Source organism: Cydia amplana, chromosome 6, assembly GCF_948474715.1.
Source record: "Cydia amplana chromosome 6, ilCydAmpl1.1, whole genome shotgun sequence".
Classification (NCBI taxonomy): Eukaryota; Metazoa; Arthropoda; class Insecta; order Lepidoptera; family Tortricidae; genus Cydia; species Cydia amplana.
Window position 1 is genome coordinate 15,442,934 of NC_086074.1, and position 288,358 is coordinate 15,731,291.

The 288,358-nt window shown below is 36.1% G+C and overlaps 5 protein-coding genes and 1 long non-coding RNA gene across 6 annotated transcripts; 4 read left to right on the forward strand and 2 right to left on the reverse strand.

Moving 5' to 3' along the window:
- Positions 1 to 19,578: 19,578 nt before the first annotated feature.
- On the reverse strand, positions 19,579 to 39,175 carry LOC134648954 (fringe glycosyltransferase). The gene is made up of 9 exons (XM_063503622.1): positions 38,451 to 39,175; positions 30,974 to 31,022; positions 30,521 to 30,623; positions 23,300 to 23,459; positions 22,641 to 22,726; positions 21,277 to 21,347; positions 20,483 to 20,660; positions 19,920 to 20,023; positions 19,579 to 19,642 (listed from the first exon to the last, which is right to left on the reverse strand). The coding sequence occupies exons 1-8, from the start codon at positions 38,787 to 38,789 to the stop codon at positions 19,969 to 19,971; spliced, it is 1,041 nt and encodes a 346-aa protein (XP_063359692.1). The 5' UTR covers positions 38,790 to 39,175; the 3' UTR covers positions 19,579 to 19,642; positions 19,920 to 19,968.
- A 26,875-nt stretch (positions 39,176 to 66,050) lies between these two features.
- Positions 66,051 to 68,426, forward strand: LOC134649267 (uncharacterized). Its single transcript, XR_010096943.1, has 3 exons — positions 66,051 to 66,130; positions 68,046 to 68,136; positions 68,318 to 68,426. It is a non-coding gene; the product is annotated as an uncharacterized LOC134649267 (long non-coding RNA).
- Positions 68,427 to 71,859: 3,433 nt separating this feature from the next.
- Positions 71,860 to 75,800, forward strand: LOC134649090 (procathepsin L-like). Its single transcript, XM_063503807.1, has 8 exons — positions 71,860 to 71,940; positions 72,524 to 72,604; positions 72,801 to 73,027; positions 73,374 to 73,506; positions 73,605 to 73,710; positions 73,958 to 74,047; positions 74,890 to 74,984; positions 75,614 to 75,800. Exons 2-8 carry the CDS (start codon positions 72,528 to 72,530, stop codon positions 75,798 to 75,800), a joined length of 915 nt encoding a protein of 304 aa, XP_063359877.1. The 5' UTR covers positions 71,860 to 71,940; positions 72,524 to 72,527.
- A 9,325-nt stretch (positions 75,801 to 85,125) lies between these two features.
- LOC134649091 (digestive cysteine proteinase 2-like) lies at positions 85,126 to 97,888 on the forward strand. Its single transcript, XM_063503808.1, has 14 exons — positions 85,126 to 85,228; positions 89,211 to 89,319; positions 89,861 to 89,957; positions 90,940 to 91,072; positions 91,434 to 91,557; positions 91,892 to 92,007; positions 92,697 to 92,808; positions 93,615 to 93,695; positions 94,021 to 94,250; positions 95,169 to 95,295; positions 95,553 to 95,658; positions 96,360 to 96,449; positions 97,402 to 97,496; positions 97,698 to 97,888. Exons 1-14 carry the CDS (start codon positions 85,126 to 85,128, stop codon positions 97,885 to 97,887), a joined length of 1,713 nt encoding a protein of 570 aa, XP_063359878.1. The 3' UTR covers position 97,888.
- A 6,085-nt stretch (positions 97,889 to 103,973) lies between these two features.
- On the forward strand, positions 103,974 to 229,740 carry LOC134648926 (uncharacterized). Its single transcript, XM_063503548.1, has 14 exons — positions 103,974 to 104,498; positions 124,975 to 125,259; positions 191,242 to 191,378; positions 220,560 to 220,851; positions 221,064 to 221,653; positions 223,974 to 224,329; positions 224,723 to 224,956; positions 225,371 to 225,559; positions 225,894 to 226,100; positions 226,541 to 226,754; positions 227,349 to 227,579; positions 228,007 to 228,194; positions 228,562 to 228,784; positions 229,438 to 229,740. Exons 1-14 carry the CDS (start codon positions 104,483 to 104,485, stop codon positions 229,543 to 229,545), a joined length of 3,270 nt encoding a protein of 1,089 aa, XP_063359618.1. The 5' UTR covers positions 103,974 to 104,482; the 3' UTR covers positions 229,546 to 229,740.
- On the reverse strand, positions 208,511 to 210,526 carry LOC134649268 (15-hydroxyprostaglandin dehydrogenase [NAD(+)]-like). The gene is made up of 5 exons (XM_063503990.1): positions 210,385 to 210,526; positions 209,865 to 210,107; positions 209,347 to 209,520; positions 209,000 to 209,139; positions 208,511 to 208,676 (listed from the first exon to the last, which is right to left on the reverse strand). The coding sequence occupies exons 1-5, from the start codon at positions 210,502 to 210,504 to the stop codon at positions 208,511 to 208,513; spliced, it is 843 nt and encodes a 280-aa protein (XP_063360060.1). The 5' UTR covers positions 210,505 to 210,526.
- Positions 229,741 to 288,358: the final 58,618 nt, after the last annotated feature.

Sequence of the window (288,358 nt, forward strand, 5' to 3'; positions counted from 1 at the left end):
GAACTTGAAACTTCGTAAAAAGGTATTTTATTAAAAAAAACAAAAAAACCTATTCAGCGTTTTTAAAAATTCATCCCCCGAGGAGGTGAAAAAGGGGTTGAAAGTTTGTATGGAGATCAAATATTTTTGAGAGTGCGGGACTTAAATCTTTGTATAAAGCCATATTATTAGAACATAAGAAAACTAATTTCAGCGTTTTTAAAAATTCATCCCATAACAGGGTTAAAAAGGGGTTGAAAGATTGTATAGGTTATAATTTTATTTAAAGCTAGGAACTTGAAGTTTCGTAAAAAATATTTTATTAAGAGAAAAGAAAACTAATTTCAGAGTCTTTGATAATTCATCCCCCAAGGTGGTGAAGGGGGTCGAAAATTTGTATGGAACCCAAATATTTACTTGAGTGTGGGACTTGAATCGTTGTATAAAGGCATATTATTACAATACAAGAAAAGTAATTTCAGCGTTTTTAAAAATTCATCCCCTAAAAGTTTAAACAGGGGTTGAGAGTTGGTAGAGGGTTCAAATTTTATTTAAAGCTAGGAACTTCAAACTTCGTAAATAGGTAGTTAGGTAGTAGAGGTTTTATTAAATAGTGGACTATATTGAGAACAATTTTATTCAGTTAGGCGCTTGAAACTTCGTAGCCAGGTTGTGAAAAACAAATCTCATGCGTTGTATAATAATTAACAAATGATTAACCGTCCCTACTGCTATCTTTTAATCCCCGTAATCTTATAAAACCCGTGAGCAGCAGTCGGGTAGAAGCACGCGCGGTGGAAGTCTCATTCTGGTACCGGCCCATACTACCGCTAAAGCTAAGAAATCCCTTGGTGTTTTAGGCGTCAGACTGTTCAACACGTTACCTGCTGAAATCAGAGATGTCCTTAGTGATGTCACATTTACTAGAAAGATTAAAAAAATGTTATTGGAGATGGCCTGCTACACGATCGACGAATTCTTCGACAGGGTGTCATTGATCCATACACACAATGTGAAAGTCTAAATCACTGTTTCGATGGGACCATGATGGGACATTACTTTCACTGTAAAATGTAATTTTTAATTTAGATATTTTAATATGGATTATTAGAAAGCCTTAATGTAACTATTTAAAATTATTTAACGAAACATGGAATTATTTTAGTTTTAAGTTTATAATTATGATCGACACGACATATGTATTTCTGTTCTGCTTTTATTTGTTGTTAAGCATGTTTACATTTAGTGAAATGTAATTTTATTTTATGTACTTACTCCTAACATGTAATTAACGTTATCAATAAAATATGAATATGATTATGAATATGAATATACAAATCCACGCGTACGAAGTCGCGGGCAACAGCTAGTCATTAAATATATTCGCTATTTCTCGGGGTTGGCTTATAATTTTGTCATTAATTTCCAATTTTATTTTATATTCAGTAGCATGTTGTTCTAATGCATTCTGCAAAACAATGGAATGCAACTAATTTTGAAGTTTAATTTCCAAGACGATTATGAAATTCTACAATTTAAAATCTCGGTCCGTCTCGGTATAATTGCACTTTGCTGTAGAGAATGCAGTGCAGGGCGCAAAAATGTAATGAAATTCGTGAGTCACTTGAGTGTTCATAGTTTTTTTCCTTCGTTTTGTTAACAAAAATGTTTAGCTGTAGGTAGTTACATACATATATATGTAACTACCTACATACATATGTTACATATATATGTTTTTATAAGTATAAGTATTACATACGTGTTCCCTTTCGAAGCTTTAGAAAAAAAAACTCACTTGAAAGAAGCGGCCAGACACAGTTGAAAGAGAATCAGATATTTTCAATTTTTTTGGTTTAGTGACGCTGGTACAAAATTGTATTGTAGGTACAGTCAGCGAACGCGAACTGTAGATATAGTTCTATATCTCTATTTGGGTTGGAAAAGTATTTTAGGGTGGCAGATACTTTTGGTGCGTCGTTTCATACGCTAATATTGATTCTGACTGCACTAGTCAATAAACTATAAGTTATATATCGTCAGGTGACAAGCAAAAGTCACTAAGTACCACCACAAGTTCATAGCCATAGTGAACCCTATTAGTACGAAAATAAGGTTGATTTTTGTTTAAATATTTTATTAATTAGTGACTTTTGCTTGTCACCTGACGATATTTTATGACATGACATTATTTCAAAAATATTTAACAGGTTCGCAAATTGGTGCAGTTTATTATTATGAACAACGTGATCCCAATGTAATTCAGCGTGATAATCATCTGCAGGATAAATTGGATCTGTAAATTGAACAAGTTAATTAATCGAACAAGTGGACGGACTCGTTATAATAACGCCACACCCGCTAACCAGAGGTTCCGCCACATTAATTCAAGATTTAAATAACTAGTGATCTTCTGGTTGCCTACTAAGCCCATGCGAGTCGGACGCCCTGGTTGTCCAGTATATTCTTAACTGTGACTTTGATGAAGATTTTACTGGTAATTTACAAAAACCACTATTGAATCGCATCCACTTTTACTGAAGCGATCTGCTCTTTATTGAAAGTGGCCGATTCCTGTGTAATAAGGGCTAGTTTACTTCACGATAAAAAAAAGTTTGGACGCAGGCAGCAAAGGGATTATGTGGAGCGAGCGTTAGATAATGAAAATTGTGACTTTACATTGACGGAAATTGACAAATCAGATCACATCATTTATATACTCGAAATAGATAGAACTAGAAGATTATTGGGACCCTTATGCGTAATAAAATAAACTTTTACTAGTTCGCCTAAGAAACACTTGACTCGACTGCAATTGAAATTATATTACAAGTACTGTGGACCTACTTCTAATGTATTTTAATCCGGTTCACAGGCCTGAGAGCTCTGGCCATATTTAAAAGCCGACTGTACAGTAAATTCCGCGCTTTATTGTACAGTAGGTGCGCCAAATGACAATCGTAGCCTTGGCTGGACACACCTTGGTTGGAATTAGCAACACAAATTGCTATAACTCTGGCTATGTAAGTTTACAGTCACATTAACATTACTAAAATGGTTGTGTACAATTTGGTGTGTGAAATTGCGTGAAATGCAGTGATTTTTTTCGCTCCATTGTTAGACAGTTTTAGGCATATCGGAGGAATACCTACCTCACCTCTATGTATTTTATAGCCAATTGTAGTCTATACATATTGATCGTTCCTAAACTTATATTATTAGGTGAATATACAATTATATACCATTCCTGAAACAAGCATCGAGCTCCGATAGGTACGATAAACAAGTAGCAGAAGTGTCAAAAATGTGCAAGCTTTTATTGCAGCAGCTTTTATTACTGGCTTTTATTTACTGGGCAGGTATATTTTCTGATAGGTACTTAGTTGAATTTACTGGGGTCATGGGGTGTATCTATTTAAAAAAATATATAAATTGTAATATCTTGTCTTATAGAGTTTAGGACTCCCGCTGGATTAAGCAGGGCTTAGTAGTCAATTTTTACTTTTAGTTCCTTACCAATCGTGGACAACCACTCCTTTCAACCTTACCTTCTCATACAATATCTCTTGGTTAAGCATTAAATTTATTGCCAGTCAGTATACTCACAACACTACATCATTTATTCGATATCTGAAATTGTATAGTCAGGTTTTCGCTTACTCTAGTCTGACCACAGCCAGGTATGATTTAGGTTCTATAATAGCACTTTGGACCATTAATATAACGGTAGCAGGACGATAGATATTATTAATGAAGCCTAGCTGCTTGGAAATTGACCAATTTATTTCCAGACTAAAGTTATTAAATGTCTAGGCGCTTTAGTTACGCATGTTAGTAATCTATGCTTATATCTATTACTTTAGACAATTTAGACCTAAGTTAAGATACAGAACTTAATGATAAATTTAATTCTGTAAACTGGTTTTGAACATTATAAATGGAGCACATGTAAGACAACTCGTGGTCGTATCACCCTTTGGCGAAGGGCACGATCGTCAATTCGTCATGCTTATTTTATTTTTATTTTTTAACAAGCAGAAACGTCTGCGAACGATGCTATTAAGCTTAGAATAAATTTAAAAGTGGAAAAATTACTGTCTTGGGTGAGACTTGAACTCACGGCCTCTGGATCGATACTCCAGCGCTCTGCCATCTGAGCCACCAAGACCTCATCCATAGCCAGCAAATCTTTCCACCATATATGCTTATATTGATAAAAACTTTTGTATTAGTCTGATCTGAGCTCCCATTTTTTATTTTTCGAAATATAGGACCAACCTAGCCTATTATAACCATTTACCTAAATACAAATTCTGGCTGTATGTGTTATAATTATCATTATGTACATTATGTATGCATTACGCGATGCGCAGTCGGGTCCTTGGAATTTAGCCAATGTAATACACAAATGTACACAAAAAATAATATACTCTTCTAAGAATAACACACTAACAGCACAATATTAAATTCTTTACCAAATTTAGCATTAGTTTCGCTTACATATCAGCGAAATGCAAATCGAACAAAGTTTAGTAGGTTTCTGCTTCATTCCATTCTCGGAATGTTTATAGAGCTTCTCAGAAACAGAAGTTAATTTCATTCACTTGGGTTCAATTGGCATGACGTACTCATACTACTTAACTAGAGTAACTAGTAAGTACCTAATAATTCTCATTGAAAGAGAATATAATATTTTTTTGTGTTTAAATCTTTTTTTTCATCGTCAATCGGGTTACAAAGCAATTAATTATTAATTATATAACTATCCCCAAGCCTCAAAAAGCAATTAATTATGAATTATATAGCCCGCAGATTTGTAAACGAAGATGTCATAAATGTAATGCCCTTCCATTTGCCCGGGCGTACTAGTACCTATAACTCCAGCTTTAAACTCATGTACCTAGAAGTCCTAGATTGTAATTGACTGTACTACAGTTATTATTAATATGCAAATATACATTCGTCCAATGTTGACGTGCAAAGAGTAATTAATTATGGTTCCAATGTATTTGAATACGAATGTCATGCACATATTATTTGTATTCGCCAGTAGGCGAGGCAAGGTGGCAATGCAAGCTGTCACTCAAATCGAGAAGAGCTTATAACAGCCCCTTTCTGCTCTTTTATACGACAGTTCATTTAAACGTAGCGACAATGCTCTGGGGACCCTACAAAGTTAAAACGACATGGTCGTAATTGAGAAAGCACAATACTCGTCCGATTGTAAAGCTACGTGTTGTAGTACTTTGTGGCATTGCGCTCTTGACGATCGTTTATTGAATCTGCATTCATAAATGGCTTTCGTCTGAGTTTGTTGCCGTCTGATTCATCGTGTGTTGTCATCGTTGGTATGGTGACATATTAGTGAAAATATTTGAATGACTGTCATATAATTATGTACACTATTCAAATAACCCTCCATTTATTCCGCTAAGAGTGGGTGATACGTGTTTGTGAATTTACCTAAAGTTTACCTAAAGATAAACCCGAGTAGGTAACGTTATGTTATATGGGAGTGCTGATAAAATAAATGATTTGATTTTGGCATTTTATTTATAGACAATCATTTTATAAGTCTCCAACCGCAAGCCTCCTGTAGGGCTAAGATGGCCGACAGTTTATCATTGGTCACCATGGCTGTCACGTTTTAAAAAATATGTAAGTGCAAAAGTGACATATGGCATGACAGGTGATAAAAATGCGACCATGATAGCCGGTCTGGGCTCTCCCTACAAATTAATATTTGGTCATGGTTGAAATAGATTCGTTGCTAGCTGACCAAGTATAGCTAAAGAAAATGTCCTAACATATTAAACACGTGTATGGTAAATTTTAAAGCGACACGAATTCAGAAAACTGCACTGCGGATACTACCGCTACTTAAGTACGGCTGTACCTACACTTAGTGTAAGGCCTGAGTGGACGCTCGAAGCGGAGCGTTCGGCGGGGCGTGCAGCGTGGCGTCGGGCTCATAAGTGATTTGAGCAGCGTGCACTAAGGCCGCTCCTATACGTTTGCATTTGTTTAACCTGCATGCCGCACGCCCCGCCCCGATGCACGCCCAACTCGAGCGTCCACTCAGGCCTTACACTTAGTGTAAGGCCTGAGTGCACGCTCGGAGCGGAGCGTTCGGCGGGGCGTGCAGCGGGGCGGGCGAGCGTGAGATAGAGCGTCCAGAGACTGGCCTCAGTGCACGCTCACTGCTCGTGTGAATCGGACGCATCCACTATGACGTCGATGTCAGACGATTTTCTTGACTTCTTTTTAGAAGAGAATTTATGGCTCAAAATGAGTTGTTTTTCTACAAAAAAAGGTCCTAGTGTCGTAGTGAAGCAAAGAAGACAGTTTGGAGAGTTTTCCACTTTATACGAAACCTTAAGATGCAATGAAGGCAAATTCCGTGAATACACAAGAAGGACTGTAACCACATTTGACTACAGTTTGAAGAAAATTGAGCCAATATTAAAACTAAATAGTACCAATTTCCATGCTGCAGATTATATTACTCCAGCACAGAAATTAATTGTAACTCTGAGGTAAGTTAATAATACATCGACTTTATGTTTGTATCAAGGATATATTTATTAATAAGAAGAAGACTTTGTCAACAAAACTATATCTCTACTTATCGACACTAGTATTTTGAGTAATTTCATCTGAACTCTGAGTATAGTAACCGCGATTAGATCCATTTGAATTAGGAAAGTTATAATAACTATACTGCGAAGCACGTTCATTTTCGATAAGGGCTTCAAGTAGCCAGTTATTAATTTTCCCACGGAATCTTAATTTTTGCAAGTCATTTAATTTCTTCATAGATGGTAGTATGCTTTGTAGAAATAACCTTCAGTACCTTCGCCACCGGGATCTGGCGATCCTGTACCAGTACGAACGAACGATTCCCAATTGTCGTCGTCAGCCAAAAAACGTAAAATAGACATCAATAGTGATATGTTGGAGATAGAAAAGAAAAAAATAGCATTAATAGAGACGCGAATGAAAGATAGTCAAGATAACGAAAAAATGAAAAACGACGAGGATTTTTTATTTATTTCTCTGTGCTGGAGTAATATAATCTGCAGCATGGAAATTGGTACTATTTAGTTTTAATATTGGCTCAATTTTCTTCAATATGTAGTCAAATGTGGTTACAGTCATTCTTGTGTATTCACGGAATTTGCCTTCATTGCATCTTAAGGTTTCGTATAAAGTGGAAAACTCTCCAAACTGTCTTCTTTGCTTCACTACGACACTAGGACCTTTTTTTGTAGAAAAACAACTCATTTTGAGCCATAAATTCTCTTCTAAAAAGAAGTCAAGAAAATCGTCTGACATCGACGTCATAGTGGATGCGTCCGATTCACACGAGCAGTGAGCGTGCACTGAGGCCAGTCTCTGGACGCTCTATCTCACGCTCGCCCGCCCCGCTGCACGCCCCGCCGAACGCTCCGCTCCGAGCGTGCACTCAGGCCTTATACTTAGGCTGCTCTAAGAATATCGCCTGAAAAATGAGAGGGACGTGGGTAAGGACCGGGCCACAAAACAAATGAAGACAGAAGGTAATTTTATAACATGCTTTTGATGCTTGATTTTAAGATCTACTAAATTTGTTAATAACGCAACTGCGACAATATCAAAATGACGACCACGTCAAATGTCCGCTGTCACTGTTATTCTACGCAACATGTTCGCAGAGCACACAGTCGCTGTGGCCGAAATGGGTCAGGAGAGCATCATCATTATTTTTCCTATAATACATATCCAATATTAAACGAACTACTTAATTCAGATTTATATGGGCGATAAAACGTTGTTCTCCGTAACGTAATACTGGAAAATAGTCGTAGAAGCATATTTGCGTCAACTTCGGATAAGCGAAAGCTTGGTAAGAAACTGTTAACAGCCTAGGAAATTGGCGTGAATTTGTGTCAGTTCAACCTTTAAAGTCGGGCAGGTTTCGAGGTAATTAATGGTTAACGTTCTTACCTGTACTTTACCTGCACGAGACCTTAGGTTAAGATTATTTTAAATTACTCGACCCGGAAACTATTTTACTAACTCTTGGCAAATGTTTAGTGCAAACTATGCCGCGGGTGCCATTTTTAGATTTAGGTAACAGTTACTTATATTTTTAGTTTGAATTTAATAAATGAATAAGTAAATCTTAATACCTATATATCCTTGTTAATTATCTAGTGTTCTTTTTATGCATTTATACCTAATAATTCACAGACAAAATGCCTCTTATGGAACTTGACAAAGGAAACTCGGGAACGTTTTACCTTTCTGTTCTTCCTTATTTTGGTAAGGACTAGCGTTATTGATGGAAGGTCAGCGTTCAATGGATACGAATTGACTTGACACTCGGCTCGAGGAGAAAAAATGGCGTCGATATTAGATAACATTGTTATTGGATCATGTTTTGTCTAAGTTCATTGTTTGACTTTGTAGGAGTAAACTGGTAGGTCCGGTAGGTATTATATTTCAATGCCACAGACAATGAATCGGAAGATATACATATATTGCTATGAGATAAATATTAATTACAGAAAATCCTATTATTGCCCGCATGGCGCAGATCGTAATATACCATATTAATATTTTTATAGCAGTTTGGCGATTCTAACTACACACCTGTTCTGGAAAACACCCAACACAAACGTGACACTGCATTTAGAAACGCTCTGGCACAAGCCGTCATATCTAAACAAAATGGTCGGTGGAGATTGGCAATCTGTGCCGGTAGTGCGGGCGTGGCGGGTCACGACTGCACCCTGGTCTGATATTGCTATAGCTTACTGAGACATTGCTTCACGTTGACCATGCTAATCTCTGACCTTTTCTTCCTAGACTAGCAAATGCGCTTAGCAGGGATGATAAGTACATAGATAGATACGGGAGAAAACGAATACAAATATAGTCGATATCTTCTTTTACCATTTAAAAAGCTTGAAGCGTGCCTCCCGAATTTGGGGATGGGTATATAGTAAGACTTTTGGGCTTTCATTGATTCAACTTACCCACAAAAAGTCTGCCAATTACTCTTAACGCTCTTAAGAGTTACGATTTTACGAGATGCTACCCAATTCACTTGCAACTAGCAATAAAAATGCGCAATTTGCGCAAAAACCCCTTTAAGGCTTCTGTGAGGTAGTAAAAACAAGGACATAGTTTTGCTTAAAGTTGAAAAATTCCGAGGTCTTATACCTAATGACACGTTCTAGGTATGAGTCCGGTAAGCAATAAGAACGGCACTCCTGCACATTGTCCGCTGCTAGTGAAAGGATACAAATACTTCAATTAGATAAACTGTTATGTAGGTATATAATTATGTCGGCTTTAAATCCTTGTCCGTTGTGCACTGATTATGCTAAGTTATGAAGGTAAAAAGGTTCGTTTGCTTGTGGAAATAATTTTAAATATTATTTATGCTTAACCATAGCCATCCAGACTCCAGAGCTCTATTTTGGAGTAAATTAGATTTTTTAAATTGAATTTAGAAGCTGTTATTTAGCAATGATTTTTCTAAATGAAGCTATAACTATAAATAACTGATTGATAATAAATATCCAAAATTGTTAAACGCCCAGCAGGTACTGCTACATATTCACTTAATTAAGTACAGGTATGAGACAATTAAAAAACGCTGAAGATCCGTAGCGTGCACTAGGATAATTATCGTTGCAGTAGCGTAAGTGTTGCTAATGCTCTGGTTTTATAGACATTGGCAATTTTCAAAACTGCCCCGCTTTCGAAGTCACCCCAATGTCCCTTATAAGTACCTAAATAAAAACATTGAGACGTAAATACAACAAACAACAACAAACAACACACAACAACACAACACAACACAACAAGACAAGCAAATTAGTAATAGGTATTTAATAGGTTTAGTATAGGTTAATAATTATGAATCAACAACAAATGTAGCGGAAGTTTGAACAAGAAATCTGGCGCGTGTCTACGTAGATTAAGCAACTGCCACGAGAATAAGATGAAACAGTATAATAACTAAGATAATTATCAATTTGTCATAGGAAAAACTGTATTTGATGTGGTAAATCTAATAATGAATGCATTAATTATTTTTACATTTGTAAGAGACATATACATTTAAAACTCTGATAATGTATTTGTCAAAAAAAAGGAATAATAGTAATGACTATAGTAAAAAATATAATGGATATATCTTATAAATCATTTCAAATATCTAAATAATTATCTGAAGGATGCGGCTTGTACACGGGGAGCATGAAATGTGAATTTGTTAATACAAATCACTACTAATACTTTGGTAATCCAAATACTGGTTACAATATTATGATTGTGACTAGAAGGCGCAGAGAATCATGAATTTCAACTAACTCCACCGATAACGTTGATTAATCGATAAAAAGTCAAAGCTTGTGTTAAGTACATTTCTGTCCTCAATCAGTGTAGCAAGTCTCCATTACATTAGAATTGATTTGATTATAATCAGTAAAAGTTCAGTTCATTATTCAGTCTATGGTAGTTCGAATTAGTAGTTGATCAATGATTACGAAAGTATTTCTTTTGATATCTTTTCAATTATTATACATAATTATTTTCAGTACTACGGAGCATAGATTACTAGAGTATTAGAGTTGTAGTCTAAAAAAAATTGTCTCGAATTTGAATGCTGAACTAGATGGCAGAGTTACCGCATAATCTTCGGAGCCGCATTCAATAACTATTTGATAATGTAAACACCATTGAATCATTAGTTTCAGTTGCTTCTTTGTCTATTTCTGTTAATTATTTCTATAGGTATCTAAACTTCAGCCTACGCTGAATTGCTCAACCAAAACGAGTATAATCTTTGAACTATCGGCCATATTCGAACTTTAAGATACGTCAAATACAAGAGATTGAAACGATATGGAATGGATATGTCAGTGTCAAACAAGTGTCAAAAATGACGCGTTTGTTTGAAGAAACGTCACTTTCGGCTAAGCTTTAGTTGTGATTTAATTTGTATCTTATTTTTTTCTGTTTCTTTCGACACTTGTTTGACACTGACATATCCATTCCATATCGTTTCAATCTCTAGTATTTGACGTATCTTAAAGTTCGAATATGGCCGTTTGACTTAACGTCGGCTCCTTAAATGGGTTGGTCGAAGTAATTTAATAGTAAAAGTAAATCCAATAAAACCTAATTAAGTCTTCAGTAAGCTAAGCGACCAACCTTTTCTAGATTATTTAATTAAGTGTTTAGCAATTTATAGTCAGGATTCTAGGAGACGAATTGTTTAATCATGTGTATTACCTGTAGATTACGGTGGTTAAAAAGTTTAGGTTGGTTGTTTATTGAAAACAAAAGGTAAATGTGCATACATATGGGCTTTGTTTTTCAAGTTCAAGTCCAATAAAAGAGATCTTGTGCCAGCAATTATTCACATACGAGTAAAGCAAAAGAGAATATATCTTTCTTGAATTACTAACAATGCTTTAGAAGTTAAATAATAAAACCGTTTGGAAATACCTACAGATTGTACAGATTCTCGACTCAAAGAGTGTGTGCTGTGTCAACTTTAAAAGAAAAAAAAAACTCCGTCTCCTTTAAAAATAAGACGCGACAGCAAAAAAAAAAATTAGTAAACGGATCCATTAATTGAACGTAATTCTTAAACTAATCCTATTAAAAGATCGATGTTCTTCTTCAACTGATCTTTCGAACTTCTAAATTACGCCGTATGTTTTAATTACTTAAATTCAATTTTGAGGAGCTACTGAAATGGTAATAAGCAGCTGGGATCAATTGCTGCTCGTTTGAAAGCTTAATTATGTTTATACTTACTCATTAATTCTGGAACCAGTCCGTTTAATCGATACGTTTATGGATGGATACATAGAAAACTTTTTAAGTGATAGTGGTAGTGCCTTTTAGACTTGAGTTAAGGGGATAATGTCTCTTTATTTTATGGGTATGAGTGAGTAGGCAAATGTATTATGTCCAGCATTACAGATAAAGAGACATTTTTGTAGAATGACGCTTCGATTTGATGCGTAAGTGACGGTAAAACGTTTCTATTAGATAAGTCGCAGTGACTACCTACCTAATATATTAGTACCTATTATTTAACTCACTGTTTGTAGGTATTGATAAAATCGTGACTTGAGAAAAAACTATACCTCAACTTTATGAAATAGGTAATGTACTTAATGATTAGGAAGACAGATCTTTTGATCAAGGCACAGAATAAATAATAGTACTAGATCAAGGGGAATAACAGGGATTATTGGTTTGACAAGTAGACCAATTGAGAAAAAATATTGATTGGAACAGGATCACGGGGACTTTTGCAAGTCTAGTACTTTTGCTAGTCTAACATATGGAACAAAGTATAGTGATTTATCTGACTGAGTCTTTGATATTGTTGGAGTTTGTTGTTTCAATTACTACAATGCCTCACATTTGAGGCCATAAACTATATAATGATTGGATAATGTCTTCTCTTTATTTTATGGGCATGAGTGAGTAGGCAAATGTATTATGTCCAGCATTACAGATAAAGAGCCATTTTTGTAAAATGACGCTTCGATTTGATGCGTAAGTGACGGTAAAACGTTTCTATTAGATAAGTCGCAGTGACTACCTACCTAATATATTAGTAGGTACTTATTATTTAACTCACTGTTTGTAGGTATCGATAAAATCGTGACTTGAGAAAAAACTATACCTCAACTTTATGAAATAGGTAATGTACTTACTGATTAGGAAGACAGATCTTTTGATCAAGGCACAGAATAAATAATAGTACTAGATCAAGAGGAATAACAGGGATTATTGGTTTGACAAGTAGACCAATTGAGAAAAAATATTGATTGGAATAGGATCACGGGGACTTTTGCAAGTCTAGTACTTTTGCTAGTCTAACATATGGAACAAAGTATAGTGATTTATCTGACTGAGTCTTTGATATTGTTGGAGTTTGCATGTTGTTTCAATTACTACAATGCCTCGCATTTGAGGCCATAAACTTAGAATTGACACGAGGCGACCCGTATTTAATGCAAGGCACTGCTTTTTATTTGGAACGATTTCAATATCACTGAATGTTAAGGCAAAAATTAGAACGTTACTATCCATGTTCGTAATTGAATAAGGTTTACGTGCACCCAATTAGGAAATCCAGTTATTAGTTAAGCAGTTAAAGTTGATTAAAGGAAAAGTTATAAAATTATCAAACAAAAACATCATTCACCACAATCGCCCATGTAATGACTCTAATCGGTCCAGATCCGCTCGTTGCACCACCTCTTTGTGCAGAACAAATTTCCTCCCCAAATCAAATAAGTTGAAAGTATATTTCTAGTACCTGGCACTTACGCCCTATAGTTTCTAAATTCGGAATTTTGGACGGATTCCAATTACTCGAAGTGACTCTGCACTAATAATCGATTTAAAAAACTATGTTACCGAATGCCAGGTGCTTCTTACCCACCGCCGTGAGACGAATCGTCGTGACAATCGCTTTAATTAATCATTCAAGCATCTAAGGAAATTCGTTTAAAACTAATTCGACTAATAAGTTGCTTGAAAAAAGTCAAACAGGTAGAAAGATGAGAAGGCAGTTAGACTACTAATAGGTACTTGTCTACTAACCAATACGTAAACTTAGCGCAATAGATAAAAAAAATACAAGTAAAACCTCTGTCATATTTTTCGCATTCGCTTCGCCTTATACGTACCATATACCTAGTAAAGATGTCGAGGTCATAATAGGTCGTACTTTATATATGTTTTTTGCAAACTACATACAATCAAATATACAATTTCCCAACTAGTAAAGTAAGGTCACGTTTACACTATGATGACTTCCATTCAAAAGGTAACAGCTCCGTGCGGTCGAAAACAGTAGGTAGGTAAGTATCTAAACAACGTGTCAACATTAAGTGTATAATAAGTAGTTTATTTAAAACAACGTGGCTAAATAAACGAATTGCATCTGCATAATGTAAAAGTAATAAACTTTATATTTGTAATATCCATCTTGAGAAGATAAAAGTGATAGGGTCTAAGTGCACTTATATCTTTAACGTAAGATACAAAAGATTAAACACTAAAGTATTCTGTTACATGATGCATTCGCCTTTAACTTTACTCCTGTCTTAACACTCATTAACCCCTACATTTATTGTAAAGTCATTCGATACAGTCGCAACAATCTATAGGAAACTATCAATATAGTGTCCTATTTAGAAAAGGAAATCGAATATTAATGTGGTGCCAACTCAATATTAATATCAACTCGTTAGCGAGCCCTGGTAATCAATACGTTTTCGGTATAATTTGTATATGTATGAACAAATTATACCGAAAAACGCTTAGTTACTTAAACACTTTATTGTACATAAGACAGGTTAAGATACAATTAAAAGAAAGTATACAATGTACAAAGGCGAACTTATCCCTATAAGGGATCTCTTCCAGTCAACCTATCAGTCAGTCAGTTGATATGTCATTCGCGCATTCAAAAACGTTCAAGGAGGAATGGAGTTTCAACTATTTTATAAGCTGTTGAATTTGCTGTTGAAGTTGATTCTACATAACCGTTGAAATGATTGAGTCAACAGACTTTTATCACACTATAAAAGCTGAATAAACATTCCAATGACTCCAATTGCAATGTGACACCTTTAGTTGTTTGGATAATATGGTTTTAATTGTATTAGCGATTTGATGCCAGCCACAACTGGCCAGAATGTACAATGTTTGCTCCGTGTGAGGTCAATATGTCAAACAAGTTTTTTAATTTGGACTATCTCTTTATTTATCGCAACATTGTTTTAGGGGGAGACTGGGAGACTTGCCCAGGTGGCAGATTTTAACCAAATTCTGTAAAACTTTGCTTAATTTTTTGTTCTGGACGTTTGAATCATGACTATTCCTGTTAAATCGTCTAAACAATCGCATTTAATAACAATGCTCAAATCTACGTCGGCAACGTTTACAAGTATAAGCCGCTTACCGTCCGTTTCAAGTGGGGGTAATCCTTAACAGCTTACGAACACTGCAATAACTCCACTTTACAACCACTTCAACATTTATTTTATGGCATCTTCAGCGTAAGGGGTCATTAAGAGCCAGTGGCTTTTTATGTTAAAAAATGTTTCGATCAGATTTTTACTTGTAACATTATCGCAATGCAAGAACAATCAAGTTATAGTAGGGAATATGCGAGAAGTAAAGAGGAGTTTAAGGTACTTTACAATCAGATCATACCTGATAACTGATTAAATAAATAAAAAATAAGGCCGCGCTACCAGTGGATATAATTCAAAATAAAATTGCTACCGGCGCAATCTGGGTTTTATTTGGTTATTGATGATGATGCACGTATACAAACATATTTTTCTTTCCAAATAAAAAAAATACACTGAACTGAACCAAGAGCCTAATGAAAACTAACATTGTTTAGGTAATTGAAGTCTTACAAAAACGTGCTCGTACACGCAATCGCTTCCCCTGTATATGTATTCTAGATAGGCATCTATCAAGAATAAAATATGTTTATTTATTCCGTTCACGTTTTAAATAGGCGCAGACTGGTTGACACAATGGCACATAAATACTATATTATATTCGCAGGGAAATGGTCAAATGTAACGTATTGTATGCATTGTTGTGCATACAAGATTTGAAAACAGCTTCTGTTTAACTAAATTGTTGACCAGTCAGTTGCAACTCTTTAGCTATGAATCCCGGAATGGTAAGAATTGTTTGTTTGAAGGAGATTGCCGTTATTTCGGCCTTAAAAATAACAATGTAGGTATACAACATTTTACTGCCACCGGCAGGCCATATAAATACAAAAATAATTATTTGTAACTTGTACTGAGCTTCTTAATTTTTTTGTGGTGTACAAAAAGAGTGTACATTTATGTTTTCTTGTGACTTATTATATAATTTGTATTATTACGTATATTCTTAGGCTTCCCAGTAAGCGAAAAGTATAAATAAAATTACCCATTACGTTTCTCTCCCAAGAGTTGCGACTGTAATGGGAGTTGGGACACGGCTACAAGTAATTACATATTTATCACTACACCGTTTATTTTACCTTATATTTTACTTAGATTAAATATTCAGTCATCAGTGTGTATATTTTAGTTATTAAATAGGTAATTTAAATGGAATTGAATATGTGACTAATATTTTTAATTTCTTTATCGTCTTGTGTTAACCAGACGTCTGATAAAGAGACAGTAAGCGTCTTTTAAAACATTCATTACATATATATTCAACTGCGCAGCGAATATTCGTTATCCACTTTTAGGTTTTTAAACGTGAAATATCATATCACTTCCTTACTAGGAAAGGGTGAATGGTGCACGTTTCCGACTTTAACGCTTGCTTCACCTTTTTGTATATTTCCCATTGGCTACGCTAACGTGGTCGCATGAAGTTCTTAGGCGTACCAATTTAACGTGACCTCGAGATCCGTAACGACTATGCGCAGTCTAAAATCACACTTATACTGGTTCGCTTAAGTTTATGACTTCGGTAAGCAATTGAAATGATAGCTCTGTATGTTTTGCCTTCTGCCCCTAAGCGGCACACCTTTCGCTAAACATTGAATCATTTGCATTTGTATCGCAAAACACGGCGGTCTGTCAGCCAAGTTCGGTGGCTCTGTCCGATTACGGCTCACAGATCGTGCTCAGTGAATACTTATCGAAGGTGTTAAGAGGTGTCTTTTCATGCTTAATGTTCTATTCAAGCGTCTTTCTGGCCTTCTAGGGATCTTGTCTTTGGGCTTTGCCTAATTTATGGACGACATTGGTCTAGAAACCTGACCAAGTGCAAGACAAACTAGCGCAGTGTTGGTTCTGTAATTAATTCGCCTCTCCTACTTATGTATTTATTTGTACAAATACAAACCAGGTTTGTTTAGCTTATGATATTCATCATTACAATACAATACAAATCCTCTTTATTGCACAACCTCAGAATAAATGTACATGGAAACACAAATAATACATGAAGACAGAGTTAAACAACAGGCGGTCTTATCGCTAAAGAGCGATCTCTTCCAGACAACCTATAAGTAGTGGAGAAATGAAAAATGATATAATTAGGAGGTGCAAAAAAACTAAATTTAAACTAGAAAGAATACCTTTAAATTTTAATTCTACAACAATAATACAATACATAAACATACATACTACTAAAATTATTTATACCTACATACATATACACAACACATATACATATATTATAATACATATATACAATACTATAATTCTTGCCAAAAGTGATAACCAGTAACGCGAACAGGCATACTAAGGAAGGGACAGATAATATGTTTTAAGATTTGATTTAAAAATCGCAAGGGATCATCATTTTATGTTTACTTTACTTAATATTTTCATAAAATAACTTTTTACTAAAATGTATCTCTGGACATGAATAGTGGGGCTATACAATATTATAGCCAAAGACGCGGTGAGACGCCTAAGAATACTACCAGAATGTGCACCCGGTCTCTAAAAATAGTTCCTACCATAGGTGTCTCAAATCTTAAGGATCAAAATACTGACCAAGAGAGCAAAGGCTAAAATAAAATAAATACCGTATCAACTGACCATACACGGCGGGTGGAGGCAGACGGATTATTGCCGCCCACACTTCCAAACACACAATATCTTCAAAAGCAAAATGCATTAAGTTAATTAATACCTCTGTCGAAATTTCATACTAGTTGCAACTCTGTTACGTCGAATTTGGTGTGAGCCGAGATAAGTTCGGTGGCTTTTCAAATATCGAAAGTAGGTATATAAGTAGGTACCTACGCATAACTCGCAGATGTCTCAGTAACTTAACCCGAGACGATGAATATGTGGCGACTATAAAAATGCTATAACGTTAAAATAAACGTCAATTAAAAGTCTAACGCATTTCTTCATTGGAAAAGGAAGTCGCTTATGGGAAAAAACGTCGCCAAAATGTTTATTAAGAACGGTTCTCACAGGTCTCTTCTCGTTATCGGTTCTTATATTGACTTAGGGATTGAAGTTATAGATAAAATGACATGATGCCAAAGGCTGTTGACAATTGATAAGTATAACTAAATATTCTGAAAATAAAATAATTGTAATTCTGAAATTGTTTATTTTATAAACAAATAATTATTTTATAAACAATATCATAACATGACTTGAGAGAGATTTTAAATAACATTTTAATAGCACATTTTGCGTCTACTTACAATTATCAGCTAATATCACAGACTTTTCTTAAAGACAACAATTTTTACATCACCCACGTAGGTTTTGAATTCGTGACATTTTTATTCTTTTAAACAGTGATGTCTTTGATAGAAATCATTCAGCCGCGCCATAGAGAAATAAGTAAGACAAGAGTGCTCACTCCATACATCCGTTCAGACTATTAATTTCAGTGCCTACATCTAGCATCGAGTAGCGGAACTATCAGTACTGCTACTTGACAATAGATGTAGCACCGACCGGAAAGTCTTATGCTGTTGAGATAAGACTTTCCGGTCGGTGCTACATCTATTGTCAAGTAGCAGTACTGATAGTTCCGCTACTCGATGCTAGATGCTAATAGTCTTTTTGGTACTAAAACTGATGTATGGAGTGAGCACTCTATGTATTTTTTTTCTCTATGGCCGCGCTTAGAATATAGGCGCAATCTACTATTTATTTTATTCTGTACTTTACATGACCAAAAGTTTATGAGCTTTAAAAAGTAGTTATTGCGGTAGATATATAGAACTATTTATGATAGGTTATTTACCATTTATGAGTGTGATCGGCTCAGTGATAAGCTACATACATTACCTACCTAATGTTTCACAGCTAAATGAGAAACAAGTTATATTACATTTTATAAATAATTTTACCAGTTAAATAATTTGAAAATAAAAGTTATTTAACAAAAAGAAAACAAGATTATTAACAAAATGGAAGTGTGCGAATTTCAGTGATATTAGTTTTATCAATTGCACTTTTACAACTCTTTATGTTTATGTAAAAGGTATGATTAATTTTAAACAAAATATAGATAAATTATAATTTTCCATTATTAGGTTGACTTTTTCTAATTAAAGCAATTTAACATAGTAGTTATTACTAACAAAATATTATAATGACAATAGAAAAAAATAATTAAAAACGCATCATCTCTAAAATCGATTTAAATATAGAGATGCCACGAATATTCGGCTACTATTCGGTATATATATATTTAAAATGTATTCTTGGAAAGTTGTTAAATACGAAGACCCTTTTTTGAACATTTGTTAATTACAAAATATTTTATTTTTATGATGAGTCTTATTTAATTGATCCTAACTATATTCAACAAAAAATAATATCTTAGCAAACGTTGTGCTTTGTTGGCCAACAGTTTTCATAATAATTGTGACTCAAAATGTTCGCATGTCATGCCGAATATTCGGCGCTTCGGCCGAGAGAAAGGCCGAATATTCGGTATTCGGTTATCGGCCAAAAACCATTATTCGAGGCATCTCTATTTAAATATTTTAAATATCCTAATAATAAAATAAAATATTTTTAAGAAAAAAAAATGTAATAAAATAATTGGAATACTTACGTTAAAATCAAGCCATAAACAAAAAGAAAACAAAAAATACTTCAAAACTATATCAGGCAACCAGAGATACATTATAAACTGAAATAAATATCGTACACCAAAGAAAGAATTTGGAATGGCTACCGCCGTGGCCGGGTGGTCTAGTGGTCAAGACGTTAGCCGCGTAAGCTGAAGAAGTGATCGATTCCCGCCTCGGCCATCGGTAGACTTGGTCACTTTTTCTTTGGTGTATGGTATCTATTTCAATTTAAAAAAATGTATATATAGTAGTGTGACTACTTAAAAAAAAACATTTCAAAAAAATATTCCATAAAATAAATTGATATGTTCCCTAGTTGCAGAGATAAATTAGATAAACTAGCTTTCCACACAGGTGTAACACGTTGGCTATCTCGGACAGAACTTGAAATGCGGGAACAGGAAACAATGCAGAGACAGGAACCTGCAACAATGGAGGCAAGTCGTAATTCGCTTTTATCTTCACGTTACAGGAAACGAGGTTTTCCTCAAAAAAGTTAGCCCACGAAGATCATTAGATAAGATATATATTGTTATTTTAATGGCTGGCGTATTTCTTAACAGTGCAGTTATAGATTTTATAACTGTTACTCTTGTTACAAACATTTTAAGACAAAAATATAAGTTTAATTAAGATAAATATTAGTAAGGTATGCTGGCCATCCTTCACATTGGGGCCTGGTTACACATTGACTAGTGTTTAGTGCGATAGTATAAAGTCGCATAACACTAATCAATGTGTGAACCGGCCCCAATGTGAAGGCCAGCTAATCTTCCCAGTTTTGACCTTACATACTACCAAGTACAATGTTTTTTTAGTGCAGAGTAATATCTTTTAGGTGCAGAAGATTCACCACTTCACTCACTTCAGAACTTTACTCACCTAGTAGGATCATAGGACGTGTCGAAAACCGGCACGTCGACTACATTCCACTCGTTGTTGTATACGCTGTAGCCGAATGACACCTGATCCTTCAAGGTCTCTGTGTCCAGGAGCTTCATCTGCTCCAAATGTGAGTGAAACTCGGGTATCACCGTCAGATTTATATGCATTATGTTTTCTGTGGACAAAGGGGAGGCAATTATGATAAGTTTTTCCGTTCTGAATTTTTTTTAACTATTTAGTGTATTTAATGGTACTTATTGCTAATTATCGCAAGCTAGAAGGCGTTCCCTGAATCGCGCTATCAATATTCTTGTGGAGAAATCTAGATTATTATATATTTACTTTCTAGTAAAAGATATAAATATAACGTAAGTTTAAAGCAGTGCAATTATATTATTTTGGGATCTAAATATATGATCAAATGTCTAAATAAGACGTGCCAATGGAATGGGAAAAAAAAATTGTTTCACAAATAATTTTTGTCCGGAAATAAGGGCACAAACAATATGGAAACTTTATCATGTTGGCCACAAATTAGGAACTAACTAATTCAAATTCTACGGAAGTCCCAAATTGCTCTGCGTCTACAAATTCTAGAACTGGCCACGGCAAGTTTCAAATTTTACACCAAATGTTTGTTAGTTTGACAACAGAGTTGGAATTTAAATTTAATTTTAACTGTAGATTATTTAGTGTACTGCATTTTAAATAAACTCTGGGTACGGAAAAAAATAGTGGGAAACAAGGCAACGCCTATTAATTGAAAATAAGTCTTAATAGTAGGTCCTTACCTATAAGATATCCAAGGGATACGTCGTCAGGAAACCTAACGTTATCACAAAAACTGATGAACCGCCCACCACTGGAAAGAAAGTTACGTGTTAAACATTTACCTTAAGCCCACGTCATGAGAAACGAATGTCAAGATAAATAATAACAAGTTTTGTATCAAGGTTCCGTATGTTGACGCCGCCTACTTATGTTTTAAACTCAGAGTCAATTAAAAGATAAAATATAATTTCAACATTTGTACAAATCTGTATTAAGTACACAAGTTTAAATCAGGCAAATTGCAACATAATATAAAATTATATACCTAATATGACACATAAATTGCAGGTCAAGCCGTACTTGGTTACAGTAAATTATAAACACGTAGCTCTGCTGTTATTGGATTGGAATGCAACGTGGTCAGAAACTTTAACAACCTTGGCATTCTGACATCGATTAATTATTTGCGGCAGCTTAGAATTTAATGTTTTACTATTCAAAACTGACATCATATCAATTTTCTGCTTTGTTGTATTATAGCCAATGGCCAAAGTAATAGCCCTTGGGCACGTTCAAGCGTACTACACGACAGAGATGAAAGTAATCGTGTAAAGTCCTTGCTACACGCTTGCTTGGCTTGAATGTCCGGCAGTTGTACGACCACTTGACTGTCCGAGAACACTAGAGTATCACAAAAGAGTATCGACTAATAACAATAGGACTTTATTTTACCAATCGGCAAATTTTAATAAGCTATAACTTAACCAATAAACGTAAAAATAGAAAGCAGGCAGATATGGATTTATAATTTTTTGATTACTGGCCATACGGAACTAGGTAATGTCACTATAATTTGCACTTCATAACAACCAAACCTCACAATTGTCATTTTAGCAATCGTTTCGTTTTAGCAATTTTAATAGGTAACATTATTAAACATACAGAATGTGAACAAGGTTGTCAAAGTATGAAATTTAAACCTCAAATTGATTCTTTTTAATAAAATAATATTTTTTAAATCTACTCAGTGCAATTTAGCTTCATCATGTTGCGGAACACATTTTCACATATTTTGACTTTAAAATTATAGACAAATTGTGGCTGTCAAATCCCATTGTATTCTGATAATGCGTGGCGTGACATTGCAAAACGCTTTGTATTCCTCTTTAAATAATGTTGCTTACTGACTTAATTTGTTCATGGTAATGGATTTTTGCACAAAACTTTACTTCACCATTATGTTATTTTATTTACTGAGGGGTTGTCACGATCTTCTAATACGATTCGAATTATGAGCCTAAATTAGACTATAAAATGAGTGAATTGCATTTTTATGAACGCGGCAACGATCATGTAAACAAAGAAGGTACATTTATTGACTCACCTCGCAAAAGGTAACATTTTTAAAGCCAAACTTCGGCTCAAGCATACTCCAGCACCGCCCGTGCCGAACCAAAAAGAATATTTTAACTGGAACAAATATTTATTGTTAGTTTTACTATCAATCAGTAATTTACAATATAAAAAAAAACATTGTTACTTCAACTTCTAAAAACTAACAAAAAACTAGTGTGTTAATTCAACAGTAGGTACACTTCCTTATGATACCTACAGATAAGTATTTGGATATGTAGGTAAGGTCAATACGGGTAAATGTGTCTGCGGGATAAGTGTGGCTGAGCATCACAATGGGGCTTATTTAAACATTGATTAATGTTTATTGTTAATTCATACATTTTGCTACTTACCTCGCAGCCGTACGTAACCGTATTAACTTACCTATTTAATTTGCGACTACTAGCGACCCGCCCCGGCTTCGCACGGGTTACACAAAACGTTAAAAAATTATATACTTAAACCTTCCTCAATAATCACTCTATTGATAGTAGTTTTTGAATTTGTCGCGAACGTACATACACAAAAACAGACAGACGCGGCGGAGGACTTTGTTTTATAAAGTGTTGTGATAGGGATAACAGTAGGTATATTAATTGAAAACAATACACAATTTAAAAACAGTATGCTAACTTCTAAACTGCCAACCTTCATTTTTTTGCTCTTCTTCGACTTCTGATAGATCCGCACTGGCTTGTAGACCGAGGTCCGGCCGAGGTACCAGTCCTCTTTGTAGTCGTACCTTTGAAGGACTTCGACTAGGCGTGGTACGTTCACGTAGTTGTCGTCGTCGAAGTGGCAGAACCATCTGCAACAATAATTATTTGTTACGGCAAAGGAAAAAAATGGGAATAGTTCGTACATTCGAGTTCATAAAGATCTTTACACAACAATTTTCCAATAATATATTTACCCATCCTTAATATTTTCAGTGTCTTAGAGGCGTATGCACACATACCTATAGGTCTATTTGGAACGTTGGCTTGTAAATATGTTCTTGAACTCGACTGTAGATTACATTCAGTACAAAGTTTACCATTTTTAGGGTTCCGTAGCCAAATGGCAAAAAACGGAACACTTATAGATTCGTCATGTCTGTCTGTCTGTCCGTCTGTCTGTCCGTCCGTATGTCACAGCCACTTTTCTCCGAAACTATAAGAACTATACTGTTGAAACTTGGTAAGTAGATGTATTCTGTGAACCGCATTAAGATTTTCACACAAAAATAGAAAAAAAAACAACAAATTTTTGGGGTTCGAACTGAAACTCAAAATATTTTTTTTCATCAAACCCATACGTGTGGGGTATCTATGGATAGGTCTTCAAAAATGATATTGAGGTTTCTAATATCATTTTTTTCTAAACTGAATAGTTTGCGCAAGAGACACTTCCAAAGTGGTAAAATGTGTGTCCCCCCCCCCTGTAACTTCTAAAATAAGAGAATGATAAAACTAAAAAAAAATATGATGTACATTACCATGTAAACTTCCACCAAAAAATTGGTTTGAACGAGATCTAGTAAGTAGTTTTTTTTTATACGTCATAAATCGCCTAAATACGGAACCCTTCATGGGCGAGTCCGACTCGCACTTGGCCGCTTTTTATTATTTTATCAAGTACCTACCTATTCTTTGGTTTTGTTATGGTGTCTTTTTATGTAAAAAGGCAATTAGCCTTGTACATTAGCCATATTTGTTTGTTGAAACCACAATACATATAAAGTTTGTATACTTATTCAAGATTAACCAGTCGGGTTTTTTGTATGATTTATCTATTTACCTAATATTTATTGCACATATGAAAATACATTCGTACAAAAGGCAGAATTATTATGAGAATTGTAACGCAGCATTCAGTATAAGTACATAGGGAACTTTAACGACTAGCTTAAGCCACTCTAGGACAAATAGACTAGACCTGTCGGCTTACTTGATTCTATACTTATACGGCGCCCATACCAATTTACTAACACTAAAAATAACATCAAGTCTCACAAGTACTTAATTGTGATTACGATATAAAAGGCTATAGGGTTCTGGGATACAATTCTGCTAACCTTGAATGGTGCCTTTAGGTTCTATAGTTTTAGAATGTCATAAGTGACGTAAGTTTGCAATTGAAATAAGCGTTTTTGTGTAAGCGTGGCAGAATTGCGTCCAGTGTGTGTAATTAGTGCGGTATAATTTAGTGGCATTACGCCGACGCAAATAACAGGAGCTGCGCTGGCGCAGCCGCAGTACTCAGATTACACACACACAGACAGTAAGGCATTAGTAATAACTCAAAAAAGGTCATCAAATCCATTTTTGTTTTTTTGTAAATAGGATCACTTGAGATGAAATAAAAGATTAGTAAGATAGAATCTGCTCGGAAAAAGAAGAATCGTGGAATACAAGGGAACCAATACATTTTATATGACATGACTCTTCTCTTTCCACACATACTCTACCTAATGGGTACTTATATACATAGTTCATAGTTTTAACAAACAGAAACTTTTATAAGGGTGTAACAAGAATTAAATTAAATCAATTGATTTAGATAAACAGCTTACCTATAATTTTATTATAATTATTGGAGTGTTTTATTTATTTTTTAACATAAAGGCACAGAATGAACTCAAACTGCGAAGGAACAATATTTTAAAACTGTTAAATTCTGTGCACTGTTACCATGCGAGACCACATGATTGCAAGGCGTACGACAAACGGCTTTGCCGCTATCTTTATAATCACGATCAGGTTTCTTGTACATTGATTACTTTGTTAATACACAACCTTTCTAAATCACCGCATGGAAAAGGCAACCTTGCTCCTTACTAATAGGGTTAATATTCCAAAATAAGGAAAAATAGAGATACGAGTTTGAAAAAATAATATGTTTCGATCGAACTGGTTGCAGTGGTTGAACCGATGAAGCATAAACGGCGAGACAGATGTTTAACGAAAGGAGACACATTATTAAAGATCATTCATTTTGTTCGTTCTGTCAATTTAATATGAAAAGTGAGTGTTTGTAAAGTTACTGTCATAAAATGTACCTACCTACCTATTTCATTCACCCGATTGTTCCAGGAATAGTTATTTTCGATACAAGTACAAGCGAAAAAGAGGAAATTCGAAACGAGTGGCGATAAATTAAAACACGACCGAAGGGAGTGTTTTAAATCGACACGAGTGTGTAAGTGTATCGAACAACGTTTTACAGTAGGTACAGGCACTTTAAAGTTTCGAGATACGCACGAAAAGTGCTATTTTACGCACGAGTGCGGAAAAGTAGCCCTATATGTACTGTAAATATTATTTATATTTCGGGCTGTGTTAATTATCGATCGATTTTTAAAATGGAGGATGTTATCAATTTAAAAACCTATTTATATTGCGCGAAAATTCAGATATTGCTAAAGGATTATGAAAGTTTTTATTCATTTTAAAGTAATTTATAAGAAAAGCCTACCCGATTTTAGGTATTATAATAACTAACTTAGTCCTGCCTACGTAGCGTTCATGTACGGTATATATTTACGCATGAATATTGAATCTAAGCGAAACTCCAGTTAAAGTCAAAGCGGAGGCCGTAAATGCCGGGGGAGATTAGGTGTCGGACAAGCGATCCTACGGCCAGGCAAGGCACGTTTAAGTGGCCAAACACGGAACTAAAGGCGAGGAACAGAATTAATTGATTGACAGATGGTGAAATACTAAGGTTAGAACAATCAGTTATTATGAATAGTTTGAAATTTATATTATTCTGGCTCCACGAGTAAGTTATAGATGGCGTTATTTATAAACGCCTGTCAAGTCTAACAAGCTCTTTATAATTGCTTGTTCTTATTCGTCATTTTGACATTTGTATTTGTTAGAAAGGGACAAAATTTAACAGAAGTTTGCTAAGTTTTATGAATAAGGGGGTCAGAGTTAAGTCAATTATGAATGGGCAATAACATAAATTCTTATCGACTTATGGGTATCCGAGGTTCATAAAGCAGGCAATGGATAAACATATTTTTTTACCTTATAATTAAAAAAAAAAAAACAAATTAAAAAAGAACTTCTTCACTACTCATTTCACACACGTCAGTTATTTCAATTAACTACATAAATTTTAAGTAACTAACTAAAATAAGATAAATAATACATAACGTACGCGAACTGGCAATGTCCATTTATTTCTTAATTAAAATTTATAATTCTGACTGAAGCATTAATTTTAGACACTTAAAAAATAGATTTAATGAGTACGAGAAAAAAACATCTGCCTTCAAGTAAACCCGTAAAACCATCTAGATATTCCAGATATATTTAGCTCGCTGTTCAAGGCACATAATCCTATTACACCAGCCACCTGGGTCCAATAAAACCGGCCAAGTGCGAGTCGGACTCGCGCACGGAGGGTTCCGTACGATCAACAAAAAATAGAGCAAAACAAGCAAAAAAACGGTCACCCATCCAAGTACTGACCCCGCCCGACGTTGCTTAACTTCGGTCAAAAATCCCGTTTGTTGTATGGGAGCCCCACTTAAATCTTTATTTTATTCTGTTTTTAGTATTTGTTGTTATAGCGGCAACAGAAATACATCATCTTTGAAAATTTCAACTGTCTAGCTATCACGGTTCGTGAGATACAGCCTGGTGACAGACGGACGGACGGACGGACGGACAGCGGAGTCATAGTAATAGGGTCCCGTTTTTACCCTTTGGGTACGGAACCCTAAAAAGATCGTTCTGCGCCAACTAGTGGCCATTCTTAAGAGGAAAGTGGATACCGCTTTTCATATAAACGTAGTCCCTATATTCTCTGATTATTGACATTTAAATGCAAAATAAACCTTTTTAAATCAAACAGATACCTACGTCTACAAACCAATTTGATGGAAAATATTTTTACAAAATTTGATGTATATTAACCATAGCTTTGCCTCTTCATTTGACATTTATCAATTTTTAAATTATTATTATAGTTTGGAGCAGAAAATAAATACGAACATATTTATTTTAAATCTTGACTAAATTGTAACAACATCTAGCGAAGAGGCATAACTATGGTTAATTAGTTAACATCAAATCGTGTTTTTAAAATACTTCATCTTAAAATCCTGAGAGGAAAATGGGGACGACGTTTGTATGGACGGTCGTCCACTTTCTTAAATCCTGCCGCGATCCGCACGAGAGCAAATGGCACCGGGATTTCTTAAAATATCCTAAAATGCCATTATGGGTTTACTGGGGTTTATGAGGTCTTAAATTTGATCGTTAGGGTTACACGGTAGCTTTTGATGGCTTACCCAATTTTATAGCTTTGGGGACGTTACACAGTTACAATAATTAATTCATACTTCTTAGCTAACAATTTATAACAATGTAATTATTCTGTCTGTGACATTTGTAATTTTTGTTATAATAAACAGTTCAAATTTATCATTTTTTAATGTGCATACGTTTACAATTTGAAAGTTAACTATAGGACTAATCCATAAGTGACTTTAATTTTAACACTCGGAGTAAAAAGAGAGAAAAGCTGTCAAGGGTTCGAAACGTCGGGATGTAAATAGATAGGTAGATACATTTAATATACGCGATATAATCCGTTTTAATTATATATTATTTCATAAGGAACAGTCGCGGTAACCGAAGACAATAAAAAAGAGTTGTTTAACGAAGTGTCGCTCTCAAACTATTAAACCGATTTTTTCGTGGTTATTTTAAACAGAACTATGTTTGTCAAAAAATTGGTATGTACTTAGCTATGTTTGGTGAAAAATGTGTTATAGGTATATTTTTTATTTGCATTATGCATCTGCAGAAAAAAAAAAACAAAATACTATGTCAAAATACTGAAAAAAAAATGAAATGAGTACCTATTAGCCAAGTCCCCAACATATATAAATTGAAATCTATTTAACTAAGTACTGATTTCATCGGTTTAATATGAACTAAAAACCCAGTTTGTGACTTTTGCGGAAAAACAAACCCAATAAAAATACCCGTCGCCGCTGTGTCAACGCGTGAAAATTATTGTGAGCCCAAAATAATATTGGACTTGCTCTCCAAAAACCATTAACGTTTGTTGTGTGTTTGAACACTGAGGTTCGAGATGAGACCGCGGATTAATGTTTGAACCATCATAGGTAAAAAGCCTTGGATGGTGGTCACTAAACAAATTTTGGAGACACCGATGGTGTAATAAGATGTCCATTAAGATCCTTTGATATTTAAGTTGACTCGGCAGGCGTTTGACGATGTTTAAAAAGCGAGAGTGATTTAAATATTCTTGATTATACGATGGATGACGAAAATATTTGAGCACAAAAAATATTTTTTGGCGATTCACAAATTACTACACACAAAGGCATTATAAATTTTTGTTTCGATTTACGTTAAACACTTCAAAATTAGAGAGATCAAAAAAGATTTTGTTTTTTTTTTTATAAATCAAACAAAACAAACAAATTATTTACTTTAAAAGCTTTAAGTGCTTATTTTTATTCTGATTTCTCTACACATTTGCTGTCGATAACCTAATGCGGGGTCTGTGCATACGAAAGTGACTAAGACTCATCAAACGTTCATTATACCTTACAAACAAAACGGAAACCCAATATTTACCCGCACAGCTTCTAAAAACAGAAGTTAAGAGCGTCTTGTTTTTAATAAAAACAAAAACGATCTCCATGGGTATTATGTGTACGCAGTGCAAACCACCATGATATTTAAGCTAGCCAAAGTTTGTTGAGATAACGAGAAATGATTTCAAAATTAATTGCAGCGATAGTAACTTAATATGAAATTCAATTTGCGAATGAGATCGGTGGGGTGTGTAATTTGCTCTAACCGGGTTTTGTTTGTTGCATTCAATTTTACACCATCCGTATAGCTTCATAGTATCAACGGTTGATCGGGCTATAAGATCTATAGACGCATATCGAGACGATCTATAGATCTATATGACATTATTGTTAAAAAACAATACACTCCTTTTTTGGGGCAGTCGTGTAAAAAAGTGGCCTGGGGAGCGATTATTGAATTTTGATCGCTCGATTTCGCCACTCAAAAATTGGTGGAAAGCGGCGGAGCTTAGGTAGCGGCCCACAAAATACACCTAGGTACGTTCCCAGTTTCAAAGCGACTTAAAAGTATCATTACTGTTGGTTTAAAACTCTTTGTTTCATATCAGAACAATAAAAAATCATGAACTATGAATATAGTGTAGTGTGCTTTTCTCATTAATCTCACGACAGGCCCCGCCTTTTTTTAAATAACCCTCAATTTCCGTTTGATCCAGATTGACGTACACGCAATTTTATTTATAAGCTTGTAAAGCTAATTGCAGGCATTGGTATAATTATACAGATTAATAGTGTCAGTATGTGAGATTCTACTTTGATTGCATTATAATTGCTCGGTTGTATTGGATGAGTGATGTGCTGTATTGATGTCTGAGGGCCTACCGCGAACCACGTTCGACGTGTTACCTCCCTGTCACACTTACGTACGAATTTACAAGTGCGACAGAGAGGCAACACGTCGAACGTGGTTCGCGGTAGGCGCTCTGGTCTCATTGGTGTTGACGTCATTCATGTTTTTTTTTCTAAATTGTAGTCTTTGAGTGTATGACAATTCTCGATATTAATGTTCTGGCGCAACATAAGACATTTTGCTTCTTTTAAATTTTCTATGATTTCTATAGTTTCGAATCGGAAAAAAGATCTATTCTCTTCATCAGAAACACACTTACGATTTATTCTTATTGAGTCTTTGCATAATTACCTGTTGTTAAAAAGCGCACGCTTCTTTAACATCCCAACGTCCTGTCAAATAAAGAAAGTGTCGCAAAGCAGAAGTATTTTTGTAGAATGAAATGATTACTCACTTTTTATTACTTTCTAAATAGCGATCGTATTCAACTGCCATTTTGCAGCAAAGTGCATTTCTTGAGTGAGTTGGAGAACATTTGGTGTTCACCATGTGGCCATCTGTCAACAAAATAATTTGCTTTAGCATATGATATTTAGATATTCAGAGACATTTAATTTTAAAACTTTCTCGTTTTGAACACATGTTTAATCACACGTACAATCGGCTCCATGACCATGACCAGCGAAACCTGTGACGAAACGTCAGTAAATAAAGGTAACAAAATAAATTCGCATTAGACCTGATTGTAAATGTTATTTAATATGCATTGAATTTTTAACTAAAACATAATAAAATTAACAAATAAGTAGGTAAGAAACAATGTTTAGTAGGTACGTACCTATTCATAATAAAAAATGTGAATGCCGATCAAAATTAAATTATAAATTTTTGTGAGATACAAACTTACTTGTTTGGATTTGATGAGCTTGATTATCTCTGTCGGTGAAAAACCATGTCTGCAACAACAATGACACGCAGTTTAATAACATAATTATATTTGGGAATTTATCACAATCATCAAATGTCACTTCACTTCGCTTGCCCCCTCTTCAAACTCGGGTAAATCCATTCGACCCTCTCAGAAAATATCTACCCTATTACCTTTTCGTAATACCAAAATCGCAATATCTGATAAATGGATTTACCCGAGTTTGAAGTTAAGCGACTCATATAGGTAATAGTTATGTGTCGAAGTAGGACACAAGGACGAGATTTGCTTGTATCTTTATATTACGAATGTAACCTGTCAAGGATTCCTTATAGCAAGCGACAAAGTGGGACGTTTTGCCGCCGCGGACACATATATTATATAGCTACTTGTCTATAGGGGAGATGTGGGTATAATGATCCCCTTAAGGGAGAAACTTTACTGTGTTCACAGTTGGAGACAAAAACACAAGATTTAGGTCTTTATGAATAGTCCATTTACTTAACTAAGTAACTGCATACTTATTTCTCATGTTTTTTATATATTTAAATAATTATGTTATGTTTTCTAAAGGTTTAGTAAAGGATCATTTTATGAGGTATGTATAAAACGATCCCTAGGGTAGAGTTAAAATAATCACAGATGATTCCTTTGTAATATCAAGATTTCTTCGTCTTAATCATTTAAGTCAGTCGATTCCAGCGTTTCTTTATTTTCAGAAGATGAGTGCTATTTTTTCTTTTTTGGCCTTCTTTTTAGAGGGCACAGATTTTGCTTGCTATTTTAAAAGGCAATCCATAATTTAATCGCATAGAGCCCTTAGCATTTCTTCCTAAGGTTGATTTTCGGAAGTAAGTGGCTTTGCGCACATAAATTCGCGACATGATGTTATGGCCTGTACAGGAAATGCTCATAGTAAATTACTTAGGGGGTAAAATTATTCCAGGGATCATTTTACGCCTACGAAATGGGATCATTTGACCTCAAACACCAAATTTTAAATATCGACAAAAATATAACTTTCAAATTCAACCTGCTTCAGTATAAATATCCTTATAGTATAGATAAACATCATTAAGATCCGACAGTGAAAACACAAATATAGGTGCGTTTTATTTAATAAATAGTAACTTGGTCGACTTTTCGGGATCTAGACGATTTCGTTATTATACAGGGTGCTTCCTGTAACAGGAGCAATAAATTAAACTGTAGGAATTGTAGGATGTACTCCTCAAACTGACCAACATTTGTTCAGCAACTTTTAAAAACAACTCATGTTTTGATTTTTATTACACTTTTAAGTTTATTCTAAGACGCAATGTATTGCAAATTTTGTTATGTTTAAAGCGTGACAAGCAACGTCAAACACACTGACGACGAAATTACCTAGCCTTACGCCGCCGGTAAGACGTTCCTGTTACCGACTTGGTCGACATCCGCATGAGCTCCGCATCGATTTTATGCGGATGCGGATGCAGATGCGGATGTTGAAAATAATGCGGATGTTCCGCGGATGCGGATGCGGATGCGAATATCCGCAACATCCCTGGTACGGTTAATGACGTTAATGTCCAAATAAACGTTTTTAGTAAAGTAAAATGTGTACAAGATACATTCGGTTAGTTTAAGTACAAAAACGAATGTTATCTTAAACATAAATTGTATAATTGCCTAGTAACAGAAGCGCATACAATATGATTAATTACTCAAAATTGTCACGCTTTTAACTAATTAACGTATAACAACGTATTTATATATGCCTAGTGTGAACAATTCCATGGCAATTAAAGTAACTGAACGGCGAATAATGCAAATTTATTATGTTTTGTATTTTAATATTTTATGACTTGGAAAAAAATAAATCAAGCAATTATCTTGAGGCAATAAATATATGTACCTTTGTATTTCAAAATTGACACGGATTGACGAACCTAAAAACAGGAAACAATTTTAGTCTGATATATTTGTTTTAAAAATATTCATGACTTGAAAGTATTTTCGCAGAGATATAAAATACAAGTTACTTACCTATGCAAAATGTAAGCGGATTGTGGCTTAAACTGGTGATTTATTGTGACACTGATAAGATTTACACATGGGGCAGATGTTTACGGAAATATGACTTTAGATGGATGTGCACTGCAAAAAAAATCGTATGTTTTGTCGCTTTTATTTATGAACAACATATATTATTATTAGCGATATATATTTAGTCATTGCTAGTTTTTTTCGTTTTGGAAGGATATTTTCAAAGACCACAATAGTGATTCGTTTTACGAGGGTGCAAAGTTGTTGTTTAACCCAGCGTGCTAATATTCATACCCGAGCAAGTGAAATAAAATTCTTAAATTAGAGTCTTGAGCCTTGCGAGGGTTTCAATGCACGAGGGTTAAACAAACTTTGTTACCGAGATTTATCACCACACCAACGAAACCCCATCCACATAGGAAAAACTTAAAATTTCAATCATCAACTTACTTTGTAACTCTTTTGTAGAAAATGCAACTTACTTATCAGTTTTGAAGAATAAGTAGCCTTTACGAGCTGGTGTGGTGAAAATATATGTACCAAGTACAAACAATGTTGGTGGTTTAAAGAGCACTTTCTGTGTTATCTTATTTACGGTCGCATTAAAACATGAAAACTAAAAATCCCTACTCCTAAAAAACTAAATGAATTTCCCTTTGTTAACACTTTGCTTTTACTTTGTTTTGAACAATAACACTACAACATAGGTAAATGTGTACTGCCAAACGTAGTTAATAATAACTACAAGTAATTTATTGGTATCTTCCAGTGAAAATAACTCTCTAAATTCTGCTAATAGCATTAGACACACACCGGTTAGCTCACGACATGTTTGCCAAGGTGGTGTACCATCGCCCTCACTGTTAACCGACAGTTCGTAAACCTTATTACAAAAGGCATAAGGTCCATCGATGGATGAAGAGTGTTACTATTTGTACATGATAAAGGTTATCAAAGGTCATAGACTAGGAATCCTCTAGACGGAGTTTAGAGCAATTATTTCATGAAACCGATGCTGCCAAAAATACTGGGGTGCGGGGGACGAGGTGAGCGAGTCCCGTGTCGTGATTGGTCCGTTCAAAGACACGGACATCACACAAAGCCACTTTGACTCGAAGATGGAGTAAAACTACAGTATATTTATGGCAGAGGGGGTAGCGCTACTATGCTCGGTCTAGAGGATGTCTTGTCTGTGGATAAAGGTTACCAAAGGTTTACTCCAGGTGGTCAATGATCTTCAGAAAACAATGTTGGTGATTTAGTTACAGCTGTGTTGGATTCGTATGTTCTTGATAAGTAATCTTGATTCATTTCTGCGAACGTTTCGCCCACCTTTACAGTAGTAGGGTCATATTTTTCGAGTCTGGGTCAGGTATGTCTATTTTAAGGGGTCATCCATTAATTACGTCACACGAATTTCTAGGTTTTTTGACCCCTCCCCCCTCCTTGTCACACTTGATCACATTTGGCAAACCCACTACTAAACCCTAGTGTGACGTCACATTTTCGTCGAATTAAATCGAATTAAGTAAGTACCTAAGTATTATTAATATTTTATCAAAATATTTTTGACGATATAAATATTAGTACCTAATTTTATAACCCAAAACTGCTTAGGAAAGAAAATTAAACGAATAAAAACGATTATCGTTTTAAAACCTTGTTATTTAAATGTACAGCGAATAAAATAATTTAAATAAATTTTCGGTTACTGATGAAGTTAAAGTGACGTCACAAAGTTTGTGTCTCCCCCCCTCCCCCATGTCACAATATGTCACATTTTCTTGAACCCCCTCCCTCCCCCTAAACGTGTGATGTAATTAATGGATGACCCCTAATATGTGTGAGCTCGTTAGATTAAGATTAAGATAGACAAGATTATTTACTTACTTACCTTTTGTAATAAATAAAAAATAAAATAAAAAGCCTTTTTATTCCGTAACCAGTTATTACAAATTTGTAATAAGATTTAAGGTTTACTGTCAGTTAACAGTTTGGACAATGGTACCTGCTATGAATACCACTCCCAGTTTAAAAATTGTTTAGGTTAGTTTAGGGAATATTTTGCGGTCCTATTTATATGCAATTTTCTCTAGTTCAACGACAGACATACTCAAATTATTTATAACTCCGTGTCAGTGACACTTTTAAATTAAAAATACTTTTCCGCAAGAAGACAAAACAATCGCAATGACTTTAGGGGACTTTGTCGTTTCGAATGCTTTGAGAATAACTAATTAATTTTTAATGAGTTTTTACTTGAGATCTTTAAATGAGAGTTTCTTTGAACTATTAATTTTGTTAGCTAATTACGCTAAGCACTGTTAAAAGTTTAGTTTAATTCTTTAAATGAACGTTTAAGGATAGAAATGTAGGTATCATTTTTTGTCATGATATAAAAATCATAAGATTATACGTCACTTATATTATATTTAGGTGTTACAAAGGAAAACTATGTAAGTATCGCATCCAATTAAAACATAGCCAAGTTCTATAATCTCAAAGCATTGCCAGTAGTCAACATTACACTTTTACCAATATATATTGGAACTATTGTATTGTTACTATTAATCTATGTACATTAAAAAACTTACCTATGCAAAGTATCAATGGCTGTCATTCGAAAATAGGTGTTTCTACCTTAACATTAGGTCCTTATTAGTTATCATGAGGTCATGAGTGTAAACTTGTTAACAAAATACCCGTCTCAGTAACATATAATATAACACGAGATAAACATCAGTTCTCAGAACTTGGCTAAGGTGCGTGCTACAATTTCAAAATAACGCAGATAACCTAAAGAAACACGATAGCCGGAAACATTTCGACGTCCGTCGGCAAACAGCTAAGCGCTGTTGTCATTACCTGGGTGGATTGTGAGCGTAGACTAGGAATCCTCTAGACGGAGTTTAGAGCAATTATTTCATGAAACCGATGCTGCCAAAAATACGCGGGTGCGGGGGTGACGAGGTGAGCGAATCCCGTGCCGTGATTGGTCCGTTCAAAGACGCGGACCAATCACGGCACGGGATTGATTCGAATATGGAGTAAAACTACCTACCCGTTACTATGCTCAATCTAGAGGATGTCTTGTCTGTGGTTGTGAGTTTTATACTTATAGATGTGTATTGCCGAGACTAGTGAGACTCGATACCTGGGAACTATCAAACGTTCAATGTACCTATAACAAATGTTCCTTTTACGTTAATATGCTAAAATGTTAGAAATGCTAACTGAATTTACAGAGATAGTAGTGTATCGCTGCTACATACAAATCATGGTGAATTTATGGACTGTAAATACGTTTAGATACTTATGCAGAAATAATTCCAGAACGGTTGAAACTGTTTTTTATTTTTTACTTACGTATAACCTTTCGTTAGACGGAATTATGATTCTGTAGGTACCTATCTCTATCTAATAATTGGCCTAGTAATGGTTAACAATACAAACTGAATCAATACTGCTGTTCCATACCTACATATTTTTTTAATAAATTATATAGGTATGTAACTTTTAATACAATTGATAAATTTACCCATCAGAAATCCAATTATTGGGGCCTTTAATTAAACAATAAGAACTCGATTGAAAGCAATCCGACGACGGTACAGTTAGCAACAAAACATAATGTAAAACAGTTTCTAAACGAGAACACGATTCGAAATGCGATCGGCCACGAGCTTTCGATACAAAAGGGCTAATGTAACATCACAATCGGGTCACGTGGCCGGCGCGCGCCTTGGCCACGCGCGGGCGCAGCGCCCGCACAATTGACAATATATAATGCTGGTCCTTCGAGCCGGATTAACGGTCGATTATGCACGTTCCATACAGGAAATGCAAGTTGAAAGAGGGCACGACTGAATCTGGACCGTTCTCTATTGTTTGTTATATCCACGATCATAACACAACAACATAGACAATATTTCGCTTCGGGAATTCCCAAATCACATGCTATACTCGGCCTGAGTGATAAATGGAATCACCAAAAATGTTTGCATAATAATGTTGTGTCGGTCCTGTACATGCTCATGGAATAATAATGTGTTGGAAATTCAAACGAGTTTATTATAAGAGCTGGTGCTTTTCAGCTTGTTTAAGATTCATTGCGTATCCATGCTGAGAGAAGAAGATTAAGTCGTTGTTTTATAAGCAATTCCGATGGAAATGGCAATATTGACCTGGTGAAGACACTGCCTGCTGCGATCTTTCTAGTGCATTTATCACCCTAGTATTGAAAGTTAACTCTGCGGGTTGTCTAATCTATTTCATTAAATAAATCTAATCTAATCTGTCTTTTTATTGCTACATATTATGTTATGTTACCTCCTAGGTACTGAACGAAAGTGTTCATAAATATTGGTATAGTTTGCATAGTTTTGCCAAAAGCTATCAGTAACTGCAAATATGTATAGCTATACCAATTATACAATAAAAAATGTTACGTTTAACATAATTTTCTACCAAGGAAAATTATTTCATACTCATTCTAATCGTTTTTCTTAAGGTCGGTGAAAAATAAAAAAAAACTTTCTTTTTTTTTAATAAGTATCGTTAAGCAGTGTTGTTACAGTTATATGAATTTGAAGTAATTGGTAATTTATTGTTACAAGGTAATTGAATGTCACATACTAATTTTAATATGTATTGCCATGTTTTATATTCTGCTACAATCATATCAGACTTGTTAAAAACAAAAATCCCAAACTACTCAAGGATCAATTGTCTGGAAGACCGATTTTCAATGAAAAACTGCCACTCTTATAAATTAAGTTAATCATTGTTTTTCACTTCTAAACAGACAACAAAACAATCAAGAAAATATGAATAGTGGTATATGTACTGTGTTGTTGACAATAGCCAGTGCAAAATAGTTATTTTCGATACAAGTGCGAAAAAGAGGAAATTCGAAACGAGTGGCGATAAATTTAAAACACGACCGAAGGGAGTGTTTTAAATCGACACGAGTTGCGAATTACCTATTCGCACGTGTATCGAACAACGTTTTACAGTAGGTACATATGACACTTTAAAGTTTCGACTTTCGACATACGCACGAAAAGTGCTATTTTACGCACTAGTACGGAAAAGTAGCCCCATATGTACTGTAAAAATATTTTTTGCCTCGCTCAGTAGGTATATATCTACATACAAATTCTTCCACTGCAACTTCGGAACGGTAATTAAGATGCTGGCGGATGATAGCTCTTGTAAAAATAAATATTGTTGACCACTAACAAGGTACGAGTAGGTACCTACTCACTTTATCTCATTTGAATAATCTTGTTGGTTAACTTGTTTTGACATCTTTATAAGAACTTTGCCGGGATACCTGACAGTTGTCTTAAACAAACAAGTTTGTCATTCGGCCTGACGTCTATCTTGAACACTTAACTAATTAAACGGAAAAATACAAAATGTTTACCTGGTTTTTTGCCAATTGAAACCATGTCTTCAATATTACGGGCAGTCTTGTATTTTCATAATATTTTGTAGTTTTAACACTTATAAACAAATCGTCCAATGTTATCTTTTTTGCCGTATCACTGTCATTAACACTAGATTTAGTCACTGAGTCTATCAAGTCACTACTACTACTGGGTACTATCTGGGTCAGGTCTTGCACTTGCACTCGAGGTTCTTGGAAGTTGGAAACACCGCCCTGGTACACCAACAGGGTGCAGTACAAGAAAGCGATGATCGCGGCAACTTTAATCAGCTTGCGGCTCGCCATGCCCAAGCGGAATGACGCCAAAGCGCTCATGAGCTTCAAAAAGCTTCGCCGTCTCGTCACTCATCTGTTGGACTTTATTTACCTAAATGTTATTGATAAACAGCACGCAAGGAAAAAGCTGTGGTGCCGAGTCAAAGAACGGTTACAAACTAATAAAAATGTAGCACAGGGCTTCGAACATGCCCGCGCCTCCGCGCAGCCGCCCCACCACGTGGTGCGAGCGAGAGATCGGATGTGCGGCGCCGCTTGGGGCTGAACTACCTGCGCGCGCGCCGGCCGACCTCCTGTTCCCATCTCTTTCCGTACACTCCGGTAGAAAACCAGTATCAGTGTGACCTCGAGATCCACAATTACTGAGGGTAATCAGTAATCATACTATCCTGGTTTGATTGAGGCATGTGCTAGTAAGTGATGGGATTAGCAACCCTTGCACCGCCGGCAGCTACTCCTGTGTCAATGGCTGGAGTAATTGACGCCTATAATATCGACAACTTTGAACCTTGCTCGTACTCTTGTACTGGCGGTATAAACAACCAACAATAAGCCTTTGTTAGAATCATCTTAATACATACACTTTACTGGTGCATTGTGTAACGTAAACGTAGTAGGTAGTCGTTTGATGCACACGAATACAAGTGATCCTTAATAAGGATTCCTTATAACTAAGAAAGTGGATAAGCCCGCGGGTCACGACACCGGTGATAGTGCTTCGTACTATCGTACGAATCGTTCTGATCTGACGGATTAAATTTTAGGCATTTGCCTAGCTAGGAGTAGCTGCTAGCCACCGGCAAACAAAACTTGCAAAGACATGCAATAGATATATGTACTGGTAATATCAAAACAACACCTGGGCTTCAGGTAATCCAGAAGTTATAAAGCTTCTACAGATTACAGAAACACAAAAAAAAATATTACTAAAAATTATTTCGAACAATAAGAAAAATAAACCTCACCTAGTCTCACCTAGAGTTGTGCAATAAAGAGTATTGTATGTATTATAAAATGCAATTCGAAGGCATCCAATATAATTTTATTGGCGAAGCAGTTTGAATTGTTTGAAGGCACATTTCTATTAGAAGCAAACTATTCTGAATGTCTCTGTATAATTGTAAGTAAAGACACTTTTACAAATCATTCCGTAAAAGGTAATTCCACTAATCTAAACTGTTTTTACACCTTGCTAGCATCCAACATAATATTGAGATATTAAATATTCTTGGACTTATCTGAAAATGTTGAATCTTATTATCCAACATCAAAATATTTACAACAATGACAAATACGTTAGAGTTGACAAGCACCACGACAACTTCGAGCATGAAAAACTAAATTCGTCAAAAACACTAGGAATACAACCTCAACACGATAAACTTGTTTTGCTCGGATCTACTACGAAAACAGTATTTTTAATGGCAATCTATAATATTATGTAGAGTCGGACCAATAAATGTCTGCAGCGGATTTGATAGCCCACACAGTGAAAGTGTTATTTATACGTCATAATTTCATAGAAGTTTGACGTTTAAAATAACACTTGCACTGCGTGGGCTATCAAATCCGCTGCAGACTTTTCTTGGTCTGACTCTATTACATATATTGTGTCAAAGGTCTGTTTGATTTCAAACATAGACAGAGAGAATCATACTATCTTTGTCTAACACTAGTACTAGCACCCAAAAGATAAGGATGAGTATAGTTTTTTTTGTTCCTATTTACTGACAAGATTTGGTTGACCCAGTATAGACGCAATTGTTGTATTTGGAAATTGTAGACTGGGCGCTACTCAAAAAGGAAAAATCTATAAATAATCTAATCTATCTATCTAATACCTTTAAACGAGCAATTCTTGTTTATTTATTTATTTATTTATATATATATATAGGTATATTTCGGCGATCTCGGAAACGGCTCTAACGATTTCGATGAAATTTGCTATACGGTGGTTTTCGGGGGCGAAAAATCGATCTAGCTAGGTCTTATCTCTGGGAAAACGCGCATTTTCGAGTTTTTATATGTTTTCCGAGCGAAGCTCGGTGACCTAGATATTATATATATATATCGGGGATCTCGGAAACGGCTCTAACGATTTCGATGAAATTTGCTATATGGGGGTTTTTGGGGGCGAAAAATCGATCTAGCTAGGTTTTATCTCTGGGAAAACGCGCATTTTCGAGTTTTTTTATGTTTTCCGAGCGAAGCTCGGTCACCCAGATATTACTTTATTTTTTGACTCATATTTTATCTACGTTTTAGTACCTACGAGTTACTCGCGTGTGGCAGATTTGTTGTTAAGCTATGAAAATTTCAAGGGTGTTTAATTGAGATAAATGACAATAACAAACTTAGTAAATTACTTAAACTTGTAAAAAAACCCGTTGAAAATTTAACCTTAATGCTAACTACATAAGGTTGTATTTTTAAGCATTTTAAAATTGAGACTTAGACTTAATTGCGTAATTATTTTACGACTGCAGTCTATGTAAGTACGGCTGCCATCAGTTTGGCACTGACAGAAACGCCATCGCGAACGTAATTTACTTTCGGTACATCTCGCTCGTACTCGCATAATTAGTGCGAACGAGATGTATAGAAAGTAAATATGTTCTCGATAGCGTACCTATATGTCAGTTTTGACACTATCAGTGACTCATGGTACGGGCTCTAATCTTAGGTTACTTAGATACCTATGTACCTAAGTAACCTAAGATCAGGCTGCAGTCGTAATATTATTAAAGATAAATATGGTTATGGTTATGGTTATTTTCCCGCCGTTTCCATGATTGGTTTCGTTTGTTATTGTATAGTCAGCTTCTCGTGAAAATCGCGTGGACAGCGGTGATAATGTGTGTATGAAATCTTGCAACTTTAAATGGTTCACACAATTCTTACAAATGAAAATTAAATTCAGTTTACCCCTCTCATCCCTCAATTTCCTAAATTTCCCATTAAAATCAGCGGTTTTCATTAATGCATAGTATTTGTGGTAGTAGCTGCTATAATTGTTTAAAATTTTAGCTTGTCTATGTCAAACGGTCTCCAAGAAAAACGAATTTAACCGTGTTCTAACCAGAATGATCCCATAACTGCTTCGTGAACAAAGTTTTGTACGAAGCACTAAAAATAAAATAAAATAAAAAGTCTTTATCAAAGACGTTCTTCCACTAGAAAAAGAATTGTAGAGCGTAGTGGACATATATTATAATATATAATATAGTGAACAGTGTAAAGACGACGTAAAAAAATAATTCTCGAGGAAAAGAAAACACTGTCCTACATTTGCAAATTTGGATGCTTTCTTAAGTGTTCGCTCATATTTCACTTCATCATAGCGCTAATTTGTTTCCAACAAAACATCATTGTTCGTCCGACAGCGATGACTACCCACCATAGTGTTGCGTGACTTAAAAAACCGGCCAAGTGCGAGTCGGACTCGCGCACGGAGGGTTCCGCACCATCAACAAAAAATAGAGCAAAACAAGCAAAAAAACGGTCACCCATCCAAGTACTGACCCCGTCCGACGTTGCTTAACTTCGGTCAAAAATGACGGTTGTTTTATGGGAGCACCACTTAAATCTTTATTTTATTCTATTTTTAGTATTTGTTGTTATAGCCGCAACAGAAATACATCATCTATGAAAATTTCAACTGTCTAGCTATCACGGTTCGTGAGATACAGCCTGGTGACAGACGGACGGACGGACGGACGGACGGACAGCGGAGTCTTAGTAATATTTTTACCCTTTGGGTACTACTCTTACTACCTTTCATCTTTCACGCATGTCAAACGATACCCTCAGTCCATCCGTGGGTGGTAATGAAATTAAGAGCCAGTCATTGTTGCGTTAAATTCCGCTCAAATGAGATAATAAAAGATGAAATTGCCTACCCGAGATTAACAGCATGATTTTCGAAAGTTAAAGTTCCGAGAGAAAGAACAAGAATGAATTGATTCACGCAGCTAATTTTAGCACTAGTACTAGCACCCAAAAGATAAGGATGAGTATAGTTTTTTTTGTTCCTATTTACTGACAAGATTTGGTTGACCCAGTATAGACGCAATTGTTGTATTTGGAAATTGTAGACTGGGCGCTACTCAAAAAGGAAAAATCTATAAATAATCTAATCTATCTATCTAATACCTTTAAACGAGCAATTCTTGTTTATTTATTTATATATATATATAGGTATATTTCGGCGATCTCGGAAACGGCTCTAACGATTTCGATGAAATTTGCTATACGGTGGTTTTCGGGGGCGAAAAATCGATCTAGCTAGGTCTTATCTCTGGGAAAACGCGCATTTTCGAGTTTTTATATGTTTTCCGAGCGAAGCTCGGTGACCCAGATATTATATATATATATCGGGGATCTCGGAAACGGCTCTAACGATTTCGATGAAATTTGCTATATGGGGGTTTTTGGGGCGAAAAATCGATCTAGCTAGGTTTTATCTCTGGGAAAACGCGCATTTTCGAGTTTTTTTATGTTTTCCGAGCGAAGCTCGGTCACCCAGATATTACTTTATTTTTTGACTCATATTTTATCTACGTTTTAGTACCTACGAGTTACTCGCGTGTGGCAGATTTGTTGTTAAGCTATGAAAATTTCAAGGGTGTTTAATTGAGATAAATGACAATAACAAACTTAGTAAATTACTTAAACTTGTAAAAAAACCCGTTGAAAATTTAACCTTAATGCTAACTACATAAGGTTGTATTTTTAAGCATTTTAAAATTGAGACTTAGACTTAATTGCGTAATTATTTTACGACTGCAGTCTATGTAAGTACGGCTGCCATCAGTTTGGCACTGACAGAAACGCCATCGAGAACGTAATTTACTTTCGGTACATCTCGCTCGTACTCGCATAATTAGTGCGAACGAGATGTATAGAAAGTAAATATGTTCTCGATAGCGTACCTATATGTCAGTTTTGACACTATCAGTGACTCATGGTACGGGCTCTAATCTTAGGTTACTTAGATACCTATGTACCTAAGTAACCTAAGATCAGGCTGCAGTCGTAATATTATTAAAGATAAATATGGTTATGATTATTTTCCCGCCGTTTCCATGATTGGTTTCGTTTGTTATTGTATAGTCAGCTTCTCGTGAAAATCGCGTGGACAGCGGTGATAATGTGTGTATGAAATCTTGCAACTTTAAATGGTTCACACAATTCTTACAAATGAAAATTAAATTCAGTTTACCCCTCTCATCCCTCAATTTCCTAAATTTCCCATTAAAATCAGCGGTTTTCATTAATGCATAGTATTTGTGGTAGTAGCTGCTATAATTGTTTCAAATTTTAGCTTGTCTATGTCAAACGGTCTCCAAGAAAAACGAATTTAACCGTGTTCCAACCAGAATGATCCCATAACTGCTTCGTGAACAAAGTTTTGTACGAAGCACTAAAAATAAAATAAAATAAAAAGTCTTTATCAAAGACGTTCTTCCACTAGAAAAAGAATTGTAGAGCGTAGTGGACATATATTATAATATATAATATAGTGAACAGTGTAAAGACGACGTAAAAAAATAATTCTCGAGGAAAAGAAAACACTGTCCTACATTTGCAAATTTGGATGCTTTCTTAAGTGTTCGCTCATATTTCACTTCATCATAGCGCTAATTTGTTTCCAACAAAACATCATTGTTCGTCCGACAGCGATGACTACCCACCATAGTGTTGCCTGACTTAAAAAACCGGCCAAGTGCGAGTCGGACTCGCGCACGGAGGGTTCCGCACCATCAACAAAAAATAGAGCAAAACAAGCAAAAAAACGGTCACCCATCCAAGTACTGACCCCGTCCGACGTTGCTTAACTTCGGTCAAAAATGACGGTTGTTTTATGGGAGCACCACTTAAATCTTTATTTTATTCTATTTTTAGTATTTGTTGTTATAGCGGCAACAGAAATACATCATCTATGAAAATTTCAACTGTCTAGCTATCACGATTCGTGAGATACAGCCTGGTGACAGATGGACGGACGGACGGACGGACGGACAGCGGAGTCTTAGTAATATTTTTACCCTTTGGGTACTACTCTTACTACCTTTCATCTTTCACGCATGTCAAACGATACCCTCAGTCCATCCGTGGGTGGTAATGAAATTAAGAGCCAGTCATTGTTGCGTTAAATTCCGCTCAAATGAGATAATAAAAGATGAAATTGCCTACCCGAGATAAACAGCATGATTTTCGAAAGTTAAAGTTCCGAGAGAAAGAACAAGAATGAATTGATTCACGCAGCTAATTTTACAATTATCTATTTGTCTCGCAGTGATGAGAAATGCGTCTTAATTTGTTTTGATAGATAGATAAATAATTTATTGTATTTGATTGCATTCATTTAGGTTCACCTACCCCGTTGAATGTCTAAATTTTTTTTATGCTTTAAATACTTTGTTTTGGCATAAACGATGAAATTGTACTTTTTGAGTAAATTTTTCCTTTTATTAGATCCGGGCCGTACTTTTACTAGCTTTCAGTGCTCTAAAATTACTGATTTTTAATGTCATCTTGGCCCCCTGATAAATAAAATAAATGAAATATTCCTCAAAAAATATTAGAGCCCCAAGTTCCGTGTCGATTAATGGAGTAGAAAATGATTCATTCTAATTCGGCACCATTATCAACTAAACATTCATTGTTACTGCTCATTCCCACGGTTATGGCTGGAATACCCTATTCTATAAAAGCCCAACAACATCAATAATTTGTTTACACTTACGTCTTCTCTTAATGGTTCGGTATTGGCGTGTGCGCAGCTCATTATGGGCTTAGCTCCCGCAATTAGTGATGGGATAGTTCGGCTTTCATAATGCCGCGATTACATCCCGTTATTTCATCGTGTCTAATGGTAGACCACCAATACTTTGCTTAGGTACAGTTAAAGCGGTTTTGCACTACGTCCGATCTGAATCTGATCCGAATCCGTGAAAATATGGTCCGAAGTAGCCGTAGAACTATTTCTATGGTAATTTACTCGCCCCGTCATCCGATTTCGGAAAGAAATCAGATGGATCTAGTGCCATACCATAGAAATACCATACCAGACCATACCATACCGTACGTATATAGAGTACCATAGAAATAGTTCTACGGCTACTTCGGACCATATTTTCACAGATTCGGATCGGATTCGGATCGGCCGTAATGCGAAACCGCTCTTACCGTTGTATGTTTGCAAAACTTAAGTCCGTATCTTGATACCCTCAGCATTCGCTACGCTTACAACATGGTTAATGCCGAGCCCGATCCAAAGCCATATAAATTATATGACCAAAGAAAGTATGTAAAATGTAGGTAGGTAATCATTTTATACCTAACTAGAGACCCGCCCCGGCTTCGCACGGGTTAACAAATTACACATAAACCTTCCTCTTGAATCACTCTATCTATTAATAAAAACCGCATCAAAATCCGTTCCGTAGGTAGTTTTGATTTAAGCATACATAGGGACAGGCAGACAGCGGGAAGCAACCTTGTTTGTTATACAGTGTGTAAGTCAAATACGGGCAATAAATTAAACCAGATATAGAATTTACCCGTCTTATCATTAATTAAGATGTTTTTTTAAGTTACACTTAATTATGACCCCGTGATAAATTTTTTCCACATGTACCGAGCAGCAATGTACTGTAAACATTAAGAAACAGAAGATGATAATGACATTACGAGATACGAGCTTTTCATAGTAACTGCCAACAAGCGTTGACAGTTACTTTAAAAAGCTCGTATCCCGTAACGTGTGTGGTGTATTACATTGCGGGCCGAATTATTTTGTATGGTTAAAATTTTCAATGCATTTCTAAGTAAAATCTATCTAAATATACTTTTTAGGTCCTATGCTAACCACCGTTTAAATATTCGCCCGTATTGGATTTACACACTGTATATACTATGCAGTGATTCATAATGTGTCATGTGTCCCTTCAGTTTTGCAGCTCGCATATCAATCCAGATACATACAATGAATGTTTGCCCAAAACCAAAACCCACAAATGCAGCTTATTATACCTACTACTTCTATCTTAATTCTTCTTTTTCTTACAATTTATCTTATTTTCGTAGCTGAATACTTTAATAATTAAATTGCAAATACAATTAGCACAGAGCAATTATAGTTGCGACATGTCTCAGGTTAAAGTGGCGGGCGGTTGTGTGAATAAATTATGGTGATTGCAAGCTAAATAATTAGGTACCTACCAGACTTTTGTACAGCACGTCTAAGAGCTAAATTGCAGGTTATTAAGAAACATCGAGATTTTATATGTGCCTTTGTTTATAAGACAAGTGTGTTTTATGTGATGTTTTGTGTGATAAGGTGTATTAAAATTATTGTAGAAAACAATATAAATACGAAGTATCAGTAGGTGGGGACTGTTTGCTAAAAATTATATATGAACCGTAAAATTTAACAATATCAATTAATATATAGTTTTTCTACTCCAGCACTTAAATGTGTCAATTAAATGACTGACAGTGATATCTAAAGCAATGTCATTTGAATGCTTTGTCTATAGGCTCATAAGATGACTGCTAGCAGTCATCTTATGAGTATAATACAACTGCTTTATTTTTTTTAAATATACAAGTTCCGATCATCTTGATTGAAAGAGGTATGTTTTCATTTACAATAATAACTCTTTTTTTTTTTAAATAATAACTCAATTTTTTTAAAATAATAACTCTTTTTTTTAATAATAACTCTTTTTTTTTAATAATAACTCTTTTTTTTGCTGTCATAGAAAAAGTAATGTATGCAACAGCTCATAATTGGTTCTTAAAATTCTCGGGTCTTTTTTTACAAAACTCGACTACGTCTCGTTTTGTAACTTCGACCCTTGAATTTTAAGAACCCTTATTATATCACTGTTGCATAAACTACTATTTTACACCCCGGTGGGTGCTGTCTCTGCGTACGTCCCATAATGACACGAGCAAGGACAGCATCCGCTCGGTGTATCACTTACATGACATTAACGTGTCAAAAGGGCGTCTACGTGTTGGAACACTATTGCTACGTCAGGTAGATTCTGTGCGGAAAGTGAAGAGTCGTGGAATGTATGGTGCCCAATACATTCCACACGACTCTTCTCTTTCCGCACAGACTCTATGGAACTTATAGCGATATGTATGCATTCTTACTGCCAAGTTTGTGCATAGTTAGCGTGGTCAGGGTATATTTATTATTTATTTATTTTTATTAGGAGCCCACTAATAATGTCCCACTGCTGGGCAAATACCTCCCCCACTTTTTCCAGTCTTCCCGATCCTGTGCAATCTCTGGCCATTCCTTTAAAGGAGTCTAGCTCGTCTCGCCATCGCCGACGTATTAGTTTGCCAACTTCTCGTTTTGAGTTGGGCTGCCACTCTCAGGTCAGGGTATTCATAGGTATACCCTGATCCGAGTATCAATAGTGTTATATATAAATGTCCAATATGAACACCGTCTTAACAAGGGCACATTATCCCGCAGAAAGCGGTTTAATACAATAAACGCCGTATTTATTACAGTTTCGGTAGCAGCAAGTGAACAGATTGGTGACGTCCGGGCGCAGCCGACACGGCCATTATCCAATTTAAATTCATTTACTACGCGCGTTGATACGGAGGGAAAGGATTGTGAAGTTGGGAACAAGACTCGTTATTTATGAAGGTGGCTTGCTGTATCGTGGACTAAAATTACCGTAAAATGGGGTGAGTAGGGTCAAAACTGAAATTCAAACCTCGATAACATTTTATTTTTACATATGAAAACTGAATGGTGTATATAATAAGTGTTCCGGACGTTTGTATTTTAGTTTTTATTTTATTTTGGGTAGTTCCATTTCATAACTTTGACGATAAAGAGGAAAACCCACCTCACCCCGTAGTGCCTCGTATTTGGGGTGAGAGGGGTTTTCATACAAAGGTGATTTTGGAAGATTGTTGGATCGATTTTTTTTATTATGCGTATTACTATAGCTCCATTTTAAATTGGAATACATTATTTTAGTAGCAGTAGCCTTAAAATCCCTTCTCACCCCCCTTTCAAACCTTCTCTCCCCATTCATAACCCACCTCTCTCCGCGAAACCTACTCACCCTGTTTTACGGTACTATATTCCGATTATACACAGGGAGAATTGATTTGATTTGGTTGTATATATTGAGAACAATTATACATTTGCGATTCCGTATCATTTCATTAATTTTTACCGACTGAAATATTATGTATTATTTTGGTACTAAATAGAGCGTGTATTTTCAATACAACCGCAAATCGAAACGAGCCGTTGGTTTTAGTGCTATGGAACGATTTTAAAAGAATCGAGAGCAATTAATTTTTGATAATGGTTCGAGCGGCTATACACATATACATACATACACACATCACGTTTTGAATAAAAACACAGTAGTGATACATTGCATGCTGAATTATCTTATAAAGAAAATAAAGTCGTATTTTTAGTAAAACATGTGAAAGTTTATTTATTAGGGCCTATATACCTATAGGTACTAACTACCGTATAGGTAGTATGTGGTAGAATCAAACATACACGCTGTATACTCGTATTTTTACAAAATAAACTATAATTTGATACATTAAAACTACTTATCTAATAATTAAGTAATGGTCAACCTACAAAGAAAGATTTTTTTCCTTAATCACTAGGTCAACTCTCTTTTATAACCCATTACTTAGGTCACAGTTATCAAATTAGATTTCTGTATTTACTCAATATGAAGTGTTTATTCTATCATACAACACAATAAATATTTGTGCAATTGACATAAAATTAAACACGTTATGTCGTGTTTTAAGTATTAAAACATTTAAGCCAGTTCAATAATTCTGAAACCGAAACCCAGTCAGACTTGTAGCTTAGTATACTGGGCAACCCAAACAAATTAAAATCCAGTTGCTTATTTTAAGCACTAGTCTATTCAAAACAAGTTTTGTGGTCGACTGTATAAGAGGATAATAGATAAACCGACGTAAGTCGACGCGTGATGTGACAGGATATCGTTCGGATTAAATTGAGTGTTCTTAATACGTTTATTTCGATACACGCAGGTTTTGTCTGGTATTGGCTCTGATACGATTAAAACGGATTGAAGCATAATTAAATTAATATAAAGTATTTTTTTTTAGTTCTACTACAGTGATTGCACTTTGATGTTTATACTGTCAGTTCGGACGGAGGCAGATAACCATCAAAATGGGAAATTATTAGTATAATATGTATAATCATATTAAATGGCAAACAGTAGGTTTTAAAGAGTGACCCAGAAGACCAAAACCATTGCAACGTGTCACAAGAAAACGTTGATTCACCCATTAACCCTTTACGCTATGTAAGTAATCAGCGTAATCGGGCGTTTTTTTTTAAAGTCGTCCCCTACACTTTTTTTTTCAAATTCGGGATTTTTTATGTTATTTCTACTCAGAATCACGAACTCTTTCTATCCTAATAGGAGAAAAAAAGTCCTAAGGTTTTTTTTTCATTCCGTCACCATTTCATAGACTTTGTATGGCGGTCGCGGAATGGAAAGATCGAAAAATGTATGAAAATTCTGGGACACTTTTTTCCTCCTATTAGGATAGAAAGAGCTCGTGATTCTGAGTAGAAATAACATAAGAAATCCCAAATTTGAAAAAAAAAGTGTAGGGGACAACTTAAAAAAACAACGCCCACACACCATTGTGTCCTGCTCAATTACAATCACTGGGTTCCGGCAAAAGTTTAAACTCCTGTACCTCATTAAGAGCCAACAGGAGTGGTCATTTCTCCATACAAACGTACTCGACTGTTTCCTCTGTGGGTTTTGAAGCTAGAGCAATGATTTTTTCAACACAGATTAATATTGTCAATATCTGTGTCGGACTGTTTTGATTTTTTTGATAAGTATTTCTGTTTTTAAGGCGTTAGAACCCTTCAAAAATGGCCAAAATGGCCTAATTGACTATGCCGCAATGAGAGGCGTGGTATTCAAAACTGATATCAATTAGCCAAAAAAGCAAAACGGTCCGACACAGATACTTTCATAATCATTTAAATTTCCAAATTTAGTTACGGTTGGTTAAGTTTTGGAGGAGGAAACAGTCGAGTACGAAACCTCGATTTTTGAGATTTTTACCCAGGATTTTTCGCCTTGTCCTTATCGCACTAGTTTTAGGAGCCGCTTCCGTTAGCGAGACGGGTATATTTACCTAAAATATTTAAATCTCAGCTCCTGTTTCGTCTTAAAATCAGGGTAATAAGCAGATTAAATTGAACTTCAGTTGCTCCGGTAACTTTAGTTGACTTTCCGAACCCTTTTCCGCCGTTTCAATCCAGTGATGGATTAATGACCTTTATCAGGAACTTAGGAGTATCCCTTAATTCCCATTGTCTCGTTCAATTCACGTTTAATAATAAAAGGGCCGGAAAGGTTTCGGTGATCTCTTGATATATCTGAACTGCTACTGTAATCATAATAATAAGCGATGATGAATAAAGAGTATAATAATTTCTTTATTTCGGACAAACAACAGTATCCATAGAGTGTAAGTGTAATACAAGCAAATTTCTTAATCTAGTGTTAGTTTATTTACATTATAAACATTTATGTTCGGCTAATCTATAATTGACCGAAGCGTAGCGAAGGTCTACGTTTTGACTCGGGCATTTTGCTTTTGTATGTCCGGATGTTCTCCTCTACAGGTCGCAATTCTTAACCGATTTTCGTGAAATTTTGTGACCGAATTCAATTACTAAATAAATTTTTTTTGTCGATCCGGTTTTTGGAATTTTTTTCAAAATGGCTGAGTCGTGATAGCTCCCGCCTAAACAAATAGTCGTATCGGTATCATAAGAGTTTTTTCTTTTTGAGATATGTTTATAGATTAAATGGCCAAAAATTCAGAAAATTTGTATCGCTGGTTTTGGCGGTATTTAGATATTTAGTTTTTACTTGAGAATGAGTAGCTAAATTTCGTCAGCTTTAGTAAGAACTATAATGGCGTATTTTGCAAACGTTCGCTTTTTTTTGTTTCCATCCCCAGTAATTGTATATTGCTACATAACTTTTTGTATTTTTTTTATAGTTAAATTTCGTATAGTTGTTTTTTATTTTATTTTTTGTTTTGAAAAAATTAAAAATTTCGTATTTTTTATTTATCAAGCGCGGGTTAAGCGTATTCGTTTAATTTTTGTTTGTAGCATTATGTAGTTTTTAATTTTTTGTTTGTATTACATGTACTATACCTATATTTTAATAAATATTTTTGCCATACATTTATTCAGTTTTAAGCTCTGCTCGCGAGGTCTACAGCTCACAGAGCCACTAGTATAGATACCTACCTACACTACTACAGCATAGCAGGCACCTACACTACAAACTGCGCTACACCTTTAATCTGCTCGGTCCAATGCTTTAGCATCGGACAATCATACCTATCAGCAATTTCTCTTAGAATGCTGTTGGGACTACACCTCACACGTCTTAGTAATGAGACTATATTTTAACCCCACCTAACACCTAGCTATAGTCCAAAACTCAAATAACTTCGTTTGAGTGAGGATTATTTAAATGTTGTCGGTCTTATGGAAAATAATTATGGGTGTATAAAATAAATAGTTCAGTACATGAGTTAACAAATAATGTTCCGATATTTTTAAGGATAAATTAAATATATTATTAGGTATGTAAGGTGAGCATGACGCCTTTTGCTTTATGAAGTGATAAACAATATATCGTAGATATTTATAAGAATGTTGAAATTATTAATTAAGCGATTATTTAGTTTATAGCGTAGTCTCGTACCTAGAAAATGTCGTGCATTAATGACCCCATGTAACTGACTTGGACTATGTAAGTATTTATACACTAAGGGCTCATTTAGACGGTGTGAGAACTCGCATGCGAGTTTCATTACATTGCGTCATTTGATCAGTCGGCTGAATTGACGTAACCTCAATGGTCCGCAATGTAACTAAAATCGTATACGAGTTCGCGCGCCGTCTAAATGAGTCCTAAAGATCGAGATACACAATTGTACTAATTTAGTATTGTGTCATTCATAGTAGGTACGAGTAAGGCATGACTTCTTTTGAACAAGCTCTATTGGGTCACGCGTGACGTGTCGTTAATAAATATAAGGAAGCCTATTGTGGAGGTTATGAATATGACAAACCTTCTATGGATGACTTAACCTATTGGGATAGTTTTGGTTATGTACCTACTTATAGATTAACTAAACGGTACATTACGTACTTATGTTTAGTATCTAAAAAAATGGTTGTAAAGTCGGTTTACGGACGATAATTTTGCGTGATTACGTCATAAGAGTTATAAGAAAACATTGATAAAAAATTGCATACTTTTATACGTTACCATGGAGATCTGTCCACAACGTGACACCTACCGGTGTTCAGCGATTTAAGACCTTATCACGTCAAACTACCAAAATATATTTTTTTATAATATTATAAGAACTGAGAGTAAACGTCGAATTACGATAATATTTTTTAAACTCGAATTATATTTGCTGCCCCATTTAACTCTGGGAATACCGACAAAACCATTTAATATGCCATAAAACATAAAACAATAGCGCACTGTGGCTTGCAGACAGCTAAACAAATGGCCATAGCCGAAATATTAATAGCTGCCTCACTGAGAAACGACGTTAGAGGTAGACTGCCTGTGGAGATAAACTTTCCTGACGCAAATCAATTAGACGTGTACTCTGTGGGATCTCAGTTGTTGCCTATTTTATCTGTTTGTATTCAGTTACATGCAATTAATTTTAAGGCTATTAAAAGTCGGTTGTGATTTGTTTTGTTGTTTTTGAGTCTTTAGGGCTCATTTAGACAGCGCGCGAACTCGTATACGATTTTAGTTACATTGCGGACCATTGAGGTTACATCAATTCAGCCGACCGATCAAATGACGCAATGTAATGAAACTTGCATGCGAGTTCTCGCACCGTCTAAATGAGCCCTAAAGTGGTGCACTGCCAGCCTATTATGGATAGCTTTATCCATCTTTATCCACGTGATAAAATAACTGTCACTGTTTAACACCGTGGGAAAGAAAGTGACGGACACCGTTTTATCACGCTGTCACGTAGACAAGAACGACCATCATATCCGTACTGATTAACAGTCCGCCGGACGGTATCAGGCCTGTCAGTTGTTCGGAACTGTCAAATTTTTGTTCTAACTGACAGGCCGATACCGACCGGCGGACTAACAATCAGACGATATTGGCCTGTCAGTTGTTCGGACCTGTCAACTTTTTGTTCTAACTGACAGGCCGATATCGTCCGGCGGACTGTTTTAAATTGTATTGCTTATGATGACATAGGTAACGTAGAGAGTTGGAGACTTTTGGCGTTACTCATAAACGCCTGTCAAGTATAACAAGCTCTTGATAATCGTTTGTCTTTATCCATCATTTAGACATTTGTGTTTGCTAGACAGAGTCGAACAGAGGTTTTCTAAGTTTTATAAATAAATGGTATAGATAGAGTCTGCAACAGATAGTATTAGTATATGGGCGGAAGCTATTATACGATAAAAAGCTATAAAGTGGCAATATTTTAATTCATATCATATACAGTAAAATAATTGCATTTTCTATCTAAATGCCATTTTGGAATAAATTTTTTAACTAAATGAGCCAGGAAGAATAATTCATAAAGCAACTGGTTCCGAATAATCCAGGATAATTCTAATAAGACATGCTTATCAAAGCTTTAAATTTTAATACAAATACCCAAAATTTTAATACAGTTATATGTTCATTTTTAGTTGTCTTTCACCTTTTAGTGTTTGTTCCTCTCTCATTTTCTCAAAGGTTAGCTGGAAGAGATCGCTATTAGGGATAAGTTCGCACATACACTTACACCTTTTACTCTGTTGTTTCTGTAACATACATACATCATGCATACATTTTGTTTTGTATTAATGTTACTTGTCGTGATTGTTTCACCGGATGGTCTCATCGGAAGATCAGCGCTGGAAGTCGCCAGCAACATGCTGAGGTGATACCATTTCGTGGCACTTTATCCTTTTATTCTCTGTTATGTATAATTTTCTATTTTGTGTATGTGCTCACGAATAAAATTATTTCTATTCTATTCTATTCTATTCAAAGAGCTCACCGGCTTCGCGATATTTTACAATTCTTAAACATCTAAATATCAAGCAAATAAACCAAAGTGAGAGCTGATAAAAACAAAGAAAAGGAATAGGTAGAGATTCATCTTCATTAAAAGATCTGTGTTTTTTTGTGGGCGGCCTAAGATTTATTTGGCTGGAAACCGTGGGTAACGCCCACAGGAATTCCTTCTATTATCCCTAACCCTTTAAATTTGTCCTCTAGAGCCCGTAGCATGAGTCACTGACAGTGTCAAAACTGACATTTACGCTATCGAGAACGTAATTTACTTTCTATAGGTACATCTCGTTTGCACAAATATGCGAGTAGGAGCGAGATGTATAGAAAGTAAATTACGTTCTCGACGGCGTTTATGTTAGTGCCAAACTGATGGTAAGCCGTATAGGCAGGACCAATGCTATTATATCCTATTTTTTTGTATAACCTTAACCTACGAGTAGGTTACATTGACTAAAGGAAAACTAATATGGCTTGGGAATTTTCTCAGCATACCGTGGTTTTAAAATCCAAAAAGTCAACATTAAAAATATGTATATCCATGCGAATAGAGTGTGAATATTAAGAGCCAACAGGAGTGGTCATTTCTCCATACAAAGGTACTCGACTGTTTCCTTCGTGGGTTTTGAAGCTAGGGCAATGATTTTTTCAACACAGATTAATATTGTCAATATCTGTGTCGGACCGTTTTGCCTTTTTTGATATTTTTGTTTTTTAGGCGCTAGAGCCCTTCAAATATGGCCATAATGGCCTAATTGACTATGCCGCAATGAGGGAAGTGATATTCAAACTGATATTAATTAGCCAAAAAAGCAAAACGGTCCGACACAGATAATTTCATAATCATTTAAATTTCCAAATTTGGTTACGATTGGTTAAGTTTTGGAGGAGGAAACAGTCGAGTACGAAACCTCGATTTTTGAGATTTTTACGCAGGATTTTTCGCCTTGTCCTTATCGCACTAGTTTTAGGAGCCGCTCCCGTTAGCGAGACGGGTATATTTACCTAAAATATTTAAATCTCAGCTCCTGTTTCGTCTTAATTAGTAATTATCTACAGGTCACGAGTTCATACATTATATTTGTTTATAAATTATAAATTCTCTGTATAGTGTATTCTGGTATTTCCGAATGAACGAAAGTAGCGGATAATTCCGAAAGCCGACTCTTACTACAACGGAATATGAGTGATTTTACAATGATTTTCGGGATTACCCGATTTCCGGAATTACCCGAATAAACCTTAATCATATCCCCTTTATATTCGACGAAAAGTCCGACTTTTTATTTTATTCTAGACATATTCTAGACTAGTATTTTTTATACAATTTTTTTCTTCATGTTTGACGATCCTTTTGTGATATTCTTAATTTTGTGTTAAATTTGATTTGTATAATAATCCAATATTATTATGGAATAATAACATCAATAAATTGCTCTGATAATTAGCTTAAGATAATATATATGTCGGCGAAGGATGATCCTAACGGCGGTGGGCGCGTGGGGGTAGTACCTAGATGTATTACTTCACAGCCAAAATAGTAGGTATGCTACCAACGCATGAAATAAACATTCGGACTCGTTACCCATACTAGTGCCTACTATATTTTAGTACTAAATAATCAAAACGACCAATCACTATTCCAAAATTATTTGAATCAAAATAAAAAGATCACATGAAACCGTTCAAATCTTTATTTTACAAAAGTAAGCTTCTAATGGCACATAAGAAATCAAAATAACACTTGGAATAAAACACTTAGCTAAACGGTTAAACAACGTGAGAATCTATACGCTTTCAGAATAATCCTTCAGGTGTAAGCCTTCAGGAACGTAGCGAATTAGGCACGAGCTTGGCTAACGTCCGATCTCTAGCGCGGTCCGATCAAGAAGAAGGAAGCCAGTCCCAGCGGCGGAGCCAACCGCTCCCGCCTCCAATTCAAGTTGGTAAACCTGCCTGACCAGTCTACCAACATAACGACAAAAATGCCTGCTCGTGCCTACGTTCACTCAAGATACCCCTCTTGACGTTCCAAAGCCTTCTACCTGTCATCTTAGTTCATCAATACGCCAATAGATGGTGTTATACTCTCTACGCAACTTTATTATTTAGTTACAAGCAAGTATTACGTAGCCAAACATTGCTAATGGATTTTATACAGGCGTCTAACTATGAACTGTAATGCTGCAATACGTCTTTCTGGTGTCTCGCTCCGACACGGCCGTCCTGCGTTACACACGTCCTCGTGTGTGGATGTATGCATTTGATACTGAAACAAAACATACAGCACAGTATCTCATCGCTCGGTCATTCCTGACCAACAATTTGGGTCTCACTCAAATTACTATTAAAATCAAACTTTGTTATCAATCAAACCAGAAAAAATAATTGTTCAAAATTACTTTAACAATCCTCAATTCTCTAGTCAAAAATAGTCCATCGAGCAACGACTAAATAAAAATAATCATCAGTAATCATCGCCGCTATCTAACGGATACACTCCAATAATCATCGCCTCCATCTGGCGGATACTCTCAAATTTATGTGAAAACAGAACAATCCCAAACATCAAAAACACAAATTACAACAGCTCTAATTCATTGCTCGACAGTATCACTACTATTGTCATCAATATCAATTTACGGGGAAGTAATCTGGCATTAAAAAAAAAATTGGTCATATGTGATCTAAATATTTGTAAGACATCTTAAAATAAATAACATTCTGAATTGATAGTTCCAATTTTACTCATATGAACACAGTACATAAACAGGAATTCATTTTTAACAAAACAACACCAGTCCTTCGGTGCATTGCCAGTCCTTCGGCAGATACCAGACCCTCGTCAGAAGTAACCATCTCAGCCGCGTAAGTGCTACTCCTCGCAAAGAGCATTCTGCACATAAAAAGCAGACCACGTGCACCTCTTACATGCTCCGGCACTTCTGATGCGGTCACTAAACAATACCCAGTCCATCGGGCATACTTTCAGTCCATCGAAAGCAAACCAGTATTGCCCAGTCCATCGGGCGTGCCTTCAGTCCATCGAAAGCATGACAGTATTGCCCAGTCCATCGGACGTGCCTTCAGTCTATCGAAAGCAAAACAGTAGTGCCCAGTCCATCGGGCGTAATTTCAGTCCTACAAAAGTACAAGCTTTCAGTCCGTCGAAAGCAAAACAATGTTAACAGTGAATTCCAAAAAAAAAAGAAATTAAAAACAGGTCTTTAACGCATGCTACTCAGAACCATTGGCACTATCAGCGTCAACTGATCAACTGAAACTGAACATTACTGATCAAAATCACTAAAGATAGCTTTCTTCTTTAGCTTTAACAACAGAAACTCGCTCAAAGACTTCCATGCAGAAGTAAAACATCTCAAAATAATCCCAACGAAATGGGAACTGCTCACCAGCTTAATAAAGTATGATGCACGCGACCAAGTTAAAGGTGGTGGTGGTGAGGTCCAACCCAAGCACGGAGACTGATCCTTTCCGCTTGCCGTTGCCGTTGCTGCGGCAGATTGCGAGAGACACGATGTGGTTCAACATAGCTGGCTGTTACTGAAATCATCATTTGCACGGTACCAGGTTTATCATGTATGCAGGCTAAACTCAAAAGGTTTATGAAATGCAAGGTAGCAGACACAAAAAACATGTTTCCAATGTATACGGGACTTCAAAAATCTCAGAATAAAATTTAAACTTCAATGAGTGTGTTTTATTTCATTCTATGAACAAACAAACACGTGTTCCAAAAATAAGTAACACGGTAAAATGGCCCAATACGAAAAGTGACAGCTTATTAGTTACTTTCGACTGTTATGCTTCGCCATTACACTCAAAATAAAATTCACTAATAAACAATTAGAACGAAACCTGTCCTTTTATTTCCAAATCTCCAGCACAGAAGATACTGCACAGCTGCTTCTGTGTCACGGGTGTAATGGTATGATGTCTGCAAGTTCGCTCGGCTCTGGCTGCAGGACACTGTAACATTAATTTTCATATGCGTAGCTCATGATTCCATAGTATGCACGATTTGTGATCTATCACGGCATTACGAGCAATAATTTGTCACAATTTTATTATTTACTAAACGTTACAGGGTAAAGATTACATAATCCTTGCATTGGCAAATCAGCAGGATCAATTTCTAACGGTGCATTGTATTTTAATGAAAAAAATATTTTTTGAGGGTAGATGCACAAGTGAGCGATGAAATAATATCACGTCGCGACAGCCAATATTTGATTTTAATTAACAATATGGATTTCATACCAAAATAACTTAAGATCACTTAGATTTAAATGGATTTTAAAAATTAATTGTATTTTCAAATCAATTATTGAGGGTAGATTCACAAGTGAGCGATGAAATAATATCACGTCGTGATAGCTAATACTTGGTTTTAATTAACAGTATGGATTTCAAATCAAAATAACTCGAGATCGCCTCGATCTAAATGGATTACAAAAATTAATTGTAAAGAAACGCGGCGATACCAGAGATGACGTCACGTAACGACCGCCCGCTATGCTCGACTGCCTCAATCATAATTCACAATTTCACAATAATTCTCACCAAATAACAATGAATTACACTCACCATTCAATCAAGGTTAGACACGTGAGCTTACCATTACAAAGTGTCCAGATTATGGAATGTAGGTCACCAGAAATACACCACGCTCCCAGGTGGCTGTGTAAGCAATACATGAAACTCCGCATCTATCCCACTTGCTGATGTCGGCGACGGATGGTCCCGATGGCGGTGGGCGCGTGGGGGTAGTACCTAGATGTATTACTTCACAGCCAAAATAGTAGGTATGCTACCAACGCATGAAATAAACATTCAGACTCGTTACCCATACTAGTGCCTACTATATTTTAGTACTAAATAATCAAAACGACCAATCACTATTCCAAAATTATTTGAATCAAAATAAAAAGATCACATGAAACCGTTCAAATCTTTATTTTACAAAAGTAAGCTTCTAATGGCACATAAGAAATCAAAATAACACTTGGAATAAAACACTTAGCTAAACGGTTAAACAACGTGAGAATCTATAAGCTTTCAGAATAATCCTTCAGGTGTAAGCCTTCAGGAACGTAGCGAATTAGGCACGAGCTTGGCTAACGTCCAATCTCTAGCGCGGTCCGATCAAGAAGAAGGAAGCCAGTCCCAGCGGCGGAGCCAACCGCTCCCGCCTCCAATTCAAGTTGGTAAACCTGCCTGACCAGTCTACCAACATAACGACAAAAATGCCTGCTCGTGCCTACGTTAACTCAAGATACCCCTCTTGACGTTCCAAAGCCTTCTACCTGTCATCTTAGTTCATCAATACGCCAATAGATGGTGTTATACTCTCTGCGTAACTTTATTATTTAGTTACAAGCAAGTATTACGTAGCCAAACATTGCTAATAGATTTTATACAGGCGTCTAACTATGAACTGTAATGCTGCAATACGTCTTTCTGGTGTCTCGCTCCGACATATATGTTACGATTCATAAGTGCTTGTTGCTAGGCCTACATGAATAAAGTATATTTTGAACTTTGAACTTTACTAAATTATGCTATTTATTTGTATCTGTTTTTACACATAGCCTATTTTGCTTTTTTTATATTTCAAAAGCACTTGAAAACAAAAATTCGTAATTTATTTGTATGGTCTAATTTATTTCAATTGAGTGTAGGCACACTATCATAAAATTGCACTTTAATATATTGCACAAAAATAACCTTTACGGTTAAAATAAATTTATTTTTTATCGACCTACTTGCTTACAAAAATAATCGTTTTAGAAGGTTTAATCTAACATTATAGTTCGTTTTTTTTAGCATTAGAAAGAAGGTAAGCGATCTTGACATGTCTTTTAATTGAGAAACGCATTTTAAAAATCAGTAACTATTACTTATGAAAGCAGAAGAATATAAATGATCGTATTAGATTCATAATTGTTACATATTTGCCGTGACTTATTTTTAAAACGTGTTTTTCATCTAAAAGACACATCAAGATTGTTTACCTTTTTTCTAAAGCTAAAAAAAACGAACTATAATGAGCAATGGACTTTGTAAGCATCAAACGCCTACTAAAAACACTAAAGCAATTTGTTCACATCTGGGAACATTTGCTGTTAATAAATAATTGGTTACTCTTTGATATAATCCCAGCTCAAACTTTGAGTGTTTTGTACTAGCAATTAAATTATATCTGCCCTACTCAAGACGATGACAGTTAAGTAGACAGATGCGTAGGTGGTAGCCTAGCTTAGATTTAAGATTTAACCTAGTTTAAATAAGTTTTTTTTACTCACTTGCCAGAGTAATGCTAATGTCTCTACCACTTTTAACTATTTGACAAATAAATATGTTCGAATCGATTATATTTTGTAATAGGTCATTGAGGTCATATACAGGATGCTTCCTGTAATAGGAGCAATAAATTAAACTGTAGGCTGTACTCCTCAAACTGACCAACATTTGTTCAGCAACTTTTGAAAATAACTCATGTTTTGATTTTTATTACACTTTAAAGATTATTCTAAGACGCAATGTATTGCAAATTTTGTTATGTTTAAAGCGTGACAAGCAACGTCAAACACACTGATGTCAGCGTACATTGAAGGTAATATTTATTTTGTATGAAAAAGAGGAAGTCTAAAGGATTCATAATTTTTAAAAGTTGCTGACCAAATGTTGGTCAGTTTGAGGAGTACAGCCTTTAGTTTAATTTATTGCTCCTGTTACAGGAAGCACACTTTATAAGTGATTTTGCCGAATTCTATATTTGTTATGCGGTGCCTACACCAATATTATACAAATAAATTTAGTTTTTCGATACTTGATTACCTACCTAATTATTAGTAATTAATTAGTAATTAAGTTAAGTACAATGAAACGCCAATCTCCCCTACTGAACCTTTTTTCCTTTTATCCAACTTCGAATAACTATATCACCAGTGATTTTGTAGGGACAACAAACGGAGGCAAACGGAACATTAGTTAGTTGACCGTTCGTCTATTCGTCTAAAACTTTCCTATATAAGACAGTGTTTGGTAGATTTATATGTAATTAGAAGAGTGATCCCGAGATTTTCCCGGGGGGATACAGTATGAAGTTTTTCAAAAAAGGAGTGTACAGGTTTTTAAAGGGACTGCAACGTTCATGTTGTTGCAGGCGTCCACAGGCTACGGTGACTGCTTGCCATCAGGCGGCCTGTATGCCACCGACGTGGCATTAAAAAAAAGTGTGGTTTTAACGAATACAAAAGTGGCCATGATCCCGATATCTTGAATACCGTTTCAGAGTTGAACAATCTTCTCTAAACATCAAACAAGAATTAATTTGAATTCCTCTTACTTTAGTAATTAGTTTCAAACTCATTGATTTTACTTAGGGAGTCGTAATAAAATTTAATTACCGAAGCAGAGAACTTGGACGCGTCAGCTAATCTCTTATTTATCGCGGCCCAAGGGACCGCGTGGGAGGCATAAACCTATCACTACCGGAATATACAGGGTGATTCAGGAGACGTGAGCAGGATCAAGCTTACGCATACAGTAAGTTATGAACAACCGTTTTGTACCAGTATTTATGAGATTAACTTTAATTTATTTTGTAGGTACTGTTAAAAAAAGTTTTAATTTATTTACGAAATTTATGGTCACACTCTTTGTTTTATCCATAACAAGCGCCAAATTGAATGTCATCGGAGTCTGGTTACTTTTGAAAAATCGTATCTCACTCAAGTGCGACATTTTATTTTCTTCAAACTCAAAGTACTGTCATAACGGTTAAAAAGGTTTTATCTTTGTTAATTAAATGTTGTAGGGTATAAGGGTATGCATTATTGTAGATAATTGAGTTTATCCTCACCAAAAAGTATAACAACAGAAAAAAGCGTGATTAAAACAATCACGGCAAAAGAATCGTTCACCACAATATTTAAGTAAAACACATTTCTTTCTTCTTTTACATTTACTGATTGTGTAGGCTTATTCCTGCTCACGTCTCATGAATCACCCTGTATGCAGTAATTGAACTATGGCGTTTATAGCGTTTTAAATGAACTAACATGCCCCCGTTTACAACACACGACTATATTATAGTATGTTGTTTAGGTACATATTGCAATTATACGAAGTAAACAAAATTATATGGTTGAAACAGTAGTTCTGACCATAACTTACGTAAATTTTCTTCTTGACCGAGCATTAATATTTATTTAATTTAGTTACACCACTTTGGGTAAAATGATTTACCCAAAGTGGGTGTTAATCGAAAAGTTAGCTTGGGCGGCGAGAAAGAAATAATAGGGGTTTAGGGTTTATAAGAAAGAAGGATCAAAACCCCAATACTGTTTGTTTTGAAGACTGGTAAATATAATTTAAGTAGGTATGGCTCATAATTTCAAATTTCTTTTTCTTTCTGCGGTTATTATGTATGTTAACATTATGTACTCATTAATAAACCTCCAGGTCTGTTTCTTAAGTATGTTAAGTACACTACATTGTACTAAAAATCCATTTGACTGTTTGTATTCTAAATAAATTAAAAAAAAAGTCTTAAAAACCCTTAGTCAACGATAACAACGAAGGACTGTTTTTGTCAGGAAATATTTATGTAGGTGTTTACCAGAATCCTATTATTTATCCATACGGCCCGGCCTTTGGTAAAGTAGTAGGGAAAGCGATGACGTTTTATTACCTATTTATTGTTTTATTAAAAACACTCCACCCTATGTTTGGATAAATATTATGGCCTGTTTAGAAAAATAATCTAAAATAACGTGTCCAAAGAAAGTCGATTTAGGCTTTCTGGATTAGGATTCTACGCGTTCTTGGCTAATAATTTTAGTAGCTCTGCATTATTAGCCTCGACGCCGGTGAAACTAGGGTTTATCTCAGTTTGAATAATAAAATGAAGTTATAGCAACTGTTTCATTTTATAAAAAAATATATATCGGCAAATTTGTGTTTCCGTTGATAACATACTTACCTACCTACCTAATTATGAGAAAAGCTGTAATTCTAATTAAATATGTATGTCATAGTAAATATATTAAAAACGGGTCACTCACGTATTTTAAGTCGAAAAACGCTCGACATGTTTCACTTCGTACCGAGAAGTGTCATCAGGAGCTTGCGTTTACGGTGACCCGTTTTTAATATATTTACTATGTCTTTGTCTCACGGAAGTTTTGTTATTAAAATATGTATGTCAATCAAATTTACTGTAGCATGTTAGCATGATTATGGTGAGTTAGTTAGCAATTATTTTTAATTTAGCACCATATGGATTATTTTCATTTCAGCGCCAGAGATAACCGAACAACCCGCCTCCCCCTAAATATTTAAGTACAAATTTGTTGACCCCCTCCCTCACCCAGGCCCGGTCAACTATTTCCGCAGTCGACTGTAGGTACTACAGCGAGCTGCAAAAGGCCATACCCACGTTATGAATGAATTCATGCACTTGTGCAGCTGTGTGTACATACAGAGGTTATTTATTGTTTTAATTGTGATTTATTTCACAAAAAATAACGACTCGTAAATGCTTTAGCGGCTAATACTGATTATTGCTCGTATAAAATAAATGCAATCAGCAATCGTCCCATTAGACATCTCGTACGCACTTTTTGGTGCGTGTGAGATGCCTAATAATGATCTACCTGATACCAAAATGTAATATTGGCGCGCATCTCACGCGCGATTAAGACGTTTCGACGAGCATGAGCGATCTTCAAGCTCGTATCAAAACCAGTTCAAATCCATAATAAATTGATTGGATCGAGCTACATGTCTGTTTTTAGACGAAAATTGACATAATTGTATCGTTGTAGTAAATACTGCAAATAGCTGAATAAACCAAAAAATTTACTCAAATTGTATCTATTTGGCAGGTTTCATCATCATCATCATCATCATCATAACTTAAGAGCTTTGCTCTTGTCGGTCGAGTAATCGCCAATCATTCCTTTCTTGTGCCAGTCTTTTAATTTCCTCATACGATGTACCTATCATTTTTTATTTGGCTAAGATAAGTTATTCTAGGTTTCCCTTCTTCTCTTATCTTTTCAATCCTGCCTTCCAAGATGTTCAGGAAAAACTTGTCATGCCGTATCAGGTGTCCTATACCATCATGCCTCTCCTATTTCTTATTGTATTTTTGGCAGGTTTACGGTAAGCAATTTAAGCTTAAGTAGGTAATGAAATGTAAAATAAATTATCATACCTATTGTATACCTATATAACATACCTATATAAATTATTATTTCTAAATATCACATTGTTTATCAAAAATGTGATATTATTAATTAATGATTGTGTTTATCAGTCCGTATATAAAAGCATGGCGGTCGTATTTCAGGCATTTTGTAACGTTAAAATGATCTTGAAAGTCTTATTGCTGTTTTGCTCAGTTTATGTGACTGCTGGAAGACACGGTAAGAAAACTTTAACTTAGGAAAACACTAAACTGTTTGGACGACAACGGTTTCACTCACTTGAATTTTTAGTCGCTATTGGCGACAAGTTTCGGGCCCTTCGGGGGTCCTTCCTCGGGCTCGAGTGCTCCGTTGTAAACCGTTGTCGTCTAAGCAGTTTAAAATATGTCTCACGAAAGTTTAATATCGATTAGGAAAACACTGTGTGAATCTAGATTTTTGTTGTAGTTTTGATACTTGTCAAAATACAGTTTTTTTAATAATAAGTTTTCGTGCTTTCATAGCCGAGATAAACTAATCGTAATATAAAACTTTCTGGTAAGGGTTTAAAGGGAAGGAAATCGTGGTAACTTTCAATATCCTTGTTTATTTTTAAATATGTAGTAAGTGAATTATTGTTATTCGGTTTAAAGATCTTTATTTCTGAAAATAATAACAATAATTCACTTACTTGAGAAAAGAAAACATTTACATGCGTAACTTAGCTATGGTACTTAATCTAAGCTTAAATCTAAACTAGTGAGCGTAAGCATTAATGCAATCGCAAAACCATACAATTCTTTTGAGAAATAAATATCTTTAAACCGAATAACAACAATTCACTTACTGTAATTGTGTAATTTAACAAAGTGGTTAATATTGCAGTACAAATAGATGAAGTCTTCCCAGTCACACTGAAATGGCCGGCTACGTACTCTGTCGAAGCAACAAAATATTATATGTCATCTGGTTTGATCGAAAACTTTAAATACTGGTAAGATTATAATTTTTATGAATTATACAGTATGTAACTGAACGAAAAGCAATTACTCAAACCTTTTAAGGTCATACTGAGCAACTTTTACTATGCTATGGGGTTGGTCCCGTAGTAAAAGTTGCTTAGTATGACCTAAACATTAACCGGTTTGAGTAATTAATTGCTTTTCGTTCAGTTATATACTGTATATTATATATTTTTTTGCGCGTTCGTTGGTATTTAAGTATAGAATAGTTACCTATACAAATAGTTTGTAATATTAAAGTGTCGCAAAAATAACTACTTATATCGACCTAGGTCTACCGGGTTTCGCCGGTAACAAGAGCAAATAATTTAAACATTGATTGTACTCATCAAACGATAAAACTTTTATCCGAGAACTTGTAAAAATTATGAAGTCTGTAGATTTTCACTTTTTCGTGCAAATTACATATTAGGTATTTTCAATGTACGCTATCATCAGTATAACTGAGGTCGCTTTGACATGCTACAAACAAAATAAATTTTGTAATAACATTGCGTTAGTTTACAAAAATCAAAACAGGCTACTACAGTACTTAAAAGTCGCTGACGTGAACAAATTATTTTCTGTTTAAATAGTACAATCTACAGTTTAATTCATTACTCCTGTTACAGGCCACTTCCCACATATAAATATTAGTACTATAGCAATTTTAGTAGTTGTAAATATGTACCATAAATATTATATCTACAGTGTGGAAAGATAAGTCGGGCCCTGGAGGGAAACTACCTTAAATCCTTAAGCTGGCTCATTTTACTTAATGGAGTTATTCCTTTATTTTTAAAAAGAAACAAAACTGCATTCAAAGTATTTTTCTTGTTTTCTTCGATATGGCTTGTCTAAACAAATCTTGAGTACTAAAATTACATTTTATGGATATTTTGTACGACAGACGAGTTTAAGACCTAATGTTTCTTGGAGAAATGTTATCATTAACATTAACTGTATCGACTAGTAGAATAAAATTGCTGGTTTTTATTTTTTGGAATTTTTAGTCGGTTCGAGTCCCGGCCGAGGCAAGCGAGTTTTAGAAAATCTTTGAATGCAGTTTTGTTTCTTTTTAAAAATAAAGGAATGTCTCCTTTAAGTAAAATGAGCCAGCTTAAGGATTTAAGGTAGTTTCCCTCCAGGGCCCGACTTATCTTTCCACATTGTATAAGTTATACTTATAAGTATACATAAATAATGTTTTCATTTCTCATGCTCTGAAAGAAGCTCTGTTTTAAAAGGTGTGCAGACAATGATACGTTTCTGATCTAGAGCATTTTATGTTCCAAGTACGATTTCTTTATTTTTTTATTTGTTAGAGGTGACAAGATATTAGCAAAATATTATTCGATCCCTTCACACCACAAGAAGAATAATCTTGGAATAATAACACTTAGAAAGAGCAGTGAAACTAGGACACCTTCTAATTTTTCAATTATAACGGAATACATTAAAATAGTTATTTGTACAACAAGAGATCAAAGTTTGATATTTCTTCGAGTGCTTATTTTGAGTCCCGTGCAAGCGAAAGATTCTATACTAGATTCACGAGCGTAGCGAGTGAATCTAATTTAGAATCTTGAGCGTAGTAAGGGACTCAAAAGCGCACGAGATGTAAATAACTTTGATCTCGTGTAGTTCACAAAACTTTTCACCTCAGCAGCCAGAACATATTAGACAACCTGAAAAATGTATTCCTTCTTCATCACTTACCTATTCACTCATGTTTTCTTAAGGTATACCAACAATTAAGTTTTCACCTCAGCAGCTCGAACAAGGGTACTTTGCTACTTAAAAACAGTGAGCAAAATGCGATTTTGCTCACTGTTTTTAAGTAGCAAAGTACCCTTGTTCGAGCTGCTGAGGCGAAAAATATATTTATATATTGTTATTTATTAACAGGAGATCATCTACGAAGTCGCGCTTGGAAGCCAATAATGGGGCAGCAATTAAAATCACAATAGGTTCTAGAAAGGGCAGAGGAAAATACGAGGTATAAATCATATCATAGAGTTTACGTCTAATTAATACAAGTATGTAATAAAAGTAGGTAATAGTAGTGTCTAAAATCTCAAGTTAATTTGAAACTTCCTTATATTATTGATGTAAATTAAATTCTACAAGGAACAAAAAAACTTAAGTTTTAATTTCTAGTTTTTTTTCCTCCTACACAGATTCATCCTGAGACAACAGAGGAAGAGACCAACAATATGGTTTGTACTAAATACGAGCCAATGGCTTTTAGACCAGAAGATTTTTTACCCGCAATACGTGATCTCAGTGAGCAAGGTTAGAGGAACTTTTGATTTTCATGTTCAGCCTTTTTTGCCTTGGAAGCATTATTTATTTATTTACTCACGCCACTCGCCTTTTTTGACCTCTCTTAAACAACGGTTGCATAAAATACTATTATAATATTATTTATGATAGGGTGACGGCTACACTTATTGACCACTTCATAGTAATTGGCCACTTCGTCTTATTGTTGTGGCCGATTACTATGTATTGTAGTAGTGGCCAATAACTGTAGCAGTCACACTATTGACCATACATAATGTATATTCCTAATATCATATATTTGTTTTACAAGGTTCTGAAAACATAAAAGGCATCGATTGCGTCAAATTCACAAATGAAGGGGAAACGAGACCACTAGTTGAGAAGACATTATGGGCCTACTTTGAAAATTGCACCGACTATTGGATTCCCGTAAGGTAAAAATGCCTTACCTACATTGATGGATTTACTTTAAATTGGATATCATCCTACTTTAATATTTACTGTAAACTCATAGATACCAAGCACATTGAACTATTTTTACTACGTATAGAACCGGCACAGAGAATCAGTATTTTGCGCCATGAATTGTTGTTTTGACAACCTTGCGACCTAAACGCGTAATCACCATCAATTAAACGGCGCTTACGATGTTTTGGTCGCGTGGTATAGTTTGCGATTGCGACAATTTCATTGTTTGGTATGGCTTCCCTATAGTAATAATAGCTAAATGAGAAAGCATTTTAAAATCCTGACAACGCACGTCCTACGTAGCGGCATTATTCATAAACTTTTATCTCTTAGAAACAATTTAACAGAGGTTTGTAAGAGGTTGCTAAGTTTTATGAATAAAGTGGATAGTGCAAGTCCTAATAACTTGACTTTTTGACAATTTAACAGAGTTCAAGCATATACTCGTAGCTGCAAATTTTGAAACTCATTTGTTAGGTGGTTAAAAGCACTGCAGAGATAGTTAAAAATAATTATTGTTGTTCTTCTTTATGATTTTAGATACAAAACCAAGGAGGTTGATGATTGGCATGGATATTTAAACAATTACGAGATTTGGGATTTTTATAACTTTAACAAAGACATTGATTTGGATGTTTTTAAACTGACGTGTAAGTTGACGTAAATTAGAACATTTAACAACATTTGTATCTACGTCAAATATATATAAACTAGCTTCTGCCCGCGACTTCGTACGCGTGGATATGTATATTGGTGGTTATATATTCTACATTAGCTTAGAACATTATGCAGCAAAAGATAGCAGTAGGGACTGTTAATCATTTGTTAATTATTATACACAACCTGGCTACGAAGTTTCAAGCCCCTAACTGAATAAAATTGTTCTCGATATAATTACCCTCTATTGCATTATTTCAAGTCCACTATTTAGTAAAATCTACTACCTAACTACCTATTTACAAAGTTTGAAGTTCCTAGCTTCAAATAAAATTTGAACTCTCTACCAACTTTCAACCCCTTCTTAAACCCTTTAGGGGATGAAGTTTTAAAAAAGCTGAAATTACTTTTCATTTATTCTAATAATATGCCTTTATACAACGATTCAAGTCCCGCACTCAAATAAATGTTTGACTTCCATACAAATTTTCAACCCCTTTTTTACCAACTTGAGTAATGAATTTTCAAAAATGCCTTAATTACTTTTCTTGTATTCTAATAATATGCCTTTATACAAAGATTCAAGTCCCGCACTCAATAAAATATTTGATGTGCATACAAATTTTCAACCCCTTTTTCACCACCTTGGGGGATGATTTTTCAAAAACACTGAAATTACTTTTCTTGTATTCTAATAATATGCCTTTGTACAAAGATTCAAGTCCCGCACTCAAAAAAATGTTTGGTCTCCATACAAACTTTCAACCCTTATTTAACCCTTTTAAGGGATGAATTTTAAAAACGCTGAAATTACTTTTTTTCTAGTCTTATAACATGCCCTTATACAAAGATTTAAATCGCGCACTCAAAAAAATATTTGATGTGCATACAAACTTTCAACCCCTTTTTCACCACCTTGGGGGATGAATTTTCTAGAACTCTGAAATTAGTTTTCTTCTCTTTTATTATAATACCTTTTTACGAAGTTTCAAGTTCCTAGCTTACAATAAAATTTGAACCCCAAAACAAACTTTCATCCCCTTTTTAACCCTCTTAGGGGTTGAATTTTTAATAATGTTCAATTAATGTTAATTTGTTATTTTATGTTACGCGAAACATAAGAAGTTTCAAAGAATTTGTAATGGATTCCATCTCAACCCCTTTTTAACCCTGCTAGGGGATGAATTTTTAAAATTGAAATTACTTTTCTTGTATTTTAATAATATGCCTATATACAAAGTTTCAAGTCCCGCACTCAAAATTTTTTTCGATCTCCATAACATTTTTCAACCCCTTTTTCACCACCTTTGGGGATGAATTTGCAAAAAAGCTGAAACCTGTTTTCTGGTATTTTTATAATATATCTTTTTACGAAGTTTAAAATTCCTAGCTTAAAATAAAACTTGAACCCCGTACAAACTTTCATCCCCTTTTTAACCCCCTTAGGGGTTGAATTTAAGGGATCGCATTCTCAAAAGTCTGGATCACGTGTGGCTGTAAATCAGCGTGTATGTTACAACCGTTCAATTTCAAAATCTATGCTATCTTCGTAATTAGCATTTCCCACCAGGCTACGGCTACATAGTTCACGTCGCGTCGGCTACGTTATATTTTAATTTTGATCCCATTTTTGTAATTAGCGTCTCACAAAACCATGGAAACGATACCCATATTGATATTTTGAGATTTCAACACCATTGCACCCCCACCAGGGGGATGATTGTTCACTTCGGCTACGTTATAATTAATTTTGATGCCATTTTTTGTAATTAGCGTCTCAAAATACTATGAAAACGATACCCATATTGATATTTTGAGATATCAACCCTATTGGGGACTTTTCCCCCTCTTAGGGGTTGAATTTTCAAAAAATCTGAAACACGTGTTTACTTATTTATCTTTAGGAATACTCCTGTGAAATTTGGAATAAAATAGTCTAACTAATCTTGTTTCCCCATACAAACTTTGGACCCCCATTTCAGCCCTTTAGGGGATGAATTTTGAAAAATCCTTTCTTAGTGGACCCCTCGATCTTATAAGGAACCTATTTGCCAAATTTGGACTTTCTAGTCCTAGCGGTTTGGGCTGTGCGTTGATTTAAGTCAGTCAGTCAGTCAGGTCTTTCACGTTTATATATATAGATATTTCTTGTATAAGTACTAGAAATATGTATATAATATATTTTTATTCGTTACTAAGTAATATATTTTAATAGATATCCACAATGTTTTCTTTAAACTACCATTGCGGTGCCGAAAACTTGTACCGTTTATTTTACAGATAATTGTACAACCATAAAACTGCGTAAAAAAGCTGCGAGTAAATCCAGCGATAACTATCTCCTAACTTTAAATGCCGAAGAAATTAAGATATTTGATGATGCATTTTCTACGTAAGGACTATTTTATGTTATAAATAACCTAGATACTATGGTACCGTAAAATGGGGTGAGTAGGGTCAAAACTGAAATTCAATCCTCGATAACATTCTATTTTTATATTTGAAAACTGAATGGTGTATATAATAAGTGTTCCAGACGTTTGTATTTTAGTTTTTATTTTATTTTGGGTAGTTCCATTTCATAACTTTGACGATAAAGAGGAAAACCCACCTCACCCCGTAGTGCCTCGTATTTGGGGTGTGAGGGGTTTTCATACAAAGGTGATTTTGGAAGATTGTTGGATCGATTTTTTTTTATTATGCGTATTAATATAGCTCCATTTTGAATTGGAATACATTATTTTTGTAGCAGTAGCCTTAAAATCCCTTCTCACCCGCCTCTCAAACCTTCTCTCCCCATTCATAACCCACCTCTCCCCGCGAAACCTACTCACCCCGTTTTACGGTAGTGATTTTTTTTACCTACAGAACAATGACTGAATAATAGAGTAAGTACAATGGACTTGAATTAGATTTGTATATACAATAAATGTTGCATAATGGGTTAATTTAATATGTATTCTTGAATTTCCTAGGTATATGCGGCAGTTTGGAAAACAATATGCCAATAAGGAAGAACGTGAAATGAGAAAACGTAATTTCTACAAAAGCTGGAGGTAACGTAACATTTGAAAATAAGTTAGGTACTGTGTCGGTATATTGATAAATAGATTTAATTATTTGTAAATTATAATAGTATGTATATTATATAGTTATTTCTGAAACATTCGTTGGGCTTTTGCAAAATGTACCACTTTAAAATTTCATACTATTATATCTTTAAACTAAACTTATGCTAAACTTCTTTTCCAGGCTAGTAACTAGTACAAATAATAAAAATATGGGCTATAAATTAGCACTAAATAAATTGTCCGATCGTATTGACGAAGAAATTTCGAAGTACAGAAGTCCAAAAAGTGACAAACCTAAAACCGGAAACATACCTTTTCCTTACTCAGAAGAGGAAATTAAAAAAATAGCAAACACTGTACCTAAGGAGTACGATTTGAGGGTGGAAGGCCTTGTAGGTCCTGTGTCGGGTAAGTTGCTGAATGAACCCCACAGCTAGAAAAATTACATCAAATACACTCAACAACCTAATGGTAGTTTATGTGAGAGTTACATAATGAAATGACTTGCATATCGGCTCGTTTCAATTTAGTTCAATTTATTTATTTGCAACCACAAGTATAAAACACATGAAACTGAATGTTATTGGCCACTATATAGTAAATGGCCTTTCCCAACAAATCAGAAAGAAACAAGCCAATTGAAACCTTATTGTTAAGAGCGGCCAGTGTAGTGTGTGTTATGTAGTGTAATTAAATATATAGGTAGGTATTACTATAGCAGTCACCCTATAACTGAAAGACGAATGAATTTCAGATGCGTTAAATGAAGGATGCGAGTCTAATTGGGCCTTTGCTGTTACGGCTGTCGTGGAAGGTGCCCTGGCTCGGAGCAACGGAGGTACTTGGATGAAACTAAGTGAACAAGCTCTCATAGATTGCTCTTGGGGGTAAGTTAATTTTGACTCTAAATCTTTCATGTCTACTTATAAAGCGTATTGCACAAATATATTTTGATCATAAAAAATACTATTTTCTAATTTCACAGATACGGAAATAAAGGTTGTAAGGGTGGAAGTCCTACGAAGTCTTACTCGTGGATAATGAAGCATGGATTACCCTTACAACAGGAATATGGCCAATACACTAATAAGGTACCTATACATACAAATGTGAAATAATCTACGGGACATATTTTTGCATATTTTTTCTTCTCTCGTGCATGGGTTTGTGTTTGGGTCCTTTGGACACCTTACACGATATTACTGACAAATCTATTAGCAACTCTTTTGATAGTCATGTCATGATCAGTACTTGTAAGGTACGCTAATATAAGGAAACCGGCAACCGTCTTTGAATTTTTTTATGCTTTACGTTTTAAATTTATTTTCTTTGTTTCAGAATGGATTTTGTAATTTGCAAAATATGACGAAGACGTTCAAAATCAAAGGATACACGAATGTAATTCCTAACAGTGTCGATGCTCTCAAGGTACCTCATTTGTTATATTTATGTTTGTATCATTCATAGTGATTAACTAATTTACTATCTGCTGGATGGCAACTTGAATAAAAAACTAAGAAAAGTGATACCGTAAAAATATAAAGCTTTGCCCTTTAAACATATCTTTGCCCGCCGCGTCACAGTTCACTAAAAGCATAATAACTTAAAAGTAGTTAGATACACTTTCTAAAGAAAGTGAAGATATGGTAAATGGCAAAGTTTATACTTTTACGGTAGCCTAAGTACTCAGGGTTTTAAAGGCCTGTAACTATTGGTCTGACAATTAAGGTAACCGTCCATTTCCAACCGCAGCTGCACTACTGTTCATTTTACTATGAAAATTGACAGAAACAGCGATGCGTTCAGTACCAGTAGTGCAACTGCGGTTACACACGAACACAGAAGTCATATTTCGGCAGCGGCTTTTCGTAAGGCAGAGAATACTTTGTCTCCTTTGAATCCAGATTCTGGAAAAACGAAATTTTATCCTAACATAATAATTAGTCATTAAGAATCAATGTTGCCAACGCCTATTCACCGTAAACATATGAATGGCATAATACCGTAAGATTTATAAAACTTTGTCCTTTAACATAACTTAGCCCACAGCGTCACAGTTCACTTTCTTCAGAAAGTGTATCTGTAACTACTTTTAAGTTATTTCGCTTTACTAAACTGTGACGCGGTGGGCAAATTTATGTTAAAGGGCTAAGTTTTATACTTCTACTGTATATTATACTGTATTATTATTATGCATGCATTGCATGCATGTTGTGTTATGGTATTGTTGTTATCGTTTACTGTAGGTATTGTTCTAATAATTGTTACAGATCGCTTTGATCAACCACGGCCCTATATCGGTTAATGTAAAAGGTGGCTACGGCTTGATGATGTATGATGGAGGCATTCTTTACGATGAAACCTGGTAAATACACCTTTAGTCTTCTCATCTAACACGTAAAAGTTGGGAAGCTGCAGAAATAGTTACCCCCCCCCCCCCCCCCCCCCTCCCGCAAACAACTTACATTTAGAGTGCTTTAATGTCTAGATATTTATTTCCCGATATAATAATAAATAAATAAATAGTATGGGATAATACAGAAAATGACCTAGCGTCATAGTAATTTGAAATGTCTATAGTCTTACCTTTGAAATGAATTTGATCTTTCGGAACAATGAAATCGTTAAAAACGTACGTGGCTTGATGCGAACCGGCGTCTCCAGTTTACGCAGCTAATCCAATGATGTCCATAATAATTATGGAATTATTAATATTGTCTTCGGTTACCGCGATAGTTACTCATGAAATAAAACTATTAAAACAGATTATATCGCGTATATTGAATTTATTCTCCATCCCGACGTTTCAAACCCTTTACAGCGTTCGTGGTCAACGGATGATACATGAAATATAAGCGATATAATGCGTTTTAATAGTTTTATTTTATGGAATTATTCTTAAATAGAAAGTAGTCTAGTCTCTGGCTCAGGATGACATTATTGATGATGTAATGTTTCAATATTGAAATTAATCTTCTCTAAATTTCATTTCAGTGACAAAGATGATAAAGAAGTAAAGATCCCTATGACCTTAGTTGGTTATGGTGAAAAAGACGGCGATACATTCTGGATCCTCAAAGAGTCTAACAGTCCATACTGGGGTATCGACGGTTATGTCTACATATCTGCTAGAGATAATAACTGCGGCGTAATGAATGAAGCTACTTATGCTATCGCATAAAAAAACAACCAAAAACATAATCTAACGACTAAACTTCTCTATGAGTTTACCGAGGTTGCTTAGATTAGATGATAATATTATATTAATACACGTGGAATGTAACTAGGTTAAGCAAATGAAAATATACCTACTTATTATAGCATTTTATTGTTGCTTTTTATTATTTTTTCTATAAACTCAGAAATGTAATATAAAATAACTATTCCCCTTTTCATACTATCTCTACTATCCCAACTAATAGTAGTAGTAGTTATTTATTTATCGTATGGCATATGTACATGTCACTGGATTACAATGTCAAAGTTAAGGTTGTAAGAAAATCTTAGTTAGAATTTCGCCCTTCCCAGGTACGCGACTGCTTCATCTGACAGGGTCTTAAAATCGTCTACTTGGCCTGTGTATCTAGTAAGGGGGCATTCCAGAATGATGTGGTTGATGGTCTGATCTGGGTGCCCGCAGTTACAGGCAGGAGAGGAGCTCCAGCCCCATTTATACCAGTGATGGCCGCAGTTGCCAAGTAGTAGTAGTAGTATTGTACAAAAAGACATATTAAAAATAACATACAAGTAGTGAGAAGTACAAAGGCGAACTTATCCCTACTACTAATACCCTTACCCTTACCCTTAGGCTTACTAATATTATATATGCGCAAGTAAATCTGTTACCTCTTCACGATTAAAACCATAGAATTAGAATAGACAAGAACAACTGTCAATCTTCAAAAGTGCGACCAAAAATGAAATGCAAGTGTGTGCGTAAATTGTCTATGTGAGATCAAAAATAGTGATGTCATGTTACAACATATTAATAATCTGTCGGTGTTTGATTGCTTTATCGACTATTACTTTTTCAAATGTGTTATTTTAAACGTTAAAATTCTACGACATTATGATGTATAAAATAACACCTGCACTGCATGTGCTATCAAAATCGTTACAGCCTTATCGTAGTCTAACTCTTAGGTACTGTGTTGGAAAGTGAAGTTTAAATTTACTGCTAAACATCTGCACCTTCAAAAAGGGTATAACAATCGTTATTATTTGAAGTCGGTTATAAAGGTTAATATCTTAATTATGTCTTGTGAAGAAATGATTACATAGCTATTAATATACCGACAAGTTATCGATACTGTCATCTGAACATTTTGTCAAGCCCTAGCGTAAAGTAACAGGTTATGTTTTTACACAAAATATTTTAAATTATTGAGTAATATGATAAAATATTAGCACACAAAGGAAGAAAAACTTATAATCAATTGTATAAACCGGCTTCTTACACATTTTATGCTGTTAATTTGACAAAATATCGTTAAGAAAATTTCGCTCGGAATATCATTATTCCTCTGAAATGAGTATTTGCTAGGTTTATTTGGCCCTGTGACACTGAAATCCGGTACACTACAAGACACTATCTTCATTGTATTACTTTATCAAATAGTTTTCTTCCGAATTTGTGTATATTTTTCAAATTGAAAATTACGGTGATACGCTCTTGGCCGTCCGCGGCCGTTGTCAAAATGGTCACGTTTTCTCATTTGTAGTCTGACTCTTTCGCACTCATGCGATGTTCATATACGTGATGACTTCCCTTTCGCACACTTCAGCTGTCTGTCAAGCGCGAGCGCGAGAATGACAAGTCTGTGATTAAAACGCTGAAACGATTCAGATAAGAGATGTGTAGATATAATTTCAGTCCAGGAGAGTTTTTGTGACGGAAATCATTCCACGCAGATTTAATTATTCCGTAAATATGACTGACATTAAAAAACTAAGTTTATTCATAAGATTATATTAAGTTTTATAATGCATGTAGTTTTTAGGGTTCCGTACCCAAAGGGTAAAAACGGGACCCTATTACTAAGACTCGGCTGTCCCTCCGGCCATCCGTCCGTCCTTCCGTCCGTCCGTCCGTCCGTCCGTCCGTCCGTCCGTCCGTCCGTCCGTCCGTCCGTCCGTCCGTCCGTCCGTCCGTCTGTCACCAGGCTGTATCTCACGAACCGTGATAGCTAGACAGTTGAAATTTTCACACATGATGTATTTCTGTTGCCGCTATAACAACAAATACTAAAAACAGAATAAAATAAAGATTTAAGTGGGGCTCCCATACAACAAACGTGATTTTTGACCGAAGTTAAGCAACGTCGGGCGGGGTCAGTACTTGGATGGGTGACCGTTTTTTTGTTTGTTTTTTTTTTTGCTTTATTTGCTCTATTTTTTGTTGATGGTGCGGAACCCTCCGTGCGCGAGTCCGACTCGCACTTGACCGGTTTTTATTTTTTGTTTATAGTTTGTCTTTTTATGTCCCAATAAAGTATACTTACATCATATTATTTAAAAAAATAAGTCTTTAAACAGACATCGAAAGTATGTTACCCAGTAAGTAAATTGTATCGATAACTTTTTTTAAATAAGACTAGAAATATTCAAAATATTTTATTTTATTTTTAAATAGTTCAAATTCAAACGCCCCCATACATTTAGTACGACTTTTGTTAAGTGTTCAAATTCAAACGCCCCCATACATTTAGTACGACCTTTGTTAAGTGGTTTAATTAATTGCACGGATTTTTTTATAATAATTATAAATTACCAAATTTAAGTTCATAATTGGCGTTAAAAACCAATAACATTATAAGCAGGACACAATATCTACAATAAGAGATAGAATTATGATACATTGTTACATGATTAATCAGTAGTAAAGTAATAAACCTATTTTTTTTATAAAATTAAAAAGTACATTTATTTATGAGGACGTAATTATTATTTTTTGTTTACAGTTGCTCGAAGTGAGGTCTTTGTTGTGTCATAGATTGACATTCTATTGTTTAACCTTAATATTTTGGATATACCACATTTTATTAAGAATATAATTGATGCGATGTTACACATTGGGCGTACTGTTACGATATCTTTCTTATTTACGGAACAATCTACACTATTGTGAACCCTTGAGGATTATATCCTGTATCTGACCTGCTAGCATGAGTAGCGTTCTCGCGCGCAACTCATACATCTTGCGCGACTTCAGTTTATAGTATGGACTCGCGACTCATGCTAGACGGTCTCATTGATAAACATCATCGTCAGTTGTCAAAATGGGGGTAGTTTGATTTACCGTTTGCCATTCTATCCTTGACTGAGGTCTGTTTATTTATATCATTCGAGTACGAGGAGTTCTTTATTAAAATTAACTGCGGACATCGCCCGCCAAAAGACGTACAAAGTAAACGTAGTATTTTCAAGTAGATGCTTACTTTATAAATACAATATTTCACTTTATTACGGTTATGTTTACCTACGGTGAAGCTTGTAGACACGCGGTGGCCTTTTTTATATAAAACTAACCATAACAGCAAACTGAAATAGATATCATACCTAAGGAAAAGTGACCAACTTAACCGGTAGCCGGTGGTGGAATAATTTGATTTGTTCCCTAGTTGTATCTAAAATAATGCATATCCTTGGATGTCATGTCTTTTTTTGTGTCAGGAACTCTTTGTTACTACGTGTCGAGGCTAGGATTTTTTTTTATCCCGTTAGTAACAAAATGATATGCTAGTGTGTGAACTTAGCATATAATTTTGTGAAATTCCATAGAATTGGTTTTTATAATAAAAACGCCAGAACTATTGCTAAAAAGTAGGGGAAGCCCTCTTCTTCTTACCCACATTATGCGTACTACACGCATAATGTGGGTAAGAAGAATATCCGATTTTTCTAAAAAACGGTAATGGATAGAGCTTTGACACTTGCCACCATGATTCGGCATGTGTTCGGCGACGCCATGACAGTTTGACCAAAACAATGTAAGCGCTCGTTTATTGTGAGGAGAAAATAAAAGAATTTGTACTGTTTCGTTACGATTTTCGCAAAGGTTTGTGCATCAACTTTTTTACAGTGTATGTAGTATATAATTATAAGTTTTATTTGTTCAATGGCATATTTATTTAAATATAATATGAGATACTAGTTTTTTTCATAGTCTACAAATAACATTTTTATTTTGTTTATCGATCTAATATTGGTATTATGGGCAAAACGAATATGGGCAAGACGGATAATTATTATAGACTGTTTTATTACAGATGTTTTTTCTATGGTTTTAAATTACAAAAGAAAGCGTGAGAGGGCATCGTGGTCGGAAAAATCTTAAGAGCGAGCGGTAAAATCAGTAAAAGAAGAAGGAAAATCTATAAATTCTGCCGCGAAAACGTTTGTGATTCCATTTCTTACCTTGCAACGTTACTTAAAATTAGGAAGTATCTTAAATGCTAAAATTGGGCGTATGAAAATTGCACATCATAAGTAGTTGTAGGTGCTTGGCTGTTGTGCCTAATGCCAAGGCTGACTGTTGTTTTTGAGTTATCCTTTTTGCCCTAGTGGCATATCCGTTTTGCCCAACCCCTGCGGGCAAAAAGGATAATAGACACTTTTTGATTTCAGTGGTTTTAATAGAAGAAATTGGTAAAGTTTTTATTTTTTTAATAGCTGTTTCCAAAGTTTATGAAACAGCGTGCAAATTAAAAGTAAAAAGAGTAATATTTATTACATACTTTTATTTTATTTTGTTATTTCCCTTAACATACGCGTTTTGCCCGGGCCCCCCTTATCAGGAACTCTAGAACTATGGTGCATGCTAATAGAACTCCAAAAAAAAACGTGATCTGCTGGACTTTGATATGCCAACTTCACAGACATTATCCTTGTTTAGTTAAAATGTCAAAATCTAATTAGTAATTAGTGCAAGCGATATTATGTATAACATAAACTGCATTTATTTAATTTAAATAACGCGTTATCTATATTAATTATTCTAATTAACAATGTTATTTTGATAAAAATAAAAATTAAAAGAAGATAAGAAGGTCCTATAAAAGTAAAGTATGTTGAGCATTTGCTCACAAACGTGCGATGGTTGTCAAAGTCACCCTTTTGCTGTGCCTGGCGTACACAGTCTCTGGCGATCATGGTAAGAAAACTAAACTTTAAGCTTGAGTAACTTCTAAAAATTATCTTTATGCATTAAGTACAAGTACTTAACAAGCATGAATCTAGTATTTTAACTTTTAACTGGATAAGGCATGATGGGTGGGGGAAATGAGCGAGCGGGGTAGTCTTATGTATCTTTCAGTAGGAGTAGCAGCGAAAGCGCTATTATTGTTTGTCCTTGTCACAGTCTCACATTTTTTTTATTCCCCACCATAAATTAGTATGGGTTATGGTGGGCAATAAATAAATTCGACCAATCATAGTGTCGCATTGCCTATGTTTTGTCCCTCGCGGAGGCACGCGTATACCACATCTATAGGATCCTACCTTCTATGTTAATAAGTAAAATAAAATAAATGATTTGCTGTTTCATGATGTCAAAGAAAACCAACCAAATTTACAGACAGCCCAAAGCGTTTCAATTCGTCAAAGTTAAAATACCTTTACACTTTTTACAGACAACGGAAATAAATCCCCACCCCTTAGATGGCCTACGGAATACAGCCTGGAAGGAACGAAACGGTTTGTGTCAACGGGTTTTACGTCACACCTAAAATACTGGTAAGATTTATTTTTTCGCGCTTAATTTTATAATATAATAGTGTATAAAAAACGATACATATTGGCCAAATTCCTCAGCAATCTCATTTATATAATTTGTCAAAGGACTGTCTTATTTCAAACATAGACAGAGATAATCATACTATCATTGTCTTACACTAGTACTAGCACCCAAAAGAAAAGGATGAGTATAGTTTTTTTGGTCTTATTTACTGACAAATTGGTATGACCAACTATATTTACTATTATATACTACTGCGGTATGCAGGGTAACGCATATATTTACAATCTATATATATAAATGCACGTGTCCTGACTGACTGATTCATCAACGCAGAGCCGAAACTACAAAAGCTAGAAAGTTGAAATTTGCACACTAAGTTGCATTTATAAAGTGTACCAGAGATAAGAAGCGATTTTGAGAAATTCAACCCCAAAGTGGGTTGAAAAGGGGTTGAAAGTTTGTATGGGGTTCAAATTTTATTTTAAGTGAGGAACTAGAAACTTCGCTAAAAGATATATTATTAAAATACAAGAAAACTAATTTCAGAGTTTTTGAAAATTCGTCCCCTAAGGTGGTGAAAAAGGGGTTGAAAGTTTGTATGGGGATCAACATTTTTTTTACTGCGGGACTTGAAACTTTGTATATTTGCATATTATTCAAATACAAGAAAAGTAATTTCAACGTTTTTAAAAATTCATCCCCTAACAGGGTTAAAAAGGGGTTGAAAGTTGGTAGAGAGTTCAAATTTTATTTAAAGCTAGGAACTTCAAACTTCGTAAATAGGTAGTTAGGTAGTAGGTTTTACTAAATAGTGGACTTGAAAATATGCTGGGGGTTAAGAGGGATTATATCGAGAACAATTTTATTCAGTTAGGGGCTTGAAACTTCGTAGCCAGGTTGTGTATAATAATTAACAGCCCCTACTGCTATCTTTTGCTGCATAATGTAGAATATATAATCACCAATATACAAATCCACGCGTACGAAGTCGCGGGCAACAGCTAGTAGATAATAAATTAAAATTAGACATGTTTTCGTGATTTTTATATCGATCTAACGATAAAGTTGGATAACTTTAACCCTTTTAAGTTTCGCTGGAGCCCTTGAAAATGCATCTTAGGTACTTACAGTGTACAAATGCAATATAAAACTTTTGCATTAGCCTCCTTTTATTTTTATTTGTTATGTTATGTTATGTTTATGTTTTTTTTTCACCTTTTGGTACTTTTAGGCGATCCATTGACATGTACACTAGACTTGATGTTGACGATGACGTCTCAAGAATTTTTGTTGGACATGGCTTTGGAACGAGATACGAGGTAATCAAATATGTTTTATATGGTACTATAAGCCCGTAGCTGAAAATGTAACTAACTATAACTAATACAAGCAAAAAAGGGTTTTAATTACTTTACTTATGTACCTACGTTAATACGAACTTGCCTTCTTAGAGATCGTGTTTTAGAGATGTAAGTAATGGCTTCCCCGTTTAAAAATGAGATGCATTGTTATTAATCGCTGACTGGCAACTAGAACTTTTTAAAGATAAACACTCGTTTGCAAAAAATCTCTCATTAGTACTTGCTTTTCGTAGTACCTAGCAAGCGGTTAAGTCGAGACTAAGCGAAGTTAGAAAATACTTTTTAGTCTTTATATATAAGTACTCCTTGGTTCGTTATTGTGTGCCTTTTAAGGGATTCCTTGTCAAATTGTTTTTTAGGGTTCCGTACCCAAAGGGTAAAACGGGACCCTATTACTAAGACTCCGCTGTCCGTCCGTCCGTCCGTCCGTCTGTCACCAGGCTGTATCTCACGAACCGTGATAGCTAGATACTTGAAATTTTCACAGATGATGTATTTCTGTTGCCGCTATAACAACAAATACTAAAAACAGAATAAAATAAAGATTTAAGTGGGGCTCCCAAACAACAAACGTGATTTTTGACCGAAGTTAAGCAACGTCGGGCGGGGTCAGTACTTGGATGGGTGACCGTTTTTTTGCTTGTTTTACTCTATTTTTTGTTGATGGTGCGGAACCCTCCGTGCGCGAGTCCGACTCTCACTTGGCCGGTTTTTTCATAAAATCTAACAAACAACAATAACCTTGAACTCGATTGACTTTTTTTCAGATCTGGTATAAAAAAAACAAAACTAGTTGTGACAAAGAGACTGGAACTCGCAATAAACCCGTTAGAATTAATAAATGGTTGCAGTCCTTTAATGACTTCAAAGCAACTGGTAAGAATAAACAACTACTGGTTAAATCCATCCATTAATGCCAAAATCAAAATCAAAATGTCACTTTAATTCAGAAATGGGCGTGTCTGTTTCACCTCGATTGGGACAATATGGGATTGGGAAAGTCCCATATTGAATCACATAGTATAAAAAAAACTACGCAACGGATTTTGATTCGGTTTTTTTAATAGATAGACTGATTCAAGAGGAAGGTTTTGTATAATTTGTTGACCCGTGCGAAGACGGGGCGAGTCGCTATTAAAAAATAAAATAAAGTGCAATCTTTCAGGTTACGAAACTATAAAGGGCGTGCGTTGTGTGAAGTTTACTGAAAAAACCAAGAAAATTGATAAAAATATATTATGGGCTTACAGTAATAACGCAAGCAAAATTTGGGTTCCTATCAGGTATCTGTAAAATTTTTGTATCGTTTTGTTTAGGATTAAAACGCTTGTAGGTAAATAATACACGCGTAAATTGAATCATATTTCAGATACAAACGGCGATCGAATGACACTAAACATGGGATTCTTAACGATCATGTGATCTACGACTATTTCAACTTTAAAACCATCGTCAATAGAGAAGTTTTCAACATATATAAAAAGTGTAAGTTTCAAAATACCTACAATTATTTTGTAAATTTGCTGTAAAGGGGCGCTTCTTCGCGGCATGGGAGCGGAGGCACGGGGCGGACACGCCATACATCAAAATCAAATGAAAGATGGACAATTGTAACTAAATGCCTGTCATGTTTATAAGCACTTCTATACAAAAACAGTTTACGAAGTTGTCACTTGTCACCTGTCACTTGACAATTGTCACTCGACATATGTCACTGACAAATGTCGGCGTGGTGAAATAGGGGCCTGGAGTCCGCCAGATTCATGTCGCGGGGCGAGGTAATGCGAGTCGGGGCAGGGTGGTACGTATGATAATACTATTATTTACTTATTCTGTGGCGGAGGGGCCGTTCAAGCGCATTTGAAACGGTTTAAAACCTAGTAAAGCTGTGCGTGCAAGAGAGGGAAGCAGAGTTTAAAGTTACGTAGACATATTACATATTTAGTCGAATATTTACACATTGGATAGGGTCACTGGAAAACGAATATTAAAACCTTTTGACATGATGCAAGTTTTGTAGAAAGTCAATAATTGTTTATTTTCAGACACATGTAAGAACGCAGGCATTTGGACTAGTGAAAATACCGAAAGCGATTTGATAGAGTCAATAATAGATGAAACGATTAAGACTAACCATGGTGAAGGACTTATTAATGACATTTCGAAGTATGTAAAATAATCTTTTCGAAGTATGTCAAAATACCCTTTTGAAAATGATTGTTACCTTGCCTGAAATATTAACAAACAATTAATTTTATTAACAAAATGGCTAAAATAATAGAGCGGTTTAGATTCGTTTTCTTAATAGATCGCTTAAACTTAAACCACTTAACCTAAAATAGATATGCTTACCTTAATTAATTTATACTCTGTGATAAATAAAATTATCAATGTTTTGCAGGTCGAAAATGGATAAAATCCCCCAAAACCTCGAAACGAGCGGACATAAATCAAGATCGACTGGCAATGTCCTGGAGAAAATTAAGAAGAGAACCAATATTGAACAACCTGGTAACGATTCACGGGTTGAAAAACGTTTTATTAGTATGAATATTAATGTTTATTTATCTGTATTTCTAACTTGTGTAAAATGTATGTACAATCGTGTAATAAGCATTAGAGAACTATATATTATACAATTCGGTAGGTCATCAAGTCATCACCATCGGTCCTTTTCATCGACTCATTTTAGTTAGGTACTATACCTATATATAAAACTATAAATTACTACCAGTCAGTCAGAGGCACATACTTACTTTGAGGTTGAAACAATCGATTTATCCCTTTTAAGATCTTTTTTAGGGTTCCGTACCCAAAGGGTAAAAACGGGACCCTATTACTAAGACTCCGCTGTCCGTCCGTCCGTCCGTCCGTCCGTCCGTCCGTCCGTCTGTCACCAGGCTGTATCTCACGAACCGTGATAGCTAGACAGTTGAAATTTTCACAGATGATGTATTTCTGTTGTCGCTATAACAACAAATACTAAAAACAGAATAAAATAAAGATTTAAGTGGGGCTCCCATACAACAAACGTGATTTTTGACCGAAGTTAAGCAACGTCGGGCGGGGTCAGTACTTGGATGGGTGACCGTTTTTTTGCTTGTTTTTCTCTATTTTTTGTTGATGGTGCGGAACCCTCCGTGCGCGAGTCCGACTCGCACTTGGCCGGTTTTTAATATACGCATTATTTTCCAAATTTTCTAAAAATATGTTATCGCGTATATAGGTAATCAACTACGAGTATATTCTAATTCTATACATTTAAAAAACTTTTAAATACACTGACTTAATATAAAAGAAATAGACACACAAAGCAGAACAAAAACGTCAACAAATGTGGATCCCAATGACGTTTCGCACCATTTGCATTGATGATAAAAACGCTTACGTAAATTTTGAGTCAAGATAAATGTTTCGTACAGAAAAGAGCTTAATGTCGTAAGCATTAAGTGTCAAATTTGCAAACATAAGTACCAACACTGTTAATAAATTTAGTCCGATGGCACTAAACGTAACGTATTTACGTCAAACAACGTCAAACGAGAATAATGAACGAATGGAGTCACTTTGGTACACTTTAATATGTATGTATTCAGGGTTGGGCAGTATTTCAATTACATGTATTTGAAATACGTATTTGAAATACAAATTAGTATTTTGTATTTGTATTTCAAATACTACCTCAAAAGTATTTTGTATTTGGTATTTCAAATACTGCACTCACATGTATTTAGTATTTTGTATTTCAAATACTTCAAGCTTCAAAATACATTTCTATAAATACATTTTATTAAATTCTATAATCCTAAAATGTCTAATCTCTCGCACAAGCTGTGAGCCGACCGCGAACCTCCGATCCAGCCGAGATACAATTTTCATTGGCTGGATACTGGATTTATATTAGGTCAACTTCTGCGTGGAACTTTTCGTTTAAATCTAGGGGATAGGGTCATTGCAGTAGTTTCCGTCCATGCACTAGTTTTCGACGACTTGACGGATTATCAAATATATATTTCATTTTTAATTTACTACTTTTTGCGAAATCTTCATCTTCGTCGCGTTGTCCCGGCATTTTGCCACGGCTCATGGGAGCCTGGGGTCCGCTTGGAAACTAATCCCAGTAATTGGCGTTGGCACTAGTTTTTACGATAGCGACTGCCATCTGACCTTCCAACCCAGAGGGTAAACTAGGGCCGTAATTGGAATTAGTCCGGTTTCCTCACGATGTTTTCCTTCACCGAAAAGCGACTGGTAAATATCAAATGATATTTCGTACATAGTTCCGAAAAACTCATTGGTTCGAGCCGGGGTTCGAACTCGCGACCTCCGGATTGCAAGTCGCACGCTCTTACCGCTAGGCCACCAGCGCTTCCTTTTTGCGAAATATCATTGTTATATGTAGACAGATATATTGCTTAGACGCCTTAGACATAAGGATTGAAATCAGTCCAAATTTGTGCAGGAATGTAGGTATATATTCAAATTTCGTCAAGTGGACGTAAACTAGAGTTGGACGAAAACTAGCGCAATGACCCTATAAGTTTATATGAAAGGATATTCGTTAACGTTAAAACTAAATGCTAAACAAAAACATAAATAAAGGTATATTTTGTAATTGAAATACATTATTTTAAACACTGTAATTTGTATTTTGTATTTCAAATACCCGTCACCAAAGTAGTTTGTATTTTGTATTTCAAATACTTTTAAAAATGTATTTTGTAATTTGTATTTCAAATACGTGGAAGCCAGTATTTTGCCCAACCCTGTATGTATTACAGGAAAACCAATTGAAGTAATAAATAAAACAAATTTAATTTAATCGAGAGCTCAAATAAAATTAATTCGTGGTTCAAATTCAAACAAATTATTTTTTTAATTCGTAAGTAGGTATACGTTCTTAAATACGAATTTCCTTGAAATAAATTCTACTTATTAAATAACTGTGTATTTAAGATTTACTCATAGCACGGGTGCACGGGGACATTTAGGTACTGATTGGATTTTTTTTATAAAGTCTACCTCTAAGTCTAATCTAAGTCTTTACAAAAAAAAATCCTGTGGTTGTCACTGTGTTCAGACAGGTTTAGCATTTACAGTTAGTCGATATAAGCCCTTATTGGTGGTGTATATGTCGGAAACAGGGAAATGGGCCGAACACACAAGTGCCGTTTTGCCTTGTTTAAAACTGCATCACCCCTATCTCTTGCTATAATTAAATAGCAGTGCACTTTGCACGTGGCATAGGTTTTCTTGGAAATCTTGAATTTAAACATAATATTATTCCTTATGAATTCCATATAAAAATATAAAAAAATATTGACCTCACATTGACTCATTAGATTTTTGTTCCTTGACATCCCTTGTTTGATACTAACAAATTAATTTATTCAAAACCATATAATTACCACCAGATTACATAAATTATGTAATGCTATCCAAAGAACTAACCGAAAGAAATACATTCCATCCTTTTTCCTTGTTTTATCATTGTTATTTTTACATATTTTAACGGCACATTTCGTAATTGTTGACAACTTCACATTTGAGCGTTTCAAACAAGACTAAACGAAAAAGTAATGCATGATCTGTTTTGACATCACTTTTGTGGGGCCATTTTTGGCGGCTGATTGGGTATCCAGTTCTTTATACTATATCAATGTTTAAATAATAATATGGTTCATTGATACGTTAGTTAGTAGGTAGTCACTAATTAATTGTTCTGAATTATTTGTCAACAATTGGTTGCTGCTAGGGTGATGGCGACCAAAACAAATTATACTGTTGATTACTTAATTTTAATCGAATTAAGTAAATAATGAGAAAGCTTCTTACTACTACTAAGCTTACTGTCAGATTATTATTTTTAAACTGTATATATATACATTTCTATACATGTTATATACCTAATCAATCTAATCACATTAAATGTAATATTGAAAAGCTTATCTCAATTGTAATAACGAGAATTTCACATTAAAATAATGAACAGGTAATTAAAACAATATATAATTAGTACATAAACGTTATTGATTGGGTAATATAGGTATTTTTATCAAAAAACCATTAATTATAATATAGTAATTTGATAAAACTGTCGACAGCATATATAAATATTGACACTGGAGAGGCTTGTTCACAACCGGATAAATATGATTGTGAAAACGCCTATTTTGTTTTGTCTGACATACGCGGTTTCTGGCAAAAACGGTACAAAAAATAAACATATTATGTTAATTTATTTCATGTTTAATCTTTTTCATGTTTTGTTGTTCCAAAAACTTGACCAGAAAAATGCACTATGAAAATTAATTTTATACTTAGATTTTATTAGGGCAACCATTATGAACAGTAAAAAAAAATATGTTTTGATATTATGCGTGATTTTCCCAATTTCCGTGTTCATCATAAACTCATCATTTTTATACTATAAGTAAATGGCGTTTTCTAATGATTCCTTACGAAATGAAATATTTGTTATATTTTTAAACAGTGCCAATTAAAAACGACGAGTACCCGCCTCTAGAATGGCCCACCAGATACAGCATAGAAGCAACAAAACTGTACTTGACATCGGGTTGGACTGAACATTTTAAATATTGGTAAGACCTTTTAATTTCTTTCAGTGTAACGCTGACAACTGGCACAACAGTCGCATGCCCGATTTCCGATAAATAGTTGTAATATCGCTTGCATACGTGATACGTCAAATGTCAGTACACATTGGAATCAGCATTTTAACGCATACAGTACCCGCAGGGGTACCGTACCTTAAATTTTTTTGTCTATTTTTATTTTAAGATGTCTTGATGATTTTATTTTAGGAACTACTGAATTTCAGCTTCCTAATAATAATTATACATGAGCTAAACTCTGTTAACTAGGAGATTTAACAACTTGTTACGGATTTTACCTAATTTTAATTTTCCCTGTTAGGTGCTTGCGAAACGAGTTGAATTAAAAGCCATGCGTGAGATGCACGCTCACCGCGAACGCCGAAGTTGCGGGCATCTTTATCTGTAACTCTAACTACACCTTAATTGGAGTAAAAGAGAAAGATGCCGCAATTTGCGAACATCGGTATGCGCGGTAGGCCCTCTACTCTGAATCGGGCTCCGTTTGTGATAACTGTTTTTTTTTCAGGCGGTTTAATAGTCTCTCTAGACTCGATGCCAACGATGGAGCAGTCACACAAATAAGAATACCAAAAATCGAGGAGGGTTACAAACTCGATTATGAGGTAAATAAAAAAGTTCCACAAAGGCTACCCAAATTGCGTCTGGAAAATATAGTTAAGACCGCCCTGTTGCCTGATTATTTTCTCTCTAAGGGCGCGTGTACACGGTGCCGCCTCCGCGCCGATACCGCGCCGCCGCCGCACGGGCTCGTGTACACGGTACCGCCTCCGCGCCGACACCGCACCGCCGCCGCACCGCCGCCGCACCTCCGCGCTATGTACACGAGACGTCTCGTGTACATAGCGCGAAGGTGCGGCGGCGGCGCGGCGGCGGCGCTGCGGCGGCATGGCACCGTGTACAGGCGCCCTAAATATGTTTTCTGTTAGTAAGGTGTGCAATAAAAATTACTTATATGAGTATTTGAATGTTTTTACAGTGACGGGTGAGGAGTTCAAACTGATATGAACATACTCTGACTCCCTTAACCCGTCGAACGCCCACCATACAACAAATTGATGTAAAGCAATTTTAATCCTATTGATCTATAGTAACACATGTCTGATACTGAGTCGCTACGAGGCCAACAAAAATAATACTTAGGGGTTCTTTAATAGCAATGTTTGACATGGCGTTGATGACACATTATTACTTTATTGACATGGTGGCAAAAAGTTAAAAGACTAAAAGAGTGGTGATACAATGCAACGTCAACTTAGGCATACTTAAAATTATAATAATTCCGTAATCTGTATACAAGTATCATATTCAATGCAGTTTGCTTGTCTATATGATTTGTTCGCTTATTTGACTCGGCCCAATTCGAACTTTAAGATACGTCAGTTAATAGATCTAGAAAAGATATGGATTAGATATGTCAGTGTCAAAAGTGACGTTATTGTTTGAAGAAATGTCACATTTGACACTGACATATCTAATCCATATCTTTTCTAGATCTAATAACTGACGTATCTTAAAGCTCGAATTGGGCCGTGTATCAAAGTAAATTATGTAAATAGCTCTAGAACTTTAGATTTCATTCCACAGATTCATCCTGAAACTACTGAAGAAGAAACAAACGAGAAGGTTTGTTATCGGGTTAAGGATTCAGATACTGATCCAGATGAACTAGAAGAACCTATAGATTTTCTCCCAATAACCAGTAACTTAGAAGAAGTTGGTAAGAGCGTTTAATCATATTCTTAAGTAAATAAATTTTGCACCGCAAAATTGCCTACTGCCAACTAGGCATTGCTGTACTTACCGCAATACTTAATTAGTGACGCTGGTACAGTTTGAATGCGAATGTGTATGTTTTTATTTTTATTACCTGTATTAAATGTAAAAATGTATCTAATTTTGGTTCTACTAATATGCATATCATGTCAATATTTTTTTTTACATACGAGTAAATATACCTGTGTAATGTATCATTTTTTTTCAAAACTGCGGTCTTTTTCTTTTTCGAATTTTAAATATGAGTTAAGATACATTACTTGACCTTTAACCGCAGCTTATAACTTTGGATATTATTGTTAAAGGAAAAGAAAATATGAAGGGCATGGAATGTGTCAAGTTTACTGGAAGTTATGGTGAAAATGAGGTGACAAATGAAGAATTGTGGGCCTATTATAACCATTCCGCTAAAGCTTGGGTTCCAGTCAGGTAAACCACTTTAATTACTTCATTTTCTGTCGTTCTAAAAAAACCGAAGATTTGCCATTTTCTTATTTTTCTTTGGCATGCAGTGGGCGTGGTAAACGCCGCTATTCTTCTTTGTCGGATGAAAATTATATTTTGACATAGGAGTTCGTAACGTGCATAACATAAAGAAGAAAGTTAACTTTTTAACGATTGCAATCCCATCTGAGCTTAATTTTGCATGTTCAATTCGTATTGCACATATATAAAATCCACCAATAAATGAAATAAATTCTCTATAAAGAGCACATAAAAATTAAAAAGTTTTTAATAAATTGATATTTGATATGTTTTTAAGGTACGAAACACGTACGAGCGACACTCGCCATGGCTATCTCAAGGACCATCAGATCGTCGATTATTTCAAATTTTCCCCCGAAGTTATTAAAGGAGTATTCTTCCTATTCAAAAATTGTAAGTGAGCAATTCTCAAAAAGTTTGTACATTTCGATCACATCTTAGATTTCTTTAAAAATTGGTATGCTGGTAAAATACATGAAGCTGAACAACTTCCACCACATTTTCCAAAATATCCCAGAAAGTTTCTAAGAAACATTCCTTTTTTGTTACCAGATTTCCTTACAAATTTGGTAAAAAAAAAGGAAAGTACATAATCATAATATTATTTTATAACTTCGTTAACAAACGAGTATGTTGCACAACCAAAGTAACTGGTAAATTAAATAAAAATACAATAGATTATTAATACTTGAAATGAATATTTTAATTTGTTATTTTCATTTATCAAGTCATTCGTAAAATTGAAATGTATATAGTTATTATGAAAACACTTGAAGTACAGTATGCGACATACGATACTTTTACATAGTCATTCAAAATGCAAGAAATAAATCATTTACAAATAACCCTTGTGTAAAATACAATAATAATATAATATAGTTATAACACCGATTTAAACTTTCACGATTGTTACACATTATTAAATTGTAAAACGGGACTTAATCGCGTATTTAAGTTTTAAAATTTACCTCCGACGTTTCGAGGACGTCGTTGTCGTGGTCTCGGAGAAGGCTGAGTTTTTGTTTTAGTTCAGTTTCATTAACAAACATAGAAATTAAATTATTATGATTACTTATTTTCAGATACATGTAAAGAAAATGGTAACGATGACGATAACGAAAAATTACCTAATTCCAATCATATTGAATCAATGACAGCAGAAGAAAAAAAAGAATTTGATGAAGCTTTTGCTGCGTAAGTGTTATGGTTATGCGTTTGTATTAAGTATTTGTTACAAGTTTATACATTGAAGCTGTTTGAAAAAGGTCAATTTAAATTAAATTAAATAAACTAATACTAAATAAAATTAAAATAAATCTAAAAAATTGGACCCCTTTGGCATGGTGCCGAGAACGCTGGCAGCATTTCCCCGCTGTATAGCGAGGCTAATACGCTGCGCGAGAAAGCTTCCAGCTCTTTGGTCACCAGTGAGGTCGATCAGTCTTTTTGCCAGATCTTTATAAAGTTGTAGGGCACTAGGACCCCCACGGGCCAAGGGTCTCAACCTCAAATGGCATAAAAATATACTCGGGGCCGAGACCCCTGTACTTATGCGTTTTAAGCTTTTCGGCCGCTTTAGCCGCCGCACCAGCTTGGTTACTGGTTCCGGTGAGGTGGGAAGGGGCCAGTGTGTCTACACAGGTGGCGTCCCACACTAGCACCCTTCCCAAACCCCAAGGAACCAAGGACATACCGTCCGGTCTCTTGCCGTCGTCTCTGGCTATGCCAGTTGGTTCCAGTAGAGTTGGCACGTTGACGGATGCAAGAGACCGGCGGATTATGTCATTCAGAGCAGCGTGTCTTGAAAAGCGGCCTGCACTTTTTTGGCAGGATAACCCGTGGTGTCCTAATTCGTCGACCTCACTTTATTAGTTTTTAGTTTTAATTTAGTTTTATTTAGTTAAGTTAGTTTATTTCTTTTTTAATGTACAATTACTTGTTAATTAATTTATTTAATTACATACGATTGACAATTAAATAACAAGTGTGTGTTCTTACAGATATAAGCAGAAATTTAACAAGCAGTACACCCACCAGGCAGAACACGAAATGAGAAAAAGTATATTTCATAAAAAATGGAGGTTAGATATAGACATTTTTTTTATTACAACATGTAAATAATATCTTCGATACCAATGTATTCGATGTTTATAAGATGTAACATAAAATCTATTAACCCTTTATCAAGCAACGTAATAGTTTAGAAACGTTTATAAACAACACAAATTTCGACTCTTTTTTGCATAGTTTACTCACCAAAATTATTGTCATTTATAGGACTTGAATATTCAATTTCAGTGGTTACTTTAGTCGTTTGAACTATTTTCTATAGTGTATAAATGAATATTGATCATCCTGCAAACTCTTACACAGCTAAGATTTTTGATTTATGTTTGATGTTACTAGATTGGTTAAGGAGACAAATCGCAAAAATTTGAGTTACACGTTAGCGTTGAACAAAATGTCTGATCGTACAAAAAAGGAACTGAAACGATACAAAGGATTACGCAGAGATAAACCAAGATCAGTTGGCAACATACGATTCCCATATTCACACGAAGAAATTAAGAAAATATCGGAAACGTTGCCATCGCACTACGATTTAAGGCTTGAAGGAGTCGTTGGTCCGGTTCTAGGTAAGTTGCTTACTACATCTGTCTATGTACATTAAACTATTATACTTTTTAGGGGTCCGGACCTCAAAAGGAAAAAACGGAACCCTAATAGGATCACTCGTGTATCAGTCTGTCTGTCCGTCCGTCTGTCACAGCCTATTTTCTCCGAAACTACTGGACCAATTAAGTTTAAATTTGGCACACATATGTAAGTTTGTGACCCAAAGATGGATGTGTAACATAAATAAATGAATTTTAAATATGGAGGCCATTTATTGGGGTTAAATGAGAAAATTAAAAAAAAAAGTTTTTCAAACTATGTACCTATATCATGTTACATATCAAATAAAAAAGCTCATTGTAAGGATCTCAAATCTATATATTTTTTAATTTTAGGATTAAAAGAAAATAGGCAAAAAATTACCATTCCCCCCCTTATCTCCGAAAATACTAGGTCTAAAATTTTGAAAAAAAAAATACACAAAATAGTTCTTTACCTATAGATGACAGGAAGACCTATTAGAAATGTGCAGTCAAGCGTGAGTCGGACTTAATGTACGGAACCCTTGGAACGCGAGTCCGACTCACACTTGGCCGGTTTTATTTTAATTTAACTCGACAATGTCCAAAACAATGTCCATTTTCGTATTTTTCTCCTAAAACTATTGAGCATCGAGAAGGTTTGAAATTACGACCTTCTTGTGTCGATTTTTGAAATATCTCGATAAAAAAGTGTCTAGTCCTTGTGAACGAATGAATGAATGAATGAATAATTCAATTATACCTACAATTTAGGTCTTGTTTAAGATTTCCCAACGAGTACTGTATGGATATTTTAAAAGGTTGTTTATTGTTTGTTTTGGCTAGCCCATAACATCCTGATTTCGATATTGGGATTATGATTGCCAACACCTACTAATAAACAAAATTATGACCTAGATCAAGATAGTTGCGGCTCATGTTGGACTTTTGGCACGACCGCTGCTGTCGAAGGAGCCTTGGCAAGGAGCAATGGTGGCATGCTGATATCGCTAAGTAATCAGGCTCTTTTGGATTGTTCTTGGGGGTAAATATATTTGTTTATGTATAAAAACTTTAAAAAAATAAGATACAACTTAATGGAATTTATGTCGCTGAGCTGTAGGTATTAAGTACATCTTACATTATTTATAAGGTCTGTAAATTCAATTGAAAAAAGTTAGGAAAGGTCCCCAAAGACCATTTGCGGGTAGCAGCATGAGATCAAACAAGGCTTAAAAATCCAAAAAGTAGATAAAGGAAGTAAGTACAATTAACTAAATAACCATTATTATTTTCATTTAGAATGGGAAATTCTGGCTGTGATGGTGGAGATGATATTTCTGCCTATAAATGGATAATGAAGCATGGCTTGCCTACGGTAGCGGAATATGGACCATATAGCAAACAGGTAAATATAAGTAGATACGAGTAAACTCACGTTATGGCTCCTCTACACGATGGGCCAACGCCGGCCACTCCAAGGGACGCAGCCATGCGGTAGAATGAGATAGCAATATCACTTGCTCCCTCTAACGCATTAATGCGTTAGAGGGAGCAAGAGCGTTAATTAGACCGGGCCGGAACTTCCGGGCTTACTTTTCTATGACAGATGACGGTGATCACGTGATGCTTTCCATAGAAAACGTAGTTCCGGAAGCTCCGGCCCGGACACGGCCCGGTCTAACGTGAGTCATCCTTTAGTAAATACTTTAGTTAAAGGCGAGATTACAAAAAATACTCCAATGGTGTTTTAACATATCAAATATAATAGCTACTAGAGTGATACTGTATGTTATGAAAACTATCCAATGCTGTTGTTGGGGCTCATTTAACTTCATATTAAATTTCATCTAAATTGCTTCAGCAGTTTAAACCTAAAGAGGTAACAGATAGATAAGGTTAAAACTGTTTTGTTACCAGCATTTATTTTAGATCTATACATTTAAAAACTATCAGCGTGAAACCCGATCCTGATTTGATGTGAAGTTATACGTTTTGCGTAAATTAAATTAAATTGGTATTTGTATAAAGTTTTCTTTTGTTTCAATAACAAATAATATCGTATTTAAATATATAAAAAATATTAAGGTTAACTGAAATGTGTTACAGGACGGGTATTGTAACATCCAAAACATGACAACCACTTACAAAATTCGTGGTTGGACTGATGTGACTCCATTAAGTGAACAAGCTCTGAAGGTAAGGGAATACTAAGATGAATCCTTTTTTGTGGTGTCATGGAATGAAACTTTATTTATTAATGAGGTATTTTAAACACACTCGCTCATTTTGACAATTTTATTATTATTTAGATATGGTTTGTGGTGTATATTTTTATTTTTCTACTATAATTAATTGTAGTTTGAATAAACTTAAAAAAAAGAAAACTGACTTCTAAAAGGATAAAATAAAATAAATCATTATCCCATTTATATGTGCTAGCGCTAGCTAGCAACGAATATGTTTGAAGGTGGTTAAATTTTTATATAAACGAAATGCATAATTTCAAGTATTAGACATTAAAAATGCATAATGAACGATTTGCATAAAACAAAATACAAAAGCATAATGTTCAAATGTAATTTTACTAATTTTTCATGTCATGTCATATCGTTTATTTTGACTAATGTCTACTGTTATGTCATAGCATAAGTACCTACATTGCTCATTATGATTAAAGTCTAAAATATATCTTATATTGTATAGGTACATAAGATTTGCAAGTATAAAATTACCAGCGCTTTACCGAGGTAGGTTTGTTAGTTGTCTCTTTTCACTGAAAGTGGAAGTAGAAGCTCCGCAACGCGGTGCTTCGTCAGGTTTTTGGCGGGGCCTAACTGAATTTGTAAACATAAACTTGTTATATTTTGACTATTATACCGATAGTTGGCTATACAACTAAACGTTATGCACATAGGTATACTTTAGGACTTTAGGAAAAAAATATTTTGATGCATTTATTTTTTATGCAAATTGATCAAATGAAATTATGCAAGCCGTTTGTATGCAAAATGAAAATATGTTTTTATATTTAAAACATTACAAACCCGTCGTTTGAAGCATCTTTTTATGTTACCTAATTATCAATTACTTCTATCATTTATTTCATTTTTATACAAAATGTTAATTAATTGTTTTATTAATTTTACAGATTGCACTTATAAATCACGGGCCTTTGTCGGTTTCCCTTGACGCTGAAGATGCTTTCATGCATTACGATGGAGGAATTTTATACGACACTAAGTGGTAACATCTAATGAATTAGTACATATTAATACATCTCAGTTTGCGAGTTTAATTTCAATTAATGACGCATACCCGTTTTACGCATATCATTATAATCCTCAAATTTTTGGTTTTGGTTCGGAATCAAATAGAATTGTATAAACTGAAATAAATTAAATTTATTCAAAGTTAATAATATTATATAAATAAATTTTATTCCAGTAAATCCTCAGCAGATGATCTGAACCATGAAGTGACCTTGGTTGGTTACGGAGAAAAAGACGGTGAATCATACTGGATCATCAGGAACTCGTATGGACAGTATTGGGGCATCGACGGATATGTTTACATTTCAACGCGAAACAACAACTGTGGGGTTATGACAGAACCCACTTATGTCGTTGTTGAGTAAACAAAAAAATTATGTTATCTAAATTGGATCAGAATATACATTTACTAATTGAAAAGTTAACCTTAAACCTTACGCTTAGGTACAGATAGATTATTCTCTGATAGTCTGATTCAAACTTATTCAAAATTAGGTAAGCTAGAATTTATAACGATTAACGACAAATGACTTGTAAACGGCTATTATTAATTAAGTTTGCACGTGGAATTTAACTAACAAATTAAATTATATACCTATGTATGATTTCTTTCTCTTGGAAATATTCTGACTACTCCCGTACTTTTATTTGTCATTTAAAGGGTCGTGCACACACCTTTAAAACCCTACCTTATAGTTGTCAAGACAAGTCTCTAGTCTATTCCCCAAAAAAGAATTTGTGCATACACGCAGTATCTTTTTGGCGATTTTACGATACTTCGTGTAATGACCACTTAAAAAATATTGAATGAAATACACTGTTGCCAACCTTATTTTAAATGACATCTCTGACAAATAAGTGAACCATAGACATGTTTTTTTTTTTAATTTCATTGATTCATTCATTCTTTTCCCGCCCGTACCCTCCATTTTTGCTACTTCTTGAATTAAAATTATTTGTTAAATTTACAATTTTTTTTCAAAGTGCCTGGTCGTAGAAAAAGTATTGTATGCAACGTTGTTTAACTGAGTCAAAAAATACTCGTGGCCTCTTTATTAACAATTTTCGGCTTCGCCTCAAATTGTTACTCACGCCACTCGCCTTTTTTGACCTCTCTTAAACAACGGTTGCATAAAATATTATTATTCTTGTGTGAATTTAGTAGGAGTTAAAAGCTACAGTTATTGTTAAGAAAATAGGTTTTGTCTAATATAATAATATAAAACATTACACACCCACGAAAAACGCATACCTAATAGGTACCTATAGGAACCTACCCGCTGTTTAAATTTAACTCATTAATGATTCCATGTGTATAATTAATTGATCTATTTATTACAATCATTATGAGACAAAATGACAGTTACGGCTTTGATATCTTTATTAGATACGTAACGCCTGAATACATTTGTATACAGGTGAAAATGACGATCGTGATATTTTTGACCTGTGAAACGTGGACAGAAAGAAAACAACAACAACCAATCGCTCAACGACCCACTTCGCGCATAATAATCTCAATTAGGACACTGATTAGGACAACACTTAAGCCGAATATTCAAAACAATACGCGGCGTTAAGAAAGAGCATTTGTTTTTCGCCCAAAATAAGTGCTCAGGAGGACAATGTCACATTCACCTAAGGTTTTACTTCCACTTACAGCATTATTCGACCAATGAAGCATATAACGTCCCGGTCAGGATAAATCATAAGGGTAGGGTAAGAGGTACGGACACACGGCGTCGGTTGCAAAAAATAGGATACAGGACCCTATTTTTGAACGAAACTTTGGTAGGTAGGTATATGAGATATCAAGGCTTATTAAATGAATAAAATATATACCCGTAGTTAGGTATACAGCGTGTATTTTTAATATTACCTCAAATTTTAACCAGACGTAGGCGTTCGTGCTATGAACCGATATTGCAAGAAAAAAACTCGTTAACTATTTTTTTTTTTTTCCATACAAAATAATTCAGCACGTAATGTATCGCTACTTTGCCTTACTGGCGTGACGTCACAACTGATAACAGAATTTTTAACTGCTGTCAATAATAGCCGACATTGAGTTTGGTATAACTTTGTAAACGTACCCTACTATCTGGAAATCGCTGCCTGTAAAGCTATGGCTCGCCGCCCACTTCGTCCAGTTTCGCCATAAATTAAAATCATTTCAGCTAGTTCCTGAGAACTAATATTGATGGTCTTGGAATGGTGTGCGGAAGTTATCGACACCGATTTACAAGACAATCTACGTCAAAACAAATTATTTTCTTTTTTGTGCTTATAGCATCATATCTAGGGCTTGCAATTCGAACATTCGAATATTCGAATTTGTCGAATATCCGACCTGTTTTGATATTCGAATATTCGGCCGCTCAGGTTTCGAATATTCGAATATTTTTTATTACTATAAAAAATCCTTTTCATCCGCTGTAGTTACAGTTTCTGTGTGTTTTCCGGGTATTTACAGTGAATGAGGAACGGTAGGTACCCAAACACGAAGGAAATAATAGTTTTACTACAGTAATACATTCCTCTTGATAGACTTCGTGAATACAGTGAAACGTAACTCAATTTCAAAGAAGACGAAATCAAAAAGGATGTTATTTTTACGGTGCATAAGTTTTAAGTTAAAGAGTCAGTTTATTAAGTACAAGCGTACGTTAAGCGAATTTTTGAAGTCTAAACCTTGCCACTTATCGCAATTCTCCAATTTGATCATACACCAAACCTGCCCAACTAGGTAATCTAACAATGCACCTTTAGCTGACGAATAATCCACCCAGTAGTCAACTAACTTTTTCCCTTAAATATTACAATATTATATAATTAGCCGACCATTAATTAGGAATAAAAACTTGCCAAAACAAATAAAGTCAATAAAAATTCAAAATACAATGGAACTAAAGGCCTTTTTACAGGCCTCTGAGTGACTACAAGTTAATTTAAATCGGAAAATAATTACCTACTAAAAATATATCTTACATACCTAGGTGTTTAGAGACAAACCAAAGAAAGTCTGCAGCGCAATAATTTGACATTGAATTAAAAAACTACATATGACAATGTTTTTTAAGCAGTCAGTAAACGTCATGCACTATGGTATGTGTTTGTCAAAATCGTTTAAATATTCATTGTGTTTTGTGATGAACGGAATAAACATGGTGAAACCTTACAAAACCGGCGTGCGGGAGTTACTTTTCCGCATGACGAATAATTTTACACTTGTAAAAAGTCAGCACGAGGCGATTCAAGCTGAAAAACGACAATGTTTACAAAATTTGGAGTTGATGACGGGTAAGTGGAATGAAACATCTTAATAAATCACCATATGTACCTACTTAGATAATATAATATTGGTCTAGCCGGGTTTTGAGCTCGAACCCACAACCTCCATGCTTATGCTCACGGCATGGGTACCTACTAGTTAAAGCTAAAATTAATTTTTAATATATGTTTATTGTTTTAATGGTTTATTTCGTTTTTCCGAAAACTTTAGTTCGCAAATTGCGGGCAATTTCTCTGTCAATCTAATTACGCCTTAATGGGAGTAAAAGAGAAAGATGCTCGCATATTGAGAACTTCGGTGTTCGCGGTAGGCCCTCTGTACCTATTTACCGCCGTCGCGGATATTACAAAAGCTTATTAATTTTGATGAAGCCAAATGTCACATTCTCCCAATATTATTTATCAATATTAGTATATGTCTACATATTAATAGTGACATCTATTGTTGGAATGAAATTTATTTTACCATAAAAATTAAGCTGTGCATACAGCTTAATTTTTTCATAGACGGTAAATATGGTAGAAATTTCACAAGTATCATCATCTTCCTCGCGTTGTCCCGGCATTTTGCCACGGCTCATGGGAGCCTGGGGTCCGCTTGGCAACTAATCCTAGTAATTGGCGTGGGCACTAGTTTTTACGAAAGCGACTGCCATCTGACCTTCCAACCCAGAGGGTAAACTAGGCCCGTATTGGGATTAGTCCGGTTTCCTCACGATGTTTTCCTTCACCGAAAAGCGACTGGTAAATATCAAATGATATTTCGTACATAAGTTCCGAAAAACTCATTGGTACGAGCCGGGGTTCGAACCCGCGACCTCCGGATTGCAAGTCGCACGCTCTTACCGCTAGGCCACCAGCGCTTAGAAATTTCACAAGTATCAAGACTATTTAACCCATTTTCTGTGGTGTTGTCGCATACTGATTTTTAAAAACTACTTTTAATCTAGCGCTGCAGACTTTCTTTGGTTTGTCTCTAGATGGTTAAAGTTATATTATTTCACGCAACGACGCATTTATAATAAAAGTTTTATCTAGAAATATTGAATAAGTAGGTACGTCTAATTTTGGCGTTTTACTTGTTTTTATAAATGTGGGCATCTCATAGTAGGATGATAAAATGACTAGATTAAGTGGATTTCTGTAAAATATCATTAGTTTTAGCAATATGTGAAAAAAGATTTTGAATAAAACGATAATAAACCGATTTCTCGTCCCTATTGTTATTTTTTATAATATTCGAATAATTATTCGAATATTCGAATAATTATTTGAATATTCGAATATGTCGTCAGAAAAAGTCGAATATTCGAATATCTGAAAGTTTCGAATATTTGCAATCCCTAATCATATCTTACCAGCCAGTACCTAAACAGTAATGCGTAGTCTGTCGAGTTTGCTGAAATTAGTTATCTTTAGGTTGGTAGTTTGTATTAATACTTTACTTTAATTTTGAATGAAGTGAACACTCCTAGAACAAACTTTTTATTCAAGTAGGTAGCTATTTCTGTGGTAGGTATCGGATTGAAGTGTGGCATTGACGTTGACTTGTCAACCGATTGTTGATTATTTACTATCTTCTTTACAGTGCTTAGTAATTTAAAATAATGCTAATTTAATAGTAGAATCATTGGTTTCATAGCAATTTCACAAGAATTAAAAAAAAAAAAGTAGTATGAGATGAAACATTAAGTATGTGATTTGCTCGTTGCAAGACAACGTTGTAATAAAATGGTAAGTATTGTCATGATTGTTTTCAAATAAGAATTCTTTGCCTTTAATTTGGCTAGTTAATATTATTAACATAAAAAAATGTTTAAACGCAATAAGGATTCGGTTTTGGCTGCCAAGCAGTCTCATGTAGGAAATACGTAACGATAATAACTAAACAATACTAGACCCTTTTCTTCCATGTGTCAAATAAGTGTACGCAATACATTGCTACTCGATAAATTTTCAAAAATTAATTACGCTTTAGTGGTTAAGACTGACTTAAAATTACCTTGCAATATCGGCTCATAGTACTAAAACCTACGTTTGGTTACGGTTTGAGGTAATATTAAAAATACACGCTGTATACATATAACGAATCCAGGTATTAGCTATACTCCCGAATGTACATCTTATAAAACAGCCATTCCTTTAAATTTGAATACTTGTAAGGATATTTTTGAGATTTTTAGGGGTAAAAATGGGATTCAAAGTTTTTAACCAATTTTACGCGAGCTTAGTCATGAGCGGAGGCTAGTATGTATGTACTCGTAATAAAATAAATATTTGCATCATATTTTAATCAACTTTCGTGGATTAAATCTTTATCCTTATGACGTAGTGTAACGGATTGTTTTGGTCCGATTAACCTACATTTATTTATGAACGAGAGTTTGACGTCACGTTTCTCGGTTTCCCTATCAAGTCAGGGACGTTGGGGGGTTACCATGATTGCTTAGTTAAATCGGGACGGCCTCTGATTACGTATTTACGAACACTCGTCTTGATTTCATGCTTAGAGTAGTTTTATTATGTTTTTGAACACCAGTGTCTTAAGGTGACATCCGGATTGCAACTGCAGCTGCATTACTGTTGCGACATTAGGGCTAAGTTTGCCTTTCTTGTTGCTAAAGTTACCTTCATTTTATTTATGCGTAGATATGAAACGATGTGAAAACGTTCTAGTGGGCATAGTAGTCCGTGCCTGATATGTTCATAGTCCGGCCATGCTGAGATGATACCGTGTAATGGGTAGAGACCTTTATAGTAAAGTATTAAGTTGTTGTTGCTGTCCTTTACTACTACTCTTAGATACAGAGGGATAATAAATACCATTGTTAAATCTTAGCGTACCTAACCGTTACAAAATTTTGGTTACATAACATACAACGGAAATTAAAAAGCGAACAAAGACATCACCTATATAAGATACTTGATAATATTTAAGTTCGTATCCGTACCCCAGCGAATCCCATCCAAACTTTCCGTCAATGCACTTAACAAGTTTTCCTGTGTGCCTTGGGAAAGCGATAAGTTTATAGGCTTAAGAAACGATTGCAGCGTTGTCCGGGGAAAGCGACACGGCTGGCAACCCCACCGGAGCTCCCGCCGGTTCGCAAATACACCGCGCATGCGTCGAAATTGCGCCAATTTCGCGGGCAGCGGCCTCTGCCGGCAGTACCAGTCCGCAGGCACCCCGGGGCAGAGGCGGTGCGTCGCGTCGCTTCAACTGCTCGGGATGGCACTAATTTTAAAAATGTCATAGTTCGAAAATGGAACGACGTGGTTACCGACCGTCGTTTGCCAGGCTTAGCTAACCTGAGTGTTGTGTTTAGGTTAAGTTTCGGTGTTTAAGAAGATAAGTTGGAATAGTTTGAGGCTTTTAGTAGTTACGTATGTGAGTGCAGTGTGGCAGAACATAACCTTGACACGTTTCCCGCGCGAAGTTGCCTCTTGTTTTCAGTTGCACTTCAGTAAAAGAGAGAGCCTTATAATTAACATCAACTTTCTCATAATAAACTGTATAAATAAACCAGTAAATTGTAGATTTTAGCAGTAATGTGTGACGTAGGTTTAAATGATATCGTAATTCTAAAGCAGTAGAATGTTGCAAAATTATATGGAAACATGACATTTTTGTGACCTATTCTAAGAAGAAAGCGGTACGGTGCTGCCAAAATGCGAATTTATAAAGGTAAGCAAGATAAATCCATGTTTACCAATTTGATAAAAAAACATGAAGGTAACAAAAAAGTGGTTCATTTAATGTCAATGTCATCTTTAGTATTCTTTTAGAATCCTACATTGATATCAACAAAATTAGATAAGTATAATGTAACTATTCAATTATTTGTTTTCCTAGTAAGTAATTTTTTTGCAGTTGTTTAATTCAAGTGATTTATTGGGTATAATTTAAAGTATTAATTTGACGTAAATATTAACCCTATAATTGAGCTCTAACAGCATTAAATCAACGCTTGCAGCTAGGCAATTTGTTACGATAAGTAATTTAGCCTTCAATTAATCCACGTGCTGTATATGGGACATTACCGCATGTTCCTGGCCCCTATTTGCCAACGTGAGGGGAAATAAATTAATAGTAATGACCATCGCGGTAAATAGATTTGTAGTTAACAATTGCTACGCCGTAGAGTGATAATCCGTAGCGACATATAGGGCAAACCAAAAATACATGTAGAAAATACGATTAATTAGACTCTAGACATGTAGACTAAAATAAAATTATGATGATGATGATGATTTATAAAATTCCTTCATCATCATCACCTAGGGTAGTCCCTAGGTGATGATGAAGGAACAAGGGTATTATTTATAAATCGTCATCATTATAATCATACCAAATTTCATCTGAATATATGTTCAGCGGCTTAAGCGTGAAGAGGTAACAGACAAACAGTAGGTAACTATTAAAACTATTAGTTGTTACCTCTGAGTCTGAAATATTAAAAATATATTAAAATATTTTGGTTTACCAATACACCGATCGAGAAACTAAAATAATATTAAAAAATACTGAAATTAGCATACGCCGTCGTCACCACGGGTCGTCACACACAAATGGCGTACCATTACGAAACCTCAGACACTCAAGTCCCACAGTGACCCATCTCCACGCAAACATCCCTTATTTTGATATTTGTGTTTGTTAGAAATATATAAAACTAGCTTTTGCCCGCGACTTCGTCTGCGTGGAGTTAGTAATTTGGGTAGCTTATTTTTACCCAATCTGCTTTTTAACGATTCCCCATACAAACTTCCACCCCCCCTTTCACCCCATTAAAGGGTGATTTTTGGGATAAAAACTACCCTATGTCCTTCCCCGGGACTCAAACTATCTCCAGACCAAATTTCAACTAAATCGGTTCAGCGGTTTAAGCGTGAAGAGGTAACAGACAGACAGACAGACACACTTTCACATTTACAATATTAGTATGGATATGGATTTAATAAAGGCATTAAAGTAGGGGGAATAATCAATCTTTAAGTGTCATCACTAGGTCTCTTCAAGGTCTCTTGTCATTGTTAATAAGTAAGTGTATTTTTATAACTTTTATCGAAAAGCAACATGAAGGCGTACATTTTTTATTTATTTTATTTATTTGGCTCACAAAACAAGTTACAGATTACAGGAATTACATTAATAAGCTTACCGTTTCGATCTGGGCTATAACTCCAAACATGTGTACACAGAAGTATAGGAACATACAGTTAAAATATAACGCTAGAGGGACGAGATGTCAACAAAACTTATATAAACAGTAGTAAGGTTTACATATAGGTACTATTTAAATTGAGTTACATGTACAGAAAGAAATACCAAGCACTGGTAAAATGTACAACTAAAAAAATACACCACCCCAATAATTAATTTACTTAAGAAAGATTAACATACAGGTGGATGTTAACCATTGAGTCCCCGTTATATGACATAGAGGCTCAGTAAACTTGTTTAAGTTGACTTATTTCAGCCACCAACATCGACATTTACGCGAGTATAAAAAGAATAATCCTTTAAAAGCTTTGTCGCAAGAAGCAATTCAAACTTAGTACGGCGAGAACGATAAAAATAAAGGACAATCTACAACGCTCGACAGCTGGGACGAAATAAGTACCACATTTTCACGCAGTTTTGAAAGAGAATTTGAAACGTGGCCGAGATTTTTCATTAAATTTATTAAATACTGTTCTGAGACGCAAAACTTATATCATTCTGTATTTAATAAGCTTACTATTATGGTTGCGACTTGTATTATAATAAACTCGATAACTTTTAAGGCATTACATCCCCAAATAAAGAATAAAATATTATGTAGAAAACAAGTCAACTGTAAAGGTTTAACTCCAATAATAAATCCTTAATTAAATTCTCCCGTGCACAAACCTTGCTCCAGTGAATGAGTTGTATCAAAGTCACCTACGCTTTATTTTAGGTCATCCACAAAACAGGTACGTATAATAATATATTATACGTACAGGTAGGTACGTATTCAACCTTAAACTCGTGTCTCCTAGCTTATAGACTCTCAAAGGTCGCACACCGGCTTTTGTTACGCCCCGAACTCTGTTGCTAGACTTGTTAGGCGGTTGCACATTGTAGACTTTTTATACGATTTTTCTAATGCGAGTGATTTAAGTTTAATTTGTAAAACATTGGTATGGTGCAAATTCAGCAATACACGGTACACATTTGATGAAGTCGAGTCAAATATATTAATTGCACAGGACCAGTATGTTTTCACATTTTTATCGCATTCATATTTCGTCAGGTGACAAGCAAAAGTCACTAAGTACCTCCACAAGTTCATAGCCATAGTGAACCATATTAGTACGAAAAGAAGGTTGATTTTTGTTTAAATATTTTATAGTAATTAGTGACTTTTGCTTGTCACTTGACGATTTAGATATATTATCTTTGACATTCACTGAAGCAGCCGCGATACTAAGGCGCTGAGCCGATTCGAACTCACAAATTGTGTCCGTTTCATCTAAAAAATGAATTAAAATAAAGAAATCAAGATAAAAAAAAATCAAAATACTTTTTTTATCTCATCAGAATAAATTGGTAACCTTAGTAATAGACAAAATACTTTATATGCAAAATTTTGTGATGATCTGAACGTGAAATGTAACGATCTTGGAAATGGCAGTTTTAGATAGTTTGTTTTTATCCCCACCTATGATTTAAAATTGTATTCAATGTGCGACTAGCCTTACTCATAAACGAATGAACGAAAAAGGGATGCCTAATGTTTTCAGCGGGCTATGAACCCGTCTCCTTTACGTAACCTTAACTCGAGAGAGATTCATTAACAATGTTACTTAGTAAGTAAAAGTTCTACATTACATTTCATAACTACGTAAGTCTGTGGAATTGTGTTAACTATTATTATGTTAAGCTAAAAGTTTGACAAGCCATATATGACACAAGTTTCGTAATTAAACTCGTGTTTAGAACGGGAGGTATGGTTTGAGTTGTCACGTGTTTCCCTAATAACGTTTTATGTTAATACAGGTATTACATCTAAACTATAGTAGTATAAAATGTTATATCTATTAAAATTTTATTTTACACATTATTAATTACCTACCTACGCATTAGTGTTGTGCGCACATCTAAACTTCAATCTTAAACAGGTCATTAGTGTACCTACGTTGTCCTTCCCACTTTGGGTCTTTCGGCACGTGTTTGCTATTCAAAAACGTTTCTGTCACCGCTGTCAATAGTTCTATATGGAATATGTCCTCCCCCCGTATAAATAAGTTAATGTGGTATTTGACGTTTCGTTACACCAATACCAAATACTTTGCCAGCTAATCAACAACATCAAACATCTAATAGGAAATGTTTACCTCATGTAGCCGTGGCTTTCTACTACGATCCCTATTATAAGTTACATTTATATTTATATCACTCAACAATATCATTGTAAAATCAATCAAGTTCTCAAATACTTAAAGTTCATATTTCATTAACCAAGTAATCGAAGGACATCGGTTTAGACCTAATTCAGCGTCAGATCGGCGTGAGTTATGACAAGCCACTGAAGGTGAATTATATTATATCCAAGTAAGTAAAACCTCGGGAATTTTGCCTCATATTAAATACTTACCATTGAAAATGCCGTTTCGACGACGCATGGTTGGCAAATAATTTTCAAAGTACGTAATTTTACCAACATGATTTTTCTTTTCTTTATTTACGATGTTTATTGTTATTGTAAAGTAAGTTTTTGTTGTATTGATCCACCAACATTTTATATGTATATTGCGTTACTTATTTATTGTGTATTACAAATATTACAATAGAGCCTACCTCGTGATGTGTAAATACAGATTATACGTCTGTATTTACTAGGCTCAAGCCTATGCTTTCAAGGTTTTTCTCACATTAAACCTCGAAAGATTATACTTATAAATGAACATTCATGTAACACAAACTTTCAAAAGCATTTTATTATTCTTTAATTTCCACTCCATTAGGTTTTCTTTGGTACTAAGCAAATGAGAAAATGTTTGAAAAGTTTTAAACGTTACTAAAATTCCTTTGATATTTTGTTTGTTCAAAGAAATTAGTTGTGAAGCGGCGTCTCGTATTAAACAAGTATTTATTTAATTTGTAACGTTTTGCTGAAGATATTTATTTATAGAGAGCTGTGTTGCTCACAAGTAAATAAATACTCACGGTAGGTACCTACCTAACTTTGAAACAATTTTTATATAAGTCAGAATTAAGGAATATGTAAGAACTTGTTTACGGTCTTTTTAATAAAATTCTATGAGGAACGGAATGGAGTTTGGGTCAAGCTACACGACGAAGTTTTAAGATTGTCAGACCAATGTCTCGGCGTTGGGATTATGATAATTGTATCGACAATTCTTTCAATGGCTTTCTATTTTAAATTCTTTCTATCTAAATAAGTATATTATAAAAAGTTTATATGTAATATTCTGTGTCTCGCAAATATACTTAGTATAAAATTACATGTATACAGGACAACCAGTCGTGTTAGGAGCGTAACGCATGACGCATGACATTGAAATATAACTGGTATTTATCATATTTTAAATTTCTGAATACGCTATCAACAAGGTCAGTGCAGTAAGCACAATTTATTAGAGAAACATTATATTGTAACATATTTAATTATTTACTGCTGAAACCGAAATAAAACAGTCGACGGAGCTTAAGGCCTAAATTATACGCCGGCCGGTTTTCATTACATATTTCAAGGGTTTAAAATGCAATAATAACGGCTGACGGTTTTATAGGCACATAAACATAAAAAGAGTAATCCAGTCCTCGCTTCGGTTTTTATTTATCACGCTTTGAAATTAGACCGAGGTTATGTATTCCCGCAAACTTCATAGGGAACAAGTCAATATACACTTGTTGGATCAGCAATTATGGAGAATTGTCAGCATTGATAACAGGGGCCATAGGTATGTCTCGTCTCATTGTAATAGAGTTTGGGCGGTAGTTCCAACACAAGACTATTAGAATTTACCGGAAAAAATTACATTTTTAGTGAGTCATAGAGACAAACCAAAGAAAGTCTGCAGCGCAATAATTTGACATCGAATTAAAAAACTACATATGGCAATGTTTTTTAAGCAGTCAGTAAACGTCATGCACTATGGTATGTGTTTGTCAAAATCGTTTAAATATTCATTGTGTTTTGTGATGAACGGAATAAACATGGTGAAACCTTACAAAACCGGCGTGCGGGAGTTACTTTTCCGCATGACGAATAATTTTACACTTGTAAAAAGTCAGCACGAGGCGATTCAAGCTGAAAAACGACAATGTTTACAAAATTTGGAGTTGATGACGGGTAAGTGGAATGAAACATCTTAATACTTCACCATATGTACCTACTTAGATAATATAATATTGGTTTAGACTAAGGTTTCACAGCAAATTGAAGACACCTAATAGGTATAGGCATACTTATGAACTTCCTCTAACATTTCGAGAAACTCATTGGTACTAGCCGGGTTTTGAGCTCGAACCCACAACCTCCATGCTTATGCTCACGGCATGGGTACCTACTAGTTAAAGCTAAAATTAATTTTTAATATATGTTTATTGTTTTAATGGTTTATTTCGTTTTTCCGAAAACTTTAGTTCGCAAATTGCGGGCAATTTCTCTGTCAATCTAATTACGCCTTAATGGGAGTAAAAGAGAAAGATGCTCGCATATTGAGAACTTCGGTGTTTGCGGTAGGCCCTCTGTACCTATTTACCGCTGTCGCGGATATTACAAAAGCTTATTAATTTTGATGAAGCCAAATGTCACATTCTCCCAATATTATTTATCAATATTAGTATATGTCTACATATTAATAGTGACATCTATTGTTGGAATGAAATTTATTTTACCATAAAAATTAAGCTGTGCATACAGCTTAATTTTTTCATAGACGGTAAATATGGTAGAAATTTCACAAGTATCAAGACTATTTAATCCATTTTCTGTGGTGTTGTCGCATACTGATTTTTAAAAACTACTTTTAATCTAGCGCTGCAGACTTTCTTTGGTTTGTCTCTATGAGTGTCATGACACACTTAGTTAAAAAAATAAACTAGCTACATATTAATAAACATTTTTTTTCTTTTTTTTTTTAGGGTTGCCTGCGAAAATCCGGTCACAAATAAGGGTTGCCAGGCTTTTTAATAAAATAAGAAGAAAAGACTTTTAGCGATAACTCAAAAACGGCTTAACTGATCACAATTGTTTTGGCTGTTATTGAATGTGTTTACTAAGCACTAAACATTTTTTTTGAACTTCGTATATTTTATAAGCAATAACAATAACATTCAAACATAAGATACATTTTGGTTAGCTTCTACTGTCTATGACGTCACTTACAGCTTTGTGAATTGGACCGCAATGAATTGTTCCCAGAATATCTGGGGGTTTAATATCGGGCTGCTTAAAAAAGAAAACCCTCGTAAAGGCATTCGTTTCATTTTGCGGATATTTGGAATACCTTTCATTGGTGTTTTGCAGGTGAGATTACGTCTCGAAAGGTATATTTTATGAGTATTATTGAGCGGGGTACATTAATTCTAAGGAATTTATTTTTCCTAGCAATTAAAAATGTGATTTATGTTCGGTTAAATTTACAATAGGTACCTAAACATAATTATAACCTATTTGCGGTACAGTCATCGAAAATTGTGGTCACTTTCTTGGATCACACTTCACCTACAACATTGGCAACTAGATGATTATCTAGCCGAGGAGTTAAAAAAAACGTAGGTACTAAAAATCACATTGTTCTTGTAAGAATTTACATGTACAGTAGAGTCCGGTTATAACGACGCCCAAGGGACCGTTGATATTCCGTCGTACTACCCGGACGTCGTACAAAACGAACTGCCAATTTTAATATATTTTTTTAATCAAAATAATTACGTCATTTTGTATTTATTAATACTTATGCGACAATCAAAGAAAAAAAAAACATTTCCTTTAAAATATTTATTTACGTTAGTATTACAACACTTTGTCTTAAATGGAGAGAATTGTGTGTTTAGAAGAAGCCACACTTTTTAAGGTACGCGTAGTCAAGTCACTCGTCATCCGCAAATTACTCGAATCCCGTAAAATAAAAAGTCGTAATTCTTGGGGATCTGACGTTGTTTTATCACACAGTTCCTATGGCCATCTCCTGTGTTCATCATCAGATCAGCTCGAAGGTACCTACCAAAATATTGCATTGTACCCAACTTATGTACATAATTATGTATGTGAAGTTTAAGCTCGATTGAATAATGGGAATTGGGTTTTATTTAGTTTGCAAGATTACGAAAAGTCACATGACTATTTCATCTTGCTGCGTATACGCAAAAGGGAGAGGGGAGTTAGGTGCGCGGGACGGAGTAAGCTTCTAACCAATTACCTATTTATTTGTAAAAACTACGTCGCTCGTCGTTGTAACCGGACTCGAGGGACGGATTTTGAGTAAATTTCCGTCGTTAAAAGCTATCGGTCGTTATAAGCGGAGTCGTAATAAACGGTTGTATTTTCATAGTAGCTCATACTAAAACCAAACAAGTGCCTATACTTACGTCGCTATAAGCGGTTGGTTGTTATATGCGAAGTCGTACTAATCGGACTCTACTGTATATAACTTTCAAACCTTCTACTATCAGTTTAATGTATATCACAAAATGCTTTGTTTTTACGTACGTAGGTTGACTATCGTCCGAAGAAAGAAAATGTTGAACAAATAAGAATTAAATAAATACCTAAATAAATATTACTTATATGGACATTCTTACACTAAGTGAAAAAAACATGTTCCAAATGCAAAACTTTATTGTGAGGGATAAAGGTGAACATAAGTAGGTACATATATAGCATAGAAACTCGTGAGATGAACCACAATATAAGCAACATGCTCAGAATTACAAGTACCTCCCCACTGTTGTTTGCCTACACACGTTTGATTAAGCATCAGGCTTCAGAGCCAACATTGATCAACTTGAAGGATGTTTTGACATTGAGAGCGTATGGGAACACATTGCCGTTAAATCGAGGGTTGGAACAATATTATGAGCCCCGTTTGTGTCACTTGCTTTGCTTATTTAGTACTTTGTTCTTTTGCAGAAAGACCTCAACCTCGTAAGTCCCGCGCGCATTTATTTAAGCGCACTTGTACATGACACTTACAAATTACATTCGAGTTACGAACTCTTCTAGATATACATAAAAGAAAGTTTCAAATTCAAAACCGAAAAACTTGGATTCTGTCTTAATATTGATTTCCTTTCTCGACCACTGCGACTAAAACAAAAAAGAAAACAGCTACAGTCTCAAGAGTCGAAAGATCCTGTCATTATACCTACTTGTACTAGTAAATGCAACGCCTGTAAAAAGGATTCCAAACATTCTATTCAATTTTATCGAGTGATTAAAGTAACCTTCGCGACAGCTGCTCTCGCATAAAGAAATTGTCCTTAAAACACGAGTAATCCAAACGCGACTGATATTAATGGAGCGAGTCTCACATTTTCATTCTTACTTCCAGAAACTCTTATCGCGGTCAATTTCTATTATTGCAAAACAGTCTTTGCTGCGTACAAGATACGCTTCACATTCCAATAAAACACGAGATTCAGATATGTCGTTTAGTAAAACAGCACATTTCCCTGCGGGACTCGAAGCGTTCCGTATGAATTCACCGTTCACGCAACCCAGGTCAGTCAACATTACATCAGCAGTATTTTGAAAAAGATACATTATACCGTTTTGAACAATTATAAATGCTGTATTTTCGCTGAGATGTCTATTATTTGCATGCTCTATTTCTCATATAAAATTAACCTTTAGAAGGTAAGGTAAGAAATTGATGTAACTATGAAAAATAAGTTAAAATAAAAAATAACATTGCATATTGTTTTCAAGTAGGTAGGTATGTATTTTGTTTTAACTACATACTTACATAAACTATGTAGATGATGTTATCAATAAGTTTTTTTTAGATACCGATATTCTAATTAAGAAGTTACTTGTAGTGTGCAATATGCATTGGGTTTAGGCTTATAATTTTTAAATGTAGCTTGAAACTTACTTGATTAAAGTTATAAAACTCGTGTGTAATATACACACATACACTCAAACAATACTATTAATAAGTATATTGCATAACATACCAGCACAGTAAACAAGTACCCAACAACATGTGAACTTATAACACCCTCTGTTATCATAATATATCACACGAGACTGTGGGTATGAGCAAAATTTTAGCTCCAAAAGACTCGACAAAAGCATGATTATGCGGAAACTCATTGTGGAATTATACGTAATTCTGAATTTGAAACCCTTCGAGTCATGACGTCATGAATACTGAGATGGCAGCCACGCTAATCTAAATAAAGCGACCAAGATGGCGTTGCGATGAGTAAATATATTGAAGTGTTGACTTGTTTACTCTGGTAGAGGTGGTGGGGTTTTCAGTTATGGATCTAATTAATGATGTAACAGAAGTAGCTATTTAGCTCGGAGGTGAATTCAGAAGTTGCATCACATCCTATTGCTAAGTACAATCCTCTCTCCTTTGCCATCAGGTTGACTGATAGAGAATGTCTCATGGCTTTAGGTTGACCTTTTGTACATTAAGTTTTTTTTTAAATCTATGTTTCAAGTTCTAGATTAAACTTCCTGCCATAAATAGGTATATTAATAGAAACATTTTTGACGATAAATTACGTCAAGCCCAGTTGTGTCATGATATTTTTATTTAATTCACATTATTCCGGTATCGGTAGCACTTTTGACGGGCAATTTTGTACTTAAATACACTGTAGATATGTGCTTATACCTTTCTAATTAGATAATTAGCATTGTTTATTCATCAAAGAAGTGTAACAATTAAGTAAACATACAAATTATAAACTAAAATAAACCTAAGAATGAGTAACACTAAATAACTTAACAGATATTTTCATTACTTTTATTAACTGATGTTGTTACATAGCAATGTTGATGGAATCTAATACAAAATATACTAACGCCGCTACATGTAAACTTGTTAATCTTACAGTTACAACTTACTTGTTAATGTTGTACCCATCGGATCAAATGCACTAGAAGCAATCGAAGTTACGACCCATTTAATTTAACTAGGCAACTGGGTATCTTCGCAAATCTGTTGGCACGAACTTATTCTTAACTTTCAGTCTGACCTAATTCCTGATAGTCGATAAACTCGATCTTCGAATTAGATGGCTACGCTTCGAACTTAAAATATCATTGTAAACTGAGAGGGGATGAAATTTGGAATTCCGGTCTTTGATGTTGGTATCGGCTTACAAAGGTGACCCACTCGATTTAAAAGTACCTATTGAAAATGATTAAATTACGATAATAGTACATTACATACCTGGAGGAGGAGGAGGAGGTGAATTCGTGAATGTTCCAGATCGCAGGTGTTTGTAGCCCGAACCGAAGGTGAAGGCCATAAATATGTTTCGTTTTATGTGATGCTTTGCGTTACTAACCAGTGGTCCATATATGCCATTTATACAATAATGAGGACTTCTGTTGTTATGTTGTATGAGTTGCGTTACTTTTAGTATTTTTGGATTTAAAATATTTTATACAACTCTTACATAACTGAAATCTATAATCTATTAAATAGTTCACCAATTGACTTGCATAAGTGTAGGTAGGGCATTGTGTCTTGGGGAAAATAAGGTGATCAAAAATATAAAGTATAATCTTTGTCGACAAGGTTTTTTTTTAATATAAGATACATAGAAATTAATTGAAACAAATATTAGGGCAATTCAACGCCATTTGTTTCTGTAGAAAAAATGTAATCAAATAAATCAACTGACGAATAATTATAATTTGAGGATTTTTTTAAATGACTTTTTATAGGTTTTTTTATTAGATAAGGACCCTGCTATAAGTCCTTAAACTACGTCCAAAAGAGATAAAAGATGTATATGGGCACTGTGAGTGTTATCTCGCTTTGTGTGGTTAGGGCAAAGCACAGCGGATGCCACTCTAGATCTAGAGCATAGCCATAGAGCATAGTTGTGTTCCTGCCATTTTCTACATATTTTGTAGGTGATAGCTACGTATTTGTTATCAATTTCATTCTTGTAGCTTAAGTTACTTAGCAATAGGATCTGCACTATCAAACTATATATTCTCTGAGCTCAGGTGAAGACAGCACTTACAACGGTGTGTGATCTCGGTCAAAATCCCAACGTCCCTGAAGTGTGCTTGCCGATTATTGGTATTTAGGCCCAAAGTTTGGGAAGGAAACGTTAAGGGTCTATTGTAAATTAAACCCTCAGGAGTAGGTTGCCGAATCAAGCTTATGTGTACTCAAGTAGCTACAAACGGTTTCAAATATTACTTATCTGGTATAAGATATTTTTTACTTCGCACGCTATTAATATTAGTTGCCATCAATTAATTCATGTTTTTATTTTTTATCGTATACTTTATTACGCCAAATGACAACATTATATAATTATGATTTGAATTGATGTAATCCTGGTACTTCATTTAACTGTCTGTAAAATATTAGTTTTTATTAGTTACCAAGTTAAACATGTAAATCTACGACTATAAGTATTAATAACACCTTGTATCTTGTATCTTTATCTTTAGGTACTATTCGATTAAGTTACCTACATGAACTCATGACTGTCCGATCATCGACGTGGTATATAGTCCATGTCGTATCCGACAACGACGATCCTTGACTTGGTAGCGTTATTAATAATGACAGGTTTTACCTGTTCCTTTCGCACTGTGTTAAAAATTAACGTTTGCTCTATCAACGTCGCTAACCGCGACCATCACACGTCCGCAGGGCCCTACTCCCTTAACTTTCCTCTCACGGAAGAAAATCAAGGTGCATTCCTACGAATACATTTGTTTACATTACGTGCCCGCCCTATATGTAGCACGCGTTTTATTTCGAATGTAATATTTGTCGGCCTTGCCCTCGCTCGGTATTCAAATTTCATGCTATTTGCCTCTGCGTACTTGGCGTTGTTTTAATACTCGCACGGATATATTGTGTGTGGTTTTAATAACGTGGCGTGTGCTTATTTAGATTGAAATTTTCTTCATTTTATGCCATGGTTTCATAAAACTTTCATGCACCTAGAAAGTTGCGACAACGGTCTTGTTAAAATGTTTGCGCAATTTGACATTAGTATTTTTACTGTAATGCGAACGCAATTTTAAATAGACCCTATCTCCGAGACATCAATCTGAATAAATAACACTTATTCTAAATGACTTTCATAGTTATGAATGATTACTGAGGCAAGTTTCGAGATGGTCCATTATGTGCTTGACCCTGCACTTACAGTTTCTAGAACTAAGTGAATTTCGAACAACAGATATTAAATGGTTGCTAGTTTACATTATCCCTTTAAGCAAAACTCTAGTGTCTCTGTCTAGTCTTTATTCAACAACCATTTTTGGTTATTAATTTAACGATAGCGACGGCGGCATATATATCTCATCAACTGCGGACCACTTGGCATACATCTCTAGCACATCATCACAAAGAGCCTTTGTTAGTGGCAAAGGAGTGCCGTCATAGTGGTTTGGCAAAAAACATGAGTCCTATTTAAAAATGATGATGAATGAATAATGAATATGATTAGGACAGTTTATTATGCTTATTACTTTAGCACAGTGCACATTGACTGAGCTGTCTGAACTCCGTATTGTAACCATTGAAGCATTCGTGGTATCCTAAGCCTGCAAATGCTTGCCGCTAATCAGCATTCCTATTCATGGATGAAGCTATGCATGCTAATATCAGCTGAACGTCGCTGGTTCAAAGAGTCAAGGATTTAGAGATTGTAATTTAGTCGCATCTTCGTCATACTAACGAAGACATATATGTGTACAAGTAGTGTTATATTTTCGTCGTTTCATATAACTGTTTAATATTGGATATTGTAATTATAGTTTTCAATAAATAAATATAAACCTTCCACAGCAACGCTTCTGTTCTCAAAAAATATAAATTGCATGCATACTTAACTAAATAATACGTAATAACACTTGCAACAAGTTATTTTTTAAACAAATCCCATCACTAGCATGTACTTTTTTATTTCTTATTTACGAAAGCATTCGAAACTAACAAACTACAATGTAGAATGAAACCAGAAGAACGGATTCTTACTCACCCAACGGATGTGACATGAAAGCGTTCTGGGCTTCTGGGGCAGTCAGCGGCAGATGTCAGCGCAGATGACATTTCCGCGCCGTCACGCGCTGACAAGTTTCCAATAAGGAACCGAGTCGTCTCTAGGAGACGGGTCTAGGAGATCTGTTAACGATAAATTGGGGAATTGTATAGAACACGAGATAAGGTGAATATTGAATGATTTTAGATGTATATAATATTTATCTCCAATACAGCTGGACAACTAGGTGTTTTATCTATTTAATTTTGTTTTGTACCCATACTATTGTAATAACAATGTTAACTTTATATTAACACGACACGACATCAGTAAAAAATACAATAAAAGGCACTTGTAGGAAAATTACTAAATAATGAATGGTTTTAAATTGAGAAAATTATAGATTATATCATAAATTACAAATAACTCCATAAAATTCAAGGTGATATGATCATAATTATTTTATTTTAATAATTAAAGACGTTTTAAAATAAAACAGAACAAAATAATGGTCCTGAGATTAGAGTCTCAAAACCGCTCATTTTTCAATCCCCAATGAAGTCCTATTATGCTCCTATTATTAAATAATTATATACCTATCTATTTTACTATTTCTACAACCAGGGAAAAACCAAATGAAAAATGACGCCAAACACTTTCACTACTACTACTACAAGGATCTTTAAGAAAAAGTTGCCATGCATAAGTCTCCCAGGCATTTTGATTATTCAATCTTAGTCTGGCAATTTTGCCAGTAAATCCAAATGTGAAGAAAGATAAAAATATGTAAATGAGTTTTGTGCAGAAGACAATCTCTATTGTCGAAATGCTTAATTTCCTCTGGGAGTCTGTATTTCTGTAAGGCCGGCCTCTACGGGCTAGGTGTTGATTTGGAAATTGCTCTTCACGCGGATTTGAAGGTTGAATAAATAAAAATAGCATGTTTTTTGAAATGTAAATTAATTTCGTTGTTCTCATTTTATCCACTGGATAAAAAAGTCATCACTAGTAAAAAATATTACTCAAGTCAAGAAAGAAATACAATATGCTCATAAAATTATGATACTCATTAACTGGCATTTATTCGATGGACATAATGTATTTGTTATAACTAAGAAATAATTCACGGTTAAAATATAACACATTTTCCTAGTCAAAACTAACCAGTTCCTAAATGTTTAGATAAAAACTAGTTTGAGCTTCTTCTTGTAGGTCCTCAAAACTATTTTTACAAAGTGTCTTGGTGGGAACTAGAATTACTAGGTAGTGGTTAAACAGGTTAATTACAATACCTTAAATAAGTAAACATTAATTAAGTGTTACTACATCGGCACTTTTATACAGTCGATATTAAGTAGGAGTACCTACTTAATATTATGAATGTGATAATAACTCTGTCTGTCTGTCACCTCTTTACTCTTACCCGCTGAACTAATTTGAATAAAGTATGGAATGGTGATAGTTTGAGGCCCAGGAAAGGAAATAGGGTAGTTTTTATCAATGACCATCATCATTCCATGCAGACGAAGTCGCGTGCAAAAGCTAGTAAACCTATAAACGTATGTTCATGAATTGCCAATGCAAATGCTATCTACACCTCCAATTTTCTTCAACTGCCCACTTAGTTACAAAGTCCCTGAAATAGTGCGATCTGGTTCACTTCCCGTGTGTCGCTGTAATTTCCATCTGGCCTGGCGTCGAATTAGCATCCAATTTGCTTAAATGCCGTTAATACGAGCCTAACGCGTTAAATCCAACTCGTTATATTCAACTCGTTATGCCACTTTACACTTTACATTTTAACATTTTATTCAGCGGGATTATTCCTGTTACGCTTCAAAGTATTAGGTGGGTACACTCAAATTTCAATGTTGTGAACATTATTCTCTGCGCTCACATTCTCTCTGCTTTGCCTTAAGGTTGACTGGTAGAGAATTATTTTGGCATTAAGTCCACCTTTTGTACGATAAGTTTTAATTTTGTGCAATAAAGTTTTAATAAATAGATAAATAAACGTAATTATTTTCAATCCTCGCTGTATAAAATTTTGGAAACCTTTGTCTGCATATCTAGTTTTAATTTTAACAGTTTCGTATTAGCTGACGAATTCAGTACAATTGTATATTCTTTGTTTTCGGGAATTTTTTAGGACACCCGAATTCATTCCGTAATTAATTTCGCATACAAATGAACTAGCAATTTTATTGCAGATTTAATTGGTTTCGTTACGAACATTTAACATTAACATTTGTGTCATTTGGTTTTTTACAATCAGTTTTTACTATTGTTAGTCTAAATCGAATGTAACTACACCATACACTTGAACTTATAAATAATATGGTTCCTTTTTGGATAAGTATTTCAACTTAAAAATCGATAATTATAATTATACTTTAAATCTAGTTTAGTTTAAAGCTATCCTATCCTACTCCTACCTATTGCATAGTAATTCATAACTAAATAAGACTAGAAAATACAAAATACTTACTCTGAACTCAGAAGAAAATTATTTATAAGCACATTTTATTCGATAATCGTTACAACGTCAACGCAACCTGATAACGACGTCTGGGACTTCACGGTGCCACCGCTCATCTATATGTATATGTTTAACGGCACAGATGACATGTAAAATACCGCATATCTAGGAGCAATGAGCACGGATCACTTTGCATACAGTATTTGTACAATATAACCTATTTTCACTGCTTTAGTCTATTTATAGCCCCTTGTCAGATCGAAGGAGTGATAAGTTGGCCGCGATCTGTAGGTATTATGTGAGATGAAAGCGCGCGTCAGGTTTCGGATCCTTTGAATCTATTTACAGGTGACGTGGCAAGTTATTACGTGACGGTATAGTGACTACTGTACTTGGAGTTCAATATCAAAATGTTGTAACGGGTGTGTGATTATAATCGCGGTGTCACTTTAATGCTATATAGGTGTACCACTTATGACAGACGGTTGGCAAACAAGTTACGCGGCGATTTTCATGTAAATAGTAGTAGGTAATAGCTGAGTGTTGGGACTATATCATTATACACCGTTGTTACCATAGAAATAAGAATGTGTCCTGATATATTTGGCCACTTTAGCCGTCACTATTTATTTGATGCCGACTTTAACGTTATCTATACATATAAAATGAAACCTGTGGGAATGTAGTTCGTTAAATATTACATGATAAATCACGAATTAGAACACGACACTAATCTAACATAATTAGCCGTAATGTCCCATTAATAATACCCAATAATCCAATTGGCATTTGAGACAGTGTTCCGACAGCATGACTAAATGACATACTATTTGTATTTCATACATTATGTATGTTTTGAACGCCTGATTAAACTAGTCACACTCGTATTTATTTATTATTTGACTGGGTTGAAATGCTTTGATTGGTGCGAAATGAGGCGGAATTTGAAGTTTATTATATAATATTATAATATTATATAATACATTTCCCGTTGAGTTACAAAAATCATATTCTAAGTACAGAAAAGGGAACTCTATGTATTCACCAACTTTTATCGAAATGTGAAGAAAAAATTGTCAACAAAATAAATAGACTGAATTCAGCGTACGAATTTAAGCCGTAGCAACCAACATGTGCTACGTCGTAGTATCAAAGAATGTAATATCTACTAGGAGCGTAGCATTATCTACTCTTTGGTTTGATACCAAATTATTTAAAGTATTTAATTTAATATTAGATATATTTATTATTGTCGGAAAATTGAGCACATTACAACAAATTTCGTGACAAGTTTATGTCTTTTACTTTGTGAACTAAGAACAATAGCAAAAGTCTACACACAGACAATCTTGTCAAAGTTGTTAATAACTTACCCACATATCTACGTGAGAGTACAATTTATTGCCTACGTTGCGGAATTTGAACTGTCTTCGCATTCCAATTGTATGTAAGTCTAACTCTCACAAAATCAGTGCAACTGTGACCTCGAGGCATGTAGTAAATACGTGTAACCGGGGGTAGCATTTATACTGTTTTTGTGCAACAATAACAACCCTTCTAGAACCCGAGGCAAAGTTAACCCAACTTTCAACAACCGCGATATAAACAATGGAATTTCTCGCTACTTCTGAGACAATTTGCTCATAAAAGTTTGTTGAAAACTCAAAGGGTACACAGGAATTTTAGAAGATTCTGAGACGAATATTGTTTTAATGATTCATTTATTCGGTGTAATTGTGAGCTCGGGTCTACAATAGCGAATAATAATTAAGTTTTAATAGTTGTTAAGAATTTGCGGAATTCAGAGTTCGTGCAACAATAAGGAAAAGCGTTCAGTTTACACACAGTCTACACATGTGGATATACTCTTCATCATTTTTACAGAACCTTTTATAGAATTTTAAAACAATTTAGGTAAACTTTTTTTAAAGTTTGTAATATACTCGTACACGCTACATGAGACGGTAATAAATTTTAATTGAATAACTTCAAAGATGAATATAGTCAACCGTTTACCTTTTGTAACCAAAAACACTGATTGCCTACCGTAAAATGGGGTGAGTAGGGGCAAAACTGATATTCAAACCTCGATAACATTTTATTTTTACATATGCAAATTGAATGGTGTACCTATATAATAAGTGTTCCGGACGTTTGTATTCTAGTTTTTATTTTATTTTGGGTAGTTCCATTTCATAACTTTGACGATAAACAGGAAATTCCGTCTCACCCCGTAGTCCCTCGTAATTGGGGTGAGATGGGATTTCATACAAAAGTGATTTTGGAAGATTGTTGGATCGATTTTTTTTATTATGAGTATTACTATAGCTCCATTTTAAATTGGAATACATTATTTTTGTAGCAGTAGCCTTAAAATCCCATCTCACTCCCCTTTCATCCCTTCTCTCCCCATTCATAACCCAACTCTCCCCGGGAACCCTACGGGGTGAGTATCTTACGGTGCTATGTTTACTCAAATAGTGAATTTTTTCTCCAACGTCAATCTTTAAAATGCAGAGAAGAGCTGGAAAAGAAACCCGTCAGCACACAATTTGTAACAAAATATTCACCGCACCTTGATCGGGCGCCAACTGACGGCTCCCACTCCGAGCTTAAAAGATTTATCTTTGACCAGCCTATTAATGCTCCAATACAAAGAAGAAGCATGAAAGGGTGTCATCGCCGCAGCCCGGAAAGATTGATGACAGTTTCTCTCAAATATATCCATTCATATTGAGCTCGCGAATAAAAGTTTGCGCCTCGTAGTTATTGCAGAGATGAGCTGGATTCCCTTACTTATTGAAAATTATTCCCCATTCATTGCTGTACTTGCGCGTTGGAAATTATCTTCATAGAGCTGTGTAATGTATGGGGTGGAAAAATGTGATGTTATTTATACTTAAGATGCATAAAACATATGCCAGCGATTGAACGTAATCCTGAAGAAGGTTGCCAATATTGTTGTTTTTTCTTACATACAAGGAGGAATAATAAGAATAACATGGCAATGTTTGCAGTAGATTGTTATTGTTGTTAGTCTTCTGTACGGATATGATGGTCGTTCTTGTCTACGTGACAGCGTGATAAAACGGTGTCCGTCACTTTCTTTCCCACGGTGTTAAACAGTGACAGTTATTTTATCACGTGGATAAAGATGGATAAAGCTATCCATAATAGGCTGGCTGAAGACTTTAATATTTATAGCATAGTTTATGCTATCGCATTGTTATATTCCAATTTTAATAAATAAACTTACTTTTTTTTAATACAGCGGACACTGAGTGCACATTCTGGCTCATTTTTTTATGGCTACGTAAAAAAATAACACAATTCTAATACGAACATTGCAGACGTAAGGCTGAACGTGACAAAAAAAAAATTACTATATTGTAACTGCTTTATTGCATTCCTAGTACACGATTCAAAGCACGCAGTATGATCATGGGGCCAAATGAATCCATATTGATGAGCTGTTCTGAATTCAAATAGATTGCAGGTGCCTCACGTAGTTAATTCTGGAGCTCGGGGAATAATAAATTCGATGCCAAGGAAATTGGACTGTTCCCATTAATGTGGCTTAATGTAACTTACAGATTGAGAGATTTTGGCAATGATTAAATGTCTGAAGGGAAGAGACAAGTAAAATCAATAAAAAAGCGTGTAAATGCAAATAAAAAATACATATTATAGGAAGAAAAGTAAGGACCTACAAGAAATAAAGAGAAATTAAAAAAAATATATGTTGAACAACATAAAATGAATTAGAGTCTGTGCGAAAAGAGAAGAGTCGTGGAATGTAATGGGGCCCAATACATTTCACGACTCTGTTTTCGCACATACTATACATGGTATTCACAAATTGCACAATGGATGGAAAAAAGTTATTGAAAGGAGAAAAATCCGACCAACAGCGAATCGAATCAAGTACCCTTGGTGGTTCCCCAAATAAACGAAACGAAATTAAAAGCAAACATGACGGGGAAGTACCTTGTTTACTGTACGTTTCTAATCAAGCGGCTCTCAGGTTACCTTGGCTTTGTTTACTGTCTGTTTATTGTAAGGTTTGTGTGTTGTGGGACCTTGCTGTGTGCTCTTTAGCCACGGTTAGGGTTTGCAATCCGGATCCGAAATGTATGAAATTATCCGGATCTGGATCCGGATCCGCAGATCTTCCCGTACATTTCAGATCCGTCGTGCAAACCCTAGCCACGGTAGCGTTTTATAAGAACGGAAGATTCAATTTATTATTACATCGAGATTTGTTTGCTCTTATACCTACTGGTTTTCTGTTTGCTTTACAAGCTAATTGGAACGACACTTCCGTGTAACGTATAACACCCGTTCCGTAAAGAAAGTTTTTATCATTAAGGGTTTCTAAATTATTCCAAAGTAGTTAAGTGCAAACGTATTGATTTCGCTGTTTTAAAGTTACCAATAAAGCATTGCTTACTTGTAAAAAATCAACCTTATCATTACTTGTTTCAGAATACCACATCGCTGTCAAAATAATCTTCATCATTACAATCAAACTGACCGACTGCGATGTCGTCACCGAACCTCCTAATGGCATTATCACCGGATTTCAAAGAGACTCGTACTCCATAAAAGACATACCAGAGCCAGAGAGCCTGCCTGTACTAACGGGTAACGATACTAGATGTCGTATCTCGGAGTACCAATGTACTAATAAGAAATGCATACCGATAAACCGATTCTGCGACGGTAGTAACGACTGCGGGGATTCGTCGGATGAACCCAGGCACTGCACACGTAAGTTACTTATATTTTATTTGACTTTAAGCCAAAGTGGTTTTGAATTTAGTCCCATATCGAGAAAAGCAACCTTTTCAGGTAACTTATATGTAGAGAGATTCGATATGGATTGTAATTCAGGCGTAATAAAATGAATACTAATCTTATTCCAGCTGGCTACTTTTACGGAGAAATATGACTCTTTTTACGGATTCATTATTTTAGATTTAGGCCAAGTTCTACGGAAATAAAATTGAATTACTGCGCCCAGCAGTTGCCAAATTCCGAAAAAAGTAAAATTGATAGATATCCTTTCCTTGCCCGTTGTTAGATTAGTAAAATTATTTGCATGGATTAACAATGCTAAGTATTAAAATAAGCAGATGAAATTATGTAAATTCTACGTTTAATATACGGTAACCTAAAAAATGTTCCTGTTCCTGCAACATCGTAAATTACAACGTATTGTAGATTATTGGTACAAAAGAAAAAATACAATGGTTTCCGATGGATTTGCAGACGATGCATATTACGTATATCCAAAATTTTGAATAAAAATATAAGCAAAAAAAATCCGTATTGTTTTTCCATCGTGGCTAAAAATCTAAACAGCTAATCAGCATCTAACTAAGCAAGAACACTTACAACCGCAAGTGTCCGCAAATGAGAAAAAATAATCGGCTTAAGTAGGTCGTCGGACAGGATTGTAGTTCCCAATACTTACTAAACACTCGCTCCCAGTGAACGAATTTAAATCTAACTTAATTCCTGTAAGAACTACGCGTAATCAAAGATCAAACTTACGCTGGTTCTTTGTGAGAAGAGAATACTGTAAGTGGAAAGAATAACGTTCCAGGTGGGTCGATACGAGGAGTGCCTGAATTGGCACGACTCCGAGCCTGGCTCTGTGCGAGGCCAAATGCCCGGTCAATAATGAATACGCATTACAGCTTTACGAAACGCTCATTAGCTGCATTAAAATTCAAATAAATATTTTAAATTTGTTGATCTTACATCAAATAAGGGGCTTGACTTATGAAAAATATTTTGTTTATTTAATTTATCCTATAGAAAATCGAGGAAATAAAGTCCTACGTTAAATCTGTCTTAGAGACTAAAAATCGACAACCTACATTCTCATTAGATGTTTGATTTAAAAAAAGTAAGTATAATATACCTAATTAAGGATGAGGTAGGTACATACTGTGATTAAACTGGCGTACGAGTTTTAATCCTTTTGGTCATGTTCCCTTTGGTGGGTTAATTAGCAAGAGTTTTGTAGGCCTAATCTGCTTGCCGGTACAGTAGCTGAGATGATAATCACAATCAAGTTTTATTCCACTAATATAAAGTAAAGGCGGAGAGTACTTAAAGCTGTTGTGTTAACGTAACCCGCATTCAATCATGATGGCAGGGATGCATTCCCATTTTGTTCAGTTGAGCAAACTGCATTCCAATTTGCATAAAGACCCATAATACAGGTCCCGTCGGTAAAGAGCGTCCCCGGACATATTTAACGAGTCCAAATTGGAACAGGCTATGTATTCCATTGGTTGAGCGAGTGTGGCGAACTAGTATAATGTGACCTTATGGCGTTCTTCACATTAGGTAGGGATAAAAAGTTAAGTTGGGAATAAATGCCCCAAATATTTTTGTATGGGGTAGCAATTAAACGAGCAAAAAATATAATACCGATTTCCTCTCCCAACTTTAAAGGTTAAAATTATCCCGTTGGAGTGTGTTTGCGTCCGCTGCCCGTCAACTTCGGGTCCCTTGTGACAAGCATAATAGAAAATTATTTTCACTTTCTCTACCGAGCCTATGGATGGAAAAGTTGTGTTTAATTTCGTATTCAGAACGGATTTAAATGGATCAAATAATTCGTAGGCGGTCTGGAGGATTTAAAAGTAATCTAGAGGCTAAGATGTTTTTTATAAGTCACTTACCTAGATCACATCAGCAAAACAACATTGCAGCCGCCAAAAGGCTAGATAAGAACAATAAAAATTAGTAATGTTTCTACCTCCGAAGAAATCAAAATTGATGTAACTACTAAAATCTTTTTTTATAAATACAAACATACAAATTCTGAGTACTTAGTAATACGATAAGTAATTTTGAAGTTATCTAAAGTTGGTTGCTACCTTAGGTAGGTAGGTTGCTTTGATAAATTATTGCCGCCGCCACGCGTAAACATATCCTGACGCATGAACGTCTAACCTTTACCCGTATACCTCTGATCGAGTCGACCTCGACCCTTCGATCGGCGAGAGTAATGGCTCTCTTTATCCCCCCCTTTATTGAAAAAGCACACGAAATGCCTAATGTAATTTCAGCTATTCATTCCTGAAAACGCCTCTTGGGCTCGTAGATCTTGGGGCGCCAGCGACAGATGCTCCAAATGAGGAAACCGGGCGTTACTGCTAAGTGCCACTGTGAGCGTGTGATTTAGCATACCCTGAGTGCTTCGCTGTATGAGTGCTAAAATATAAGCCTCATTTAAATATTCCTATTGTTGAAATTTTAAATATTAAACTCTCGATTCAACTAAGTATGCAAAATGTTGTAATTTTATAACTTGTAATAGGTACTTGTAGCGTTTGGCGTGGTAAACACTAAACATAATAATTAAGCTATAAAATTAATTCCTGGTTTTACTCCTTGGACAAGTTTTACTCACTATGTCCCGTGATGAAATATTTATCAGTGCGTAGTTACAAGGAGTATGCTGACAGTTTCACGTACATAATTAATAAGACTATTCAGTAGTAGTAGGTACTTTAGTTATTGATAAGTAAATTTTCTAAGCGTTTAGCGTTATTTTCACTCAATGGCTCTTTTTGCCAGGTATTAAGTTTTACTGCTTTCGCTTGTTCGGAAATTCAGTTATCCTGTATATATACATTTATAAATGTATACGTCTAGCGCCTGATAGTCTCATGTTTTATTCCAGAAACCAAGCTATCTGTCTCTATGGATTACGATGGAATAAGAAAGTGAAGTCACGAACACTGTAGGCTTTTGTGGGTTTCCTTCTGGTTTGATAATCTTAAAGATGTTTACAGGTAACCAGAATATTTGAGTTTATAGGAACAATTTTGTGTGCCTTTTTAGGGTTCCGTAGCCAAATCGCAAAAAACGGAACCCTTATAGATTCGTCATGTCTGTCTGTCTGTCCGTCTGTCTGTCCGTCCGTATGTCACAGCCACTTTTCTCGGAAACTATAAGAACTATACTGTTGAAACTTGGTAAGTAGATGTATTCTGTGAACCGCATTAAGATTTTCACACAAAAATAGAAAAAAAACAATAAATTTTTGGGGTTCCCCATACTTCGAACTGAAACTCAAAAATTTTTTTTTCATCGAACCCATACGTGTGGGATATCTATGGATAGGTCTTCAAAAATGATATTGAGGTTTCTAATATCATTTTTTTCTAAACTGAATAGTTTGCGCGAGAGACACTTCCAAAGTGGTAAAATGTGTGTCCCCCCCTGTAACTTCTAAAATAAGAGAATGATAAAACTAAAAAAAATATATGATGTAGATTACCATGTAAACTTCCACCGAAAATTGGTTTGAACGAGATCTAGTAAGTAGATTTTTTTTATACGTCATAAATCGCCTAAATACGGAACCCTTCATGGGCGAGTCCGACTCGCACTTGGCCGCTTTTTTTAATCTCTGTTTTTATATCAGACGACGGACGAATAAAAAAATATATAGTGTATGGTTTATATATTTATATTAAGTATTAACTCACATTTATAGACGGGTCTAACGCGAAATTTATTCAATTACCTTTATATACCGACGTTTCGACACAGGTTTCACAGGTTTCAGGTCATGGTCGCGGCCAACTAAAGTCTCAGCAAAATGTCAAAACAGAGATTTGTGCAACTACCCGACGAAAAGTGTATGAAAAAGTTTGGGGTAGACATCACATTTTAAACCACCCACCATGGACCTAGAATATTACGGACGGACTGTCACCTAAGACAAACTGTGACACTGCAATGGCGGACGGTTTGAATGTGTGCGTGTAGACGAGTGTTACCATGTAACACAAATTCTCCCCTAATGGTGAAACAATTATTTTTAATATCGTCCTTGTTTTCAAATAAAATAATTAGGACAGTTTTATGTTAGACAATAAAAAAGGTGTGTACGTATCTGATTTTATAGGTCTTAAAAATGCGCAATATTGCACAATTACTTTGTGCAAACATTATTTTCAATACCTAATGATATTTAGCATCGTAATGAAATCAGTTCGTCATGTTTTTTTAATTTATACATTTAACTTGAAACATATCTGGTTTTCAACAGAAAAAATATAATACATAACTGTTGGGTATTGAATATGGGGGTATATACAAATTAATAGAATTGTACTTGAGGGTGGGTCGAAGCTAGGCCGATCTGTCTAGAAATATACGTACTACTCCGCACACGCCGTCTTTTATTTATCAGTGGCTGACGAGGATATTATTTAAATCAAAATGTCGGTGGGGAAAATCAGGGAGTTCGACGTCCAAAGTGGTAGCTGGAGATCATACTGTGACAGGCTGGAGAGCTACTTTGTCGTCAACGACGTGAAAGATGAGCGGAAGTTACCGACATTGATTTCGGTAGTCGGTGAGACAGCTTACGAATTAATGGTGAATTTGTGTAGCCCTAAGAAGCCGGCCGAGCTGACCTTTAAACAAGTTGTGGAGGTAATGGAAAAACATCTGCAACCAACTCCTTCGGTGCTAGCAGAACGGTTCAGATTTCGTCAGTACCGACAGGTCAAAGGTCAAACAGTGGCGCAGTACGTGGCGGAGTTAAAAAAGATGGCACGGTTTTGTGATTTCAAAACGACGTTAGACGATAATATGCGTGATCAGTTTGTGTGCGGGTTGTCAAGTGATCTTATAAGGCAGCGATTGTTTGCGGAAGGTGAAATAAATTTTGCGAAATCAGTGTCATTAGCGTTATCTCTGGAAGCGGCCGAGCGGGATTCGGTAGCGGTCGAGGGGGGAGGCGGCGGGGCAGCCGCAAGTGGCTCGACAACAGAGACTGCAGCAGTACATAATGTTCGTTCGGCAGCGGCGGGATGCATGGCGTGCGGTGATTTCCGTCATGAACAGGCTCACTGCAAATTTAACAGTTACGTGTGTAGTCGGTGTAATGTAAAGGGGCATTTGCGTCGCATGTGTCCAACCATGGCCAACGGAATACGCGAACAGGCCTCTTCTTCGCCTAGAAGTAGTGCTAGGGGTGGCGGGACAAGGGCTTCAGCCGGTTATGGCCGAAGCGGAGCCACCCGTGGGCCGGGAACAGCGGCCACGCCCGGCGGCAGCGGAGCGCGCGGTGGTCGCGCTAGAAACAGCTGGGGAAACTCGCGGGTGCACTGGGTGATTGAAGATGGCCAGCTGGACCAGGAGGAGATACCGTTCGGGGTAAACGAAGGAAGCGAGGAGCCCATTTACCAAATGAGCCTCGACAAATACAAACCGGTAAGGATACAAGTTATGGTTAATAATAAGTTAATGACCTTTGAAATTGATACGGGTACAGCCTTAACATGTATAAGTAAACAGACGTATGACACCTTGTTTAAAGATGTACCGTTACAGCCATGTAATATGTCTTTAAAGTTTTATGATGGTACCGTAACGAAACCGTTATTAGGTTTTATTGTAGGCAATGTGCAGTACAAAAACATAGATAAAAATTTGAATTTATATGTCCATCAGAGAGGTACGACTAGTTTATTAGGGCGGCAATGGTTAGCCGAATTAGATATTGCAATACCTAAGCTGTCTTCATGCGAAAATGTTCTTACGAATGATGTAATATGTGATGATAAAATATCCGATGTAATTTCCAGGCATAAAGAGATATTCGATGGGACCTTGGGTGCGTTCACCGGCGGGCGGGCTCGGCTGCGCGTCCGGCCGGACGCGGCGCCCGTGTTCTGCCGCGCGCGCCCCCTGCCCTACGCCCTGAAGGGCCGCGTCGACGCTGAGCTCGACGCCATGCTGCGCGCCGACGTCATCGAGCCGGTGGAGCACTCGGACTGGGCCACGCCATTGGTAATCGTAAATAAACCGGACGGATCGTTACGGTTGTGCGCGGATTACAAATCCACATTGAATCGCGTTTTGTTAGTAGATAAATTTCCGATTCCTAAAATTGAAGACCTGTTTTCCCAGCTTAGCGGTAGTAGGTATTTTACTAAGTTAGATTTATCACAAGCCTACAATCAAATTATATTGGAAGACGACGGTTCTAGAGAGTTAACGGTAATTAATACGCACCGGGGATTGTTTAGGTATAAGCGTTTAGTATACGGTCTCGCATCTAGCCCGGGTATATTCCAAAGAATCATGAGCAATCTTTTGAAAGATATCCCTAACGTGACTTTTTTTTTAGATGACATTTTGATAACGGGGGATACTTTAGATTCACATTTATGTAGCCTTCGGCGGGTATTACAAAGATTAAGTAAAAATGGATTAAAGATAAAAAAACAAAAGTGTTCCTTTCTGGTACCAGAGGTTAAATACCTGGGATTTGTGATTGACAAAAATGGGGTTAGGGTAGACGAAGACAAAGTTACACCAATTCTAACAATGTCCCGACCTAGGAATGTTTCCGAACTTAAGTCGTTTATCGGTATGATAATTTTTTATGGAAAGTTCATACAAAACCTGAGCGAAATTTTAGCTCCGTTATATGAATTATTAAAGAAACAAAGGAAGTGGACGTGGTCGGTCGATCAGGATAGGGCATTTAACACGATAAAAAAATTGTTGAGCGAGGCGCCGGTTTTAGGACATTACGACGCGGAACGGGAACTGGTTGTCACCTGTGACGCGGGACCCTACGGCGTGGGCGCCGTGCTGGCCATGCGCGGGCGCGCGCGCGGGGCGCCCGACACTGTCATCGCCTACGCCTCACGAGCGCTCACACCGGCCGAGCGCAACTACAGTCAAATACACAAAGAGGCACTTGCTATTATATTTTCAGTAAAAAAGTTTCACCAGTTCCTTTACGGTAGGCGGTTCACGTTGAAAACCGACCACAAGCCTCTCGTGAGCATATTTGGACCAGGTTATGGTATACCTAGTATGACTGCGAGCCGTTTGCAGCGTTGGGCCTTAATTTTATCGGCATACGACTTTGATATAGAATATGTAAAATCGGATGATAACACCGCGGACGCCCTTTCGCGACTCATAGCGGCACACAAGTTGACGGGTTCCGTAGATGAGGACGGTCCGGAACAAACTTATTTACATTTTGCGACTGACGCGATGCTTTTGGATTATAATGCGATAAGTAAAGAAACTCGTAACGACGTATTGCTAGGTAGAATTCTTAGTTATATCCGGGACGGTTGGCCCCAAGATACAGACATAAAAGAATTAAAACCTTTTTTTAATCGTAAATCAGAATTATATACTGAGCTTGATTGCGTCATGTGGGGTCATAGGGTGGTGGTGCCGACGGCATGTCGCGAGCGAGTTTTGCGAGAGATGCACGATTCGCACATGGGGATCGTGAAGACTAAAGCGCTGGCGCGTAGCTATGTGTGGTGGCCCGGCCTGGACGAGGCCGTGGAGGATATGTGCCGCGCCTGCCCCGTGTGCGCCGCGGTAGCGGCGGCGCCCCCGCGCCACGCACCCTGCCCCTGGCCATACCCCAGTCGTCCTTGGGCTAGGATTCATTTAGATTTCTTAGGTCCAATAGCTGGAACAAAGTACTTGGTACTTATAGATGCGTATTCTAAATGGATAGAAATAGCAGAAATGTCGTGTTCAACGGCTAAAATATTAATTCAAAAACTACGAGACTACTTTGCTAGGTTCGGCTTGCCTAAACAGATAGTGAGTGATAATGGACCTCCGTTTTCGAGTGAGGAGTTTAGAGTTTTTTGTTCAAATAATAAAATCGAACAATTGTTTTCAGCACCATACCACCCGGCCTCTAATGGTGCAGCTGAAAACGCGGTCAAGTTGTGTAAGCGTGTAATTAAAAAAGCGATAATGCAGAATATGAATACAGAGACGGCCTTAAATAGATTCCTATTAATGTATCGTAACACCCCCCATAATACCACGGGCGAGAGTCCGGCTAAGGTTCTGTTAGGGCGTGCGGTGCGCACCCGGTTAGATTGTCTTAAACCCGATCGAGAACAGAGGGTTACCGATCTTCAACGCCGCCAGCGGGACGCGGCGGGAGGAACGCAGCGAGCACTCAACGTAGGCGACTTGGTATGGTATAGACGGTACAATGTAGGGAACTCACAGGGCAAGTGGGAAGCTGGACAGGTATTGGAACGGATAGGGGAAACCGATTACACAATAGCTAGTTCTTTAGGAGTTACACATCGGCATATAAATCAACTAAGAAAACGCGATTCAAATGGGGAAGTCCGGGAGCCTAGACCGCGTAATATGGCATTGAGTTATCCACCGGCTCGGACGCCCTTGTTGGTCCCAAGCGAGGAGGCGTCGAGTTCAGGGTCGGCGGAGAGTGTCAGTCGCGAGGTAAACAATCCACCAGGGGGCGCGCGGGCAGAGCCGGAGTCAAACCCGGAGCTGGCGCAGCGTCCCGACCCGGACGCCGCCGCTGAACGCACGCGGGCCGAGCGTTTGAGACCCATGGTGAATCCTCCTAGACGTTTCGGTTTCGAGGACATCTTTTAGTGATGTTTCATATTTTTGTATCTAGAGACTTTCTAATGTTTGCTCATTATACCTAATATACATGTATTTCTAATGAGCATTAATAATAGATAAATAAGTTGCTGCCTAGCACCTGTGTACCTACTGTTATACCTAGCTTTGTCTTACATGCAAACATGTATACGTTCCTTGTCGTTATTAAAATAAGTTTTAATTTCGCCTAAGCATGTAAGAATTATGTTTCATTATACTTGTAGGAAACGGTTGTGCCTTACTGTAAAAAGTTCAATTTATAAATATTCCTTGAACACGATTGTACGTCTTTGGTATGCATGCTATGTTTATAAGATGTATAATAGTATTAGTCTTTGTTTTCAATTAAAACATGTAGGTACCTATTCCAACTGTAAACTTGCTTTAGCCTTAAGGAAAACTTAATAACTTAACCGTATTGTTTGGCACCTGCAACCAAAGTAAACTAACAGTCAATACTATATCTATACATAGATGTACTTATTAACTTAGTTGGCATAAGTTAGAAAATAAGGGTGGAGGTGTTGGGTATTGAATATGGGGGTATATACAAATTAATAGAATTGTACTTGAGGGTGGGTCGAAGCTAGGCCGATCTGTCTAGAAATATACGTACTACTCCGCACACGCCGTCTTTTATTTATCAATAACAAACAAACGTTAAGTATCGCTCCTTAGTATCGGGAAATTTCCATAGCGACCTAGTTTGAAATGCATAATCAATAATTTAACCATTTACCTAAATGATCTCTTAATATATAATGATTTAATAAGAAGGGTATCAATTACCCTACTTTCGGGAAATTACCCTATTCATGTTACTGGTCACACTCCTGTTTTGCATTTTGATAATTTATAAACAACAAATTATCGTGATTTTACGTGCTAATTGATAAACTTAAGTATGAAAAGTTATTCCGTGACTTTTTTTCTTTCGGTCGGTACTATTCTAGCAGGATTTAGCTACGCATGCCGGCATATTTTATATTTTTCTTCGACATGTTTACTTCAATGACGTTTCGATTCGTCTGACGGCAAACTGGTGGATGTGGGCTGTCAATGTGTGTGTGTCACGCGTAAATACTTAGAAACTGGTGGATGTTGCAATCACAGTTGTGTTGTAAGCGAAACTCTGTCCGTAATATTATAGGTTCATGCCACCCACTACACATAATGTTAATTGACCAGTGAAACCTGTGTCGAAACGTCGGTATATAAAGGTAATTGAATAAATTTCGCGTTAGACCCGTCTATAGATGTGAGTTAATATGTGTTCAAAACGCGAAGGTTTTAAATATTATATATTTGTGCCGGACTTATATCCTACTGTTCAAATTACTAAGTTGATTTTTACACCTGAGTTTTTATTAAGTACAGCCAAAGAATTTAATTTCCGACCCATTTCGTACCTTGTCACAGTGACAATCAACATGAAAGTCGCCTGAGGCCTCATACTATTGTCACTGTGATAAGGTACAAAATGGGTAGGAAATTAAATTCTTTCACTGTAGGTACATTATAATTATTAGCTTAAGGCAGAAATATGTTTTAGTCATAAAAGTTAAAGCTAATGTAATTAAACGTGGATCAGGAAATTCAGCTACATTTTCCGGGCGCAAAATGCAAAAACCATAATTTGGTAATGGGCTAGCGTGCAACATTGAGGCCAAGTTTCCCGCTGCTGGCAAAATTGAGACTCCGAACTAATTCCATTGACTTAGAAGCCAAATTATTTTGCTTAGTCCTAGAGTGTTATTCCTTTCGCCTACCAAATATGGGTAAGTGAATGGCTCACATTAGCTAGTATAAGCACCTTCTTTTATTACACAGAGTTTCTTTGGTTCTGTAAGGTCACGATAAACTAGTTTGCGCAAGATCTCAACTTACTAACACTCGCACAGTCAACGGGAATACATGGCCAGATTACTGGCAGCCATTGTTTTTTAGCGAATGGTAACTTTATTTTAGCATAAGTCTTGTAATGACTGCACGATGTGCTGAAAAAATTACTTAAGTAGAAGAGAAAGAGAGATAGAGAGACAGACCGCGGTATTCGGAAAACAAGATCTGTTCTAGAGAAGAGAACGATACGATGTGTACTAGATACCAACTAGTTTAGATTTCAACTAGATATCTTTTGCAGCTCAATTCGGGCAACCAATGTCACTTTTACGTTAAATTATCGTCTACAGATCGTTTCAAAATCGTTATCGTATCTTTGGTGATGTCTAAAAGATATCTAGTAAGTAGATGTCTATTTCAAAATCAGAATCGGGCCCAGAGAGTGTGTTGGAGAAATTTATTTGTTCACCAGAGATAGAAACCAGAGGACCTTGTGTGGTATGGAAGTTGAAGAATTTGTAAGAGATTTGGGTCACCGGTCATGTGACATAGGATAAGCTAACAGTGTTAAGACTTCACACTTTCGACGAAACGAAACACGAGATACGCAAAATAAAACTATTAACTAATTAGCTTGCTAATATTTAATAAACAGAGATAACTTACTTTGTAACAAAGACACATCTATAGTCCCTATAATAAGACAGGAAACTGATAATAATCATGTTAGACAATGCGGGGACACGAGTTCGCTTCAATTCGATTTAGTTTCCATCTCAGAAAAATGGATTTGCTCTCTGATCGCTCTTCCGTCTTCAGACAATGGGATTGAATTAATTGTAAATGTATTACTAAAGATCTTTTGCTATATAGGTACGGGTGGGTAAAATCGTCGACGCCGTTATTTAATCATTAAATTCGACGAAATGAAGTCAACCAACGGTCATATGGAAAGGTATTAAACTTTCCATTTATGATCGAAATATACTGCTAACTTTTACAACATCGTTGTATCTTTTTTCTATTAAACTGAAGACTATCCCTCAAACATACATAGGTACCATTGAAAAATATATTAAAAATCACTTCCGCGACTAAGATACCATATTATGCTATCACGTTTGATTTGCATGCCGGTTAGGCTGTAGTGGGTGACTACTTATAGGTGTGATACCTACCTACTTATTATGTGCCTAAGATGACGAGGTGTAGGCATACAACATTTATCATGCAAGCATAACATTTGGAAAACATTACTCTCCCTTACTCGTTTTTGGGTAAAGCCCGTTGTTTCCCTGATTTTTCTCAACCTTCCATACGCGGCATACGCCCCAGGTGCACAGGTGCGAGGTTTAACGTAGCAGAAATGCAATTTATCATCCGCATTTCTGATGCCATCCTTCGGTCGGCATTTTCTTTTATTGCGATGGCATAACGTGATATTAGTATTGTAAGGATAAAAACACCAGAGCACCATTTTAAACAATATTTATTAGGGAATCACAATAATAATCAGAGTTTTGGACTTAGGTAATACGCGACGCTGATCACGCGCAAAAACCGATCTCTCTAGATGACAGACGTCAAAGTGCTGTCGCATTCCGGTTATTGTAATGATGTGAAGACCGCTAAATTACGATACCGCCTTTTAGCTCGGCCATCGCCTGACCCAACCGGCGCCCCGAAGGTCACTGTCATCAGCGCAGCCACTGAAGGCTGCCACAGCCAACGCAGTCGCAGCAAGCTGGGTCTTCACCAGGTGGAGGTAGCCTCCACCAGTTCATTATTAATTGGCTTCTCCGTTGTAGGATGCACTCCCTCGCATGCACGCACACAAATGCGTACAACTCGTGAGAGGCTAACATGGGACACGTCTCATGCATGTGCGGAGCTGCCTAGGCTAGGACACCACTGCCCTTGTAGGCGCAACGACCGTAGAAGTCAGCCCTTCACGATAAGGTTGTCACGGAGCCCGGTGCACGCACTCGCTCCAACTGGGTATTTCGAACAGGCACTCCCTCCAACTCTACTGGATCCGGTACTTCGCCAGCGATCCCTAGAAGGTATAAGTGCGAGCAACCCTTTCAAGGTAACCTTGAGATCATCAGTCTTAAGGTCATTAAAATATCCTTTTGTAAACAAGGTCTCAAGCCAACCTCTCAAGGTCAACAACAAATAGTACGATACGATATAGATAAAACATTTATCGGTAGTAGAAATAATGGTCCTCTTAAGGATAATATCATATCGCATGCAATGGTCCGCCTCTTAAAGCCTGCACTGCAGATACCAGGAACAAACTAGCCTGTTAAAGATAGTCTTGTATCACATGCAATGGTCCGCCTCTTAAGGCCTGCACTGCAGATATACCAGTAACAAAATTAGCCTATTAAGGATAATCTAAGCTCACATGCAACGGTCCGCCTTTTAAGGCCTGCATTGCAGCAAATACCAGTAACAACCATCCTCTTAAGGATAGTCTTATATCACATGCAATGGTCCACCTCTTAAGGCCTACACTGCAAATACCAGTAACAACCATCCTCTTAAGGAAAGTCTTATATCACATGCAATGGTCCGCCTCTTAAGGCCTACACTGCAAACACCAGTAACAACCATCCTCTTAAAGATAGTCTTATATGACATGCAATGGTCCGCCTCTTAAAGCCTACACTGCAAATACCAGTAAACAACCATCCTCTTAAGGATAGTCTTATATCACATGCAATGGTCCGCCGCTTAAGGCCTGCACTGCAGATATACCAGTAACAAAATTAGCCTATTAAGGATAATCTAAGCTCACATGCAACGGTCCGCCTTTTAAGGCCTGCATTGCAGCAAATACCAGTAACAACCATCCTCTTAAGGATAGTCTTATATCACATGCAATGGTCCACCTCTTAAGGCCTACACTGCAAATACCAGTAACAACCATCCTCTTAAGGAAAGTCTTATATCACATGCAATGGTCCGCCTCTTAAGGCCTACACTGCAAACACCAGTAACAACCATCCTCTTAAAGATAGTCTTATATGACATGCAATGGTCCGCCTCTTAAAGCCTACACTGCAAATACCAGTAAACAACCATCCTCTTAAGGATAGTCTTATATCACATGCAATGGTCCGCCGCTTAAGGCCTGCACTGCAGATATACCAGTAACAAAATTAGCCTATTAAGGATAATCTAAGCTCACATGCAACGGTCCGCCTTTTAAGGCCTGCATTGCAGCAATTACCAGTAACAACCATCCTCTTAAAGATAGTCTTATATGACATGCAATGGTCCGCCTCTTAAAGCCTACACTGCAAATACCAGTAAACAACCATCCTCTTAAGGAATGCAATGGTCCGCCTCTTAAAGCCTACACTGCAAATACCAGTAAACAACCATCCTCTTAAGGATAGTCTTATATCACATGCAATGGTCCGCTTCTTAAAGCCTACACTGCGAATACCAGTAACAACCATCCTCTGAAGGATAGTCTTATATCACATGCAATGGTCCGCCTCTTAAGGCCTACACTGCAAATATACCAGTAACAAAATTAGCCTATTAAGGATAATCTAAGCTCACATGCAACGGTCCGCCTTTTAAGGCCTGCATTGCAGCAAATACCAGTAACAACCATCCTCTTAAAGATAGTCTTATATGACATGCAATGGTCCGCCTCTTAAAGCCTACACTGCAAATACCAGTAAACAACCATCCTCTTAAGGAATGCAATGGTCCGCCTCTTAAAGCCTACACTGCAAATACCAGTAAACAACCATCCTCTTAAGGATAGTCTTATATCACATGCAATGGTCCGCTTCTTAAAGCCTACACTGCGAATACCAGTAACAACCATCCTCTGAAGGATAGTCTTATATCACATGCAATGGTCCGCCTCTTAAGGCCTACACTGCAAATATCAGCAACAACCACCCTCTCAAGGATAGTGACAAGCAACAGGCCGCTCCTTAAAGCCTCTGTTGCGATTACCGGCGCCAGGAAGTAGCCTATTAAGGATAGCATCCCTTGCCAAGACTAAAGTAACAGCCCTTCTTAAAGAGCACATAATAATTAAAGCTCTATAGCAGACATTGAAGAGAGTAAGTAATATAAATAAAATAATCACTCAGTTCTCAATCCGAGTGTCTAATAAAATTAATCAAGCACAATGTGTTTATTTTAGTCGGCAAACCCGTTAACAAAACACATAAGTATGACAACAGTAACCCAGTTCTAAATCTGGGATAAAACAAAATCACAACTCGATTCCAAACTCGAGAGTAAGTAATATAAATAAAATAATCACTCAGTTCTCAATCCGAGTGTCTAATAAAATTAATCAAGCACAATGTGTTTATTTTAGTCGCCAAACCTGTTAACAAAACACATAAGTATGACAACAGTACCCCAGTTCTAAATCTGGGATAAAACAAAATCACAACTCGATTCCAAACTCGAGAGTAAGTAATATAAATAAAATAATCACTCAGTTCTCAATCCGAGTGTCTAATAAAATTAATCAAGCACAACGTGTTTATTTTAGTCGCCAAACCTGTTAACAAAACACATAAGTATGACAACAGTAACCCAGTTCTAAATCTGGGATAAACAAAATCACAACTCGATTCCAAACTCGAGAGTAAGTAATATAAATAAAATAATCACTCAGTTCTCAATCCGAGTGTCTAATAAAATTAATCAAGCACAATGTGTTTATTTTAGTCGGCAAACCTGTTAACAAAACACATAAGTATGACAACAGTAACCCAGTTCTAAATCTGGGATAAACAAAATCACAACTCGATTCCAAACTCGAGAGTAAGTAATATAAATAAAATAATCACTCAGTTCTCAATCCGAGTGTCTAATAAAATTAATCAAGCACAATGTGTTTATTTTAGTCGGCAAACCTGTTAACAAAACACATAAGTATGACAACAGTAACCCAGTTCTAAATCTGGGATAAAACAAAATCACAACTCGATTCCGAACTCGAGAGTAAGTAATATAAATAAAATAATCACTCAGTTCTCAATCCGAGTGTCTCATAAAATTATATCTCAGTTCCTAATCTGAGAATATACTCGTAGTCAGTTCTTAATCTGAAAACGGTACCTGAAATAACAGCATTTGCCCTTAACATGGGAAATATTAAATAATAAGCAGTTGCTACTATGCAACCAATTGTAAATGATCATGTGCAACTTGGCTTGCCTCTTCCGTGCCCCTAAATAAAGGCAACACTCTTACTATACCACATTGAACTACAGTAGAGCCTGAACAGAAGTTCATGTTATCGAGGTTCCTCTCTTACCCAGGTTCGCCTTATCGAGGTTTCACAAATTGTATTTTTCAACCATCATGAAGTGTATATTGATAATGACCAATCAGTCAAATCATGGCACATATGCTTAAACCATAAAGCTTCCAATCCCAAGACACACATGGTTGATTTTCTCCAGCTGTGCATGTGCATTTTATGTGTAGATAACTCAACACATCATCATCCAGGTTAACTTATACCTGCACAAAACTAAATAATTTTGTTAAATGCCATGCAAGCACACATTGTAAGATAAATGAGTTCATAACATAATAAACCACAATTTATGCATTTTTCAAAACAATGAAATACATACTTAGTGAACCCACAAAATTTGTGAAACATATTATTATTTATAACTTCTGATTTATGAAACCCAGAAGTAATAAAAGTGTACTGTTTATTAATGCAAACGGTACCATAACACACTACAAGTTCAGACGAAAACCGTCAATAACTTCAAACAGTAGCTCATGACATGATATTCTTCGGTCAATGTTCATTAGCAGTGAATGGGTTAAAATAGTTATTTGGAAAGCTTTAACCAAGCTATTTACCTTCGTTTAATATTCACCCATAAAACACTTATCGGACTGGAACGTTTAGAGTCCAGTCGCACTTGTATGTAAAAGACATGTATCATGTAGACCGTCAATATCCATATTGACTCCTGAAAGTATTTACCTCGCTTACCATTAGCAACAACCTGCTTTACCAGTGTCATACTCAGCTCAGTAAATATCTTGTTCAATATGTCCATCTCTTTGACAAGATGTTAACCTTGGAAATTCATCAAACTTCATCAGTAATAAAGTTTTGTTATAATGAAATGCATCTGAAACATACTGTTAGAACACAAATGATTATCATTGTCAATAACTCAAACACTTGACAATGTCATGCCAATAAAACTTTCATTAGTTTGGTAAGTCTGTTTAAATATATGTCTTTGGTTCATTTTATAACATGACATTTTGTGAAAAATATTTGCAATGCAAACTTTAACCAACATCCCAATGAACAAAACAACAACCACAACATACTATAAGCTGTATGCAATTAATTTGTATAAACATTCATAAGATTTTTCATACATAGAACCAATCAATAATATGTACAGACAGAAATTTTCTCAACATCTCAAATGATTTACTGCCTTGTTTATCAGTATGTCTGCAGCTTAATGTTAATTGCAAAGATGCAGGAGGTTATATATGAAATGAACTGTCTTTTAAAATATTCAGTCCGAGGAGGCTCCGGATACATGGAGTGACTACATTTGTCACAGATACTACTAACCAGCTTGAAATGAATGTCACCTTTCGCTTATTCACAAAGCGCATTTTACTAACCACACACAGTCAATGTAACACATACTGACCGTTAGTATACATGTACAACATGAACAAACATTTTATTTCTAAATAAATACCTCATTTTCCATGACATCGGAGATTAGGTATCAACATATTTTCTCCATATAATGAATTATGAGCACTAGGACATAATATACCTGGCATCCATAACCAACTAATTTGAAATATTAGCCATGTCCATCCGGGTTCATTATAGAGGCCTGACCCGATAGTCACTCTAGTGCGTTCAACAACGGTATGGTCGTTCAATTCAAGAATCAATGCTGTCAAATTTCTGGAAATTACACAGACCAAAAACATACCAACAAAGCATTATTTCAGTTGCAATAAGCATGTGTAATATCACACACACACACATATGAAACAACAAGTAATTTCTCCTCATTGTCGTTGTTCCAGTGTTTTTGAAAACATGAAATCTATTTTAATTTGACTGAAAGGATAAAGTATTAAATAGCACTCATTGTTAATCATGAAAGTATAATACCAACATACATATAGTATCAATCAAGGCTAAGTTTACATTACCAAACTTGTTTTGTAATATGCTTTTTACTTGAATGTAAATTTCACCATGACACAAACTTTAGAAAATGTTCATAGCATTTTTTTTTTTAATATGTCATGTAGACATACTTAATCACATTATGTTATGTATCTGAAAGCACATAGATTACAAAAATAACACAACATATAAGTGAGGCAGCATTTACCACTATGGCCCGGAGCACTGTTAGGTGTTGGATCGACAGACTTCTTACCTGAGTTAACTTTTACCTGAGTTACTCTATAATCCCAAGGATTTATTTCATTCATACCAATATCAAAATTCAATTGTACCTAATGGTATCTGTCAGCTTATGTCTTGTGATCTTCTGCTGTGAATATTGTAATACATACATGCCAGCAGCTTTATTGCACTGTCAATATGTTTTATTTTTGACAGTCATGATCATTGGTGTACATAAACTGAAATAGGTATCTGAAATCAAACACAAAACACACAAAACACACGGCAAAGGTACGATACGCCAGCCAATAGCCGGCACAGGTTAGTTTTGAAGGCTATTCTTGTAGGTATGATTTTGACACCAATCTTGGACTTTGTATATTTAAGTCCCTAACTGATGAGTGGTGTTGGTGCATTTACTCATTACAATCAGATTAACGATCAGAACAATGAAACAAGGAAGGACTACGCGCGGTAAATTTCGTAATGTCAATTTCGACAAATTATATCGTAGTAGGCGGGAATCCACTATCGCACTTCTGAAGCTGTAAGGATAAAAACACCAGAGCACCATTTTAAACAATATTTATTAGGGAATCACAATAATAATCAGAGTTTTGGACTTAGGTAATACGCGACGCTGATCACGCGCAAAAACCGATCTCTCTAGATGACAGACGTCAAAGTGCTGTCGCATTCCGGTTATTGTAATGATGTGAAGACCGCTAAATTACGATACCGCCTTTTAGTATATACCTATAATATACCTACAGACATTATGTAACCCTTTAAACCTTGAACTTTGACATTTCGTGGAAATGAGGAATGAAGAGTTGGTGGATGTAATAGTGACAACTAACATTGGTTCTATGTGAGTAGGATTTGTATGTTACAATAAACTTTAATATGTGACGTTTCGTACGATAATTTGTTTGTTCTTAAAAGTTTTACTCACAAACATTTGTTTTCATGTCCAAAACGAACAGTCTTAATCAATATTGGAAATTTTAAAGTCTGTTTTCTTTCATGTGTATACTTAGTACAGTTCTTATGTTGACCTAGATTCCGTCAATAGACTACCTAGGAACTAATTTTAACTTGCCCGGCGACGTGTTTATGAACAAAGTTTTGAAGCTGCTCCATATTTATGGCCATTGTGTCTTGTCTGATCTTCCGAGTTTTTTAGTTAAATTATCTTCTGTATCCTGGACACTATATTTTATAAAATAATCTTTTTTTTTCATTATTTTGCTTGGAAAGTTAGGTATATGCTTGGCGATAAATTTAAGAAATGGGAAGAGATTTTACTTTTTAGTGTTTAAAATGAAAACATCGATAACTATAAGTAAGACAATTCAGTTACTTACAGTATTTTCAATAAGCATTTTCACGATTATACATATAGTTAATAAATTAATCGTTCTTTACTCGTATTTCTTGTTAGTTGGAGTTAGATTAAATATTAAAAGGATACTTAAATAAAATATTTGTTTGTTTTCTAGAAAACCGAGGTGAAGACACAAGTGGCTAGTTGTTTATTTTGATATCATCCTGAAATAAGTATTTAACTAGAAGTGGTTTAAAAATAAACTATATTTTCTGTTACTACTTTTTTCATGGAATCTGGATTTAACCCTTAAACAGGTTGTGTATCTATAAGTACCACATAGCAAATGTTTTTTTTTGACGAGCTGAGTAAATACAACGGCCGCAAAATGTCATTGCCGTAAAGTCTATTAAGTGGGTGATATCGGAACGTAAAAAAATGACAGGTGTCAAAACAAATTTCTTTGACAATTGTAGCGATGCTACACGGTTTCCCATACTAAAAACATACTACACAACCTGCAAAGAATGAGTGTCGCATTTCCGACAAAATAACATATACCAAAGTACGACACTTATGTAAAACTGTAGTATACCTTCTCAGCTGTAGGCTGATCAAAGTACCCCGCCTCCTGGCTGGCTAGATTCGAGGAAACAAGTCCAAAGAGAATGCCACTTGAACGGAACTTGTCACCCAGGTTGTGCTGAAATTACTGGACTGAACCTGGCTTTGCGCATATCAAAATGATCCTCGTGATCCACTCTAACTGCTCAAATAGGTCACATCCTAATCTAATTAGTATTTTAGAATCATTTATAAAATTGCTTAAAATTATAAATCATAAATATGTGGGTCCTTCATTGTTCGACATAGGAAACGTCAAAATAAACGAACGTTTCGTTACTGCCTAGGCAGGGAAGATACTCCGAATGAAACAATGTAGGAAACAGTAATAAGAGATGTAATTATTCATTATTATTGTTAACAGCTTAAAATACTACAAGTATTAACGAACATTTGTATTTTACAAGAATCTCTAGATTTAAAAAATGCTCGATTTGGTTTGACGTTTAATGCATTGATGTGAATCGAAACGCAATTGACAGGTAGGCAGAGATTCGGAAGGAGGATGACACTTGGGTTTTGGGGACGATGTGAGCTGGAAGCTTGTTCTAGATTGGTTTTTGGAAAATTGTTACGTCTCCTCGCGCCGCCAGCTTGGCGCCGCCAGCTTGGCGGCGCGACGCATCGACGCCGCTCCCCACCGCAGGGCGCTGCTTCGGCTCTTGGGCAGCGTGCCGGATGGCGCTACCAGCCGTTCGACGGCCCCAAGATGTCTTCACACGCCCCCGCGCTCACCATCGAACTCCACGGCGCGGCGTACCAGCGCCGTCCCTTAGCCGTAGGGCACGGCCCCGACCTGCAGACCGTGCGTCAGGCGGCCCAGAGCGCCGCTTGACGATCCCGAGGCTCTTCATGCGGTCCCACTCGCAAAGGTACCGGCTGCCGCGGACCGTTCTCGCCTTGGCTTAAAGAAGTTAAGGTTAGATGAACGGCCGCCGCCCCCCGACCACATCCGCCAGCAGCAGTGTTTCCCCGGATAACGACCTTGCGCCGGATTCGTGAGTGCACCAAACTTTAATGTTAGATTTTGGCCAAAATCTCGCGTCCCGTCTTATCTCGCGACCGTACTTTTAAGACTCTAAGACCGTATTAACGCCGGCCCCTCAGCGGTCAGGGCATTGTCTGTTTCCCAGCGCCCGCCTCTGGCGAAGTGCCATGTATGTAGGGTCCGTCACCGATTAGTAAATTAAATTGCATGTTACATATTTGGCCTTATTCTTTATAGCACCCTTGCCCTACTCTCATAACCAGGTTAAGGCAACAAGAGGTCCTTGTATTTCAATGGTTCAGTGTCTTGCTGCGAGCCTTATCCGGCATCTATTGTTGAGCATTTAAAAGTATTGAAAGCATAATTTTAACATATCACAACTATTCGGCCATCGCCGCCACATCCCAAACTTTTCATTTTTATCCACTACAATTACATTAATTCTTATATACTACACAATTTAGTTGTCAAGTTCAAATCGACAACAAATGGCAGTTTTTGTACGTTTCTCCCACTGTATAAGTTCGCTACGCCTAAAATAAGTACTGTAAGTATTTTGTTTTGTATTTTTATGATAGATTATTAAATAATGTATGTGTAGTAAGTCATAACTTAACTTATTGTTTTCTGATAAAATATTCGATCTAAAGGTTTGTGGTTCGTATGAACCCTCTGCTCGCCTGGGGCACGTTCGAGTGGTTTATAAGTGGCCTCTGCCCTGCAGGGAGTTTACATGTCATTTAAGGGTAAGATTCATTACTATGAATGAACCCTCATAGTACAAAAGTCATAAACTAAGAGAAATATATCGCGATAATATTCTATTTTCCTTTGGTTTTTAAATTAAATATTTATTCAACGATTAATCTTACGAGCCACGATATCCGCGCGAACTCTATTTTCTTAATTAAATAGTGGTTTTATTATTTTATCGATTACACGTGAAGACGTGACTTACTTACTCTGTATGGCTAACAAGGCAGTGGCCATATATGTGCCACGCAGCACCATTTTTAACGGGCAGAGGGCATATAAAAACCACCGGGTTTTTTTTATTGAATTAATGATACTAAAAAAAAAACAAGAAATTACTTTTCTTTTAACGCTATTATCTACCCGAATCAGTAATCAAAAGTAAAAAAATCGTCAGGCCTGTCTAAGGGTTAAGAAACACTATTAGCTTTTATGGTTCTATTTATAGATATATAATTACGGATCTATTTATTCACCAGTGTTCGAATAAAAAAGGTTAATTAGTTAAAGAGCTATCAGGTAAAATTGAAAAAAAAAATGGTTTCAAATTAAGAAGCTCCTTATTTCTTGGAAGTTTGCATTAATAAACCCCGGCTCCCTTTCTAAAAGCCAGCGTATTTACGCCGTTTAAAGCTAAATTAAAATCTTAATTTACTTTACGAGCTATTTAAATCCAAAATTATAACACCCGTTTACCGGGATGCCAGTTTAAAATTCGTACAACCAGCAGAATATAGTTCTATTGAGGTTGCCATTATTAAATTTGTACAGGCAAAGCACAATATTATACCGTCTGCCTGGAGTAGGGATATGTGTGTAGTAAATATTCCTATTTTCAGGAATATTAACAAAATAAGGGTACATTGATAGGTAGTTATAGGAACATAATAAAAAAGCGGCCAAGTGCGAGTCGGACTCGCCCATGAAGGGTTCCGTATTTAGGCGATTTATGACGTATTAAAAAAAAACTACTTACGAGATCTCGTTCAAACCAATTTTCGGTGGAAGTTTACATGGTAATGTACATCATATATTTTTTTTAGTTTTATCATTCTATTATTTTAGAAGTTACAGGGGGGGGGGGGCACACACATTTTACCACTTTGGAAGTGTCTCTCGCGCAAACTATTCAGTTTAGAAAAAAATGATATTAGAAACCTCAATATCATTTTTGAAGACCTATCCACAGATACCCCACACGTATGGGTTTGATGAAAAAAAAATTTTTGAGTTTCAGTTCGAAGTATGGGGAACCCCAAAAAATTATTGTTTTTTTTCTATTTTTGTGTGAAAATCTTAATGCGGTTCACAGAATACATCTACTTACCAAGTTTCAACAGTATAGTTCTTATAGTTTCGGAGAAAAGTGGCTGTGACATACGGACGGACAGACAGACGGACAGACGGACAGACGGACAGACAGACAGACAGACAGACAGACAGACAGACAGACATGACGAATCTATAAGGGTTCCGTTTTTTGCCATTTGGCTACGGAACCCTAAAAATAAGCTTTATGTATGCTAAAATATTCCAATCCTTTGTTTTATTTTTATATACCTATTAATTGTTACAAAATATATAGGATATGAAGTTAATTATTTCATTTTATTTTACTAATTAGTCATTATGAAGATTGATCTTAAGAACTATTATTTGATTTTAGTAAACCCAATAATATGATATTCTGTTGAAAATCAAAAGCAATAAAATATTTTCATGAAACTTTTAGTTGTTCATTTTATTTAAGTACCTTCAAAAATTATTCATGTATAATATGAAAAACACTTGTTATATGAATTGTTTACAAAATTTCAAAATAATTTTGGCTATTTTTTAAATTACGGCACATCACTAATGGCTAGAGAGGTGCCTAATAAGATCCCGTGGTTCTTTAATTTGCCAGCCGCTGCGTGGCTATTTTACGAAAATGTTTAACTTTAATTGAATTGTAAGCCATTGCGTCTTTTGTAAGATAAAGCCAATTTTAACTTCATCCTGATTTAGAGTTACGCAATTTCCGTATTTTACTTTGCTAAGTTCCTCAAATTGCGATCGGAGAGTGAAAGTTAGCTATTTTATTTTTGCTTGAATTTCAAACTTTTCGGCTAATATTGGTGGGTGTCCTTAAATCATGTTTCGTACTCTCTACTAGCTTCATGTTTGTAAAAAGTGTAAAATAATTTGTAATATGAAATTTTAGAGTGCAATTCTAATCAGAATATGTTATCTGTGGTACAAAAAAAACACCATGACTTAACCCACATACACGCATACATATGCAACAATACCTAGAATACTTTCTTTATCTAAGAGCGAAATATCCACACATATTACCGCAATTACTTGAAAATTCGATCAGTCACATCCCAAAACTCGGCAAGCTCCAATCAAGGACAGTTTTTCCTCCTCTTTTCACAATAAACACATGGTCGTTGGACGGTAAAACGCAGGTCCTATATTACCGAATATAACCAAGCGTTCGCGTTGCGCTATCCAGTCTAAATATAATATCAATATCCATACCAACAGTGCGTGATCATGGTCACACTTTAAACTGGTTCCCGTGGGACCATTGCTTAGCTGCGTTCTGCTTACGATGTGAATAACCTAGGCTACAGCGGATTCAATCCACCATTATTAAGTTTTAATGACGTCGGCTACAATGCCAGGCCTCGGGGCGATAAACAAAGGATAATGGGTTCTGTTTCACTTGTGATAAGATATATAACCGCGAACGCAATCTGGTCCACCGAGGGCAATGTTATCTCGAGACGACTGAAATTAAACATGAATAAAATTGAAATGAATGAAGGTACAACACAACAAAAGATTGGACAATACATCTTAATGGGTGGCTTTTGGGATAGATTGTTACTGTGTTTGTTCACGTCGTCGTGAAATACAAATAAAATATATTATGTTGGGGTAAGAATAGACCTATGGAAAATAATTCAAAAGAGTACATTATGTACGTAGGAAACCGCCGTTCACGTATGTATCAAAAGTGATATCAGAATACGTGACAAAAATCTGGTGACAACCATTCATTCACTCAAAGAATGGCCATGCACTTTTGCAGCTGGGTGTACATTGTACATAAATTAGTAAATTACCTATATTTTCAATATACACCGAATGGTTTTCAGTAAACTCCGAATGTTCCACATTAACGTCCAGCGCGCCATTCCAGTCTGCCGTTAAATCGACAATTATTAGTTTTCAATTGAGCTATTTCTGTGCCTTGCTGAGCTCTATAAATTGCTGGTTGAACTGCGCCTGCTGCAATGTTTACTAATGTTTATAGCTTGCTAGTGAGATTAAAAAGCAATCGGTTTCATTGTTCGATGTAACTACAAAATATTTTCTGGAGGATCTTTTTTTAGATTGTTCAACTGTTTTTATCAACTATTCGTAGTTTGCATAGACGGTGCCTACTATAACTACTGACATAGGTATGGTTAGGTTAGGATTGACCTTTTCATGATGTGGTCAACCGATTATTTTATGAAAGTTATTGCTACAATTGATTAATCCTAAGATTTGGCTACGATATATATACTTATTTATGTATCCAATTTCACGTAGAAATAACTACATTAATGTTGACGCAAGCAATCATTTTCACGTTAAACTAGAAGTTACCTCAGAGTCGTAACTCGATTTAATGGAGTAATGTACACGTAACGCAACTAATAACATCTCACAAACTCTCAAAGAACGTGGAGGACGAAATTTCGTCTTAACGTACGTTCTACGTTCCACTTTCAAGTAGGTAGCGAACTTAGTAACAGTTCAAGCGTAGAGGTTAGAGTAGGTCAACATTTGAAAACGATTACGCCTGAACGAACCCCTTTTATCCAAAAGTCAAAACGACGTAGGTGATGAAAATCAGACACGGTGAATACTCGTAATTTAACATGTTTTTTTTCTCCAAACCATAAACCTATAAATACTAAATTTAAGTTAAAGTTAATAACGTATGGTGACTCCCGTGTATCAATTGTTAAAATTTTTGGCAGCTTTCGACAGCGTTTCGTTTTTACTAGTCATGACTAGTGTTCGGTGCAATGCACCTTTAACACGTTTTAAGCCTCGTGCGGCGCGAGCGCGCCCTGTCAGCAAAAGACGCGTTAACCAATAATTTGCATTAACCTAAATTCAGTGTACTTTTCGGAACCATCGCGGCCGGGTGCATTCGATCACTATAACATTTCATAACATAACTTTTAACAATCATATAACTATTAACATTTTAACATTAATAAACATTTTCTCTACTTTCTCTCGACTTTTAACATTCATCGCGAACCCGCACCCGCACATGGTCCTTCGAACCGGATCTCGCGCGTTTTGATACTGTGGTTGATAGCCGTGTGAGGTGAACGAACTTTTAAACTCAACGAGTGAGGGTTGCAGCGTTTGAAGGAGAGGAGTAGCAGAGTCTCAACAGCAACAGTGGTGGTATTGGCAGTAACAGAGCAGCGCTAAGAGATATTCAAGTAAGATCTTTCCTTATTATACTTAACCGTCGTCGGTCAAGATGGCTTACATTCAACGTCAAGGAGAGATTCAGCGGCTTATTGAGGCGTCTTTCTCGAACTTTAAAAAAGATAGTTCGGACAGGAAGACGAAGCTTGAATATTTTAAAACGCGTTTAGATACGTTAAACGAATTATGGAGCGAGTTCCAGTTTAACCATGAACAGATAAGTATGGTAGAGAGTCGGTCTAATTCGTACTTTACTAACAGGATTTATGAGAGCGCTAAGGAAACGTATTCTACTTTCCACGCGAAGCTAACAGCAGGGTATCAAGCATTGTTTGAGAAGAGCATTGAATCTAAGATCGACCTCAACCCGTCAGAAACGAAGACGTCTACAACTCTCAACAAGGACCGGGCAGAAGCATCTGCGAAGGATGATAAACCAACATCCGTCACTGAAGCAAAGGGGAACAGAAAGTAAGATGGACGAAATGATGCGAAAGCAACAGGCTAACATAAAAGCCTTTGCGCGGACCGTGAACAACATTCAGATTGACCTATTAACAGAGAAATGGGAGCTCGAGGACGCTCTCAAAACATTGGAGGCTCGTTGGTCAGTTATCGATACTTTGCATTGGGAAATGGAAAGCGAGGACTCCCAAAGTGATTCGGCGTATGAAGATATGTTCAACAAACACGAAAAAACCTACAACATGATGAAGAAAAACATTAATAAAAAAAAGTATGGTCTGTAAAGCATAAAGTTAAATCTACACCAGTTTTAGACATCCCTACGTTTTACGGAAATTATAATTCTTGGGTCTCTTTTAAAGATTTATTCAGTGAAGCAATTCACAATAATTCGTCCTTATCAAACGCTCAAAAAATGCAGTTTTTGAAGTCAAAAGTAAAAGGAGAAGCAGAGCGTCTAATTCAACATCTTCAGATAAGTTCGGATAATTATGTAGTTTGCTGGGAGATTCTCAACAATCGGTACAATAACACTAAGCTAATATTTAACTCGCACATGAACATACTATTTGGGCTCCCTATCATGCAGCAGCAGACTTTAGCCCAAATAAAGAAACTACATGACACGGCGACAGAGAGCCTGCATGCGGTTAAGAATTTAGGGGTAAATATTAGTACGTGGGATCCATTGGTAGTTTATATTTTAACTCAAAAGCTCGACTCTGAAACACATAAAGACTACATAGAGTCATTGAAAAACTCAAGAGAATTGCCGGTACTAAAAGATTTCTTCGATTTCTTAGAAGGAAAGTTTACAAGTCTCGAAACATCTCGCCGAAAGCAGGAACCTCTAATCAACAGAACAAACTCTCAACAGTCATCGACCTCCAACACGAAGAAGCCTATGCAATCATACAATAATCGTCCTTATTACAACAGCAATAGTGGAGCCAACAAAAGCAATGGAAATGTAACTATTGCAAAAACTATGCACGTTTCAAGTATCAAATGTCCGTTGTGCAAGTTTCCACACGGAATCTACAGTTGTCGACAATTTTTGCAAATGCCAATGGAAAAACGATTCCAAACGGTCAATAAACTCGCGTTATGCATAAATTGCCTATTTAGTCATAATGGAAATGCTTGCAATTCAAATAAAACATGCCAGAAATGCTCAGGTCAACATAACACATTATTACACGAAGCATGTGTAAAAAGTGCAGCAACAGCAACTCAGTCATCGACCTCAACTTATGCAACGAATGCAATTACTTCGAATAAACAGATGGAATACGTAACAAACATTTCACAGACTTCATTCTGTGAAACTTTACTAGCTACCGCCATACTGAAAGTGCAGGCAGCAGATGGCACCTACCACACCTTCCGGGCCCTGGTAGACCCAGGAAGCCAAATTTCACTTATAACAGAACGGGCCGCTCAGATACTTAACTTAAAACGAGATAAGTGTTCTGGGGTCATCTATGGATTGGGAGAAAAAGAAAACGACTGTAAGGGCAAACTGAAAATACAATGTATGTCGATGTACAATGATTTCACATTTAATGCGAAAGTTTTTATCATGAACAAAGTTGTGAAATGCCTACCAGGCGAAACATTTTCGAAACCTTCGTGGTCCATGATACAGAATCTTAACCTGGCCGATCCAGACTTCAACGTTAGTCGTCCAGTAGATCTGCTTCTAGGATCAGTTGTAAACGCTCAGATAATTTTAGATGGTAAAATTAAGGGTGAAAATGAGTTGCAGCCTCTCGCGCAAGAGAGCCAACTCGGATGGCTTTTAAGCGGAAACGACGAAGAAGAACTGGAGACCTACCATTGTAACATTATCATAAACAACTTAGAAGAGATACAACAGTTTTGGGAAGTGGAAGACATAATGGAAGAAGGAAATCTATCACAGGAAGATTTAGAATGCATAAAACATTATGAAGAAAACACAAAACGAACAGTGGACGGCAGATACGAAGTGCGTATTCCCATGAAACCAAACTTTCAAGAAAAGTTAGGAGACTCTAAAACAAAAGCGATAGCTCAATTCAAGCACATGGAAAAGAAGCTCCAGAAACAAAGCAAACTAGCTGAAGCGTACAAAGCCTTCATGAAAGAATACAGCGACTTAGGACATATGAAACCTGCCGTGGGCAACAACAAGGTGGAGTGCTACTATCCTCATCACATTGTGGAACGCGCAGAATCACTTTCTACCAAGTATAGAGTCGTGTATAATGCTTCCAGCAAAACATCAACAGGATACTCACTAAACGACTTAATGTACAGGGGCCCAAATTTACAAAAAGATTTACAAACACTGTTACTAAAATGGAGGCAGTACGAGTTTGTGTTCTGCGCTGACCTAGAAAAAATGTTCCGTCAGATCCTAGTACATGAGGACGACCAACCCCTTCAAAAAATCATCTGGAGAGACGAGCACGGGACACTACAATCATTTCAGCTTACAACAGTTACATACGGAACAAAAAGTGCAAGCTTTTTAGCCATGATGACGCTAAAGAAGCTAGCCCGTGACGAACGAGAAAACTACCCAGAAGCCTCGAAAATTTTGGAAGAATCATTCTACATGGATGACCTAGTACACGGTGCGCACTCCATAAAACAATCTATAAAATTAATCAACGACATAACAGTTCTATTAAAAACAGCAGGATTCAATTTGCGGAAATGGTCCTCAAACAAACAAGAAGTATTGGAACATATACAAGACAACCAAGAAAATCAAAACCTACTAATCAATTTTAAACAAGATGACATATCTAAAACACTCGGTTTAAGTTGGAATCCAGCAGAAGACATTTTTACCTTTCAATGTAAAATTGAAAAACAGAAAAACAAACCAACAAAAAGAACTCTCCTATCTGACATCTCCAAACTTTTTGACCCACTAGGCTGGCTTGCCCCGCTTAGCACCAAACTCAAAATTTTATTCCAAAAAGTGTGGAAACAGACCGTTCAATGGGATCAACCTATACCAGAGGAAATATACAGGGAATGGTCCAAAATACAGGAAGACATTCACCTAATTAATGAATGTAAAATACCCAGATGGCTATTATGTAAACAAAATGACGTGATTCAACTGCACGGGTACTGTGACGCATCAATGGAAGCCTACGCCTGTGTAGTATATGCACGGATTAAACATCAAACAAAACCAATTCTCGTCGCAGCGAAAACAAAAGTCGTCCCACACAAGAAACAATTAACACTTCCAAAGCTCGAATTAAGTGGAGCACATCTTCTTTCGAAGCTAATGGCAAAAATAAAAACATCTTTACAACAGCATACAGTGGAGACATTTGGCTGGTGTGATTCTAAAATCGTCCTTGGATGGTTGCAAGGTCAACCAAGCCGTTGGAAGCCATTTGTCGCAAATCGCGTAGAACAAATAAAGCAGGTGATGCCCGAAGAACAATGGCGCTATGTAAAATCATCAGAGAACCCCGCGGATGCTGCAAGCAGAGGACAGACAGCATCTCAATTAAAAGACAACTCCCTATGGTGGTCAGGGCCAACTTGGTTAGCTGATTTCCAGTCAGAACTTGAATGTTCTCAAAAACCAACATATACTACAACAGAAGAAGAGAAAAAATCATATGCATCGAATGTAGCGCAAAACAATAACAAACATGATGTCATATACAATTTACTAGAGAAATATAATTCTATTACAAAAGTAACACGAATCGTAGCCTACATATTGAGGGCATTCACTTTAAAGCGACAACGCTTACCAAGCTATCTCACATTACAAGAGTTGAGAAAAGCTAAATTGGCTATAATTAAATGTGTGCAAAACAACGAATTAGGAGAAGATATCGAACATTTACGTACGCAAAATAAAGTCGAAACAAGAAGCAAGCTTTTCACATTATACCCTTTCATGGACAACAGCGGTATCCTTCGAGTGGGAGGTCGCCTCGAAGAAGCGCATTTATCTTACGAGATGAAACATCCAAAAATCATTCCGAAGGAGTCACGTCTTGCTACGTTACTCATAGAACACGCACACCTGATGACACTTCACGGAGGTGCCAAGATCACTTCAAGCAAGCTGCGAGAAGAGTACTGGGTAATGGGTGGAAACAATAGGGTCAAACAACAAGTTCGAAAATGCGTCAAGTGCCAAAAAATTGATGGGAAAAAACAATATCAGCTGATGGGAGATCTTCCTGCCGCCCGTGTTAACGAAGCAAAACCATTTTTTCACACCGGAGTCGATTACACGGGATTTGTTGACATAAAAGCAAGCAAGGCGCGTGGAAGCAAAACGTTGAAAGGTTACATTGCCGTTTTCATCTGCATGGTCACAAAAGCAGTACACTTAGAGCTTGTAACTGAACTAACAAGCTCAGCATTCCTGGCAGCTCTAAGGAGGATGGCCGCCAGAAAAGGAGCCCCAAAGCACCTATACTCAGATCAAAGAACCAACTTCGTAGGCGCGAATAACATTTTGAAACAACAGTGGAAGGAAATTCAAAACACATTAGATGATAACTTCTTAGCAGAAATCGCCGAAATGGACATCGAATGGCATTTTAATGCCCCGTCCTGGCCCAGCGCTGGCGGGCTCTGGGAAAGAGCAGTCAGAAGCCTAAAACACCATTTGAAACGGGTAGTGGGTGAACAAAAACTTACTTACGAACAGTACGCAACAGTTTTGGCCCAACTGGAAGCATGTCTAAATTCCCGCCCACTATGCCCCCTAACAGAAAACATTGATGACTTAAATACACTGACTCCAGCCCATTTCTTGCAAGGTAGAGCAGGAGTCACTATAATGGAAACATACGAGGACGCACGCACGAAATGGAGTTTAACACAAAAAATATTCAGTGACATTTGGAAAAGGTGGAAGTCTGAGTACTTAAGCCTACTCACAGCAAGACAGAAATGGTGCGATCCTCAGAAAAACCTTGAAATAGGCGACATAGTGGTCATACACGAAGATAATTTGCCGGCAGGAAAATGGGCGCTAGGGCGAGTAATCGACGTGCACGCAGGTCAGGACGGATATGTAAGAGTAGTAACATTAAAAACAGAAAAGGGAATACTCAAAAGACCCATAGTAAAACTATCTGTCTTGCCCCTGGAAAAGCCTAAACCAGAAAAACAACCCGCCGAACAAAACACCCTGAAACAATCAAAAACAAAAAAAACAGCCAAACGGGGATGCATGGCATCCATGTTGATGATGCTATTTTATTTCCTAACATTTTTAGCAGCCGGAAATTGCGTCAAAATGACGCCTATCAACGAAGGTCAAGGATTGTACTTCGATAAACTGGGAACAATGCAGCTAGTTAGAGACGAGTGGAAACTAGTTGCGTACTACGACATGAGCCCTTTCTGGGAAGGGGTATCTGCATACAGAAAGTACAACGAACAATTGGAAACTATTTGTAAACAAGTAAGAAGCCTCTCACACTGTGACGTCATCCTTCTACAACTACGGCATTCGTACGATGAGCTGCAACATTACAATAAAGTATTATCCAGACATCAGCTGAAACAGCAGACACGCAAGAGACGGGGATTTGTCAACGGTGTCGGGAACCTAGCGAATACTTTATTCGGAGTCTTAGATGATAGATTCGCTCAACAATATCAAAAGGACATAAGTCTTATAAGAACAAATGAAAAACACATCGTCACAATGTGGAAAAATCAAACATCAATCGTAGAAGCCGAATATAACATGCTCTTGAGAACCAAAGACACAATACAAAAGCAACACAAGTTAATACATCAACATTTACTTTCTTTAGAAAAGGACACCACTGCAATGGAGAAAGAAATCACAGCTGCAGAGAGCATATCTCAATTTACAGTCGTAGCTATGGCTGCAAATAATTTATTAAGCCACCTTAAAACAATCCAAGACATGTTATTAGAGACTATAACTAACATTTACAATGATAAAATGAACATACATATTATTAGCCCCGAGCAACTACAGAAAGAATTGAACACTATATCTGGTCAACTTCTAAGCGACCTTACCCTACCAATCGACAACACACAAACACACCTTCAAAACATCTACCAAGTATTAAAAGTTAAAGCAAGAATGACTGACCAATATATGATATTTGAGATTCGCATTCCATTAATAACTCGTGATCGTTACGATCTTTACAACATTATTCCGGTCCCGCATAGCTCAAACATAAATATGATATCTGTTATCCCCATAGAAAAATACGTAGCAATGAACCTTCAAAAGGACGCATACATGCCATTGCAAGAAAGAGATCTTGAAGTTTGTATCATACGAGACACGTTTACGTATATGTGCCCGCTTAAGGTCCCTATATACAAAATGAACACCGACCAGGATTTGTGTATAAAGGAAGAAAAGCAGAATTTAAAATGCAAAACAAGCATAGCCGCGTGCCAGAACAAGTGGATTAGCCTGTCAAAGCCAAATTATTACTTATATTTTTGTTGCGATCGGTGTCAGTTTCGAACAATATGCTCAGATCGAGTTACGGCACAAACATTGGCACGCGCTAATATTATTTATATCGAGGAGAATTGCATTGTAAAAACAGATAACTTTGCAATTCACACGCACATGAATATGCAAAGTGGAACAGATTTAAAAGACAGCATACCTACACCAGAAATCGACCCAATTAACCACATAATAAACATTACAGTCGAAAAATTCGAAAACAACAGCTTAAATTTTATGGAAAGGAATGAAGATAAAAACATACAAGAAAAAATAAAAGCGCTAAAGGAAAGTCAACTACCCGACGAGAACGACTATTCTATACATGATGTACACCACTACACTGCCATATACTGCCTTTGGATCTCAATTATCATAATGGCAATTATACTAATTTGCCGGAAAAAACATTGCCAATGGAAACTTCTAGGAGCTCCGGCAACCCCAACAAATCCAGAGGAACCAGCAGCATCGGACAACATGTTCGAGAGACGCCGACCGAACCAGCCGCCGCCGCCGCCGCCCCGAGCGAGCGCGAGCGCGGCCTCCACGCCCTGCAGTGCACGGCGCACCAGCACCGGTGACATTTGTAGTGACGACAAGTGTAGTGTTAGTGCGCGATATCGAGCGAAAAGTGTGAGTGAAGGAGAAATAAATAGTGCGCGAGTGAAAGTGCTTACATGTCAGACACCGGAGATGAGTGGATCAACACATATGGACAGGGGAAGCTCCCCAATTTTAAGAAAAATATCATTCAATGAATAATATTCTAGTTTTAAGTTGATTGTACAATCACCTTGTATCATTCTTTTAACATTCCCATCTCATCTCATCGTTTGCCCCCCGCAAGATGTTCGGTGCAATGCACCTTTAACACGTTTTAAGCCTCGTGCGGCGCGAGCGCGCCCTGTCAGCAAAAGACGCGTTAACCAATAATTTGCATTAACCTAAATTCAGTGTACTTTTCGGAACCATCGCGGCCGGGTGCATTCGATCACTATAACATTTCATAACATAACTTTTAACAATCATATAACTATTAACATTTTAACATTAATAAACATTTTCTCTACTTTCTCTCGACTTTTAACATTCATCGCGAACCCGCACCCGCACATGTCATGACTAGCTATAAGTTCGTTTTGTAAAATTAAATAATTAAGTAACATTTTTTTTATTTACATATTGTTTCTGATATTGGTCCAGTCCCTAAAACTTCGTTGATTTATTAAGAAAAATAAGCCTCTGCGTTTGTTTCCATTGTTGCTCATTTAACTTTTACAGAAAATACGGCGCGCAATCTAAAATTCTATCCGTCTAAAGTACTCTGCGATTGTTAACAAGATAAAATTATGGTGTTATATCCAATTATGTCTGCACATTGAACTAGCACCTACATTACCCGCTCTTCCGCACCCACTCTGTCACACCAAGACCTCAGAGTAATATAATTTCAGTGTACTAAATACCCACCGTGCTAGTCGTATGGTAGGGAGTTAATTTAGAACTTTACTAGCGGGAGTTCTCAACTTGTTTACAATGCATCAATTCGTAACTGCTTTGAAAGAGAAAGAAACTATGCGTGTTCAAGCTGTATTCAACATAAATCCTTTAATTTACCTACAAGCCACTAACAGAAAAATGTCGTAAGTCGTTCTGAAACTCGTATTTAGATACAAGCTTTTGGTTTTACAGCAGTTTGGACGGCAGAGGAAAAGTAATGGAATGCACAATGTAGCATGGTTGACTTTGCAACTAGCTAGCGTGCTTTAAAAATTGTTGAGATTCACTGTTTAGATACATTTCCACTTAAATTAAATTTTAGTAATATACCTCTTTGTTGTAAAATTTTTAGCGCTCGACATAAAATGAGTATTTACTATTTACTTTTGTAGACTCCTGAGATTTATAATAAGAATCATTTTTCTTGTAAATAATTGTATTTTCATTGAATATTTTGATATTTCAAAAACATTTTTAAAGATACTTGCTATTTTTTGCACTATTCACAGATACGTGACGTATAACTAATCAAATTCCTATTTTCATAGATTGCCTATTAGGCCTTTCCCTCTTGATCGATGTGTATCCGATCCATTATCAGGTATCAGGTATTGATGTGTGGTGACCCACGTCTATTGAGGATTCAAAACGAAATGGGGGTAGGACACGGGTAGGATGTTTTATCGAGATGAACGAGGTTAGCAGTGATATCTCCTTGGGGATTAAGTTGTAAGCCCTCATTTATTTCAGGGCCTTAATTAAATTCGACACTTAGCGATCTGGTAATTATTTCACCCTTTACCTCAATTGGCTTTACGAAGCTGTTTAGATAACCAGGCTCATTTTTATCTGCTTCTTGCTTTAATATGTTTATTATCTGTAAGTAACTGTAATGTAAAATAGATATGACTCATAGATAGATAATATCTATATACCTTACCCCCGCCAATCCCTTCAAATTCCTTAGCAATTGTAACATGCTAATTCTAGGTAGAATTTTTACATAGCATCTCCATTGTAAATGTGTAAACTCGACAGCGGATGGTTTACTAATAGGGACTAACAGTGTATGCAAATTAGTTGGAGCCTGGCATCCGTACTGCCACCGAGTAGGAACTTAATATGGAGTGGCTAGGAATTGTAATGTAATGGTAGGAATCCTGTCTAGTGCATATTTACCTACAAAGCACACACTTCTGCATTCTTATACCAGTCGAATGCCGCGAAAACCCAACATGTAATCTGTCTGTATTCCTTAATACCATACATTATTTGTTCTAAGAATAATGAAGAAAACTTCAGTCTGGAATTTAAAATCTTTTCTCCTCGCCTAAGTGGCCAACTAAACCCCTTAAAGATAAGGTTTTCTCGGCTCCTAGTAAAGCTTAGTTAGGACACCGAAGCCTCGTACAAGAGTTGGCGCGAGCCTGAATTTACAATCAGGTCTCACCTAATGAAGGAAGGCTAATGTTAGCGATGGTCTTGCTACTATAGTTAATGTTACTTTGAATTATGTTATGTAATTACAATATTGAAGCCAGCGTCATAGTTTATAATTATTTGATTTGATTAGAATAGCATTTTGAATCGATAGGTTTTAAACTTTCGTGAGACATATTTGAAACTGTTTTGAGCACTCGAGCATGAGGAAGCACCCCCCGAAGGGCCCGAAACATGTCGCCAATAGCGACTAAAAATTCAAGTGAGTGAAACCGTTGCCGTCTAAACAGCATTTTGAATGTTTGAAATAGGTATATTAAGTTTATTAATTCTGATTAACTTTTAATACTAAATATTTATAATATTTAATAATAAAAATATAATTTATTGTATAGGGTGACTGCTATAACTTTAATTAAAGAACGGTTTTACTCTAAAGAGTATTAAATAAGTCTTAGAAGCTAAATACTTTATATTCTCGGGATACAATATAAAGGTAAAGAGAAACTGTGTAATCAAGCAAAAAGTGAAGTAAAGTCAACGATAAATTGCTACCTATTTTTTTCTAGAAGAAAATTCTGGAATGTATTTAACCTTTGTAGAAAACTTAAAAACACACGACAAAGGACTTCTGTCGTTTGAGTTTGCGCATCGATAGTAATGGTAAATGATATGAATTAAATACGAAATTATATAATCCTTTATTTAAGATCATTAGAATCCATATAGTTCGTTACTTTTATTTAGATAATGTATTCAAGTTATGCGAGTAACGACTGCTATATAATACATACGGATTATAACATTTATAACCAAGTGAGCACAAGCTGGTAGAAAAAGTAAACTAGTAGATTAGCAAACTAAGGAAAACTTAAGCACTTTGTTTAAAGCTGTTAAAAACAAGCCACGATAGTATTCAGCAAGAACAAACAACACTCACTTTAGCTTAGGTTATCGTTGATTAGATTTCAAACTGTGGCGTGCAGATAAAGGCAAAGTTCCCATGTTCAATTTCCTTCAGAGGTGTCGGCAGGTATAAATATGAAACTTGTTGCGAAACAACTTTAGCCATCAATTCTTGGGAATGCGGCTTTACGTATTAAAATTACTTATATAAAAACACTTCTAATGTGAGCTGCCTTTAGTTAAACAATTTACATATGTGGGAGTGCAGAAGAGTAACATATACTCGTATTATAAAGGAGTTCAATAAAGGTGTGAGTCAAATTTTCAAACTGTCAAAACGATGTCAATATGTGTAGCTTTTTAGTCTATGCGGAAAGAGAAGAGTCGTGGAATGTATGGGGCCTAATACATTCCACGACTCTTCTCTTTCCAAACAGACTCTAATAAAAACAAAGTAGTCATCCGCTCTATCACTCTTCCATACTAGTGCGACAGTGACAGTTGCGTTTCGTTTGCTACGGAGCGTTAACGATTGCACGTTGGCTACGCAACCTGGCCGTCAAGGAAAAGGCTAAGAAAATAAATAGGATATTGCTTTAGCAGCAAGAGCTCTGCTCTTAAGTAAATGATGATGATGATGATGTAAAATAAATTACCATGTCAAATTCAACAATATCCCTTTTGATATCGTTGCTCGTCTCAAAATACGCCTGTAGGTTTATTCCCAAACGCAAACTTTTTAATTTTGTGGTGTTCGTTTGAACAGTTCGGTTAACTTTGAAATTAGCGATTTTAATCTTGGTTTTGTGGTTGTTTTGAACGGTTTTGTTCGTATTAATATCGTTTTCCCTCGTGCTTATTTCACGAGTAATTTGGTGCGAAATAGGTTTTTGAAATGCGATCCCATCGAGAATAATTTATTTTTCCTGTCGTGCAAAAATACTCGGATAACTTTTCATCTAAACTTTTATAAAATAAAAAATTGAAACCATGGATTTCAAAATACAGACGCTGTAATTTCACTCACTTTCCAAGGCACTAAGTTATTAAAACTGCTGACAACATTAATCGAAATTAAAATCGTATCCGAATCCTCCGGCTAGAAGTCACGGCTGATTCCCATTTGCTACATTTATTTATGAAAAAATATTTTACAACGCCAAATTTAAAATTGGAGCTCGTAATCTGTAATAAATGTAATAATAATGCGTGTTCCCAGGGCACACTTGTATTGGTTTTCCTAAAGCGAATGTTTGGCAAGGATCGCGATGAATACCCAGGCCTTATACTACCATTGTTTACCAAGGGCGGGCTAGGTGAACGTTCTGGCAAACCATTCTAACTTGGGCCTTGAGATTGGTTGCAACTAAGCGCAATCGGATGTCACTTATACTGGTCCACATGAGCATTCTACTCGCATGCACCCGGTGAGCTATGAGAATTCTGCGGCCAGGAGTAATCGCCGCTGGCTCGCTGCCAGTGAGCCAAGAGCCTTTATTCTTCAGATTTTCATCATCAACTTTATTCATAAATCGGTGTTTAAGAACTGAGCCAGTTTACAGCGCGATAGTCAGGAGTTATATTGAAAAATAAAGTATTAAGCAACTTGCTTCAATTTGATATTAAACTTTAAAGTTTCAGTTCTCTTTCGAACGCAAATTATAATCGTAGCAGAATATTTGGTGAAAATGATTTTGCCAATGTTTAATGTTCATTATTGCTCATGAATACTTAAACAAATGATGTACCTATACGATAAAGTGTTATCTATTGGCTCACCTTAAGAAAATAAAAATAGGCACAGAGAAAACAGCAATTACCTAATAGTTAGTAGGTACCTAGTAAATTATTGTAAGTGTCTTAATTATTAATAGAAGAGCTTCAATTCATATATGCATATATTTCAAGTTAATTTATTATTTCTGATTACATTTAATGTAAATAATAAGCAAAACTCACCCTTATAATATTGACTTCTAAAATGATATCAATAAAACATCTGAATCTGAATATGAATCTGGCCCACATAATCAAAAGGCTATGATCTTTATATCGATATATTATTATAGCATATAAGAATGCTAGCAAAGATATGTTCAAAGGAAAAGGGGAATGAAAGTAAAGAGGGTTTGAATATACAGGGTGCCATTTGAGTCGTGATCAGTAATATGTTTTTCTAACTCCATAAACAACGAGCAATTTAATGCCCCTACTCTTACTAAAATCAGGCAAGATTTTTTTTATTGTTTGTTTATTTTTTGTCATTTATTTTACTTTTATAAGTGGATTTAGGATATTACAACGGCTTATTAAGATATTTAAATTAGTAAATTGAATCGCCTCTTTAAATCGGAACTGTCATTGACATCAATTTTGACATTTGTCCCTGTTAGAAATAAAATTTACTTAATTTTTCATTTGAAATATCTTACAAAGCTATTTAAATACCACATTGCCACTTAAAAAGTAAAAGTAAAATTAATGACAAAAAATAAACAAAAAAATAAAAAAAAATCTTGTCTGATTTTAGTAAGAGTAGGGGCATTAGATTGCTCGTTGTTTATGGAGTTAAAAAAACATATTACTGATCACGACTCAAATGGCACCCTGTATATTATACCGATATATAAAGAAATACTCCCGAATTCGTATTTCATATTTGTTCTAACTCTAGTATCAAGTTTACCAACAAATACTTCCATATCAAGAGTTCTAGCTAGACAATTAAACTATCGTTTGTGTGTGTGTGTCAGACATCAGTTTTTACGACCGACCGTATTCGTAAAACCGTAGTGAAAAAAATATACTAACAGAAATTTCATTTTAGATTTACTCAAAGGTCTATCAAAGGGCTCTTAGAAGAGTTTTATAGCTTGAAGTATTTCTTATTCCATTGTGATTATTAAGAGTTATGGGTTATTATCGGACGACTTGCGAAATTGTAAAGAATACTTCTGGATCTCTGGGAAATTTCTCTGTGTTATGTAGGTACTTATACTTACATATGTAGCCCAAGCAAAAATTATTCTAACCAATCCACAGATTCCTCAAATTCTTGGATGACGCTTAAGTCTAACAGCAATCGTCTTACGGCACAGAATAAATAATAGTACTAGGTACAGAAGACCCACTCTCTAACAAAACGCGTCTGTTACGATCAGCACAGATATGGCCGCTAGGCGCCACGCGCGGCTTATGGCTAGCCGCCAAAATTGGTGTGGAACGGATGTACTTTTAGCTACATGTAGCAAAGCGATGAAATCGCGGAGTGAGCCACGCCTGCTTACGGGTAATATGATGGCGATATATCACTCGTCAAGCACGATGTAAGTACAGATACTGATTTTTTTTTAATACGAGTACATTACGCTTCAATATGCGCCTCTAATACATTTTCGATCCAATCTCAATAATATAAAATATATCACACCACATTCGATCGACCTGTACAAAATTATACATTTTTACACCAACCCAGTAACGAGGTATTATGTAACAACCTTATCCCGTGCTCCAACCGGAAGCTGGGGAGCCTCCGATAAAACCACCACTTTATAGCTCGGCTCCTCACTGCTCCGTCATTAAATTAAGCTACATTTTACAAAGGTACCTTTACTGTGCTGAGACAATGAGGCTAGATTGATATTCATGTACAAAGATAATGGCATTAAGTTCGTCTCTTGTACGTTTAGTTTCTTGTTCGTGCGATAAAGTTATGGTATTATTAATTTTAAAACTTACGCGAGTAAGTAAGATTTAATTACGTACATCTTACTGTTGATGTTACCACATGTCTCTAGACTATTTTTAGTTATAGCTGTCGTGTTTTGCCGACCTGAATCTTTATTAATTTTATTAAAGACAGGTTTATTTATATTTTTGTTCATCGATAGCATTTTGTTAAAGAGATATCTTACCCAGACCCGTTACATATATAGATACGTGAAACTGTTAGAGCCTGCTAGCTGTGCCCAGTTGCCACGTGGGATTCGACCTGTTTTATATCCTTACCCTCCACTCAGGATGGATTTTCAAAAACATGACTGTTTATTTTCATCAACATCATATATACTTATACCGTTTACAGACAGATACATGTAACAGATTTTTAATTAATCGTAGATGAGCATACATTTATTCAGCTTTAAGCTATTCAAAATCAGTTTCGCGAAGAAACAATGCTTACAAAGCCACTTAGTTACGTACATGAGCAATTCAAGATATATACATGTAGTATTTCAGTAAAGTCACGCGACAGTATGTATTTGAATACATATTAGAAGACACCTTAGTACAAAGAGGAGTCCTCTTAACCCACAGTATCTGTAGAAATCCGGGCTTACACGTGTTTTCACGTGTAAACATGAGATATCCCTGATTTATGTAACGAAACTTTCTTCTTCTGATCCGTTTCCTTATCTTAAAGGCTTCTTATTACTACATTATGTAACGGAAATATGATATATATGTTGATGTACGTAATTACAACATTCCAATAATAATGAATTTATGTTTGTCTGTACGTTGTTTGTTGTTGATTGTGTTTACGTAGTTTGTAGAAGCATGTAAAAATTGTATATATTGGAATCTTAATTAAACCTTAAATAATTTCTCGTGCAGTATTATTATGGGTATTGATTTTCTTTACTTGGTACATTTTTCTTTCGGATTAGTAACGATTAAAGTTTGCAATTCGATTTTTACATTCGCAATACGATAAAAAACGTTCTATTACTTCCATTGAATAACGTTTTACTTACTACCACTGAATTCACAACTACAACAAATAAATAGTTCACTTGACAACTTATACATGTTTTAGCGAAAATCTCTTTTTACTTTTTACCTATAAGACATAGCCTATAAAACAGCTACATCTATTCTGTTTTATAATGCAATCACTAAAAACGAGGCATAAGTACCTATATATATTAAATTACATACTTACGTTGAAGATTAAGACTACTTAATACCTACGACCTCGTATGTCTGAAAGCCATAGACGCCCATTATACCTTCCCATAAAATGGATCGTTTCCAGCCCATTTGTATATTCTTAACAGGAAGCTCTTAAAGCCCATTAGTTTTAGTTACGGGGGCGGGGTGCTGCCGAGGTAATAACTGCAACATGTACGGTCTACGTCAAGTATATGTACATATATATATATGTCGGAGAATAACTGAATTGTGTCATCTACCGCCTTTGAGAGGTGTTTCATCACGCAGAATAGAAAATTTCTAGTCCCATACATATAATATAATTTTGAGAAGTTTCTGAAACGGCACATCATTTGGCAGCTGATATTTTTAAGAACAGTATTTATAACGTTATGTTGATTGTAAATGTAACTCTGCTCACATTTACAGTCAACCCAAGAAGGAAGGCTTTCCTAATCCTTTTTCAGGAGCTCGTCACATCTTAGGTGTGCTCAAAGTAATAACTTATTCACAGAATGTTACCTCTCGTGGCAACGTTAAGTTATCCTTTGAATAAAGTTCAGTCGACACATCATCAGCTTAAAATAATATTCACATTTAATTATGGCAATAAAGCGGGATTTAATCAAGTGTTTTAATCATTTTAATTAATAAAAAGATTCTGGTTTTTAATTACATGTAAAAAACTGTAAAATTTAAATCAATAAGCTAACGTTCGTTAACGGATAAAACAAAAAATATTTAACAATCGTTTGATAAAATGTTGTCGGAAGTCCAGGCTACACTTTCGTTTAATATAAAGCCTTTTCCTATCCATCAACAATTTTCCACAGAGGTGCGATCAAACGCGGCTGAAATATAAAATGGCCGAGTAAATTACCAAACCATGCACGCAAATTGCCTAGGAACATCGGCCATTACGGCAGTTTAAACACGTCCGATGGGTCGCTTAGCCGCGCCGCGGCCGCTCATCAGTGCTCACTTAGCTCGCACCACTAGCTCAATCGACATATGAGCTGGGAAATTATTTACTCATTAAACTACACGTACCGTAAAATGGGGTGAGTGGGGTTCGCGGGGAGAGTTGGGTTGTGAATGGGGAGAAAAGGGATGAAAGGGGGGTGAAATTGGATTTTAAGGCTACTGCTACAAAAATAATGTATTCCAATTTAAAATGGAGCTAATGTAATACACAATAAAAAAACGATCCAACAATCTTTCAAAATCACCTTTGTATGAAATTCTATCTCACCCCAATTACGAGGGACTACGGGGTGGGGTGGGATTTCCTGTTTATCGTCAAAGTTATGAAATGGAACTACCCAAAATAAAATAAAAACTAAAATACAAACGTCCGGAACACTTATGCAAATAAAATGTTATCGAGGTTTGAATGTCAGTTTTGCCCCTACTCACCCCATTTTACGGTATTTACAATACAAAAGAGCTATTGGAGAGAGACTGGGAGTTCAAAGAGCTACAGATGATGGTGTCATGGACTCATGGTTCTCCATCCTACTGAACACACTGCCACGACAAGTGGAATAGCCTATTGCGATAGGCTTGAAGAGTAAGAAGCTAACTTATGTAAAGAAAAGAAACATACATGTAGGTACCGGAAAATATTTACTTAACTTTAAAAGGCATCACACAAAGTCAATCTAAATAAGATAGCACCGACTATCCTTTCCTATCAACGTTTTCAATCCTATCATATTAATCAGAGAAACCTTTCATCTAGAAGCTTTCGTTCGACTAAAGTTATGAATGTAATTAAACTGATTTAGCATCACATTATGGAACGATAACCAAAAAGTTAAATCCGCGAATCCATTCTGTAAACGAATATCTGTAGCTTAGACGACAGTAATCATACCAATTACAAAAGTGATAATAACATTGGAAACTGTTGTAAGTAGGTGCCTTAGTTGATTTAAAGAGGAGTTGTAAAAAACACACAATACGAGTACATCTTAGTATGCGCTTTGCAACACTTCATTTCATAAAATGTTAATTTCTCAACATAAATAGTCCTCCACAATGGGGGGTTACTGGCAACGGGCTCATTAGGTCAGTTGCTGATCATAATTGAATTAGTTCAGGACACGCGACGGAGCGAGCAACAAAGTGCTCTGCGTTCACCTTTCGACGCTCTCGCATCAATCCAATTACTCTCGGGAGGTAAACCCGTGACCTGGATCAATGCTTGTAAATCATTACAGGCGCGATTTGAGGGCTACATAATTTAGAGAATATTTGAAACCAAACTACAGTTTAGCAGCGGTCAAAAAATAACCTATACTGATTATAGTACTTGGGTGAAAAGTTTCCATTCCCGCTGCGCTTCCCCACTGAACTGCAATTGTGACCTGCTGAACCAGATACGATCCAGAACAAGAATCGCAACCTCATACATTTTTTGGGTACAGACCACAATTTTTAATCCTAGTCCAATCTTAATCAAATTTTATATACCGTCAAACGTGGTAACTTTATTACCGTATGGTATTACTTAATAGGAATAGCTTAGAGACCTAACACTATATAGAAGGTAAAGTTGCCACGTTTGACGGTATATGTAGGAATGGAAAAATTCGCAAGATTCTGGTAGGCTTCCGTAGCTCAATTGGCAGAGCTAACGCACGGATTGCGGAGGTTGCGGGTTCAAGTCCTGCCGGAAGCGTATTTTTTCCATTTTTTCCTTTAATATAAAATTTGGTATATGTAGGTTCTAAATGAATGAAAAACATTTTCTTTCATCAAGGTTGGTCTCAACATTTTTGATCCATGACAGAAGTGGAATCGGTTGGCCTAAAATTGTATGCTGTCGCTGACTGTACTTTATCCCAAAATATATAAATGTCAATAATCATTTATAAAAATATGGTCTCTTAATACTAATATTAGCGTAGCAACACGGGATCTCGTAGCTGCCTTCAGTGATGCCCCATTTAAAATATCTATCTTGTATACTGGCCATGTAATTTTTGCTACTGATTGTGCGCAAGAGAGTTGAGTTCTTGTGTAAACCAGTATAACTGAAACTCGATATTCATCTATCACGAATCATTGCCTCATACCCGACCTCTAGGCATAGGTACCTACTTAATTCTGGTTTTCCAGTTTTCGATTCATCCATTCTCAACTAGAATGACATCCCTGGATATAACTGGTAATGGAGGGTTTAATCGTGCATTCAGTTTTAATCATCCCATGTATCGTTATCCGCTTACAGTGATCCCTAGCGATATTAACAGGCTACAGTAGCTTGTTAAAATTCACGGCTTCGTTATAAAATGAGTAATTAAATAGTTTATTGGGAGCTATTTGTGTACAACAGCTGTATTTGGCCTTATGTTTATTTTTACTTGAGTATGCTGTGTTTTCTAAATGGACTATTCATAGAATTTTTTATTTTATATCACAGGATACCAGAACCATAAAGATTAAAGCCACGTGACATGATTTATCCAGGGCCCCGTAACAAGCTGTCAGTGCTGAAACAAAAAACTGCTCCACTAAATCCAACCCGACCCCATTTTCATGCGGCACTGCCCTCGTAAAACTAGCATCAGGTGAACAAAATCCAAAGCAAATCTTTTTGGTCAACTAAGATTTTTCTATGCCAATGACAAGTAAGTAGTGAATATATCGAGGTGTTTTATTCATGAGAATAATAATGATACATTATTATACTCATGAATAAAACACCGGTAGGTACCAAATTCTGGAAACTTTTGCTTTTCATGATTAAGGATCTGCATCATTTGATTGCTTACAATGTACAGAGATGACGCTATAAAAAAACTAAACTTTGCTCAATAGGTACATATTGTTCAGCATCTGTCGGGAGAATAGGGGCAAACAATTTAGTATTTCTTCATTTCGTACAAGTAACTGGAAAAGTGTTTGGAATATTCGTAATTTTCATGCATACATTCTAGAAGCGTGGAGAATTTAAATGGAACATTCCAAATGGAGCAGCTAAAAACAATGGGTCCGTATGAGCAGCTGGCCGGCTTCACACAAACGGGCAAGCGTTTTGTGTATTTGCGGAACTTGGTTGCTTTCTTTTAGGTACTTACAATTTCGGAGCGCAAAGTTTGCGGACTGGTTAAAAGCTTTTCAATTATTACTAGACACGGACGTATTATGTACCTATCTAACTCTTTTTTAACTGAGTTTTGAATTAATTTTTCATTGTTTATTTAAATAAGTTCAATACTGACGATCCACCTTATTTATAAAGTTTTACGGCCCTGATTTAGTTAAAACGAAAAAAAAAACGATTTATAGCAGCCTCGGTATTGCGAGCACTCCTACATTTCAGTCAACTTGTAAAAGTACGCCCCTCTAATTTCGACAACTTGCCAAACTTATTATAAGTTAAATTGAAATTTCAAAAGACCTATGCCAATAGGTAGGTACAGAACACGAGAATGTTTAAGAGGAAAAAAGTATATTCGAAACTTTTGGCTCAAATTTGCGAGCCTTGTTTCGCCAATTGTGTTTGTTCAGGGATGAAAGAGAGAGAGTTTTTTATTGTGCTCTCTGAACTTTACATAGGTGCAGGGTGAAAACTCATCGCATCGTTAAGGGTAGGTTAACGAGGTTTTGTTATTTGAAGTCGGCTTCTTTCTTTTATTTTGCCCGCAGCCCTCGTTTGTTACGGACTTGGAAAATACTATTGAGCATGAAAATGGTTGCGGTGCGTTAATTTAGAAGAAAAAAATATTGAATAATTTTACGGTTTAGACTCACTTGTTTTAAGTCACTCGCGCGACATGTTTCGGAGAGCCTAGGTCTCCTTTCTCAAGCACTAACAGTGCGAGCAGCGTTCACGACGGCTGTGTGTCGCGTACTGCGGCACGCAAATTATTCAATGTTAGTATGTCTCACAACAGTTTAAATTCGAAAAATAAAATTGGAAATGTAATGGGTGTTAAAAAAATTGTGAAAACTTAAAAAAAAATGTGAAGCATCAATATTTTTACGGTGATAGTATGCAAGTTGATCGATCGAAAGTAGAACACATAAAATAAACTTATTATTGGAATTGTTTTGTAAAGTGTAAACCTACAAAAAATATTTTAACTGAAAATTTAATCATTTTACCTACAGACAAAAGCTTTAAAACCGGATTAAAAGTATCATTAATATTCCATTCAAACACGAAACGTTTCACATAAGCTCATCAATGAAGCAAAGTAAACTTTATGTGAAGCGGGGGCCATAAACGGCAAACAAACCGCCGCGAAGTCAGCACTCTTGCGGCGTTGTGCACTTATTTACGTAAACGCTGCGTCAGTTGTTGAAGATTGTTTTTGGCCGCTGGTTGCTATCTAAGTAATAATTTGTTTTTAAGTACGTGATTGTGTACAAGATTGAGATTTTGTGACAAACATGAAATGTAGAAATTCATATTATTGTGTGGTACCTACTACCTACTTCAAATTTTTAGCTGCATTTTCTGATTTTTAGCATGACATGCACTGTAACTAAACAATAATTTGCAGTTGTGTCATTAAAAACAATTATAATTGTACAAAATAATCAATTCATAAAGAGTATCTAGTAATATTAATCTTGTAATATACATATATGATATATGTCGCGCGACAATGACGCGAACGGCATTATGAACAAGTGTTTAAAAGGGAACGGTCAAAATCTAATATTTCAAGGCAATTTTGACTGCATGAATCCGCTTCCGTAAAATGGGGTGAGTAGGGTCAATACTGACATTCAAACCTCGATAACATTTTATTTTTACATATGCAAACTGAATGGTGCATATAATAAGTGTTCCAGACGTTTGTATTGTAGTTTTTATTTTATTTTGCGTAGTTCCATTTCATAACTTTGACGGTAAACAGGAAATCCTACCTAGTCCCACCTAATTCCACCGTAGTCCCTCGTAATTGGGGTGAGATGGGATTTCATACAAAGGTGATTTTGGAAGATTGTTGGATCGATTTTTTTTATTATGAGTATTACTATAGCTCCATTTTAAATTGGAGTACATTATTTTTGTAGCAGTAGCCTTAAAATCCCATCTCACCCCCCTTTCATCCCTTCTCTCCCCATCCATAACCCGACTCTCCCCGCGAACCCTACTCACCCCATGTTACGGTACCTACTCTGTTTGCATCGAACGTAAATATTGAATAACACCGCTGTATTTACAACGCAGCCTTAACGCGCGCAGGCAACAGTACTTTGCATATCCCAACAAGCGGCGGTCAGCATGTTTTGTTTATTCTATTTTATTACTAAAATCAAAGTCGAGAGTTAATATTATGAGTAGACGAAAACGTGCTTTCATTTTCTGTTAAACTCAAGCTTAACCTAAAATGAAGGCTCATTCCGTCATCATCGATTTTATGGCACATACACCAGCTGGATGAATAAATGATTTTGCTACTTATTGTAGGATAACGTATAGTGACGGTTAAATTACAAACGTACTCAATCATTGGAACAAAACCATCCTCACCAATATTGATTGAAATGTAGCATGTTGTTGAGAATAAATACAACAACAATATTTACGCAACATTATCCCGAAATAAAAGATTGAGCGTTTTTGTCGCAGGATAGCCGCGGGCCCAAGTGGGGTTGACATACATTAAAGGACTCTTATGTTGGACATTGTTTTGTTAGTATATTGGAACACGATACATATTTTTTCTTATCGAGTATATATTGTATACAAGCTTAGTAGACATGAAAAAATTAACACACAATATTGGGTTACCTACTAATTTGTCATAAGTATAATATATGTATACTGTATACATTTATATTATTAAAGCCTGATATGTCCTCGTTAATTCATACCTAATGATAACGATGCATCGGTATGCATCGGTATGGTCGGTCGGTACCAACGTTGCTATCTGTTCGTCACTCTAGGCCGCCAACCAAAAGGGTACTTAAAGCTTCATAAAATTGTGTAGCAGCGTTAATAAAGAAAAGCGGCCAAGTGCGAGTCGGACTCGCCCATGAAGGGTTCCGTATTTAGGCAATTTATGACGTATAAAAAAAAACTACTTACTAGATCTCGTTCAAACCAATTTTCGGTGGAAGTTTACATGGTAATGTACATCATATATTTTTTTTAGTTTTATCATTCTTTTATTTTAGAAGTTACAGGGGGGGGGGGACACACATTTTACCACTTTGGAAGTGTCTCTCGCGCAAACTATTCAGTTTAGAAAAAAAATGATATTAGAAACCTCAATATCATTTTTGAAGACCTATCCATAGATACCCCACATGTATGGGTTTGATGAAAAAAAAATTTTTGAGTTTCAGTTTGAAGTATAGGGAACCCCAAAAATTTATTGTTTTTTTTCTATTTTTGTATGAAAATCTTAATGCGGTTCACAGAATACATCTACTTACCAAGTTTCAACAGTATAGTTCTTATAGTTTCGGAGAAAAGTGGCTGTGACATACGGACGGACAGACAGACGGACAGACGGACAGACGGACAGACAGACAGACAGACAGACATGACGAATCTATAAGGGTTCCGTTTTTTGCCATTTGGCTACGGAACCCTAAAAACCTTTTGGCTTGGCTTTTCTCGAACAATAAACAACATTCCGAGATAGTGTTTACCTTGCTACCGTAGGTATTATTGTTATTTATTTACTTCTCCTCTCCTCTGTGGACCTTTATATTTCTGTAGCGAAAGCGAGAATTAAAAACGAAATCTGCTCAGATGAACCAAGTAAAAAGGGAAAGTTAAGTTAGGAACAATAATAAAATTAAAACGTTCAAGGTTTTCACGCAAATAAACAGAAGGGACCAATGGCGGAATCTGCTTTGTAAAAATAAATAAAAGTCCTGAACTTGTGGATACCAGTCTTCGTTCGCAAACACCATTACCGGGGTTCGGTAGTAAACCGTCCGAGATAAGAAGAATAGCCGGCGGGAACGTAAAATGCGTATCGAGTGTTTCACTTTACGTGGTCGCGTAAACCCGTATTATACTGGAGAATCTTTCAAGGCTTACGCAATACGCATACCTATTTAACAATTTGCGCGTAATTCATGGTTGTGTTCTGTATTATTTGGAAACGTAAATTAAAATCGCGATACATATTTTTGTTAAATATAATGTTAGGGCGCATTCGGAACGATTTCTCAAGCTATTTATTAATACGTACTGCTAGTAATAAAATAATTTACTTTCATTTCTGCCCATCTCCATTTTACAAGAGCCATTTAAATAAAGAATCGACGGTCTTTGTGTCTGCGCATGATTAACGATGGGCTGGCAAGGAAGTGTGTCACGTCCTAACTTAATGATTTGTGGCTCCTTTACATTCATGTCGCCCTGGTACTTCCGAATCTCAGTGTCTTCCTTTCAACCATAAAATCGGGGTCGCACCAGTAGGTAAGTACGTGATTCTGATTAGTTAGTCAATCAACATAGTATTTATTATAATTATTTAAAAAAAATACTCACGATTATTTTGTTACATTGCCATGCCAGGATGTACAGATAGATAAGTTTATAAAGCTAAAAATAATCAATCATTTCATTGATAAAAGCGTGAATAATTGACCATGCACTCAAAATAACATGCAAATAAAATAAAATCAAAGTAAATGAAGGATCACTTAGAAAACTATAAGAAAATTCAATTGAGTATTATTCTAGGGTGATATCGATTATTGAAACGTAAGTAAAAATATCTTTTAGGGACTATTTTTTACAGTAAGTACCTACTTATATTTGTTTGTACGTCATTATTGACAACTACACTTTAAATTACAGATAGTTTCCTAAAACCACTGAAAAACCTATATAGAACCTTACTTTTCATTCTGGACCAACCCTAGATATATCAGTTTTCAGGTCACGCAAACGAGTTCAGCCATGCACGTTACGGTGGTACTTTTCATAATTTTCTTGCGAGTAGCTCCGTAGGAAGTTCCATAATGTGCGTTGTTATTTCACCACACAGCTACGTAGGTACGCACACTAAGTACGTCAATTCAACCATTTCATTTCAATATTGTGACTATAAAATGCAATTGGTTTAGCGGCACGCTTTGAATAGGCGTTTTATAGGGAACTTTGAAATGAAAGCGGATATTACTAGATTAGAAGATCTAAACTCTTTTTATTTTGGCATTTGCAAAGAAGGCTTACCTATTTTATTTGTAGTAAGCAGCTGGAGCAAATAAAAAAAATAATGGATTTTTGGCTACCGGAAATGAAACACGATGGTTTTGATTGAAACAAGGTATTAAATATAATGGAATTCTTAATCTTGAGAACAACGTCCTTATAATTTTAAATCTATAGACTTTCTGTGCCTTAAATCACCAGGAGGGCTATGATGCTTTGTCACCAAATCATTAATCATTTATTGCGTGATATGTGAAATACCTGATAAGTGATTAAATTTGGTAAAAAGACGCGAGGATAAAGTACAAGTGACTAATGATAGCGTGACATGATTTGAGCTTTTGAAAAATCAATTTTAATCTCGATGACTTAAGGCCTATTTTAAAGAATAGATTACTTAATCAGATTAATCACATTCCACCACTTATCTACTTTTGCCATTGACTGATAAAAATCATCCGTGGTTTGAGCTTTTGAAAAATCAATTCTAAACAAGTTGACTTAAAGCGTATTTTAATTAATGACATCCTATCACCACTTATCCACATGTGACGTTGATAGTTAAAAGTTATCCAAGGTTAAAGCTTTTGAAGCTTTATTTCTAAGTACTTAGAGTTTATAGTCTTTGAAATAAGCTACATTATCGAATTAAGGTAGAACCGGCTGCAATACTTAATTAACGAAGGCTCATATTTGCTTGTAAATTCATACAAAATTTTAAGGACAGTAGACCTTATTAACCTCAAATACGGTGAATTTTATACGTCAAACCATCTGTCAAAATCAACTAAATTGTAGGCCCTTCCCAAACTTAGCCACCTTACTAAGACAACTGCTCGATGCATTTGGCCGTTGCTCTCCGCCTAATAGGTTGCCATGGGTATGCCAACCCCACCAATGCATCTACGGTTCCACTGTGGGGAGCAACGGCCACCATGTCTTGAGCTGCTGCCGTTGCGCTGGGAGGTTCCCACGGCACCATGTTCTTAATGACATCGTTAGGAGAACCTTAGTGTCAGAGTTACCTAATATCCCATGTATGCTTGAGCCGCCAGGCTTTAGCCGATCGGACGGCATAAGGCCTGACGGCTAGACCCTGGTGCCGTGGGAAAGAGGTAAGTGCTTACTGTGGGACGCCACGTGCGTCAGTACTTTTGCCGCCCCGCATCTTAGTCGTACAATGCGGTCGGCAGGAGCGGCTGCTGAGCATGCGGCGTCTCTTAAAAACCGGCCAAGTGCGAGTCGGACTCGCGCACGAAGGGTTCCGTACCATTAGGTACGCAAAAAACGGCAACAAAATCACGTTTGTTGTATGGGAGCTCCACTTAAATATTTATTTTATTTTGTTGTTAGTACATATTATTTGTTGTTGGCAACAGAAATATATCATCTAAATAGACAGACAGACCGACGGACAGCGGAGTCTTAGTAATAGGGTCCCGTTTTTCCTGAAACCCTAAAAAGATAAATACTCGGCGCTGAGCGGGTATTTATTCGTCTCCCTCGGTGTCGAGACTTCGGGATGCTCCGGGAGCCGGGAACCTCGCCTGTTTGAAAGGGGCCTTGACCCCCGCTCGGGATTGTTCCTGATGCAAAGACTGTCCATCGCAATCTAAGGCGGTCCTAGGTCCTTGCTACTCGTAAAGTCTGCAGCGATATTGATAGCCCACGCAGTGCAAGTGTTATACTTGGTCAACCAGATCTTGACAGTAGAAAAAGGCGGCAAATTTGAAAAATGTAGGCGCGAAGAGATATCGTTCCATAGAAAATTTGAATTTCACGCCTTTTTTTACTGACAAGATTTGGTTGACCAGCTATATCACAGACTTGTCATTTTCGCGCTCGATTTACCCGTCATAAATTCATAGAAATTTGACGTTTAAAATGACGCTTGCACTGCGTGGGCTATCAAAATCGCTGCAGACTTTTCTCGGTCTGACTCTATTAACTACTCTATACAGGGTGGTACAAACCTCGATGTCCAACATTTTTTTTTTATTTTATCACTACGTGGGCTACTACCAATATTTTTTTATATTAAGGCTAGATTTTAGGAAATAAAGTTGTGTATCAAAGAAGTAAAAAATAAAATTCGGCACCGAAGTCAGGCACCAAACGTCATCTCTGAGAATCGCCTAATAGCCCACGATATGAGGAAACTAAAAAAAAATTTGAACGTTGTGGTATAGACCATCCTGTATGGTTTGAGTGTTGGATTGCAACTAAATCACAGACCTGTCATTGTCGCGCTCGCGCTTGACAGACAGCTGAAGTGTGCGAAAGGGAAGCCATCACGTATATGAACATCGCATGAGTGCGAAAGAGTCAGACTACAAATGAGAAAACGTGACCATTTTTGAGTTTGACGACGGCCGCGGACGGCCAAGAGCGTATCACCGTAATTTTCAATTTGAAAAATATGCACAAATTCGGAAGAAAACTATTTGATAAACTAATACAATGAAGATAGTGTCTTGTAGTGTACCGGATTTCAGTGTCACGGGGCCAAATAAACCTAGCAAATACTCATTTCAGAGGAATAATGATATTCCGAGCGAAATTTTCTTAACGATATTTTGTCAAATTAACAGCATAAAAAGTGTAAGAAGCCGGTTTATACAGTTGATTATAAGTTTTTCTTCCTTTGTGTGCTAATATTTTATCATATTACTCAATAATTTAAAATATTTTCTGTAAAAACATAAACTGTTACTTTACGCTAGGGCTTGACAAAATGTTCAGATAACAGTATCGATAACTTGTCGGTATATTAATAGCTATGTAATCATTTCTTCACAAGACATAATTAAGATATTAACCTTTATAACCGACTTCAAATAATAACGATTGCTATACCTTTTTGAAGGTGCAGATGTTTAGCAGTAAATTTAAACTTCACTTTCCAACACAGTAAGAGTTAGACTAAGATAAGGCTGTAACGATTTTGATAGCACACGCAGTGCAGGTGTTATTTTATACATCATAATGTCGTAGAATTTTTACGTTTAAAATAACACATTTGAAAAAGTAGTCGATAAAGCAATCAAACACCGACAGATTATTAATATGTTGTAACATGACATCACTATTTTTGATCTCACATAGACAATTTACGCACACACTTGCATTTCATTTTTGGTCGCACTTTTGAAGATTGACAGTTGTTCTTGTCTATTCTAATTCTATGAACTAAATTAGTACGACGCTGTCATTTTCTATTACGCGATTACGTCCCATTTTACCCGAAAAACGAAGTGCATTCTTGTAAGTATAGTTGGTCAAACCAATTTGTCATTAAATAAGAACAATATAAACTATACTCATCCTTTTCTTTTGGGTGCTAGTACTAGTGTAAGACAAAGATAGTATGACTCTCTCTGTCTATGTTTGAATTGAAATGAGACAGTGCTTTGACAAACGATATAACCTATTTGTAGTTTCGCATTTTAAATATACTTGGTCAACCAGATCTTGTCAGAGGAAAAAGGCGGCAAATTTGAAAAATGTAGGCGCGAAGGGATATCGTCCCATAGAAAATTTGAATTTCGCGCCTTTTTCTACTGACAAGGTTTGGTTGACCATCTATAGAAAAAAAATCAGCGATCAAAGAGAATATAATCACTACGTTTTAAGAGACGGGACTTCCATACTAGCCACCTGAAATTCTGAGTAGTATGAAGCGTAGGTATGCTAGAATCCTGTACCAATAGGACAGAAATTATGACAGCTCGATGACAGCAGATGTGGACGGCACTGCTGCCAACATGAGCAACAAAAAGGGATGTGCTTCACACACTGTTAGATATTTTTATCGATATCGATAATTTGAAAAAAAAATGCGTTGCTTTTAGACTAATTATTAAACTTTCGCAATAAGTACTTTTCGTAACTACTATTTTTTTTCTTAGAAGTTACAAAAAGTATGATTGTAATAAATGATAACAACAGTTTTCTTTTTAATTTATTAATTCTATTAGATCTTTTAAAATAATATTTACTAATTTGATATACCCTGTTGTTGACCTTTTTTTACAGTGTCTACTAAGGGGTCTTCTAATTCCGCGAAAGATCTATTTTTAATTCGGCATTCGTTTCTGATTAATAAGAGGCTTAGTCGCCTCAGCAGTTGGTCAGTCATGGTTGCTTGATTTTCAATAGGCACATAGGCTAAATCTTCATTACCCGTCACTTGAACCCATCTTTTACACCTGGACAGGAGCAATTTTTTTCGATATTAATAGAAAGATATTATACTCGGATTATTAAAAGTCAAGTAGTGTTTTTGCTCGTCTCTTTCTATTTATATATACCCATGGCAAGGGAAACCAAAACATTTTTCAATAACATGGACCTAAGAGCTGTTCAGAAAAAATATCAATATTATCTGGGTACTTACCGCACTAACTTTTACAATGATATTATTTTATTCCAGAATTTATTTTAATTTCTAAAGAAACATGCGTTATGTGTTTTATGTAGAAAAACAAATAGATTTTTGAACTTACCTATCTTCATCCAATGGAAATTTAGCCATAAATGTTCGTTTTTGACCACCAACCAACAACACGACCGGCCTTTAAACCGCAAATCTCACACGTTTTGTAGTGCATATTTGCTTTAGATCACATAATAGGTACACATTCACGGGCTCAAACCAAGTTATGGTCGTAACTGTTACGTCAAATCAGTAAATATCAACAGATTTTAAACACAAAAATGCACGATTCAAAAAGCCCGGCGAACAGTAAACATAAATCATGGCGGACAATGGCGGATGTGAAGGTAAGTGAGAAAGGGATGCCGCTGTTAGAGCAAGATATGTATATCCGCCATACCAGCTAGCTTAAACTTCATACAACGATTTTTATAAGGAGACTTTCGCCAGACTGTCAGCGACATAGAATTAGAATAGACAAGAACAACTGTCAATCTTCAAAAGTGCGACCAAAAATGAAATGCAAGTGTGTGCGTAAATTGTCTATGTGAGATCAAAAATAGTGATGTCATGTTACAACATATTAATAATCTGTCGGTGTTTGATTGCTTTATCGACTACTTTTTCAAATGTGTTATTTTAAACGTAAAAATTCTACGACATTATGATGTATAAAATAACACCTGCACTGCGTGTGCTATCAAAATCGTTACAGCCTTATCTTAGTCTAACTCTTACTGTGTTGGAAAGTGAAGTTTAAATTTACTGCTAAACATCTGCACCTTCAAAAAGGTATAGCAATCGTTATTATTTGAAGTCGGTTATAAAGGTTAATATCTTAATTATGTCTTGTGAAGAAATGATTACATAGCTATTAATATACCGACAAGTTATCGATACTGTTATCTGAACATTTTGTCAAGCCCTAGCGTAAAGTAACAGTTTATGTTTTTACAGAAAATATTTTAAATTATTGAGTAATATGATAAAATATTAGCACACAAAGGAAGAAAAACTTATAATCAACTGTATAAACCGGCTTCTTACACTTTTTATGCTGTTAATTTGACAAAATATCGTTAAGAAAATTTCGCTCGGAATATCATTATTCCTCTGAAATGAGTATTTGCTAGGTTTATTTGGCCCCGTGACACTGAAATCCGGTACACTACAAGACACTATCTTCATTGTATTAGTTTATCAAATAGTTTTCTTCCGAATTTGTGTATATTTTTCAAATTGAAAATTACGGTGATACGCTCTTGGCCGTCCGCGGCCGTCGTCAAACTCAAAAATGGTCACGTTTTCTCATTTGTAGTCTGACTCTTTCGCACTCATGCGATGTTCATATACGTGATGGCTTCCCTTTCGCACACTTCAGCTGTCTGTCAAGCGCGAGCGCGACAATGACAGGTCTGTGGTCAGCGATGTCAAATCGGCGACATGATAGATTTTCATTGTCAGTCAGGCTAAAAGTACAATGTAATATTAATTTAAAAATTCATTGCATAACCTATACCTATAGGAAGAAAACAAACAAATAAATTGCATTAAATATATGCAGAACATGAGAACTATGAGAGTATGGATCACTCCATAGGCAGAAGTGATTGATGGCTGAACATATATTCTGAAATTCGGCAACGCTATGAAGAAAAAATCCTTGGACGCCTATTCTCCACAGGTGACACGAGAGGAAATATTGTCTGAAAAAAAAAACTGCAAGAGCTGATTTTATACGCAGATAAAAAAGACGTTAGAGTTTATGGAGACATGACAGAAGACGCGGTATGCTGAAGAATATGTTGTCACAAAAGGAGCGGCAGTCCGTTTAAATGTAAATATGTTGGAATGATCTTCAACTGGTGTCAGCGAGCTTGCCGTGATACCTTCACGAGCTAATCACAGCGGCGTATGATAAAATCATGGTTCCTACTGTGCGAAACATTTAGGGCGCGTGTACACGGTGCCGCCTCCGCGCCGCCGCCGCACCTTCGCGCTATGTACACGAGACGCGTAAAACCCGCGGCGGCAGACTATACTTGTCTCGTGTACATAGCGCGAAGGTGCAGCGGCGGCGCAGCGGCGGCGCGGCGGCGGGCTTTACGCGTCTCGTGTACATAGCGCGAAGGTGCGGCGGCGGCGCGGCGGCGGCTCGGAGGCTGCACCGTGTACACGCGCCCTTATGTGTATGGAATCGAAGCTGTTTCCGGTCTAACTCCAATCTGTGGCTAAATGTTTTGGTGCTTGTAGTTTTTAAGTATTCTGAATTAAATACTCTGATTTAAACATAATTAGATTGTTTTTTTATTATTATTAATCTCTCTATTTTCACTTTATTGCACGAAACATAGGACGTTTTGCCAAATGGAATTCTCTACAATTACATACATCTTTCGTGCTGGTATTTTATACTGTTAAATCGTACCTAACCTATGCTAAAAAAGTGACGAACTCCAAATGTGACGTCCTCAGAAAGTGGCGTTCTCAGAAAGTGACGTCCTCAGTGCTACATTATATCTTTAGTTAAGTACTTTAAGATGTGCCGGCAATCCGTCGCCATGTTGAGTTTGAGGTCGGCGTCTAGGTCGGCACACAAATAGAGTGCCAAGTCTTTGAGCACTGTATATGTGCCGAAACTCCTCGTTGGGCATATCAAAAGGGTTCCATGTATCCCTTATGGCACGTCGTTGAATTTTTCTTTGTTGATGCTTTTCTTCCATGGCAGCAGCTGCCAAGAAGAAATGATATCTTTGCCATCCCTACAAATAATGTAATGATATTCTTATATGAATACAAATGGAGTTCAAATAGTATATATTATATTTGAAAAAAAAAAAACTATACCGGCCAAGTGCGAGTCCAAAATTTTAGACCCAGTAATTTCGGAGATAAAGGTGGGGGGGAGGGGGTAATTTTTTGGCTATTTTCTTAAATAACTTCTAACCTATTTATTGCTGATTTATTGTACTTAAAAAAATCGCTGGTAGCCTAGCGGTAAGAGCGTGCGACTTGCAATCCAGAGGTCGCGGGTTCAAACCCCGGCTCGTACCAATGAGTTTTTCGGAACTTATGTACGAAATATCATTTGATATTTACCAGTCCCTTTTCGGAGAAGGAAAACATCGTGAGGAAACCGGACTAATCCCAATACGGGCCTAGTTTACCCTCTGGGTTGGAAGGTCAGATGGCAGTTGCTTTCGTAAAAACTAGTGCCCACGCCAGTTCCTGGGATTAGCTGCCAAGCTGCCCAGGCTCCCATGAGCCGTGGCAAAATTCCGGGACAACGCGAGGAAGCCATGTCCGTCTTTGGGTGAGGGGTCACTAATTTACATATGTGTACTAAATTTCAACTTAATTGGTCTAGTCGTTTCCGTGAAAATAGGCTGTGACAGACGGACAGACAGACGCACGAGTGAACCCTAAAAATTGTATTTTTCACCACTTCTATACCATGAGAGCACCTTATCGTGCCCAGTGAGCACCACGATAAATTAATCAAAGGCTAGCCGTCAAAAATCGACTATATGTCTAACTATCCAACAAACGTAGCCATTTACCGTCTATCGCTGTCAAAGTGGACAAAACGGTATGAATGTTATAAAAATGTATAAATCTAGACAAGTGTCTTTTATATCATTTAACTTATCCACTTATCAACTAAGTTTAAGTTGGAAAAGTAGACAAGTGACATATTATCCAACGAGCATGTTATGCAGTTAATCGTTTAACGACTATCGCTGCCAAAAGTGGAAAAGACGACAAATCAATAAAAACTGGATAAAATGTCAGTTTTATCATCATTTATACAACTATATCATTTATACAGTCGACCATCATAGCCCTACAGAACCGTGAAAATAAAGTGTCACATAAAAATTTCAATAAAATTATCTCGAAACTTTCTCCACACCTATTTAAAGAAAAACTGTTTTGGTTATATCTTTATATTCATCATTCAGAGGCCCATCTCAATTCCACTGGCCCGATTCAAACTCCTTGGAACAAAGCGGCGACACACATAACTTTCGGATGCCCCACTGAGAGCTCTCTCGTAGATTGCTAAGATACTAATACTTGGGACACGATGCATTTTGAAAACTTCGAGAAAATCGTAGAATGAGGGCGAGAGAGGAACGCAGAGCAATAGAAAATATTTATTTTAGTGAAGTTTTATTATTCAGTTCGGCTCTGTAAGTACCATACTTATTTGTGTTTTTGTGTTTCATATTTGTTCTAATTAAAATCTACGTAAATAGCAGTATCCGTATTTATAATATTATAATTATATATAGTCCTCCTCATCGGTTTCGATGACGGCGACCTCAGTTGTTATGGATTACGTCTATTATGGGCCCGAACGTGGCTGGCCAGGCCGAACTTGGTCTTAAAGACTCTTTTACAGGCGTTATAATTATAATTATCTGAGGATTCGAAAGGATCCTTAATATAAATTCGAAGTAAAATATATAAAATAAACGGCCGCCATCTTGAATTTATTGATTTTTGTCCCTCTCATAATGAAACTGATTTCTGAGGATCCGAAAGGCCCTTTAACAGAATATTTTTATTTTTAACTAACTAGAATAATTTTGTGTGTCATGTAAGATTTGCGAATAGGTCCTGCGCTGTGATGCACTTGCAAACATCAGGTTAGTAAGATCTCACATCGCACGAGTACATGGGACGCGACGCAGCCACTTGGCAGGAAAGAGCCCTCCAGTTGATGCATTTTGGAGCTCGGGAAAGCAAAGTCGTGCTTCCTGATATGGAGCTTTGCCTTTGAGTCAACATTAACCAGACGATCGAAATAGGACTTAAAAGTGAGCGTTGCGGACAACGCGAGGTATCCTGAATGTAATAAAATAAAAAATCAAAAGGTGTTTTGGATAGCGTCGATAAAGATTTTTGATGATATTTAAGTTTTATTTTTATTTTCACTGCACTAACTTATTTTTTTCATTTCCTGTGTTCCTTTGCAATAGCGATTTTGAGACGATGGCTTATATTAAATACTTACTGAAACATCGAAAAAGTTTTCGTAACATTTAAATTAATGTTCTCTGATTCTCTCAGTATAGGAAGTAAGTTACCCATTATTATTATTCTCCTAAACTTCATGGAAAAGCATAACATTTTAACAATAAACCACAAGCAACCTCAAATTAAACCTAGAAATATTGCTCGACGCTGCAACTAAAACTGTTCCAACAAAGCTGCTTATATTTAGCGAGTTTTCATGCTGAAAATTAACCCGCTTCCACCAAAGTTGGCCAACTAATAATACGCTTGAAAGAGCAATGTGTGTATTCCATGTGAGGGCCACTGTTTGCGTTTTGGCCATCTATTACAGTGCTATTGGACTGCATGTGAAGTGTTTGCCGACAAGTCCGACACGATTGCCCAATGCAAACGCGCCGCTATCAGGAGTTTTATTACAGTATAGGACTTTGTTCAAACGTACGATATATTGAAATAGATAGTTTTGTTTACTTGAAACTTGAGTTCGTGTAACAAAATGTTAAATCTTTTACTGTGATTGTGTATTTTAGTATCAGTAAGTAAACATTGATCGTATGCATTTTTGTTCACTGATAGATGAAATTAAAATAGGTACCTGCTAATGATAAACTTAATCTCTAATCGTGTAAGTATGAAGATTAATTATCGCTAGTTTAAATAATTATTACATAGATTATTACACAAATGTTGGCTAGTTTTAAGATGACCCAATAAAGCCTGTTATAAAGGTACACAATTAAAAGGTAGGTAGGTTGGTGGTAGTTATATACACAATTAATTGAAAACGTCGAGCAAATAATGTAAGGTCTATATTGCACTACGCACAACCATATTTTAATCTGTAGAAATAAATCGAAATATTTACTCGACAAGAGCTTAAAAATATTACCAGACGAAACTAACAAAAGCAAAATATTTGGCACAGACAGAATATGAAGCAAATATATGGCGCGGCGATTGAAATAAGTTTATACTCATCCATATTGATGTTGAAAATGGTTTGTGCAACTCAAAAACGTAGACATATCAAAGGTTTATAAAGTTCAGCAAATGAATGGTTATAACGGTAATAACAATTTATGGTAAATTTAGTATGTGTTTTAAATACAATAATTAGAATAAAATCAATCGATTTATATAACTGATCAATAAGCAAGCCAATGGCGCATTTTAAAGACTATTTTATTTGGTTCCTAATTCGCTCTATGGACATATTTAATACCTGCTTTAATATTACCACTATAATCAAAAGAATACCACTTTTCTTTTTAAGTAGCAAATTTTGTTCCCAGCACCTGAATATGTCAGAAATATAAAAGCATAAATATTTTCATAACATATATAAAATATAACGCTACTCAAATATTAAAATCGCATGTGTAACCTACGTGAAAGTGTGAAGAAAAATGAGCCCCATACAGACAACAGACACTTATTTATTGTTCGGCCAATCAGCCTGAAAGCACTCTAGAGCGGCGAAGAAGAGGCAAGTACAACTTTGTATACTTTGATGTACGTGTGAGCAAAGTATAGGCATAGTAGAGCTTTCATTGTCAGTACAATGTAATTAATTGGGTACTTTCCTACTAGTCAAATCAGCTACCTTTTTAGAACTGTCAAAACGATTTGCCAATATGGGATTTATATGAAAACGTGTGTAGTGACGTCACGGTCAACTCGCCTACTTTTTAGGGTTCCGTAGCCAAATGGCAAAAAACGGAACCCTTATAGATTCGTCATGTCTGTCTGTCTGTCCGTCTGTCTGTCCGTCCGTATGTCACAGCCACTTTTCTCCGAAACTATAAGAACTATACTGTTGAAACTTGATAAGTAGATGTATTCTGTGAACCGCATTAAGATTTTCACACAAAAATAGAAAAAAAACAATAAATTTTTGGGGTTCCCCATACTTCGAACTGAAACTCAAAAATTTTTTTTTCATCAAACCCATACGTGTGGGGTATCTATGGATAGGTCTTCAAAAATGATATTGACGTTTCTAATATCATTTTTTTCTAAACTGAATAGTTTGCGCGAGAGACACTTCCAAAGTGGCAAAATGTGTGCCCCCCCCCCCCTGTAACTTCTAAAATAAGAGAATGATAAAACTAAAAAAAATATATGATGTACATTACCATGTAAACTTCCACCGAAAATTGGTTTGAACGAGATCTAGTAAGTAGTTTTTTTTTTATACGTCATAAATCGCCTAAATACGGAACCCTTCATGGGCGAGTCCGGCTCGCACTTGGCCGCTTTTTATATTTCTATCTGATTTATTAAATATAAATTGTGTTTAAAAATAACTTATATCTATGTTTTTCTAACAATTATCTGGTGCTTTATTTCGTGCACGGTGCGAAATAATTTATTTTAAGTAGAGGAAAGTACCCAATTATTACAAAAGTTGCAACACGAAGTTGCGTTGCGGTTCATGTAACGACGATGAACAAAAATATTGTCAGGGAACTTATTTTGTATTTTTTTTATGCCAATAGCTTTTTATTTAGTTTCCAGCCCCTATCCCTGATGTTTAAACAATTTTGTTTTTGACAAATTTTAAATTGTATCAATAACAGTGAAATTGATTTTCAAGGTATATCATAATTACAAACACAAAAGAGGTTAACCATTAAGGCCTCACTTCGCTAGATGAAGTAAGATTAATTTGAGATTCTGGTCCAATTTTTTTACTTAGCTGGAAGGTAGAGAGTTTTTCATCAAACTTTCTGCAAACAATATGATTATGAAGCATATGTTTTGTACCATCCACAGTACATAACACAATAATATACTTCACATACAATCAGATCATTAGCTTAAGACTGAGCAAAATATCTATAATTAAGTAATTAATATATTGAGGATTGTATTAAGCTGATCAACCGTTTTACTAACGAATAAATTTCGACTTTAAGTTAGTAAAACTCAATAATGTGTTGCAGGTGATCATAAATCATATTATTAACACTGATTTAAACTTTCACGACTTATACACATTATTAAAGTCTTCTCCGAGACCACGGGGACAACGCCGTCCTCGAAACGTCGGAGGTAAATCTTAAAACTTAGATACGCGATTAAGTCCCGTTGTACAATTTAGTACTCATATTATTTATTTATTTCATCTTACCTACTGCTTAAATGATGTCCCCTGTAGTGCCAGTAACAGTTCCGCTCCTAAAGAGAACTTTGCTTTATCTGGAGATGCAGGTCGTTTGTTTCTAAGGCGGCGTCGCAAATATTTTCATTGGATTGTGTTCATGCATGGCACAAGTTTGTTCTACAGCTTCTGTAAATATAAAACTTACTTCTTGGGCACATAAAACATTTCGTTCATATAAAATGTTTAAATTAAAATTATGGTATTGCTCTCACTGTGAAGAAAAATACTTAAGTTTTGGCAAAAATGTCATTATTATTACAAGCTTTTATCGCCTCAAACTCAATTAGTTTTCATTGTTTTATCACAGAGTTTCCATGGCCTCCTTTTTTCTTCATCATTAGATCAGTTCCACGTCATCATAATGTTGCATTGCTATCCGATTTACATATATATGCAAAATTTCAGCTCAATCTGAAATCGTAAAGTGGCTCAAATTTAGCTTCCAAGATTTGACCTACACTCACAAAATAACATACATATTTACTAACGGGGCAAGTCATTGTAAAAACTGTTGTTTAACAATATCTTGGCTATAAATTGTTTTCTTTATTATTTAATTAAAAAACAAAGTCGTTCTTACGATATCGTCAGGCTCATTACAATAAAGTTATTCCGGATTTCTCGTATTTAAATCCGACGTCAATTTTAGCTTTGGTCCAAACGACGAAATGATGTAAATTACCCCAAACGGTTCGGGGAAAGATAAAGATGTCATGGAACGAGTGATTAATTGGTTCAGAATATGGTATACAGTGTGGAAAGATAAGTCGGGCCCTGGAGGGAAACTACCTTAAACCCTTAAGCTGGCTCATTTTACTTAAAGGAGACATTCCTTTATTTTTTTAAAGGAACAAAACTGCATTCAAAGATTTTCTAAAACTCGCTTGCCTCGCCCGGAACTCGAACCAACTAAAATGAAAAAAAAAAACAAACATTCCCTATTTTATTATACTAATCGATAGTATTATTATTCCGGTAAAAATTTATCTAACAAACATTTGGTCTTAAAAATAAAAATGATCGTTAAATTTAACATTAACTTTATGTTACTATCAATTTGTTACACTTAAATTATTTAACTGATAAATTGTTCGAAATGAGCCCCCTCGTTCCGGCTACACAAAATTAGTTGCCGTTGAAATTCATTTTTTGTAGCCTTCAGCAAAGTGTTGTGGTGTATGCCCCTTATGATCTGTGCCCCTACTAACATTTTCTACCGCAACCCTTAGCCCTTGAACGGTTTCATAGCAAGTTTCATAAATAACATTTTATACATGACCCCATAAAAAGAAGTCCATGGGCGTCAGGTCTGGACTTCTTGTTTGTCTGGAATTAATTAAGTTTAAAATAAAGTTAATGTTACATTTAACGATCATTTTTTTATTTTTAAGACCAAATGTTTGTTAGAGAAATTTTATTCTGAATTATTATACTATCAATTAGTATAATAAAATAGGGAGAGTTTTTTTTTTTTTTTTTTAATTTTAGTTGGTTCGAGTCCCGGGCGAGGCAAGCGAGTTTTAGAAAATCTATGAATGCAGTTTTGTCTCTATTGAAAAATAAAGGAATGTCTCCTTTAAGTAAAATGAGCCAGCTTAAGGATTTAAGGTAGTTTCCCTCCAGGGCCCGACTTATCTTTCCACACTGTATACTAGTACATTTTACTAGTACGAGTAAATCGAAAATAATTGAATAACGAAAAAAGCAATATGAGGTACGTTATTTTTGTCTTTATTCATATATGTGAAAGTCTTAAGATAAAATGTGAACCATATAAATATACTACAAAACAAGTCTAATCTAAGTAGTTTGCTTTTATATTTAACTAGCGACCCGCCCCGGCTTCCCACGGGTAGTTCAACGAATTTACACAAAACCTTTACAAATTATACACCAAAACCTTCCTCCAGAATCACTCTATTAATAGATGAAAACCGCATGAAAATTGTTCAGTAGTTTTTGAGTTTATCGCGAACATACAGAACATAACAACATATAGATAGACATACGCGGCAGGGGACTTTGTTTTATAATATGTATTGAAGTTCCAACTTTGATTATACGCGTGTTTGGTATGCGAATACAATGAAGCTAACTGGCGGACAAACATCAAAGTACCTAATTAAGTTTTTTGTCTTACCATTTTGTTGAAAAAATGGTTTTAGTTTTAAATATTTATGACTATGATACCAACGTAAACAGAAAATGTTGGTTTACTAGGTATATCTTTGTAATAATATACTCGTATAATAAGACTATTGTTAATCTATTTTCTAAATTTATTCTAGTATATGTCTCACAAACGTTTTCCTTGTCACCAGGTTGCAACAAAACTTACTACGGGGACATTGGCCGTACGTACGAGTTGGAGCTCCACCGACCGCGCGAGGATCTCGTACCGTACGTGTGTCTCCTTACCATCACAGCGCCTGGAGGCGTGCATGGGGATTTGGTTCAGGTAAGAAATAAATTAATAAAAATAATAAATGTTTAGAGACATTGACTTAAATCGTAATCTGACCGCTGATCATGACTTACGTTTTCACGCGCAATTTCAAGTCGTATGGACTAGCGTGCAACAACGCAATTCATGCTAAGCTATCTGAAGTTTGAAACTTCTCTATGATGCTGTGCGATGACATATTATTATTACATGTTTTTATAAATAGATGAAATACGTCAGGACGACATATTCGTGTTCATAATACCTTTACCAGAATTTGATTTAAAGACCAAAAACTAATGTAACTACCGGACCAATTTAATAAGTTAAAGTTTTATTATGCTTATTTAATTGGTCCGGTAGTTCTCTCGCCTTAAGAAATAAAGCTTTTTACTAATTACGTTTTATAGTTCCCTCTCCTAATAACCGTTTCAGCACCGCTTTGACCGGTTTTCCCTGCATTAGAAGTATGCGCTATGTCAGACATGAAAAATAATTAGGTGAAACAATCAGCCTATACATGCGCACTCCACTACCTACATCCAGAATCAAGTAATCTTATATTACGTGAGGTAATTGTGATTGAGAAGCGGAATGAATGAATTTGTGCGTGTAAAAACATCATTAATCTCTTTTCGCTTGTCTCAAATGTCCCGATGTGGACGTGGACTACGTGTTTGTCTACAGAAAAGTCATGAATATCCAGCAAATTGCTTTTCGGCTATTATTGATTGCGACACAGGCGACCTTAGACACTAATGAATAAACGTGGCGCGTCATTTGTCAAGCGACCGCCTATTTGTAGCTTAGAGCTACGACCTGTGTATTGGAAAAGGATTAAGGGTTTTCGGAAATAATATATTGCAATATATTCTTTCGCAAAACCCCTCATCGTAATGTGATTGATTTCGCAGATTGGGCAAATTGCAATTATTCCTAATTATGATGGAATTAAATACTTTCTTTAATACTTTTTCTGTGACGCTCAATGTAATAAGTGTCCATATTTCGGTTGATATCCATATCCTTTTGAATTAGGTTTATAACATCCTTTTCTGTAAGCTATAATTTTAAAACTTACTAAAAACGCTACGCGAAGTGATGTTATATGCACCGAAAATAGACCAAACTATCGGCAAGTCAAATCCGCCCGTGGGTAAATCTTCCCGGATCTCCGGAATATGAAGGGAAATATAGTGGACCGCTCACGGGCACCAAATGGAGGAATATGAAAAATGTGCTGTCAGAAAAGTCGTTTCTTACCGCACTTATATAGGGCTGGCACTCACGAATGAAATGATATTTTGAGTATTTAAATATCATTTCATTCGTGAGTGCCAGCCGTTTATCCGTTGTTTTTTACTTGCTTAAAAGATATATATATATATATATATATACGAAATCACGCATCCTTTCCTTTTCACAATTGGCGCTTTGAAACAGTAATTTCGGAACCGAAGCATGTCTTAAGACTCGCCCAGAGACTCATTCAGGAAACATAATCGTTCAGTTAATAGAACATTCACTTGTATGTAACGGGCTTTACAATTCTATAACTGTATCTACTATGTAGAATCATAGAGAATTAAAGACAAGAGTGCTCACTCCATACATCAGTTCAGACTATTAATTTCAGTGTCTACATCTAGCATAGAGTAGCCGAACTATCAGTACTGCTACTTGACAATAGATGTAGCACCGACCGGAAAGTCTTATCTCAACAGCATACTAGTAGTAGTACTGATAGTTCCGCTACTCGATGCTAGATGCTAATAGTCTTTTTGGTACTAAAACTGATGTATAGAATGAGCACTCTATGTATTTTTTTCTCTATGGTAGAATCAAGCAGACTGCACTGGCCCGAGGTCGGCTTGTTTCAATCCAACCCTTTGACATAATATCCGGACGTTCGATGATGCTTTGTATGAAAATGTAGGAGGTAAAGCTATATTTGATGTAGTCAATGAACAATTGGAATCGGTAGCAATTGTATGGGTAAAAATTACCTAATATGTATTCCTATATAGAAAATATGGAGGACTCCCTGTACCGTCAAATGGGGTGAGTAGGGTCAAAACTGAAACTGAGGGTCAAACCTCGATAACATTTTATTTTTACATATGAAAACTGAATGGTGTATATAATAAGTGTTCCGGATGTTTGTATTTTAGTTTTTATTTTATTTTGGGTAGTTCCATTTCATAACTTTGACGATAAAGAGGAAAACCCATCTCACTCCGTAGTGCCTCGTATTTGGGTTGAGAGGGGTTTTCATACAAAGGTGATCTTGGAAGATTGTTGGATCGATTTTTTTTTATTATGCGTTAATACTATAGCTCCATTTTAAATTGGAATACATTATTTTTGTAGCAGTAGCCTTAAAATCCCTTCTCACCCCCCTCTCAAACCTTCTCTCCCCATTCATAACCCACCTCTCCCCGCGAAACCTACTCACCCAGTTTTGCGGTAGATAGGTGATTATGATATCCGATACTATAATATACTATAATAGTATAAAAACACTTATATTCTGTTGAGGACCAAAAAATAAATACTATATAGAAGTTTATTAGATAACTGATGCCTGTTTTATTTCAATAAGTCTTGTAAATAAAGTTAAAATGCCAAAATAAGGTAACATATCTGAACTTAGGGGTATCCCCTAGAGGTTAGCTTAGGTTAGATTGGCGACCCTTCTAAAAATACAACGGTTTAATAAAACTCGTTCAGTTAAATGAAAATTTCTGGATTTTAATAAGCGGATTTATAATATTCGGAGATGAGATAGGTAACCAAAAATAAAGTATACATTTTTAATCTGTCTTACGCACAATAATGTGTTTACATATTTACTTGCTAGTTCAATAATGTTAATCATAAACATGTCACCTAAATTGTCTACAATTTTCCGACGTCAGCATACATGCAGTGCATTGCACGTAGACTTTGCTGGTCCCATGCAAATGTGGCGTGTGTCACGAGATCCTAACATTGCTTGCACGCATCGTAAAAACAGGTTAAGAGAAAAGTGGAACGCGGAGAGATACCTAAATGGAGACTACATTTTTGCCGAAGCTGAAACGTTGAACTTTGGTTGATCAATTTATGTAGATGTAGTAACTTATAATTTTCATATGTACCTACTATGTCACTATGTGTCTGATATTATATTGGTTAAAAATGAATATCTGGGAGACCGAGCTTTGCCCGGAAAACATATAAAATCTCAAAAATTAGCGTTTCCCAGAGATAAGACCTAGCTAGATCGATTTTTCGCCCCCGAAAACCCCCATATACCAAATTTCATCGAAATCGTTAGAGCCAGTTCCGAGATCCCCGAAATATATACATATATATAAATAAATATGCAAGAATTGCTCGTTTAAAAGTATTAGATATATTCGCTCTCTTTCTCTCTCTCTCTCTCTCTCTCGCAGAAGAGTATAATATATTATTAACCTGCATAACTGCACTATTTTATAAGTTGACAAATTAAATACACACAGAATGTAACAAATGACAATAATATAAATTAACGCCAAATATGATATTCATTGAATAACATTCAGGAAATTTAATTCAATATCCTGGCGGGAAAACAATCGAAAGACATCCAAGAGAATAGAAACTAATGAAACCACCCAAATTTAATTTCGTTTGATTTGTGATTTTCAGTTCCAATGATTCAGAGGACGTATTTTCAATAACGCATCAAAATTGTATCAAAAATAAATTGCTTCTAATACACTCGCTGCTTGTCTACAACCACATATATACCCACCACACGCGCCCTAAGCTGATAGTGATGATAAGCATATTAAATTGGTATTTTTTTTGTTTTTTAATAAGGTCTCAGCAGTGTTGCCAGATGAAATCTGCAATATTCAGTAGAAAAAAAATCGTTTTAGCAGTAGATAGGGGAAAAAAGCAGTAGATTTAAAAAGTGATGTCTGCAATAGGTAAAATTGAAAAAAAAAAAATGCTCTGACCTGACGGCCTACCGCGAACCACTTTCGACGTGTTGCCTCTCTGTCGCACTTGTAAATTTGTACGTGTGACAGGGAGGTAACACGTCGAACGTGATTTGCGGTAGACCCTCAGACACCAACCTCCCATAGAAAATTTGTTTTATTTTTCCTTTTTCTGCTGACAAACTGGGCGTGATTGAGTAATTGAGTATAGCTGGCAAATCAAATTGTCAGTAACAGTAAAATGAAGAGTATCATTCTGTCTCTTACTTCTGTTATTATAATTAATAAATGAGCACAAGTTTTTTTTCTACTCATCATTCGCTTGCCCTTATCCCATTCATTTGGGGTCGGCGCAGCATGTTTTTTTCTTCCATACCTCTCTCTCGCCCGTCATCGTCATTTCATCATTCACTTGCGTTCGTTTCATATCATCTCTCACACAGTCCAGCCACCTTTTCCTCGGTTTTCCTCTCCCGTTAATTCCCTCCACATTCATTCGTAATACCTTTCTCGTCACATGACTCAGTCCATCCATCTTTTCCTCGGTTTTCCTCTCCCGTTAATTCTCTCCACATTCATTCGTAATACCTTTCTCGTCACATGACTTTCATCCCTCCGCATCACATACCCATACCACGCTAGGCGATTCGCTTTTACTTTTTCTACTATGGGTGCAACTTTCAGGCTTCCTCTTATATACCATTCCTTATATCCTATCCATTCTTGTCACACCACACATCCATCTTAACATTCTCATTTCCGCTACATGCAATCTCTTCTCATCCGTGACCTTTAGAGCCCAACATTCCATCCATACATGACGACAGGTCTTATGATGGTTTTATAAATTTTACCCCTCGTTTTCGAAAAATCAGTAGCTCACCAGCAAAAAGCAGTAGATCAGTAGATATTTTTAAAATCAGATAGATTTACTGCTTAATCAGTAGATCTGGCAACACTGGGTCTCAGATGGGTTTCAGCACAAACGAAATTACGAAACCCATTGAACCATCATTAACTGTTCATTAAAAATACAACGACAAACTTAAAAATACATTTACAACTAGATAAAAACCTAATAAAATATAAAACATATTTTTGAATTGTATGAATTTAGAGGTGTTTTATTTTTGAGTTCGTATCCCATACTTTGCTATATTAAGGATGACTCACGTTAGACCGGGCCGTGTCCGGGCCTGATTACGCACGTGATCACCATCTGCCATAGAAAACGATGCTCCGGAAGCTCCGGCCCGGAGACGGTTCGGTTTAACGTGAGTCATCCTTTATAGTACCTATATACCTACTTAATTAGTTATCACAGATCTACAATGTACAAGCTTGCCTATCAAAATATCAAAAGAGCGACCGAAATCGGAATGATGTCTAGTGTCCATTGACATAGATATCTAGGGACTGGCTTTACGGGCAATAAAAATGAGGCATGACAGGGGCCAGTACAGCGGTGTGAAATCGCTACAACGCGATTGGTTGATGAGTTCGAATCACGCGCGCAATTGGTTGACGAGTTCGCATTACGCGCGCTATTGGTCGCTACTAGTTGCGTTAGACTGCACGATTGGCTGAAATTCGTGAGTAACACCGCTGAACTAGTACGATTTTTAATAGTACAACATTAGCCCGTCCTTAGATATTATACGTCAATGCTAGTGTCATAGCCGTCATAGGATTGGATTGAATTCAGAAATAACATGTGCTTTTGTAACAGTATAATCCAAGATATAAACACCCAACGTATCCCCTGAATACAGCTTTTCGTATTTTCCAGTCCGCTAATCTTACGTTTTGGTACAGCCGCTAGCCACAAACTTCGCTCCCAAAGCGGGAAATACGAGTAACAACATATAAATTTACGAGTAGGTATACAATATTTAATCTTGCTTGTTCCGGTGCATATGAAAATGATATATAACTTACCCTAGTTGCTAAGAGTAGAAAGAAATATAGCAAAGATTGGACCTGGAGATCCGACCTTTCCCTCCCTTTTTGGGGGGGTAAGCACGGTACGATCTCGTAGCTACTGGGCTAAATCAGCTTTGTTTGACCTTAGGAACAATCGTGCCAAGCGGCATCGGCTGATTCAAAAGTGCATACGAGCTCAATTTAAAAAAAATATAAATTTTGAAAGCCTTTATCTCGGAAACTGTTCAATTCAATTCAATTCAATTCAATTCAATTCTTTATTCGTTCATCACAGGTACATAAATAGATGATAACTTAATATTCTAAGGAACAGCCATGATGTGCCTTTTGGCGTACGAAATAATTTCTTATTATCTAACTATATACATTTTTTTTTTACATTATTTACATGGGTAATGAGATTGGCATATGCAAATATAATTTAGTGAGTCAATTCATATACTTATACAAAAAAAAACGATTCAATCTACAGAGACAGTTCTAATCTCGTATTGTAGCAAATTTAGTCTTCTTTAAAAACGTCTAAGGAAGGTACTATCAAAAACTAGTCCTTTAGGGTTAGAATCGCCCAAAACTAAAAAAAAAAACCGAAATTTTCGCGGTTTTGTTGTTGCGTTCGGCGCTCGAGGTCACAAACTTGGATTAGTCATTAAGCCAACATCATAAACAAGTCTGCAAAAAATCAGAACTACCGGATTTGACGCAAACGCAAAATGTATAAAATTACTGTATTATTAATCTCATCATAATCTCATTTCATAATGTCGTTTTTAAGAATCTATCAATTCAATAAAATAGGTTTTCATGGGTGAACAAAGTAACCTTGGGGGCTAAAGTACCCCGACCTTACGGTTCTACTTCTAATCAAACTGATACAGTACCCACATATTCCCTTTGTGCCAGTTGCAAAAATGCTAGAACCCTTCTTTTTGCCTTTACACGGTCGACATGCAGCATTTCAGGTCGATTGGTTCTGTAGTTTCCACGTGGAGGGACACGGGCTCACAAAACAGATATATAAACGCTTTGACACCAAATAGAACATCGAGAATTTGCTTCAGGATTTGATATTTTCTACAATATTTTACTTAATCTCAAGTAGGTACTATGGAAATTGACAGTAACAGCGGCGCGTTCAGTACCAGTAGTGCAGCTGCGGTGCAGTCAAACTGTGCAAACAGTTTTGCAGGGAACTGTATTAGATTATAAGTATTCATGTATTAATAATAACAAATAAAATAAAAATAATAAAGAAATTGAATGTTACCCTAAGTTGTGTAGTTAACGCTTCGAATTAAAAGTATCTTCTGCTATTATAAATGTCAATTGTAGTTATTAGATAATTATAAAAGTAATTACCTATCTACAGCATTTTTCATTTGAGTTTGAGTTCAATTATTGACCTCACGCCCGTGAATAGGAATATTGAATTCGCCTTGTACTTGTACAAACCAAATATATTTTTTATGATTTAAGGCAATTAAATAGTTCCTTCGAGCTGATCTTTGATAATGCTAGCATGAAACGTGCTCAAAAACCTAAATAGGTCGGACCCGAACCCAGACGTGTGTATTGAAAACGATGGCTAACTTTTGAATTGGCCCATTTATGCCATTTTACCCATTTTCTCTAGTAGCTATTTTATCTAGAAGTTTTATAGAAACTTCACCCTTGATGATCAATTCGACGGCCGATACGGCTGCTTTATGTTGATAGTAACTGCTCTGAAATCGAAGACTTATTAATCTTATTATTTGTTCTAATAAGTAGAGATGCCCCGAATAGTGGTTTTGGGCGAATACCGAATATTCGGCCCCTCTCTCGGCCAAATACCGAATATTCGGCGACCGAATATTCGGCATGACATGCGAATATTTTGAGTCACAATTATTATGAAAACTGATCGCTAACAAAGCTCAAAGTTAGATGACGTTAGCTAAGATATATTTTTGTTGAACAGCACTAATGAATAGAGTGAAACAAAAGAGACCCATGATAAAAATAAAATGTTTTTTAATCAACAAATGCTCAAAAAAGGGTCTTCGTATTTAACATCTTTCCAAGAACACATTCTAAATATATACTTACCTACATAGTTTTTGGTTATTTTTACTGTGCAATTTTTCTTTTTAAGTAAGTGCAACAGATTTTCGGTATTCAGCCGAATAGTAGGCAACATTCGGCCGAATACCGAATAATCGGCAAAGTGGCCGAATAGGCCGAATACCGAATAGTTGCCGAATATTCGTGGCATCTCTACTAATAAGCAAGTAGGTGGGTACTTGCGAGGATATTTCATGTGCTGCAATATTGTACAGGTAGGTATTTTATCGTGTCTTGCTGAACACAACGCCCTAAATGTGGCTACATAAGAATTTACCGTTTGGAAAGAATTACCAGCTTAAGGTAACCAATTTGTTTCATTAACATTCTAGCAACGTTTTGTTTTCGAGTTCGTTTCTCGTTCATTACCCATTTGTCTGTTTAATTTCCACTGAGTTGTCTGTTAGAACTGTATCCTTTAATTTGCATGCAATTAGACAGACTTTGCAGTAACTCGGGAAACTTTTCTTTCGCGTCTTTGTTCCGGTACTTTTATGTTATGTACATTAGAATGGATGTAGCGATTTAAGGATTAAGGCAGCCTTTTTTTGTGTACATTGTCTTCACTCTTTCTCATTTTCTTTAATCCTGTTCATGATTTTTTATGTGATAACTTTAGACTTGTCTACGTAGATCTTTGGATGTATATCATAAAGGAGTAAATGTAAATTCTATATTATTTATTATTAAATAATTTGTCTATTAAATATAGGTATAGAATGTCCATTATTATTCTAAATTTCATAAAAGTTTCTAGCAGATGTGTCGTAAAATAACAGACCGGTTGAAACTACATCTTGCATCGAAAACAAGTACAAACTATTAAAAAAACTGTACCTACGAAGTACCTAGAAAGTAAAATTAAATAAAACGGACTTACTGAATAATATATACATGTACATTAGGGTATACTTATATCCACGACCACGAGAAGAGAACCTGCGTCAGAACATCTGAAATAAAAATAAGTGCATAAATTAGCGATAGACTCGCTGTAAATATGTTTTTAATATGTGTTCAAAACGCGAAAGTTTTAAATGTTATACATATGTACTTACCTATACCTACAGAAAACCTATGCACTATCTAACACATCTGGGTCCCGTAGTAAGTTACATAAAAGTAAGGCACCGTAGTAAACAGGTCAGGCGGTCCACGCAGTGACCGGAAATTGTGTTTGTTTCTCCCCCCAGTAGGATGTGGTTCAATAAGCAGTGCTAAACTGTATAATGTGCTTGATTGAGGAATAATATTGATGGATTTTTTGCTGTTTTCCTCCACTGTGATATCATTGTAATAGTTTTTGCGGCGTGATAGTAATTTGTCATAACTAGGCACATAGGGCAACGGTATCTGGTTAGCCGTCGCTAAGGTTTTTATTCATCAACAACAAACGTTTATACGGTACCTAGTATAAAATCACTACATAGTATAAAACAAAGTCACTTCCCGCTGTCTGTCTGTCCCTATGTAGGTATGCTTAGATCTTTAAAACTACCTACGCAACGGATTTAGATGCGGTTTTTTTTTAATAGATAGAGTGATTCAAGAGGAAGGTTTATGTATAATTGTTAACCCGTGCAAAGCCGGGGCGGGTCGCTAGTCATTAATAAAATAGAGAATAATGTATGCATATCTTCTTTTTATTATTTAGTGTCTTGTTTAGTCTCTTTGTTTAATTAAAAAGTGTAAATACTGATCTTCCTTTGCACAGAGTGAACAATTTTGACCAATGCGGCATCACGATGGCTGTACAGCGATTGGTCAGTCTTGCCGCAGGTTCCATTTCTTCATTTGTTTTTATTATTAACCGCCTTCAAAAAAAAAAAGGAGGTTCTCAGTTTGACCCGTATGTATGTATGTATGTATGTATATTTGTTCGCGATTATCTCGCGTTTGGCTGAACCGATTTTGATGCGGTTTTCAGAAAAGTGTTTCTTACATTCTGGAGAAGGTTTTAGTATACATAGATCTGAGCTGATGCTGAACCCTGGCTGTACCTAGTGGAACTCAGGTTTGGTGCAACATAGGCTCACGCTGTTTTGGTCATCCGACACGCCTTGATGAGCACTTGGGAGAGCAGTACCCAAGATAAGGGCTCATGCTGAACCCTGGATGTACCTAGTGGAACTCGGGATGTACCTAGTGGAACTCAGGTTTGGTGCAACATAGGCCCACGCTGTTTTGGTCATCCGTCTCATCTTGATGAGCACTTGGGAGAGCAGTATCCAAGATAGAGCTGATGCTGAACCCTGGCTGTACCTAGTGGAACTCAGGTTTGGTGCAACATAGGCCAACGCTATTTTGGCTATCCGTCACATCTTGATGAGCACTTGGGAGAGCAGTACCCAAGATAGAGCTGATGCACCAAACCACCCTGGCTGGCAGGGTTCACCCTGGCTGTACCTAGTGGAACTCAAGTTTGGTGCAACATAGGCCCACGCTATTTTGGTCATCCGGCACATCTTGATGAGCACTTGGGAGAGCAGTACCCAAGATAGAACTGATGCACCAAACCACCCTGGCTGGCAGGGTTCACCCTGGCTGTACCTAGTGGAACTCAAGTTTGGTGCAACATAGGCCCACGCTATTTTGGTCATCCGTCACATCTTGATGAGCACTTGGGAGAGCAGTACCCAAGATAGAACTGATGCTGAACCCTGGCTGTACTTAGTGGAACTCAGGTTTGGTGCAACATAGGCCAACGCTATTTTGGCCATCCGTCACATCTTGATGAGCACTTGGGAGAGCAGTACCCAAGATGGAGCTGATGCTGACCCTTGCTGTACCTAGTGGAACTCAGGTTTGATGCAACATAGGCCCACGCTATTTTGGTAATCTGTCACATCTTGATGAGCACTTGGAAGAGCAGTACCCAAGATAGAGCTGATGCTAAACCCTTGCTGTATCTAGTGGAACTTAGGTTTGGTGCAACATAGGCACACTTTGTTTTGGTTAACCGACTTGTCGTCGTTTGCCTATGTTGCAGAGGTCCACTAGGTGGGTCGATGAACTTTTTTCTAACTGCCTTTAAAAAAAGGACGTTCTCAGTTTGACCCGTATGTATGTACGTATGTATGTGTGTATATTTGTTCGTGATTATCTCGCGTTTGGCTGAACCGATTTTGATGCGGTTTTCAGAAAAGTGTTTGTTACATTCTGGAGAAGGTTTTAGTGTACAGTACATGGATGGTTTGAAAAACCAATTGGACCCGGTAGGTGGCCATGCTATCGGTATTCGGTATACCTACCAACAAATTTATGTTGCAAAACCGATTTAGATAAAATAGTGGGAGTGGGAGTCGGACTCGGACTGGGACTGGGAATGGGAGTGGGAGTGGGAGCAATATACATACAAATCGTTTAGCACCAAAACGTCATATTATGTGTGTCGCGATTATCATCGAATTAGGCCATCACCAACATTAGTAGACTAAATAGAGAGCCTAACAAACTAGTATTTTAGCCCAAAACCTAAAATAAATGAAGTACCTACCTATCACTAAAAAGTAAAAAATAAAATAAAATAAATTAAAAATAATTAAAAAATTAAAAATAAACAAAAATAAAATAACTTAATATAATATCTTTTAAAAAAAAGGGAACCGCCTTCAAAAAACCAACCCACTGAAAAGTACAAAATAATTTTTATATGGCACCCCTTTACGTGTCCAGTCCCTATCCCCTTTACTACCAATCAGAAAAACAATACGAGTACGTAGTACTTAACCTACAAGAACTAAATTAATGAGTAAACTAAGTATGTATTTATAATGCAAGTAAGTGCAGCGTTCTTCGTTGTATAAGATATCGGTTCTCAAAAATTTTGGTTTGGCACCGACTTCAAAAACTAAGTAATTACCCGGATGATTATTAATTTTCTTATTATTAGGTATTAATTACTTTTTGGTTTGGCAAAAATTTGCTTTACGCCGTGGGATAGGGACTGGACACGTAAAGGGGTGCCATATAAAAATTATTTTGTACTTTTCAGTGGGTTGGTTTTTTGAAGGCGGTTCCCTTTTTTTTAAAAAAGATATTTAGTTTCCCAGCAAATTGTTATTAAATGTAATAACCATTTTCCAAGCAACAAGCTCCACAAAGCCTGTACGTGTACTAACCTGTCGTGCCTTGGTTCCGTCGAATCTGAGGGCCTACCGCGAACCACGTTCGACGTGTTGCCTCTCTGTCGCACTTGTAAATTTGTACGTAAGTGAGACAGGGAGGCAACACGTCGAACGTGGTTCGCGGTAGGCCCTCTGGAACTGGGTCAATCGTCGTTTGCGTCACATTGATACAGTGCTATTCAGGCCGGACTCATTAGACCAATGCCATTACTGCGGCGGCTATTGTGCTGAAAGGGTGCGATGTGTTGCAGACGTTGTAGTGAAATTAACAGAGACCATTTATTAAATTGTACAACGGGACTTAATCGCGTATATAAGTTTTAAGATTTACCTCCGACGTTTCGCGGACGGCGTTGTTAAGCCAGTCTTCTCCGAGACCACGGGGACAACGCCGTCCTCGAAACGTCGGACGTAAATCTTAAAACTTATATACGCGATTAAGTCCTGTTGTACAATTTAATAATGTGTAAAAATCGTGAAAGTTTAAATCAGTGTTAGAGACCATTTATTTTAAGAGTCATTTCAGAAATTCAGATGGAGTCGAGGTTACGTTCTCAATTTAAATCGAAATGTTTTGGCATGAAAATTCAAGTAACAATACATATATGTCTGGTATTCATATTTGTTTAAAAATGCGAGAAAAAATCGCACCCGCAAAATTTTTACTCGTTCTTGCCCAATTTCTTGAGAATCGTAAGAAAAAGTAAGCATACAATTAAATAATCCGCATTTCATTGAGATAATATGCCTAATTTCGCGACTGTCATAAAACGTATGTAAATTGCTTTGCGATAACATCATCTTAATGCTGATTATTAACTGTTAAATAAATTATGTGTGATGTGCCGATGTGAATATTTAAAGTAAGAATGTCGTACCTACAACGATCAATCAACTTACGGTTAAACCAACACGCAATTTTGAAAACAATAGACTTGTTAAACTAGAGCTTGTCATCATTTACTATAATTTAAGGACAGCCTTTTAGGTTACGGTTCGAAGGCCCACTTTGACGTAATTTTCGGGCCCGAAGCCTCCGTAAATGGGCCGTGTTACGATACAAAAGTAAAGTAAGTATCAAAGTTTCTTGCAGTTTACTGTTAGCGGTGAGCATATTTTTTATTTAGGCATATTCAAACTACAGGGTTGAGTGGAGGAAATGAGGGGAGGCCTTTGCCCAGCTGTGGGACACTAATCCAGGCTAACAAAAAAAGGTATATTCAGTGAATGTTTACATAACAAGATTTGATAGATAAGTATAACGACATTCAAATTAATTACTAGTAGTGTACCGAAAATCATGTAAACACTGATTTGTTTTGAAGACTAAACTTTAAAAAAAACGTTCAAGTGCAAGTAGGACTCGAACATAAAGGGTTTATTTAGTACCGTCATCCAAATTTTTAGAATAGGTATATAATCTTTTTTTATCTTTTTTTTTATTGTTTTGAGGTATGGAAGAGAAAGACGTGCTGCGCCGACCCCAAGTGAATGGGACAAGGGCAAGAGAATGATGATGATGATGATGATTTTTTTTTATCTAGCTTGTGGTTTTAAAATGAGAGCGTAACTACTTTTGTGTGGAGAACCGAGCTTGCTGCGGACTCTTAACACAACGCAAAAATGAGTCCGCTTACACCGTCAAAATACTCATCTTCCAACTTCTAAATGATCCACTCACTGTAAGTATCATCAGTGAAAGTTTACTTAAAATCTTTACGGAAGTTTAAAAGCACAACTTTTAACTTGGTTTTATAAATTTATAAACATTTTGCCATAGAGCTACGTAAAGATGTACCTAGTGCATAATTGTTTTCCTTCGTATTTTATCGGAAACGTTCGTGTTTGTCATGCTACTTCAATCAACCTCAGTACTTTTTATACCGAGACTGACTGAAATAGCAAGACACGTTCGTACGTTTCGGTAAAAATACGAAGGAAAATAATTTTGCACTACATCTGTATTAGGGGTCACAAAACCGCGCGTATTTTGAGAAAGCCGGTTTTTCGGTTTTTGTGAAACAGCAAAACCGGGTTTCCGGTTTTTTCGGTTATCTCAAATTTACGCATAATTTGTAAAATATTACACAAAATATTACGTGACAACAGTGTTGAACATAGTCCTCCTTCAGGAAACACACACCGCTGATGATACCCAATACCCAACTCGCTAAACGAGGTAAATTACCTACCGGGATTTGATTTGGTAGCGGCTACTACATCAGCTGATGATTTAGGAAATCTGATGAGGAAGGCGATCATGGACTGGGCAGATAGGAACAACACTTTCTTAGCCGATTCTAACAAAGACAAAGGAACGTTCAAATATATTCAAAAAATAAATTCAAAAAATCAATATATTCCATTTTGTTCAAAGAAAATTAATATAAAATCAGTTTCTGTTTTTATTATTATTGTAATTTTACATTTAATTTCAGTACTGGTAATAATTGCTCCTTAAATAAAAAAGTAAATATGTACATCTTATTACAATATCTCTTTACATCATAACTTTTTCTAGCTATGTGCTCCTGGGTGCCAGGGTTATGCAATTAGTTGTACGTTATAGGTAGGTACCTTTCTAAATTCTAACTCCTAATAATTCTAACTTACAATAAAACTTCAGTTTGAGTTACATTTACATTACGGTGTTTAATGTCTTAATATTTTTTGTGAATGTCTGCTGGTGTCTGATTTACAACTGATGCAATGTCATGGTTTTGTTTTGTATCAAAAGTAGGTATTTTAACTACATTACTTAAACTTTGTACAACCGGTTTATAGTATTTCTAGCGTATCGAGCATTTGTGTGTATTGTACATTCTCGTTGTTTTCTTATCTTTGCTATTTTTAATCGTTATACAATGTAATTCAATGGATGACTGTTATTGGCCTTATTTTTATGTAAGCATTAATATGTCTTAGTTATATTTACGGCTGTTGTTGTCCTGAATACCAATAAAATAAAAATAAATAAAAAATATTTTTTTAATCTACTGGATGGAGAAGTGACCCCCACCTGGACCTAGTCTTCACAACAAGAGTAGTGGACGGTTCTCCAGTGGCCGCCGAACTATATGTGCTAGGTAGTGAATTCTGTAGATTTCCCACATTCTCAACACTGGGCGAGTATTAGTTGTCATAGGTCTGAAAATTCCGATGGTTGAGTCGTATCCTACCTAACACCACCTCGCGGAACGCGGAAATTTGCTTATGCTGATGACCTGGCCACAAGTGACACAAGAATATAGCTTGAAAAGGGACAACATACCTTGGAAAAGGACCTGGATCTATTACACGACTTTCTCTGCCGGTGGCGTTTGTGTCCCCGCACTTCTAAGACCGAGGTGTCCTGTTTTCACCTGTACAACAAACTGGCCAAGGAGCCGAGGAGCAAGCTAGGCCAAGGAGTTGAGAGTAAAACTCAGGGTAATCTTATCAGCCATAACCTCCTAAATATCTCGAAATCACCCTGGATAGAAAAGCCACAACTTCAAGAAGCACCTAAGCAGTCTATCTGCAACTGTAATTGTTGCTCATCAAAATAATTAAACTATGTATTATTATGTACGTAAATAAAACTGTAAAATCGAAAAACTCGAAAAAGCCGGTTTTATCATAGTTAAAACCCGGTTCTTGTAATTGGCTGAAAACCCGGTTTTTTCGATTTCGGTGAAACCGGGTTTGTGACCCCTAATCTGTATGTATTTTATGTTTCCCAAAAAGTTTTAAGTCATAATTTCGTTTTCGTTTGCCCACATTTTTCGTTAGTCATAATTCATTTGGTTGAGAAACGCGTCACTTTTCAGAATTGCCATAAAACAAACCTAACCTAACCTAGCCTATCCATAGGATAACCTTACGAAAATCCTGAAAAGTTAACGGTTTCAGTTTTATGATTGATGATGATACCTAATATGACAAACAATCATTATGACAAAACTTTATGGGAAACAAAACGACCCCATTTTATGTTTATAAAAAAGTTAAACTTCATATTCGATTAAAATCTAGACATTAAGGTAAATAAAAACATTGGTAACTTTTCCAATAAAGATAATTTGTAAATTATTCAAGTGTAAATTAATGTAGGTAACGTTTTATAAAAAAAAGGTATAAAACAGTAGCGTGGGTAAAAATAAAACTATCCATTGATTGAATATTTTTCTCCTGTGTTGCGCACCGTTAATCCACTAAAACCTGAGCGAATTACATTTGAATTTAATAAAAAAGAACTTTTTACACCAGAATTCAGCGCACAGTTGTTGGACAACGAGATTGTCCCTTTTTGTGTCGCTCCGCCTGGAAGCGCAGCGGTCTAGATTAAGGCTAATTCTAGATCATAAATTAACCAGATCTTGGAGGGAGGAGCGACAACTGCACTTTGCTGCCAACTCCACGTCCCCAGTTAGAACACCGGCGCTTAATTGCTTTGACGATTGCGATATGCCTCATTGCGATGCGTGTTTGAGTTTGGTATTCCAAGATCTTTATCCGACTTACTGCGCTTTTGCATACTTGCCTACAAATTTGCAGCGAGTTTATTCTCCATATTTATACGAAGAGCAATTACTCGAGTACTATGAATAACCCTCAACATTTACAAGGTTACATCTGAAGCGATAGAAAAAGAACTCCATTTTTTTGTGTCAATAAATCTTTGATTAATAAACGTTGATCAAAACACGTGAATTCATATTATAAATCATACCCTAACATTTTAACAATCTCCCACCCCTAATAATACAAAATAAATATAAACGAAAATGGTAAAACGGAAGTAGAAATTTAACATCCGATTGATTGAAGTCGATCGCTCTTTCAAAAGAAGAACCAATATTAACATTCAAGGAACGTTTAAATAACCGTTCCAAGTTCATCGATACGTTTTCCTGAAATGTCTTTTTTCTTTAGGTAAAATGAGAAAATGAAGCAGTTTTATTTTGACTGTATATACTATATAGTAACGTCGAAGCATAGATAGAGTGTTTAACTAATACATTCATGGTCCCAATAACAGATCATTGACACCTTTGGAAAGAACTTCGTAGCTTTCGTTGACGTTTTTTGTGATGTCCACAGCTGGATTGTCATTGGAAACCATCCACGTAGTTCCACTTTGGCCTCCACGGATGACTTCTATAATGCCAGTGACAGCCGACTCGACCCTACAAAGAAAAACTCATAAAAAAATGTTTATGAACCCCACTTAAGGCGGCGGGGACTTTACGGCATAAATCCGATTTTTCTCGGGGAAAATGAAACAACAGCTGCCTAATCGCGAGAAAACCGTTGTTACGTTGCATCCATCAGGATTGAGGATTATGTGAATAGGAGGAAAACTCATGAGGAACAGCGAAATTCGCTTCAGTTCATGACTAGTTAATATTAATTTAATTGTTTGCAACGGGGTTTGGTTTTTAAGTTGATCCTTATTATTTCGTTATGATCGCATCTTTTGCGTACAAAATTTACATATATATTTTTTTACCTTTGTCTTTCATCTGCATGTGATGTGAACGCGGAGTCTTTATCTTCTATCAAGCTGTTTCTGTGAAGGATTGCAGTATCAGTGGGACCAAGGCAAACAGCCATAACTCTCACATTTGTTTTTTTATTGTACCGTTTTCCCTGTAAAGATATTTATAATTTATGATTTTATTCTAACCAAATGCAAACGAACGTCTATTTAGCAAATAAACAAACAATAATACACGCAAATAAAAAAACTATATATTCATAACTATCGAGTTGAAACTGAGCAAAGAGCAAAGTTTGCCTCAAGTACTGATAAAATAAACGTGTAGAAACTTCGATAATGCAGTTTGTAGAACTCACCCCAATGGAATTGCTGAAATGAAGCACCGCGGTTTTTGTGGCAGCGTACACAGGTAGCTGACTGTCACCTCTGAGAGCCCATAAGGAAGAAATATTGAGGATTGCGCCACCCGCGCCTCCTTTGTCGGCCCGCATTAACTCTAATGCCACTAACGAACTTTGGATTGTGGCTGTCTAAACATAACATGAAGCAGGAAAGTGTGATTATTACACAAGGGGAAAATTAATGTCAGTAACGGAAGCAATACGTACAGATTAAGAAAATATTGCTAAGACAGAATGTTCTTTGACAAAATGATGTTGTAATTAATTGGTACAGATTTTGAGGTTGAATGAGATTGATTGACTTGCGATATTGACTGGGATGATTATAGAAAAAACATTATTATGGTTCGCAAGAATTCACAGAATACTTAAGAGTACTCCTTCTAAATTATAAAAGTACTTAATTATACTTAATTCCTCAAAAGTCACGATTTAATAATCACGATTAAAAAAGATTGTTCAATAATACTTACAAAGTTAACGTCAATGATTTTCTTAAAGTACTGCGTCTCGTCAGTGTTCAAAACGGCGGCGTTATTAACGACACCGTCTAGCCGACGATATTTGTCTATAACTTGCGTGAACGCCGAGTTGAGCTGACGCTCGTCGGCAATATCGCATTTTATGAACTTGGCTCTCAGGGCGCCAAACTTGCTGGAGAGTTCGGCTTCGAGCGCCGCGCCCTCGTGCTCTCTTATATCGAGGTAAGCGACGTGCTGCAATATTGGGGAAATTACTTGTTATATTAACTGTTAGGAGTAGGGGTTTTGAGTGTTGTAAACGGTGTCAGCTTTGTGTTAAATTGTTATGTTTTAGAGAGCACCAATAAAACTCAGTCAAATTAAAATAATTAAATTTGTTTCACCGTGATAGTGACATTATTTTCGCTTCATCATCTCAGATATGTACGTTTACAATTCACACTAAGTCCAAAATCTCACGTAGGTGTTTTATCATTATTCAAAATGTAATTATTATCAAAATGTTATTTACCCTGGCATTTTCTGCTAACAGTGCCCTGACAACTCCAGCACCAACCCCAACAGCACCGCCGGTCACCACAAATATTTTGTCTTCAATATTTGCTGAAATTTTTATATCACAAGCGGCCATCTTTTACTTTCCGATAAACAACACTGTTCAAATCAACCGTTTTAGATAACTCAATAAAAAGGTGATTGCAGAATTTTATCACAGACTACTCGCGTATGGTATCTTTGATATGAAATTATCCCACGATAAGGCTCGTTAAAATGTCTTTTACGTCGGTGGTTCGTGGACAATCTGGCAATAAACTATAACGAGCGTTCTTTTTGCACTGACCCTTTTTTATCAGTCAGCTGCGTCTGTTGAAAGCACTCGAGTTCAAACGATAAGTTATAAATAATTATTTTTCTGTGTGCAGGTGACCTATACCATTTTCGAACTATGTTTGCTCATAAATACATAACGTCAGATCACACCGGGTGGCGTGTGAGTAGATGTCCACGCACCACGCACGCGTGCGTCACGCAACTGGTGTGCCGTCTGTGATAAGCGTCCGTATTATTACAATAATAATAATACGTAAAGACGTAAAGGTGTTGTTCTACATGTCGTAAATATGGACGCAACTGACAAACGTTTTGTACTAAATTAATATATTATTAAGCTTAGAATAAATTTATAAGTGAAAACTTACTGTCTTGGGTGACACTTGAACTCACGGCCTCTGGATCGATATTCCAGCGCTCTGCCATCTGAGCCACCAAGCCCTCATCCATAGCCAGCAAATCTTTCCACCATATTATGGGTTTTCCACTTTTAAATTTATTCTAAGCTTTATAGCATCGGTCGCAGACGTTTCTGCTTGTAAAATTAAATTAATATATTTATAAGCAGTACTAATGCGTCTTGAAGTCGTCAAACATGCTTCATCTACGGCAAATTATATGTAGCGGGATCTCAAAGGTTTTAGACGAGGAGAATATGGCAGCTCTCATTTGTTTGTGTTGCGAATAATGTAATGTGAGCTCCCACGTTATGTGTCTAAGGGAATATGAATTTAATTGCGTTGGTATGTTTGTATAGCCTACCTACGTACTGTGCTTATTTATGTTAAAATTTGGGATGAATTATCTGTAAAGGGTTTACTTCAAATGTCTTAGGCACAAAATATTTTTGTTTCGTGGGCGTAGTAAATTTCGGAAAAGTATGTGGGTTAATCTGGTGGATAAGGAATATGGATGTTCACAAGAATAATCACAAATAGGTAAATCTAATGGTTTGTAATTCGTGTTGAACTTAATTGTTATAAAGTAGATATTTTCCGAGGATTAACTTAACTTAACATCGGTCAATATACAAAACTTAATAGCATTAGACATCAAGGAGAAATATACGCAAAACCTTTAAAAAGTCATTCAAGAGTACCTCTGTGATACATTTTAACATATGAGACCGCTTTTGTTAACTAATAATGTACTAAGAATATTGTATTCTGCATGACTTATGTATTAAGTAGTAATAAGTAGTTATAGTTATAAGTTTGACTGTTTGTACGCCTAATGGCAAGACCATGGTGATTCTATATTTTAATGTTCCATCATTGTATATACCCATGTTCTACAGACAATAAACGAATTATGAATTATTATGAATTATGAATGGATTATTTTTACATGCAAGGTTGATAAGTCTTCAATCTTATAACAATGTCACTCTTTATTCCTCCTACCAAGACCGTGATCACGAATTTCTATCAAAATCTCTTTTTAAAAGGATCCATCTCAATCTCCTGCACCTCAGACACGCAAATAATTCAATCTAACCGTGATCTTGTGGTCTCGTTTACTCACATTTTGTAACTAGAGAGGAAAGAAGATAGAAGGATATTTGAGTCGGTGTCAAAGATATGTTACCAGTTTTGCGCTTTATGCCATTGTAATAAGGCGAAACACGTATATTAATTTTTGACGACGACCCTGTTGCGGCAATTTCAAGTGCTCTATTCAGCGGGCTCAGCACGGTTCCATTTTTATCGACTATCAGTATGCCCGTCACTTTCGCACTTACATACTTGTTAGAATGTGACAGGCATGGTGATAAACGACAAAAATACGACCGTGCTACTAGGGCAGAACGCAACAATGATATCTAATAGAGCGGCTAACGATGCCGTCACTTTTTGGAATGATGTACGTAAGACATTTTTTCACAATGTAGGTATTATGATGAATCATGGCATCAGAAATGTACAGGAGACTGCAATATCTGTAATCAAAAATGTAAACGTGACTGCATATAGGGTCCCGTTAAGTTGTTGGTAATCAATAATCATAATACAGGTTAGTCTAAGCTAAACGTCACATTTTTATAATCCACACGGCAACATTATTCATTTTTTTTGGATAGTCACTGCTAGTTACACAGACTCATGTAACTAATTAAGGCGTGAAGGTGTCATATGCCATAGCGACGGAGTAACCTGGTCGATGAAGTAAACACGGTGTCCAAATGAGAAAAAAAAAATATTTTTTAGCTTGTAAGATTTTTATTATTGTATGTATGTTAGTTTGTAAGGTATGGGCCTTAGTTGCCTGATAATAAATGATATGTGATTTGATTTGATTTTGATTTGATTTATAGGTAGAAATTTCCAATTTGCTAACGACTCTCTACCAAATACGTAATATAAATATCAAAAGCCACGACGATAAAATATGTCCAGCATCAAGATTTGAAAAATATAACTTCTCTATCAAATAGTAATGCATAAAATCTCGCTAGAAAATGTAATGTCAGAAATAAAATTGGAATGCTAAGAGACTTCATACGCCGGCGCTTGGCGTTTCATACGTGTCTCCTCTTCAAAAACGTGACCTTTTTATATTGTGAGCTTCAGCTTGTGTTAGGCAGGGGTTTATTCAGAGATCATTTTACTTAATGATACTGAAAGAAATATTTGCATAACAGTAACAACATTTTGCTGCATTCGTCACCCTCTTTTCACTTTCTCCTCTCATCTACTCAAAGGTTAACTGGAAGAGATCCCTCATAGGGATAAGTTCGCTTTTGTACTTCTCACTACTTGTATGTTATTTTTAATATGTCTTTTTGTACAATAAAGAGTTTACTACTACTACTACTACTACTACAACATATTTTGCACTTACACAAACATTGGGACTTGCGAACTAGGTATGTGTTTAGTAGGTACATTGGCCAACACGTCACTCTGAAACAACAAAACTGGTTTTATTAGGATATTCATAGAAATTTATTTCTTTATTACTTAAGTTCAGTTTTTTTAACTACTCATTGAGTTCACGTATTTTTTCAGTGTTGATCAAGCATAAACTGTCAGTATCTCGTAACACTTGGCAGTTATTATTGATGAGTTATAAGAAAATCTGTTAGTAACTGTCAAGTTCTACTTAAATACTATGAAATACAGGCATCTACATACAATACAACTTACTATCGCTACAATCTTTTTGATAGAATTCAAATGGGCTTCTCTACTAATTTAGCATAGCAACCATATTTTGTGTGTCCAATTTTATGATCATATAATGAACTACAAATAACTTAGCCAGACCTACCTTTTTGCCTTGCCACTTACTAGGCTTAGTAGAGTATAGTACTTACTTTAGGTAGTACGAGTATAAAGTGATGTAGAATTAAATTGTGTGCTATAGTAATTTACAAGTAGGTATAGGTACACACAAATGCGTCTATGTGCGTGAGTGGTAAGCGGTGACCACGATTTTCTTAAGGCCCTGGTCTCCTATTTTATGCTGTACGCGGCGTCTGGCGTCAGCGTCAACGTTTTTGAACAAAAAAGACGCTGACGTCGACGTCTAAAACAGACCACAACAGTACATCTCTATAGTAAGCATCGTGACGCAGACGCTGTAAGCGGCCGATGGCGTTTATAGGAGACCAGGGCCTAAATGCTTCATAGTACGGAGTCTAAAGAACGGTAGTATATGAACAGGGTTTTATTAGAGCTATGGCAAATTGCGTGGAGGGCGGTGAAGGGTGGCCATAGAAGCGTGAAGTGATTTAAAAAAAGCCTGAATAGCACAATGGGACGGTTGGGATAAAGATATCTCCCCTTACGGTGAAGTGGAGTAGGGCCATTAACTATATAATAATAGTAGATATTGTAGATTATAAAGAATAAAACGAGATCATAAAACAGTGTCTACATTACGAAACGAGTGCGAAAAATAGGAAATTCGTTACGATGAGTTGCGAATTACTTACTCGGAAATATATCGTACCGTATACGTTTTACAGTCCATATGGCCCTTTATATTTTCGACATAGTCTCGTAATGTGCCAATGATCGCACTAGTGCGGTAAAAAAGCACCATATGCACTGTAAATTTATTTCATTCAAAGTAATTTAACCGGGCCGAGGGGTTTGGCCAGGGTAGATGTAAGTTGGGAATAAAATGGGTATTTATGCGAGGTTTATATAAGTTCTCGTATACTGTTTTTAAATTCGATTGCGACGAAAATTAAACAAAATTGATCTTGGGAAATGTTTCTTTCGGTTACTTAATTATTCATCTTCCTCGCGTTGTCCCGGCATTTTGCCACGGCTCATTGGAGCCTGGGGTCCGCTTGGCAACTAATCCCAGTAGTTGGCGTGGGCACTAGTTTTTACGAAAGCGACTGCCATGGATTAGTCCGGTTTCCTCACGATGTTTTCCTTCACCGAAAAGCGACTGGTAAATATCAAATGATATTTCGTACATAAGTTCCGAAAAACTCTTTGGTACTGGCCGGGGTTTGAACCCGCGACCTCCGGATTGCAAGTCGCACGCTCTTACCGCTAGGCCACCAGCGCTTTCAATTTAATTGGGTATTTCATTAAAACTTAAATAATCTTAACTTCGGTTACTTATTTATTATTATAATTAATTAAAAAATCCCCGTCCATTGGCTCGTTGACCACGAGTGAAGTGTTCAAAACGTCGGGATGTATTTTAAATTCATTTTACGCGTTATAATTAGGTATATTTATATAATCCGATTAGGTAATTTATTTCATTTCATCATTTCAGTGCTGTCACAATCGTTTTGATACGCTCAAAAATAATTATCGTATGTCGTTCAGAATAAACTTAATTATATTCATTGAAGCTGAACTGAACTGAAACAATAACACAAAAAAGAAAAAAATATATATTCATTTAAAAATAAATATATATAATACATAGCTATTGTACAACAACTCAGATTCCAAGCATGCAGAACGCGCGAAAAATTCAGGACTGCTCTTTTAAAAGCTTCATTGTTATATTATTAACGAGAAACGCGAAATAAGTAGAATTATTCCAGCATGTAGACAAAGGCGGCCACTTCAGTGGGAATGCGGCCGAGGCAGCCGCAGTGTACTCCGGTAAATAAGGATTCTTTTCCTCAACCAGAAATGTGTCTGTTGATTGCTGACAGATCATATCCATTATATCGATGACGACTGGTCTGGCCTAGTGGGTAGTGACTAGTGACCCTGCCTGTGAAGCCGCGGTACTGGGTTGAAGACCCGGTAAGGGCATTTATCTGTGCAATGAAAACAGATATTTGGTCCTGAGTCTTGGGCGTTTTCTATGTATTTGTATTATCCTCATAAAATATCCCTATCTGAGTACCTACCCACAACACAAGCCTTCTTGAACTTACTGTGGGACTTAGTCAATCTGTGTAAGAATGTCCTATAATATTTTTTAATATTTATTATTTTAAATCCAAGATCCCGATTCAGATTTAACAGTTTATAATAAAATAATTTGATTTGTTCCCCATGTTGTGTAGTTTCTAACGGGTTTGAACTGGTTTTGATACGACCTTGATGATCATCTTGGCATTTGACGTGCAAGCTGCATGGCGTTTCACTTCATTTCGTACGAGTATGCACCAATTCACCGTGAGCGATCACAATTCATATCAATTCAAGCGATTCAAGATCATATCAAAATAAGATCAAAACCAAAATAAATTGTTAAATCTGAATCTGGCTCCAAATTCAAACGAAAAAGCCCTCTACTTTCTTTATTACTTACGAAAATCTTCACCGACACCGTTAAAATGCTGAATACAGATTGAATTATGTCAGACAAGTGCCTCGTTAATTGGTCTAGTAGGGATTCGCAGGCTTGTGGAGCTAATGAGTAAACTGATGTGTGTAACTTGCTTATGGAAAGACTTCTGTTGGTTTGTAGACTTAGTAGACTGAGACCAGAAGGTACATCTGCGTTTAACAGTATAGTCAAATTGAATCCAGGGTTTCATGTTTTCGTAGGTACCTATATATTTTATTTTACTGTTTCAAATTTGGAAACCTAAATAAAACACACACGCAAAAAAAACTTTCCATCAACATCGTGATGAACACACAACTGCAAAAGTGCATACCCACTTTATGCATTATTCCATATTGTTTGCTGTAAATTATTTGATAAATAAGGATTTTGTTTTAATTTTGACGTTTAGCATCCTAAATGCTATCAAAAATGAATACCTATGCAAATCTAGTCAACTTACACAAAGATTGATGGAAGTTTATTTTAATAAGAGAGATTAAATAACAAAATAAATCAAAATATTTTATACAAATATCTAAGCATAATACATAGCTATTGGCATTGTGTGAAAAAACTTTCTTTAATTTTTATTTTGGCGGATCAATGCCAGTGAAACGTGAAATCACAGTTCAGATGAAAATGTATGAAGACATGTTTTCAAGCGAAAAACATGTTTACTCACGGATATCTACATTTTATTAATGTAGAAAATCGTGTTGATTTTTCTCCGTCTAGTTTTCTGGCGATGCAAGCAAAGTTGGGTGAACTTCGTGTGTCGCAGCTCTTAACTTTGAAAGCAACTCGTAGTCTATTCATAGTTAGAAACAGTTCTATGTGCACAAGTTGCTAAAGTCAGAAGTTATCTCCTATGGTTATCGAAGCGTAAAATGTTTATCTTCTAGAAGGTAAGGCAACACATCAGGGCCGTATTTCACAAACTTGATCCACTCTGCAGTTATCTTTTGTAGAGCAAACTGTTCATCACGTGCTAATGTGTAACTTACCTATTACTTACTGTTGCACAGTGTTGCTCCACAGTTGCTCTGTAAAACTGAACTGCGGTATGGGTGCACCGTGATAGACCATTTCCTGCACATTTCTGGGTCGTTAAGTAACGATGGTATATCGCGTTAATGTTTACTTGTTGGAGCAGCAATGTATCGAATAGGTGGATTTTTAATGTCAGCGAGCGTCCAGATAGTGAGATAGATACTTGTAGTTTAATGTGCTTGTTGCTCGTTGCTATTCAGAAAAAAGACCCTGAATGCCTCTTACTCGGAAAAGTAGGTAGTTTTGTTGTAATCATAACCAATCTATGTAAAAAGAAAAAAAAATGGTAAAACTCATGTGAAACTCGCTGCAATTCGAAGTCTTCTTGCAAACTGACACTGACACAGTCAATAGTTTTTCCTTCCTGGCTATGTTTTGCTATGTAAATATTTCATGCGTGTAGTCAGCTGCCGAGAAAGAAAGAAGAATATGCTCTTTGGATTACTTTAACGATCTAATTTTATTGAGTGATTAAACTGACTACTGAAGTACTTAACTATTTATTCGATTAGGAAATCGCAAATAAAAATTGAGATCCATTTGCCAATACAGTTTCCACTGAGGCCATTAGACGTGATAAGGTAAAAGGGTTATTTTTGCCTGAAAAATAATACGACCAATCCTTCTAAGCAATATCAAAATCTCATTCACACCAGCAAAATTGTAATAGAATTCCATCTTGTTTGGTACATATGGCAAATTTAAGTCTAGACTGCAATCTAACTTAGGTCGTAACCTGCTTATACCACGTGTGTACACTCGGCACGGAAATTGAAATGCCACGACGTGTTTTCCTTGGCGGTAGCACATTTAAATTTCATCAAAGACTCGCGAGAACCATGTCTCGCGACATGAAATTGTATTTTCCACGCGAATAACGCGTGTATGTCGAAAGGCGTCGAGTACAATTTCGTTCTCTTCACGTTTTGTTTATAAATGTCAGATTCTTTTTGCTTCATCTTGCTTACTTTGGAATATATTTGGATCCTATCTCGGATCCTATCGGCTTTGATGACAATGATGATACGACTAAGAATAACATAAAGAGTACACCTAGACATTTCTGAATTACACATCATATACATAATACATATTTATAACAGACTATGATATGAATCATCATTATTACTAGATTATTTATTTATTACCTACCTACTTTGTTCTTACATTTTCATATTTCAAGTTGGCGAATCTTGATGCGGTAGGTACATTGAAAAGAGGAAGACTGAGAACTACTCAAGACTAAGAGGAAAACTATTATCTCTAGTAAGAAAGTAAGATAGTAATTAGACAGGTAAAAAAACAACCCTGATAGTCCAAGATAAAATTATTTTAAATGCAGGTGCATTCCTTTAAAATGCCATTGCTTAAATATCTTATTTCTTTTAAAATTCAGGAAGCTATTGTATAAAAGCAAAAGCATCTGCAAAAAATCTCTGAGCAATCGTTGCTAAAATATATTCAATCGGTCCGGGCCGCAGGAGCCCGCTATAAAATTTGTCCTCTCTTTGTTGCAGTCAAGCATAAATCCTCAACGGAGTCGAATCCTTATCGACACTTTATCCAGTAGATACAGGCGGGATGCAATTTGCACCCTCAAATTGCGTTTTCCGCTTTGCCTAGTTCTATTTTGGTCAACTGCCTCGGAGCTCTGTACATTAAACTGTAACTTCAACGTAAAACAAATCTAGTAAATTGTGGATTCAGTAGAGGTTTATTTAGGGTATAAGATGGATGTTGGTTTTTCGCGTTAAGGCATCTCTGGGTTTTGCTGAAATTTAAAATGACTTAGCATGTTGACGCAGAGATATCTCCGGAAAGTAAATGTTTAAAAAGTAGTGTTTTGAAATAAAATTGAGCATATTTCCTGTATAACTGCACTGCCCCACCATGCACGATAGTCGTAATATACTATTAAGAAAAGGGATTCATTTGGTTTAGAATGATTCTCAAATTTTTCCTAACGTAGTGCCGCATAAAGCGCACCACTCACACACTTGCCGCAGGGACAATACCGGTCGCACGGCGGTCGGAGCAATTTTAGGCTATTTTCTACACACTAGCCTGCCACTCAGTGTGCAAGTGATAGTCCCGCTGAACGCACGTCGACGAGAATGGCTCCTGTGTTATCAAAGCCGCCAATGAACTGACTGGAATTGCCCCAATCGTACTACACATGTAACAACCTAGCAGGGCGGTAGATACAATCTAGGGAGCTAGGAATGTCTTGCGCCCCTGCCGCCCTGCTGCAGGCCCAATCTAAAAATTGCCCCTGCTTCTCTACACACATCACAATTAAGGAGGCAATTAAGGGTCCAATTCCAATATTGCCCCTGCGGCAGGTGTGTGAGTGGCCTGCTTAAGATTTTAAATACTTAAGATGCATTATCAACGAAAAACCATTAAAGAAGTACGAATAATGTTTCTACAATAATTATAATATAATCGCTTTATAACCAAGCTTAGAAGAAGTATATCATTAACAATTCATTGTAGTTAGTATTGTATCATGCATGCCTTGCAAAATTAAATATGTAGGTAGGTACACTGTTTAAGGGTTGTACTAATAAAAAAGGTGCTCGGTCCCACGTACATTACGTACAAGTATCATATAAAACGTTGCTTAGGTAAATTCCTCAACCCTTTCTGGCCACAAACCGAGCTTTTGTGGCAAAAGAAATTCTTGCATATTCGGAATTACAACATATTTCAAGTGTTTGCGTTTGCCGAAATGAGTTGAATAATACCAGGATTTTTGGTATCAGCTTTGATGACTTAATTTATATTCGACATTATTTTAAATATGTACCTATGTACAATAATACAAACAAAAAGAAGAATTTCAATTTATATGTACCTACCTATTATTCAAAAATAGATTTTGCATTAAGTGCATATCGGTATTTATGTGATGAACACGAATAGTTTGTTCCCGAGTCTTGGATATTTTTTATCTATAAGTTTAAAAAAAATGGATTACCTAGTTTAAAGACCTTATTTTGAAGATTACAAGGAGGATAAAACTTTTTTTTACCTTTACAGGTGTTATTCGACAGTTTCACTCTCGGTCGCTTCACATCCTTCACAGAAGATGGATGTCCCGATGGCTACATGCAGATCCAAGAGGCCAGTAGGCCCCAAGTCGGCGGCTCCTGGTGCGGGACCTCGTGGGGCCCGTCCATATACTACAGTGAAACAAAATCCATTACGCTTATTATACGCTTACTACACTTGTCCAAAGATCAGAACAATTACAATTTTGATTTCCGTATGGCGTACAAAGTGTTAAGAAGAGAATATGCTACAGTACGATTTGGAGGAACGCCTCCATCAGGTAACTTTAATTTAAACATATTCGCATTAGTCTCCTAGTATTATGTCGTATTTGCCAATTACATACGTCTCTTTTATGCTGTACATTCAGCTAGAACCATAAACCGTGTAATAAATAAAACGCCACACAGAGATATTACTTTCTTACGGGAAAAACAAAAGAAATAGGCTACAAAAAGCGTTCACATATCTCATAACAATTTCTCGTTTCAGAACGTCCTTTTTTCAAGCTCAGGCCTCTGCCTTATCCCGTAAACATATCACGGGGTGAAGATACAAACGTCGCTAGAACGACAAAAACCGAGTATTACCTCGGGGATTTGATCTCTGGGACATATTGCTCGCGGATCTTCAGCGACTGCGATCGTAAAAACTGTAGGCTCCAGTCGCCGAATTTCCCAGGCGTTTACCCCAGAAACTTGACCTGTTACTACGCCGTGCGACAACACGAAGTGCCTCAAGGAAAACACGCTTTAATTGTGGTAAAACAGCCGAATGGTCAGCTCGTCTCAATTAGAAGTCAGAAGGCATTGTACGCCGCGTCTCAACAAGAGCGAGGAAACAATGGGCGGGAGCTGAAAGTCTGGCAACAATGCGACGAAGTGCAAGACTATGTTACCGTATACGACGGTTATACGACGAGAGATCCTGTTATTTTGAAGTTTTGCGGCGGCGGGGTCGCCGTCCCTGAAGCGATATCGAGCGGACCCGAATTATTAGTTGAATTCACTACATCACCTTTTGGAACATTCTTGCAGCCGGCGACTTTGCAGTCATTACACGGATTTCAGCTGGAAGTTGAGGTAAGATTTAAAGATCCCGACTAAGTAAAGTACTTTTTTATACAAATCTGGAACTTCATTTGCAAAACGACTGAAAAAGTTATCTAAGTGTCAGCGTTTGCTCTACCTCGTATAATAAATGCAAATTCCGTCGCAGCGTCGTCGGTGGCTCCAAAACTATAACCATTCACTGTAAATGCAAATTATACTTTGAAATAGTTTAATGTTATAATCCTAACGATATTATAATACAAATTTATGTACGGTTCAGTTAAATTCTGCTTTTATGTTTCAATGTGAATAGGTACTAGTACTTTATCGTCGCTGTAATACGATTTTAACGGTGACTTGTTTTTAAACAATTTTAAAGCGGTTTCTGGAGCTGGTTTGGATCCTCGCCAAATTGCAATTAAGCGAAAAGTTGATTCTAGATAATGTTCATTAATGATCATTAGCTACGATAAGAATCATCTTTGTGATTTTAGAATCCATATTAGGTAATTTAGAAGCTCATATGGCTATTATAGATTCAGCTTTATGTTTAGAAGATTCTGACTTGCACGATATAATAAATAAATAACAATGAATAACTTTTAACTTTATGCGTGTAGCATATTTAAAATAAAAAGATTAAAATACTCAATGTCCTTTCCTACAATACGAATACTGCTTATAAATCAATCCATGTATCGTACAATCGAAATCCTGAAATAATCCAAATTTATTTAACATGCTCGGAGACATATCATTAATATTACCTCTAAATAATCATTTCCATTCATTAGAGCTGTCTATACCTAATAGCTTGGAGGATACAACTAAACGGAGTAGCCATTAACAGGCTTTCCCCTCTGTCGAAAATAGGCGGCCAACGGTCATACACAATGTATGGACTGACGTTTATCTGACATGGCTATTTTTACGTTACGCATACATTTGACGTTCCCCTCCCCCGCAAAAATCGGCAGACTGTTTTGTACAGAAAATTACAGACATGGCGTCTCCGTTTGATTATATCCTCCCAGCCTAATAGCGATGGTATCCATGTGGACCATTTTACATTAATTTTAGAATAGAAACCCTGAAATGATTTACGATATTTGTTCATCTGTATAGTCTTTCATTTGTAGCTGGCCGCGAACGGCTAATCCTTTGTTTTTTTTTTTAATTCCCATGCAATTTTATTATGTATAATCGAGCCGCTTAATTGCAAATCTACTGTATGAATGTGTTATATTTTTAATGGGTCCATGCAATTTCGAACCTTGCTGTATAGTTCGATGTGTTTTCTAATATCTGTTGTTTGAGTGTATTCGTATCTGGCAGTCTAGCATAAGTTGCGTTCTCGCGCGCGAGTCCATACTTGAAGTCGCGCTTGATGTATGGAGTCGCGCGCGAGAACGCAACTCATGCTAGACCGTCTGATATGTTACTAAAAGGGGTTAACGATAGCATACAAGTATATATTGTGCAGAGTTATTTAAAATGTTTCGTTTTGGGTGAACGGTAATAAATCAAGAAGTGCCCTAGAGACCCCGCTTGGGCTCCGGCCAAAGTGTAATTAGTACCGAAGGCCCGAGCACATAATGGGGCAGCGACCAAACTGTATCCGCACATTGTTTCAACTACGAAATTAGGACGCGTCCCCCTTTTTGCAATGAAACTTAAAAGCAAATACTGGAGGCCATGTTATTCTACTCCAACACAAACTTAAGAGGATACGGGAGCTGAGATTTAAATATTTTAGGTAAATAAATATACCCGTCTCGCTAACGGAAGCGGCTCCTAAAACTAGTGCGATAAGGACAAGGCGAAAAATCCTGCCTAAAATTCTCAAAAAACGAGGTTTCGTACTCGTCTGTTTCCTCCTCCAAAACTTAAACAAATGTATCGAAACTTTGAGATCTAAATGAAAATGAAATGAAATTAAATGATATGTGTGATATGTGTCGGACAGTTTTGCTTTTTACGCTAATCGATGTCAGTTTTGAATACCATGCTTCTCTTTGCGGATAGTAAATTAGACCGTTTTTGCGAATATTTGAAGTGCTCTAGCGCCTTAAAAAATGAATATACCAAAAAAAAGCAAAACAGTCCGACACAGACATTAATAATAATAATATGTGCTGAAAAAATCATTGCTCTAGCTTCAAAAACCACGGAGGAAACTGTCGAGTACGTTTTTATGGAGAAATGATCACTCCAGTTGCCCTTTTAGCCAAACATGTATAGATAGTTGTATACTGACAAAACAATCAGATTCCTCGAACGCCGTTTTCACATCATTGGCTTTGATTAACGATTGCCTTCCGTTTGTGTTCATGTAATTAATCTGTTTCAGGTTAGATTCGTCGATCAACAGTCGCCGACATATGCTAAGAACAAAAGAGCTTGTGAGTTCTGGATCAGAGGCACGGGAAGGGGGATTTTGGAACACCCACAGCATTCTCTGCCACCGAACACAACATGTCTTTATCATATGCAGGGAATTGACACATCTGGGCCGTCAGGGCGGAACCTTATATACAGAAGGCCTTCATTTTCTGCCCCTAGATTCAGAGTGTGGTTCTCCGTATTAAAATTCTACGTAATTAATGCGCTTAATCCCAATTTGCCCGAAGACGAGTACTGCGGAAGTCATTTAAATATTTGGGACGGTCCTATGAGAATATCACCTGGATGCAGCGATATTTTTTGGTAAGTCCGTCGTCCTACTTTATATGTCTAAATACCTAATGCCTCTCACGGGATTAATCCTAAAAATCTAAAGTCTGGTGGAGCAAAATTCCTTTTAATCAGTAATTAATTGTAAATAAATTTCCTCGGTTTAGATACAATTGGATCGTGTTCAAGTTTTAAGAGTAGGTACCTATAGTTGATTTTAATGTAATTTTTTTATTTTATTATGAAGTGAATAAGTAATAAATAATTAATATTGTTCAAGTACCTAATATCTTTTGTGCTCGTTTCTTAATTACGAACAAAATTTTGAAACAAATGATCCAACGAAATTTAAAAAGTGAGTTTGTAATCGAAATAATGTCGTCAATTGAGAAAATAATATTATTTAATATTTTACTTATATGTCAGTGATAAAGACCGCTCAGTCCAAATGTCCCGCGCTACATCAGCTCAATCGGTGATCGTTGGTCGACCGCCCACAAATGCCACGCTCATCGCTCGGTTCTGCCGCGAGCGAGCGCCCCGGACCTGTGAGCACGCCATCTTGAGAAGATCCAGGACTTGCGCGCGCACAGAGAGCTTCCTGTCGAAAGGAGACTCGCTCACGTTGGAACTGAAGTTGACACAGGGAACAGCTCTAAAGTAAGTTAATCAGCCTTTAAAAGGTTTCGCCTGTAATCGTCAGAGCTCTTAGAACGGTTCTGCCACTAGCAGGCACCCAGGACATTGTGTAAGGAAATCTATGACTTACGCGCTCAGAGTCTCGATTGTCTCTCACTCACGTTTAGTTACTAAGGATAAATAAAGAAGAACGCTTCTGTAATAAGTCCAATCGCTTCTATAAAAGCAGATTATCCTGATCCTGATTTTATTTTTGCACAATATACCGTAACCTGTATTGTTCATGTACGAATATTCGTACCTTAATATAATGTTAAATGCATGCATGTAAAACAGCGTGTTGTTGCATGTGATAGAAAATATGTTTAACTTAATCAAGTATTACCTAATAAGTACTTTATTTTGCTAATTTCGTTTCGTTTTCTTTTATTCCAGGCCAATATTCTTCAAAGCTCTGTACGAGTTCGTCGACCTCCATCAAGACGGTGAGCCGTGGGGACGCGGTCCGTGTTCTAGAAGGTTTTCTTCCCGATCTTTTCCTGAGGCACCTCCAGATCCACCTGTCACGTTCTCCTCGCCTAGAGATGTCTTCCTGTATGGTCGCGGTGGCTCAAGAAATATAAGGTAAGATCTGCTCATACAAGTATAATTATTACAATAATTAAAGCCCTTATGCCTTATGCAGTATAATCAGGGGATTTAATTCTCATTAGTTTTCGTTTGATACTTTTTCACTTGCCTGTGATCTATAAGCTTTAGGATATTTGAAAGTGCATATATTTAGAAATATTATATTTGGATTTGTTACACTCATAATAAAATTTTATGTCTAGACATCTTTATTTTTTAATTCTATGAGTTGTGTTAAAATAAGCATCGGAACCAAGCAATCGGAAAATTAATGGTGGAGCATAATATTTTGAACTTGTTGGTAAAGATATCGGTATTCTCGTTTCAGTTGCACCTACCGTTTCGAGGCCAATCCAGGCGAGGTGATTCGTCTCCGGGTGTGGGGCGTCCGCAGTGGTGGCCGCCTTTGCCGCTCGGTCCATTCCGCGCATTCGCCCTGGTATCGTTGCGCAGGAGACCCGACTGCGGCTGTCAGGATCTTTGATAGACTGTGGAGAGATAGCGGGCCGGGGGTGCCAAGGGATTGCTTGTGCAGGTAACAAATATTTCTATTACCATATTAAATAGATATACTCATGAAACATTTATTTTAACATACCAAAAATCTGTAAGTCTAGGAAAACGAACAAAAATAGAAAGTGCGGTACAACTTGTAGTAGGCTGTCGAATAGGTGGTAAAAAATACATTCTTAAGACCACGAGGACCGCACGTCCACCGCTAACCTAACCTTTCTATCAAAACTAATACTAAATTTATAAACAAAATAATCAACTCATAGGTAGGTACTTACGTATTAAGTACCTACGCATATGGAGAATAAGTAAAATTAATACAGTCTAGAGAGATCGTAATCTTTTAATCCCCCGAAAATAAACGTGTGTTTAGTTCATTCAACACCTTATCCGCTTATTCACTTCATCCGCACACTCTACCTACAATAAAGTCTTAACATACGTTTTGCTTCGAATTTCCAGTGACATCAACGACTACGAATTCACATCGACCTCGACAATCGCGGAGCTCAAATTCGATGTAGTAAACATGTCCGCTGTGGACGACTTCAGGTCCTTCGGTTTCGAGGCGTCGGTGGAATTTATCAGGCTGGATACGGTGTGCGAGAGCTCGCATAAGGTGCATGGCGCCAGTGGCGAGCTGAGACTGGCGGCTATGCACCCGGCATCTGAAGCGGTAGGATTATCTCTTCCAATTTTCAAGTCTAGTAAAGTTTTTGTTTGACACCTATTTTCCTGCAATGCTCATGTGCTGAAGGAAATTCGGTAGTGTCCGTTTTGGTTATTCGAAATAACTAAGAACCTACTATTTAATAGGTAAGAACCTTCTTAAACCTTACTTCCGATCAATCTCATTTATTGAGAGAACAACAACATAAGTTCATGATCTGCTACCACTAAACATTTTATTGCTTATCACATCATCAGTATCAGGTTACATGTTATAAAGAATCCTTATGACTCTTATGAGAGTTCGTTTATTAAAAATATATATTCCATCACAATACATGTGGTGAAATTTTATAGAAAGCTCTTTTATCCCTAAAAAATTAACTTTTAGATGGAATTTTTATTGATAAAAGCTCTTATAAATATTTTTGTTGTTCGTTTGAATAAAAAATTCAAAAATAATTAATCAACAATTCCCCTAAAAATTATGGAATCTATAATTATGTACATACTCAAATCAAACGGACTTTTTGATACCTGAGAATATTTCACCTATATTCAGATCATTTTTCTCGTTACTAAAACTGCTTTCACATTACAGGAACACTGTGAACATCGTCCGTGGCTAATCGACCCGTCACCAGGCCGTTACCTGTACCTGCAGATTCAAGGAAGCATCATAAAAGAACCAGAGCTAGACAACTTCACACTTCTGAACAACATCACAGTGGCTCCCGACTTGCGACATTTGTGCAGGACGCAGAACAGAATAGCGGTGCATGCTGGTGGATTATCACCTATCTTCATTTGTCCACAACCCCCTGAAGAACAGGTAAATAAATTATTACTTGTTTAAAATATAACAATAAACAAAAACATATCAATTAACATTTTTATCAGACAACCATTACATTAAACGGTCATTGCTCAGTGAGATACAATTAAGAAACTCAACTTTTGGTTACCTATGACTGTGAGTATCAGGAAAGAAAGTTAAAACCGCAATTTCTATAAAGGGATCTTATAATCTCCATATTGCCAACTGATCGACAGAAACATCGAGCGACGATTCGTTCTGGTTATTTAAATACATACCTAAATGTTTAATAAAAGTGAGCGTGGAATCCAATTTAAGTTTTTATTAAGCGGTAGTTGTATTTTTAAACTATATTATATACTTGTAACTTGTAGTTTAGATCCTAGTTTAGCACATACATCAGTAGGAGTCTGATACCTATTAAAATAAGTTATAATTTCAGTGGGAGGAGGTCGTAGAGATATTCTCCGAAGGCTGGTCGAAAGAAGTAGACGGTCTAGCGCGTCACGTACTGGGCCCGCCGCCGTCGCCGGACCGCTTCGACCTGGACTGGCCAAGGTCCCTATCAGTGGAGCTTATTGCGGTGGAACACGGCTCTTACTACGTGTCCTGGCTGGAACTTTCTAGAAGGTAAGAGGAAGGTGGTTTGCTTCACGATACATTATAGCTGCAATAAGATTTAAGTACGATCGTTCCGTTGACTGTATACAAGATAGTATAATTTTAAAGTAGAAATCAAGTCATGCTCACACGGCGTGCTGGCGATTTTCAACAAGTCAGTGCCGTTTAAACTGTGTACCTCTTTCTTGCGATAGATGTCGCTGTGAGCCCTTTGAAGGCGTAGTGTTGGTTGAAAGATTTGATAGCTCTGTATAATTTACGAGGCTCTGAAAGCCAAGGTTGCTAGTTCATCTTTGGGGCGCTTGTGCTTTATACTTTTTTATATTCCGTAGAAGAATGATTCTGCTTTACATAACAAATATACTTCCTTTTCCAGACACGCCAGCGAACGTGGCGGTGTGTTCGCCATGTCTGGCGACTGTGAGTACCGCTGCGCATCTCTAGACGCCTGCATAGAACCCACGTTGTGGTGTGACGGGATCGCGCAGTGCCCGCACGGGGAAGACGAGCGCCTGGCTCAATGTTCCGCGTTGTTGCGAGTCCCGGCGCACTACGCTGCTGCTATGTTGGCGTTCGCGGTGTTGGCGGCTACCGCGGTGGTGAGTATTTACATATACCTAATTAGTTAGTTATTCTGGGCAGTTTCCGCAAGTCTACAAAGTGTGTGATATCTGATACTTATTACTACTTATTCAGTATAAGTGGATGAGGCTGAGGCTGATGTGCTGAAAGTCAAGCTCAATGACTTGCCACCGAGGAGGCCTATATCCAACAGTACTGATACAGGCTACGACTGATAATGCTGACGATGTATTGTGAGGCAGCATGATGCAGTATTCTAACTTGCAGAGATTGTTGTACAAGTTTTATCCACTTCTTGGACTAATTTAAGCTATGCTATGCAACACATACTTTAGTTTGTGTTCTGCAGATGTCGTAGCCAGATTTTAAAATTCTTAATTTTATGATGTGGTAATAATTGTATGAAATGATCGGTTGGCCACATCATGAGAAAGTCAAACCTAACAGCCTTATCATGAACTAATCAATTATAATGGCATTTCTTGATCAAATTCTATGATCTGGACACGATATAGGTAAGTATGTATATCGTCGCCTAGCACCCATAGCATAGCTTTGCTTAGTTTGGGGCTAGGTTGATCTGTGTAAGATGTCCCCCAATATTTATTTATTTATATGCTGTTTACTATTCTCTTTTTCTTGTATAAACAATAGTTCATTTTGGTTACAGTTGGCTGTAGCGCGCAACTGCCGACGGCGCCGCTCCGCGCTCCAGCAGCGCCTGAAGAGCCTCTCCTCGGACACCGCCATCTTCGACGAAAAAGAAGTGATTTGCTGACCAAGCGAGGACTCCGTGCGATACGTGGAAGTAGACCGCGTCACCACCGTGTGACGTGCTTCCCGCGCGGAGTCCTTATGGGCACATGTTGTTTCACTTTCCAAATCACCAGCTCTGAGGATGGAAATGTACTGTTGTTGAGGAACTTTGTTCGCATGAGGGTCAGTTAAGAACACGCAAAGGCACTAAAGCATATAACGCTCAATATTAATGAATGGTTTTATTTGTCTAGATAGTTTCAAAGATTGTCTTTACAGGTACATACAGTATTTTAAAACGCTTATAAATAGTGCGAGGTGACCACACATAGCTGCAATATTTTCTTGTTTCTAACTTTCTACCCTGGTGCGATCAGCACTACGTACTGAGGCATCCTACATCATTTTTCTTGCGCACTACAACAGCCCGAGTACACACAGATTATGACAATAAAACTCATTTTTTAAAACAATTTACATGATTACACGTAATGAACACGGACGCAACTGAAATAAGTATTCGCGTACCTGTACTAAATTAGTCCAGGAGCCTAACCAAAACTTTACTAAATTAGTAAATTGAGATGACTGCGAGTTGTCTTAATAAGCTCCATCCAATAGGTAGAACAACGGAACCTATTTATTTAATGTCACCAAAAAACAAGTAGCGTCTGCCTAGTTTCTTCACTTTTGCGGTGTTCCTTACTGATTTTATTGTAAGTAAAAAGATATTGGGTAAATCGCTAATGCAATAAAAGTGTTGGTTGGTATTCTTAGAGGATTAGACGCGAAGCGATTAAAGTACGACTTGTTGATAGGATTAATGGTTGTGTGAAAAAGTGTTCGCATTTTGAGCACTTTTCGTATGCAGCCAAATTATTGGATTATAAATAATAGACGATCTCAATTGATATTTATTAGTAATGATAATGGGCAGTGTTTTTAAAATTGAAGTGTCGAGTCCTCACAGCTGGTTCAGAGTCGAAGTTTTTAGAAATGTAAATACGGTTGGGATTTAAAAATGAGAATGTTCTTAAATTTTGGACCAAGTGCAGTCGATCGGTGTTTGTAACTTAATATAAATTTATAATTAATTGTTCAAATCCCGGATGCTTTTTATTTGAGCAGTTTACGCAAGAGGAAAACAATAAGTCAACGAAAATTTATGGTACAAACCAAGAAAAGTCATAAAATATTTTAAACAAGTAAAAAAATCTAAGAAAGTATGTTGATGAATTATCTATTTATATTAAATACTTAAATAAACTCAAGAGCAATTAAATTAAATTTTTCAGTAACTATGTGTTTTTAATACAACTTAACAAAAAAAATATGTACAAGGGTAAATACATTCAAAACAGATAACATTTAACGCACAATGTATGATTCTGGGTGAGTGGCCGATCGACTCTGGCACAATTTGAGTTACGAGTTATTGTGATTATTGCAACATTTGTACATAAAAAGTGAATTCGTAGCAAGTATTGTTCTCATTCGTTAATGTTTAGGCACAGTTACTTACATAACACTACAGCAAATGGGTCAGCCGCATTCGAGGGAAGCCAGTGCTGTCAAACTGGTTTAACTTGACAGACATTCAGACGTACTCATTTGAGTAACCACTGTTGAATTGAAATACACCACTTTCAAAAAACATTTCAAGCGTCAATATTATGTTATGAGACATGGATCGAAGACGGTGTGATAGTAATAATTCAAAAACGTGTTTTTTTGTCTGGTGTGTCTGATGTAGCATTATGTAATCGGTGGTTTAGGATTAATATGATATCGTTACGGCAATAATTTTATTTAAAGTTGTTTGATTGGTGCAATCGAAATCATACCCTGTGTTCTGAGTAACTTAAGTAGTATTCGTATACGTGATATAAAACTGCCATTTTTATATAAAATATTGTTCGTATGTCGTTATGAATATTATGAAATTTATTTGTGACTCGTTTGTTTTTGTAATTCGTTTTGGATGTCAAATATTGTTCTAGCGTCATTTACTGTACCTACTTACGAATATTCCAATTATTACCATCTTGAAAAATCATTCATAATGTAGAAGACCTAATATTGTAATTCATGAAATATCCTATTGTATTGGAAACGGTGTAAATATAACTAAGACTATTCATATCTTAGAAATGTATTAAAGTGATATTGTTTGTTTCCCAGGGAAAGTCATAAATTTTACGATATCGCGGTTAACTATTAGTGAAAAAAAAAATTTAGCAAACTTATTCATCTAAATGATAACGCTGAAACAAAAACAAAAAAAAAACGTTGATTACTTATTTAAATATTTAGTTGGAAATGCAATTAGAAATCCGAATAACAATTTGAAAATTTTAGATAGAGAATCATAAAGAAAATATTACAAAGTTATTAGCTATTTGATTCAGAAAATGAGTTTAATATTTAAAATATTTGAAACCCGCTTTGTTATGCTATTTTCAATTATTTCGGTTTAGGTATCCTAAAAATAAGCTAGTGAATTTATTAATTAAGAAATTATAGTGACACTGGATTTAGAAAATGTTTGTATCGTCTTCCATAATGTATGAGAATTCCGGTTTGTTTTCCCTTCACCTAAACTATAATTTAAAATAGATATCATATACTAAAGAAATAAATTCATGGCTTCGAGCGCCCAAGGCGGGAATCTCACCGGTCTACGGCATTTTGACATAGTTTAGCGATTAATTATTTAAATAAATAACTTTTCTTTTTGACAGAAAGTTCAAATTGAATTGACAGATTTTTGTGGATTGGTTCCTTTTCCCTAAATTACTCACCACTAGGGTTTGCAATCCGGATCTGGAATGTATGAATTTATCCGGATCTGTATCCGTATCCGCGGATCTTCCCGTACATTTCGGATCCGTCGTGCAAACCCTACTTACCACTTACCGTTCCACCACTTGGTGTCCTTTTCATGTATTCTATTAGTAATACCAGAAAGTTTCTTCTTAATGGATTACTGATAGTTCTCAAGTTACAAGGTTCTGTGGAACTGGCCCCTGTTTATCGATGTTATTGTTCCAATGAGGTAGAACTAAATAGCAGATTGCTACAGACAGACAACTACAGACAAATCTAATGATAAAAGCTAACGTGATTTTCTGAGGTCTCAAATGGTAAAAACCGTAATAATGAAAGCGCAAATCTTTCTAGCAGCCTCTTAGGGCTGATTTAGACGGCGCGCGAACTCGTAAACGATTTTAGTTACATTGAGGACCATTGAGGTTACATCAATTCAGCCGACCGATCAAACGACCCAATGTAATGTAATGAAACTCGCATGCGATTTCTCGCAATGAGCCTAGTCGGTAGGTAGTGAACCTGCCCTGCCTACGAAAGAGAATAATAAATATTAATTTTAATCAGCGACAATTGATGCTTAGGACCCATTCTCATAATGGCAGAATCGATTAGCTTTTGTCACCCCGTTTAGAGCCATTAAATTATCAGTTTTTACCCAATTTCCTAAGTATATGAAATCTAAAACCCGAAATGTTTCACAGAGAGACAGCACGGTCATTATAATGGTAACTTTACAAATCGACATTATAATGGAAGATAAAGGATGACTCACGCTAGAACGGGCCGGGGCCGGGCCAGAGCTTCCGGAGCTTCATTTACTAGGTATGGAAAGTACCATGTGATCACCGATCAGCCGTCATAGAAAATGACATGTCGGACACCCCGGCCCGGGCATGGCCCGGTCTAGCGTGAGTCATCCTTAAGCCGCATCAGGTTCATCCTGGATGACAATAATGATGGATAATAGCTAAAGAGATACCTAATTTCATGTTCAAAACATTGATTACGAAGAGTTAAATGATGATAAATAAGAAGTTTTTGAAATAAATTATTTATTGCATGATCTGTGTCTTGTTATTTCTATACAAGCCATTTTATTAGGTACTTCTACATAGAGTCTGTGCGGAAAGAGAAGAGTCGTGAAATGTATGCGGGATCCAGTACATTCTACGACTCCTCTCTGTCCGCACAGACTCTACTCGCCTATGCAATGAGTTAATGTGACTTAAAGTACGATATTAAGCTACAAAAACCTAAGGAAACTTCTTGGTCCATCTTGCAATTAGCTGTTCATTGTTCAACTTGCTATCGGTACGGAAAAAGAACACTAATTTAAAAATATCACTGTTATTACATGATTTGTTGTTGTGTGCGTGCCTCTACTCTCTTTCCGACACCTAAAGTCTATTTTTTTATTCGGTAGACCAAAATGACATTTCATAATATGAAATAACATTTTATGTTCATACTATGAACTGTCATTTCAGTCTACCGAATAAAAAAATAGACTTTAAATATAGGTATACAAGTTTAGTCTATCTATTTTTAAGTTTAATATCTGGGTGACCGAGCTTCGCTCGGAAAACATAAAAAAACTCGAAAATGCGCGTTTTCCCAGAGATAAGACCTAGCTAGATCGATTTTTCGCCCCCAAAAACCCCCATATAGCAAATTTCATCGAAATCGTTAGAGCCGTTTCCGAGATCCCCGAAATATATATATATATAAATAAACAAGAATTGCTCCTTTAAAGGTATTAGATTAGATAGATAGATAGATAGATAGATTCAATACACGTCCGACACATCCACCTCACCTCGCAAGCATTCAAAGAGTTTGTTTATGAAAATAGGAACACGTGACGCCATCTATACGATATGACGCAAACTTTGTGGGCTCAAAGGTAGAACGACTGGGAGTAGGGAAGGGTAACCAGTGATCCCAGCAATTGTCAAAAGATGGCCACCAAGTTATCATACAGACGAATTGCAACCAGACTGCTATTTGTATGGGAACTGCACGCCGACTGCACGCCGACTGCACGCCGACTGCACGCCGACTGCACGCCAACTGCAACGTCGGCGTGCAGCTTCCATACAAGTTGCGGTCGGGTTACAGTCCGTCTATACCGGCCCCTAGTAGGTAGGTACTTTAAATGAGAACTTTCCCGTATCATCAAATTAATAAGATTGGCGCTATTTAAAAGTAATTACTCCAATTTAGACATAGTGTAGGTACAGAGGCATCTTAGGGCCTGCTAACTATTCAGTATCCTCCTAAGGCCCAAGGTCCTACATAATAATATAGTACCTATTCAGTTCGATGTAATTTAAACCATGTTCAATTGGAACAGAGTCGCTTTTGCTTTGTTTTGTTCAATTTTTAAACAAAGCTAAATCAATTTCCTACAATTGAGGTAAAAATTTCAGTGGCAAATTTTGGATGTTTCGTTTGTATGGCTGGGCCTTAGGAGGGTATGGGATACCTACGTATGCACTGTCACTGCCAAGTCTGTGCAAACTTAGGAGGGTATGGGATACCTACGTATGCACTGTCACTGCCAAGTCTGTGCAAACTTAGGAGGGTATGGGATACCGCAGTGGCGTAGCTAGAGGATATGGCGCCCGGGGCAGGCACCAAATTTGCGCCTCTCCCCCCCCCCCCCTCCCAAACGAAATGAACTAACGAAAGGGTTACTTTTTACTTATTAAAGTTTACTTTTGATTTAGACAAATAAGTGTTTTTTTAGTCCATCGGTGGCTAACAAGCTTACGACTCACCTGATGGTAAGCGGTCACCGCATCCTATGGACGTCTACACTCCAGGGGCGTTACATGCGCGTTGCCGACCATTTTAAAACTTATACACTTCTTTTTTCGAGATCTCCTTAGACTTGAAAGTTCGCTTGTAAGTTTGGGATCGTAGACTATTCATAGCGCGCCTTTGGACTGATTGGAAGGGACCAAGGTGGCATCTAGGTGCTCCTGCCCAAAGGTGACAGCAGTACTCATTATATGGGATCTGTCCATGGTCGTACGCAGCATTTTTTAAGGGGTGGGGCAGAAGTAGGGGAGGCTGGGGACGTTGTAACAGGGTACGGTTGAAACAGAGATTCTTAGCTTATGGTCAGAGACCAGGGTGGGACAACTGTCCCACCTTGCCTCACCGTGGGTACGCCTATGGATCTGTCTGCCCCAGAGTAAAGTATCGGCTCCCGTTATTGAGCACACCGAGTTTTTTGGATACGAGCGCAGCCTACCCAGCAAGGTGGCTACGAAATTGGACGTCACTGATGGAGATGTCAACACCGAAGCTCCCAATACTCCCTGACATGGGAAGGGTTGTGCTTTGAAAAATGAGGTTTTCTTAGCGGTAAACGCGCAAAATTGAGCCTTGGTGGGATTGAATTGGACTAAATTCTCCCGATCCCACACCGTAACTCTAGATAGAATGCTCTCAATACCTGACACAGGTTTTTCACGGCATTCTAGTATCACAGAACGAGCGATGTTGGCACGGCATGTGTTATATAGGTTGGTCCAAACCTTGCCGTCATAAAATTTTTTTTAGATTCCTCACGCTGTGGGCTATCAGAATATGTATGTTAGCCGACTTTTCGTAGTTTTCGAATTAGGTATATTTTTTATTTCTTTTAACTTTTGTTGAGAAATTTCGGGGTGAAGCAATTATTTATAAAAAAAAAACTATTGAACTTTTTTGAATATTTCTTTTTGTAACATAATCCTTCACAAACGGCGCAGTGATACTTAATAGTCATAATTTGTCAGAGTCGCCGGTCAAAGGAACTGGAGCTGCAAAGCTTCCAAATTAGTAATTCATTACAAAAATCCTCTATTGTTATTTCTACTATTATTTTATGGGGTCACTTCCCCATCGCTATTTCATGTTATCAGTGCAAATACCACGAACAATTATTAGAAGGCATAAAAGCAACGCAAAGCTTCACCCCGGAATTTCTTAACAAAAGTTAAACTCGAATTCTACGAAAAATCGGCTAACATACATGGGGTATATTCTGATAACCAAAGACTCTATCCATCTATAGACTCTGATGAGGATTCTAAAAAAATTTTTTGGACGTCAAGGTTTGGACCACCCTGTATACACGGTGGCTAAAAAATAACTGCATTTCCGTTGCCAGGGAGGCTTTGGGATTATACTGAGCAATTTTTACAATGAGACCAACCCCTAAGTCGTGAAAAAAAAATTTGACTGTTTCCTACATTTTGGCTGGTCTATTTTCTATGGGAGGTCCTTTTGGCGCCCCCCCTTGGACGGCGCCCGGGGCACGTGCCCCCCCCAGCCCCCCCCCCCCTAGTTACGCCACTGGGGATACCTACGTATGCACTGTCACTGCCAAGTCTGTGCAAACTTAGGAGGGTATGGGATACCTACGTATGCACTGTCACTGCCAAGTCTGTGCAAACTTAGCATGGTCGGATACTTAAATATTTGTTCCATGTACCCTAACCAGGCCTTCCCCATTCCATATTATTTAATAACAATATAAGGTAGCAATAGACTGGCTAAGTACCTACATATAAATTCAACAGTTCTGGTTCATTGCAATAAAATAACCTGTTTCCTGTCACAATAATAGTAGTTAGTGAGATATTCGTTGATTATAAAATCCTATCCACTATTTTGTTCTACTTAAGAGTTGATCTATTCAGTTTGATTGAGAAAATAACCGCTGTTTGCAATGTTGCCGGGTATGAAGTAACAATATACTTACCAGTATACCTGCGGGCTCAGCACGGTTCCATTTTTATCGACTATCACTATGCCCGTCACTTTCGCACTTACATACTTGTTAGAACGTGACAGGCATGGTGATAAACGATAAAAATGCGACCGTGCTACTAGGGCTGGTCAATATAAGCAATAACTCCATAAAAATGGAGCAAAGGAAAATTTCTAAAAATAACTTCTTTTAATTTTGAGTGAAGAGTGATCATCCACTTGTAAGTATTTTTCTGCAGTTAAGGTTATTTAAGTTTTAATGAAATACCCAATTAAATTGAAAGCGCTGGTGGCCTAGCGGTAAAAGCGTGCGTCTTGCAATCCGGAGGTCACGGGTTCAAACCGCGGCTCGTAGCAATGAGTTTTTCAGAACTTATGTAAGAAATATCATTTAATGTTTACCATTCGTTAATCCCAATAAGGCCTAGTTTACCCTCTGGGTTGGAAGGTCAGATGGCAGTCGCTTTCGTAAAAACTAGTGCCCACGCCAATTCCTGGGATTAGTGGACAAGCGGACCGTGAGCCGTGGCAAAATGCCGGGACAACGCGAGGAAGATGATGATGACCCAATTAAATTGAAAAGTCTTTTGAGAAACGTTCGAGTAACAAATAAAATAAGATCGAATAGTCTGTGCGGAAAGAGAAGAGTCTAACTTTCGTTTCCGCAGACATTTCATAACTGTTGTATAACATCCTTATTCGACAAAAAATCTCTAAATAATTCATAATAATAATTCATAATTCATAATATTTTAGTTACAAAAAAAAAGTTGGTACGTTATTTAAGTCCGTCCTTTTAGTCGTCCATGCACAGCATGCAAATCTTACAAGCTAGCCTAAATTTACATTATTTTATTAAATACAATTTTATTTACAAATTATAGCTAAAACAACAACCAGAACTAAAAAGTAAAATAAAATCAAGAATAAAATCTAAATATAATGTCAAAATATAAATAATAATTAATTAATGACCAGAAACAATAACTTGATGTAAATTTTTTATTAGATTTACGTCGTTTAAGTTGTCTAAAAGAAAAGAATAGGCGTAAACAAAACTGTTTCTTAAGTAGGTAACCAATTTATCGAGTCCCATTTTTTATAGCGGACTCGACAAAAAGGTCAATTTGTTTATCTCTCGACCCACGTTTGAACACAATCTAGTTTTAAGCATACGTGGTTTGAAGATTTATTATGCTACTGCTGTTACGCAAAAATGCAGGGTCAAAGGACCTCAAACATATATGTACGAAAGAAATTATGTACAAATTTGAGAATAGTAGATTGTTAACCAAGGGATGAAAGGCACTCATCTCTGCCGAGGTAGTTTGGTGCTCGAACGCAGTGAGAGCGCCAATAGTCCGAGGCTGAAATGATGCCTTTCACCCGAGTTAAACGCTCTACTTTTCATTTCGAATACGAGGAAAGTAAAATGCATGTGTTTTTTTTTAAACATGACTAAGTATAAAATTGTATAGTAAATCTTGAGGGTACTTTCAATTAACAATTTAACAATATCGTTATTTATGGAATAGGAAGTTAAATGTCAGAATGTAAATTGTATAACAAATCCATTTAAACCCACATTTCAGTTGCTTATCGTAAAAAAAAATACATAAAATCGTACTTGGAACGTAAAATGCTCTAGTGCAGAAACATGTCATTTTCTGCATACCTATTAGAACAACAATGACCCTCTTTCAGAGCATAAGAAATGGAAAAGATTTTTTTTACATCACCTATTCGGAAAAATACTTTTTTTCCTGCAAGGATCCTTCCTTGATCCTTCAAGGACATCAAAGAGGCACTTTTCTGTTCTAGTACACTATTATTTACTTTTTTGCATACTATTTTTAGCTTAAATAATGTTTTGAAACATAATAATTTCTTCATAGGTGATATGTAAAAAAAAGTAGTAACTATATGTCACATGGTAGCAAAATTATTTACACTTGAATCCCTCACTACGCTCAGGATCTAAAATAGAATCCTTTGCTTCTTTCAGGATTCAATCTACGCCCACGCCGTAAATATTCCATTTTGCTCCCTTGTGGCACAATCTACTATTATGTATAAGAACCTGCTGAATTTTCATTCATCTGAATATTTTTTTTCAAAAGCTGGCATTTTTTTCTTTTCGGAATAGAGATTTGTGACCGTTACAAAAATCCAACACTTTTACTCAATACCTATATTTTAAAGTTCGGTAGGTACCTATGAATGATTCATGTATGATTATTATTGGTGTACTCCGTGATTCCCCTGGCGTTTTGTCGTATGTTTCATATGTTCCATATTCATCGTATTTATAAGAACCTTGAAACATAGCTACGCCGCTTAAAGAACGCTTTGTGAATTTTTATTTGGAAATTAAATTGCGTACATTATATTTAAATAAAATTTGTTAAAGTGCCAATAAGGTATATTTATAGTAATTTGAACATTAATATCTCAAATTAGGGCTAGAAATGTATATAGTATATATAGCTATCCATGCCGTAATCGGCAACGGCGACCCTAAAAATGTATCTACTATGTTCCCGATTACCTATTTCAGTGCTACATAACTATGTTATGTGAGTACTGGTGATGTGGGTTATTAAAATCGTTTCCGACGCAAAAACTAATAATGCTACCGAAATTTAACATCAGACTTATAAAATAAGAAGTTGAGTATAATCTACAAACACTCCTTACCTACTCATCATACCTATTGCATTTATGCATCTATGTACCCAACTATTCCCAGGCTATTATTTTTATAGGCTTCAGACATATCAATCCTAGTTGCAGGGCATTTTCTAAACGACGGAAATCATCACGCATATTGTTCCGGGAATGGCACTGCGCATATATGCGGTGCGTCGGCGCACGGTTGTTATAACGTGAACGTATCCCTTCAGACGAACCATTTCAAAGAGACATTTTCAGCACCTACATCATTAATTTTTGATATTCGTTTAAATTTTGAGTGTGAACTGGCATTCATAAAACAGTGTTTTGTTTTAATATGCCTTGCGAATGACTTGTATAACTTTGATTGAGCTAAAATGATTTACGATATTTTCAAATATTATGAAATTTAAATAGGTATGTTAATAAATAATGATCGGACACCGGTAGCATTTTATGTCATTTTGACGTCCAACGTAATGACTAATTGCTCGTTTAAAGGTATAAGAGTATTACGTCCGATCATTATTAATGAAGTTTACTCAGGTATAAAATTACTTAAGTAAAATTGAACAAGTCGTCAATCCATATTATTAGTTACTGTTCAGCGACCCAGGTTTCGTCAAGTGGACATAAAAACTAATCATTAAGTAGGCATGTATACATTTTTCAAATAATCTATATCCGAAATCATTAGTTTTCATCTTTATTTTTGTAGCTACTACATTCCCAACTATAAATATTTTTTTCCGTTTAGCTGCAGCCAAAATGCCTTCATATGTCCGGCTATCTAGCTAGTAAGTACTACGTACCTATAGGTCGTTTTCTCATGTTTTAGTCAATTCAGTTTTAAAACTTTTTCAAAATGGCGGACATGTGAGGGTTCGTGAGGTCTACATAACAGCTCACCGACTATTTTTGCCAATAACTCGCTGGCGTTCACGCAATGAGAATATACTCGACCAGGATAACCGGTTGCATTCCGCGTTCTCACACCAATATTGTCTGATAGACAGCGAACAAGTGATGGCACACGGTAGTGCATTATACACTCGAATTCAATGTCACGGAGCTGCATATTGCAGCATCCAATCGTTGGTGTTAGATAACAATGTGTATTATCGAATCACTGTTGTTGATGTGGCACGTATGTCATGTGCAATATGAATATGCATGTTGTTGTTGGCACCAAAATTGGGAAACATATTTTAACAAAATCTGATAAGATATTGGGCAATATGCCAAATAGTACACCATTATTGATGTTTGATAAATTATGCGACCAGATCAAAACTTAACTCAACTCAAACTCTGTTGATTTAAATTAAATAGGACAAATGTTGAGTTCCAAAAACCTATAATAGAACAATTTCCTATTTACTCTCATCATGATTAAGGTGTCGTCTTTTGAAACACGAATATGCTAAAAGACAAACATTAAAATCACTTTCTGTAGATTCAGGGATATGAAACTCATCTGCGTCTATGTCAATATAACTTCCATAAGCGTTTATTGTATGTACCTTAAATTATTCATTTACATACTCCTTTCTTGGAAAATTAATTAAAAAATGTGCCTAGATATCCTTATTTACAAAAACTGTCCTTCCGTCTTACAACGACAAAAGCCTATTTATCAATACTTGAGTAAACAACAATTACTGGAATGAAAAATGGCTTATGAATAAACAAACTGCGTAGCAGCTCTTGTTATAATTTTAATCGCAGAAGTTGGGCAAGAATGTATCATGTTGTTTATTTGTAAAACCAACGATGGAACCAAGTTTAATGATAATATCATTATTAATTTGAAAAAAATACTGGAAAGCTAGGACATTGGCATTGTGCAGACCTCGCAGAGTTTTAAATGTGTACATTTCAACTGGACTAGTAAAACAAGTAAAATTTGCATTCAAGCATTCTTTCCGATTTGGCGTCCATCTGTTGATTCTATTGTTACGATCAACGATCACCGGCTAGCAACGGTAACGGTACCAGTCAAATTACCTTAACCATCACCAATCAATCAGTTCAAAATCCTCCGACCTTTACATCTTAAACTATCCCAATGTCATAGGAATCTCGAGACCTTAAGGTCTTGCAATTCTTCCGCGCGTCATAACACGGAACGACCTCCGAACTATTACGAGCCGAATTTGCCTGTAATCTCTCCGGCCTTTCAACCGGCCGACAAATATTGTCGTAATTGTCGTCCAATGCCGACGGGTGGAGGCCGAATAACATTTGCGAGACAAAGGGCGATTGTGCACTACAATGAATTTTACTGTCCGGCAGTCCGAGTTTTCATGGTCCGATATGGCATGAAAAAAACGGATGATTGGCTTGTGCACTTGTCCGTCATTTTACTCGCAGGTGCGGCGCTGTGGCATGAAAAAAAACGGATGATTGGCTTGTGCACTTGTCCGTCTTTTCACTAAAAGAGAGGCCCGCCCCCGCTCGGCCAAGTCATGAATAAAATTAATTTAATTCCAGACGCAGTGCACAAGCATAAACACGTTTTTCATGGCTGTCATCTCGGACCGGAAAAAAACTGTCCGGAATGGGGAAAAGTAAAATGTCGGACGGTAAAATTACGTCTAGTGCACAAGCTACTATATACATTTAATGGCGTGCCATATCGGACCGTAACAACTCGAACTGCCGGACAGTAAAATTCATTGTAGTGCACAATCGCCCAAATTCTTTGAAATTCTCCTTGATCCTTTGTTATTGCTGGACATGCGCCAATAAGACAGGAAAATAATACCGATAATTTCAGTTTAATTATAAATAGCAAAAATATTTGCGTTCATAGATTATGTACATAGTAAACTTGAGAGAGAACAATATACTGATTAATTTTGCCCCAAAATAAGATATGACATAAATCTAACGATGACATACTGTTGATGTTATTGTGATTTATTTCGGGAGGGGCCATAACTGCAGCAGTTAGATAATCTAGGTCAAATATTGTGATAATCTTCTATGGGTAACAAGGTCATGTTTATTTGCGCTTCCTGGAGTTAGTAATGGATATTTAAATAAATTGTATTCCTTTTTTTATTTGATAACTTAATGAGCATACGGGCAAATTTATTCAAAGATAATATAGTTTGCACCAAAATAGAAATAACCTTATTATTATTGTACTGTGCGACCAGACCAAAATGTTTCAGAGTAAATATTGTTTATTTTGGACAACATTTACTTTCTTATATTATTAAAATATTAACCACGATTGTAAAGAAACTCTTTGTTCTAGCTAACTCAAATATTTAATTCAAAGTAGAATATAAACCAACTGTGGGATACGTTGTAATTAAGTACTTATTTAAATTAAATTTGAAGTTTATCATATTGTGTGGCTTATTTTTTTCTCATTATAGGTATCTATAGCTGGTCAAGCAAATCTTGTCAGTAAAAAAAGGCGCGAAATTCAAATTTTCTATGGGACGACCTTCGCGCCTACTTTTTTCAAATTTGCCGCCTTTTTCTACTGACAAGATCTGATTGACCAGCTATAATAACAGCGGATCCTAAAATTGTACTAGAGAAAATATATTTTTTATTATCTAAGTTGAAATACAATAGAGAGAATACAGAACTGATGTTTTTTGTATTCTGTACAATTTAACACATATCTACACAGTTGATACTAAGTATAACATAGTGGAATATAAATAAATCTTTGTCACTTTTGCAAAGCCCTATTAAGGTCAATGGCAATAACATAATATGTTAGACCTTAGGTATGAGAAATCTAGAACAGGCTAATATTTACTTACACATACTGCGTAGGTATTAGTCGTGCTCAAAGTGCACGACATTTACTCAGCGATTCACTCGTATATAAATATTTTTTTCAGAATCTAGTAAATAGTAAAACAATGTTTACCCGACTAGGGTCTGTGCGGAAGGAGAAGTGTCGTGAAATGTATGGGATCCAATATATTCTACGACTCTTCTCTTTCCGCACAGACTCTAATTAAATTAAGTACCTATTCATTAAAAAATCCATATAAAAGCTTAACAATAGTATTAGCGCCTTATAGACGCAACGGGTGACCGGAAGGTCCAGCATACCTCGCCCAACGCATTGGCGTTGCCGTTCAGCGCGGCAACGCCGCCAGCCTTCTGGGCACCCTATCGGACGGCACAGACTTGGGGCCAATTTTTTATTTGTAGGTTTTTACTTTTTAGGTAAGTAGTTTTAGTTTAGTATGTTTAGTTATTCGTTTAATGTATTTTTGTTAATTTTAATTTCCATAATATAACTTGATATATAGTATTTTAATAGATACACGTGTGGCTGTGGAAGTAAACAGTTTCCAACGAGTGACGATTTTATTGTGGGCTAATAGGGAGTAGTCAAAAAGGAAAAGAATATGGAACACATCTTAAGTTGTTCATAGGTTACGGCCTCAGATTTCCAACAAACAGACCGTAACCATTTGTAACCATCGTGATACACATAACACATACATATAAGATAAGATAAAATTTATTTCATTGAAAAATATCCAAAAATTTTAACAATCATAATACGCTTTATAGTTCCTTCAATATTATAAATCATAATCATGGTTTAGAAAAGTAAACATAAAATAAATGATCTTGTAAGCAAAAATTTTAACTGGCTCTAACATATACATATGTATGAAAAAGCGTAAGTATGATTATTCTAATGCCCGTTTATTTTCTTAGTCGCATCCAGATTGCCTAAATGCGCCACATACCTATACTTACGCACGGCGCGCGCATTTCACGCGCTGGCTGCTCAAGCGTAGGTATTTATTGCAACTTTACATTGCACGCTTAAGACGAAACAGGAACTGAAATTTAAATATTTTAGGTAAATATATCCGTCTCGCTAACGGAAGCGGCTCCTAAAACTAGTGCGACAAGGACAAGGCGAAAAATCCTGCGTAAAAATTTAGGTTTCGTACTCGACTGTTTCCTCCTCCAAAACTTAACCAGTCGTAACCAAATTTTAAAATCTAAATGATTATGAAATTATCTGTATCGGACCGTTTCGATTTTTTGGCTAATTGATATCAGTTTTGAATACCACGCCTCTCATTGCGGCATAGTCAATTAGGCCATTTTGGCCATTTTTGAAGGGCTCTAGCGCCTTAAAAAATAAAAATATCAAATAAAGCAAAACGGTCCGACACAAATATTGACAATATTAATCTGTGTTGAAAAAATCATTGCTCTAGCTTCAAAACCCACGGAGGAAACAGTCGAGTATGTTTGTATGGAGAAATGACCACTCCTGTTGGCTCTTAAAGTAAGTAAGCATTTTTATTGTTCAGTATTTTTAGCGGTGATCCGCATGAATTCCTACGCGTATCTAACTAAGCGCGATGCGCACTGGCAGTGAACTTGCGCGAGGTCAGTTATATCACTTATATCGCTGAGTCTACTCGAGATAATAGAATGGCAGGGCATTTAAATAACATGATTCAAATAACTTTTCCTCAATTACTTGGATTTACAACGTTTTCTTTGTCATAATTAGTTTTAACAAAGTTCTTTTGTTAAATATACGTGTATGTGTAGGGCATTTGGTGAAATATTTTGGTTATAAATATTACAGTGATCAAAATCTTGATATTAATTTGATTGGTGTCCGTGAGAGTGAACCGCGTTGAAAGTGTAGGTAAATACCTACTTTGGTAGGTATCAGGCTCCCGTAAATTTTAAAAATTTAATTTCCATTTTTATTACCAAAATTAGGTGAATTTCGTGCCTATTCGACTTGATGATAAGGACGTGATACGGATAGCATAAGACTTTTTCATTACAACACTGTATACATGTAAGAAAACTAAAATTTTATTCTTTATTTCTTAATTGACAAACACCCGATATATGATAATAAGTAGTAAATATAATCATTCCTGAATACTGGCGCGTGGCACCAGGCCTCTTAGAATGTTATAACTAAGTCAAAGAGTCTTCTTAAGTTTTTAAACTCCATGCTAAATGCGGACTTCAAAGTAAAAAATACACAGCAATTCCTCATTTAAGTTCTCAAGACAGTCGGGAAGCGCTAATCCCGTTAACAAGTAAGTACGTCAGATCGGGAACTGACACCAGCATTAACTGTAAAATATTCCCTCTAAAATGTAGGTAAAGTATAACAGGAAGTCCGAGGAGTCGATTAGGAATAACAAGATAAATTAAAATGTTGCTGTTTCATTTAATCGGCCAACTGAATGAGTGGTATTTTCTTTAAAATGTAACTAACTTACAAAGCATCATGGCTACAAAGCATCATGGCTACAAAGCATCATGGGCTTTGTGAAGAGAGACGGTCAAGATGGAGTAAGTATATACCTACTTAGACAGGAAATTTCTGTTTGTCCATTAAAAGGGCATTTATTTTAAGCTAAGTAGGTGTAAGTACTCGACGCGACGCGACGAATGTAGGTCAGATAATGTGATCGATTTTTATTATGAAATTATTTCAAAAGTCACAATAAATTGGCTGTGTCATTTAAAAAACTTCAAGAACCAATGGCCAAAATATATGTATAACTGCCAATTATTTAATATTGTCTATATTTCAAATATTTATATTTTTAACCGACTTCCAAATCTAAAACGAGGAGGTTATCAATTCGGTTGTATGTTTTTGAAGTGAAAACTTCTTTAACGGCGCTGGGCACTTTTTGAGGTGGGGAAAAAATGATAAACTCGAGACAGCGTAAGGCGATCACGTGACCGTAAGGGGCGTAAGGCGATCACGTGACCGTAAGCCCCGTAAGGTGGCCACTCATAATTTAAATGGCATTGAAATCAATAAAGAAAAACTCAATGTTATTTGACATTTATGTTGCGGACTCCTTTTCAAGACTCTTTACCTATGTTCTAATAATTTGACGTTGTCATGGCAGTATGTAAATAAACGTGTCAATGAAAAAGTGTGATCTTATTTGAGAATGATAATGATATATAATAAATAAATAGAATACTAGAATAATAAGATTTAAATTTATTCTAAGCTTAAATAGAATACCTCCGCTAAACGTATGTATCGTGTTACCGGGCGTCGGTAACATAGTGAGGTGAGTTTTCACTTCTATCGGCACTCCCGGAGGATACTAATGAAGGTATAAGAATGAATTTATATTTCCTAAGATCATCGTAAATTCTGCGATAGGGAGTAATAGCAACGAAAGGGTCTTTAATGACACAATTTGTGGAAGAATGGTGTTCTCATAAAGAACACTGACCGTTAAGCTATCGGGCCTCTTCAGTATAATATTTATTGCATGAAGTGTCTTAGTAAGTTACTAAGTTTTTTCCCTACTTAGGTATTATATTGTTTGGGTTTTTGTACTACTTTTCTTATAGAAATCCATATTTATGTAATTTGGGCTGTTTCAAACTTCTTTACAAAAGGGCACTTATTTTTAGCGCTTATTTTTAAATATATTTTATTTAGTAATTATTTAAATATATTTTATTTTGTATTTTTTTTAAATGCCGGCTCCGTAGCTTTTTCTGTATCACCCTTCTTGCAATTTGTCACAGTCAGTTTGGTTTCGTTTACACAACCCCCAGCGGCGACAGCGATGTTTTAATTATAATTAGCAAAATTTCATATCTCCATCCATCTTCAGACATTAAGGTAATGTAACTAACTGGATCGGTTTCGATTAAGCTTGTTCCTTTTCTTTTGATCATTAACACACTCAAGTCAATTGCTTGGTAGCCTGTCATTGTAAGGTTCGCCAACTGAGAACTTATTTTGCTTCGTAAGATACCTAGAATTTTTATTTGATCGCTGTTAGGTAACCGACTTAAGATACATACGATTATAAGTAAAGTCTCTCTGCGATATTTTAGAGTCATTATTTGCTTGCAATTAACTAACTACGAAGAGCGTCTGTGTAGGTATGTTGTTATCATCATCATGAGATTGAGTTTTATACCTACTTTAGTAGTATTTTTTGCACCATCTAATGCGGATCGTTTGTTTTGTTTATTCTAAAAATAGTGAATCATTCGTCCTAAGTTAACGAACGAAAACATTGTTTGAAGAATTAAAGGTAGATTTACTAAATAGGTAGCGGAAGACGTGCATGATTTGTAAATACGAGTACCTACTAAGATGTAAATAATGGCTCTGTTTACTTTAAGATTCACGTCGCATAAAAACTACATTATAATGTAATCATGTCCTTTAATCAAAACAGATTTATTTTCACAAATTGGGTAAGTGTGGACAGCAGTATTGGGTAAGTTAAGTAATGTTAACGAAACTTTAAGTAGTTCTTCCTGTTCTCACCTCTTTTACGTAAAACGTATTTCCTCAAGAGACGGGTAGATACAGGTATAATTCCAGAGAACGCGTAGTTGCATATAGAGATCAAGGTAAAGTCCATAGTGGACGAAATCACAACCGCCAAAAATATGTTGTGAATACGGTAGATAATATTCTAATCTATGTTCAAGTCGAAGTCTAACGTGACGCGTTTCGTGATAACACACTGTTGCTGCGGACCTCGAAGTCATATTCACACAGGTTTTCCTAAGAATTCAACTCGACTACTCTTGATAAGCCACGTTAATAACTACACGGCTTGCCCTGAACTCAGCCAATAAACACTACCTCTATTATCGCAACGCCATGAAAGTAAAAGCTAGGTCTATCCATCTGGGCAGGTATAACGGTTTTATGTTCCATAATGCACGGCCACCACTTCCCTTTAAGAGGCCATTTGGAGTATTCCACCATCGACATCCGGAGTACAATTTTAAAGCTATTCTTGTTTTTTTAAATATAATACTTATTAATAGCCGTACCGTTTGAGGTTTAAATCTCATTTAAAGTACACAAAAACTGTGGGTTGTATTATAGTTGTATAACATGGAAAGTGGCTGTAGGTATTTTCCATAATCAATTATCACCGAATAGATTTTAGGTAGGTACTAAACCTACCTAAAATCTATCTATCTAAATTATATCCTCCTCCTCTTCCATCCTAAAAATATGTAAGATTTCTTTTGTGTACAGGGCTGAATTGTATATATGTACAAAATACTAGGTATATCGATTAAGAAGCCGGCAACACACTACGGCGCACAACCAAAATGAGTTTGTTAAAAGGGTATAGCCGGGTAAGCATGGCCAAACTGCCCTTAGCGAAAAAAACAATTTCCTTTTACTGGATTATTAACCTATGTATATGTAGTGCTTTCACCAAATATGAAGCCTTAAATGCTTCAAATTTAAAAAAAAAATGCAATAAAAGAAAAATAATTTTTATTTTATTACAGCCAAAGTACTAATCCGATTTCTTTGTAATTTGGGTATGTTGTATATACAATTAAGGTCGCTTTCTGAAAAAAATAATATTGAATTATCTCTTAAAATAATAGTAAAAAATTTAGATGAAAATTTTCAGAAAAATAAAAAAAATACATGCGAGATAGCGACAGTTATCAAATTTACATATTTCATGTAGAATTTAATAATGTTTAACATATATTTTTTTCAAAAATTAAAATCGGGATTAACAGTGTTAAAAACTCGAATTTGTAACATCCCATAATACCTTCTCTTCATACAAAATAACTTGTACGTTATACTAGAAAGTTATATTCCCAACGCAATTTGAATTTAGAACGCGACTTATTTCGCTGAGCGCGGACCTTAAACTCCGTGGCTGTATGCGGCTAGGGCGAACGGCATTCAGAGATTTAAAAAGCGGCCAAGTGCGAGTCGGACTCGCCCATGAAGGGTTCCGTATTTAGGCGATTTATGACGTATAAAAAAAAACTACTTACTAGATCTCGTTCAAACCAATTTTCGGTGGAAGGTTACATGGTAATGTACATCATATATTTTTTTTAGTTTTATCATTCTCTTATTTTAGAAGTTACAGGGGGGGGGGGGACACACACACATTTTACCACTTTGGAAGTGTCTCTCGCGCAAACTATTCAGTTTAGAAAAAAATGATATTAGAAACCTCAATATCATTTTTGAAGACCTATCCATAGATACCCCACACGTATGGGTTTGATGAAAAAATTTTTTTTGAGTTTCAGTTCGAAGTATGGGGAACCCCAAAAATTTATTGTTTTTTTTTTCTATTTTTGTGTGAAAATCTTAATGCGGTTCACAGAATACATCTACTTACCAAGTTTCAACAGTATAGTTCTTATAGTTTCGGAGAAAAGTGGCTGTGACATACGGACGGACAGACAGACGGACAGACAGACAGACATGACGAATCTATAAGGGTTCCGTTTTTTGCCATTTAGCTACGGAACCCTAAAAAAAGCGCGGGAACAGGAAAATAGGCAAGAATTTTATACAGAGCGTTAACGATTGAAAAATGTCTGTTCCTTTGATGAATAAAATACGTCACATTCTAAATTCAAATTCGTAAAGACTGCGTTCACAATATACTTCATTCGTTTATGACTACTTAGCTTTGCTTGTATGAAGAGAGAGTATTATGGGATGTTACAAATTCCAGTTTTTCACACTGTTAATCCCGGTTTTAATTTTTGAAAAAAATATATGTTAAACATTATTAAATTCTACATAAAATATGTAAATTTGGTAACTGTCGCTATCTCGCACGTATTTTTTTTATTTTTCTGAAAATTTTCATCTAAATTTTTTACTATTATTTTAAGAGATAATTCAATATTATTTTTTTCAGAAAGCGACCTTAATTGTATATACAACATACCCAAATTACAAAGAAATCGGATTAGTACTTTGGCTGTAATAAAATAAAAATGATTTTTCTTTTTTTGCATTTTTTTTTTAAATCTGAAGCATTTCAGGCTTAATATTTGGTGAAAGCACTACATATACATAGGTTAATAATCCAGTAAAAGGAAATTGTTATTTCGCTAAGGGCAGTTTGGCCATGCTTACCCGGCTATACCCTTTCACCTTTGTTTAGATTACTGCGACAGTGATTTTTCGAACGTCAGGATATTTCTGGCCGAAGGGCGTGGTGTTTCGTCGGTTCCGTGGGAATCTGCCTAATCCTACACCGGAACATGCGACACACCAGAAAACCACCGTGTCGCCGAAATAATAATATTGTATGTGTTAATAGTTTGTAAGGTATGTCTATCTATGGACCTTAGTTGCCTGGCAATAAATGATATATTTTTGATTTGATATTTTTTATTAAATCTTAAAATCATAAATACACTGCGATGTTTACATAAATACGATTCTTGGATTCGGTAAATTTATTTCTATTAGGTATCTCTTTTTTGTAAAGATATTGGTAATATACTCGTCTTCTATTTATGAGTAATGTATTGTAATTATGACATATTTATGAACGTAATAAAAGATTCTCTTCCTACTACACTTTATTGCAAGATTATATCATGAATGATTCAATTACACTGATGTTATGGAGGTGATTTGTATGAGATGCATTTGAATAATGCAATTACGATATTTCATTTTCATAAATTAGTATAACTTTGTAAAATAACTCTTGTTTTAACACGGGTGAAGATGATATAACTTTTTTGATTACATAATTAAGCTTGTAATAAAATGTTTTATTTCATTTTCAACTAGATTCTTTACTTAGTCTAGATTTGATGCCAGGCTAAGTTATTACCCACTAGCGAGCTTTTACCATCCTTCATTCGCCTATATATGTTATCAGTACATAACATAGTACAAAACAAAGTCGCTTCCCGCTGTCTGTATGTATGCTTAGATCTTTAAAACTACGCAACGGATATTGATGCGATTTTTTTTAATAGATAGTGATTCAAGAGGAAGGTTTAAGTATAATTTGTAAACCCGTGCGAAGCCGGGGCGGGTCGCTAGTACGAAATAATATAACTAATACAGTGAAACCTGGATAAGTGAGACTTCAAGGGACGAGCAGATTTGTCTCACTTAAAGAGGTATTTCACTTACCCAGGCTCTCAGTTAGCCAGGTACAAATAAATGTCTGTCTCATTTACAGAGGGTTCCATTAATAGAGGTGAGAATAGAGGATATATTTCAGTTATAGAGGTGGTTAATAAGGTATTTTGTTCTTTAAAAATAAATAAGGTAAAATAATCCTTGTCCCTAAATATTTTTAAGTCTGTTTAAATATTTCTTTGAATTTATTTTGTGTGATTCTCCAAAGGATAGATTTTTCAATTAAATTTGATACGGACTTCATTGCGTCTTAGAAATGTATTAAATGAAAATCTGTTTATTCGTGTTACTTATCAAAATTTCAGCTTTCGTTTCGATAGTTTTAACTACTTACATAAAGTAACTAAATGAAACTTGAAGTCGTTTAGACACAAGCAAATGCGGAATTTGTGCATAGACTAAGAGTAAGAATACTAAGAATAAGGAAATTGATCAATAAAGTCCAAGTTAGAGAGGTCATACATTGACGTTATCTCAGATACAGAGGTCAATTCCTATACAATTCTAAAAAAACAATTAGGAAAATGTAATCTTATAAATATAGTCTCAGTAAAAGAGGTAAAATACACTCTCTGTCTCACTTATAGAGGTAAATGTGACTATAAAATCACAACAGCTAATCCCAGTTATAGAGGTTCGTTTTATCTCACTAACAGAGGTAATTCAGTGCTAAAGTGTCGGGACCGCACCATGAGTCCCAGCTATAGAGGTTTCTCACTTATCCAGGTCCCACTTAACCAGGTTTCACTGTATTTATCAAACAAAGGCAACAGCAGCATTAAAACAAACCTTTTTATGACTAAACATAACAAGATTTAAAACCAGTTGCAATAAAAATACGCCTGACGAGTTTGGTTGGTCACTCGGTAGCCGTAAACATGCTCAACAGTATGGGGGACCGAGCACAGAAACTAACCTAACCTAACCTACGTTAGATTGTAAATTAACGGGTTTACAATCTTGCGGTGTCATATTATACACACTTACGGGCCCGATCTGATCGTACACAGACTAGCGTATTGGCACTTACAGTACCAGAATGAAAAATTGTTAGTAACGGACAGGCAAAAGTTGGACCTGTTTACCCTCATAGGTTTGCCGTCTGATTCCTTGGGAAGTAACCAGTGACCAGTGAGACAACATAGTAACCAACTCACTACAAAGAACAATACATACACACTCATATTGGTACAGAGTAGTAATTTTATTATAGTTACGGCCTTCGAGGAAGGTGGAGGTGATTACCCAGTAGCAAAGGCTTCTAAATAAACTTGATGACATTTTAAAATGATTCACGTTTAGTTTCACTAGACATATACACCCGTGAACAAGATGCATGTTACTGCGTCGAAATATCGGGAGCTCGAAAACAATACCTATAAAAGGTATCTGATCACGGTTCATATCCCGGTGGATATAAGTCTAGTGAACCTTGATGACATTCCACTCTTTTCTGCCAAAGTATGTATTCTGGGAGAGTAAAAACGCTCAGTATCATGTACAGGACTCTTTTACGTGCCCATAATTAACCAAACCTTTAAAAGAAAAATTAAGAAAAAAACGCAAATCCAAACAAACCCAACACCTGCACAAACTATCCAAAAATAGTCACGAATTTGCACTATCGATAGTCATTAGGAGGCAGTCAACCCGTCGGGTAAACATTTAAATCAATAAGTTAGAAGGTAAGCTGGTCCTAAGCAAATATGACTCCAATGCCGGCTAGGGAGTTGTTTGAAAATACAGGCTATAAAGAGTCTTCTCGTTTATGTTACACGGAGTTATAAAGAAACTGGACTGGATCTTATGATTTTGACCTAGTTTTGGTTTATTAACTCTAAGCTGGCACCTGAGTTAGTGAATGTGGTAAATAAAATAATAATTGCTTAGATTTTACGTCGCAACAATTTCAGTACAACTTATGAATACAAGTGACTATTTTGAAAATGGCACCTGTCTTTAATGATATCCAAATTGATATTCTATTGTTTTGCGAAAATCTGAAACTAATAGAATACAATTTTCTTTTCAATAATCATGGCAGTGTTGTCCTTTACTGACGTATCGTCGTAATAACGTGGATATTTAATATACTATTAGTAACAACGGGTAAGCTCATCCATTATAATATTAATTATGATATACAGATAACAGGAAAAGATTATAAAAATCTAAGTTATACTTAATTCTGTCTAAAATTACCCCTCTCAAGAACTTGACTAGTTACTTGTGAATTTGCCTTCCGTAAAATTTTGTGCATTAAGATTAGATTAGCTAATTTGTCCTATTCGTATTATTAAGTTCTTGCTTCACTGTCTTACTACAAATACGTATATATTTTATTGTATCGTGTCTTCTGTCCCGGCTTTGTCGTAAAGTTTCATTTCGTCTGATCTTGGAAAATCTCTACCATATCACACAGAATAGTGTCAGCAAAACCCACAGACTTAAATGCAAAACCAGTATCCAAATAATCATATATCAGACTGTAGGATACTTTTTAGTTTTATGAGACGGGCAGGTAAAATGCATTACAGAATTTTACATAATTATATCTTTTGAACAATTTATTATATGAATCACTTAGGTAAAGGTAGATTTTTTTTTATAAGAATGACGTTTCAAGATTAACTAAACTTGTATCGGCCTTTGCACAATAGGGTATTTGATTGTATTTAAAATAATCGAACCCAGGTTATTAAGTATTCCTCTTAGCCCACCTGACCTTAACATGCTTTTATAAATTGCTATTTTTATTATGTAATATTTTTTGACAATACTTAAAATATGTAGATGTAGACCCCAATCTAAACACAGGTCTACAATTTTTAATGAGAATCTGATTCGTGTCAAAGAGTATTTCCTTATAACTTTAATTATTGGCATACTGTTTGGAAAATAATGTTGTTGTCGTGAATAGCTCTTAATCATGCATGTTTTAGTTTAATCTTGATTTTACGTGTAATTTCGTGTAATTTTACTTTTATGTGTTTTTTACCGTTTATATCATGTTAATGTATTGTGTGGAATGTTATGTGCCTAGTTTTAAGTCTTGTATCACTGTATTTAATAAAATGTATTAGATTAAGGTGATTGGTCGAAATAAATAAAACTGACTCTCCATGTAACACTCCCTAGTTGCTGGAAAAGTACCTACGACGGGATATTCTGCCTATATAAACCCCGATCTTGGTTGCTTATTCAGAGAGTTTTACTCACCCACCCAAGCACTTTGCTTGAACACTCTCCAGTATTATTAAAGTTAAATATGTGTTTTTATTTCACTTAAACACATCCCGGTAATTGGTGGTAAATTGGAGGTAAAGCGGACTTCTGGGCAACATAGCGGCCGGCGCGTTCCTGACTGCGTTTCTTCACTTCGGAGAACAAATATAAAGAAAAAAGCTACAGTACGCTCGACAGTTTGGTCCTTCGCTGCCGAATGAAGAAAGAAACACGTACGCGCTGAATTTCAAGCGAACTATTGCTTAACTCAGACGGCAAGAAAGAATAAAGTACGCGCTGAGCCTAGAAGTTCGCTTCGGTTCAGACCCTACCCCAACAACCTTTCCATACCCCAATTACCGGCTTGCCGGACGGACCGTGCAGTGTCGTAGGTTTACCTCCACTCACGTGTCCTGGCAACTTTCGTTGCATGTGTCACATGGTTGATACCAACACACTGCTTTCAAACGCTCTAGGCATTGCACTTTGCCATTGCGGGAGACTCAGTGCCACGAGGGATCCACGCTTAGGGCATCGACGTTGCGCTCTGTAACGTCAGATCATAGGCGTAGGCAGGTATATAGTTAGGGACCCCCCGCGTGTGTAAAGTGTAAAGTGAAGTGGTTCCAAGAAGAAGATGTCCGAAAAGGGAGCACGAAGCCTTCGCTCGCGCACCAGGGGCCAGCCTGCCCCCGCACCGAACATGGACACCCCTACCCCCTCGTCCGGAAAGACTACGTCCGGCGAGACCAATACGTGGAGCAAGGGCACCAGTGGCAACCGGAACACTACCGGTGAGAACGAGTCGGTACACTCGGAAGCGTTCGACAATACGGTAGTAGTTCGCAGTAGGTCAAATACGCTAGTGAATAAAGACACCGATGTCGCGCCGCCGCCGCGGGCGCCGTCTGATCGCGAATCGTCAAAGAGAAATCGCGAATCGGTAAATAGGGAACGCGATAATAAATTAGCCGTGCTAATGGCCGAGCTCGAGGTTCATAAAGCCACTCTAACCGTTGCTAAGGCAGAGTCCGACACTGCAAAGTTAAGGCTGCAGGTTGCGCAACTGAAGGCGCAGTCTGTCGGCAGCAGTGACGCGACCGTCGAAGAACGGACTAGAAGTTGGGTAGAACGACAAGCTAGGTTACAGCGCGAGATCGCGAGTGAAAACGTTAAAATCCCGCCGCCGAAAGAGACCGCGCCGCGTGCAGCCGCCGATCGGGCTAGCAGACCTCAACCGCGCTTTTTAGAGGTACCGCACGGTACCTACGCGCCAATGTACCATAAACCGCCAGAATTACCCGCATTCGGCGGAGATATCACCGAGTGGATATCATTTAGGGCAGAGTTCGAGGATACGTCGCCCATGTTTAGTGCCGTCAATAACGTGAGTCGGATTAGGCGCGCGCTTAAGGGCGAAGCTCGGACCGCCGTAAAATCAATCATGTACACGGTTCAGGATCCGTACGAAATAATGGAAGCGCTAGAACGGCAGTTCGGCGATCCTGAGGAAATTGTTCTTACAGAAATACATAACATCAAACGCATGCCGCGTTTGTCCGAAGACAATGCGAATATCGCCTCATTTGCCGCGCATATCGCGAACGCCGTCGCCACCATTCGATCGTTGCGTCAAGAAAACTATTTACACGCGCCTGAGCTTGTAAATAAAATCGTGGATAAGTTGAATCTGATAGTGCGCTATGAATGGGCCAAATACAGGCAGTCTAACGTAGAATCACCCGGGTTAGTTGCGATATCCGAGTTTCTTAACGAAATTAGCACTGCGGCCAAGCGCGTAAACCGACATAAGCCGTCCAATAGATCACGGAATGCAGTGAATGCGGTTTCCTCTGTGCGCGAACCGAGACGATCGAGCCGTGCTCTCTCTGGGTCTCGTGCCCCCGCGTTCTAGATACCGTGACTATAGGTCGGATTCGAAATCACGGAATGCAGTGAATGCGGTTTCCTCTGTGCGCGAACCGAGACGATCGACCTGTTCTCTTCTGGGTCTCGTGCCCCCGCGTTCTACCGTGACTATAGGTCGGATTCGAAATCACGGATTGCAGTGAATGCGGTTTCCTCTGTGCGCGAACCGAGACGATCGAGCCGTGCTCTCTCTAGGTCTCGCGCCCCCGCGTTCTACCGTGAATATAGTTCGGATTCGGAGTCAGATTCCCACGAAACATACACACGTGATACGGGAAATAGATCGCGAAATGTAGGGAACACGGTTTCTTCTGAGCGCGAACCCAGACGATCGAGCAAAGCTCTCGCTAGGTCCCGCACCCCCGCGTCCTCCCGCGACTCTAGCACGGATTCCCACGAAACTTACTCACGTGATTCGAAAAGTAGTTCGCGCAGTAAGTCTACTATCGCACAGGTAAAGCACCGCGATAGTAATAGTAGAAAAAAACCCGCACCAACCGGAGCTAGATTCGATCAGGAATCGTCCATCTCTGTCCCGCCGCGCAATACGTGCCCCATTTGTAATGAGCATCACTTCGTTAGCACGTGCGCACAGTTTACTGCGGCAACGATTTCTGATAGATGGGAACTAGCGAAGGGTGCGCGGCTGTGTTTTAAGTGTTTAAAATCCGCGCCTCATCAGCCGAATACATGCAAATACGTAGCATGCGGCGTAGGCGAATGCGAAGCAAGTCATCATAGACTGCTGCACGGATTGCACACGGCCTCGTCTGCTACTAAGGTTAGCTGGGCACGAGCCGTAAACACAGTTAGCTTCACGTCAAACAAGTCCGCGATAACATCTAGCGTAGGTAGAAAAGGCAACACGTCTTTCGTCGGGGGGAGCGAAAGCTCTCTAAGCCCGCCCAAAGACGTGCCCACCGCGCAGATATTGGCCACAACGCGGCCCGCGTCGACGTTTGACCGAGGCAAACCTGCTCAAGTAGGAGCAACCTCCCGGTGGGCTGTAGAACCCGAACCTAAAAGCGACCATAAGCCGCGATCGTCAATAATTGTAACGCTCGCGCCCGTCGCCGACAACGCCGCGACGTGTCATACACGACGACGCGCGTCAAAATCCGTGCGCTCAAATAAGAAAACTAAAAGTAAATTCGAGTACCTACCTAAGGTAAACAGTTTTTCCGAATATACGCATTTAGTTAGGGCCACGGCTAGAGTTCTGGTTGCCACCGAGGCAAATAACGCCAAGTTGCCGTATAAGAATACAGACACAGAAATGATCAAGGGGAATTTGATTTTAGCTGAGATATCGCTAATCAAACGGAGCCAATATGAAGCCTATCCAGAGGAAGTAAAGTCCCTGGAAACTGGGCATGCGCTACCGAAAAAATCTCCGCTACGCAGAATAGCAGTAAAACTTGACGAATACGGAGTCATCGTGACAGACGGTGGAAATAAGCAAGTACCCGTCCTACGCGCTAAAGAAGACTTCGCCAAGCTGCTAATTCATCATTTTCACACTCTGTACAACGGCAACCACTCGACAGTGATAAGCGAGTTAAAACAAAAATATCACATAGTCGGACTGCGCGGTAGTATTCGTTATCGATCAGGTAAGCGCCAATGGTGTCGAACCTGTCGCGGGGCCAACCTCAAGGTTCCCGTGGGCGACTTACCATTAGAAAGGCCTCGAACGAATCCACTATCATCTACCGCTGCAGCTACGAATATACCCGACGCTCATCACAACATACAGAGATTTCACGTAGGCGACAGCGTCATAATAAGCGACTGGTCCATGCCACGAGGAACGTGGCCCAGAGGCGTAATCGTCCAGCTCTTTTCCGGCCCGGATGGCCATGTAAGAGTGGCCATTGTTCGCACCCGCGCAGGTGACATCCGCCGCCCAGTTTCCCGGCTTATACCCATCCACTCCTCACATGAAGACGGTGTTGGCACACGTGGGGGAGACTGTCGTGAATAGCTCTTAATCATGCATGTTTTAGTTTAATCTTGATTTTACGTGTAATTTCGTGTAATTTTACTTTTATGTGTTTTTTACCGTTTATATCATGTTAATGTATTGTGTGGAATGTTATGTGCCTAGTTTTAAGTCTTGTATCACTGTATTTAATAAAATGTATTAGATTAAGGTGATTGGTCGAAATAAATAAAACTGACTCTCCATGTAACACTCCCTAGTTGCTGGAAAAGTACCTACGACGGGATATTCTGCCTATATAAACCCCGATCTTGGTTGCTTATTCAGAGAGTTTTACTCACCCACCCAAGCACTTTGCTTGAACACTCTCCAGTATTATTAAAGTTAAATATGTGTTTTTATTTCACTTAAACACATCCCGGTAATTGGTGGTAAATTGGAGGTAAAGCGGACTTCTGGGCAACATAGCGGCCGGCGCGTTCCTGACTGCGTTTCTTCACTTCGGAGAACAAATATAAAGAAAAAAGCTACAGTCTACGCTCGACAGTTGTGTTTGACATAACGGCATCGCGTTACAACAGCGCCATTTCTGTATTTTGTCGCTGTTCAGTCTCTATACCTGTCTGAGTTGAAATGTCCCCTAATAGACAATCTACTCCGAAATTTCATCTCATTCTGAAATGAAGTACCTATATTTCTTAGTTAATTGTTTGTTGACAAACATTATTTCAGACAAACATTTCTATAAAAGTGTTAAAATTAAATTGAGAACTTTTAGGTAGGTGAAGAAACGAGTGACCGCGCATTAAATTAGGTAAATGCGCGTTTAATAATGTAATCATGAAAGTGAACTTATTTACATCTGCATCAGCCCTTGCGTTACTCACCTGAACAGTGGCTAGGTAATAGGTATAATATTGCTGTATTAGGCAGTAGGTATTAGGTTCCCAAAGCATAGCCCAAGTACGTTTTTTTGACAAATATATTTACTTACCATTCTTTTTATCCCACAGAAAAGATAACTTAAAACGTACACATTTTTACACAACAAGTTCTCTCTTTGTCTATTAATCATAAATAATAAGTATACCAGTTTACATTAATTTCGAATGTAGTTACCCTACAAAGGGAGAGTTAGTGGAATGCTTTCTATGGTGCTGGCCCCGTCATCTAAGACGCTTTGCCCTATAAAGTGCAAGGGGCACCGTGCTTTATTAAACTGCATTGTACAATAACGGGAAGGTAAGGCTAGAGATGCATGGGAAGATTTGTTTATTTAAACATAACGTTTGACCCCAGTAACATTACCAATTAGATGGTACTATTAGAAACTAAATGATGACTGCAACATTTTGCAGGAAAAGTGCAATATGAGTAAACAACGACGGCGTGAAGTGTAGTAGATAACTTGATGTTTCGATTTTTTTTAATAAGAGTTACCATACTACCAAATATTTATATGGAATTTGGGTTTCGCGTGTATTGATAAAAAATCGACCAAGACGAAAAGGGGGCACACCTATGGTTATAGGTTAATATACATCAAATTGTGTAAAAATATTTCCATTATGTCAATAAATCCATAGAGGAATATGGGGAAACGTTTGTATAGTCCTCCAACATCCTTTAACTAAGGTTGATAATCTATATCAATTCTTCCTGTTTAATAATTTTTTACTATTCCAATGTGTCAATACATGTCAAACCATACAATCTAAAACAAAACGTATGCACATTAATAGACATAAAAAAACAACGGGTTGCACTCCGGGAGTGCCGGCAGAAGTGAAAACTCAATGACTAGTGCAAAATGTCTGCAGCACTACTTATGTATAATTGAGGTTAACGCCATCTAGCGTTATTTCGTCGCATTACTTGAAACCCCTAAGCACATCACTGTTAGTACTCGAGTTATATAAGTACCAGTTAGAGGGAAACTCACTAGATATCATTTAAATCAATAAAGAAAAACTCAATGACATTGTACTTAACAGTTTTTCGATCAGGTCACGTGTCCGTCTTACGTCTTACGAATCTTACCTGTCGCGAGTTTAACATTTTTTCCCCATCACAAAAAGTGCACAGCGCCGCTAAAGAAGTTTTCACTAAAAAAAATACAAACAAGGTTGATAATTGAAATTAGATTCTGCAAGCAAACAAATCGTGCTAACCCGTATTTTCAAGCAAAGCTCTAAGCTTTATGTCGCATCGCAGGTAAGTTTAGTGTTTTATGGTCACGCTTAATGGGCATGCCTTGACAAGTACCTATCCGTCTCTTACTTGCTAAGGAGTCGTCACGCCAGCGCCATTTTAAGCGTGATAATTAAGCGCGCTAAGATCTAGGTAATACGTCTGCTGGGGTTGCTTGCATCCCATTCCAACCTTAGGTATGATGCCTTTAGTATATGCACCTTCGTACTCACTTAGACACTATGCGCAAATTGTCTAACTTAAACGCCATAACTTGGTATAACCATTGTGTACAAAGCTAAGCCTATTAAATTCCAGTACCGAGCCTATCACTAGCCATTATTGCCCGTTCGCCGGTATTTCGCCAGACTTTGAACATTTCGATTGGAAAACGTTTGCGAAGCACATATTCGCTAGTTTCATTTGTTCATCAACAATTCGTTCACAGAGTATAAAATAAAGCATTCCTACATTGTAATTGGCTTAGAGTATTTGTCTAGTTTTATTTGGTTTTCTTCAATATGGTTCTTCTGGGAAATCGATAACCACAGTCGGATGTTCAATATTTATACTTAGTTCACATCAGACTTTCAGTACCGACCTACACATTAAAGGATGACTCACGTTAGACCGGACCGTGTCCGGGCCGGAGCTTCCGGAGCTTCGTTTTCTATGGAAAGCATCACGTGATCACCGTCATCTGTCATAGAAAAGTAAGCGCCGGAAGCTCCAGCCCGGATACGGCCCGGTCTAACGTGAGTCATCCTTTATAAATATTCAACATTCTCAAAGCAAGAGGTTAGTAAAGTAAGGCCGGTCCTACACCTATCAAATTAAAGAAATGTGTCTGAGCTTGATATAAAGTTTCATAGTTATGGTGTTTCAAAAGTGTTCAAAGTACAAAAAATTTGATGGAAACAATTTGCTGAAAAATATGTCTCAATATGAGCCGCTGGGAGCTGACAGATTAATATAAGTCTTATATCGGCGAATGAAGACAGAACATATTTGTTAGTAACTTGTGTTAGTAACCTGTATTTTTACACCTAATAACTACCTATACACAAGCGCTAGTCATAATTTCAAATTCTCTACATAACGGCTAATAATTTAGACGGCGCGCGAACTCGTATGCGATTTTATTGAAGTTAGATCAATTCAGCCGACCGATTAAATGACGCAATGTAATGAAACTCGCATGCGAGTTCTCGCACCGTCTAACTGAGCCCTAAAACGTAAAAATTGTAATCTATCTGTTTTTTGCCTCCTACTTGTCCCGGATTGGTCCCGTGTGTATATTTTTCAAAAATCGTAAAGTCTCCATATATGTATAACTTGCATATAACTAGACATGTCAATGAACTGTATGTGGTTGCACGCGATTCAATTAGGGCTTGTTATTAGGTATCCTATTTGCCGTGTCTTGTTAGCATTCTGGCTGAGTGAAGCCATTCACGAAGGACAAAGGGCATGATTTCCAACAGACACGTAGGAACCATACAATAATTGGATTTAAATATATCAATGCGTATTGACAATGTAGTAGCGTCTGGCTTTAATCATACTGAAGGTCACAATAAGCCTAACCATTAACCTTGATTTTAATGGCAATATTTATAGTCTTATACTATTTTATTTATTTATTTGTTCTATTTTCACGTAAATTAGGTGTAAAGAAAAACGTTACATAGGGAATAGAATTACAAGAAACTTTAGTCACAGTCATAGGTAAAGGGCATGACTAAGGATTGATTAAGGTTGCTTCAATGCTACAGAATTAAAAGATAATTATGTTATTCATTCAGCATCAAATGATTACTCGTACCTTATATGCCTATTTATATAATATGTCAAATATTTATAGGTATGTGAAATTGAATATTAAAATTTTAGAAATCCCAAAAATATGTAGTAGGGAAAACATGTGCTTAGAATAAGTGTATTTTTAGTTTACTTAATTAACCCAGGTGATTTGAGCTGGGTGAACAGAGTCGACTACAGGTGCTTAAAATAACCTTTCGTTGGGATTTCAGTGATTTTTTTTAAGCCTTTGTCGAAAACCGAGGACGAATTTATTCGAGATCCATTAAAAAAGAATGTACCTACTATAATGTTAATTTCGTTACCGTGTATAAATAAACGTTTACTACAAGGGCGATGAATAAACTCATAAAGTTTAAAAACAGTAATAAATTATTCGAGCAAAAAGACCGGGGCCGGCTTGGTCATCAAGAAATGCTTCTCACGGCCAGAGGTGAACGTACAGCGGCGCTGAACTTGACTTACCTTAACATTGCGTCTAAGAACACCTTAACTGTGATATAACCGATAACAGGAAAGTCCGAGCACCTGGAGCATTTGTCACGTTCAAAATACAACTACTTAGTGGAAATACGGTACACCTATTAATCTAAATCATACAAAAGTTGTAATTGTAATGTTTGTTGTTAAATTTCGTCAGTGTCGCAAGAAGTTAAATAAAATCATTGACGTCTTGTTATTGCTAATAACGTCGTACTAAGTAATGACGTAAGGTTATCTTACCAGACGTAGTAACCTAACCTCTGTAATCTGTAAACTGTCAACACTTCAATGCGATTCCAGGGTAGGGACCGTGAACCCGGCGCACGCGCCTGCTCGCCGCCGTCGGATGAGTCGAGGCCGGTATATAAACCGGCGGCGGGTATACCCGACACCATTCGCAACTGCACAGCCCCGCCGCGAGCTTCCGTGGATCGAGGTCACGTTGACCGCGAACTGAATTGACACAATTGCCACTTGCGATCCTTCCGCAATGTCTTCCATACGTCTCTTGGTCCTCCCAGTCGTTCTGCTTCTAGCAGCTTCGTCTATCGATAGTGCCCCATTCTTCGACGCTCTCTACGATGCCATCAACGGCAACGGAAGAAGATCTTATGGCTACAGTGGTTATGGGAACCCGAGTTACGGCTACCAGAACCAATATCCCGGCTACGGATACAACGGATATAATGGGTACGGGAACGTGGAAAGACATCCGAGGAAGCAAGCAGACAAATCATGGAAGGACATTTGTAAGGTCCATTTCCCAGATTCCATATCAGGAGTGCCTGGAAGATCAGGAGTAGTGTGTCCATACTGAGGGACGGATCGCGTGTTCTACGCAATGGAGCGGTTGCTACGGCGCCGAAACATTATGAGGATGGGTTGATCTCAAATTAGAACCACCTTGACGTACAAAAAAAAATGGAATAGACAAAGTACACATAGCCACTACGTGGTAACTGGTCTGTGAAGACTACAATTTCTAAGATTAAAAATGCCCATACCAAGTCTTCAGCGATTTGATTGAGATCCGACCCATGCTACAGTTTATTACTAAATTTAAGTGGTTTTTAAACCATTTGTTGATGATATGCTTGCGACATAAAAGTGACAAAAACTGCCCCCGGTGACTTTTGCGTCATTGGAAGTGATAACCTTGTGATAACAAGTTCACCTATTAGTTTCGAACAATGATACGTTAAGTATAGTTTCTTAAGCGAGACGATTACAGGATGCACAGTGCTAGAACACGCGATGTAAATCTTCCGAACACTAAGTAAATTATTCGATTGGCCTTTTTGTACTTAGAAATTCTTTAATTAATCAGATATATTATGCTTCATCTTCTCAATAATATTTCTTCTACAAATTGTCGGTTTCTGTGTATTATATAATTTGGTTATCTTAATTAAATACTAAAAATGACTGAGCTAGAAGGGTACGGGTCCGGGCCGAGGCATCTCACACTTCAGTTTTCTATAGAAAGCTTCAGGTGATCACCAATCATCCGTCAAAGAAAACGAAGTGACGGACGCCTCAGCTCAGACACGGACGGTTTTAGCGTGAGTCTCTTTAACACTGTTGGTTGAGCGTGTAATAAGTTCCAAATCTGTTTGCAGTGAGCTATCCTGACAGTCGATTTTGTCAAGCTTTGGATACGCTGCAATGCACAGTGCCATTAGATAATATTCTTAAGTTAAGTTTCTTGTGTAAATACGTAAATAAAATATTTTTGTGTATTTTTGTTTTGTTTTGATAACTTTACTACCGAGAACAAATCCTTCTCTGTAAGGAATATTATACTCTTTTGAGAAGCCCAAGCTAACTTTAGTTTGAATCTAGTTTTTCAAATTTCCTACACGTTTAGTCTCTTGAATTACTTCATTTCATACCAAATTCCTATATAATGCAAGCGACATATTCGCTTTTAGTATTAGCTGCTAATTACAGAGGTATGGGAGTGAATGGTCTTCGACGTTAATTAATGTTGGGTGCAATTTTGATGGTTGGCCGATGGTTGCCCAACAACGCTGTCATCATGCTTCACGTGTGTTAGGAAAGATTATTAGTTAGATATATCATTAACTAACAAAAAAGTACACGGTTCATTATACTAAAAGGTGGTTTTCTATGGCAATTACTAAACGTATGATATTAAAAATATTTTATATCATCAAGTTATTTTAATATATATAGAAGGACTCACTAAAAGTGTATTATGTAGTAAGTAGGTACCTATGTGTACATCATCCTCTGTTTTTTGCATTAAACATTTTAGTCGTCGGTCGGTATTCTGTATTTTTGAAATCGTTTAGGTAATTTTTAATTAACGACATAACTGTCATGAAATTAGCAATAAATATAACTGGCAATTTTTTTCTGCAGATTTATCTTTTACTAATCACGGCGTTATAGGACATAAAGTTCACATTTATTAATTAGTTTGACCCAATACTACCGCTTCCGCTAAACAGTAAAAGGCGTACGTTCAATGAAGTCTGATGTATATTACTCCATTCTGTTTTTGTAATACTGCAGATATCGACAAACTCGGTTTCATTTATTCCTTATAGCACCAAAATGTATTGTTGAGCCATTGCAATGCAGACAAAAGTGCATACCCACTTGATGAATGGAACCCATTCATAAAAGTGTGTAAGTATACACTTATGAATGGAACTCATTTATTTATAAAAGTGTGTCAGTATACACTTTTATGAATGGAACTCATTCATAAAAGTGTGTAAGTATACACTTTTGCAGCTCGCTTTAGTTATTCAATGATTATACGAAAGATATTTTCTGATTCTGATATTTAAAATAAGCATTTTTACAGGATTCACGATGATGAAATCTCGTATCAGTTATCCAAATTAGATTTTCATTGTTCTTTGATTTCAAATTCAAACAGTTCCATTTTTTACGAAGTTTTTCACTAAGTTTTCTCAAAATAGTAAAATTTCCTAATTTATTCAATAAATAAATTTATTTCAGTTAAATATGTGAGAATCATAGTAGTTAAACTAATAAGAAAAGTGTTAAGTATACAAAAAAATAATACATTAGGTATTTAAATATCGAAACTGTTTATAATATCCCATAAAGTGACTGACAAAGTAGCCAATTTTTTTTGAATGATTAGAAAACGTTTTCAAAGTATTAGAAGAACTTATTTAAAATGTTTTCGCTAGAAAGACTACCTTTATGTTACGGTATCAATGCTACAAGTCCCAAGAGACACAGATCGGTAACTGACACAAATGGGTTACGATTCGCGGCCATACTTCAATTAGGCACAAAAGGTACCTTCCGCATCGCTGTTACGAAATATGTTTAGCAACACACTCTTTTAACGTTAATGTTATTAATTTATATGCACCAGAATGAAGTCTATGTATTTAGTCACTATAAGATACCTACACTATTTACGAACCTCAAAGGATATTGAAAAATAGATAATAAATTGCAATTGAATACTTATAGTTGCCGTCTCTTTCCAGACGCCCAAAAAGTTGTTAACTTTCTTTTCAATTTTAAGGATTTACTGTAACATGGATTTTACACCCAGTCACTCAGGTACTCGTATTGTAATTGTCTTTATAATTTGTATTTATGTTGTTATTACTTAATTAGTTAAACCTTAACATAAGTAGGACCATTTTAATAGTTATGTTAAACGTTTGATAGTTATGTTAACGTTTAACATAAGTGTCACAACATTGAACTATATTCAGATCATGTGATTACAATAATTACGTCGCAAACTGAGTTAATTTTACAATATTATCTAGAAACGTCTATTTAAAACTTACACACTGGATACGAATTTGAGAAGAAGTTATTTATGTATATGAAGTTTAGCACAACATTTATAAGTTAGTAGCAAAACCGTAGGTTTAGGCGTAGTATGTCACTTTCTTAGGAGGTCACGTTCTGAGGACGTCACATTCTGAGTTTATCTTGAAAGTGACGTCCTAAAAAAGTGACATTACTACTCCGCCTAAACTAAACCGTAAGGTTAAAACTGTACCTATAGGTAAAGATAAAGATAAAAGATAAAAGATATTTATTTGCAAACATGTACATGTACATGTTAAAAACTGTGAATATTTTCAAGCTCTGTATGCACATAGCTTGCAACATTTACTTTGTATTCCAGATATAGACAAGCCCTTACAAGTTGCAGTGAATACCCGAAAGTTGGTCAAACTTATGACCGACATAGACTTAGTGGAGTAAGTTTCCTGATCAGTAAGTGGGGCACCGAACTGTTACATAATCATCTCAAGTACACTGGCTTTATCACCACTAACACAAACACGATTATTATTATAGGTACATTGATAGCTAGGAATAATTTGAAGTAGATTTTGTTTCTTGTAGATTCTGCCTATCCTAACCTATGGCTATCCTATGGCGCTCAAACTTGGTCATTAACGGAGGCTCTAAAGTCCAAACTCAAGGTATGCCAGCGAGCGATGGAGCGCAGTATACTAGGTGTTCGCAGAACTGATCGAATCAGAAACACGGAACTGCGCTCCAGAACTCGAGTTGTAGATGTAGGTGCCATGGTCTTGAGACCGCTAAGCTTAAGTGGGACTGGGCAAGACATGTCTGCCGCATGCACCATGAAAGGTGGGCCAAAATGGTTACCGAGTGGGACCCACGGAACACCATCGATGGTGTAGGCCGGGGTTCAGGCAGACCAAAGAGGAGATGGCGGGACGACTTGGACGCATTTTATCCGGATTGGCGGGAAAATGCAAACGACAGGGTTGAGTGGAGGAAGGGAGGGGAGGCCTTTGCCCAGCAGTGGGACACTAAACCAGGCTCACAAAAAAAAAAAAGATTTTGTTAAATGACTAAAAATGGTTTTCCTGCTTTTATTCAAACACAATGACTATCGAAATTACTTAAATCTACGCCATCGTGGCTCTTAGTTTGATAGCTGAATCAAACTAGGAGATACAAGTTTTTTTATTAGACTTAAAGTACTTGTCACATCTACTAGGGTCAAGTGGTAAAAATAAGACCTGGGTAAAAATAAGACGTAACCGAATACTGTACAGTTATATACCCTACTCGTATATGAATAACTCATGTATAAAAGCCACATCATTATGGATTATATTGTATGCATATTAACGTATACATAAAATATTTATCTATATTATTTATTTTCAAAACATAATTGGCCTAACATTTGGCCTATGTCGTGGTCATTCGGTAGGCCCAGAAGGCTGGCCGCATATTAAATGTACGTATATTAAATTATTTTGATGTAATATATCTTGATTATAACCCCACTTGACCCTACCGATAACTGGATCGTTAAAATTCCACTTTATTTACATATATTTCTGGTAATAAGACGTCGTTTGAAAACTTTTCATAGGTACCTACTCACAGTGCCACTAGTATTTTTGTTCGTTAAAGACAAATGCTCACGAGACTCGCCGCTTTACGATAGGATAGAGCCAGACTCGGAGTGCATCGCACGCTCAGAATTTTAAACAAGCATAATACTATGAAAACAAGAAGGTCATTTACGCTTATGCAAAGCGATCAAACGTATATAAAGTCCATTATTTGTGACTAATAACTTATACATTATGGATCCCCCATTCTGTGAAACTACAATTGAATGTGTATTGTCCACGATGAGTATAAAAAATGCTGGCCAGTAAGTACTCACTAGGTATGTTTTGTTTTAACTGTTCTATCTACTAAAACCCTACTTGCGAATTGTTTATTCACCCAGTTCCTGTTTGCTCATTTACCTAGTTCCTGAGATCTTAACGATACAATTGTTAATTGATAAAAATACCTTACCACAATCCTTTACAAAAAAATCTAGATCGGTCAAAATATAGGTAGAATTTAATAAACGCAAAAAAAAAAGGTTTAGGTACTGGATTACAACACCTAAATTACGTATTTAAAAATTTGTAATTCAATTTTTTTGCGTTCCTCTAAATTTGTCCATGAGTGTATAAGTATTTACCGTCTCCGTTCTGTTGTGTGTAAATAAATATAATTTTATATTAGAAATTACTTTCACAAAAAAAGTTCTACATATTTCCCTGATATTTTGATTTGTAAGATGTGGAATTCGTGTGTGTTTTTACGAAACCTGTTCATATTGATAGAAGGCGACGATCAAACGCAGGACTAACAGAAAGTAGTTTATGCAACAGTGATATAATAAGGGTTCTTAAAATTCAAGGGTCGAAGTTACAAAACGAGACGTAGTCGAGTTTTGTAACTTCGACCCTTGAATTTTAAGAACCAATTATGAGCTGTTGCATACATTACTTTTTCTATGACAGCTGCAGCAAAAAAAAAAAAAAAAAAAGAGTTATTATTAAAAAAAAGAGTTATTATTTAAAAAAAATTGAGTTATTATTTAAAAAAAAAAGAGTTATTATTGTAAATGAAAACATACCTCTTTCAATCAAGATGATCGGAACTTGTATCTTTAAAAAAAATAAAGCAGTTGTATTATACTCATAAGATGACTGCTAGCAGTCATCTTATGAGCCTATAGACAAAGCATTCAAATGACATTGCTTTAGATATCACTGTCAGTCATTTAATTGACACATTTAAGTGCTGGAGTAGAAAAAAGCCTTTGTAGCCATTCCCAGGAAAAGTAATAGAATATAGGGTAGGAAATGTCAATCGCATAAATAAATATACATTATATTATAACTAGTTAAACTAATCTAACAAAACTTCCTTGAGACACTTGAGAGACTTGACTATACTATTTTTTTTAACTATACTTAACTATATTTAACTATACTAAGGTCTTACGTTACCTGCCGGGCTAGCACATGATTGGCGCGACAGTATCTCGCGGCGAGATAGACTACCCATGCCTCTTTTATTAACACAGAAAAAACGGGTCGATATGTTGACAAAGAATATATAGGTACATTTTACATGCTTAGGTACTCATTTGGTAGCTTCTTAATGATATTTAGAGAAACCTTATTAACAAAGAAGTTCAGTCATAACTCGATCCTCGAAAATGTAAGTTGTGTGATGAGTTTCAGCTGCTACAAAGTTTATTTTACTCTTTATAATCAACTTTATGGTAAAAATGAGCCGAACAAATCTGATTTCACCGGTTATACCGTGGGTTTATGTTAAAATATGCAAATGCATTAGAACAACGATTTAATTTACATAGGCACTTGAGAAAATTACTACACTTTGAACCTTTTTTCTTTTAACATTATTATTTATTTTTAAGTTGCCTACTTATAGGTAGGCAAATTATGTAGCTAATTTGGACTTTAGACTATAGTGACTAGGGACTGTCCCTAAATCGTGTAAAAATATAATATTGAGCAACGAAAAAAATATACTCAAAAATGTACTGTAGGTGTAGATAATGTGTAAGACTCATTGTCGGTCTTCAGTTACCTACATTTTGAGTCACGTAAAAAAATTTGGCCATTAATTGCAGATTGTGCTGTATTTTAACTTGCGACATTTTTATTTCAGTTTTATTAGATATCACGACCTCAATAAACAACGATACGATTGGGAAACAAAACAGGCCCGTAGTAACCAATCTAATACCTTTAAACGAGCAATTCTTGCATATTTATTTATTTATTTATTTATATTTTTTTCGGGGATCTCGGAAACGGCTCTAATGATTTCGATGAAATTTGGTATATGGGGGTTTTCGGGGGCGAAAAATTGATCTAGCTAGGTCTTCGTTTTTCTCTGGGAAAACGCTAATTTTTGAGATTTTATATTATGTTTTCCGAGCAAAGCTCGGTCTCCCAGATATTCATTGTTATACGAGTATTCAACAAGTAGCGTCTGCAGATAGCATCGCCAAGGGCTGATATCGGTATTTCGTACTAAAAGCCCAAACTATACCGGTTTGTTGTCGTGTTGTTCAATATCCCCCTATAGTATTTATATAGAGTAATAATAATTCATTAATTTACACTATTTGTTTATTCATTTTAATGGTTATGGGTACCCATTCACACTTCAAGAAGTATGAAGGAAGAGTAAGCTGCAGAGATAACTGACCCCTCCCCCCTCCTGCAAACAAGTGTCCATGCAGGGCGGTTAGTTATCTCTACCGCTTACTGTAGACGTTTCCACAGATTAAAAAAATGCAGTAAAATCTTTTTTTTTCTAAAACACTGGCCGGTTAAATAATTTATTAAAAAAAAAGTCCCTTGGCTACCTTAGTTTTAACAATTCATAGAAATTATTTTTAATCTTAATAGTGTAACGCTAATTCTAAATTCTAAAACAAAACAATGTCTTTAACAACAATTGAACAAAATCCTTATCTAATAAAGCATTTATACACTAGTTAGGTCCAAGGCATCCTGTAAATTTAACCACTCTATCTAATCTCCAATCGAACTGTCAAAGTTGGATAACGCAGCGGTGAAAGACAGGATTCATCAATCAAGGTGGATATTCGGCTTATCGGTATCTTGTGGGCATCACCGGTTGTCGACGACCGACAACCCTACCCTATTTGTTGACGTACGCAGCTCCCTTGCTGTACGATAAACTGGTTGTTCCAATCATGTGGTTGTCAAGTTTAGTGTAATGTGTAAATGTTTCGGAAGTATAAGCGAGTTGGGTTCATTAATTAATGTACCTAGTTTGATTAATTTGATTAATTAAGATGCCAATTTGTCCTTTTTTGTTTTCCGTCATTTAAATGCATGAAAGTTCGATAGGTCATTTGAGTAGTAGGTACTACAGTAGGCATTTGAAGTTTGAGATCATTTCGGTCTGGTTTTTTATTGAGACGTGAATATACATATATATTGGATATGATGGACGGTTTAATAAGCTCAAATTACGCAGGCCGGTATGAATAAATAGAATTAGAAATCAGCATGTGTTCTTATTAGCAAAAATACAATTATTTTGCTTTAGTTCATACAAATATAATTTACTGATAACTATAAAGTAGGTACCTATACTCCTCGTACCTCGTTTGTAAATGCTAGGTGAACATTATTTCTTACCATTATTGCCCATTATAGTCATTATTTTAGCACATCCTGTAAAAAGTACTTAGCTCGACTTGGCGGAGGCACTGCCCTGCCCCCAGATACATAATGTAAAGAACTTACCTAAAGTCATTGTCGTAGAAAGGTATTCCTTCAACTTCTAATGAAACTAATATTCTATGGTAATCAAGTGAACACGTGTTAAATTCCCGTGATATTATTTAGTTAAAACATTCAGTGTACCTACTAATTAAGGCTTACCTTTGTGCGCGCAAATTACGCTAGACTAAACTGTCAACTGTCAACGTCACGCCGTGCGTGATGAGCTATGCTTTATTCACGACGTCATCAAAATAGTTTCCCTGTTTATTAAAACAGTAAGATTTTTTAACAAACTTTTATTAGGTCGACCTGTATGTAACTATGTAATGGAATCTAAAGGTAACTAATTTAACCATCTTCAAAGGATCGTAGCGTCATGAAAATTGGCAGCTGTATGTAGTTCTGATGACAATACAATAATATGGTACTGTCGAACTGATCTGATGATGGAGACAGGAGGTGGCCATAGGAACTCTCGACCTGTATATAACTAACATGTAATGGAATCTAAGGTAACTAATTTAACCATCTTCCAAGGATCGTAGCGTCATGAAAATTGGCAGCTGTATGTAGTTCTGATGACAATACAATAATATGGTACTGTCGAACTGATATGATGATGGAGACAGGTGGCCATAGGAACTATGTGATGAAACAACGCAACCTAATTGTGTTAGGGGTTTTTAGAATTGTCTCGATGAGTATTAGTTGTCTGTCGTAAGAAAAGTACAGTCAGCGATAAAAGCTTGTACCAAAAATGAAATTTTTGCCAAAAACTTATTGGTAACCTTACTCCCATCGATCTAAATGAAAATAATTTAAATTTAAGCATTTAAATTTAGCTATGGGCACAAGATAAAAGGTATTTTGTGAGATACTTAATTAGGTACTTTTTCTAAATTCAATAGATTATGATCAGACCACATTTACGTCCTATTGAGACAATTTTATTTTTAAAATACAGTAAGCAGGTATTTTCACAAATTTTTACTTCACTGTCTTCTAAACTGTATGTGTACTAAGTAATAATTATTATTTTCTCTAAGGTGCATTGGGGTAATATCTTAATTGGGGATGATTTTCTTGAGGGGTAACTCAAAAGCGGTTCGTATACCAAAGGATTACGACTATTACGAGCGACTATTGATCTTATGAAAAACCCTTTCAATCTTACCCTAGTCCCCAACTCACTTTACAATACATAATATAGACCCATCACAATTTCCAAAAATATTTTCGAACCTAAATCTAAATATGACCCAGCTACCTACAGAATAAACAACTTACGTAAAATATAAAAAACTTAAAAAAAAAAAAAGAAAACCGTGTGCAAGATCGCACAACCTTTTCTATAAATTTACCTTTTTTATTATGTTTATGGTTTTGATACTTTTTGTCTATTTATTATTTATCAGAATACATTTTGTTTTCTCCTTACCAGTGCCTATTATTTTACAGTCATTTATAAAAAACCGACTTCAAAAAGGATAAAATAAAATATTATCCGGTTTTCAGTATATGCGTTACCCACTGATATGTTTGAAGTCGGTGCCAAGCCAAATTTGAAGCATACCATGATTTTAAGGCGATTGAATAAGAATGTGGGTATACCTATGTATGTACGTTGGATTGCCTCTTACAAGACAGCAATGATCATATGTACTTTCTGTAGATACCTAAGAACACACTGTCAATCCACCTTGGCGCAGTCCGTACCATGTTTGTCGGTACTAATAGTATAAAACCAATGCGATTGCCGACATGTTTTTAAAGAGTATTTTTTACTAATTTTCGAACTGTCCATAGAACTCAGGTGTGGAATTGGGACTGAGTTATTTCCCGCCTCTTATCCAGAGAACTTGATTTCAAAATATAAAACAATTCAAGGACCATCTACAGGGCTTTAACTTTTTACCTGCATGGCAAATTTCACCAGTTTACATGGCAGTTGTTTAGCCGAAAAGGTGACTAAGAGACAGAATTACTTTCACCATTATAATATTAGTACAGTTGTAATGTGATTTATAGACATAAAGCTGATTATTTTTGACCGGTATTGTATTTGTCTTGGCACCGACTTCAAACATATCAGTTGGTAACGCATATACTGAAAACCGGATAATATTTTATTTTATCCTTTTTGAAGTCGGTTATCTTTTTTTGTAAAAGTTTTTATTTTTCCATTTTTAGTTTTAAGGCACTGTTAAAAGCTTATGAGTGACGCGTGACGCATGAATGAAAAGCGTAATAATGCGTATCACTAAATTCGAAATCATTCCTGTCACTACACAAACACAAAATCCATCCTCCGCCCCGCCACTGACCCAATCCCTCAACCACCCCGATAACTCAACCTCACGGCACATCAACCCCTGATCACGGAACGCCTCGACCCTGAATCCTGAACCACCAACCCTTCAACCGCCATTTCCCAACTCCTCAGTAGCCTTACCATAAGTCTAAGACTGACATTCGCTAGCGTGTGCGTAACTTACTTTCTATGCGCCTCGCTCATACTGGCACCCTTTTAGTGCGAGCGAGATGTATAGAAAGTAAGTTACGAAGACGTTAGCGAATATGTAGTGTCAAACTCGTGGTAAGGCTACAGTTGTACTTCATGAAATTGGTGATTTTCGGGAGGAGATGCTTGATTTGCTTAAGACAATACCCAAATCAAATCACCATACATGTGCCTTTAAAAATTGAGGAGTTCCCTCAGTTCTTCATTCATCCCATCATCAGAACAGAACCAGATTAATGTGGGACGCCCTTGGAGGCAGTTTCCTTTAAACAAAAAGATAATTGCTCAAATCGGACCACGGGTCTCGGAGTAATCGCTGAACATACTACATTTAAAAAAAATCATCATCATTATCATCAAAACAATCATCATCATCAGGTCTACTTCATCAAATTGGTGGTTTTCGGGAGAAAATGCTTGAGTTGCTTAAGAAAATACCCAAATCACCATGCATATGCCTTTAAAAATTGAGGAGTTCCCTCAATTCCTCATGGATCCCATGAATCCCATTATCAGAATAGAACCAAATTAATATGGGACTAACTCAGAGGTAGCTCCTTTCAAATAAAAAAGAATTACTCAAATCGGACTACGGATGTCAGAGTAATCGGTGAACGTACATAGAAAAAAAAAAATACCACAACCGAACCCAGAACCTCCTCCTTCTATGAAATTGAAGTCGGTTAAAAATATAAATAATCTCAAGCGACTCACTTTAAAAAAACCGGCCAAGTGCGAGTCGGACTCGCGCACGGAGGGTTCCGCACCATCAACAAAAAATAGAGCAAAACAAGCAAAAAAAAACAAGCAAAAAAACGGTCACTCATCCAAGTACTGACCCCGCCCGACGTTGCTTAACTTCGGTCAAAAATCACGTTTGTTGTATGGGAGCCCCACTTAAATCTTTATTTTTAAATTCTGTTTTTAATATTTGTTGTTATAGCGGCAACAGAATACATCATCTGTGAAAATTTCATCTAGCTATCACGGTTCGTGAGATACAGATACCTGGTGACAGACGGACGGCCGGACGGACGGACGAACAGCGGAATCTTAGTAATAGGGTCCCGTTTTTACCCTTTGGGTACGGAACCCTAAAAAAGATACAGTAAGAACGCCTGCAGACGGTATTAGAGCAATGTTTCCAACTGTTCTTAATAGGATTTATTTTTTTACAGGAACATGCGGGATTTCCCATGCAGCCAGGCGTGGCTCACTCCGCGATTTCGTCGCTTTGCTACAGGTAGCTAAAAGTACATCCGTTCCGCCCCAATTTTGGGGAAAGCCATAAGCCGCGCGTGGCGCTGTCGCCACCTAGCGGCCATATCTGTGCTGATCGTAACAGACGCGTTTTGTTAGAGTGAGTCTTCTGTACTTAGTACTATTATTTATTCTGTGATGCAGCTGTGAAAAAAATTATTTACCTACATAGGTACAGGATTAAATTGTCATTACAAAAAATATAGGTATATTTGTTTCGTGTACGCGATACGAACATTCGCTGTGGAACTTTGTTCACGTTCATAAATAAATTTACAAACAGCAACATTAATCTTCTGTCATAATAACGGAACCTGATGAGATGATATTTAAATAAATATTAGTCATCATCATCCTCGCGTTGTTCCGGCATTTTGCTTCGGCTCATGGTAGCCTGGGGTCCGCTTGGCAACTAATCCCAGGAATTGGCGTGGGCACTAGTCTTTACGAAAGCGACTGCCATCTGACCTTCCAACCCAGAGGGTAAACTAGGCCCGTATTGGGATTAGTCCGGTTTCCTCACGATGTTTTCCTTCACCGAAAAGCCACTGGTAAATATCAAATGATATTTCGTACACAAGTTCCGAAAAACTCATTGGTACGAGCCGGGGTTTGAACCCGCGACCTCGGGATTGCAAGTCGCACGCTCTTACCGCTAGGCCACCAGCGCTTGTTTTGCTTTTTTTTTAAATAAATATTAGTACCTATATTATTTTAATTAAATCTTAGACACAAGAGTACATTACGCATGATTTGTTACGTAATACCTACCTACTAAAAGTTTATTTTATTTACAGCAACAGAATGTTCCCGGAAAACTTGTTTTAACATGTTAACTGTCCCAACTGTTAACTGTCAACCTTACGGCTTTTTAATAGAGGCTTGCCGTGACCCATATGTGGGGCACGGGACAGTGAACGTGTTAAGTTAGTTGAAATTTCATGTAAACATTCATGAAACTAATAACAATGCAGTGCTCTAAATCAGAATCGAGTAATTTCCAAAAATAAATGTTTTCGAGATATCCCAGAGAAATGAGAAAATAATGCTTTCTTTGCATTTGAAACACGAGGGATCGTTTTTTATCTCCGCCTGTGACTGTAAGAAATGTAAAGGCCTTTAAAATTCTTTACCCTTGTAAAACTTGACGTTTGCTAAAGAAAATGTTTTCGGTTGAGTTTTCTTGAAAAATATCTGTTAGAAGGACATTGTGTTAAGAATCGTCTTACATCCCACGGATGCGTCTTAGCGTAAGAAGGGATTTCTTGTGTGTAACGGAATTCTTATGAGCAGATATTACGGATGCAATTATTAACAGGATCGTAGGCCTTCGCATAATAAAAATGCCACTAATCCTGAAAGAAGGTTTTTACCCAAGTGCGGCGAACCCAAACAAGAAGGGTTGTGTTTGACATATTATAACATACATGTAATACTAAACTAATACTTAGATACCGCCGAATATCCGAATATGGCCGAACCGAGTTGGACTAGTTACATAGGAAAATGTACTTAACCAAAATTATAGGTATATACACATTTATATAAATATATACAAACACTAGCTGTTGCCCGCGACTTCGTACGCGTGGATTTGTATATTGGTGGTTATATATTCTACATTAGCTTAGAACATTATGCAGCAAAAGATCGCAGTAAGACGGTTAATCATTTGTTAATTATTAATATTACAACGCATGATACTTGTCTTTTACAACCTACGAAGCTTCAAGCCCCTAACTGAATAAAATTGTTCTCGATATAATCATGTCTGTGAAGTTGGCATATCAAAGTCCAGCAGATCACGTTTTTTTTAGAGTTCTATTAGCATGCACCATAGTTCTAGAGTTCCTGATACTTTTTAGCAATAGTTCTGGCGTTTTTATCGTAAAAACCAATTCTATGGAATTTCACAAAATGATATGCTAAGTTCACACACTAGCATATCATTTTGTTACTAATGGGATAAAAAAAATATCCTAGCCTCGACACGTAGTAACAAAGAGTTCCTGACACAAAAAAAGCATCTCTGAGAACATTAACTACAAATTTTATCTATTTGTGTAATTATGTGATATGCTAAGTTCACACGTGCTATGCTGAGGTTATTTAACAACGCACAGACGTATATTTGGTTCCAAACGAAAGCTCTTGCTCTATTGATTACAGAACTTAGGAGTTCTCGGTTTTAAATCAAGCGAGGAAGCAAAAAAAACATAACTTTCATAAAATTCAAATTTAAAAATTACACGTTCTATATACAAAAATATTTTTAAAAGTTCTAAGCGTATTTTTAATCTAAAATGATAGCTGTGTATTTAATGTATACAGAACTTAAGAGTGCCTGGCCCTAGTGTGACAGTTAAAGTGTAGAAAACCATTTTCTTTGAAATTTTGACATTTTTCAATATAGAGACATAAATTGCTAAAATATTTTCAGGAGACTTAGGCTTGAATTTGCTCTTGTATGATAACTGTGTGTCTGTAGTATTAAAACAGCGGAGTTCCCGGCAATTGATAAACATTGAAAGCGAAATAAAAATTAAGTTTGAAATTTCGTTTTAGCCACATTACAGGTGTGCTATGCTGAAACATTTTCAAGATATTTAGGTTTCAATTAGGTCTTGTATGATAGCTGTATGTTCGTAGTATATTAAACAGAGGAATTCCCGGGAATTCATTCACTTTGAAAGAAATTAAATGTTAAGGTTGAAATGTCGATTTTGCCAAAACACATGCGTGCTATGCTGAAATATTTTCAGGAGATTTAAGCTTGAATTTGGTCTGGTATGATAGCTGTTTGTTCGTAGTATATTAAACAGCGGAGTTCCTGGCAGTAGATACACATTGAAATGTAAATAAAAATTAAGGTTGAAATGTCGATTTTGCCAAAACACATGCGTGCTATGCTGAAATATTTTCAGGAGATTTAAGCTTGAATTTGGTCTGGTATGATAGCTGTTTGTTCGTAGTATATTAAACAGCGGAGTTCCTGGCAGTAGATACACATTGAAATGTAAATAAAAATTAAGTTTGAAATTTCAATTTATCCAAATAACATGTGTACTATGCTGAAACAATTACAGGATATAATACTTTAATTTGGTCTTGTACGATAGCTGTGTGTCTGTTGTATTTAAAACAGCGGAGTTCCCGGCAATTGATATACGTTGAAAGAGAAACAAAAATTTTGTTTGAAGTTTGGACTTATCCACATTATTCCAAATAACAGGTGTGCTATGCTGAAACATTTTCAGGATATAATACATAAACTTGATCTTGTATAATAGCTGTGTGTCTGTTGTATTTAAAACAGTGGAGTTCCCGGATACTGATACACATTGAAAGATAAATAAAAATTTAGTTTACAATTTCGACTTATCTAAATTCTTCCAAATTACAGGTGTGCTATGCTGAAACATTTTCAGGAGATTTAGGCTTCAATTAGGTCTTGTATGATAGCTGTATGTTCGTAGTATATAAAAAAGTGGAGTTCTCGGCAATTGATTCACTTTGAATTAAATGACAAAATTAAGTTTGAAATTTCGACTAATCCAAATTATTCCAAAGTACAGGTGAGCTATGCTGAAACATTTTCAACATATAATACTTGAATTTGGTCTTGTACGGTAGCTCTGTGTCTGTTATATTTAAAACAGCGGAGTTCCCGGATATTGATACACTTTGAAAGAGAAATAAAAATTAAGTTTAAAATATCGTCTTCTCCAAATTTATCCAAATAACAGGTGTGCTATGCTGAAACATTTTCAGGATATAATACCTAAATTTAATCTTCTATGATAGCTGTGTGTCTTATGTATTTAAAACAGCGGAGTTCCCGGATATTGATACACTTTGAAAAAGAAATAAAAATTAAGTTTAAAATTTTGACTTATCCAAATTATTCCACATTAAGGTGTGCTATGCTGAAACATTTTCAGGATATAATACTTGACTTTCATCTTGTATGATAGCTGTGTGTATATAGTATTTAAAACAGCGGAGTTCCCGGCAATCGATAAACTTTGAAAGAGAAATAAAAATTAAGTTTAAAATATCGTCTTATCCAAATTTATCCAAAAAACATGTGTGCTATGCTGAAACATGTTCAGGATATAATACGTAAATTTGGTCTTGTACGATAGCTGTGTGTCTGTTCTATTTAAAACATTGGAGTTCCCGGCAATTAATACACTTTGAAAGGGAAAAAAAAATTAAGTTTGAAATTTCGTTTTAGCCACATTACAGGTGTGCTATGCTGAAATATTTTCAGGAGATTTTGGCTTCAATTAGGTCTTATATGATAGCTTTATGTTCGTAGTATGTAAAAAAGTGGAGTTCTAGGCAATTGAAACACTTTGAAAGAAATGACAAAATACTGTTTAAAATTTCGACTAATCCAAATTATTCCAAAGTACAGGTGTGCTATGCTGAAACATTTTCAGGATATAATACTTAAATTTGGTCTTGTACGGCAGCTGTGTGTCTGTTCTATTTAAAACAGTGGAGTTCCCGGCAATTGATAAACTTTGAAAGAGAAATAAAAATTAAGTTTAAAATATCGTCTTATCCAAATTTATCCAAACATCATGTGTGCTATGCTGAAACATGTTCAGGATATAATACTTAAATTTGGTCTTCTACGATAGCTGTGCGTCTGTTCTATTTAAAACAGCGGAGTTCCCGGCAATTGATACACTTTGAAAGAGAAATAAAAATTAAGTTTGAAATTTCGTTTAAGCCACATTACAGGTGTGCTATGCTGAAACATTTTCAGGAGATTTAGGCTTCAATTAGGTCTTATATGATAGCTGTATGTTCGTAGTATGTAAAAAAGTGGAGTTCTCGGCAATTGATTCACTTTGAAAGACATGACAAAATTAAGTTTAAAATTTCGACTAATCCAAATTATTCCAAAGTACAGGTGTGCTATGCTGAAGCATTTTCAGGATATAATACTTAAATTTGGTCTTGTACGGTAGCTGTGTGTCTGTTCTATTTAAAACAGCGGAGTTTCCGGATATTGATACACTTTGAAAGAGAAATAAAAATTAAGTTTAAAATATCGTCTTCTCCAAATGTCTCCAAAAAACAGGTGTGCTATGCTGAAACATGTTCAGGATATAATACCTAAATTTGATCTTGTACGATAGCTGTGTATATTATGTATTTAAAACAGCGGAGTTCCCGGATATAGATACACTTTGAAAGAGAAATAAAAATTAAGTTTAAAATTTCGACTTATCTAAATTTTTCCAAATTACAGGTGTGCTATGCTGAAACATTTTCAGGATATAATACCTAAATTTGATCTTGTACGATAGCTGTGTGTAAGTAGTATTTAAAACAATGGAGTTCCCGGCAATTGATACACTTTGAAAGAGAAATAAAAAATAAGTTTAAAATTTCGACTAATCCAAATTATTCCAAATTACAGGTGTGCTATGCTGAAGCATTTTCAGGATATAATACTTGTATTTGGTCTTGTACGATAGCTGTGTGTATATAGTATTTAAAACAGCGGAGTTCCCGGCAATTGATAAACTTTGAAAGAGAAATAAAAATTAAGTTTAAAATATCGTCTTATCCAAATTTATCCAAAAAACATGTGTGCTATGCTGAAACATGTTTAGGATATAATACTTAAATTTGGTCTTGTACGATAGCTGTGTGTATGTTCTATTCAAAACAGCGGAGTTCCCGGCAATTGATACACATTGAAAGAGAAATAAAAATTAAGTTTGAAATTTCGTTTTAGCAACATTACAGGTGTGCTATGCTGAAACATTTTCAGGAGATTTAGGCTTCAATTAGGTCTTGTTTGATAGCTGTATGTTCGTAGTATGTAAAAAAGTGGAGTTCTCGCCAATTGATTCACTTTGAAAGAAATTACAAAATTAAGTATGAAGTTTCGACTAATCCAAATTATTTCAAATTACAGGTGTGCTATGCTGAAATATTTTCAGGATATAATACTTGAATTTGGTCTTGTACGATAGCTGTGTGTCTGTTGTATTTAAAACACCGGAGTTCCCGGCAATTGATATACTTTGAAAGCGTAATAAAAATTAAGTTTGAAATTTCGTTTTAGCCACATTACAGGTGTGATATTCTGAAACATTTTCAGTAGATTTAGGCTTCAATTAGGTCTTGTATGATAGCTGTATGTTGGTAGTATGTAAAAAAGTGGAGTTCTCGGCAATTAATTCACTTTGAAAGAAATAACAAATTTAAGTTTGAAATTTCGACTAATCCAAATTATTCCAAAGTACAGGTGTGCTATGCTGAAACATTTTCAGGATATAATACTTGAATTTGGTGTTGTACGGTAGCTGTGTGTCTGTTCTATTTAAAACAGCGGAGTTCCCGGATATTTATACACTTTGAAAGAGAAATAAAAATAAAGTTTAAAATATCGTCTTCTCCAAATTTATCCAAACAACAGGTGTGCTATGCTGAAACATTTTCAGGATATAATACCTAAATTTAATTTTGTATGATAGCTGTGTTTATGTAGTATTTAAAACAGTGGAGTTCCCGGCAATTGATACACTTTGAAAGAGAAATAAAAATTAAGTTTAAAATTTCGACTTATCCAAATTTTTCCAAACTACGGGTGTGCTATGCTGAAACATTTTCAGGATATGATTCTTGAATTTAGTCTTTTACGGTAGCTGTCTGTCTGTTATATTTTAAACAGCGGAGTTCCCGGCAATTGGAACACATTGAAAGAGAAATAAAAATTAAGTTTGATTTTTCGTTTTAGCCACATTACAGGTGTGCTATGCTGAAAAATTTTCAGGAGATTTAGGCTCCAATTAGGTCTTGTTTGATAGCTGTATGTTCGTAGTATGTAAAAAAGTGGAGTTCTCGGCAATTGATTCACTATGAAAGAAATTACAAAATTAAGTATGAAATTTCGACTAATCCAAATTATTCCAAACTACAGGTGTGCTATGCTGAAACATTTTCAGGATATAATACTTGAATTTGGTCTTGTACGATAGCTGTCTGTCTGTTGTATTTAAAACTCCGGAGTTCCCGGCAATTGATACACTTTAAAAGCGTAATAAATATTAAGTTTGAAATTTCGTTTTAGCCACAATACAGGTGTGCTATTCTGAAACATTTTCAAGAGATTTAGGCTTCAGTTAGGTCTTGTATGATAGCTGTATGTTCGTAGTATGTAATAAACTGGAGTTCTCGGCAATTAATTCACTTTGAAAGAAATAACAGATTTAAGTTTGAAATTTCGACTAATCCAAATTATTCCAAAGTACGTAGTTAAGTAAAGTGCTATGCTGAAACATTTTCTGGGTATAATACTTGAATTTGGTTTCGTACGGTAGCTGTGTGTCTGTTCTATTTAAAACAGCGGAGTTCCCGGATATTGATGCACTTTGAAAGAGAAATAAAAATTAAGTTTAAAATATCGTCTTCTCCAAATTATTCCAAAGTACAGGTGTGCTATGCTGAAACATTTTCAGGATATAATACCTAAATTTGATCTTGTACGATAGCTGTGTATCTTATGTATTTAAAACAGCGGAGTTCCCGGATATTGATACACTTTGAAAGAGAAATAAAAATTAAGTTTAAAATTGCGACTTATCTAAATTTTTCCAAATTACAGGTGTGCTATGCTGAAACATTTTCAGGATATAATACCTAAATTTGATCTTGTACGATAGCTGTGTGTATATAGTATTTAAAACAACGGAGTTCCCGGCAATTGATACACTTTGAAAGAGAAATAATAAATAAGTTTAAAATTTCGACTTATCCAAATTATTCCAAATTACAGGTGTGCTATGCTGAAGCATTTTCAGGATATAATACTTAAATTTGGTCTTGTACGATAGCTGTTTGTCTGTTCTATACAAAACAGCGGAGTTCCCCGCAATTGATACACATTGAAAGAGAAATAAAAATTAAGTTTGAAATTTCGTTTTAGCCACAATACAGGTGTGCTATGCTGAAACATTTTCAGGAGATTTAGGCTGCAATTAGGTCTTGTATGATAGCTGTATGTTTGTAGTATGTAAAAAACTGGAGTTCTCAGCATTTGATTCACTTTGAAAGAAATAACAGATTTAAGTTTGAAATTTCGACTAATCCAAATTATTCCAAACTACAGGTGTGCTATGCTGAAACATTTTCAGGATATAATACTTGAATTTGGTCTTGTACGATAGCTGTGTGTCTGTTGTATTTAAAACATCGGAGTCCCCGGCAATTGATACACTTTAAAAGCGTAATAAATATTAAGTTTGAAATTTCGTTTTAGCCACATTACAGCTGTGCTATTCAAAAACATTTTTAGGAGATTTAGGCTTCAATTAGGTCTTGTATGATAGCTGTATGTTCGTAGTATGTAAAAAACTGGAGGTCTCGGCAATTAATTCACTTTGAAAGAAATAACAGATTAAAGTTTGAAATTTCGACTATTCCAAATTATTCCAAAGTACAGGTGTGCTATGCTGAAACATTTTCAGGATATAATACTTGAATTTGGTCTTTTACGGTAGCTGTGTGTCTGTTCTATTTAAAACAGCGGATTTCCTGGATATTGATACACTTTGAAAGAGAAATAAAAATTAAGTTTAAAATATCGTCTTATCCTAATTTATCCAAACAACATGTGTGCTATGCTGAAACATGTTCAGGATATAATACTTAAATTTGGTCTTCTACGATAGCTGCGCGTCTGTTCTATTTAAAACAGCGGAGTTCCCGGCAATTGATACACTTTGAAAGAGAAATAAAAATTAAGTTTGAAATTTCGTTTAAGCCACATTACAGGTGTGCTATGCTGAAACATTTTCAGGAGATTTAGGCTTCAATTAGGTCTTGTATTATAGCTGTATGTTCGTAGTATGTAAAAAAGTGGAGTTCTCGGCAATTGATTTACTTTTAAAGACATGACAAAATTAAGTTTAAAATTTCGACTAATCCAAATTATTCCAAAGTACAGGTGTGCTATGATGAAACATTTTCAGGATATAATACTTAAATTTGGTCTTGTACGGTAGCTGTGTGTCTGTTCTATTTAAAACAGCGGAGTTCCCGGATGTTGATGCACTTTGAAAGAGAAATAAAAATTAAGTTTAAAATATCGTCTTCTCCAAATTTATCTAAATAACAGGTGTGCTATGCTGAAACATTTTCAGGATATAATACCTAAATTTGAACTTGTACGATAGCTGTGTATCTTACGTATTTAAAACAGCGGAGTTCCCGGATATTGAAACACTTTGAAAGAGAAATAAAAATTAAGTTTAAAATTCCGACTTATCTAAATTTTTCCAAATTACAGGTGTGCTATGCTGAAACATTTTCAGGATATAATACCTAAATTTGATTTTGTACGATAGATGTGTGAATGTAGTATTTAAAACAACGGAGTTCTCGGCAATTGATACACTTTGAAAGAGAAATAAAAAATAAGTTTAAAATTTCGACTAATCCAAATTATTCCAAATTACAGGTGTGCTATGCTGAAGCATTTTCAGGATATAATACTTGAATTTGGTCTTGTACGATAGCTGTGTGTATATAGTATTTAAAACAGCGGAGTTCCCGGCAATTGATAAACTTTGAAAGGGAAATAAAAATTAAGTTTAAAATATCGTCTTATCCAAATTTATCCAAAAAACATGTGTGCTATGCTGAAACATGTTTAGGATATAATACTTAAATTTGGTCTTGTACGATAGCTGTGTGTATGTTCTATTCAAAACAGCGGAGTTCCCGGCAATTAATACACTTTGAAAGGAAAAAAAAAATTAAGTTTGAAATTTCGTTTTAGCCACATTACAGGTGTGCTATGCTGAAACATTTTCAGAAGATTTAGGCTTCAATTAGGTCTTGTTTGATAGCTGTATGTTCGTAGTATGGAAAAAGTGGAGTTCTCGGCAATTGATTCACTTTGAAAGAAATTACAAAATTAAGTATGAAGTTTCGAATAATCCAAATTATTCCAAATTACAGGTGTGCTATGCTGAAATATTTTCAGGATATGATTCTTGAATTTAGTCTTTTACGGTAGGTGTCTGTCTGTTATATTTTAAACAGCGGAGTTCCCGGCAATTGATACACATTTAAAGAGAAATAAAAATTAAGTTTGATTTTTCGTTTTAGCCACATTACAGGTGTGCTATGCTGAAAAATTTTCAGGAGATTTAGGCTTCAATTAGGTCTTGTTTGATAGCTGTATGTTCGTAGTATGTAAAAAAGTGGAGTTCTCAGTAATTGATTCATTATGAAAGAAATTACAAAATTAAGTATGAAATTTCGACTAATCCAAATTATTCCAAACTACAGGTGTGCTATGCTGAAACATTTTCAGGATATAATACTTGAATTTGGTCTTGTACGATAGCTGTGTGTCTGTTGTATTTAAAACTCCGGAGTTCCCGGCAATTGATACACTTTAAAAGCGTAATAAATATTAAGTTTGAAATTTCGTTTTAGCCACAATACAGGTGTGCTATTCTGAAACATTTTCAAGAGATTTAGGCTTCAGTTAGGTCTTGTATGATAGCTGTATGTTCGTAGTATGTAATAAACTGGAGTTCTCGGCAAGTAATTCACTTTGAAAGAAATAACAGATTTAAGTTTGAAATTTCGACTAATCCAAATTATTCCAAAGTACAGGTGTGCTATGCTGAAACATTTTCAGGATATAATACTTGAATTTGGTCTTGTACGGTAGCTGTGTGTCTGTTCTATTTAAAACAGCGGAGTTCCCGGATATTGATGCACTTTGAAAGAGAAATAAAAATTAAGTTTAAAATATCGTCTTCTCCAAATTATTCCAAAGTACAGGTGTGCTATGCTGAAACATTTTCAGGATATAATACCTAAATTTGAGCTTGTACGATAGCTGTGTATCTTATGTTTTTAAAACAGCGGAGTTCCCGGATATTGATACACTTTGAAAGAGAAATAAAAATTATGTTTAAAATTTCGACTTATCTAAATTTTTCCAAATTACAGGTGTGCTATGCTGAAACATTTTCAGGATATGATACCTAAATTTGATCTTGTACGATAGCTGTGTGTATATAGTATTTAAAACAACGGAGTTGCCGGCAATTGATACACTTTGAAAGAGAAATAATATATAAGTTTAAAATTTCGACTTATCCAAATTATTCCAAATTACAGGTGTGCTATGCTGAAGCATTTTCAGGATATAATACTTGAATTTCGTCTTACACTATAGCTGTGTGTATATAGTATCTAAAACAGCGGAGTTCCCGGCAATTGATAAACTTTGAAAGAGAAATAAAAATTAAGTTTAAAATATCGTCTTATCCAAATTTATCCAAAAAACATGTGTGCTATGCTGAAACATGTTTAGGATATAATACTTAAATTTCGTCTTGTACGATAGCTGTGTGTCTGTTCTATTCAAAACAGCGGAGTTCCCGGCAATTGATACACATTGAAAGAGAAATAAAAATTAAGTTTGAAATTTCGTTTTAGCCACAATACAGGTGTGCTATGCTGAAACATTTTCAGGAGATTTAGGCTTCAATTAGGTCTTGTATGATAGCTGTATGTTCGGAGTATGTAAAAAACTGGAGTTCTCGGCAATTGATTCACTTTGAAAGAAATAACAAATTTAAGTTTGAAATTTCGACTAATCCAAATTATTCCAAACTACAGGTGTGCTATGCTGAAACATTTTTAGGATATAATACTTAAATTTGGTCTTGTACGATAGCTGTGTGTCTGTTGTATTTAAAACACCGGAGTTCCCGGCAATTGATACACTTTAAAAGCGTAATAAATATTAAGTTTGAAATTTCGTTTTAGCCACATTACAGCTGTGCTATTCTGAAACATTTTCAGGAGATTTAGGCTTCAGTTAGGTCTTGTATGATAGCTGTATGTTCGTAGTATATAAAAAACTGGAGTTCTCGGCAATTAATTCACTTTGAAAGAAATAACAAATTTAAGTTTGAAATTTCGACTAATCCAAATTATTCCAAAGTACAGGTGTGCTATGCTGAAACAATTTCAGGATATAATACTTGAATTTGGTCTTGTACGGTAGCTGTGTGTCTGTTCTATTTAAAACAGCGGAGTTCCCGGATATTAATACACTTTGAAAGAGAAATAAAAATTAAGTTTAAAATA

Excerpts from the sequence above, each read along its gene's own strand:
- LOC134648954 (XM_063503622.1), bottom strand. The coding sequence starts at position 38,789 with ATGAGCGCTTTGGCGTCATTCCGCTTGGGCATGGCGAGCCGCAAGCTG. Across the intron at positions 30,624-30,973 it reads AGCTCATCAAATCCAAACAA|ATGGCCACATGGTGAACACC; the intron begins GTAAGTTTGTAT and ends TTTTGTTGACAG. Across the intron at positions 22,727-23,299 it reads AGAAGAGCAAAAAAATGAAG|TTAAAATATTCTTTTTGGTT; the intron begins GTTGGCAGTTTA and ends TATTTGTTCCAG.
- LOC134649090 (XM_063503807.1), top strand. The coding sequence starts at position 72,528 with ATGCGGCAGTTTGGAAAACAATATGCCAATAAGGAAGAACGTGAAATG. Across the intron at positions 72,605-72,800 it reads AATTTCTACAAAAGCTGGAG|GCTAGTAACTAGTACAAATA; the intron begins GTAACGTAACAT and ends CTTCTTTTCCAG. Across the intron at positions 73,028-73,373 it reads CCTTGTAGGTCCTGTGTCGG|ATGCGTTAAATGAAGGATGC; the intron begins GTAAGTTGCTGA and ends AATGAATTTCAG.
- LOC134649091 (XM_063503808.1), top strand. The coding sequence starts at position 85,126 with ATGGATAAAATCCCCCAAAACCTCGAAACGAGCGGACATAAATCAAGA. Across the intron at positions 89,958-90,939 it reads GTTACAAACTCGATTATGAG|ATTCATCCTGAAACTACTGA; the intron begins GTAAATAAAAAA and ends TTCATTCCACAG. Across the intron at positions 95,659-96,359 it reads ATGGACCATATAGCAAACAG|GACGGGTATTGTAACATCCA; the intron begins GTAAATATAAGT and ends AATGTGTTACAG.
- LOC134648926 (XM_063503548.1), top strand. Across the intron at positions 221,654-223,973 it reads GATTTCAGCTGGAAGTTGAG|GTTAGATTCGTCGATCAACA; the intron begins GTAAGATTTAAA and ends AATCTGTTTCAG. Across the intron at positions 226,755-227,348 it reads TGCACCCGGCATCTGAAGCG|GAACACTGTGAACATCGTCC; the intron begins GTAGGATTATCT and ends TTCACATTACAG.
- LOC134649268 (XM_063503990.1), bottom strand. The coding sequence starts at position 210,504 with ATGGCCGCTTGTGATATAAAAATTTCAGCAAATATTGAAGACAAAATA. Across the intron at positions 210,108-210,384 it reads TGTTAGCAGAAAATGCCAGG|CACGTCGCTTACCTCGATAT; the intron begins GTAAATAACATT and ends CCAATATTGCAG. Across the intron at positions 208,677-208,999 it reads CATGCAGATGAAAGACAAAG|GGTCGAGTCGGCTGTCACTG; the intron begins GTAAAAAAATAT and ends TTTTCTTTGTAG.